This window comes from Candoia aspera, chromosome 5 (genome assembly GCF_035149785.1).
Source record: "Candoia aspera isolate rCanAsp1 chromosome 5, rCanAsp1.hap2, whole genome shotgun sequence".
Classification (NCBI taxonomy): domain Eukaryota; kingdom Metazoa; phylum Chordata; class Lepidosauria; order Squamata; family Boidae; genus Candoia; species Candoia aspera.
The window spans coordinates 90,883,580-91,171,937 of record NC_086157.1 but is presented as its reverse complement, the minus strand read 5'-3'; the positions used below and the strand labels follow the sequence as shown (position 1 = coordinate 91,171,937).

The 288,358-nt window shown below is 38.2% G+C and overlaps 1 protein-coding gene across 3 annotated transcripts; it reads right to left on the bottom strand.

Moving 5' to 3' along the window:
• Positions 1-63,672: 63,672 nt before the first annotated feature.
• On the bottom strand, positions 63,673-270,419 carry DCLK1 (doublecortin like kinase 1). 3 transcript variants are annotated; one of them, XM_063305693.1, is made up of 17 exons: positions 270,044-270,419; positions 258,929-259,275; positions 194,847-194,946; positions 142,425-142,541; positions 132,948-133,042; positions 115,601-115,685; positions 110,652-110,760; positions 108,302-108,359; positions 101,361-101,480; positions 95,139-95,285; positions 89,705-89,838; positions 89,313-89,390; positions 88,660-88,756; positions 87,484-87,564; positions 85,444-85,557; positions 76,248-76,321; positions 63,673-65,269 (listed from the first exon to the last, which is right to left on the bottom strand). In XM_063305693.1, exons 1-17 carry the CDS (start codon positions 270,417-270,419, stop codon positions 65,212-65,214), a joined length of 2,190 nt encoding a protein of 729 aa, XP_063161763.1. In that variant the 3' UTR covers positions 63,673-65,211. The 3 variants fall into 3 exon arrangements, with proteins under 3 accessions (XP_063161763.1, XP_063161762.1, XP_063161764.1); XM_063305692.1 differs by lacking the exon at positions 76,248-76,321; XM_063305694.1 differs by lacking the exons at positions 76,248-76,321; positions 142,425-142,541; positions 194,847-194,946; positions 258,929-259,275; positions 270,044-270,419 and adding an exon at positions 133,939-134,141.
• Positions 270,420-288,358: the final 17,939 nt, after the last annotated feature.

Sequence of the window (288,358 nt, the reverse complement as noted above, 5' to 3'; positions counted from 1 at the left end):
TAGAAAATACATTGCAGTAGTCCAGGGTTCCTCAACCAGGGTTCCATGGAACCCTAGAGTTCCACAAGAGGTCACTAGGGGTTCCCTAGGAGATCATGATCTATTTAAATAAATATTTCAAATTCGGACAACTTCACATTAAAGAGGTAAGTTTCATTCTTTATTTTTAGTTTAAGAACACTGTTAATGCATATATACAGGCCTACACATGAAACGAATATAACGATTTTGTAACTTCTGGCCTATATTTGAGCCTGAATGAGCAGGGCTTCCCCAAGGCCTGGAAAATATTTCAAGGGTTCCTCCAGGGTCAAAAGGTTGAGAAAGGCTGTCCAACTGGTTGGTGATGAAAGCCTGATTTTTAAACTCATTCAAAGCCAACCTACCTTATAGCCTACTTAAATAAGCAAAGATGGAACCAAAGCTCATTAGAAGTTCTATAATTGTTGCATCAGAAAACATGCACCATGTTAACCCAATCTCTTTACAATACGGAATGAATAATAGAATCTGTAAAAAGCTTGGATGCACTGATTCAGACAGAGGAAATAGTCACTCAGAGACTCAGGCCCAAACTATTTAAGGCTTTCTAGAAAAGAACCAGCAGAAAGCTTATACACAGTGTTAATCCAGGGTTTATTTTGACAATGGTTTGTGGAACATATCTTAATTACCTGGTTCACATATAACACTAAATCATAAATCAGGAGTCAAATCCAAAATAACAAACAGAGTCCAAAGGCAAGGAGAAACACAGACAAGCTGAAGCCCAATGATCTAGGAATGAAATGTAATACATTGTAAGATCCCAAAGAATTGACTATAACAGGACATTGTTCCAGTACTTAATAGCACTTAGTTAAAGCTTTAAAACACATGCTTTTACTTTTCACTCAAGCTCAGACAGATCTATCAGACCTAATTATAAGTTCTGCACTTCAGTGCCACATTCTTTTTATGAATAACACGACTGATGCTATGTGCTTCTTCCCTCAAATATGTCTTCCTTCTCCTCTTCTTTTTTACCTTTGGGCTCTCTACCTGAAGCTACAGTAATGATATTCCAATGGGCTAGGCAGTCTGCACCTAATTCAAGATAATCATTTGTGGGATCTGGGGGCTAAAGCCTTTATCCAAAATAGCTTTTTCAAGTCACATTGGGCCTAAGCCCTCTGTATCAGCACTACTCATATGCCTAGAATTAATTGTATCGATCTAGCTAGAAACCCTCTCCTGTTCATCCTTTTCATCCAGGGAAGAATTATGGCTAGCATATGACAGATATTACCTGATGATATTATATAGACTAGTCAAGTAGATACCAGAAAGAAATTTGGCAACTGCTGCAGTTTCTAAATATTTCTCAAGAACAGCCTCACAGAGAGCATGTTGCAATCATCTAAACGTGAGGCAATTCAGGCATGAACCACTGCATTCATGTGACCCACCTTCTGCAGGTGCAGCCAGTCTTCTATCAACTCTCTGTCATTGCCTCCAAACAGTGTCCTTTGTGTTTTCATATAGTAGTGGGTTTGGGGAAGCATGTGTCACTTTTTAAAAATTTCTGTCTCCCAAATAATATAGAGATTGCTCAGCAACTTCCTAGCCATTACCTCCCACTGAAACATCTGTCAGCCATTAACAGACAAACCATTTTTTGGAAATGTATATACCCTTTTTTGGAAAGGTATAACAGAAATGGCTGGCAAGCTTTTAGAGTAGAATATTTAGAATTTGATTGTGATTATAAGCCCACCTGCTTCCCAAAATTAAAATAATTGAAATTACTAATATATATTATCAGTACAGTCAATGCCAAGGAATAATAATAATAATAATAATAATAATAATAATAATAATAATAATAATACACAGCAAATGTTGGTGGTTTAGGATCAGTTCAAACTTTATCTGAAAGCTCAAGAATTATCCAAACATATAAGGTACAGAGTTTGCATCACAATGGCACAATGTACATGTTGTCACTTACCTCTCACTTCCTACCCCACCCCATGGATGTCTATGCTGTCATGAACAATGACCAGGAAAGTGTCATTAGTAAACACTTGTGGGTACTATCCAAATAAAAAATCATTGGGAAGTCTAGAGATGCAGAGAGACCGGTAGATTAGCAATAAGTTCATGTTAACAAGATGTCAGAATCTCAACACTGCATGCTAGTGCAAAGTAAGGAAGGGCACTTCAAATTCCCACAATTATCCAAGCCTTTCCCAAACAATCTTTGTATTACTCTTTTAGTTCCCTTTGTCTCCAAAGGCATCTAAACAGGTCTTTAGCTTTTATCCAAAGAACATAAAGCCTTTTAAGAAAGTCCATCCATCTCTTATTTCTTGTGACACCAGCACATTAGGGCTGCCTATGTCCAAGAGAACTATATTAAAATGGTTGTCTTCCTGCATTTTTCATGCTGTTCCCTGTAGAATTGTCACTTGAGGGTCAAATTGGAACTCATTCAACCAGAGCTGCAATAGTGACAGCATCCAGAATCAGGTCAGTTTTACTCCAGAGGTTTTCAAGGCAGACATTTAGAGTTTAAGATACAGTCTTACTAATCTGCATTCTCTACACTGTGCATTACTACAATATTCTTAATTTAGCTGTGTTCTGACAGAGCTCTAGCCTATTGTATTTAATGTTATCTATACAACAGTTAAATTTTGATTAGACATGTCCAATGCTTACAGCTACAATCTTATATTCATCCAATCTGAAGAAATACCATTTAATTCAATGGGACATATTGTGTTGTATAGAATTGATGCTTTAATTTACTCATTGCTATTAGAGAACCTAAGATTTAAGACTGAACTGAATAGTTGGGGAAAACTGCAGAGTTTACTAACTACATAATTTACATAATAGTGCTGTGGTAAACGTTCTGATGTCATTTCCTCATTTCTTGCTATAACATTTTAAAAATGCATTGTTTATTTTAAGTTCCTATTTAAAAGAGAATTAGAAGACATAGAATAATGCCTTCCAACTTTCTGATACTTTGTCCCCAAGAATTAAATTGAAATTACAGTTTTACAGCTGAAAAGGTTTGATTCAGATTAAGAGTAAGAACTGTCCATGTTCAGAGAAACATGCCTGCTGACTTTCATTGTGAGTAGTTATTTGCATGGAAAGAGACAAATCTGAAAGCATTGGTTTGTTCAGAGATTCAGTAGTTAGCGGTGTGGCTATGAGGGCAGTCATTGATGCAGAAAAGAGGCCTCAAAAGATGCAAGGGAAGAGACTAATTTGAAGAATGTGAATGATTTATTTAATTGATATAGTAACAAATTACCAACAATGCTTATACATCAGCAGCAGGAGAGTATATCTATCCAATGCTAGGCAGTTCCAACTTTAATTTCACATAACACCCCCAATACTATATTGGTCTGTGGTATTGTTGGAAATTGGTAGAAAATACTTAAATGGAATAAGAAAAACTATTACTGTGGACTCCATTGCCCCAAATGCCACTTAGTAACCTTAGGTGAAGATTCTGCTTCAAGAATGATGACTAATCTTTATCAGCTTTTATAAAAAGTATGGAAAAAGTGTTTACACAGAAAGAATAACCAAAAAGATATGAAGCTGGAACAGAGGTACAGTAGACTTTCCTCTATGGATGGATGCTTTGAACTCCCATGAACCTTTACATCCTTTGCAGCCAAAGGTGGCGGACATCTGTACAGTCGGTAAAAACAAGGCCTGGAGCTGACTGTAGTTCAGATCACGAACTTCTTCTTGCACAATTTAGGATCAGACTAAAGAGATTAGGGAAGACCCACAGATCAGCTAGATATGAGCTCACTAATATTCCTAAGGAATATGCAGTGGAGGTGAAGAATAGATTTAAGGGACTGGACTTAGTAGATAGGGTCCCGGAAGAACTCTGGACAGAAGTTGGCAGCATTGTTCAGGAGGCAGCAACAAAATACATCCCAAAGAAAGAGAAAACCAAGAAGGCAAAATGGCTGTCTGCTGAGACACTAGAAGTAGCCCAAGAAAGAAGGAAAGCAAAAGGCAACAGTGATAGGGGGAGATATGCCCAATTAAATGCAAAATTCCAGAGGTTAGCCAGAAGAGATAAGGAATTATTTTTAAACAAGCAATGTGCGGAAGTGGAAGAAGACAATAGAATAGGAAGGACAAGAGACCTTTTCCAGAAAATTAGAAACATCGGAGGTAAATTCCAGGCCAAAATGGGTATGATCAAAAACAAAGATGGCAAGGACCTAACAGAAGAAGAAGAGATCAAGAAAAGGTGGCAAGAATATACAGAAGACCTGTATAGGAAGGATAACAATATCAGGGATAGCTTTGATGGTGTGGTCAGTGAGCTAGAGCCAGACATCCTGAAGAGTGAGGTTGAATGGGCCTTAAGAAGCATTGCTAATAACAAGGCAACAGGAGACGACGGCATCCCAGCTGAACTGTTCAAAATCTTGCAAGATGATGCTGTCAAGGTAATGCATGCTATATGCCAGCAAATTTGGAAAACACAAGAATGGCCATCAGACTGGAAAAAATCAACTTATATCCCCATACCAAAAAAGGGAAACACTAAAGAATGTTCAAACTATCGAACAGTGGCACTCATTTCACATGCCAGTAAGGTAATGCTCAAGATCCTGCAAGGTAGACTTCAGCACTTCATGGAGCGAGAATTGCCAGATGTACAAGCTGGGTTTAGAAAAGGCAGAGGAACTAGAGACCAAATTGCCAATATCCGCTGGATAATGGAAAAAGCCAGGGAGTTTCAGAAAAACATCTATTTCTGTTTTATTGACTATTCTAAAGCCTTTGACTGTGTGGACCATAACAAATTGTGGCAAGTTCTTAGTGGTATGGGGATACCAAGTCATCTTGTATGCCTCCTGAAGAATCTGTATAACGACCAAGTAGCAACAGTAAGAACAGACCACGGAACAACAGACTGGTTTAAGATTGGGAAAGGAGTACGGCAGGGCTGTATCCTCTCACCCTACCTATTCAACTTGTACGCAGAACACATCATGCGACAAGCTGGCCTTGAGGAATCCAAGGCTGGAGTTAAAATCTCTGGAAGAAACATTAACAATCTCAGATATGCAGATGATACCACTTTGATGGCTGAAAGTGAAGAGGAACTGAGGAGCCTTATGATGAAGGTGAAAGAAGAAAGTGCAAAAGCTGGTTTGCAGCTAAACCTCAAAAAAACCAAGATTATGGCAACCAGCTTGATTGATAACTGGCAAATAGAGGGAGAAAATGTAGAAGCAGTGAAAGACTTTGTATTCCTAGGTGCGAAGATTACTGCAGATGCTGACTGCAGTCAGGAAATCAGAAGACGCTTAATCCTTGGAAGAAGAGCAATGAAAAATCTCGATAAAATAGTTAAGAGCAGAGACATCACACTGACAACAAAGGTCCGCATAGTTAAAGCAATGGTGTTCCCCGTAGTAACATATGGCTGCGAGAGCTGGACCATAAGGAAGGCTGAGCGAAGGAAGATAGATGCTTTTGAACTGTGGTGTTGGAGGAAAATTCTGAGAGTGCCTTGGACTGCAAGAAGATCAAACCAGTCCATCCTCCAGGAAATAAAGCCAGACTGCTCACTTGAGGGAATGATATTAAAGGCCAAACTGAAATACTTTGGCCACATAATGAGAAGACAGGACACCCTGGAGAAGATGCTGATGCTAGGGAGAGTGGAAGGCAAAAGGAAGAGGGGCCGACCAAGGGCAAGGTGGATGGATGATATTCTAGAGGTGACGGAATCGTCCCTGAGGGAGCTGGGGGTGTTGACGACCGACAGGAAGCTCTGGCGTGGGCTGGTCCATGAAGTCACGAAGAGTCGGAAGCGACTAAACGAATAAACAACAACAAAAGTAATGCTCAATGAAATAATAATAATAATAATAATAATAATAATAATAATAATAATTTAAACTCTTATGTTGGGAAAGGCGGAAGGAAAGAGAGGAAGAGGATGACAAGCAGCAAGGCAGATCAATTCAGTTACATTGGCAATGGGTACATCATTGGGAGACCTGAAAGAACAAGTTAGGGACAGATCATCATGGAAAAAATCTATCTATGTGGTCGCCAGGAGTTGAAAGCAACTTGAGGGCACATAATCAATCAATCAATCAATCAATCTCACCTGACTCTCAATGACTCTGAGCTGCTCACAACAATCCAACAAAGAAATTACAATAAAAATCAATAAGACAGAAAAGATAAAGATAAAAGATGGCAAGCACAATGAAGGGAGGGGTCTCACTCTCCCTCACCAAAGGCCTGGGTGAAGAGCCAGGTCTTCACAGTTCTTCTAAACAACAGCACAGTGGGGCCATCTGGATCAATCACCACTGTTTTCTGCCAGTGCTCAAAGTTGGCTAAGCTACTTTTTTGCAAACTACCCTATCTCACTAGACTGAGTCTTAATTGGACTGATCTCCAAGTTGAGGCTGCTGTGCTTCGAAGCCCTCTCTTTTTTCCTGTTTCACTTTGCATTTAAAATTGTGTGTGTACCTAAACCTCAACACACATAAAAACGCTGTCCTTTTTATTTCTCATATTGGTTTTTCTCTTGTATCTGTATGTAAGTGGCCACCTAGTCTATAAGCAGCCGGTACACTTCTCAAGACCAGGCGGTAACTTTAGGTTATTATTGAAAACATTGTTTTCAATGGGTTCTTAAGGAATAAACCCATTAGAACTTAAATATCAGTCAATGTGCACAAAATTGTGATTGTACTGTTACCGAATTATTAATAAAATTCCAAAGTGGCTGAACCTTCACAAAACTGTCCAAGTAAAGGGGTCTGATAAAGAAGATTTATTACTAAGGGACTTCAGCAAAGGATCGTTACCTTGTCATGGTGCTGGAGCTTGAGCACCTCAATGATGCCATGAGCTAAACCGTGAAGGGCCACCCAAGAGGGAAGGTCATGACAGAGAGGTCAGACTAAATGCGATCCCTGGGGAAGGTAATGGCAACCCACCCCAGTATTCTTGCCATGAAAACTAAATGGATCAGTACAACAAGAGATATGTTGGTATACCATCGGAAGATGAGACCCCCAGGTCAGAAGATGGTCAAAATGCTACTGGGGAGGGACAGAGGATGAGTTCAACTAGCCCCAGACATGATGACGCAGCTAGCTCAAAGCCGAAAGGATGGCTAACGCCTGACGGTGCTGGTGGTGAACGGCGAATCCGATGTTCTAAGGAACAACACACCATTGGAACCTGGAATGTAAGATCTATGAGCCAGGGCAAATTGGATGTGGTTATTGCTGAGATGTCAAGATTAAAGATAGACATTTTGGGCATCAGTGAACTGAAATGGACTGGAATGGGCCACTTCACATCAAATGACCACCAGATCTACTACTGTGGACAAGAGGACCACAGAAAAAATGGAGTAGCCTTCATAATTAATAGTAAAGTGGCTAAAGCAGTGCTTGGATACAATCCAAAAAATGATAGAATGATCTCAATTCGAATTCAGGGCAAGCTATCTAACATCACAGTGATCCAAATATACGCCCCAACCACAAATGCTGAAGAAGCTGAAGTAGAGCAGTTCTATGAGGATCTGCAGCACCTACTGGACAACAAACCTAAAAGAGATGTTATTTTCATCACAGGAGACTGGAATGCTAAGGTGGGCAGTCAAATGACACCTGGAATTACAGGTACGTATGGCCTGAGAGAACAAAACAAAGCAGGACATAGGCTGATAGAATTTTGCCAAGACAACTCACTCTGCATAACAAACACTCTCTTCCAACAACCTAAGTGATGGCTTCATACATGGACTTCACCAGATGGACAACACCAAAATCAGATTGATTACATCCTTTGCAGCCAAAGGTGGCGGACATCTATACAGTGAGTAAAAACAGGACCTGGAGGTGACTGTAGTTCAGATCACGAACTTCTTATTGCACAATTTAAGATCAGACTAAAGAGATTAGGGAAGACCCACAGATCAGCTAGATATGAGCTCACTAATATTCCTAAGGAATATGCAGTGGAGGTGAAGAATAGATTTAAGGGACTGGACTTAGTGGATAGGGTCCCGGAAGAACTCTGTACAGAAGTTCGCAACATTGTTCAGGAGGCGGCAACAAAATACATCCCAAAGAAAGAGAAAACCAAGAAGGCAAAATGGCTGTCTGCTGAGACAGTAGAAGTAGCCCAAGAAAGAAGAAAAGCAAAAGGCAACAGCGATAGCAGGAGATGTGCCCAATTAAATGCAAAATTCCAGAGGCTAGCCAGAAGAGATAAGGAATTATTTTTAAACAAGCAATGCACGGAAGTGGAAGAAGACAATAGAATAGGAAGGACAAGAGACCTCTTCCATAAAATTAGAAACATTGGAGGTAAATTCCAGGCCAAAATGGGTATGATCAAAAACAAAGATGGCAAGGACCTAACAGAAGAAGAAGAGATCAAGAAAAGGTGGCAAGAATATACAGAAGACCTGTCAGTGAGCTAGAGCCAGAAATCCTGAAGAGTGAAGTTGAATGGGCCTTAAGAAGCATTGCTAATAACAAGGCAGCAGGAGATGACGGCATCCCAGCTGAACTGTTCAAAATCTTGCGAGATGATGCTGTCAAGGTAATGCATGCCATATGCCAGCAAATTTGGAAAACACGAGAATGGCCATCAGACTGGAAAACATCAACTTATATCCCCATACCAAAAAAGGGAAACACTAAAGAATGTTCAAACTATCAAACAGTGGCACTCATTTCACATGCCAGTAAGGTAATGCTCAAGATCCTGCAAGGTAGACTTCAGCAATTCATGGAACGAGAATTGCCAGATGTACAACCTGGGTTTAGAAAAAGCAGAAGAACTAGGGACCAAATTGCCAATATCCGATGGATAATGGAAAAAGCCAGGGAGTTTCAGAAAAACATCTATTTCTGTTTTATTGACTATTCTAAAGCCTTTGACTGTGTGGGCCATAACAAATTGTGGCAAGTTCTTAGCGGTATGGGGATACCAAGTCATCTTGTATGCCTCCTGAAGAGTCTTTATAACAACCAAGTAGCAACAGTAAGAACAGACCACGGAACAACGGACTGGTTTAAGATTGGGAAAGGAGTACGGCAGGGCTGTGTACTCTCACCCTACCTATTCAACTTGTATGCAGAACACATCATACGACAAGCTGGGCTTGAGGAATCCAAGGCTGGAGTTAAAATCTCTGGAAGAAATATTAACAATCTCAGATATGCAGATGAAGGTGAAAGAAGAAAGTGCAAAAGCTGGCTTGCAGCTAAACCTCAAAAAAACCAAGATCATGGCAACCAGCTTGATTGATAACTGGCAAATAGAGGGAGAAAAGGTAGAAGCAGTGAAAGACTTTGTATTTCTAGGTGCGAAGATTACTGCAGGTGCTGACTGCAGTCAGGAAATCAGAAGACGCTTAATCCTTGGGAGAAGAGCAATGACAAATCTCGATAAAATAGTTAAGAGCAGAGACGTCACACTGACAACAAAGGTCCGCATAGGTAAAGCAATGGTGTTCCCCATGGTAACATATGGCTGCGAGAGCTGGACCATAAGGAAGGCTGAGAGAAGGAAGATAGATCCTTTGGAACTGTGGTGTTGTAGGAAAATTCTGAGAGTGCCTTGGACTGCAAGAAGATCAAACCAATCCATCCTCCAGGAAATAAAGCCAGACTGTTCATTTGAGAGAATGATATTAAAGGCAAAATTGAAATACTTTGGCCACACAATGAGAAGACAGGACACCCTGGAGAAGATACTGATGCTAGGGAGAGTGGGGGGCAAAAGGAAGAGGGGCCAACCAAGGGCAAGATGGATGGATGATATTCTAGAGGTGACGGACTCATCCCTGGGGAAGCTGGGGGTGTTGACGACCGACAGGAAGCTCTGGTGTGGGCTGGTCCATGAAGTCACGAAGAGTCGGAAGCGACTGAACGAATAAACAACAACAACATTACTAAGGGAAGAATCCCTTTTCTCCTCATGCTACTTTCTTCTCCATTCCTGGCTAATCTCTCATTTTCTCCAATTCCATTCCTCACACTCTACATAGATACTATATTTAAAACATAATTCATGTGTAGTTATAATAGCTATATATGTGTCTCAGTGTGTACAGAAACAACTGCCACTAATTTTCCTGAAGCACTCTCATTTTCTTCCCCAAATGGCTTAGTATAACTTTATGTAAGTTCCCCTGCTTGAATCCCATTAATCCTATTAATCCTGTGATTTCTGTTTTCTGACAGTCTTATATCAAACAAGGCAAATTCTTATTATAAATGCAAGCGAATACCTATGGAACAAAATTGGGTGGAAATGTATATTTTTTAACGCTGGAATCTTGTTCCAGAACATAATAATATAATGTTGAAAACTTAAGTCCCCAATGATCTGTGCACTGCCTAAGCAGGTAGTGGCTGAAGTACCAATTGGCTTATTAAGTGACCTCTTTGCCTTTGGTCAGTTTAGGCCTTTGCATACTGCTTTCTAGCAAGATAAAGAGTAGGCTAGATTACAGTCTTAGTTGTACTCATGCCACCTGCAGCATTCCCAGATAACAATACAGATGACAAAGACAACATTTCTTTCAGTGTGTTGACCAGTATGTCCCAAGTCAAAGAAAGCCAGGTTTTACTGCAGGTATTCTCACAGCCCTCTATGCTAGTTAGAATCTAAAAACCACCTTGTGAACCAATATCTTGTTGTCCACATCCCACTGATGAAGGGAATGATAATGAAAAAAAGAGGGATAATCTATAATCAAAAAACTCATGTGAAATGACTATATTCTAACAATAATATATTTTAATTTTTATGTTACATGATTTGAATGGATGGGTGGGCTTTAGACAAGAGGGCACAGGAAAAGTAATTAGGCCATTCAGAGACCCCAGAAGGAATGATAATGGTGATTCGTTTTCTCAGAAAAATGTATGGTTTTAGCAGGAATCTATTCATGTGTACACATGGCAGACTAATGAATCTAAAAGCACAGTTGATGTGTTTATGATGAAAGACTGAGAGAATTACTGAAAACACAAGAGTAATGAGAGATTGTGAAAATAATGGGAAGTGACTGGATCTTGGGAAACAATGGATATGGAATAAAAGGAAAGGTACGAATGAAACAAGAATGAAAGTAGAAGATGGTGTAATTGAAGACATGATAAAATATAGATGTGGTTTGCATATGGATGACTTGTTTAATGTGTGTGAAGTAACTATAAATGCTTAACAATTGGAAAAATGGCATTATTGTTCCTTACAGAAAGACAGCAAGAATGAATGCAAAAACTACCAGGGATTAATTTGTTAAATGTGAATGAAGGTTTTGAATTATGGAATGTCTTGCTCAAATAAGGAATTGAAAGTTGGTTATGGAATGTGATTATAGTATATAATGAAAATAAAACATGTAGGAGAATGGATGGAATGCTTAGGGAATGGTTCAGTACTGAGCAGAGAGGAAGACAAGAATGTGTGATGTGTAATCTCTCTTTTTATCGTTCCTACTTTTTTAAAGTGTAAGCCACACAGAGTCATTTGAAGTTAGGTGGCCTTAAATTGTTTTAAATAAATAAATAAATATTCCCTTGATTGTTTAATATACTTTTGTGTAATTGTATAAGGAATGCTTGTGGTGACAGAGTTGCATTTATTGGAGATGTGAACACATGTACCCTATTGTTTGCAGATGGTGCCATATTTTTGGCTGAGAAATCAAAAGATTTGCAGTATATGTTAGACTATATCATGTAACAAAGAATTAATTCATCAAAGACCAAGACATTTGTGTCTGACAGATAAAAATGGAGTGAATTATTGCAAATCCTCCATAAATAGTGAAACATTAGACCAAGTACATACTGTAGATCTGTATACTTTTATAGAATTTTTAATAAAGATGGGGTAAAGGCAAGGAGACATGTTAAAATGTGTACATTCTGAAGAAAGAAAGTAGGTGGTGTGTGGTCTGTTGACAGAAAGAATTCTTGTGGAAATAAGTGGAAATTTACTTATTTGTTTTACAGGACTTACAGGATACTTCAATCAGCTGAGTCTGAGCGCATCCAACGTTCCAATATGCAATTGTGTTTAAAACAGAATCAAATCAAATTAAAAGCACACCATACATTGCAAGCACATAAAACTAAGAGCCATGATCAAAACAGTTACAGTCAATCCATCATCACAACAACCCAGCCCACTGGCTTGGTGAAACAAACAGGTTTTCACCAATTCTCTGAAGTCCAGGATGCAGGGGACCAGTCACAGATCAGGAGAATACTATTCCAGAGAAGCGGGGCTGATGCTTCCATGGCCCCTGAAGATGGTAACCTCTAATCAAGGGGGCTCACAGAGAGCCTATCTTATCAGATCTTATTGGGCAGGCAGCTATTACTGGGAGAAGACAGTCCCATATATACCCAAACCCTAAACAAGGGAGAGCTTTAAAGGTGACAACCAACACCTGGAATTGCACCTGGAAGCCAACTGGCAACCAGTGCAGCTTTCAACATAAAGGTGTTACATGTGTGCCTTGAGGTACATACATCATTACTCAAGCCATTGCATTCTGGATTAGCTGTAGCTTCTGAATGCTTTTCCAGGGCAGCATATTGTAATAGTCCAATTGAGAGGTGACAGTGAGAAATGCTTCCCACTGTAGGAAAGGATACAACTTGTACACAAGAAGAAGCTATGCAAAACCCCTCTTAGCCATGTGACTTGAAGGTATATATATATGCAGTATAAACTGTATGCACCATAGAAAGCAATGTTTTTCTGCATCTTGCAGATACCATAGTGTGAATACCATCATCTCTGTCAGGACCAAGCCTGCCTCTGATTCGGATTTAGTTTCACTTTCCAAGTCAGAGGAGGAATTGGAAACTTATCACGCTCGATTTGGAGAAACGAAACTCCAGCATGACTCAGCAGAGTGGGAAGAATCTACGACGCTAATTGGGCAAGATCTGGAGGAGGATTTGAATACACCAATCAGCACGTGCCAGAGATGTGCTGAAAAACGCACGAAGGAAAAGGCAGCCCAATTGGCTGCAGGGAACTCCAAGCACTCCAAGGAATGGTATAAAAGGCAGCAGCGCAGACAGCGTGCTGCCAGAGACAACTGATCCTTTAGACCTGCAGCTTCAGAAGAAGAATCCCTACCGACATCAGAAGTGGTGTCTGTGATCGAAGGAGAAGCAGCGCCAGGCTTGCATTCTGAAGTAGGGATTTCTGCGCCTACTGCAATGAGGAACCAGCATCACCTGAGCCTGGCAACCTGTGCCTTGCCTCCAGCTTTGAGAGCTTGCATTTATCTCAGCAGCACAGCCAAGCTGAGAGTTTTCACGCTGCCATTCGTCAGCAGTTTACTGCAACTGCGCTTTGCAAACCCCAGTGATTTTCGGAGGTCATTGCTTACCTTGTTTAGGATCTGAGTTCATGGCACACACAGTGCTTCCAGCTGAGTCAAGCTGAGTTCTAAGTTCTAAGCCTTGCTCCAAGTCCCCTGCCCAGAGAATTCAACCCAGTCCAGAGCTTTCAGCTAAGTCAAGCTGAGTTCTGAGTTCCAAGCCTTGTTCCCAGTCACCTGCCCAGAGAATCCAGTCCAGTCCGGGGCCTTCAGCCAAGTCAAGCTGAATCCCGAGTTCCAAGCCTTGTTTTAGATCTCCTGTCCAGCGAATCCAGTCCAGTCCAGGGCTTCCGGCCAAGTCAAACCAAGTTTTGAATTCCAAGCCTTGTTCCGAGCCTCCTGGCCAGCAAATCCAGCCCAGTCCAGGACCTTCAGCTGACTCAAGCCAAATCCCAAGTTCCAAGCCTTGTTCCAGACCTTCTGTACAGCAAATCCAGTCCAGTCCAGGGCTTCCAGCTTTGAGTTCCCAGCCTTGTTTCAAGTCTCTTGCTCCCTGCCCAGAGAATTCAACCCAGTCCAGAGCTTTCAGCTAAGTCAAGCTGAGTTCTGAGTTCCCAGCCTTGTTTCAAGTCTCTTGCTCAGAGGATCCAGCCCAGTCCAGGGCTTCCAGCTGAGTCTAGTCCAGTTCCAAGCTCCAAGCCATGCTTCCAGTCATCCTTCTTAGAGATCCAGTCTAGCCAGGGGTTTCCTGCCACATCCAGCCCTGTTCAAGTACCAAGCCTTGTTTCCAAGTCTCTATTCCAGAGTGATTCCAGTGCTCCAGCAACCACAACCACGTCCAGTCTTGCTCCAAGTTCGAGCCCTGTTCCTGAGATCCAGTGCATTCCTATTTGTGGCTCATAGCCTTGCATCCAGATCCATTGGCTCAGTCATTCGGTTTCAGTATGATTCCTGTTTGAGAGCTGCTGTCTCCAGTCCTTGTGTTTCTGTTGAATCCAGTCTCACCTCCAGAGACAGATTTTCTTGGAAGCCTTGCTGTGTCATTTAGCCTTCATTTTTCTAGTCTTCGTACTTCAAGGACTTATTGATTCTAAATAGTTCTTTAATAAAGAGTTTTATTGAGTCTGGTGCATGGTCTGAACAGGACAATCTCCTCCGAGGTGAGACTGGCCCCATCCCTGATATCCTTCAGGAAGTCCCTTAAAACATGGTTGCACCAACAGACTTGGGGGTCTCAAGGCTGTGCTGAATCAGTGAGATGGCTTTATTGCCCATAACAATAACTCTCTCTTTTATGCCTTTATTACTTACTTTGATTATGTTTTAATTGTTGAATTTTTGTTAGTTTTTATTATTGTCTTTTTTATTGTATGCTGCCCAGAGTCACAAATCTAATGGGTGGCTATATAAATATGATGTATAAAATAATAATAATAATAATAATAATAATAATAATAATAATAATAATAATATGCACCTTTACAATGCAGGGGTCAACCATTTCTCTGCACACGCATTAGTATTCAGCATTTTCTCTTCACTCAAAACATGCTCATTAATATTTCCATTTCCCCCCTTAAAAGGGATTTAAATATAGATCATCATAAAGTACTTTTAAAACACTTCAGATGATTTTTCAAAAAAGTGAGAATTAGGAGAAAATAGCTCAGCCAGTTGCAGTTGTGACCATACATTATCAGGGAAACCAGCAAAAGAGCATCCCTGCTCTTTGCGGTCAATAGTAGGCAAATCTGTCACTTGATCACATGATAGTTTGGGCTCCCATTAGAAATAATTATTTCTGTCTCAGTGGAGTTCACAATATGCACACCATTTATTCAGTTGGGCAATGAAATTATTTCTATAGGAAACAGGTTTTTTTTCACTATAAGACAGAGATTTGCTCTTTCCCAAGCCCTTTTGTTAATCAAAATTAAGGTCATCTGAATCATTCCCATAGTCTTACATTATAATGTACGTAACAGATTTTAACATCCATAAGAAAAGCCTCAAATGGGGATTTAATTCAAACATCAAACATGTCCCAAAACCCAGTATCACAAATTTCATTCTTAAAATACATCCATTATTGTAAGTTCTAAGTTACACCCCATCTGTAGTTCTTGGGATTTCAAATAAAGCTTGATCACAAGTTTTCTTTTTTGAAAGTATTAAGATAGATTTACAGGCTGCTAGCAGACAATGTCAAAGCCTTTGTTTCACAAATCAAAAGGCAGCTGCGGCTCTTATATCTGAGTTTCTAATTTTTGACCAGTTGGCACATTTGAAGTGTGAGATCATGACTGCCTGGGTTGTTCTGCATTCAGAAAGTGGTGGTATGGCCAGACACAGAACAGAGACCCAAAGGGGCCTAGGATGTCTGCAGGGTGCCTACAGACCCAGTGATGCTCATGTGCATCACACTGGGAATCCCAGATTATATAGTAAATTCTGCCCAATTGATACCCATGAAGGTGGCTTTTTTTATGAGACCCTGGCTTTCCTGCCTTAAAGAGTAACGTTAATGTTTCTAAACACTCATTGTAAGCTGCCTTAGCAGGAATTGTAACCTGAGATGCAGGAACTACATAAATAAAAATAGGTGATAGAAGAGAAACTTTTGTTTTATTTATTTATTTATCCAATTTATATGACCATCCATCTCAACAAGTGACTCTAGGCAGCAAACAAAATTAAAATAAAATAAAGACAATTACAAAAGTTAAAATACAAAGCAGCCAAGAAACATCAAACCCAAATCACAACCAAGAAGCAGGTCCCCGCACACACTTGGGACCTCAGACCCAAGCACAGACCCAGGTCTTTAGGGCCTTACGAAAGGCCAGCAGGGCCGGGGCCATCCACAAGGTGGGTGCTATGGCAGAAAAGGCATGTGTTCTAGGCCCTGCCAAATGGCATTCTTTGACCAACGGGACCCAAAGCATGCCCATCCTGCCTAACTGGATCAGATGGGTAGAAACAACTGGGGAGAGACGGTCCCTCAACTAACCCAGTTAGTTTAAAGGGCTTTAAAGGTGACAACCAGCACCTTGAATTGCACCCGGAAGCACACTGGCAACCAATGCAGCTCACAGGGTAGTGGTGTTCCATGTGCCAAATAACTGGTGCCATTTACTACCCATGCTGCCTCATTCTGCACCACTTGAAGCTTAGACAAAGTCATGCTTTTTATCCATGCTCCCTCAACCAGGCATTGTGACACTTTTGGCTTAGCATAAACAAGCGTGCACTGGTGGACAGGTGCTCAGTTGCTCAGTTGCTCCCCTTGGTTTCTCCTCCCCACTGAAGAGGCTAAATTAACAGTAGATGCTCCTTCCATTATTTAGTGTGACAGACCAGTCAGAACGTCTGGTTTGCTTCTGTTCTGACTAATCAATGGAAAGCCTTTTCGTTCATCAATGAAACACAAAGCAGCCAAGAAATATCAAACCCAAATCAGTAACACAGCCAAGAAGCAGGTCCCCACACACACAGAATCAGTCATAACCTCAAGAGAAGATAACGGTTGCCAATGATGTCAAACACTGTGGGGAGAGAGGTGTAAGCAGGTATACATTCTTCTGGCTTCCCACAGACCTTAAATGCTGACTGTAATATTTCCTTGCTGGTATTGTTTCACTTCAGCGATATAATCCTCGACATATTTACCTGGGAATAAACCCCACTAAAAATGGATGGTAAATGTCCTCTCCCTAAGGCTGTTTCATCTGATTTCATCTGATTCAAAACTATGGCAAATCCTCTCCAAGTGTTTCTTTTGATGCTTGAAAAATAAGATATTGTTCTAGTGATGGGAAATACAATACAGACTCACTAATACCCAGGTTGCTTTAGCACTTTACTTCTTCCAGTCTTTAAATGAATACCATACAATCCTGGCAATTTACTGCTTTTTACTTTCTCACATTAATTCCTCCACAGAGATTTTGGTTTCTCATTCAAGGCTATGCACTGATTTCTCACAAGAATGTGCCCTTGAAACATGATTTTCTACAAAGCTCTGCAAGGAGTACAGATACAGGGAGTTACTTTTATTTATTTCCTACTAGAGCAAAAACCAGGTTGAAAATGAAATGGCAGCAGAGAGCTACAGAAATATTGTACTGATTTTCTGATTTCTAGTTGCCTGCTGAGCTATCTGGATATCATCATTTTTCTTACATAAAAGTTATTTCACTTGATCTTGGTGTTCTTTAAAGCTTTGAGAATTAGCTTTGTTGTTGTTTTGTTTTTGTCTTATCCAATGGAATTTTTTTCCCCATTAGCAATGCAATTTTATACACATCACTTTTTCCCAGTTGAATGTATGTAGGATAGAGCCTGAATTTCACACAAGAAGTGAACATATTTATTCAGTGGTTATTGTAACACTGTAATTTTGAAAAAGTGTTAATTCTATTGAATAAATATACAAATGTAAACCACATTCTCATATTTCCACCTGCTGTCGTATTTGTCACTGGTCTCTAAAGGGGTGTGTGGAGTCTAATTCTTTTGAAGCCCATTGATATATACACTTACTCAGAAACCCAGATCTCTGGATATTAACATATTATTGAGAAAATATTTTCTTATGGAAGAGGTTGCCTTTTTTTCAAATTTAGATTGCAAATTAATGTTAAGAATAAATCAAAGCTGTGTTGTGTTTATCTAGACATTTCTCCTTTAATTTACTTACCCATTTCACTAATCACACATACTTTTCTTAAGCTGAATCTCAAACTTGCAATAGATCCAATTTCCAATCAGAGGGAGTGTCTAAGAGTAACATTTTATTCACCTTCTGACCCAGCTCTTTTTGCAAATGTCAACAGTTGAATTTGAAACTTTTCATTTCCCTAAGATAATAAACACTGGAATGTGTTTTGCAGAGGAAGACTACATAAAATAAAAGGAATCCAAAATAAAGAGTCAAAAGCAGATGAACTTCAAATGGAGAGAAGGGTAAGGATGGGGAGGAGGTACAAAACATGGCTTTTACATATTTTCATTGTGACAATTAAATAGTTAATTAAACAATTTACAGACAATTCTAAAAAGAAATTGGAGAAGTCTATCACTCCAGTTAAGAACAGATCTGGCTGGTATGTCTGAGCAATTTACTAAACAATTTAAGGCAATGCCAGAGTGAATGACTGATGTAGCTTGAAAAACCAGCCAAGCACATGATCCTAGTATTCAGGATGCATATAATAATTTTTTAAAAATGCAGAAGACTTTGCAGACTTTAGTAGATTTAGAGGACTGCAGCAAAGAGAGCGATCTTTGGAGAAAAAGCAGAGGATGCTGAGGAGATTACTTTTGTTGGGGCAAGGCTTAATGAATTATTTCCTGAGCTTGGCAGGAATGTCACACAAACACATAGGCTCATAATCCTAGGCTCACAAGAATGCAGAAGCTTGGGGATATTTTCAATGCTGCTATGAGAGACAAACTTATTTGGAAAATGTATGAGTTGGGAAAGCTAAACTGGGAAGGAGACAAAGTATTGTTATTTTCAAGATATTATTAGCCAGCCACTTTACATTAAAAAAACCACAACAAACATTTAAACACCTCTTGGACCAATTAATTAAATCAGGAACAAAGTATAAGGGTGGGGGTCCATTCACACCAAACACAAGCTAATCAATTGTAAATCACAAGATATAGAAACAATTTTGTGATGTCAGAGGCTTTATCACATCAATAAAAACTAGAAGATAAGAAAAAGACAAATACAGAGAGAATGAATATGAATAACTGAACTTTCTTTTGTTATTGTTGTTTCTTTGCCCATTTTGTTAACAGTTAATGCTAAGATTGTGAGCTTTATATTTGCATTATGCTGATACAGTGAAACCTAAGACAGTTAAAGGAAAGTTAGATAAGCCTGAATTTTAACAAACAAATTAGATTAGCTGGGTTGAAAGAAGGGTGGAAACAGTACTGCATACCCTCATTAGATCAGGTATGGAATTCTATTTGGGAATTTTATAATGTTATGATTTCCTGAAATTTAACTATGGCCTAACTTAGCGTAAAGGGATCTACTATGAGAAGACAAAAGGGCACACCTGGTTTAGAGAAATGGGGAGGGGTAAGGGATGTGAAGGGAAGAGTGGAGTGTAGAAGGTTGATTGGGCACCTCAATGTGCATGATGTATTTTTTATTTCTGTTAGAAAGATAAGTTTATTACTAGTACACTCAGCACAGAGCCTGGGGATGAAAAGTTTTAGCATCATATTATATGGGGAGCAAGGTAATAGCATTTGTAGGAAATTATTGATAAATGATTGTTGTAAACTAGTTTCCTTGCATGTGAAGTGTTTAAATGATGCAGTTAAGTGATTTAGAACTTTTAGGTATATAAGATTGTTCCATCAGTTGAAATGGCATAGAAAAAGTACAGAACACTGTCTCTAAAATGATCATCTGCTTCTAACATCTTCCTATTTCTACTGCCTGACATAGATGCCTCTTGCCTCAGCTGGGCACTGGGATGACCCTACTCTTACATACTCTTGGCATTGACTCCCTTCCCTCATCCTTCCCAGGAACATCCCCATACCAGGATGAGGCAGCAGAGAAGGACTTGTGGCCTGCTCCAACATTAGTGTAGGTTAATAATTACTTAGCTTATTGCAATTGCCAGAACTGTCAACACAGGAAAATTTTTATTCTGCAGCTTTCAGCAAATCAGAAATTATTGAAAGTTTGAAAATGGAAAATCACACAGTCCAGATGACCTCTGAAGATAATTTTATAAATGATTTAGAAACATTTTAATTCCAAAGTTCTTATTGATATTTAGTCCATTGCAGCAGGGTAAGTTCTTCCAACCTTGAAAGTTACGTTTATGAGGCAAGACTCAAAAGATGCTGCTTCTTACAGACCAATTTTATTACTTAATGTAGACTATAAATTGTATGCTAAAACAGCCTTTCTCAACAGCTTCTGCAGAACCCTAGGTTTCTGTGAGAGGTCGCTAGGGGTTCTGCAAGAGATCATGACCCAAAAAAAACCCATTGTTTTTTTAACTTTGCATGCCGTATATTGCTAGCATTTGCAGTGGTCGGAATTTTTATGCACCATGACTCAAAGTCTGGCCTGCTGGTTTTGTTGTAAACATTGTAAAACATGGATTGTGTAGGTTAGACATGAATTGTATTGTGAAGGGTTTTTTTGTGTGTGTGATTTTTATGCAGGGGTTCCTAAGACCTGAAAATTATTTCAAGGGTTTCTACAGTGTAAAAAGTTGTACTAAACTATTGACTAACCATTTTATATTAATTAGAGGTAGAATTATACATCTAGATCAATCCAAAAGAAAGAATAGTTAGTATAGATATCATTAAAAACAATTTATTTTTGTAAAAGTAATTTCGTTTTCTTATCTATATGCTCTCTGGATGTACTGAGAGCCTTTGATTGTGTGGATAGATTATTTCAGATGTATAAACCTACAAAAGGACAAGTAAGAATTAATAATTACGATTTTTTGGAATTTATTCTTTTAAAAACACTAAACAGGGATATCAATTATCCACCCTTCTGTTCAATTTACTTATAAAAATATTAGCAATGGCATTACAGAAAAAGTCACATGAAGAGTAAATTACTCTCTTGTTAATAAACAAAAACTGTTTATTATATTTATTTGCAGAAGATTTGGAATATCTTCTAGACCTATCAATTATTAAAAATTTCAATTAATTTGCATCCATATTCCCTATTTTTTTTAAATCTGTTCAATCATGTCCAATTCTCGGAGACTGCATGGACAAGTCCTTGTGGTTTTCTTGGCAAGTGGTTTGCCATTGCCTTCTTCCTAGGGCTGAGAGAGTGACTGGCCCAAGGTCACCCAGCTGGCTTTATGCCTAAGGCAGGATTAGAACTCCCAGACTCCCGATTTCTAGTCCAGTGCCTTAACCACTACACCAACCTGGCTGTTGAGATACCCCTTATACAAAATACATAAATAAATAAATAAATAAAAAATCCAACACTTTAGAAATCCCTTTAATATAGAAATCTTTTAAATGTCCAGGTGTAAATATATCAAGTATAGCCTCATGTGGCACAGAGTGGTAGGTGGCAGTACTGCAACTGAAACTCTCCCCACAACCCAAGTTCGATCCCAGCAGAAGCTGGATTCTCGGGTTGCCGGCTCAGGTCGACTCAGCCTTCCATCCTTCCGAGGTTGGTAAAATGAGCACCCAGCTTGCTGGGGAAGGTGACAGCTGGGGAAGGCAATGGCAAATCACCCCGCTATAGTGCCAAGAAAATGTCACAAAAGCGGCGTCCCCCCAAAGGGTCAGTCATGACTCGGTGCTTGCACAGGGTACCTTGCACCTTTCACACAAATATATCAAGCAAACTTAGGAATATATTTAACATTAACTATACTGTAGTCCAGTATGGAAAAAAATGAGCAAGGATATGATAGGCTAGCATAATAGTTCCTTTAATATCTTAGGCTGAATGGCATAATAAAAGTGACGGCTCTTCCCAAATCAACCTTTTAATTTCATACCCTCCTAATGGACATCTCAAGTAAATCATACAATTTTGACAAAGAAAAATTAAAACACTTTGTTTTAAATTATAAAAAATTGAGAAATAATAGATTTTTAAAATATTCACTATAGAATAAGAAGGATGGGAGAATAGCATACTTGAATCTATATATCCAAGCAGCAGTGCTATCTTCAGCAAAGGATCGTTACCTTGTCGTGGTGCTGGAGCTTGAGCACCTCAATGATGCCATGAGCTAAACCGTGAAGGGCCACCCAAGACGGGAAGGTCATGACAGAGAGGTCAGACTAAATGCGATCCCTGAGGAAGGTAATGGCAACCCACCTCAGTATTCTTGCCGTGAAAACTAAATGGATCAGTACAACCAGAGATATGTCGGTATACCATCGGAAGATGAGACCCCCAGGTCGGAAGATGGTCAAAATGCTACTGGGGAGGAACAGAGGATGAGCTCAACTAGCCCCAGACGTGATGACGCAGCTAGCTCAAAGCCGAAAGGACGGCTAGCGGCCGACGGTGCTGGTGGTGAACGGCGAATCCGATGTTCTAAGGATCAACACACCATCGGAACCTGGAATGTAAGATCTATGAGCCAGGGCAAATTGGATGTGGTTATTGGTGAGATGTCAAGATTAAAGATAGACATTCTGGGCGTCAGTGAACTGAAATGGGCCACTTCACATCAAATGACCACCAGATCTACTACTGCGGACAAGAGGACCACAGAAGAAATGGAGTAGCCTTCATAATTAATAGTAAAGTGGCTAAAGCAGTGCTTGGATACAACCCAAAAAATGATAGAATGATCTCAATTCGAATTCAGGGCAAGCCATCTAACATCACAGTGATCCAAATATACGCCCCAACCACAAATGCTGAAGAAGCTGAAGTAGAGCAGTTCTATGAGGATCTGCAGCACCTACTGGACAACACGCCTAAAAGAGATGTTATTTTCATCACAGGAGACTGGAATGCTAAGGTGGGCAGTCAAATGACACCTCGAGTTACAGATAAGTATGGCCTGGGAGAACAAAACGAAGCAGGACACAGGCTGATAGAATTTTGCCAAGACAATTCACTCTGCATAACAAACACTCTCTTCCAACAACCTAAGAGACGGCTTTATACATGGACTTCACCAGATGGACAACACCGAAATCAGATTGATTACATCCTTTGCAGCCAAAGGTGGCGGACATCTGTACAGTCGGTAAAAACAAGGCCTGGAGCTGACTGTAGTTCAGATCACGAACTTCTTCTTGCACAATTTAGGATCAGACTCAAGAGATTAGGGAAGACCCACAGATCAGCTAGATATGAGCTCACTAATATTCCTAAGGAATATGCAGTGGAGGTGAAGAATAGATTTAAGGGACTGGACTTAGTAGATAGGGTCCCGGAAGAACTCTGGACAGAAGTTGGCAGCATTGTTCAGGAGGCAGCAACAAAATACATCCCAAAGAAAGAGAAAACCAAGAAGGCAAAATGGCTGTCTGCTGAGACACTAGAAGTAGCCCAAGAAAGAAGGAAAGCAAAAGGCAACAGTGATAGGGGGAGATATGCCCAATTAAATGCAAAATTCCAGAGGTTAGCCAGAAGAGATAAGGAATTATTTTTAAACAAGCAATGCGCGGAAGTGGAAGAAGACAATAGAATAGGAAGGACAAGAGACCTCTTCCAGAAAATTAGAAACATTGGAGGTAAATTCCAGGCAAAAATGGGTATGATCAAAAACAAAGATGGCAAGGACCTAACAGAAGAAGAAGAGATCAAGAAAAGGTGGCAAGAATATACAGAATACCTGTATAGGAAGGATAACAATATCGGGGATAGCTTTGACAGTGTGGTCGGTGAGCTAGAGCCAGACATCCTGAAGAGTGAGGTTGAGTGGGCCTTAAGAAGCATTGCTAATAACAAGGCAACAGGAGACGACGGCATCCCAGCTGAACTGTTCAAAATCTTGCGAGATGATGCTGTCAAGGTAATGCATGCTATATGCCAGCAAATTTGGAAAACACAAGAATGGCCATCAGACTGGAAAAAATCAACTTATATCCCCATACCAAAAAAGGGAAACACTAAAGAATGTTCAAACTATCGAACAGTGGCACTCATTTCACATGCCAGTAAGGTAATGCTCAAGATCCTGCAAGGTAGACTTCAGCAGTTCATGGAGCGAGAATTGCCAGACGTACAAGCTGGGTTTAGAAAAGGCAGAGGAACTAGAGACCAAATTGCCAATATCCGCTGGATAATGGAAAAAGCCAGGGAGTTTCAGAAAAACATCTATTTCTGTTTTATTGACTATTCTAAAGCCTTTGACTGTGTGGACCATAACAAATTGTGGCAAGTTCTTAGTGGTATGGGGATACCAAGTCATCTTGTCTGCCTCCTGAAGAATCTGTATAACGACCAAGTAGCAACAGTAAGAACAGACCACGGAACAACAGACTGGTTTAAGATTGGGAAAGGAGTACGGCAGGGCTGTATACTCTCACCCTACCTATTCAACGTGTATGCAGAACACATCATGCGACAAGCTGGCCTTGAGGAATCCAAGGCTGGAGTTAAAATCTCTGGAAGAAACATTAACAATCTCAGATATGCAGATGATACCACTTTGATGGCTGAAAGTGAAGAGGAACTGAGGAGCCTTATGATGAAGGTGAAAGAAGAAAGTGCAAAAGCTGGTTTGCAGCTAAACCTCAAAAAAACCAAGATTATGGCAACCAGCTTGATTGATAACTGGCAAATAGAGGGAGAAAATGTAGAAGCAGTGAAAGACTTTGTATTCCTAGGTGCAAAGATTACTGCAGATGCTGACTGCAGTCAGGAAATCAGAAGACGCTTAATCCTTGGAAGAAGAGCAATGACAAATCTCGATAAAATAGTTAAGAGCAGAGACATCACACTGACAACAAAGGCCCGCATAGTTAAAGCAATGGTGTTCCCTGTAGTAACATATGGCTGCGAGAGCTGGACCATAAGGAAGGCTGAGCGAAGGAAGATCGATGCTTTTGAACTGTGGTGTTGGAGGAAAATTCTGAGAGTGCCTTGGACTGCAAGAAGATCCAACCAGTCCATCCTCCAGGAAATAAAGCCAGACTGCTCACTTGAGGGAATGATATTAAAGGCAAAACTGAAATACTTTGGCCACATAATGAGAAGACAGGACACCCTGGAGAAGATGCTGATGCTAGGGAGAGTGGAAGGCAAAAGGAAGAGGGGCCGACCAAGGGCAAGATGGATGGATGATATTCTAGAGGTGACGGACTCGTCCCTGGGGGAGCTGGGGGTGTTGACGACCGACAGGAAGCTCTGGCGTGGGCTGGTCCATGAAGTCACGAAGAGTCGGAAGCGACTAAACGAATAAACAACAACAAGCAGTGCTATATTATTCCATTGTGGAAGATTTAACCAAACAGTAAATATAAGTATTAACTATCTGGATAAACATTTAAGGTCTATCTTCTTCTCTCTGCAAGATCTCTGTAAAATGAAGAAATTAAAATATGAATTTACTTAAGTTATAATCCAATTGTGGGGGAAGAGATTTTCAGCAGATATATTGGGCATTTCTCCATTAACACCTTTGATGATATAACCAGTATTATATAATAATCAAGATAGAATAGCCTACTTGAAATTGCGTAGTTGAAGGGTTTATAGGACTCTTATAAAGATTTGGAAACTTACAGCAAAGAGTAGGTGGAATGATTAGGCTATAAAGAGCTGCAACTATTTGGTTTCAACTAAGAGAATGGGGAAGAGAACACAATACAACATTTTTCATTTTTCATCCAGTTATTTCCAATAGTGGACAATGATGGACTTTGCTGCTAGAACTTGATAAATTACGTTTCTTGCTTTGTAATTTTTTATTCCTTCAAGTAAATATATGTAATAACCTAAATGTGGTAAGAATTCAGTATTTCTTTGGTTATTTTCCTTCCCTTCCTTTCCCTGAATCTATTCATCTACTCTATTCCTTTAGGTTTTTTGTTGTTTATTCATTCAGTCGCTTCCGACTCTTCGTGACTTCATGGACCAGCCCACGCCAGAGCTTCCTGTCGGTCGTCAACACCCCCAGCTCCCCCTGGGACGAATCCATCACCTCTAGAATATCATCCATCCACCTTGCCCTTGGTCGGCCCCTCTTCCTTTTGCCTTCCACTCTCCCTAGCATCAGCATCTTCTCCAGGGTGTCCTGTCTTCTCATTATGTGGCCAAAGTATTTCAGTTTTGCCTTTAATACCATTCCCTCAAGTGAGCAGTCTGGCTTTATTTCCTGGAGGATGGACTGGTTAGATCTTCTTGAAGACCAAGGCAATCTCAGAATCTTCCTACAACACCACAGTTCCAAAGCATCGATCTTCCTTCTCTCAGCCTTCCTTATGGTCCAGCTCTCGCAGCCATATGTTACTACGGGGAACACCATTGCTTTAACTATGCAGACCTTTTTTGTCAGTGTGATGTCTCTGCTCTTAACTATTTTATCGAGATTTGTCATTGCTCTTCTCCCAAGGATTAAGCGTCTTCTGATTTCCTGACTGCAGTCAGCACCTGCAGTAATCTTCGCACCTAGAAATACAAAGTCTTTCACTGCCTCTACATTTTCTCCCTCTATTTGCCAGTTATCAATCAAGCTGGTTGCCATAATCTTGGTTTTTTTTGAGGTTTAGCTGCAAGCCAGCTTTTTCACTTTCTTCTTTCACCTTCTTCATAAGGCTCCTCAGTTCCTCTTCACTTTCAGCCATCAAAGTGGTATCATCTGCATATCTGAGATTGTTAATGTTTCTTCCAGCGATTTTAACTCCAGCCTTGGATTCCTCAAGCCCAGCATGTCGCATGATGTGTTTTGCGTACAAGTTGAATAGGTAGGGTGAGAGTATACAGCCCTGCCATACTCCTTTCCCAATCTTAAACCAGTCCGTTGTTCTGTGGTCTGTTCTTACTGTTGCTACTTGGTCATTATACAGATTCCTCAGGAGGCAGACAAGATGACTTGGTACCCCATATTGCTAAGCACTTGCCACAATTTGTTATGGTCCACACAGTCAAAGGCTTTAGAATAGTCAATCAAACAGAAATAGATGTTTTTCTGAAACTCCCTGGCTTTTTCCATTATCCATCGGATATTGGCAATTTGGTCCCTAGTTCCTCTGCCTTTTCTAAACCCAGCTTGTGCATCTGGCAATTCTCGCTCCATGAATTGCTGAAGTCTACCTTGCAGGATCTTGAGCATTACCTTACTGGCATGTGAAATGAGTGCCACTGTTCGATAGTTTGAACATTCTTTAGTGTTTCCCATTTTTGGTATGGGGATATAAGTTGTTTTTTTACAATCTGATGGCCATTCTTGTGTTTTCCAAATTTGCTGGCATATGGCATGCATTACCTTGACAGCATCATCTTGCAAGATTTTGAACAGTTCAGCTGGGATGCCATCATCTCCTGCTGCCTTGTTATTAGCAATGCTTCTTAAGGCCCACTCAACCTCACTCTTCAGGATGTCTGGCTCTAGCTCACTGACCACACCGTCAAAGCTATCCCCAATATTGTTATCCTTCCTATACAGGTCTTCTGTATATTCTTGCCACCTTTTCTTGATCTCTTCTTCTTCTGTTAGGTCCTTGCCATCTTTGTTTTTGATCATACCCATTTTTGCCTGGAATTTACCTCTGATGTTTCTAATTTTCTGGAAGAGGTCTCTTGTCCTTCCTATTCTATTGTCTTCTTCCACTTCCATGCATTGCTTGTTTAAAAATAATTCCTTTAGGTTAGAATATCTTTATTCATATTAATTGCATTCTTTCCCAGTCTCTTAGTTTTACAGTCATGGCTATCATCCATATAACCTGATAGTCACCAGATTGGTTTAGAAATATTGACCCCACCCCCATCAGTTCAAGGAAAGGACTAGTTTACCAGCTTCTGTAACACATAAGATATTCCTTGCTAAATTGACAGGTACTGTCCTTGCTAAAAATAAGGAGAATATCAGTCAATGTGGCCTCATTTGGCCCGTATGTGTGCAGCCAAAGCACAGTTTTATCCCAAATGGACTCACAATATTTTATGTAAACTAGGATTTCTACTCTCCAATAAAATACTTTTGCACTCTGCATGTGCCCTTTTCAAAGATATGCAGCTGGACATTTCTGGAAACAATGCTGAATTAACAGAATGTTAATCAGTGCTTTTATGCTGTTATGTTCTTATGTCAAGCATCCTATTCCATATGATCCAGAAAATCTAAGTGTTAATATAACCAGGTTATTATTTCAACCTTTTGGCAGATATGTAGAAGGAACATTCTGAATAAAAGATTGTGTCTCATGATCAACTGTTATCAGCAGCTACTGATGATCCTGTTCTTTACATAACAAAATGTTTTTTTCTGAAACTGATGGGCTAAAACATTATAAATAGAAAAGCAGCATTCACTGTCAACTGTTTCTTCAGAAATAGCCTAGATAAATATGGAAAATAGATGAACTTTATGATAGATCTGAAGTCTATTAATTAACTCTGTGGCAGGGCAGAACACATCTCTGGGATGAATATGACAAAGCTTTTCCTAGACTGATTTTGTTATCACATCCTGATATCCAATACCTTTTAAACTTTTAGAAAAAAATATGAAATATTTTAGTCTGTGTCAGAAGACAAACATCACAATGTTCCAAGCTGTATATTGTATAAAAGGCATTTTACAAGGTGTGATGAGTAACTATTTTTCATTTTAATAATACTCACTGTATACTATATTAGATGACACTTTTTCATGTCAGGATAATACTTCCTTATTTGAAAAGCATTCTGTTGGTAAAGAGAGGTGAAATAGAACAATTCAGTAAAATATCATCTCTCATTTGATTTTTAAACCCCTCCCCCATTGCATTTTTAAAATGTAATATTTAAAGATTGTATTAGGATTAAAAAAGAATTTTCACAAAGTAGAAAAGTGGTGCTATAAATAAAAATGGTTACAATTCAGAGCAAGTTAGGAGATGTATGTAACTGGTAAATGAAAGGTAGATGTATTTATGTTGATTTATTTAATCAGTTTACCAACCACTTCAATCTCTGAAGCAATTCTAAATAAATAACATATTTACTGCCCATCTTTTTCCCATGCCATAGTTTAAAGTGGCATAGATTGCCCTCCCTTGACCTGTCAGGACTGTGCAGCATATAGAGTTGATAAATAAGTAAATAATTAGTACCTAATGTGATTGTTTAAAGAAGTGGGGACCTATGTTCCATACAACCATGCCAGGTGCTATATTTTATACCAGCTAAAGTTTCTAAGGTGACTTTAAAATCGGGAATTCATTTTATGTAGAGCTGAGAGTTTAATGCTCTCCTATTTTTGCTGCCCCTTCCAAAATGCAAAAGGGGCAGCAAAACATTTTTAGTGTTTTAGTTCTTTTCTCTGAGGTAGGAGAAAATTCAGCAAAATTTCACAGAAAAATCTTTCTATGATGACTTTATTCTTAATTTACAAATTTATTACATTCAACTCTCTTGTAAAATAATAATCATAAAAGATACCATAGGGGGGAAATGATCATATTTCTAGGTTATTTTTCTTTAAAAAATGTTGACAGTATTGCTTCTGAATGCATACTTGATTTGAAAAAGCTAGGGATTACCTCAGGATCATCCAGATCTTAAATGCAGGAATGGATCAGGCTGATTTGAAAAGATGTAGGAGTTGTCTGATTCAATTCAAAGCTCCATGAAAGCAGATGAAATCAATGCCTATTTGCAATTTTGAGATTTGCAGGGACAAAGGAATGCAGCAGCTGGGTACATGCAACCTGGCTGACCCAATCTGTCTGTTTTTGCAGACAAAAAGCTAAACATCCTAGTTAGACCAGGGCTGCTATCTTGGCTCATATCCCAGCCTCTTTGCAATGGATAGGCAGATGCTTTTTTGTTTATTTGTTTTTTTTTATTTTGCAGTTTGGGGAAAACAGATGCCTGTAACTGCCTGATTGCAGTTGGAGTCACCACAGACAGGTTGGGGAGGATATTCTTCCTGCTCCCACCCCACTTTATGCCCTATTTCATTCCTTCCAGAGACTCATGAAAAAACAAACCATGAGCTGGCTACAGCAGGGTTGAGAAGTAAAGTTAGGGCAAGCCAGAAAAAGCTTAAAGTGTTCGGCTAAAACCACTGGATGCAGGAAATAAGGAAATAGATTGCCTTGCCACTAGACCTTCTGGAATCCAGGATTACAGTTTAGCTAGCTCCCAAATAAGGCAGTGGAGAGGGAATACAATGGAGGAAAACAGGTAATTTGGAAGGAGGTGGAGACATAGTTCAGAACATATCAAAGACCCCAGGGCTGGCTGTGGCAGGACAGGAGGGTTAGAAAGAGAACAGAAAGAAAGGAGATTTGGAAGCCACAGAATAGTGAGCCTCCTCTTTGCTGGCAGAAAGACAGTTGCGAGTAAGAGGTTAAAAGAGAGAAAGGGCAAACTGTTCTCCCTCATAGCACTTTACCCAGCTGAGATCCCACTCCATGCTGCTAAGAAGTCAAGAGGGACTGTGCAAAAGCCTCAGGAGGTTTGGTTGGCAGATGGAGCCAGGCTGCAGTTTCACTGATGAGGAAATAGCCCAGTGGTACAACTGTGGTAGAATCAAGGTGTGGAGAACTGAAAGGAAGAAAAGAAAATTGGAGAAGGCAGGTTCAAGCAGCCAGAAGACTAGCTACCCAAGGGATTTACAATGAGCAGTGGTTGCAGAATGAAAAATTATTAAAAAGTTCACAAGTGATGAGATATGCTTTCTTATTGGGTATCCCAGAAAGGAAAGGAAATTACCCCTTAGACTCCACATTGTTGGGTAAAACTTGACAGCATTGTTTAAAACAAATCCTAAAAGAGATGACTGGGATCCTCTTAGTAGATCTCATTTAGAATCAGCTCCTTAAACTCAGGACCAGCTTCTGTGTTACACCAGATGCTGCAGAAGTATGGGAATAGAAAACAACAAAAGCAAAGCAAGAATGTGTAGCGTAGTGTTTCTCAACCTTGGCAACTTTAAGATGTGTGGACTTCAGCTCCCAGAATTCCCCAGTGAGCACGGCTGGCTGGGGAATTCTGGGAGTTGAAGTCCACACATCTTAAAGTTGCCAAGGTTGAGAAACACTGGTCTAGCACAACCCAGGTTTGCAGGACTACTGTAGGCTCCTGACTTTGTGCCAGGCAGCCAGATTAATGGCACATCTCTCTTCTGTGTTTAGATAATGCCACTGACTAGGATGGCTATTTTAATCCCCAAATAAACTTGGAGCTGCTTGGGTTAAAACTAATCTTCCCCAATTCCAGTGCTGACTGGTTTTTGAATTCACAGCATGCCAACCCTGCCCTTCATACATTTAAGCATATTGTGCCAACAGTGTATGTGCAACCCCAAATGATTTACACCAAAGAATTTCATATAAAGAAAAATCCCAAAGTAAGTTGAGTAAGAAGAGGTGTACTAGATGAAGCTTCAGATTACAACTGAAATAACATTTTGCATTACTATTCAGGTATTCAGTGTCCTTTAGTACTTTTTTCCAGAATTAGGAATTTTAAAGGATTTTGGTGGAATATGTGGGACCTAGGAAGATTCAGCAAAGGATCGTTGCCTTGTCGGGGTGCTGGAGCTTGAGCACCTCAATGATGCCATGAGCTAAACTGTGAAGGGCCACCCAAGACGGGAAGGTCGTGACAGAGAGGTCAGACTAATGTGATCCCTGGGGAAGGTAATGGCAACCCACCCCAGTATTCTTGCCATGAAAACTAAATGGATCAGTACAAGCAGAGATATGTCGGTATACCATTGGAAGATGAGACCCCCAGGTCGGAAGATGGTCAAAATGCTACTGGGGAGGAACAGAGGATGAGTTCAACTAGCCCCAGACGTGATGACGCAGCTAGCTCAAAGCCGAAAGGACGGCTAATGGCCGACGGTGCTGGTGGTGATCAGGGAATCCGATGTTCTAAGGATCAACACACCATTGGAACCTGGAATGTAAGATCTATGAGCCAGGGCAAATTGGATGTGGTTATTGGTGAGATGTCAAGTGTAAGATAGACATTTTGGGCATTGGTGAACTGAAATGGACTGGAATGGGCCACTTCACATCAAATGACCACCAGATCTACTACTGTGGACAAGAGGACCACAGAAGAAATGGAGCAGCCTTCATAATTAATAGTCAAGTGGCTAAAACAGTGCTTGGATACAATCCAAAAAACGATAGAATGATCTCAATTCTAATTCAGGGCAAGCCATCTCACATCACAGTGATCCAAATATACGCCCCAACCACAGATGCTGAAGAAGCTGAAGTAGAGCAGTTCTATGAGGATCTGCAGCACCTACTGGACAACAGGCCTAAAAGAGATGTTATTTTCATCACGGGAGACTGGACTGCTAAGGTGGGCAGTCAAATGACACCTGGAATTACAGGTAAGCATGGCCTGGGACAACAAAACGAAGCAGGACATAGGCTGACAGAATTTTGCCAAGACAACTCACTCTGCATAACAAACACTCTCTTCCAACAACCTAAGAGACGGCTTTATACATGGACTTCCCCAGATGGACAACACTGAAACCAGATTGACTACATCCTTTGCAGCCAAAGGTGGCGGACATCTATACAGTCGGTAAAAACAAGACCTGGAGCTGACTGTAGTTCAGATCACAAACTTCTTCTTGCACAATTTAGGATCAGACTAAAGAGATTAGGGAAGACCCACAGATCAGCTAGATATGAGCTCACTAATATTCCTAAGGAATATGCAGTGGAGGTGAAGAATAGATTTAAGGGACTGGACTTAGTAGATAGGGTCCCGGAAGAACTATGGACAGAAGTCCACAACATTGTTCAAGAGGCGGCAACAAAATACATCCCAAAGAAAGAGAAAACCAAGAAGGCAAAATGGCTGTCTGCCGAGACACTAGAAGTAGCCCAAGAAAGAAGGAAAGCAAAAGGCAACAGTGATAGGGGGAGATATGCCTAATTAAATGCAAAATTCCAGAGGTTAGCCAGAAGAGATAAGGAATTATTTTTAAACAAGCAATGTGTGGAAGTGGAAGAAGACAATAGAATAGGAAGGACAAGAGACCTCTTCCATAAAATTAGAAACATTGGAGGTAAATTCCAGGCCAAAATGGGTATGATCAAAAACAAAGATGGCAAGGACCTAACAGAAGAAGAAGAGATCAAGAAAAGGTGGCAAGAATATACAGAAGACCTGTATAGGAAGGATAACAATATCGGGGATAGCTTTGATGGTGTGGTCAGTGAGCTAGAGCCAGACATCCTGAAGAGTGAGGTTGAATGGGCCTTAAGAAGCATTGCTAATAACAAGGCATATACCAGCAAATTTGGAAAACACAAGAATGGCCATCAGATTGGAAAAAATCAACTTATATCCCCATACCAAAAATGGGAGACACTAAAGAATGTTCAAACTATCGAACAGTGGCACTCATTTCACATGCCAGTAAGGTAATGCTCAAGATCCTGCAAGGTAGACTTCAGCAATTCATGGAGGAAGAATTGCCAGATGTACAAGCTGGGTTTAGAAAAGGCAGAGGAACTAGGGACCAAATTGCCAATATCCGATGGATAATGGAAAAAGCCAGGGAGTTTCAGAAAAACATCTATTTCTGTTTTATCAACTATTCTAAAGCCTTTGACTGTGTGGACCATAACAAATTGTGGCAAGTTCTTAGTGGTATGGGGATATCAAGTGATCTTGTCTGTCTCCTGAAGAATCTGTATAACGACCAAGTAGCAACAGTAAGAACAGACCACGGAACAACGGACTGGTTTAAGATTGGGAAAGGAGTACGGCAGGGCTGTATACTCTTACCCTACCTATTCAACTTGTATGCAGAACACATCATGTGACAAGCTGGGCTTGAGGAATCCAAGGCTGGAGTTAAAATCACTGGAAGAAACATTAACAATCTCAGATATGCAGATGATACCATTTTGATAGCTGAAAGTGAAGAGGAACTGAGGAGCCTTATGATGAAGGTGAAAGAAGAAAGTGCAAAAGCTGGCTTGCAGCTAAACCTCAAAAAAACCAAGATGATGGCAACCAGCTTGATTGATAACTGGCAAATAGAGGGAGAAAATGTAGAAGCAGTGAAAGACTTTGTATTTCTAGGTGCAAGATTACTGCAGATGCTGACTGCAGTCAGGAAATCAGAAGACTCTTAATCATTGGGAGAAGAGCAATGACAAATCTCGATAAAATAGTTAAGAGCAGAGACATCACACTGACAACAAAGGCCCGCATAGTTAAAGCAATGGTGTTCCCAGTAGTAACATATGGCTGTGAGAGCTGGACCATAAGGAAGGCTGAGAGAAGGAAGATCGATGCTTTGGAACTGTGGTGTTGTAGGACAATTCTGAGAGTGCCTTGGACTGCAAGAAGATCTAACCAGTCCATCCTCCAGGAAATAAAGCCAGACTGCTCACTTGAGGGAATGATATTAAAGGCAAAACTGAAATACTTTGGCCACATAATGAGAAGATAGGACACCCTGGAGAAGATGCTGATGTTAGGGAGAGTGGAAGGCAAAAGGAAGAGGGGCCGACCAAGGGCAGGGTGGATGGATGATATTCTAGAGGTGACGGACTTGTCCCTGGGGGAGCTGGGGGTGTTGACGACCGACAGGAAGCTCTGGCGTGGGCTGGTCCATGAAGTCATGAAGAGTCGGAAGCGACTAAACAAATAAACAACAACAGGAAGATGTAGCACTGAGAACTTGCATATAAAAGCTGAAAATGCCTTGTTGCGTTTAGTGAAAATTACAGAACAAAAAATTATATAAATTACCAAAAGCTAACAAATGCATACAGGTGAGAAATTCCCCCCTTGAACTGAAGACTCCTCTAACCTAAAAGAAGTTGTATCTGATCTTCTGAAAATTTGGAGGTTTCTTAGAGCTACCTTTCTTCAGATCACCTTCCTACAACTCCCACTCCCTTAAAAAGAAAAAAAGGGGGAAAAAAAGGAAAATGGAAAGGCTATAAGCGATATGTGCTTCCCTTTGTGGGTCTCTGTGTGGGGATCTTTGAAATCTAAAAGTGCCCAGCCAAATTGGTTTGGGCTCTGAAATGAACTCTTCATAGCAATGCAAAGTCTGGGGCAGAGGGGAGGGCATGAATGTTGTTTGATAAACTTTACACAATGATTTTTAACTTAATATTTGAATTCAGAACATTTTTATTCCTAAAAACATCAACTTTTTTTTTAAAGTCATTTTAGTGTTTAACCCAGTTTGGAATACTAAGCTGATTATATCAAGTCAATTCCATTTATTACAGTGTATTCTACACTGACTGATCCTTCAGTGTTGACAGAACTTCCCCTCTGAGGGCAGAGGAAGAAATCCTGGTGGATTTATCTTTGTAGGCTTCCTCTCAGCCACTAAAACGGCTTTCTGATTCTGTACATCACGTTTTCAGGCAGTGAAAAGGAATTGTACCAGAGGTTCTGCTTGAAGTGCTACTAGCCTGCAGAATCCTCAGCTATTCAGTTCTGCAAACATATTCTAAACCAAGTGAAATATGTTTTTAAAGACACTGCCCCAGCAGGTAATACTGTTTTGCTGTTATAGATTCAAATCAAGAGAATTCAGAAGTTGAAAAGTCCATTGCTACTCTTAACTCATTCCAGATTATACCATTCACTTCCCCTGTTATTGTATAGGAGCCAAGTTCTACTGGCAAACATTCTTTTTGAGGATTGTGCTGTCAAACTCCTCTTGTCTTGATACACTAAAAAAGAAAAAGAAAAAAAAAGAATGGTGAAGAGAATAGGTGGATTGAATTAACTTGCTCTTCTGAGTAAACCTTTCTTCCATTAGTGAGATGTTTCTAATATAGGCAGAAAAGAACCTTAAGGTTTTAATTTATGAAGCTGTAGGATGCATAAAATTATTAGGACCAAGCAAAATGCTTTGTAGTAACATTGGGTGAAAAATTTGCTGTGTTTTAGAAATGGGTAAGGAAGATGGTCAATATTTTATTTAATTTTTTAAACTTATATCAATTTTAAACTTATATCAATGTGATTGTCTGCATAAGTTTTTTTTAAATGTGATTGTTACAAGGGACAGATTATTTTCTCAAAGCTACATTGGAAAAGGAGTGTCTTGTGAAACTGACAGAAAGATGCATTTCTTCAGGTGTCAATTTGCCCTGCAAATAATGCTGTTTGGAACTCATGGGAAATCTAAGACTTCAACTGTTTAGATCTAGAATTCCTTTATTTCAGGCACATCAACCTAAATGAGAAGAAGATCAGCTTCTACCAGGTTAAGAATCCAGAGTCCAGTCAAATATAAGGCAAAAGGGTGGATTAAAACATGGACTTCTTTCTCCCACATTTATATCACAAAGGATTAGTAGCTGCTCTTTTCTCAGGCTTGTCTATTTATGACCACCTATTTTGTAGGCGTTTTTGTAGTGGACTTCCCTTTTTCTTATCCCTTTCTGCCTTCCCCCTTTCTGCCTTGCTAACTTCAACCCTGATCCTAGATGGCTAATTTATTTAACTTATTAGCACTAGATGTATCTACTTGACTAAGAATAAGGGTTAAATGTTGCCTCAGAATGGCAAGGAGGTGGCTGTTGAGAAAAGAAACTGACCAAGGTTTGGAAGAAAGCTTATAAAAAGAACCAGAGAATCAAGCTGGAGCTCATATTCAATTGGCTGCCAAAGGAAGTTCAGCCAAATAAATTATCCAAATAATGTAATATTCTCATACAACCCTTCGAGGATGCCTAATACATTTGCTCATTCAGAAAATGTTCCACAGGGTGTGAGGCTGACAAGTCAGTGACATGGCACCTTTCTCTTTCCTTATTCCTCCGCCTCCCCATGTCAAAAATTCCTTACTTTCACTAATTTCCCACAAATAAGAACATTTTTCTATGTAAGTGCTACAAGATGCATGTATTCATATAACAAGCAAAGTTTATGGAGGCAGGTATGTCACTGTTATTTATCGTGCATCATTAAAAGTCGTACAGGCAAAATTGTCCCAGCCAAGTTTAAGGAGCAAGTTTGAATTGCTTTCCTGATCTGGAAGCAAAAATTAGATCTCACTTTCTCCTGCCATATGGCTTAGGGGGACAAGCAGCTTGGCTGTGGAGTGTCATTTATAAGACGGAGTACTTTTTTTTCCAAATGACTCTTCATGAAGATTTGGAAACTGGTTTGTTTTTCTTCCTAAGTATCTGTGGATTATTTTTAAATCTGCCTGAAGTATTCTCTTTAAGAAACAATTATTATTAGAAGGATTTTTCCTGGCAAGTTTTAAGCATGGCTTGGCAAGGTTTCATTTCACATTGTAAGGTTCAGACAATGCAGATTGTCACAGCTCTAAGTTCTCAGAATTAACCACTGCTTTATCATTATCTTTTTTTAAAAGGGGAAGGGGTTATACAAAGAATATAATACAAAGAGTCCCCCTTTTGGGGGAGATGGGCGGTAGCAAAATTTGAATAATAAATATAAATAAATAAATAAATAAATAAATAAATAAATATGTAATACATGCAGACTGTTACAAATGTGGTTTTTGAAATAACTTGGAGTGCTTATTTTCAAAAATAAAAATGGTAAAACCAGTGAAGCCCACCAAAATATATCTTCTGTCTCTTATCCCTGCTCCCCATTTTTGAGAGCCATAATGGCTGTGTTGAACATTATGCTAAATTATGAAACATAGTTCCAAATCGCACTGGTTCTGTCTAACCCAGAACCAACCAAACACATGGCTTATTGTGATGTGCAAACCCATTAATGCCTGCCTTCACTGTTCTTCAAGGTGCTTTGTGAAGTGAATAGATCTTCCCCTCTTCTCTTTGGAAAACAAATTGGGGGAAAAAATGTGGTTTGGTTCAATATAAACAAATATTTTAAAGAAGTCTAATATATATGATAATTATCCTTGCAGTTCTTAAATTATGCTAATTATCTAGTTATATTACAAGTAATTTCAGGACTGGATTTCACACTATAAGCAATTTGATTTCTCTGATACAGGGTTTCTCAACCTTGGCAACTTTAAGATGTGTGGACTTCAACTCCCAGGCTGGCTGGGGAATTCTGGGAGTTGAAGTCCACACATCTTAAAGTTGCCAATGTTGAGAAACCCTGCTCTTGTGTATAATTTATGCAGGAAATCAGGGGAGGGTGATTATGCTCTATTCTTTTGGAATTCTTTATAGGTTCTTGTCATCCACAACATCGAGCTAAAAAAAGCACAGTTTGATGTTCTTATCTTGCATGGCAGGTTATTCCAAAGTTCTACTGATTAACTATTCCTGAGATCCAGTGTGATGCAATGGTTAAGATGCTGAACTAGGAGTAGGAGATGCAACTTTTAGACTTCCCTTAGGCGTGGAAGCCAGCTGGATGACCCTGGACCAGTACCTCCATCTCAGCCATAGTGAGCATCAGGGTAAAAAAACAAAAGCCCTCACTATGTTAACTGAAGAGAGTGCAGTGCAAAACAAGTCACCCTTGCAACTAAGTGGGAGAAGTGCTAGGAACACCAACAGCTAAGGAACTATTTAAACCTTTAACTAATGTTCCGTAGAACATTTGAAAAAAACACCTAAGATATTTTTAATGGCAAGTTAGGTATGTATGAGCTGGATGACATGTCTGTTAGATGGATGCACAGTTGGCTTGAAAATGCTATGCACCACCAGTTCCTCAGAAAAGTGGAGTGAGATATGAAATAGGGTTTCAAAGAGTTTAACCCTAGGCCCTGTGCATTTATTAAGATAATGAAGAGATGTAGGACATGCTTATCAGATTTATTGCTAACATCAAACTGGAATAGCTCATGGAAGCAAAATTAACTTGATAATTTTGTTAATTAGGCATAAAATTACAGAATGAAATTTAATAGACAAATGAAAAGATGTTCACTTGGAGCAGGAATACCAGAAGTACTTCTTCAAGTCCACATGCTGCCCTATGGAGAGTTGAATATGGCCCTCCAGAGCCCCCCAAACCCACCTAAAGTGTAAGAGGTGAAACATTTAGGGCATTTTGGGGATTGGGGAGGATTAAGGGGCAAAATGGGTGCTTTAACCATTGCAGAGGCTTAGGACACCCATTTTATCTGTTTTAAATCTCTCCAAGATAAAGATAAAAGATAAGACCAATTTTTCCCATTTTTCCTTTAACCATCTCCCCAAGCTCCAGAAAATGCAAAAAAAAAAGACCTTTTCTCCTATCTACCAGTTTCCTTTTCTACTTGCTCTCCTGCCTGTTAAAAAAAAAGAATGAAAAAGAAAGGCTGCAGTGTTGTCTCTTTATCAGTAGAGAGAGCTGTAATGCTGAAAAATAATGACTCTGCTGATGAAGGAAATGTAGCTTATTTGGGGGGCATATTAGTAGTATTGACCCCCCAAATAATAAAACAGTAACTTTTTGCTATGTTTTGTATCATAATTTGGGGTTACATTACATTACATTATCTTACATTATCTTACATTATGTCAGTGGCTGTCTTAATTTATTATACTTTCATCCTATAGCTTTTATTATTGTCTTATTTTATTTTATATTTATTGTTTTTATTTTTGTAAGTTGCTGGAGTTTTATGACTGGGGCAGCACAGAAATGTTGGTAAGTAAATAAATGAAATGAACTGAAGGGGAAATAATTAAAGAAAATAATTAAATGGGAGAAACATAAAAGTAGTCCTGCTTACTTTTGTGTGACCTGTGACATGTCATGCAAAGCCTGGTGTGGCCCTAATAGAAATTGTACTTAAAGAAAAACATATCTAATATACAGGTACAAGATGGGGAATACCTGGATTCAAATAATACATGTGAACAGATCTTTGAACTGTGATTAATCCCAAGCTGGATATGACTTAGCAATATGTCTTAGTTGCTAAAAAGACAAATTGCATTCTATCAAGAGAATAATAGTTTCTGAATCATTGGAAATAATAATTTCACTATATTCTGTGTTGTTCAGATGTGACCTCAAGTTCTGCATATCACATTTTGAGAAATATTTCAGAGAATTTGAAACAGGTGCAGAGAAATATAGCTAGGAAATTATTAGGAGACAATGAGGAAACTGGGTATGTTTAGTACTGAGAGAAGGTAACTGAGGGTCGATAAATCCCTGAAGAGAAAAAGGCACAGAGAAAAAGACCAAGATCTATTCTCTGTTGTGCAAGACACCAAGAGACATAAACATGGATGTTACAAGAAAGCAGGTTTCAGTTTAATATTTGGAAAAACCTTAAATCTCTAACTGCAGCTTTCCAATAGAATATTGAATGAATTGGCAAATTATTTGTCACTTCACTTGATGTGTTCAGGTGGAACTAGACAGACATCAGTTGTGGATAGTTTAAATTGGATTTCTGCAGTGGCAAGAGACTTGTCTAAATAGCCCCTTCAAAATCTGTGAGAGCAGTCAAGATATCTAAGAGTTAAAACACCCCCAAAGATTGAAATTATTAAAAAAGCATGGCTGAAGAGCAAGATCATTATTCTTTTCCTAAAAATGGAAAGAATGGGGGTTAAATGCAGTGGTTGAGGGGGTATGTTCTATAGCTTAAAGCAAAATAAAAAAGGACCTCTTTTTGTGTGCTCAACAAATGGGCCTCAAAAAATTAGGGCTTGTTTAAGACTTCAGAAAGTGAGTTCATATTTAAGAAGGCTGGTCTGAACAGATTTATATCATATCAAAATAAATGCCCCTTTCAATTATCATGTATTTTGCTATTTAGTACTTTAAAGATTAAAACCACACCTTACATAGCACCTAAATGATGTCTTTTAACTCTGTAATACTGAGAGTCCATGTCAGATGGTCTTTTATATCTGTCCTAACAGTCAGGAACCACGCTGAGACAAGGAATAAGTCTCTAGTGTTTTATTACTGCTACGTTAGACAGAAAATCCTAACAAACTGAAGAAGCGTGAGAAAACCCATACAGATAAACCCCAAAAGTCAAGGGGGGTCTGTTCTGTGTCTCTTTGAATGACTGCTCAACTCCTCACTACTACGCATGCGTTTTCCCCCCTGGATAGGGGCCCCCTCCTGCTCACCATCAGTGCTCATGACAATATCTGCATGAAGCCCTTGAGAGAGGTCATGTGAAGATTTAGAATGAAATAAGGTGAAACAGAAAAACTATGAAACCTCCTACCCACAAAAAAAGGAGATAGACATCTCTGTCAATTGCAAAAGCTAATTGAAGAGGCTGAAGTGGTTCCTGTAATTTAAATAAAAATATAATACATCTCAATTAGTGAAGAAGGTTGTGACTGTGTGATTCCATGCCTGCTAAGTCTGGTATCTGAGTGCCAGCTATTGTTAAGCAACCTTAAGAGGTGTGGGATGTTTGAGGAAGTGATTTGAGTGTGTTCCTGGAGAGTACAAATATAACCTGAGAAAGAATTAGCGAAGCAGCTCTTTCCAAAAAAAGATTTATTACAAAAATTACATGGACAGAATAGGAAAAGCCCAGGTCCTAGGCTCCTACATCCTATCAGGCAGAGTCAGAGAGCAATTAAACTGGTAAGAGAGGGAAAAGTAAAAAGGAAGTACTTTGAACTTAGGAATCTCGAAGATAAAGAGCAGGCAGAAAGAGAGATAAATGGGGAACACAGACAATATCTGTCCACCCCCTACTGCTCCTTATGGTCAAGGTGATGAGATGCTGAAGAGTCAATGCAGCTGAAGTCCTACTTCCAACATGTGTCAGGGGCAAGAGACGGAGGAAGGGTGGGAGAGAGAGAGATGCATGTATTTTCTGAACTGAACCTGAACATTTTCTGAAACTGAAAGAATACAAGTTATGCTTTAGTTTCTGAAAATAAAAGATGATTTGGGCCCTAGGTTGGTCTCATAGATTCTTCTTCACTTAACTAGTATTTTCTTCACTAATAAATGTCAACATAATTTTCCAGAGGTAGTGCAAAACATGTGCTACCTTAACACTTAATTTTCACAAAAGATGGGAAAGGACACTGTCTGAAGTGCCACTAGATCTTACATTGCTCCACAATCAAAGAGCGATTGCCATTTTTAAAAAATGTATGCATCCCCAGTAATTGTTTTCCTGCTCCAAAACAGTTTGTCTACTTCAACCCTTTGATTCCACAAGGAATCAAATGAAAAATGTGAGATCCTATTGAGTAAGGCAAATGCAGAAGAATATAAATATCATCCAGTGGTGAAACTGGAACTAATGGCTCCCAGGCCTCTGAGTCCAATCTGAAGAAAGATATCAGCATAGTGTGCTATGGAATATGGTTTTGTTTAAACCTGTAACATACCATGAAATGCAAGTCACATGAGTGCCCTATATGAATCCTCTTGAGAATCCTTTAACCACTTATTTAGATGTCTTAGGTATAATTAAATATGATGTTAGTAAATCTTATAGGGTCAAGTTCATCGTAAATGTGGTCTTTTTTTTTTTTTTGCACTATTTCACTAGCTCCCAAATGCAAACCACTCAACTAACTAAGCAAGAAAAAAAATAAGAAAACCAAAGCAACACTCTTGACGAATAGGAAAAAAGAATAGTGATGAAGAAGCAAAAGTGAGGTAGCTGCAATATTAAGAGAATGGATAGGAGGGATAATTGTTAAATATCTACTCTTCTAAAATGGTATCTTTGCAAATGCAATCCTTATATTCAAAAGGCAGTGGGTAACTCAATATCTCGTGGTGGCATGCAGTTTCCACCTATCATCTTTTGAACATACTTCAGCCACCGTCGCCAAAATCAGTGGCACCCTTTTCTGTCATTCTAAGGTGGGATGTATATGGAAAGTGTAATAAAAGCTCTGAAATGCACCGAGTGTAATTAATATAGAAATACTCCTCTTCCCATACTCCCAAATGTATTCCCCAAAATACAATAAAAAAAATAAAATCTTGCCTCTGCCCATGTGTGTTAAATGCAATTAACCATTTTTATTTCAGGTATGTTTAACAATCTCCCCACTGGATCACATTAAAATTACACCTATTTTTAGAGGAACTTCAGAAGAAATGTTGAAAGTTGTCTGTGATATGGCTGTTAAATGGCCAATACACATGAAATCGTATTTCAATCTACAGGTTTTGTCGGAAGCTATTTTATTATTAGCGAATAACTTAAATTGTATTGTTTTCAATGAGAATTAATGATCAACAGCTTTTATCAGCTGCCTTGAGAGGGCAAACACTGTAAAAAGTGGGACAAACCTATTAAATAACAACAATATATATTGTAAGGAGTGCTGGATGAGAGTTGTTGGACTGATCTGTGTGACAACAGCCTTGTGATTTTGAAAGTTAACACAGTATATAATCTGATAAATAAAACATTTAAAAAAGAAACCCAATGTATTAATTATATTTTTATATAATGTCAAAAAAACCACAAAATGTAAGTAGGTTAGTATATTGTACCAACTGATATAGTAGATCAGATTTGAAATCATTAAAATATGTGAGTCAGAGAACGTTTCTGTGAGTAATAGAACTGCCCTGCAAAACAAGGGAGAATATGGAAGCCTGGAATTTCATCTTCAGTTCGCAGTTTGTTTTGTCGTGCTTTCCCTCCTCTGGTTTCTGAGTTTGCTGAGTACGTTCCTTGATCCATTCCTGTGATCAAAATGAATCTGTATTATCTGGTTCTTGGTGGCTTGGCTTCCCTTCATTGCAGTTTCATATATTGATGTTCTTCTCCTCTCATAGTTTAATTAATCAAAGGTTTTGTTCACTTGATTCCTTCTGGTGACTCTTAAGAAACCAAAACGCTATTTGCCTGATAGTGTCCGTCAGAGAAAATGCAGGCATGTCCTTCTACGATACACAAACAGAAGTGCAAAAGTATAAAAGTAGCTTTGGATTCTCAAAGGGTCCAGAAGTCCCAGATGCTGTTTTACCACTAAAAACAGCACAGTTTTGATGGCAGGAGCAACACAATTTCAGGGAGGGAATTCTATTGTAGTTTTTGTGTTTCTTTCTTCAAAATGACAAGAAACCATGCCTCTGAAATTTGGCACTGCAGTCAGAGAGGACTTCAAGGCTGGTGTGGAAATGTGTTTTGGAAACTGCAGGTTGCACATCTCTGTATTTAAAAAATGAGAAGAATGGTTCTTGTATTATATAATTTGAATGTCTGTTTATACCACGGTGTGCCTGCAGTTCTATATTCAGGCCCCCTAAAAGGACTGAGTTTTCAATTTCTAAGGGGACAGGCATCAGCTGTGTTGGCTCTATCTAATCCTTCAAATGAACACATAGGAGCTGGGCATGAGGACAGCATGTGTGATCTTATAGCTGCCTCTCCCAAATTTCAGTAGACTGAAGGTCTGAAAGGACTGAAAATTCATTTTCTTTAACAATCTGAGTGAGAGCCCAGCAAGTACAAGCAAAGCTTATGATTTCTCTGGCTCATAATGAAAACAGGATGATACTGTCTAATCTGCAGAGACACAATCTTGGATGCCTTTATTATAATGGAGCACCCCACAGATGTTTTGCAGTGTTTTCAATTAAAAAACACATTGTAAAAAGAAAGAACCACACTGCAGTCATCTAAAGATAAAAGTGGAAACAGCAGAATATCTTCCCGACACATTTTTGAAGGAGAGGAACATCTCTGACAACACAGGAAGCTAGGAAGCGTATTATTAACACTGAGAACCCTGTACTGAAGGATTTCTGTATGGTAAATAATAACAGTTTAGAATTTGGGAAAAGGGAAAATCTGGAAAGCAGTTGTTAAGGCTGTACATGGTAGATTGGGAATTCTTTCATCCTAAGGCCAGCAGTCACCCTGGCACAAGATTCAGGACACCACTTGCCAGAGTCAGTTTGATCGAAGCTAAAATAAATGTGGCCAAGTTATACTCTCAGATTTTTTCCATTCTTTCTCTGTTTTTGTGAATTTCTGTTGCTTTTCCCATATCCTTTCTCCTAGAGATCCTATAGTCCCTTGAAATTGTTTAAGCTGGCTTGGCTGATGAGAGATAAAGTCAAAACATCTGAACACACCAGGTTCTACCAAAGCTCAATTTTTTAAAAAAATTATACATTTATTTATTTACTTATTACTTATTATTTTTCCAATGGAGAGCCAATTTGGTGTAGTGGTTAAGGCACCAGGCTAGAAACTGGGAGACCGTAAGCTCTAGTCCTGCCTTGGGCACAAAGCCAGCTGGGTGACCTTGGGCCAGTCATTCTCTCTTAGCCCTAGAAAGGAAGCCATGGCAAACCATTTCTGAAACCTTACCAAGAAAACTGCGGGGATTAATTCAGGCAGTAACTGAGAATTGGACACATTTGAACAGCAAAAAACAAAAAAACAACACTTTTCCAAAGAAGTTTGATTATAAGGAAACAATTTACTATACATTTCTATGCATTGTTACTCAGAAGGAAGCTATATTACATCCAGTTCCAAAGGAAATGTGGATACATTTGCACTTAGAAGGCTACCATATGCAAAAGTATCTTCTTTAGACCTTAACCTAATAACATAGGTGCAAGATATTTAACGTTCTTAACACGAAACCAATAATGTCAAATATATTACTTAATCAGGACAATTTAATAAATTAGTAAGTGATTTAAAGAGAATAACAAAACCCCTCAGGTGGCACATTAATTATGGACTTACATTTCACTGATCAAGAATAATTGGATTATGAATATGGCCAGAAATAATAGATCTATTTTCAGGGTCAGTGGATTTATCTTTCTACAAATGAGAATAATGTCTTTTAGTTTGCATATCCAAAGTAGCTTCCACTTCAGAAGTCTGAAACTGTTCAGTTGGCTATTTTGGAAAAAGAGCCAAGCTGGGCTTTCCATGCTAACATTCATGTAGGCAGAGAGTAAAAGTAGTCCTATTTGGTAAAAAGTATTTTTTGCATCGTAAAAATCCATAGAAAAAGGCAAGGTGTATCCAGTTATGGATCTGAATCAACTACTTAATGATTTATCCTTCAAAAGCTGTTCAAGAAATCACCTTTTCTTTCATTTCAAAGTTGTCAAGGGAATAAAGGGACTTACAACATATAGAGCATCCACGGCTGCATTTTTCCACCAATTGTTGGCTGGACATAATAGTGGAACATAGGTTGATATGCCAGGGACCTCTTGGCAATGTGTGAGTTGTCTCCTTGGTGAACCTCCCATTATCACTGTATCCACAGGTCTTTTGGCACTCCTTCCATGCTTTAAAATTGTTCTCCTTTGTGCAGTGTCTATTTTTCCAACAGGAAAAGGTGAGTTATGATTCTTTTGCATATAATAGCTGTAAACTATGGAAATTTAAAATTACCTATTAACCAACATTGGAGCATTTATTAAGGAAAAGGGCTAATTGACACCCTCAACCCATCACTCAGCTGATGAATGTGCAAAAATGCATCATTTTTCCAAATCTATGCATGCGTGTGGGTGCGCACACACACACACGCACATTTCCATCCCTCCCCTATACACATAGCTCCCTGAGCTGAAAAACACAGGACATCGGAATTAACCTGGCAGGCTGATTGTGAACAGTGGGAAGATGTAGATGGTGTAATGGTCTGATGCTGGTTCAGTGCAAGGAGACAGGTAGAGAAAGCCTTTCCATAGCATATTTCTGTTGGAGCATTTAAGAGGAAACTGCCATGCATCACGCTGTGCTTAAATTCAATTCATTCATTTATTTATTTATCAAATTTGTCACCGCCCATCTCCTCCAAATGGAGGGACTCTGGGCAGTTTACAGCATAAAACAATAACTATACAATAAAATTCCAATATAAAATATAGACTAAAAATAATTTTTAAAACTACCAAGTATAATAAAATTCCGATGGCTATGGTCTCATTCAGTCCTTGCATAGGAGGGGCACTTCAAGGCACTAGCCAACCCCAAGTATGATTATTCTCCTCCCTGCCCCAAGCCCAATGGCAGAGCCAGGTCTTCAATTTCCTCTGGAAGGCAGGGAGCGATGGGGCTAATCTCACGTGGGCAAGATGTTCCAAAGGGCGGGTGCCACTGCAGAGAAGGCCCGCCTCCTGGACCCCGCCAGATGGAATTATCTTACAGACAGATTATAATCCCACATCACTCATCTTTTACACAAGGCTCTTCAGATCACAGGTAAAGGATACCCCAATGATAAAAAGGGTTTCAAATTGTCTTACTGATGTCACAGTTGCTGAAGAAAACTGAATGAAGACATTGGACCAACACAAAGAAATTTACCACATTAAATTTACCACCTGATTCATATAGTGATGTAAAACAAGGCCAACTGTCCTGAAAAATTAGAATTACATGCCGGGGTTAGAGCTGGACTCAACTGTAAATTGCATAAAGCCAAGAAAGGGTATGAAACTACTACATTCATCACTGAATTTCAAAGTTTGGGGGACTCTGCTGATTGTTAATGAGAATGCAGCTGATACAAAAGTGGTCAGGAATGCTGAGATTTAGCAAAGAATTATAGCTCTGAAGGAGAATATATGCTTTGCTTGGGAGCAGCTCAGGGCCACAGAATTATAGAGTTGAAGAAGGCCATTTAATCCATCAAGTCCAACCATCTGTTCAATTTAGGAATCCAGATTAAAGTACCCTCAACAAATAGGCATTTAACTGCCATTTAAACTCACCTAGTTATAACTGACTCCACTGTCAAACTGCTCAGTTAGATTATTTTCTTAACCTCAGTAGTGAACCTACTAGCATTCATTATTCCATGTCCTGTATTTTATGATGATAGAGAACAGTTTATCATACCACCTCAGTCTTCTTTTTTCAAATTCTTCAATCTTTCTTTATAGAAAGATATAGCTTAGTTTCTAGTCCCCTGATCATCTTGTTGCAATGCATCGACTCTCTTCCAGTTTCTCTGAACCTTTTTCTTTAAGTGTGGTTTTATTTCTGGGCCTGTTCCCATGTCACTAGGAAAGGCCCAGTCTAAATTCTTGGAGACATCCTGCCAATCAGTGCAGGTAAAACTAGGTTAAATTATCAATGTTCTGTGGTGGCGATGGGGGAGGTTGTGAATAGCTGGCCTATGTAGGAGACAAATTCTTATATTTCTGCAGGCATTCTAAAGGATTATACATTGACAGTAATGAGGCATAGTAGCATTTAAGATGCAATGTTGTAGAAGTTTCATGGAGGAAATCTATCTATGTAGTTGCTAAGCTAGACAGCGACTTGATGGCCATAATCAATCAATCAATCAATCAATCAATCAATCAATTATAGAAGTTATTGATACACTAAGAAGAGCAGTAAGAGATCACAGGAAACACACCAGATACCATGAGGATGTTCACCCCTTCCAGATGCAGATTTTACAGTTGTTCCAGGTGCTGTTCCAGGTGCAGCATGATGGTGAAAAGCTTGAGCTATATGCCAGCAGATGTAAAAGTTGTAGCTTTGGATCTGGTTCTAGATAAGTTTTCCTGAGCTTCAGCAACTTTAAGATGTGTGGACTTCAACTCCCAGAATTTTCCCTAGCTGGCTGGGGAATTTTGGGAGTTGAAGTCCACACATCTTAAAGTTGTCAAGGTTGAGAAACACTGCTCTAGAGGATTCATTAGCTGTATCTTCAATATAGTTTGGTCTACAATAAAGCATGCTATTTATCTTACTGCTTCAAAAAAGCTTTCTCAACTGAGGTTTGCTACTCAAAGCCATAACATCGGGTTAAACCTGATTTGCCTGAAGCAAGCTCTATCTCCTTTCCAGTCTTGTTGTTCTTCTGTAAATAGAACAACAGTTTTTTATTCTATTTATAGAATAATAATAAGGACCACAGAAAATGTTGCTTTTTTGTTTTTAGTAGAGTTTGTTTAAGTATTATGGTAACATTTTGCTTCCCCCATTTAGTAATAACTCCAGAATTCTTGATAGACTTAATGGATCTATTGGCTTATGGATATTTCAACTCGCTTTGTATTATAAAAGAAAACTTCACATGTTTATGGGAGAATGCATGGAGATCACAGAAAGTGTCAAATGTCATGGCTTTATTCAACTTTATGCCCACTGCTCTCCTTTCATGTTTACAAATTAATACAGAGAGTTTCTAGAGCATTCTCTGTATGAAAAAAATGTATATGATGAGCAAACAGTGTAATTACATGACATCTATCTCCCTTTTTCTGTTCAAAAGCTACATAAACAAACAAAAGTCTTCTTTCTGATCAGTTGGTTACAAATCCTTACTGGCTGTTCAGCAGCATCCTTTGGAATACAAATTGTAAGTCTTTTTTGTTTCAGAATACAATGATGTCCTAAACTGGGCAATTCCTGGATCCAAGAATGATCTCTCATAGTGATTTCAACTTGACACAAAATCTATTTCTGTTAACTAGCCTGCATCCAATCCATTATCCTTGGATATCTGAGGTTTCATATCCCGTCACCCCAGCCAGAACAGGCAAAATGTCTAGAGGATGTTAGGTCTCCTATCCCTGTTCTGCTGCAGCCAGATATTGGTTTAAAAAGAATGGTATGTGAAAGCACACTAAAAAAAAAAGGCTGTGTGTCACAAGAAATAAGTAAGTAGAAGAGTCTACGTTTATTTTAGTATGGGCCATAATCAGAACTTGGAAAATATAAAAGAAAACTGTCACAGGTTTAAATTTACAAGATTCTCCAAAATGGATTCCACACCCATATCACTGTAGCATAGATGGTGATAGTAATGAAATTTGATAGTCATTTTTCTCTTGTCAAAATTCTCATATAAAAAAAATTTGATTTTGAGAGATATGACTGGGGGAAATCATGTATTTGACTGTTTTGTATAAAAAGAGATAAGGGTGCTAGAGTGAACGTGCTTAAGAGCTTACACTGGGAAAACTTCCATAACAAAAATGATATAGAGTAATTCTGAGCTTTAAAATAATGTTTCTTGGGGAATTTACCTTATTAATTACATTATTAGAAGATGTAAATAAAAACTCTGTAGGGTTGGGACAGCTGTACACAAGTATGTATGACCATTTTCAATGGTGTTTTAAAAGGCCAGCCTGTAAAACATGATAAAGCACAAAATTGTCCTACTAAAACAGGCAATAAAACTGACCATACTGATGCTGATGTGCACAAAATGTTTTTAGGTAAAAATCCCTTAAAAATTATTCTGAATCCTTAGCATTTTCCCCTCCAATGAGGAAGCACAGACTCCTTATCTGCACTTGCAAAGAGAAGAGGCACCATAGTCACCTTGCTCATAAACCAGGATTAAGTCTTCCATACCAGATGGTCGAGTTGAAATTTTGAGCATGCTTGCAAATCTAATTTCCTGTGAGATATATGAGAACTGTAATATGAGGAGATCCTTTGCCACAAATGCTATCCTGAACTTAGTCAAAAACACAGTTGCATCCTCAGCAAACTAGGTGTAGAAGATGGAGGCCAATTTTGTTTCTGCTGTTTCCTCCTGGGCAAGCTAATATAAAAGCTTTCAGATTTCCTACACTTACAGTGAGGCAGGTGATGTGTTGATAAAAGGAAGACTACAGTGCTAGAAAAGCAAAAAGCACACCATCATGGATAGAACACAAGACAAGTTGAAAAGTGTGGTTTCTAAGCTTGGTTGCGTCTTGCAGACGTTTCATTACCAAAGAATGTTCTCCACTATTGTGAGTCAAAATGTGCAGGCAAAGGTGCTCCTAATCTTTTTTCTCAGATAGCCATTTCCTCACCCAGGGCATGCAATAATTACATTTCATGTTTCACATTCTAAAAACATCCTTTCCCAAAGGGGAGAGCATTTTCAATTTTTGTTCAGCAAATATCTATGTTTTGGTAATTGATGGCTTGACTGAAGGTGGTTTTTTTTTTAATTTAAAAGCAAAATAACTACTTTAAACACCCACACACAAATACTTAATTAATAAATTGCTGTGACCTGGTAGGTTTTTTAAAATTTTGGCGGAAGTTTAGTTTACTATACCTTTACACATACCATTTTGAAAATTACTTTAACCCTCTATTATTTAAGCTCCATGGGCAATGCAAGGAAAGCTCAAGGAAGGCTGATTTTGTGTGTGTGTGTTGTTGTTTCTTTTTTAAAAAATTGCATTCATTTTCTTGTACAAAATCAAAACCATTCAGAAGCTTGTTTCAATTCAGGCACTCCCTCTGCAGATTCTTTAACATGCAGCAGAAAAATGCTATTTAATTTCACACTCAGCTAATCCTTTAATTATTTTCTTTCACACAGAATAGAAAAGTCTATCAGTTCCATAATAAAATAAAATTAAAAAGTTAGATTGTTATTTTGAACTTTGGACTGTCTTCTTTTTTCTCTCCCCATAGCCCCAGCCCCCCAGCCCCAACTGGGAACATAATCAGATATCAGATGTTGATGGTAGTGATAAATTGTGATAAATTATCCTTTGAGGTTATTCTTCTATTCGTGTATCACTTGTAGTGAAAATGAATCAGCAGGACTGGGTGTAATTTTCATTCCAACAGATTTTTTTCAGCTTCTAATAAATGGGCTTTTTTTATTAAGCAGTTTTCACTTAAGAGTTACAATAAAAAAGCAACATTTATTTCATAGTGAAAAAAAGGCCTAACTCAGGATAAGTGATATTGTGTGGGTGCTGAGGCCATAGAAATTAACCACACTTTATTGGAAAGGTCATAGAGTGGAAATTTAACTTTGTGCTTCCTGGGTTCATTTATTAAAAGGTAATATTGGTAAAACCTTCTTGAGTACAAAAATGTTGGTTTAGGATAAGTATCTTTTGTCCTTATAGGTCAGAGGGGGCAATGAATAGTCCAGACATTATGGTCAGTCATCAGAGATGATAGAAGCTGTAATCCAACATCATCTGGAGGACCATTTTTCCCAACAGAAACTATAAGGAGTTGAGGGGAGGGTGCGCCTTATTTTTATATGAGCAGAAGTAGGCGAGGCTCAGAAGAAGCTGTTTGAATAATATGTTCAGGTAATCTAATCTATGATGAAGGTGAAAGAAGAAAGTGAAAAAGCTGGCTTGCAGCTAAACCTCAAAAAAACCAAGATCATGGCAACCAGCTTGATTAATAACTGGTAAATAGAGGGAGAAAATGTAGAAGCAGTGAAAGACTTTGTATTTCTCGGTGCAAAGATTACTGCAGATGCTGACTGCAGTCAGGAAATCAGAAGACGCTTAATCCTTGGGAGAAGAGCAATGACCAATCTCGATAAAATAGTTAAGAGCAGAGACATCACACTGACAACAAAGGTCTGCATAGTTAAAGCAATGGTGTTCCCCGTAGTAACATATGGCTGCAAGAGCTGGACCATAAGGAAGGCTGAGAGAAGGAAGATCGATGCTTTTGAACTGTGGTGTTGGAGGAAAATTCTGAGAGTGCCTTGGACTTCAAGAAGATCTAACCAGTCCATCCTCCAGGAAATAAAGCCAGACTGCTCACTTGAGGGAATGATATTAAAGGCAAAACTGAAATACTTTGGCCACATAATGAGAAGACAGGACACCCTGGAGAAGATGCTGATGCTGGGGAGAGTGGAAGGCAAAAGGAAGAGGGGCCAACCAAGGGCAAGGTGGATGGATGATATTCTAGAGGTGACAGACTCGTCCCTGGGGGAGCTGGGGGTGTTGACGACCGACAGGAAGCTCTGGAGTGGGCTGGTTCGTGAAGTCACAAAGAGTCGGAAGCGACTAAACAAATAAACAACAACAATCTAATCTTACATATTCCTCTTTTCTGGTTTAGTGTTTTCCCCATATAAGAGCTTCTCTGGCTGGGAATGAAAATGTAAGTCCAACACATTTGGAAAGTGCACAGGTGAAGAAAATGTGATTGGTGGAGACACCTCAGAGTCTCAAGAATCTTTCACAAGATCTAGGCATTTTTTAAATATAATTATTATGTGGGAAGAACATCTGTGAAGGCTCCAATATCTAGTCCCCAAGATATCCAATGTCTGAGTTGAGTTGTGGCTTAGAAGAGAGATGTGATTTTCCCTCCACTTCCCTCTTGGGAATGTTTTCTATTTGTTGTTCTGGAACTCACTTGGTGTGCTTTCTGCCCAATAGTTGTTCTACCTATTTTCCCTATTCTTGATATTGGATTTTTTAACAAAATAAGCCAGGCTCAAAAGCCATGGGGATGGCTGCTGGACCTTGTGAAAAGCAGATTTCCCATTCTGAGGATGAAGATAGGTACTTGGACAGTTTCAGTCACCATGGAATTTAAATATGGAGAGTTCTCTGCTTTTATTTTCTGGCTATTTTGTAAGCTTTTATTGTTTGCTGTAACAGAACACAAGGACCTCATGTACATGTCTTTCAGTATGAAAAGTCATTTCATATGAATTTCTCCTATCTGAGATGGCAGAATAATCACAAGAACCCCCACTAATATTGCCCATATTATTGAATGGAACATAGGAATGTTTGTGTCCACCAAAAAGGATTTGGTAATGTTTGAATTGATATTAATTTGTGTAAGTTAAACAAAATCTTTCAAGGTATTCAGATAAACAGTCTCAGGACATTTTACAGCATTATAGAGTATATTTGTGCCAAAATTTAGAAGAAGGCATAGGTAGAATTGTTTGTTCTTGCTTTGAAATGATTTGTACATCAGCAATCTAACAACAATGGGTTTCTGGCAAGAAATGAACATGCAAACATACTTTCAACACATGTACAACATAGCAATTGGCTTGTAAATGGATGCATGTATAGCAAACAAGCAGAGTCAACATTACTTTGTGCAGTAAGCATGTGAACAAGTCTGTTCAACTACTGTGTTAATATTATTTCTCAACTTCAGTTAACACTTTAAAATAAAAACAAAAATAACCAAACATGCTTACTTGATTGGCTTGTACTGGGATTGTGCGTGTTGTCAATTTTTTTTTCAGAAGTTCAGAAGGGGTCTTTCACAGACACAGGCATGCAAGGGCCACAACTCTTTAAAGCAGTATCTCCTTTTAAAAAGTGCTGCATTTTGCTTCCACATGTATCAAATCATCTCTTCCAAATAACTTTTTCAGTGTCCATAGCCCTGGTTTATTTATATGGACTGTGGGTTGAACTATAATCCAGAACATCAATGCAGTATTGATTTTGGAGAAGATGTGCTGTAAGGTGTAGAAATGTCTCAGAAGCATTAGCAATTCATCAATAAATTGTTTTATAATGTTTTCTGTGGTCAATTTATCTAATCCTGTAAGATTCATAAATTACTTATTTTGGAGAGCTGTTGTACATTGGCCTTACAGTGTTCTGTTTGTGTGTGTGTGTGTGAGTGTGTGTGTGTACATGTATCCAATTTGCCCTGAATTTCATGAAAAGTATCACTTGGGACTGAGAGATTACATGCCAGACATTTGCCTGTGACACAGTTTTACAATATTTAAGCCTGGGAAGAGGGGGTGACAACAGTTTGAGAACCAGAATTTGTAAGTGAAATACCAAGACAAAAGCCATCGTGGCATCAGGTGATAATGAAGAAAGCTCCATAAGGTTATCCAAATGAAATAAAAGAGACAAGCACATGACGGGCCCCACAGACAACAGTACTTTCAATGAACTTGACCTGTGGTCATCAGGAAGCACTATTACCCTTCAGAGCCAATTTTTCTTTAACATAAAAGCATTTTGCTTTTTTTGTAATGGCTTTCCCATCTATTTTTTATTTGTTGGAATGTCTTCTTCCTATTCCAATGTTTCAGCGAATATGGAACCATCAGTTTTTTCCCTCCTGTTTGTTTATTGATGGGTTTAGTTTTTTCTGTATGCTCCACAGTGAAATTAGATGAGGGCTTCTTAGTAATGAAGTTAACAATGATTTGAATCTTTTTTTTTCTTTATCAGCTTGCATATTAGTTTCTGCTTCAGTGTCAGGGAAAGAGAAAATGTTAATTAAATATGAAGTTTAATTGATTCTCCTTTGTAAGGATGATTTACAGAATGCATGTTATGATACAGCTGTTGCTAATGATTAGTACTTTACCTAATGAAAAAAAAAATTAGGATTTTTATCTAAAAAATCCAGACTGTTGTTCATTTATCAGTATGGAAATACAGTCTCAGTCTGCAATCTTATTTACTTATGAGGAGTTCCACAAAATGCACTGAAACTCACCTCTAACTAAACATGCAGAGGATAAGTAATCCACACCATCACAGTAATCTTTGTTTTTAAATACTTTGTTTTTAAATACTTTGAAAAAAGGTATCTATTCACTTCCAATATCAATCCAATTTATAACTACACTGACATTGCATTAAAGCTGCATATTATTTTTGAGAAATAAAAAGTAAAATATAATTTATTAGGCTGTAGAAATCTTCAAACATCATACTTAATATATCTTCAATTTAAAGATTTTCAGGAAGAAAACTAAAGGGAACAAAAGGAACATGTAGCATTGTTTATAATACCAAAGCAGTTTAAATACACCATACATAATTGGCATGCTTGTGCTTTTGTGTTAACTGAGTATGATCAAAATGGGTTTTATAGACAAGCACCAACCAACTCATAATTAGTAAATTGATTCACTACTTTATACTGATGAGCTTTCTTACTATTAAGATTAATTTGGAATGTACAGCCCTCAATGTTGATTTACTTTGGAAGTTATGATATTGTGAAATGGAACACTGGGGCAAAGTTGATGTGTTATATATTTTAACTTCAGACCTTTTAAAAATAGTGTTCACTTAGCACCAATATAACATGCTACTTAGTGTTGCTTTAGTTGTTCTTACATATCAATTGGCCACTCAAGATTTGACTTACATTGGACTAAACTGCGCTGAAAAGTATTCAGTTGGGTAAACTCAAAGTATAACTTGGATCTAGTGCCTTGAGTTTCATGCTATATGAATGTACATATCTGGGTTTGTTTTATTATGGGTCCTCTAGATGTAGAATCATAGAATCATAGAGTTGGAAGGAGCCTTGGTGGTCTTCTAGTCCAAACCTCTACCCAGAGCAGGAATCTTCAGACCATCTCAGACATATAGCTATATAATCTTTGCTTGAAAACCTCCAGTGATGTAGCACCCATGGCTCTAGGAGGCAAGCTGTTCCACTGCTTAATAGCTTTCATGGGCAGGAAGTCCTCCTTCTTTCAAGTTTGACTCTCCCTCTGTAAGGCTTTCACCCATTAGTTCTTGTCCTACCCTTGGAGAATAAATCCACACCCTCTTCCCTGTGACAGCTCTTCAATTATTGGAAGACTGCTATCATCTTGCCCCCTTGAGCTTTCTGTTGTTAGGCTAAACCTACCCAGTCCCTTTAGCTGTTCTTCATAGGACAAGTTCATTTCATTTCAGTCATCAAATAGCAAATATAAAAATATGATTTTTGTAACATATAACTTACGTAGTGACTTGTTTAGGTCATCTGCCCAGTACATTAGCAACAATAATTAGCAATAATTCTGATCTACCAGTGACTGAATTCTGTTTAACTTTAGTTAAGAATGTTAACTAAAATATTCTAATTAAATTTTCATTTTGCACATCTGTGTTACAAAAGTTGGGTATAAGAAGATATTATGAATTTCATAGTGAAGGAAATAAGCTGCATTTTAAAACAGTTTTTCTACAGTCATTTTAGCTATTTGCTTTGAGAACATTGGAACCTCTCAGTTTAAGGATTTTAAAATACAAAGCACATCCTATCACAGTCCAAGAATGACTTCTAAAAGGTTATACAAAGTTAATGCCAGTAAAACATAAGCCAATAATCAAGCACTTTGTTGGCAGTGAACAGGAGGGGGACAGCTGTAATTGGTATAATATGGCATAAGGATGAAAGAGATTTAGACATCTTTTTTAATGCTATTCCTGGATTGTAAGAGAAAAATAGAGGTAATGTAAAGCTGCATAGCTGATGCAGCATATCCATAATACAAAGCATTTTAGGCCTGGTTCCTCTACTTTACTTCTTATAATCAAGACGAAGGAATCACTTTGCTTTTAAGTGCTAGTTTTCTACCAGGAATCAAGAAATCTGTATTATTAATGGGCATTTTACAACACAGGATTGCATTTATTATTATGAAGAGATATTATGTGACTTGTTATAAGAATACTTATTCACCCTGGTGTGCTACATTGATTTATGACCAAGGGGTATACCTTTCAATCATCAGTATATCTGAAGTCCATATTGTTTCATAGGCTCAGATATATTCTAGTTATTTTCTCAATCCTATTAACCATCCAGTAGGAAAAAGGCACAGTGATAAAAATGCTGCCTTTTGGCTAAAATCAAGCAACAAAACCTTAAAATGAGTAGCTATAGGAAAAGTCAACTAATTATAAATATGAATAATTTGTAACTTCTCTTCTAAGTTAAAAAACATTTTCATATCCCAGAACATAGTGCTATATTCCTGAGATTCCAAAGGAAGTGTAAGATTACTTACAACTAAATGAAAGTGACGATGCACCCTTTATTTTTTCCTTCGTTATACCACCACCACGAAGCAATGAGTAGCCCAAAATAAACCAATCTCCATTTCTTTTTTGACCACTGACTAGAATTTGTATTTACCACTAAAGGATTAGTTGATTTCTGTCATTGGAAAATATTACAAATTAGGCACCATATAGGAAAAACAATATATATTTCAGCATAGTTTTAAGAAAATAATAAAGAATATGAAATATATATTTCATACATAAATATGTATATGTTTATACATATTGTACTAAAGCCAGTATAAAAAAGTGGAGATTATAGATTTGTGGGTATAATGCATTTTAAGTAATTTTATTGCATTTTAAAAAGTTTTATTAATAATTACAGGTCTATGTATTTTATTGTTGACCTAAAGGCCATAATAAAGGTTTGATTTAATTGATTGATTTGTGGGTTCATCTGTACTTGTTCTGCCACTGAGTGTTTGTTAACTAATCACATTCCCCAGTTTTTCCCCCTTTAATATCATCTAACACATGGAAACCACAGTAAATACAAACAGTTCAGAGCTTCAGGTTTGAAAATAATTGTGAAATATTTCCCTTTCATACCAACTTTGTAATAATCCAGCTGATTATGGATTTTTATTACCCAAGCATGGGTTTTTTAGCCTCCTTTACTTTATTTTCAAGGATAAGCCTTATCTTAATTACTGATATTTTATTTATTTATATTCAATTTATATTGCCGCCCATCTCAAACTAGTGACTCTGGGCAGCTAACAACAATAAAAACAGTCATGTTATAAAACAATAAAAACAATAACAAAAATTAAAAATAAACATAAATACAGCCGAGCGATCTAAAAGCCATGGTGTTAACATAACCATGAAATGGGGCCCTTCCCACACTTGGGGCCCACACTTGGGGCCTGGGCACAAAGCCAGGTTTTCAAGGACTTCCAGAAAGCCAAGAGGGTCAGGGCCATCCTAATATCAGGAGGGAGGATGTTCCAGAGGGCATGTGCCACAGCAGGAAAGGCACACTTCCTGGTCCCTGCCAGCCGATATTGTAATCTACTCAGGATTCTGTTCCTTTTTTACCAGTCCAGAGTTGGAATAAATGTACACTATATGCCGAAGTCTCAATGTGAAGCATAAAAAAAGAAAAATATAGATTCTTGTTTCTTAAAATCATTCATGTTTTAAACCAGCATTCTTTCAGTAGGGAATGCACAGGAAAAGCCAAATAAATTGATATTTGTTCTAGAATTATTAATTAGTTTATTGGATCAGTTCTTTGCCAGTGCCAGAAACAAAGTTTCAACCTTTACATAGCTCGTTTCTCACATGTTGTTGCATAAAAATAATATTGCACAGGAAATCCTTTGCAGTATATTGGACATTTTTGCCACTGAAACATAGTGGTTGTCAATTGTTTTGTGGCAACAATTGAAGGTACTGCTTAAAAGCTTGAGGCCCAGCAGGAGTCAGCAGGAGAAGTCTGCTTAATGAAGCCATCACTATTTGAGACCTGCCTTAAAGATGCACTCGCTTTCTGAGATCCATTTCATAGAATTCCTGAGCTGTGGAGAAGGAGGGGACTATACAGACAACTAGTCCAATCTTCTGCAATATGCAGGAAATCCATTTAAACCATCCTTGAGAGGTGGTTGTCCAGCCTTTTTTTAAAGAATCTTTCAGAGATGGAGAACTCACAACCTCCATAGGCAGACTTTTCCACTATTAAACAGATCTGTCAGGAATTTTTTCATAATGTATAAAGAAAATCTAGGTAGCAGCAACAAATAATTCCTGTCCATCTTCCCTATGGCAACTTGTCTATATACTGTGCACTACCTACCTGAACACTGATATGATGTCTCCCTTCAGACTTCTTTTCAAACATTTCAAGTTTCTCTAGCTGCTCACATAGTTCCTGCATCATTTTTGTTGACCCCTTCTAAACCTGTTCTAATTTGTCAATATCCTTCTGAAATGTGTGATGCTCAGAATTATATACAGTACTCCAGGTGAAGTGTCATTAGTGCATAGTCTTCTCCTATGTTGTTTCCAACTACAGAATATACTCCCTCAGCATTTGCATTCTTTTTATATTCAGCATAGTAACGATGGTTATGCCTTTTCAATTTCTATTGGTTTCAATAATGATTTTTACCTGCTTTTAATACTATTTTAAAAATCATTCTTAGTCACCTTGAATGCCTTCAGTTGGGTGTATTAGACCATCAAGTCATATCCCTGCTTAGTGCAATAAACCAAAATGGAGAGCCAGTTTGGTCTAGTGGTTAGGGAAACAGGCTAGAAACCCAGGAGACTGAGAGTTCTAGTCCCGCCTTAGGCATGAAAGCTGGCTGGGTGACCTTGGGCCAGTCACTCTCTCTCAGCACAGCTCACCTCACAGGGTTGTTGTGGGGAAAGAGGAGGAGGAAGGAGTACTAGGTATGTTCCCTGCCTTATTTATCAAAATAATAAAGGCAGGATAGAAAATAAACAAACAAACAAATAAATAAATACTCCTTGGCAGATGGATGATATACCAGCAAAAAGTAGTTCACTACCTCATTTGATGGTTCAATTGCTGTTACTGTTAGGATGTTTTTCCTAACTTTGAATTAAAATCTGACTTGCTGTTACTTAAGATTATTATTCTGTGTCCTGTATTTTGGGATAACAGGAAACAACTTTTGTTTTTCTTATATTTGATACCAGTTCGGTGCTTGAAATGTACTATATTTATTGCGTTGATAGTATTCTCAAGTCTAAATATTACCCGATTGAAAATCTTACTTCTTTACTTTCTTTGCTCCAGTTCCAGTTTCTCTGATACTTTCTTAAAATGTGGTGCCCAGAGATATAATTGAGTCTTACCAATGTAAGACTATTTCTTCCTGTCTCTGTAAAAATTTTATTTTGTTATTTTTAAACTACTTCTCTAACCTCTCAAAATCATTTTGAACTGTGTTTCTGTCTTCTGAAACTTTAGCTATTCTACAAAATTTTGAGTAATCTGAAAATCTGATAAGCATTTTCCCCACCTCTATTTTTCTCGTTAATGAAAAAGTGGCACAGGAGCAAAGCCTGAGGCACTCCACTCTGCTCTGAAGTGTTTTCAAACCAGCTGTGGATCTATTTAATGGACATCTCATCCAGCTCAGTAGCTTTCAAAATCAGAATGTCATTTGGCTACTCCCAAAATGTTTTCTGAAGTGAACATATATTGTGTCCACTGTATTCCCATTAGTAAAAGAAAATTTCCTAATTAAAAAAAATCAACTCAGATTGTGGCAAGACTTTTTCTTGACAAATCCGCATTGCCTTCTGGTAGTCACCACCTTGTTTTCAAGGTACTTAGACATTTAATACTTTATGCTTTGCTCTGGAATCTTCTACAATCTATCCAAGTATTGATGATAAGCTATAGTCCCAGATTCTCCTTCTCCCCACCTTGTTAAAAATAGGGACAACCTTTGCTATTCTCCAGTTGACAAGCACTTCCTCTGTTTTCTAGGATTTCTCAAAGATAATGCATAGACGTTTTGCCAAACCATCAGTTTGTTTCTTCAAAACTGTAGGATGCTATTTATTTTGTCCTGGAGATTTAAATTAATTGCAGTTAAATAGTTCTGCATCTGTTTTGTCCTGTATCTTGCTCACTACAGTTACTGTAACTGACAGAAAATAAATCCTCTTGCTATAGAAGATAAAGCCAGAATAGGAAATGACCAATCTGGCCTTTTGATTGTTGTCATCTGTTCATCAGTTCATCTTCCCTTAACTACTGATTTTTTTTTGGCTTTGTTAGGTTTTGAGCATACTTGAAAAAAGAAACACTTGTTGTTGTTCTTAGTACATTCAGGTACCATCTCTTCAGTTCTGTTCGGTTCTTTTTTCATTTTCCTTGATGATCTGAGTTTCACCTACTATGTCTTTCTTTTAAGCATTTTGTGCAATCATATTGCTTTCTTTTGCCATTTTTTCTTCTTTTTTTCTTCACTGGAACTGTTTACAATTGTTCTTTAATTTTTTCCTTTTTTTTAGAAACTCCTACACATTTTGGATGCTTTTTTGTATTTAGCTTCTGCTGTGGAATCCAAACAATTTATTGCTCTTAGTTTAATAAAATCTTGACATCCAAGTCTGAGATATGTTTAACTATATGTAACTTTAGTTTCTTAATATCAAAAATTACTGAGCATTTTTCCCAAAGACCTCCACTATTTCCACGTGTGTAGTAACTCACACTGTTTAGGATCAAGTTAGAGACAGCTAATCAACTTGTGCTTTCTTATAGACACTAAAGAATGTTATCAACAAGACAGATAAAATATTTTGTAAAAGGGCTATGCTTTACAGAGTCTGTCTTTCAACAAACATTGTGAAAATTGAAGTCCCCCATCATTACTTCATGGATCTTTGAAAGACCTGCAATTTGCTTTTGGAAAGTGTCAGCCACATATTCACCTTGAAGGGTGGCTCAGACGGATAGAAATAAATTGATCAAACAAACAAATAATTTGGGGAAGACTTTTTTTTAAAGAAGGCCCTGGTTCTTTATGAAAAAAAGACTGGATTATAAATGTTTTAGATTACTGGAAGAAATCAGTAAGTTTGCTAATGCTAGTTGTCCTCAAACAGTATTCAAAAGTTCCTGATTTCTGATCATGGAGAGGGTTTTTTTTTAAAAAAAATCTGCTACGTCTTCTCATTTTGTACAATATTACAATGCAACAACTTTTATTCTATGAATCTTTTTTTTAAAAAAAATACCATTTAATTTCAACTGCCTTTAACAGCCAGATCCTATGAGTTACTGTATAGATCAGAAGATTATAGGATTTACTGCAAAAGAAAGATCCAGCATTACAGTAGTACAAGAATCCATAAAGATGTATAATTACAGAGTGCAAGAGTATCTCAAGGAATAGATCCTTTTAGATGTTCCCACCAAAAGATAGGTCAACAGCTGAAAGGGAGATGGCTTTCTTGGTTGTTGGGCCCTGCTTATGAAATGCTGTTCCCAGAGGGCCCATGTAGTCCTGTTGTTGCCTTTCCAGCCCAAGTCATTTTGCATTTTTCAGTATATTAAAAATAATCCTTTAATAATTTCTGAACTTAAGTTTTTTATTTTGACTGACAAAACTATACTGTAATAGTGACTTTGTTTTATATTACCTTTTCCATAGTGTAATTCACTTTATTGTATTTGGTTTTTTCTGTTTTTATAGTTTTAGTAGCTTTGGAATTGTCCCATGGATGCTGATTAGGGATTACAACCAAGTATGGTGCTGCTAAATTTTGGATTGGTTTGATGGTTTTCCTTGATGTAGCCAAAGACTGCAAATGGATCAGATTGTCCATCTATCAAAAATTGACACTGGGAATCAAGAAACATCGAAATTAAACATTCACTGGTCAGAAAGATGAGAGAGTTCCAGATATTTTGAACTGATAATTATCCAATGAGCAATTATTTCTCATTACATTGCTGTAATTCATTGATTTTTTGATACAGTAAGTAACTGTGATAAACAAACAAGATCCAAAGAATGTTAGCAGCAAGAGTGATATTTCCCATACTATTAATACATGACTTGATTCCATTGTTTGCCCTCCAGGGAAAATGTATAATATAAGCTGTCGAAACAATAGTAGGTTCATCCATAATCTAAGTACAGAGATTATCCATGAGTCAGCTGCAAATTTGTATGACTTCTGCTGCTACAAATAGAAAAAGTAATAAAATCTTGGCTTGCACATGCCTATATCAGCAATTTATTTTGGTGCAACTTATCCATTTATGGCTTGCAGTGGATGTCTCCTACTGTCATCAGTTTGCAAAAGCCATTTTTTTCTGTAAAGTTAAGCAATGGAGAATGAGGAATTGTCCTAAATCTCATGTGCTTCACCAAACATAAACAGCCATTGGGTAAAAGGCATTTATCCATTAATTCCAGAATGAGTGCCTATGATGACTCTGACAAGTTTTTGGGTTGAGATGATACTCAGTAGTTTTTATATTAACTGTGCTGTAATGAACTAAAGTCATACAGTTTGCATTCTTTTGGTTAAAATCTTTTCCATAATAAAGAAACACACATATTAACAGAATCTAAAGAGTTAGTAAAAAAATACAGCAGCCATTACTTTCCCAGTTATTTTTGTATCTGAAATGGCAAAGAAAACATTCTAGAAACTCTACATGTGAAATTTCAATACTCCACATTTCTGTTTACAATTGTTAAGAACACTTTGAAAAACGTAACTTAAAAATGAAACTTTTTTATTATTCAACTCAAGTTATGGGTGAATGGACCATTTTACAATAATATTACATTTTAAAACCAAAACTATAAAAAGATGCTTAATGTAATTTAAATGTGTTTTTAAAACACTGATGGAACATTTCTTTGCGGATTTTTTTATCCCAGTCTCATACATACACTGTCTCACTAAATTCTGGTAAATATATTTTTACAAACACATTAGGTGAGTAATTGCTAATCATTTAATAAATAACAACAGTTATTTATGTTTGGAATTTCAAGATCTTTCCTTGATTTACAATTCCAGTAGAATGAATTGTTCTCTTTTTAAAGCATTGTGAAGAGAGTATATCACTATAAACTTAACATTTCAATAATATTCAAAGAAGAAGCCATGGTATGTAAAAATTGATTGTGTTTATTGCTGCCTCCCAAGCATATCTTTTGTCTGTACCTGTACATGTGAGCATAGGACATTCTATCAAGACGACTTCCAGAAATTGCATTTCAATGAACAAATGGGGAACTGAAGGCAGTAATTTTGAGATTATTGCCACATCACCCAAAGTAATTTGTTTTCAGGCAGTTCTACTGCCTATGAAATAATTTAAAGAAGTAGTAACACACATTAAGAATGGTAGATTTTTGCAATACAATACAGTAAGTATGGGATGCATATTTCTTAGCAAAATTTAGGAACCATTGATATTTTCTGGAATCCAGATAGGATACATCCTCTTCTTGACCTTTGTAACAATCCACAAGCCTCTAACCAATGTCAGTGTCTATCAAGTGACTCTTTGTACTTCTGCATAAGAACATAAAAACAAGTTCTATAAAGATCATAATGCGTATTTTATGATTATGGAGCACTCAAGTCAGATTACTAAGTAAGTACCTGTAGGAAAAATAAGTGTCGATAAAGCCCTCATTTTGGCTAGACAAAATTATTTAAAATTAAGCACTCAGGGGGTTAACATATGCTTAAATTACACATAATAGCTCCTATTTCAATTGATGAAAACATTCATTGCTGTTATCCCCATCTGAAAATTATATATATATTTATATTTATATGTATATCTCAAAATAGCTTTAACCCTTTGAGGATCGTATTAGCAGCAAATCACAATCTAGACTAGGCTTCCCCAATCTGTTACTCTCCAAATGTGAGGCAATAATGCTTGGAAATTCTAGAAGGACAGCCCCACCACATCTGTGGGTGTCAGGCTGCAGGAGGCTAGTCTAGACAGAAGACAAAGACCATCTCAATCATATAGGAAATGATTGTTACAAAGATACTCCTCTCTGGCATCTTTGTCAAGCAACTGATACAGACAAAATCAAATGAAAAAATTGCACACGGTTTCAATAATTGTTGTCAAAATCTCAAAGGGTTAAGCCAAGACCTTCAACAGAAGTGATGTATTAAAAGGGTGAATTGGGTGAGCGAACAGTCTCAGATGAACTTGGTGAATAGTCTTCTGATTCAGAGTTGAGTTCAGGAGGTGGTGGCTGTGGCTTATAACGTCCCCTCACATCCTGGTTGCGTCTTCGTCGGAAAACCTGCCTCTCCTTATCAAGAGCGGTGGTCTGGCAGGGGCATAAAATGAGAATAGATGAGATTAGGCTGTGCATGAAACAGCAAATCTGACTCCCATTTTTCTCCCTTTTTCCTTTTCCAGGCAAAAACCTCAGCCCAGGTCAAATTAACTCCCCCTCCCTAGTTTTGCAAGCTTTAATCCATTACATGACTCAATTCATATCAAAGTGCATAATCCAACCTATAAAGAGGCAGTGTGATCTCATCAAGCATGTACAGTATGAGTGCATGTCTCTGTATGGATGCCATATGTTAGACTTCTGGAAGCTATTAATTTTTTCAAATAATGGGTTCAGGTTTCAGACAAAATGCAGACTAACCTGCTGTTTCAAATGAGATCTTGGTTCTGAATAGAAATTCAGTGCAATTTAATCAAATGAGAGGGGTAAATATTTGCCAATGTTCAAAACAGTGAAAGTATCCGTAAAAATAAACTACTACAAATATTGGGTTATTTTAGAACTATCAGACAAGAGAAAGGTAGTCTCAAAACGCTTCCTGCCTCTCTTACTTCATGCCATCAGTACTCACTACTCCTCTTTCCCCTTTAACTCAGGCACTCACTCACACATGTTGCAAAACACACAGACCATTTCTCCATCCCATAAGTTTGCACTAAGCTTTCCTGTTGCTCTTTTTATACCTTTTCCAGCCAACCAAACTCTACTCTCCCCATTCTCTTCATCCCATATTGGCCATGTTTCAGTGTGAATTAAACTGCCACCATATTCCACTAACGTGTGAGCTGTTGGCCAATAATCTTAGTAGCCATTTTCTAGATCATTCCATCTAGATTCCCCACCCCCCTTCCTATTTAAACATACACAGAGAGAGACTTTTGGGGAGACTTAAGTTCAAGCATTAAAAATTTCCTACCTCATATCCATAAGTGCATATTTATTTATTTTATTTATTTATTTATCAAATTTGTCACTGCCCATCTCCTCCAACCAGAGGGACTCTGGGTGGTTTACAATATAAAACAATACATATATAATAACATTCCAATATAAAATACACTATAAAACAATTTCACACATTCTTTTATAGTGTATTTTAAATTGCTTTTTAAATTACAGCTACAGAATTTCAAAGTCATTATTTAACAACCCAATGTAATGTTGGCCTTAATAAGCGTGTGTTTGATTTTCATAGTCAGTCCAAGTTTTGTTAGTTTGGGATGTCTTTATGCGTAATGTGAATTTCCTTCATTTTCTGGAAATGGGACTGAGAGTTAGCCTATGAACTACAAATACTATAGTAAACAAGGCTCAAAACTATTGGATAGTTTAGAAGCCGAATAGAGCTAAGTGTTGTCAGAAATGTTGAAAAGACCTTTATGATGGGCTGATTTTAAAAAAGAATATAATCAAGAGGTTATAATACTTCAAAAGATACTTCGTTTTCTTTCTTGAGACATTCACAATTATTTTTTTGTTGGAAATCTACCTGTTATATAGTGACCCTGGTTACAGGATGGAAATACAGTTATAGACAGAGCATTTTTGAGAACAAGATGAAAACTAAATCTATCAGGTTACTGCAGAATAGTATTATAGTAATCTATGTTTTAAAATAATGCAATCAGGGTCCCAAAATAATATAATAAAGGCAGATGATGGACAGAGCATATAAAGGAAATGGATTCAGTTAAGCTAAATTGTTCTGCTAATAGTTTTATAGTTAGAATATTTAAAGGACTAATACAAAGTGGCAATAAAAGTTCATCTTTGGATCTTTGGAAAAAATACAATCATTTGAAATAAGAATACTAAATTCCAACGACTATGGTTTGCCAAAGGTTCTTTGTTTACTGCTGGTCCTCGGAAAAGGCCTAAACGGTTTTCAAAGTCATGTCTTAAAACCAACTTTATGATTATATTTTAATAGAAAGCAGAAGACATTTGGAATCATATTCACATTACATATATGGCATTTAGAGTATATAATTCTCTGTAGCAAATGGAGAGAATGGCATACATTACTATTCTATGACATACAGATTTGCATTTAAAATATTTCTGTGCACAAAAGGAATTCATTTAAAGATTGACTCACATCACATCATTTTTATATTAATCCCAGATTCATGAAAAATTCTTTCTTCAGCAGGGAAGTCTAAATTAAAATCTCCACTGCAATCTAGAGGAACATTCTGCTAGTGCAAGGATAATCAACTTTTTGTTTTGATTTTAAGGGTGAATTAATCCTCATATTTCTATGCAATCGAGGTTGATCTTGTTTAAATGAAAATCTTCTTCCCTTATGTCTAATTCAATCCTTTGCTTTTCTAGCTACCCAAGTCAATAAGGAACCTACACATGAGGATTATAGCAAAATCATGGTCTGTGACATATCCATCATGTAGGAGTAGTACATTGGTACAAATGTGTTTGCAAAAGTCCTTCTTGCTGCCCGCCCAGCTTTCTATTCTATTTAATGTTTAAAAATATGCGAACATTAAAATAAAAGGGATGCTAGTACCTCTTTAGCCTTCTTCTTCTTTATTTATTTATTAATAAAATTTATGACCGCCCATCTCCCAAAAGAGACTCTGGGCAGTTTACAATAAAACACAAATAAAAATATAAAACTGTAAAACACTATAATACACAATAAAATAAATACGATAAAAACCCTGATGGCTGGAAGTTCTCTGTGATTTGCAAGCAGAGCAGGGTCCTTCTAAGGAACTAACCATCCCCAGGAATGGCTATTCTCTCTCTCCCGCCCCAGGCATAATTATAGAACCAGGTCTTTAGTTGTTTCCTAAAGTCCAGGAGGGAGGGAACCAATCTCACTTCCAGGGAAAGGATATTCCAAAGGGCAGGGGCTGTTGCAGAGAAGGCCCGTCTCCTGGACCCCACCAGATGGAATTCTCTTGCATATGGGGTCCGTAGCATGCCCTCTCTGCATGACCGGGTGGGACGGGTTGATGTGATGGGGAGGAGATGGTCCCTTAGGTAACCTGGACCCATGCCATGTAGGGCTTTAAAGGTAATAACTAACACCTTGAAGTGGACCCAGAAGCATACTGGCAACAATGCAGGTCATGGAACAAAGGGGTAACATGTGCTGATCTTGGGAAACCCAAGATCACCCACACAGCTGCATTTTGCACCAGCTGTAGCTTCCGGATATTCTTCAAGGGTAACCCCATGTAGACCGCGTTGCAGTAGCCTATATGGGAGATAACCAGGACTTGAGTGACTGTTTGAAGGGCCTCTCGCTCCAGGAAGGGGCGTAACTGGCACACAACATGAAGTTGCACAAAGGCCCTCCTAGCAACAGCTGCCACCTTCTCTTTGAGCAAGAGCCATGAGTCCAGGAAGATCCCCAAGTTACACACTGGGTCTGTCTAGGGCAGTGCAACCCCATCCAGAACTAAAGATGACAATTTCCCAAGAATCAAGGAGCCATTGATCCACAGCCACTCTGTCTTCCCCGGGTTCAGCCGCAACCTGTTGTCCCCCATCCAGGCCCCCACAGCCTCCAGGCACTCGGAAAGGGTGGCCACAGCATCACTTACTTCACCCAGGATGGAGATGTATAATTGGGTATCATCTGCATATTGATGATACCTCACCCCGTAGTGACGGATGATCTCACCCAGTGGTTTCATGTAGATGTTAAAAAAGGAGCAGAGAGAACACCCAACCCTGCAGCACCCCACAAAGTAGGGGCTGCGGGCCGGATCTCTCGCTCCCTATCAACACGGACTGGGACCGACCCTGGAGGAAGGAGGTGAACCAGCGCAGAACCACACTGCCCACCCCCAACTCCCTAAGTCAGTCCAGAAGAATACGATGGTCAATGGTATCGAAAGCCGCTGGGAGGTCAAGAAGAGCAAGGATGGATGCACTGCCTCCATCCAGCTCCCGCCAGAGGTCATTCTGTCAACTTATAAAAATGCCTCAAGGAAGGGGAAGGAGAAGGAGAAGGAGAAATAGTGTGTTTCTCTACCTTCCAAGACAAAGGCTGGGATGGTAGAGAATATAAGTTGTATATGATGGGTCAGGGGGTGTTAGAAGAAAAGGTGTGGAGCAATTACAAATTTCCAGTGTCACTACTAACCTAAAAGATTGCTTATTCCTCTATAAGTCTTAATAACTCAGTTGCAAGTTGACCCTGCATATGTAATGGCAGGCTTCCATGTAAGTGACTTAGATACAGAAGTAGGTGTTAAAACTTCAGTTCCTCTCTGTATCTTTCTACCTTTGCAAACCATACTTTTCTTTCCAAGATGTCTACACACCATTTCATATATTGCCATTTATCTTGAAACTTCTCATCTCCCTTTTCAGGATGTCATCAAACTCATACAACCACAATTTTCTCACTCTTTCTTTACTCTTCCTTCATATATTGTTTTGCAATTTTATCCTTATTCATTCTGTCATACATAACAAAAATACCTTAACATCCCTCCTTCATACTAGTCACTCACATTTGTTTTCAATCTGCATTCATTTAGCAGCCATTTATTATTAACCTTATTTCTATATGTTTCAACACATAGACTTAAGTACCCCATTCCTACAGCATCCAGTGTTTAACCTGACATACCCAACTCTTATTTCTGCACAATAAAATGAACACCAACATGCTTATTTACAGCAATTTCTGCTTCTATCAACAAGCATTCATTCCTTGCAACAATTCATATCACTGAAATATGCTTTTCTGCAAGCATCTGAATGTTTCATCATTTCTCTATCTTTTTCTCTATCTTCAGTAAACATTCTACCAAGGTACACAAATTTAGTTATCATTCTACAATACAAATGCATCTACTTTTTAGTTTTTCCACAATTTATGAATAATTGCTCCATTTTCCTGTTAAGTACAACCTTATTAGTCTTTGATTCATTAATGATCACACTCCATTCTGTTCATTGCACCATAAAAGCTAATATTTTCTGCAAAACATTCAGGTTCTCAGCCAACAACACAATGTCATATGAATATAAAATACACCCCTATTTGTATTCCCCAATGAATGTACTGAACCTTCAATATCATCATAAGCAATCCTTATACTATTATCCATAAATACATTTAACAACTCAAATGGCCTCATACATCCCTGTCAAGATGATAGAAAAACTGATTACTAACTTGGATGAAAAGTAAGGGAAGGAGGACTAGATTTAATCACCTACCCAGTCAGGTGACCTACTGGGTTCACATGCCATTTGTGACACTAGTCCAGATTAAAACCTAAATGAATCCAGGCAGATTTTCCTATGAGTCAGTCATATACTGAACAAGTACTGAAAGACCTGATATGCTAAACAGATCACCTGACTAATTGGTCAGTTTGAATTTTCCTCTAAATGTGAATGTACTGAGTTGCAGCTTGGAGTTTATTTAGCCATTTTGCCTAGTTTGGGAAGTGATCTTACCCATGTGCCAAAATGCTTGGAGATACACACTTTCCTGGTTTGCAAGAGATGGAAGATTTTTTGGACAAAAACTTGTCCTTCTCTACAGGTATAACCTTTAGGTTTGGATTCTCTTGTATTCAAGCTGCAATTTATTTAGTAAATCACATGAGCTATGGAAGTGCATTTACCTTAAAATATATAACAAAGGAGATCTGGGTGAACTGTGGATTCACTAGACGTTGTTACGTTCATATCATTTTGTTCTACTTTCATTACACAAATATATTATATATGGATATATGGGGAAAAAAACCTTAAAAGTTGCCTGCTTATATAAAAGAAATAATTTCAAATCCAAATGTGCAAAATATGATTCTGATTATTAATTAAGAAAAGGCAATCTACAACTTATCAAATGCATTATTGTATTATTGGTATGTGTATTGTATTTCAGAGATTACACATAATGCCAAACAGGGCTAAAGTTAAGGTCCCCTAGTGAAGACATTATGGAACATAACTAATTATTAGTAATAACTAACAAAGTAACTCTTAGTAATAATTTACTTGTATTAATAGATTGAAGAAATAATCTCCATTCAGTAGCAGAAGGGATGACCATTTGTAATCATGATAGTTCCATCAAATGTATACCACATGTATACCAAATTCTCTGCATTAATTCTCCAACAATTCAGCTGTGCACATAGAATAGTAGATTATGTATTTGCTATAAAAAAAGACAAAAGGAGGGTTTGTAGATTTCTTCAGAAGTGTTCCAAAAGTGCTTCTATTGTTAACAGAAACAAAAATTGAGAAGGCTTGTAATAGCAGCATCATAGTTTTGTGCACTAATTTAAACCCAAGCCTAAATGGGCACAAGTACAGTATCTATATGGAATGTAGGGGCCCCATATATGGCCATAAAGAACTTAATATATCTTTTGACAAGAAAGCTTTATCTAGCAGGCCTAACACTTTATGGACTTCACCTTAAAAACTGAAAACTTTTGGATTTCAGCATCATGCATAGGCAGGATTCCTCCCTCCCTCCTTTCCTTTTATATAGCTGCCTATCTCGGTCTCTGGGTAGCCTACAATGATTTAAACAAAATAAAACAAAACAACCCAACCCAACCCAATAAAATAGTTCATAAAATCAAGCCAGAAGCTGTTTTTGGAAAACTGAAAATCATGTTCTGTTAAGACATTTTGATTGATCCTGCTAAAGGAGCCACTAAATATTGCTTCATCTAGTGTCTGACAGAGCTGACAAAACCATTCAGATTAATTCCAATTTCATTATCAATTGTCATCTATGTAATATAATGTCTCTATGAAATCAGTAGTTATCAAAAAATTTGTAGCTGGATGACATCAATATGCCAACAGCAGCCTTCTGCAACAAGTTGGCACATTCTAGCAGCCAATCCACTAAAAGCTTAACATTTCCTAATTAGAGATCATATACAGTTGGAGGCTGAGGCTAGATCCAGGTGAAATACATTTTAGCATGAACAATTTTATTTATGTTTCACAGGGTTGCTCTGTGGTTTCAGTAAAAAAAAGGTTGATTATTATTTCATTATAAATTAATCAGTCCAAATGCTGTTGTCATTACTTGATGGAGAAAGCATTGTGGTTCACCATAGATTCCCTTACTATATTACTTTTATTAGACATCAGATAATATCAATGAATAGAATACACTTGCAAGGACGGTTTTGAAAAAAAAAGTATATGGAAGTTTGTACTTGTTTCTAATATTCTTTCCCACAAAAATGAAAACACTATCAAAGTTAATTAATTTTAAATATGTAAAGAAGGATGATGAAATATTAATCTATATCAGTGTTTCTCAACCTCAGCAACTTTAAGATGTGTGGACTTCAACCCCCAGAATTCCCCAGCCAGCATGCTGGATAGGGAATTCTGGGAGTTGAAGTCCACTCATCCTAAAGTTCCTGAGATTGAAAAATACTGATCTGTATCAGGGAGGAGCCAGACAGCTTCTAATACTATAGCTATTGATAAGAAGTTTGCAACCTTCTTAAAAGTTTCGGAGAAGGGTGCCAATAGATTCCTGGTCACAATGGCAATTAGAGTTGTTAACAACTGGAAGTATTCAACTTGATCACAATGTACAATGGACATTTTAATCACACACGTGAGACAGATTTTACCTCTGAGTCTGAACAGAAACAAGTTTGGCTTTCATGTGGGAGGCTACCAGTTGTTGTCCTAATAGTGCCCCTTTTGTTTGTAATTCTGGTCAGTGACCATAATAAAAATATTCATTCATAGCACCCCAATTTGGGTCAAAATAAATTGTCACCCATCTGGTGCATATAAGATGTTAAAGAAATATCTAGGGATAGTCCAGGAAGGAGGAACGATTATGCTTAATAATTTCATTATTAAATACAGAATAAGAATCTGTTGAGAACCAGTTTGGTGTAGTGGTTAAGGAATCAGGCTAAAAACTGGGAAACCAGGAGTTCTAGTCCCGCTTTAGGCATGAAAGTCAGCTGGGTGACTTTGGGCCAGTCACTCTCTCTCAGTCCTAGGAAGGAGGCAATGGCAAATCACTTCTGAAATCTTGCCAAGAAAACTGCAGGGACTAGTCCAGGCAGATGCTGAGGATCGGACATGACTGAAAGGCAGGGGGAAAAAAAGAATCTGTTGAAATAAAGTGTAAGCTCTTTTAGGCAGGAAATCTTGTCAACCTAAAGAGGTCATTGGACAACATAGCATGAGTAAAAGTTTCAGCAAAGCTATATATTTCAATGGCAATCACAATGACAAACTTTACAACAGAAGCATCATTAATCAGTTTTCTCGAGTAAAAAACCCTCAATTATAGTATCGTATCATTTGCAGAGAAACTGTTTAATATACTGTAATTTTAAGTTTATATTCAATTATCTTAGTGTCTTATATTCTGGGGAGAGCTAACTACTTGGTGGTAAACATTTAACCATACTATATAGATACACGTGTCTTTATTTAACACACAAAGGTCAAGATAGATCCCAGGCAGCAGGAATGGGGAAGATTCTGCATGAGATCTCATAAAGCTAGTCTCAGTTAAAATGAAGTACAGTGTCAGATTAGATGGTTTGAAGATTTGACTATGAATCACCACTTATGAGCAGTATGTGAGGTCAGGAATAAAGGACGCTGTAGATTTAAACTCAGAATGAACCAAGGTTGGAAATTTTTATACATTTACTAATTACAGGCAGGAGTTCCAGCTGGCTCTGATTCCATACGATCCCTATATAGCAAACAATCTTGTATTAATATGAAGTATGCATGAGAGTAACATTTCTCTTAGAATAGTATCAATGATTGTGATCTATATGTACGCTATAACCCATTAATGGCCAGTTTTTCACTCTGTTTACATACAGTGTCTATATACTGGAAAGCCAGTCCTCTACATGGAATGAAGTAGAGACATATAATCTCTACATGGAATGAAAAGCCAGCATGTACAGTCACCATGAGAACACCTTGCTATTGTAGTCTTCATACTAATTCCTTTAATAATTCTTTCCATTTATAATTTTATAGTATTTTGAGCTATGTATATTGCCCAGATATATGTTAATCCTTGAATATTATCCTTCTCATGTTTTAATTGATCTGATGATTACCTGGTTTTCATAATTCCTCTAAAGCAATAGATAGCATATATTTTTATGAAACCAGAACTTCATATTAGCACATTTATTCATATCTCATGTACGAACTTAATCCTATGTTTTGAATGCATTGGATATTAAAACATACCTGTGGAACAGAGATTCAGCTACATAGCGAAAGTTGCAAAATATAAGGAGAAGGCATTTGAAAACTTTTATAACTTGGTAATTCTTGTATCTGCTCCCCAAAGCTAGGAACTCAGGAGACATTACCATCAGGAAACCTCACCCAATAACAGATTCTAATATTATGATTATTTATCTTTTTGCATTTTAAATACACAGTGTTCTAAGTAGAGAATTTCAGTTAGTAGGAGGGATAAAAGTATTTCCAATAAATATATTGTCTCAGAATTAATGAGTCTGGAATGTTTACTTCACCTGTGTAAATTCACACCTATATATTCCTTTTGATATAAAACTGATATCCCAATTTATTATTTACATAAAAACATGTTATACTTAGTAGTATTCAACACATGATCAACTTAAATGTGTATAGGAAAGTAGTAAAGCAAAAGTTTAAATCATAGTTACCACAAATAGAATAATTTCTATTAATTTCATCTGCCAATTACCACCATGTAAACATTTTCCAGTCTTGAATTTTTCAAGCAAGTGTACTTAATCAATTTCTAATACATGCAGTTGGATAAATGCTGATTAAAGACTTAAAATACCTAACATACAGATGTGACTTTGAACACTGGTGGAATAGAAATTGAATATACAGTTGAAGGCATTCAATATTTTTCTTCCTTTGAGGATCAACTTCTGGACATGAGAAAGGCAATTTTTCCAGCTTAATCCATTGCAACCTAATCCACATATTTTAATTAAAATATGTAAAGAGAAATATTTATTTTACTGTAAATGCTTGTATTGACTACTGCCGCAAGTATGTTAATAAAGGTGAGATCTGCACAACCTGGGCAGGCCTTCTTCAGCACTGAAAGCAATTTCTTGAACATAAATACATTTGACAATATTTAGTCCAACCTATTGAGTGTTTTTAAAAAGTTACAAAAACCCATCTTTACAAGGTTACCAAAATGTATAAATACTGAACATCAGTAAATATCTTATACATTTAAATTATACAATTGGGAATGATAGATATTCATCTTTGTAGCAAAATTATACATTATTCCAGATAACACCTATTTTCAACTGAATAAGAATTCCAGTCACAATCCTACCACATAATATAATGTGACTTACTAAAGAGCTAGATTCATGCAATATCGTTTTTTTATCCACTTCTTTTAAAACGGAGTAGCAAATATGTGCATACTTTGAAAACACAAGCTAACCAGCGCATATACAATGCATTATATTTCATTGAACAGGGGAAAGCTTCTCAATACTATGTTATGTCAATGCATTGTTCATTCTAAGAGATAAGGGTTGTGGTTGGGAAGGGGGAATTTAAAATGACAGTATATAATTTTGTATCTCAGAGAGAAAAACCAAATATAAATGTATATCTATATGTATTGCTATCCTGTTGCCATTTCATCTGTCTAAAAAGAAGGAGCACAGGATATTAGACACCTTAAAAACTATAAACATAAAATAAAATATTGCTTGAACATTTCATTTTTCTGTATACACTGTCCTTTTAACTATGGGGAGAACTTGATACTGAGCATGTGCAATGAAGAAAAAGCTTGCAATGTCAGTGTGAATAATGGGTGAAGAAAGAGAATGAGGGTGTGGCATCTTAATCAAGATTAAAATGAAACTGATAAAGCAGCATATGGACTGGGTAACAAATAAAAAAAACATGTTTATTCACTGAAGGAACTGGTTAATGGAGACTGCCAGCACGTTGCCATGGAAACACTGACTGTTGGAGCTGTACCATCTCATACCTTATCCAATACATTCCTGGTTGTTGGTAGTAGTCCAAAGACCCTGATCGCTTGATGGTAAACCCGTGGTCCAGCTGAGCAGAGAGAAATGGGCAACTCAGTGGATCGATATTGTGCTAGAGAATTAAGACCTCCAGACCAAAACTGTTCCTTATTTAGTGCATTTTTATTTTTCAGTTTCACAAGGTAGTACTCTAACATTCTAAAAAACAAAATAAAAATAAAACCTATGTATTGGAAATGGAAAAAAGAAAAGAAAAGAAACAAATAATAAAGAAGACCCTATACCAAATAATTTAGCTGGCTAAATCAGAATCTTGTTTATTGATTACTACATAGTGCACTTATTTCAACTTGTGATAATAACTGGTTTGAAGATAAACAAATATTAGGTATCTGGTATGACATAAGGTTTTTCCCATTTTATAATAAATGTGTTGTGAATGGCTTTTGTTTTCAGTATTTCTTGTTTTCTAAATCATGATAGCAATCTCTATAACCAAATAAATTAGATTTTCACAGATTAAAACCATGACACTTCATATTGATGGAAATGTGTAAATATGAAAAAAAAATAACATTTTGACATTCCCACCAATCTCTGTTACTGGTTTTAAAAAACTTTGATGTTGGATATAAAGAAAAATCCTAGATAACTGTGTATTACTACAGTCTACATATTAATCTTAAAATTTTATGAGTATAAGTTGGCATTGCTAAACCTTTCTATCAGAATTCAAAGCATAGTCTTAATTTAGTAATTTGGGGTGAGCAGATTTCTTGAAACTAAAGGAAGGAGAAACTATTCCATTTAATTTCACTCCTGGAATAGTAACAAAAGGGTGTTGTTTTTAAAAAAAAAAATACTTTCGTGTGTAGCAGGGTACCACTTAATAAGTAATTAAATGCTATTTAGTGCAGGAGGTTCTTCAGAGAGAGTAGGGGGAAAAGGCACATTGTGCAGTTTAATACTGGAGAATGCCTTAACATTTACATACACATACAGAAAAGGGATGTGTATCTGTGTTTGTCTGTGCTTTGTTAGAAGTATAATGCAGTGACATAATGCCAGAAGTTTACAATTTAAATTACAAGAGGCAGCTTGAAACAGTTCCAAAAAATGAGTTATTTACTTGTTGTAGTATGCATCCTGACTTTGTATCCAGAGCATACAGAAAATAATGTTTATTTTCTTTCATCAACTTTTTTTTTCTTACGCAGAATACTTTAAAACATCCCAAATTATTGAAGACTTCCAGCTGAAATGACGAAGGCCTTAGATTGTCTACAGTACTATATCCAAGCAGATTGGTCTACTGCTGCCATCTACTGATGCAGGAGGGTAATGCACTTATAATATCAAACAGCCAATGCCCAGGATTTTGAAACAAAATATTTTATTATAATGTCATTACCTGAGTGGAGAGAAAATATTTCACATCCCTTTTCTACAGTGAAAGCTCAGCATTTTAAGTACTTGAAATGTTAGCACTAATTAAACAAATTAGAAATAATACCTGGTGGAAAGTAGAAAATCAAATAATAAATGGCTTTTTACTAATATAAATGAGAACAGGTGTTCTTTGCTCAGACCAGACTCAGGTCCCAATGTAAAGTGCAATTCACAAGCCACTTAAGGCTACAGAATTGGGGCAGTTAACACATATAATTCTCTGCACCTGATCTCTTTCAGTTACATCCATTCAGGTATCTAGCAAAAAAAGAAAGAAAGAAAGAAAGTAGGATACATATGTTCCATCATTACTATAGAGACTTTTTGGACAATGGATAATCTGAGCTCATAGTAACCACAGCAGAATGCATGTATCTGTGTGTGTGTTTGTGTGTGTGTGTGTGAGAGAGAGAGAGAGACAGACCGACAGAGACAGATAACCAGACACCAGGTCTTCTGCCTTCATTCAGCTTACATCTTAGATTCCATATATTACCTACATTTTTATTGCCTCCAAGAAAAAAAAAACCTGGGAATGTCCTTCCCCAACTATTCTAGCAGTATCTTTTGTTGCTGGTAATTGCATCAGTCTGATAGGACCAAGTGCTGACAGCATAACATAAGTATTTTTTGCCTACTTAAGGTAAAGACATTTCCCTTCATGATAGAAGGAGCAGGTGAGCAGATGGACTGTTCCTAGGAACTCAAAAGGTTTGTCTGAAGGGACTTGTGGTAGGAAGGATGCTCAATGAGCGTCAAGCTGCACCTAAACTTTGAGTCTCCCATCAGGGGAGATGGGCAGTGATACAAATTTAAATAAATAAATAAAATAAATAAACTTGTGCAAATTCTCTTCCTTGGATTCTGTTGGGAGGAACTATGTGAACCTTCAAAGGTGCACTTGTTCAAGAACAAAAAGTTTGATAAACATTTATTCTGAAAATGTATAGTTCTTAAGCTCTCTTATTTTACTGATAAAAAGGACCACATGGCTGTATGTAGAATTTATTAGTGTCATTAGGGCCAATTCAATTCACTAAATTGGTGTTCACAATTAACATACCTTTTGTTTTTAATATTACTTGTTGGTTTGTGCAGACCCTAATGTATGTTATCATATATAAGAATAGTTTGGAAAGGCAAAAGAGGAGCCCTGCTGAATCAGGAAAAGGTCCATCTAAATCCCAAATTCCGTGTACTACAGTGTCCAGTTCAGGAAGCTCACAAACATGGACAAGACAATCACAGTACAATAGTCTGGGCTTAGAAAAACCACCAGAGAATACAAGACCACTAGAGAATTCCAGGGCTGTAGAGAAAATGTGTATGTAAATGTATGTATGTATGTGTGTACATGTCTGTATACACACACACCTTGTTTTTTAAGAATGTTCATGGATGTGTTCATGAACTGAATTGAGCTCAACTCAAAAGAGTCTTGACTTTACAATTCTATCATTCTGGACAGAGTATTCAGTCATCAAAACTAGTAGCTATTGATAGCTATATCTTTCATGCATTTGTTCATTCCCATTGGTGGTGATTACATCTGACTGCAGCAACTTCCATAACTGAACTATGCACGTTTATTGAATTTTTAAAATAACATATAAAGGTATCTAAATTTAATCTACCAAGCAAAAGTGGATGTTTAAGTGACTGACCATTCTTTAAGTGGACCTAGTAAATATAGAGGATGGCCTTGAAGGGCAGAGGGAAGTTTCATTACCAAGGCAACAATCAGATAAACAAGGCTTGAGACCAAGCCAAGAAATTGGTTTACAAAAATGCCTCAGACAGCCCTGTCTCCTTAATTCACACGAAGATAAAAGAGAGGGGAAGGGAAGTACATTCAGACTTGCAAGATTCTGTTACTATAGCTGTTCTAATAAAAGTAGCTTTAGGTCTGCACAGTGTCTGCTTCTTATTCTAGTCTATTTTATAGGGCTGACAGGTCCAGTAAAAAAAAAAAAAAGTAAAATTGCAATCAAGGCTTTCTTTTATTAAATGTGATAAACACAGGTAAAGGCTGTCCTAACAGTAAAAATTGTTCAACAGTGGAACAGACTACCTTTGGAAGTGGTGGAATCTCCTTTCTGGGACTTGTTTAAACACATATAAATGGCCATCTGTTGGGAATGCTTTAATAGTGTATTCCTGCACTGGGGAGGGATTTGGAACAGATGATCTCCAAGACCCTTCCAGTTTTTGGAATTTATGATGCTGTGAATGTTTTTAGACTTATGCCCGTGTAGGTGACTTCTTGGGGCATTGCCTTTTGGTTCTAGGAAGATCCTACTCATCCAGTTGGTCCAAAGGTTGTTTTAATTGTACCTGGGAATTTATGGGCCAAGATGCAAGACAAATTTCTGGCTTCCACCTTCTGCTTCCTCATTTTATTCATAAGGGTCGAAATGTAAAAATCTGCAGGGAATACTGCAGCAGAGATGTTATTGTGGAAGCCAGTGTGTCTTACAACATGATCCAGTATCTTTTCACTCTGAAGTAAATCCCACTTAGTTCATAAGTGTGCACAGGAGTTCACTCTTAATCAAATAAGCTTTAGTTAGATAGAAGCATGATATAATCTAACCAAAGCAGGTATAGTTAATACTAGTTCTACTTTATGTTCTGGAGTTCTGGAGAGTTTAGCTTCTCTTTATAACCACAGCCAAAATGTTGCTTACCAGTTTAAATTGATATTTGTGTTAATATATAATTTATTAGTCTTTTAATGTTATTCAATCGATCAAGCTAACAGAATGATTTTCAGGACACAATTGCAGGTCCTGTTCTTGGCCACCAGGAGGCAAGCATCAAGTGACCAGTTTCATTCTCTTTGGAATTTTTGAGATGTGGGTAGTCAGATGTTATTCTATGGCATTCAAATTCTCTACTGGGAATTGAACTCATGGACCTTTACACTTTAGATGACTATATACAGTGCAGTAGCTTTAGGAGCTATCTAGGTCCTGAAGTTTGGTGGCTGCAAAAAGGGATATAGAGAAGCTCTCAGAATGGTATATGCAACCCAGCTTCCCTGAAGCTCTGTGAGCAGAAAGACATCAGGGTTATATTATGGCATGCCTCCATGTGTCTACCCATGTCTGATGACCCCAGTCAAATCCGACTTGCCTCTTGGTATGCAGTGTAACTGAAAAATGCCACAGGATATACACTGTGTAAAAATAGAGGAGAGGTGGAAGTCATGTAAAATCCCATATATTGGACTGTATTTACCATTCTGAGAGTTGCAGGTCATATATTTTCATCATATTTTGTCTTTTTCTTCTTATCACTACGCAGTTCTTACAAGCCTCAAACAATAATTTACTTCCTTAAGTAAAACAGGAACCTCAAAAAATCTAAACAAAATTAGTTTTCCTTGTGCCTGCTTGAAAACAACATGCACAATGGCATCATAGTACACACAATATAATGCTGTGAACAGCCACAACAGGAAAATAAATGGGACTGCAACTCATTGGTATATAATATTATTTGCCTGTTAATTTTTTAAAAAGAAGAGCTCATTTGTTTTTATTAATTTCAAAACAGCAAAGTGTTATTAATCAACTCTGTAGGGCAATACCACTTCACTATCAGTCTTCCAAGACATCTGTGTTCAGTTAAATCCTAATTACCAGCTCTCCTCTTTAGTGACTAGAGACACCACAAGGCAGCAGTTAACTCACTAGTTTGAAACACTCTGAGACAACAGTGACAAATTGCTAGAAAGTCCATGCATATTTGAAGCAATTACTTCTTATTTTTAAAGCATTTTTTCAGTCTATGGTGTAATCAAAGAGTGTAAAGAAAATAGTTTACTGCTGCTGCTGCTGCCCTTACCTATTTATTGCAAATAAAACCTCAGAGAGATTTCATTAGCCTCAGTGACAAGGCATGGTCACAGAGAGAGAAATTTCACTGAAATATCTGAAAAACGGGTGTTTAGAAATGTATTTTTTTCAATAAACTTTCAAAATAGCTACTAATACTCAATATGTATTGGCACAAATGGCAGATGAAGTGGTAAGTGCCTAAGTATCAACATCAACAGTTCTCAACAAAGTTTGTCATCGTATTTTACCTTTAAATGTCTCCAACTGACAGATGGAATAGAAGAGATATGCGAATATGCCATCAAACCCACAGAAATGTCAACTGCCTTTCATTTTTAAGAGATACGTTTCTTTGAGCAAAATGTCTCATTCTTCCAGTGTCAGGAGGAATAGGGCAAAGTGGACTCTAAACAGCTGCTATACAATTTCATAGTTCATGTTAAAAATGTCAGAAGTATGCTCTTTTTTACTTTGGGGTTTGGGGGGTCGATTCAAAGAATACCAGAGTTAAATGCTGGGTTGACTGAAAAAGGTGGCCAGATCTCTTTTTTGGCATCAGACTAATGGTGGGAATGGTGCTGCGTATTAATATATAATGTATGTGTTTTAGGACTCCATAAGCAGCTTTGGCTTCCTTAATGTGTACACATGCAGTGATGCAAACACATTGTGATCTTTAAACATAACAATCTAAGCATAAGGCTACCTATAATTCTGTGTAAGAATTTTTCATGTCTAAAAGAGCTCCTTTTATTAAGCCAATACTTTGAAGAAGATGGAAGCTTTGCAATAGGAACTGAGCTTCCCTTCCACTCCAGAACACCACTTTCAGTGAACTTCAGAAGAGAAAGCACAAAGACACAAAGATCAGTAAACAAAATTAAGTCCTTTTAGGGTAACCTTTTGAATTGTTTTAATGATGTTTATATGACTATAGAGTTCCAAACTTCATGTTGTAATGGATGATGTTATGTTGTATGCTAAATAATGTCTTTTATTTTCTTATTATTTTTATTATTAGACATACTGAATGCCATTCTTTTGTGGAAAAAAATAAAATGGAAAACCTTGTATTTGTAAGAATAATGAATACCCCATCATTTATTTAAAGGGAATGGGGAAGCCTTGTGAATAGAGAAGCCAATATTTAGATTTTATATACATGGTTATTTGGTATGCCCTTGCTAAGCCTAGTTTCAGGCTGCAATCCTACATCTAGTTTCCTTCTCATATTCAGTGGGACTTAATTACTGCATTTATATCTCTCATTTCCTTTGACGGTTCAAGGCAGTGCACATAATTTTACCTCCACAACAAGAAACCTTTGAAGTAAACTAGGCTAAGAGCAAAGGGTAGATTAGCCAAAGCCACACAGTGAACTCCAGTCCAAGTCCAACATTTTAAATATTACACTATGCTGACAAATACAGCATAGTACATCTGAACTGGATTTGAAACACTAACAAACATTCTTTTATTGCTACTGAGATTGTCTATTGTAAAGTTGATGAAAGTTAGAGTAGTTGATTAGTGTTATCTAGCAGAAATAAATAACCAACTTTTTAGAAAAGTTAAATAGAGCTGCAGGGTTTCTGTTCAAGGTTATAATGAACCAAAGTGATGGAGAACGATAGGATCATGCAAGTCCAGTAGCAAACTGATAAGGTGCCAAAATAACACAGTGCTAAACACAATGCAAAGATCTGTGTATTGCTTTATTCCCATATCATTTTTGATTCTCAGCAAGAAGCTGCAGTGCAATGCCTTTTCTTAGTTAGAATATTTGAACTACTAAAAACAATAAACTTTTACTGCAAATCTTGCAAATTAAATTTAAAAATAAAAGAAAATTAAACTCAATAAAGAAGGCAAAAATGGGTGCAAAGGGACTAGCAAAGCATTCTGAAGAGTTTTAAGAACTATGAAAAACTGTAAAGAGTGGAGGACCTGAGTGGTACATCTCACAGGCAAGCGTGCTGGCAGTCCAATTGAAAAGGGTTTCAGCTGGACAGTTGAGAATATACCTGGCAATTCATATGAAGAATGCATACAATGGGATGTTTTAGTTGTGGGAAAGCTATGGTGGTTTTCCTACTTAAAAAAAAATATTGACAGTATGTTAGATGATGAATTTAAAATAATAGGAACAATAAAGTCCAAATCTAAGGAAAACATGACAAATTGTCTACCATGGTAAGGAGGGCAAATTTGCCAACTCAGCTGTTTTTACTTCTGCTGACTTAAAATCAGCCTCTGCCTAGTACAACAGCTACCCAAAGTGCGCATTCTGGTTGTACCACCTATAATTTAGTGAAGGTAGGGAAGAAACACTGATCAGTCTGATGTGGTAAATGATCATGTTCAATGAATCATGATGTTTCAGTCTGGAGCATGGTTCAGGGAGGCATAATTATGGAAGGAAGCTTAAAATGCAGGCAGACTTAAAGAAAAAAAGATGGGAACATTAAAAAGATGACTACGCCAGTATATTAATTAGTAGAAAACCAAGGTCTTCATACATATGTTTGGGTGATCAATAAATACTAAACCTTTCACTACTGTTACAGATATGTTTTAAATATAAGTTCTTGGCAAAGGGTCAAAGTAAACCTGGTTCATTTCCATCTGCACTATGATGTACAGCTGACATGTTAAACAGGACTCCCCATAATCTCCCAAACTATGTCCTGCTGTACAGCGGCAGCATGTTGGAAGGTTTATGTTGAACTCTATTTAAATCTCAGGCCAGTTTAATTCCTTCCTGGAGGGAATATTCAGTCACATTGTGTGCAGAAGAAAACAGTTTAAAGTGGAATATAATCCATGAGCATACATCCAGTTGTATCCTAGAATAGAAATGGGAATACACACACACACACACACACATGTCTCCATCCATTTCCACTCTAGGATACAGATTTATGATGACTTGGTATCGATCTATCTGTCATCTCTATCCGTCCGTTCGTCCGTCTGTCTGTCTGTCTGTCTGTCTGTCTATCTATCTACAGTAGACTCTCAGTTAACTAGCACCCATGGGGATTGGTAGATGGCAGATAAATGTGGTTTCTGGTTGCTTGAGAGTTACTATTAGATTTTATTTAAAGTATTATTTATTCGATAATACTTGAGAGTGCCAGTTGCTTGAGAGTGCCGGTTGCTTGAGAGTTCCAGTTAACTGAGAGTCTACTGTATCCATCTATCTGCTATATATTTATCTATGTCATACCAAGTCATCATAAATCTCTTTGGTGTCCTTAAAAATGAAATGCATTATGGCTATTACAGTTTCACTACAGTTAGGGAAAATCCTATAATTGCCCAGGCAAGGGAATTGTTATGTAAACTAGTACCACTATCTACATCTGGGCTGGCAGTGCATCTGCCAATTTTTCAAACACAGAACACTGCATGGATTAGCCTTGTGTGGCATAGAGAGGCTGGAAGCCTTTGTAGTGACCTGCATTGAGCCAATTCAGGTAATATGGCCAAACCAGTTGAAGTAGGCAGCCATATCTATGTCCAAAATGGCTGTATTTCTTTGCCCTTCATATGCTTATTTTAATCATTATAAGCTACAGTATCTCTTCCTTATAATTGGGATGTGATTTTTTTCTTCCAAGGAAATGCTATTTAAATGGTCATCTCAGTGAAAGATGAAAGTGTGTTGCATTTTTCTCCTCATAGGGACTGATTTTCAGTAAGAAATATGCATGCTGCCTAGCAGCTTAGGATGACAAAGCACTTAAAACGTGTGATCTCCCAATGATGGGATAACGGAATATCTGTTTTTCACTGCAATTAAAACTGAATATATTGATTGAGCATGGGGGGAGGGGCTCCTCTAAAAGCATAATCATTTTATAAATATTGGAGGAAAAAATGCATTGCAGATGCTTACTGCTATAACGGAAACTCCAGCAGCTGTGCTGTTGGGCTTAGGGCCTGTGTTGAAATGTTTTTTTATCTTCCCAGCTACTGACAACTGATGCTCATTTTCTGGAAGGCCATCATCCTACAAAGCAAAAACAAGCAATTCATTTCAGGACTTGAACAATTTTGGGGTTATTTTTCCAAAATTTCTGTCCCAAGGTATTCTTAATTTACAGCAATTTAATTGATTTTGTGAATCTGCACTTTATAAACAGTTTGCTACCCTTTTATCATCAACTAAGAGCTCCTGAATAGAATCCTATCTGAAGACACCAAAGTATTGTAACTGCTAGATATGAATCATGTTTCCTATTATGATTTACTGCTTAACTTTAATAATATGCCTGAAGGTAGCCCAAAGCCAAGGCACTGTAATTTCAACTGTTTTGGGTACTTTCATACACCATAAAATAACCTGAGGAATCTCAATACAATCATTACTTCATGGACCATATAGATTTTTAGAATGACTCCACATTTTCTGTGAAAAATACCCTGCCTTTTTAAAAATTATTTTGGCAAAAAGGCATTATAATTCCATTTATTTATTTATTTATTTATTTATACAACTTTTAATCCACATAGTCATTGTGACAAACCATCTTGATTGAATACATTCATATTCTCATAACTACAGCGAAAGTTTGTTCAAAAGCAATAGTAGGCTAGTGTCTCTGCAATATTGGGGTTATTGATTTTCTGAGCTATTTTGGACATACATGTATTTTATAATATTTATTTCAGTGATTTAAACCCTTCTGAAATGCTGAATTCAGAATTAAAAATAATTGTTATCTTTCACAAAAAAATACTGTACTGAAAACATTCTGGTATATCTTTAAATGCAATTTATGCAGTGAATTACTATAATGAAATTATTAAGAGAATCCCTGAAGTTTGTTTGTATCCATTCATCCAAAATCAGAAGTATTTCACCCAGAAACTGATTCAGAAATGTCAGAAGGTTTAAACCACATGGAGTCTGGAATCTTTTTGAGTAAATATAATCTATTGGCCAAGTAGAATTGGACATGCCTAGCTTCCAGTAACTAGCACTGCAGTCAGGTTTCTCTCACTGAAACTAAAATGGAACCATTTGCCCCCAAATTGGTAGCTATACAGTTGCCTTGTGCATCAATATAACCACAGTAATTTTATCAGATCTTAGTTGATCTTCTGCAGCATATATAATGCTGTACATACAAAGTCCAGCTATAATTTGTTGCATTATGAAAGATGCATATCTTCTATTTGACTATATAATCAGCACTTAGAATCTATCAAGACATTGGGTATGATGGATCTTTCATGTATGGGGGAAAGCCATAAGAATTATTATACTATAAGGACAAATCTATGCCTGAATTGTAGCAATGGCTGTGTGTGATTTATTACAATTTGAATTAGGCTTTTTAAAAAAAAATAGGCAAGGGAAATAATTTTTGAGCAATTTAATCAAATTATATGGAGTTAAATTGGATAACTCATTCCTTTTTTCCCTTTCTTTGTGCAAGTTCCTCCCCCCTTTTCTGGTTAGTTTGATGCAATTAAAAAAAAAAGACAAACTTAAGGACCCTGTCCAGTTTTAAAGTTTCTGGCATTTTCACCAAGCTCTTTCTTTATCACATAATACTTTTATTAATGATGTAGGTGAAATCTGTATCTGAAACAAGAATATCCAATCCCATGTCATAAGTTAACATTTAATGGAAAAAAATGTATCCTGATAAGGCAACTCCTTTATGGCAAGTTTGTGATCTGGAACTGGCAAAACTCCAGGAAGTTAGTCACACTTTCTGAAGACACAACACCACACTAGGTCTGGCATTTTCCTAAATGCATTTTCAGAATATATGCAGAGAAAGTTATTATTGGAAATAGAGCTACATTTTGCTATGGTATGTTTAAAAATTTCATATTTCCAAAACAGCATTCCAGCTGATTTGACACATAAATGAATAAAACACACGGTGTGGCTAAAAGAAAACCAGTAGCAACATTTACTTACATTAACCCATGGATGCTCAAGGACTTGCAAAGCTGAAAATCGCTGATCTATATCTACCTGAAGCATCATAGTAATTAGTTCCTGTAAAATGAAAATATTATACCCAGTAAATTCATTTTAATAGGATACATTTGATAAAGCATTTTTCAAACATGAGAATAGCAAATACATTATTAAATATATTGAAAAAAGTAAGATATAAGAGTGGAATTATATTCTAACCTTACATTTTAATTTATAAGCTGATGACTGAAAAGTCTATGAATAATAGAAGACTTAACTAAAATGTTGGAAACTCCCTGAAAAATTCAAAACTGTATTTGAATCTATTAAGCATGGTCCAATATATTTGTAAGAATATTTGATTATTAATATCTTCTAAATTATATGGAAGATATTTTTCCTAAATAACCCAGAGAACCAGTTCATTAATTTTCCAAGTTCCAACTCAGATCCAGAAAGCCCGCTGTAGCAGAAGTACTAATTCCAGTATAATACTGTATTTTTTTATTATTTTTCATCTAATTTGTATGATCAGTTTTCTAAAATCCAAGTTCTATTCTTGGAAGCACAACAAAACAAACTTGGATAGAATCTCTGTTACCTGCCCTTTGTATGATTCCTTTGAAGTTAAAATGCTTTCCTTCCAGACAATGTTCATTATTCTGTTTGGCCTTAGAAGAGATCAAGGGCTTATACATCCCTTGCATGCACTGGGGAACTATAAATTGTCTACAGCTTTCCAGAAAACTAAAGTAAGCAATTATAGTAGAACTATTTCCCCAAATTATAATAAATGAGAATATCATTTAAAGCATTGCTTACGTCAATCTCCTATGTACTAGAAACATGCTTCATACCATTAATGCTTCATAGCATTAATGAAAGCATTTCTTTAGTAATTCTGGGGATACATAATCTAGTAAAATGAACAATTGCAGAGTACTCAGTTTGGATGAAGAAATACAGGATGTGGATTTAGGGGTAAAGTATCAAAAGCATAATACAGAAAATCTGAGGAGTGTTAGTGATTTGGAATCTATTTTAAGTATGCCTAGTATGGATTTTATTTAATGTATCTGTATTAGTTAAAACTTTACAATATGTTATAATAGAATAAAGTCATGGGTGTACAAAGAATGGTTCTAAAGGAAAGAAAAAATATTTTGAATATACCTTTGCAGAGTCAGATACGTTATCCCAATATGGAGATGGGAAATCTACTTGTCCCATCAGAATCTGATCAAAAAGAACTTCCTGGTCCTCTCCACTTCTGCATAACAAAGAAATCAAACTGTCATTCTCTCACTGCTCCTAATGAACTAAAGCCAAACAAAAAGACAAGATGCTTTTTAAAATGCGGCAAAACTATTTTAGCTATGCAGTGCCGTAAGTGTGGTAACTTGAGCAGCGTGAATATCAAGTCAAATCTTTATTACGGACATAGACCAGCATAAACATGAACACCCAATTTGAAAGGGGGAAAAAAAGAAAGAAAAGAAAGAGAATAAGAAAAGCCTCATAAAACAGTCAGTTCTATATGGGGATAGTTCTGACATTTATAAGGCCCTGCATATTTCTTCTGTTTCCATTAAATACATATCTAGTTTACATTGTAGGCAATTCTGTTAACATAGTATTCAGTTTCTAGGAAAAAAGAGATTTTTCCGTAGTATGTAAGTATTAATAACAATATGTCCCCCTACTGCTAGTTCATGTTTTACAAATGGGAGAAGGCTAGCAACCAATACTCAACAGAAAAAACATGTGAGCTACTGATAGAACAAAGATGCATTGTTAAGAGATGAATAGAAAATCATAGTCCATACCCACGGAATGGAGGAAAACCACACAGCAGGATGTAAGTGATCACACCAGCTGCCCAGATGTCCACCTTCAGGCCATATCTAAAATTGATAAGGGATTATGGTTAGGAAACCAAGATTGTATGATCTAAGGAAATAAAGGCAACAGAAAATTATATGTTGGCAAGGATCTTCATTAAATTAAATGATCTCATCTGAATAAAAGCTGTATTTTATATCACATTTGTATGATATAAGGACAAACTTGCAAATATAAGTGTATGTACCAAACTTAAGATATCAAAATTCAAACGCAGTATGGTTTCTATCTAAAAGGACATTGCTTAATTATAAGAGAAGAAAAATTAGTTGTCCACTGAATCTCTTCTACCACATGACATTACAAGTTAGTTTACCCAGTTTCTGCAATGATTTCTGGAGCAACATAGGTAGGGGTTCCACAGACTGTGTAAAGAGGTCCATCTACTATAGTGGCGAGGCCAAAATCTCCCAGCTTCAGAGACTTGCTTCCATCTTGGTGCTCATAGACCTAAAAAGAAAAATGCATTTAGGTTATGACAGAAATGTGATCTTCTCTTAATAGCCAAGCTTATATTCTTTAAGGCAGTAAACCTGCCACTCTCCGGCTGATTCATGCATGGATCTGGAGTGAGGAGGAAAGAAGAAGCCAAAGTTGAGTGGAGAGAGTGAACCAGTCCTCAGTTTAATGAATATCATCCATGAGACAAAATATTTTAACTAAAATATAGGAGTCCCAGTACAGTACATCTTCAATGGATATAGTCCCATCTATGTATGATCACAATTCTTGCACAGGGTACAGTCCCGTAGAGACTGCTTCACTTCAGGATACTGTTGGGACCTGAAGAGCTGAATTTTTCTATCTTATACTCTGCCTGTGAAAGAAACAGCTAGAAGCAAGGACCTTACTGATTTGCTAGTTTTCCTTATTCTTAACAAGGAATGATAGAATTAGCTAAAAAGCACATAGAGTAATTATAATAAAAATGGTGTATATGGACATTCAGCATTTTACTGGTAATACTGTATTAATATTTCATTTAAAAAGTATTATCCCAGCACTCCTTTCCAGAATGTGCCATGTAATATTGGAAGGTCCTATCCTTTTTTGTTCTTGGTAACATAAAGCAAACCCTTTAAAAAACCATTTTTTGACTAGGGAAAGGTGTTCAGTTCAAATGACCTGTGTATTTGAAATGAGACAGTAACAGTAGGAATGGATGGGACATTTGGTGTTCAGAAAGTCTGTTTTGTCTCATTTATAGTGACTTTTTAACAGTAATACTCTTTTGAAATCTACAATTTTTTTCCAAATTTAAAAATATTAAGTCTAATGTTTAAAAAAAACCCCAAATTATTTATGCACTGGCAGAGGGTTTGTTTTTTCTTTACTGCTACTCTCTTTTCCCTCACAGGCCATGGAAGCTTTGATAGAATACTTGACAATTCCCCAGAAATGGTAGGGTGTCACATAAATCACACAGAAAAAATGTAACTACCATGCACCAAGAGGGGAAGACATTTCTGTCCATTGCTATGAAATGTTTCTATGAAACATTCCATGAAAGTAAGGATAAACTGTGGGGAAAAATATAGGCAGCCAGACAATTACCTAGGGTTAGGGTTAACACATATCTTCATTTCCGTTCTTATACAAAGGACATAGGAGGCTATAAATTTTCTTTTCTAAAAATGTAACCTCAGGCACTGAACCATCTCATGCAATATGAGATGAATATAGATTATGGAATGCAGCACATTTCAATCTACAAGCTTGAGGAGCTACACATAAACTTGATTTTCAAGTATCCCATCTGAAATACTGGGATTACCATTTCTCAGACATGCCCAGGAAGGATATATGCTTCATGCTTTTGCTTTGAAAATACCAGAGGAGCTTACGGAAGATTCATACCAAAAAACCCTTTAATTCAGTATAATTCTCAATCAAGTATTTTATTTAGGTATATAAGCAGAAGGTTCTTTTAAGGTTGTTATTAGCTTGGTTATAATTTCTCCATCAAATATTGTTAGCTGTTGAGAATGAGGGACAGAGCTTCTCTTTTTCACATTTATATATGCTTTAAGAATGGAATCCTATTGCTGACTTGATGCACCTCCGATTCAATTATTCTACATTTCTAGGACCAATGCCAGCACAGGAAGCTGTGAGAAAAACATTTAAGACTGATATTTCTAACAACTCCCCTAGTGCTTTTTTATTTTTCTAGTACACTTTTGGTCTTTAGCAAGGCAACAACCAAATCCATTCTAAGACCTGAGGCAAAGAGAAATAATATTTTGTAATTTTCTTATAATAAAAATAATGTAAGGGCTCCTATTCCAGGCCACTGTTATCATCAAATATATATTCTAAAGTGGTGGGGTTTTTAAATACAGAGACTTATTATTCCCTCCTTCAGTTAGCTTACAGCAAATTCATGCAACTGGAATTTGTCTTCAGAAGGCACGCAATCAAGTTCTCAACACAAACCAATGGCAACACCAAAGTGTATAAGGAAAGAGATATATAATTGCAGCTGTAGTAAAAACATTGATTGTTATGTAGCTCTGGTTTGTTAACTATTAAGAAAATGTTTATTGAAGTAGCAGATATACTACCATTCTATAAATTATATCTCAACATTTTTAATAACACTTCAGATATTTAACAATGACCTTCATGGGACATCTGATGAATCTTAGAGACTGATCCACCTGGCCAGTACGTCTTAATATATAGTTTTAGATATTTTTGTTAAAGTTTTTGTGTTGCTGGGATTAATGGAAACTAGAGGAAAATCTTTGGAAATCTTAATCATAATTTGCATACGTTTAAGAAATACCAACTAAAAGAATTAAGTCATACTTTCTACAGCTGAATTTTTCCTAGAGATTTTTAAAAAAGGAACCTTTGAATGAGAGACTATTTTCTTAAAGTAGACATGAATCTTTCTTCCTATAAACATATAGCAAATATAATGAGGGAAACAATACTGCATGTCCTTAACCTTTGACACTGTTCCACAAGCCAGTGTTTGCCAGATACACTGGAACTACAACTCCCAAAATTTCCTGCCAGTATTGCAGTCACTGACTGGAGATTGTAGGGAGTTGCTATCCCAACACACCTGATGGGTATCAGGTTGAGTAATGTGGCCTCAGCAAGAAAGATTAAAACACATAATTAAGGCTGAAATATGAAACAGTAATAGATTCACTATCTGCCCTGTCAAGAACAAAGAATGTAGATGATCATTTAAAGGTCATCTTAGTCAGAAAGTAAGTTCTACTTTCCTTTGAGCCCTGAAGGGCAATTAAAGAGATGTGGATTAGTGTAAATTACCCACTATGTAGTGCTTTCACTGTTTTAGCTAAGCAATAAAACAGTGTAATTGTACAACACTAATTGAATCCAGCAACATATAATTGTGTGCTACCATATGTATCCTATTATTCTAAAGAGTGTCCATATTTTCTAAGCTGCTCTGTGATCACTGCAGATGGTAACAGTCAGAGAAGTTGTTCTCCTGGGCTTATTATACGGCTATAAAGCTATCCCATGATTTGACAAAATAATCACACTTAATAGTAGCAATTATGGAAAAATGTTCCAATTAAAATGGAAAACTGATCTTTCCAAATGAAATGAACATAGACTATTACAGCTTTTCCATAAACAGTAAACATTTCAATTCACTACAGCAGCTAAAAGGCTAAGAGAGCTTATCGATAAATATGTATCTATAAATACAATTTAGTAACCTCTTTATACCCTGAGCGTTCTTTTTTCAAGGACTGGACACACCACAGTGCAAAAGATAACCATACAAAATACTTTATTGTGTGTGCTATTGTAGCAGATACCTTTCCTGTTGCCCTGGGTTAACTCCACCCTCATAGCCTTTGTAAGTTGATGTAGCCACATAAATAAGTCTTTAATACTCAGTCCTTATAAAAAAATAAAAGTCTTAAAGTTTGTTAAGTGGCATACAACTTCTGCCTCCCTCCAAAATTCTTGCACTTGTTGGGATTAGGTGCTGCCTCAGCCTGATTGCTCCTCTTCTGGTTGCTACCAAGCTCCAGGCCAAGCTCTAAGCCAAACTCCAGGCAGGAATCACACCACAATGGGTTGTTTACTGTAGCTTGTGTTCCTGGTAATTGACTGGTAGCTCTCTTGCTTGCCTGTAACAGTTGTACATTCTCAGACATCGCTTCCCACTACCTCATCCTCCTGTTGTCGTCTTCTCCTTCTCTCCTACACACACACACTTTTGTAGACTGAGGGCCTGGGTGGGGTGAGGTAGATGGATGTCGGCACATTCCTAAAAACGCCAGGGTATGGCTCAATTAGACAAACACCTGGAACACCAGCATAGATGGCTGTGAGTAAACTGTGAGTGATGGAATGAATGAATGAATGAATCCATCTCCTCTCAAGTGTCTGGGGCTGTAAACTTTTACGGCCCCTTGAAGGAAAGGATAAGCTGAGCCGGTCCTTGGGGAAGTTGGGGTGGGAAGAGTTTCTGCTGGCTGCAGCTGCTTCTCCCAAATGCAGACAGCAGCTGCTTCTCCCAAATGCAGCTGCTTCTCCAAATGCAGCTGCTTCTCCCAAATGCAGACAGCAACCCCAGCTTCATTTCCCTACATAGACCAAAATGTAATAATCACTGTCTACATTTAGATCAAAATCATCCAGAGTTTAAGAATGAAAGGTGATTGGAGAGATTTTAGGATCTCTATCAGTGGCACCCTGAGGTATCCCAACCTGACCTTCTAGAAAAAAGGATTCTGTCTTATGTACTAAGCATCATAGTTTCTCTGGTGATGGAGAACATAGAAAAGGAAGTGGTACTACTTACATTTTAGCTGCATTTTACACAGCACTTCTAGTTAAAACCAGCATTTTGAAGCAGACTTGAAAATGATTTCAAAGTTATATGATCATTAAAATATGTAACAGCCAGGAGCCCAGTTGCTTCACTTTTCACCATTTCTGATTGCTAAACCCTTCCCAAAGGAAGCCCCAGTGGAGTACATTGCAGTATCATATTTATAAGAGGTGGCAACCCCCACCATGGAAATCATGAAGACTTATAAAGGAAATGGAAGGGAAGAAAACCATCACTAACTTTCTTTTCTTCTTTAAGTCTGGATTCCAATGTGCTTGTGGATACTTCCTTGGTGCCCACCAAACCCCCAGCCCTACAATTAATATCTGTAAACCAACTAGAGTCACTTGTGGTGCGGGCATATAAATGTTGATACTGATAAATACTATTTTAATTTTAAGCAATAGGCTGGTGTAATGGTATGTGGGAATGACCTTGGGGAACAGGACGAAGAGCACAGACTAGGCAATGGTCAGATAAGAAGCAGCTGAGCCTGCAGAAGGAATAGGAATGTAGCAAACGAGAGACCCTCTCTAGTTGCTTGGACTGTAAAGGCAATGGGGGAGAGATGTACTTTCAGACTTGCAAGATTCTGTTAATGTAACTTTACAATAAAGATAGAGCTAGTACTCCTGGGTGTGCTTCTTGTCTGGACTACCTCACAAGGCTGATATCATCTCCTACTTATGAGCATGCCAGAAGCACCTGGTGTTCTTTGTGAGAAACAAAACTGTGAATAAGATGGGCCTTGGCTCAATCCTATAGGGCCATTTTTCTGTTCGTATGTTCTAAACCCGAAAACTATTTTAGGCTGAAAGTCACCCCTAAACATTTGTCTGAAATATGGGATAAGTGACTGACAGGTGACTGATATATATGTATCAAAATCTCTACCCACATTGAATGTTCTACTTACCAGTAGATTCTCAGGTTTGATATCCCTGTGAACAATGTTCAAGCTATGAAGGTATTTGATGGCACTGGCTAGATTGTACAGCATCCCACTGGCATCCCTCTCTGTATACTTATTTGTGGAGGTAATTGCATCAAAAAGATCTCCTCCCTGAAATAAGATAAATGTAACATATTACCATCATTCCACTATGATTCTGGAGAAGGTTCATAATGGTCAACAGCATCATTTTCTTTCAGGACATCTTAGAGGCCCCATTCTTAGAGAAAAGAATGAAATCTGTGGTGGACATTCTATTTACCTATTAATGATGATATAAACTCAAAGAACTCAGTCTACCCTAGAAAGAAATGTACTTCAGCTGTTCTTGGATTCTATCATTTCAGATTTCCATTGGTGGTAGCAGTGGTAAAATTCTTATATTACAAGTTAACATTACTTCAAAAACTCCTTCCAATAATATAGATATTGTGAAGGTTTTGCCAGCAGTTAGAAAGTGGGAAGGAAATTGGATGTAAGAGAGTAAAAGTAAAATATTTAAAGTAAGCAGGGAAATGTTGATGTCCTCTTAAGACCCTAACGTAGGGGTCCCCAAACTCTTCAGCTTATCGACTCCTCGTGAAATTTCAGGTTATTCATTGACCCCCAAACATTTATTATATGGAAATAATGAAATAAATACTATCTTAACTAATAATGCTACAAATAACAACAACAACATCAACTTCCTGGATAGTCCCATTGACACTTGGGGGTCAATACCAATCACTTTGGGGAACCCTGACCTAATGTGTTAATTCTACAAGTAACCTAACTGGATATAATTCAACATTTTACTTTTAATTAGCAACTCTCCAATTTCCCAGTTTCAGTCATACTATATACATGTAACAGATCATTAGCTAGGGTGGTCAAAGATACTATTTGATTTCATCACTAACATTGCACCTGCACTTTTCTGGAAACAAGACAAACTGGAAATAGCACTTAATGATACCTCTTTTTTTTAATAAAAAAGGGATAAACGAGGATGGAAGAACAAACCTTATCACCTACACCATAAGGCACTGACATCCAGAAGTACAATAACCAATTACTTATTTACTAGCTTCCAATAGAAATGCTGCAACAATCCCTTTCTAATGGGAAATTGAAGTTAGATCCTTTGTACAGCAGGAAGAAACCCTGTCATAAATCATGCTTGTTAAAATAACTAAGGCAATGCAAGGCTTGCATAATAATTTAGTCCCAGTATGTACAATGGCAGTGTGCCAGCAACCAAGTCCTTTCACCTTTTCGTAAGTCCTACTTGCAATTTGTTTTTATTTATATTTATGAAATGCCTTCTTTACATTTAAGGAGAGAAAGATGTGCCTGAGATGAAAACAGAATGTATCTGCAGCAACAAGATCCACTTATATTAAGCTTGTTGTGACCAATGAAAGCAAAGTGATCTTAACAGAAGTCTGGCATGCCAGCAGCCTTTTCCTCTTGAGAACCTTTGTCATCGGTGAATTTAATTTAACCTTTAGACCTTCAAAAAGTGGTCCATAGCAGATGGTTATTCAGCTGTAAATGGGAAGTGTGAATGGATGGTTCAACAACCTTCCAAGAATATTTGTTTTACTATTTGAAAAAGGAACAAGATTTATTCAATTTTAAACAGACAAGCCCATCATAGCATTCCCTTTTGGGGCAGGCAACAGTACCCAAAGCATAGAAAGGGAATACAAAATAGTAAGCTATAGAAATTAAATGCATAAGTTAAGAAAATAAAATACAGCTAAATCTAGTTTATACCAACATCGTTCACTATACCTCTCCATATCTTTCTATTCTTGCATAGAGGAAACCGAGGAAGATATTCACTTGGAAAGGAAAACTTTTACTTCCAATAAAACCCACCAAAACAGGGCTATCTTTCTTTAAGAATCCAATTTGTTCTGTTAAATAGTATGTTGTTACTGTTAGTCGCCATCAAGTTGATTACGACTCATGGCAACCCTATGTATAACAGAACGAAATACTGTTTGGTCTTGTGTCATATGCCTGACTGTTCCAGTGTTTGCATCCATTGTTGCGGTAATTGTATCAATCCATCGCATTGAAGGTCTTCCTCTTTTCCGCTGGCCCTCAACTTTACCAAACATGATGTCCTTTTCAAGCAATCAGTCTTTCCTGATGATGTGCCCAAAGTAGGAGAGTCTAAGCCTAGTTAACTTCACCTCTAGGGAGCATTCTGGTTGTATTTCTTCTAAAACTGATTTGTTTGTTCTTCTGGCAGTCCATGGTATTTTCAATAATCTTCACCAACACCACAATTCAAATGCATCAATTGTCCTTCTACCTTCCTTTTTTAATGTCCATCTTTCACAGGCATATGTGGCAATTGAGAAGACCATGGCATGAGTCAGATGCACCTTTGTTTTTAAACTGACAACTTTGTTTCTGAAAACTTTAGGGAAATGTATATGCCTTATATTCCACAGCAGCCTTCACTTCCTAGAATTTTAGAGCTGGAAGAGACCACAAGAACAATCTAATCCAGTTTCAGGCAGTTAGCAATTTTTTGTCTCCTAGCTACTTCCCCCCATTTCTTTGTCCCCCCCCCCTTTTTTTTTTACCGGTCGCCCCAAACAATAATCCCATCCAGTCACAAAAATCCAGTCACCTGCTGCCTTCCAGCAACTCTCCCAGCTAAAGACTTCCCTGCAGAACCACCCATCAAACACGTAAAGGAAACTGCATACCTTTCCATTTCCCCTTTGTTTTTCACTGCTTTATGTATCCATCAAAACTTTTGCTAGTACCTAACACCAAATCTTTAACAAATACAGCTCTTCAAATCTCCTGATTTTGTTTGGTTTGTCTTTTCTTTTACCACTTATCAATCTGGACCAAATCATAATCAGTTACAAAATCTCCTAAGCTTCCAGGTGGAACTTCCCAAGTATTCCTTGATGGCTTTGAAAGAAGGGGATCTACATTCCTAACTGATAGTAATTGGTCACATATGTAATGTCAGACTCCAGCAGTGGTTCAGCAGGGATATGGACTAGAAAGTCAACTTGGTTAATGCTGTTGTGTAAGTCAGTTCTCAGTCTCCATGACAGGGAATGCTCTTAGGTTTAAGGAAACATGCGACAATCAAGAAAGAGAGGACTAATGCCATCTCCATGGAGCTTTTATATCACTAGCAGATTTGCTACTACAGCTGGAGAGTGACTCTCCTCATCATGGCATGGAGGAAAGAGTGGGTTTAAAGTAGGCCAGGTAGAATCCCAGTTCCCTCTTTGAAAGTTCACATTTGTACCATTGTAATGGAAATAATTTTCCTGGTTAATGTAATCTCCAGTGTACATGGAAATCTCTTCACAAGCAGAGTCTCTGTTTTCAGACATACCTGTACTGGTATCCTCAAAAACTGGTTCCTTGTCTTTATCAGGAATCATGATATAGATATTAGTATGCCACTGAATTCTTTTTATTACTGCACATTTTGGACCAACCACAGCCTGAAAACGTGGTAAGGCATTCCAGTTGGACTATAGTTTGAGCTAGTAGAATATGGCTGTGAGATAACTCTTTTAAAGCAGGACCATTAATGTTATAAGAATCCTTGATCATATAGAGACGTTTAGCAGCAGAAGGAATTTCCCTTTTGGCCCTGGCTACATTGTTTTTTTGCATCCAGTGGCAATAAAATAGGTCTTTTTCCCTGGACAGGGATCTTGCTGTACATATTGACTTTGGTTCTCATTGCTGAGCTCCCTGAATTTGGCTCAAAGGAATGATGAATTTTTGTCCCTTATCACATTCATGCCCAATATTACAAGTATTCTTAGCAATTTTAATTAGAATATGGATCCATGGCTATCTTGATGATGAAGAAACATCATCAATTCCCACTTTTGTGGGAATTTCTATCTGTGAATATCTATTTCCATTTCTATACACTGCAGTATAGGGATTTCTAACCCAGTGGTGGCTGTGCCTTGTCCTGCCAGTTGCTTTGGGCTCTAAAATGATTTAGGAAAAACTATACACTAACTGTGGTACTTCTGAATAGTGTCCACAAGGCATTCTACAGGCACTCCATTCATGGGGAAGCAAATGAGTGGGCACCTACGAAAGACTTTTGTCATTGAAATATTCCATTTTGGCCAAGGCTATGAGGACCAACTGGCTACCTGTATTTGGCTGCAATATGCCTTCAGTTTTGTCCTGTTATCCTCACATTTATAGCGTACAATCTGCATTGGTCATCCATCTTGGGAGTCCTTTGGTGGCCCTGTTTGAAATGGGCACTAAAAAACCTTGTTCTTCCTCTAAAGATTAATTTCTTCTTGCTTGGCACCCATTCTGTGTTGGAATCCTTAAAGACTGAAACATTAGCTCTGTAAGCTCTGGTAGGGAGTGACAATATATGCCTCTACTCCAATCTTCTTTCTGTCACACCCTCAGGCTACAGGAGTAGATGCTTCTTCCTCTTCTGCCCAATCATCTTCAAACTTAAGCCAAATCGTGAACACTCATTTGAGGATGTTCCTTAATTTGCCTACTGTATGCCCCATCAATGGCATCTTTGTAAGTGCTCAAATGCTAATTATAAATGGTTCTTTCACTTTTTAACATCATAGGTGTAAACCTATAACTTCAACATGGATGCTTCAGTTTCTTGACTTTTTTTTGCAACCAGGTCCCTGTTGTTACATTGTTGCTATAGGTTTTTAATAAAATGTCACAGATAGCCTGAGGTGTTTTTATCTCTCCAGATAAATGAAATTTGATTGTGTCTTTGGATTGTCAAATAATATTTTATTTTAATATGTCCATCTCTTCTTCAGAGATTTATAACATTTGCAGCATTGTCTTGCCTGACAGTATTCTAGTTCCTTCTCCTTAACAGGGTGGCCCCAAAACTTGCACAGCCTTCTGTAGTTATTTATCTTGGTGTAACTCATCTGGACTTTTGGGTACCAATGGAAGCTCCATCCAGATGCCCTCTTTCTATATACCTGTTCCTAGAATGTTTATGAAGAGCATTATCTCTTTCTCTTCTTATTCTAACAATTTTGTTCAATCTCCTTTTGTAGTGCTTCCACTTTATCCTGTTCATGGTCACCAGTTGAAAATGAAAGACAAGGAGGGCTTTTGTTTGTTTGTTTGCTTTTAAAAGAAGAAATTCCTTTACTTGAAATAAAAGTCATTAAACACAGTGTTATCTTTCTTTAAGAACTTGGGTTTTTTTCTGAGAAACTGGGAACTTACATGCATTACAGATCCCACATTGGCAGCCTTCATTTAAAGCATACCATTCTTTTTTTGCTTCACCTAGCCATCCAGCTTCTTGGCACTCAAACCAACAGTCTCATTAAATCACAAAGATTCAAACACTTTCCCCCTCTCATCAGCTTCTCCTATCCAGGGATCTACCTGCAGGATGGCCCACAAAACAGAATTAAAGGGAACAGAGCCCTTTATATTTGCAAACCATTCATGCTTCCACCACATCCATACATGGCTTCATACATTGTCCTGTGTCTTTAAACTTGTCACTTCTTTCTTTTTAAGAATCTCAACAACTCCATCCAATCTTGACTTTCCCTATTTTCCCCTTGTTCTTGACTTATTCATATATTTGTTTTGTGATTTAAATCTCATTTGTTCTCTGCATATGGCAAAACCTCTTCAATGCGCTTCTTTCATACTGGTCACTCATTTTTGAAATCAATACAATTCAGCATGCGTTCACTCTTGGTCGCATCTCTTCATATTTTACCACATACACTTTTTAAGTTCTACTTTCCCATTCAAGTACTTTTGTACTTCTCCTGTTGTACCCAGCTCTCATTTCCATATAACAAAGTAAGCAGAAGGATGCTCTTACACATATACATTTTAGCTTCTTTCAATAAACACTCATTCCTCACAATTAAGCACAAAGTACCCCCTACATCCGACAGGAAGCTCTGGCGTGGGCTGGTCCATGAAGTCACGAAGAGTCGGAAGCGACTAAACGAATAAACAACAACCCCCTACATTTCCAGCAGCATTTACCAGTTACTTCATCCATTTTCCCATCTTCAGTCAACTTTCTATTAAGGAAAAATAGATATGCTATGCTCCATGTCCATATAAGCATTATTTCCGTATACTGCAGATAAGACTAGAAATCTGGCTGACAAGCTAAGCAGAAGTAGGCAAACTTTCATGTATACTTACTTTTACAAGCTCCATGACAAGATACAACTCAGTGGGCATATCCATTTCCTCAATCAGAAGAACAATATTGGGATGTTTGACCCGTCTTAAAATAGAAACTTCATTCTGAATCATGTGCTCCTGCATGAAAGAAAAAAAATATGAAAAGAGAATGGAAGAAATCCATACAGCCTCTCCAGGTCCTTTCTCTTGTTTAATGGGGTATGTTGTTATAATCCATCACATCAGTCCCATCTTCTGGTTTTCTTGGCAGAGGTAGCTTTCCAGTACCTTGGTTCTAGGGCTGAAAAAGAGATAGACTGACCAAAATCACCTTACTAGCTTCTTTGCATAAGGCAGGACTAGAACTCATGGCTCCTGCCTTCTAATCCATTGCCTTAATCACCACTCCAAACTGATTTCCTTTAATGGGACATCCAGGTGTGTACTGTATATATGAAACTCGGTATCCATCCATCCATCCATCCATCCATCCATCCATCCATCCATATAAATTAATGCCTAAATCAATACTACAAACTAGCAGTGATATTGCTAAAGTGTTAACTGTGCTGAGGCTGAGGAAAATAAATATCAAATAAATATCAAAAGTAAAACAAGGTAGCAATTGTAGGTAGAAGATTTCAACTTGCAAGTGCTTTACCTAGGTTTAAGCCTGCCTATATTCAATGTCTTTTGAATACTGGTCTTTTAGTAGGCCTGTAAAGAATTACACTTCCAATCTTTTAACTTAAAAATTACACAAACATAAATCATATTTTCCCAAGCAAAAAGGAAATATCAACTGCATTTTACTTTAGACATTTTAGCTATTAATCTTTTTCTTCCCAGGACTTCTCCAAACCAACAGATTATGCCTTGGCCTTTTATCCTTCCTAAACTGAACATCTTGTTTTCATGTCAGGTCTGTGAATGAGAAGATATCTGAGATGATAGGCATGCCAATCTGATTTGCATCAAGTAGACCTACAGTATCTGGGTGAAAAGGGGAATGAGTATATATTCTCGACTAGAATTTCTGACTGAGTTTCCTGTATCTGGTTAAGCTTCTTCATGAAAAGGTGCAACTGCAGTAGTCAGAAGTTGCATGGTTTTGTAGAACAATTCAAAAAGTTGTTTTTAATCCATAGTTAAAACTCTAAATGGTTTGGGACCACATTACCCAAATGACTATTTTTCTGCATATAATTCTGCTTGAGAATCAAGATCTACCTCAGAGCCTCTCCACTTACTCACAGAATAGCAACATGTGAAAGGGCCTTTTCTGTGGCAGCTCCCCAAGCCCCTGTACCCGCCCCAAGATCCATATTGCTTCTTCATTGCTTGTTTTATGATATGGTAGTCCATTTTTAAAAATCAAAGCTTCTGTGTCCTCCAGAATATTTTGGATACCATGAGTTCAGTTTTTTGTTGATACTTATAGGGTACCCAGTTCAAACATCTGTGGGTGGTTTAGAAGAATAACAACAACACATAAATCAATCACATCTAATCAGGACTCAACAATAAATATAACATGGCAGCCCACCCATCATAAGCCAATATTAGCCTTTCGTAAAACTCTGAAGACCTGGCTGTTTCCCCATGCATTTGGGGCAGGAGGTTAGGCGATGCAACTTCATCATTGGAAGGTATCATTTATCTTGGGCATTATGGGTCATTGTGTTTTTATTGTTGGATTTTAATCTTTGTATGCCACCCAGGGTCACTGTTGTGAGATGGGAAGCTATATAAATTATTTAAATAAATACATAAATAACAGAAACCATAAATAATATACACTAAATGCCCAGTTAAATAATAGAGTCTTCATTGTCTTCTGAAATATGAGCAGGATGGGGGCATCATGTAGTTACAATGGAGTGTGTGTTCCAAACAGGAAAGACACTACCAAAGACTGTCTTTTGGGTCCACATCTCCCTGATTTGATACCAGGGCAGGATTGTAAAGCTTTCCATTTATATACACACAGGCCATGTTGGTATATTGTTTTCTGCTACAGAAATTAATGTTACCATGGTAATTGAGTACTTCCTTACGTAACGGCAGGGTGAAGAGGTCAAACTTAATTGTCCTCAGTTTGGGTGTTAAAAGGTGCATTGCCTGGGGAGGAACCTTGCCTGGATTTGTTTTAGTTTCAGTTTCCTTCTTTCTACACAGCCTCTCTTTCCCAGTGCTCTCTGAGTGCGTGTGAATGCACAGCTTGTAAAATATGTTTTTGTGCTTTCTGTAAATACATTTATTTTTATAGAAATGCCTGGTGTGTGTGATTTTTCTGATCTCTCGGGCCAAATGCTTTCTAGCACTCTGACAGGTTATGGGCCCAGTAAGCAGCCCAGGGAAACCCCAGAGAGAGCAGAGAGAGCAGCTCGTACCTCATGCACATTTTAAAGGCAGGTAGCAAAGACCTGTGAAGATTTTCTTTGGAGCCACCTGGCGATTTTCCAGCCACTGCTGGTCTGCAGGACAAAGAAGACAGCTGAGGTGACTTGCAAAAGAAGGAAGAAGCCATGGCTACCTCCCAGCCCTCAGCAATGCCTCTGGAGCGCCTATCAGAGACCAACTACTTGAATTGGGCCCTGAAGATGGAGATGTATCTTCACAGAGAGAATCTTTGGCTGCCAATTGGTGAGCAAACCCCCCAAAATCCCAGTACTGAATGGCTTAGACAGGATGAGAGGGCTAGAGCCACCATTATCCTGGGAGTTGAGGACACTCAGCTAGTGCACGTGCGAGGTATGCAGTCTGCAAAGCAACTTTGGGATGCTTTGAGAGACCTGTATGTAAAGGCAGCAGCAGGGAGTAAAGTTACCCTGACAAAAAAGCTATACAAAGCCTACTTTGCAGAAGGAGATAGCCTTCCTGAGCACCTGCATTATATTCAGCAGCTGTTTGTTGAGTTGCAGGAGAGAGGAATGGAATTTACACCTCTCACAAAATCCTATATCCTGCTGTCCTCATTAAATGAAATGTGGGACACGCTGATTTGTACCCTGGAGGCTATGTCTGAAGCAGACCTCACCCCATTGTATGTAACACAGCACTTACTCGCTGAAGGGGAGAAGAGAAAGATCCCCCCCCCCATCTCTTCTGGAAAGCTGCAGCACCAGAAAGCAAAGGAAAAAGAAGCTGAGGCAACAGCACTAGCCTGCCCATGCTGCTTCAGTTGTGGTTCAGCTGGACATTTGCAGAAAGACTGTACCTTGAGACCCAAGAGTAGAAAGACAGAGAAGAAGAACAAAAGGGCAACACAGAAGAAGGCTCTTCAGACAACCCAAATCGCACAGGTTGCTGAGAAGGGTAATTCTGATGTATGGGTGTTAGATTCTGGGGCCAATTGTCATTTATGTGATTGTAAAAGCTCTTTTGTGTCACTGTCTAAAGCTGACAGACAAAGTGTGTCTTTGGCTGATGGGTCTGTGACCAAAATTATGGGACAAGGTGACTTGTATTTATCCTGCTTGGGAGAAACTGTGAAAGGTGTGTTGTATGTTCCAAATCTACAGTCAAACCTTTTATCTGTAGCACAATTAGCTGCAACAGGGTATGTCATAACATTTAAGAAAAATGGTTGTGAGATACGTAAAAATGGAAAATTGTGTGCTACTGGTATATTAAAAGACTCCTTGTACATTGTGCAAAATGCAAGGAAGCCAAGCTGCAAGGCTGCAGTTGGCAACACTCCATATCATGACCAATGTGTACACCTGATGCACAGGAGATTTGGTCATGCTAATTTCAGGTATATAGCACAAATGCCACAGCTGTGTGCTGACCTAAAGATAAAACCCTGTGATAATACTTAGATTGTGTAGTTTGCAAAGAGTGCAAAACACTAAAAGCTCCTGTGAGTAAGCACAGTGACAGAGTTACAACTAGACCTTTGGAAATTGTACACTCTGACATTATTGGTCCTTTTGCTCCAAGTCTTAGACAAGCAAGGTATGCAATGACCATAATTGATGATTTCTCAAGATACACATTTATCTACATCTTAAAACATAAAGATGAGGCATTTGAGAAGTTTAAAAGTTTTGTGACATGGGCAAATGGAAAATTCCCAAGGCCTGTATCTGCACTCCAATGTGATAGAGGAGGAGAGTACCTTTCTCACAAATTCAAAAGGTTCCTAGCAGAAAAGGGGATAGAACAAATTCTTTATAACCCCTACACCCCTCAGCAAAATGGTGTTGCTGAACGAAAGGGCAGAACTTTGCAAAATGGAATGTTATGCATAATGAAAGATTCCAATTTATTGTTTAAATCTTGGGCAGAGGCAATGTCCACTGCCTGTTATGTGCAAAACAGACTACATAACTGTGATTCAGGACACTCCATTCCATTTGTTTTATGGTGTGAAACCAAAGGTAAGCCATCTTAGAGTGTTTGGTAGTACTGCATGGGTTCACATTCCAAAACAGCAGAGAAGGAAAGGAGGCCCCACAACAAAGAAAGCCATCTTTGTTGGCTATGAACAAAGCTAGAGGAGCTACAGGTTCATAGTGGGAGAGAAATTGATAATTAGCAAAAGCGCTTCTTTTGCTGAGCAAAACTGGGGGAGATTAAATTCTAGCTCTATCTACAACAGAACAGCAAGGACTTGCTGATAGCAATCTTTTGCCTAGTGAGGACATTAAGCCAGAAAAGCAAACTGAAGATCTGTCTGATGAGACAGATGCTTCTCAAGAAAGTGATAGGAGTCAAAACTTAAGCCCTGTATTACCTTACAGGTCTTAGAGAAGTAATAAAGGTGTTCCTCCATCATGTTTTCAGGCTGAAACAGTAAAGGCTGTTCACATATTCACAGAACCTGAGTCCCTAGAACAAGTGAATGCTTTACCACCTGACATTGCACAGAATTGGCATTCTACCATGCAACAGGAATTAGCATCCTTGAAAGAAAATAAAACATGGAAACTGGTAAATCTACCTCCCAATGAACGCTGTCTAGGTTGCAGGTGGGTTTTCAAACTGAAAAGGGATGCTGATGGCAAAATCCAAAAATATAAAGCAAGGTTGGTTGAAAAAGGGTTCACTCAAAGGAAAGATTTAGACTTTGATAAGACTTTTGCACCAGTTACTAAAGGTGAATCAATTAGATTACTGTTAAAAATTGCTGCACTCAAAGGAATGTCAGTTCATCACTATGACATTCAAACTGCATTTCTCTATGGTGATTTAGACCACAGATTATACATGCAGCAACCCCCTGGCTATGAAAAAGGGGAGAATCTGGTCTGTGAACTGCAAAAGTCAATCTATGGGTTAAAACAGGCTGCTAGGTCCTGGAACCAAAAAAAAAAGTAGATGAAAAACTGCAGAGTTTTGGTTTTGTAAAAAGAGAATGCAGATCTCAGTGACAGGAAATCCACTTCTGGATTTTAATTCAATTTGCTGAGTCAAGCTTAGGCTGGCATTCTAGATAGCAAACACTTGTTGCTCTTTCCACTGCAAAAGCAGAGTTTTATTCTCTAGCACAAACCTGTAATGAGGTTGTATGGTTTAAACAGTTGTTAAAAGACATAGGCATGGAAGTGAAGGCTATAACTATTTATGAGGATAATCAAGCTTGCATTGCAATGGCAAAATATGAAGCCTGCAAGAATAGGACAAAACATATTGATATTAGATATCAATATATCAAAGACATGACAGCTAAAGGGGAAATAATGTTAAAACATTGTGAATCAAAAGACATGATTGCTGATATTTTAACCAAACCTCTTGCTCTACCAAGACACAAAGAGTTAACAAAGCAAATTGGTCTGCATCTCATTCCGTAGCATAAAAAGGGGAGTTTTGGTATATTGTTTTCTGCTACAGAAATTAATGTTACCATGGTAATTGAGTACTTCCTTAAGTATCGGCAGGGTGAAGAGGTCAAACTTAATTGTCCTCAGTTTGGGTGTTAAAAGCTGCATTGCCTGGGGGAGGAACCTTGCTTGGACTTGTTTTAGTTTCATTTTCCTTCTTTCTACACAGCCTCTCTTCCCAGTGCTCTCTGAGTGCATGTGAATGCACAGCTTGTAAAATACGTTTTTGTGCTTTCTGTAAATACATTTATTTTTACAGAAATGCCTGGTGTGTGTGATTTTTCTGATCTCTTGGGCCAAACACTTTCCAGCACTCTGCCACAGGCCAGGCAGATTCCACTTGTAGGAAATAGTCCCTGATATATCCTGAAGACAAGATATGCAGGGCTTTATAGGTTAAAACAAACACTAATCTAATTTAACTACTGTTATTACACAGGGAAACCTATCAAGAACCAGTGAGGTAACCAGAGTTTGGATATTATATTGCAACAGCAGTTCATATTTGCTAACAACTTGGCTGATGAATTTTGTAACAATTACAGATTCTGGGTCATTTTCAAAGGCCTACGTAGACCATGTTATAGTAATCTAATTTCATGGGTTGATGGGTTGCTAGAGTTTCACAGTGCAGGTAGGGCTGCCCTTGGTGCACCTGTTCTTCAGGAGTGAGTACACTAGCATTTTCTTCAAGGCTGGTAGCAACTTATACTCCCGCAAAAAGGATTCCCACCTCCCAAATCAGCTACTCATCCTCCCAAGCTGTTCAAAGGAGTTCACAGCTGGCCAAGCTGACATTACAGGGAATCCTATCCATTTCATCAATTTCCACATGGCCAAATGACTCTAAGATAACATCACAAGACATTACCCACGTCATCACATTTGAGTCTGTCCAATTGATCCATAACTCTGATCCAATGAAAGCTATTTTTCCATAAAGTACTTTGCAAACATGTCACAGTGGCCTGCCAGATCATTGTTCCATCTGTTGTTTGCTAAATGTTAGACATTTTTTAAAAAAAATAACCACTGAACTGGAGTGCCTGCAGATTTGAGCTAATCCAATAACTGAACATAAGCTTCCTCTGAAAGATATTATGCTCTACTGTGGAGCCTGGTACTTACCTTTCCTCTACATTTACTTTTTTTAATGATTTTCAGGGCATATTCTCTACCAGTTGACCTAATGAGAGTCAGAAGAAGGAAGAAACAGATTAAATCATTATAAAATAACACAAAGATCAGAATTTCATTTACCCAATAAAGTGACAACAGTATTTTACAGTTTAACAGAATAACCTAAGATTATTCTGCAGAGCAGCCTATTCTAGCCTTCATAGAAACAGCTAGAAAATCTCCAGCAGAAAATAAGGAAAATTTTAGAACATTCCTATTTTGTCACTGTGGCAAGCTGCTATGAAATGTGAAGAGGTATAGTATATTGATTTAAATAATATAATTTCTAACAGAAATTAAATGAAAATATCAAAGATTAAAACCTTGAAGTTTGAATACAATATTTAAAACAAAGGCTTAGCAAAAATAAAAACTCCACGCACATTTTACCATATTGCAGCAACATTGCTCTAAAACAAAAAGCAGCAAGTCCCTTTAAGTAGGGCATCATTAAGTTTCCCCACTAGAGGGCTTAATGGCATACAGTAGTTACTCAGAAATAAGACACTTCTTCATTGAAAAGTTATCTTTATATAGACTACCATTTGGAATCCTCCCCCTCCTCCCTCTCTTCCTCCCAGTACTAATGTTTGTCACATATTTTACGTCCTAGCCATGAATGTTCGACTTCTATTTTTAAAAAATTCAAATTTGGTAGCCCTTCAGTTCTAAAATACATATATTATGTGCTATTTTATTCTTTTGCTCATTAAGCAATAATAAATCTAGCATGGTTTTTGAATTGCTCCACTTGACCCCCTTTCTTTACCTTCCCTCACCATAAAATGTTACTCTTCTTTGTTGTTTATTCGTTCAGTTGCTTCCGACTCTTTGTGACTTCACGGATCAGCCCACGCCAGAGCTTCCTGTCGGTCATCCACACCCCCAGCTCTCCCAGGGACGAGTCCGTCACCTCTAGAATATCATCCATACACCTTGCCCTTGGTCGGCCCCTCTTCCTTTTGCCCTCCACTCTCCCTAGCATCAGCATCTTCTCCAGGCTGTCCTGTCTTCTCATTATGTGGCCAAAGTACTTCAGTTTTGCCTTTAATATCGTTCCCTCAAGTGAGCAGTCTGGCTTTATTTCCTGGAGGATGGACTGGTTTGATCTTCTTGCAGTCCAAGGCACTCTCAGAATTTTCCTCCAACACCACAGTTCCAAAGCATCGATCTTCTTGCACTCAGCCTTCAAAGTTTTGTCATACATGTTACCCTTCAGGTGTCCTCAAATGTATGACAAAACTTTGGTAGGGTAGACTGAACTTACACAATTCCAGGGAATGCCCAGGAGAGACATATACAGTATTTCCTTATTTTTTGCTTTGTTAAACCATTTATTAAACTGCTGCATGAACTAAGAATACTAGGCTTAAATCTGTGCAGACACAAATTTGGCCCTTACTCAGCCTGGGTTATCCTGGGGGACAGATCCCTCCCCACAGATCTGATAGACTTCAGTAGAAGCGAAGAAGATATAAGCTGCCTTGAGCTTCTTCAAGGAAAGGCAAGAATGAAATGTAATAAATAAATTCCACCCACTCCCTGAACTGCAACTGAATAACTTCTTTATTTAATTATACACTAACTTAGACTGTTTAGATAAGAGTACATGTTTCATTCACTTTGATTGCACTGGTTGCTTGTGATAAACATAGTTACCCTCATCAGGCCAGGATTCTTTTGCATATAGCAGCTAGCTTCTACACATAAATGCCTACCTACAGAAGGATCTGTGTATGCCAATGGCTGCTGTTCAGGTGGTTCTTCTCATGCCAAAATGCTCCACAAGGATTTCTCCCCAAAATTCCCTTGTTTACCAAACAGGGAAAAGCCAATTCTTTTCTGCCGGGTTGACCCTCAGCATGTCAGATAAATGTTACTTATAATATTTTATATGCTATAACCAGTGCATCATTCACAGACTACAACAGATAGCAGCTACAGCAGAGATTTGGAAATCAAACCTGAAAAAAATTATGTAAGGAAGGACTTTTTATTTTCAAGGTACTTATTGTGCCTGCATATATAAGATGCTTTTTAAACAGCATTAAGTTTTTCAAAAAGCATATATGTCCAGCAAGACCCAACTACTGAAAGAATAATCAAGGACGGTAGAAAATCAAAGCTTTGCATTTATAGATTGTTCCTAAAAAACATTTTAGGCCTTTATAGGTCTAGCTGGAGTCTTTTTTTCCTCTTTATTTTGTTTATATGTAGCTGAGGCACTTCTTTGTTACAAATAGTTTGTACATAGAGATAGGAACTGCTTTAACAGTAATAAGCAAAAAAGCTCACTTACCTTTCTATACACTCTTTCACAATGGCAAAATTCCCATCTCCTATAGTCCGGCCAACTTTATACCTCTCTGCTATTGAGGCTGGAACCTGGAAGCCTTCATCCAACACTTCTGAAAAGAATTGTTAATAAGTTTTCTGGGTGGAAAAAGCAACACAGATATGACATATAATACATATTTTACCTATACCTATACAGCTTCAGACAACTGAAACCATCCAGAAACAGCATTTTGCAAAACAGAGAATCCATGTTCCTGACACCCTCAGAAAGTTTCACCATATTAACTGTCAAGCTTATGGATGCTGGATCCAATTTTACACATTGCTTGTATGATTTCTCACACATATTGGTGATCAGTTCACAGACGTACTATTTCATCTCAATGCTCGATTAGTTCAACACGCCATAATTAAGTCTATCTACAAAAGAAGTCTAACACTCAAGCACTTCTTTTATTACTTCCTGCAAGCTGAGAGCAACACAGACATGCTCATGTGATAACTTCTATCTTTCCTCCGATGATATTAAATATTCAGTTTTTAAACAAGTGTTCTCAATAATGTCACCAACAAATGCAACCTGGACACCAGATGCTTAAAGAAACTTTCACAGTTAAATCAAAAGAGAAAAAGAGGTTCTGTTTATTGCATTTTAGTAGCCATTAGAGAACCATTATTCTTCAAATGTTTTTTAAAAAGCTGGAGCCATAACCCTTCACTTAAATGAACCATGTTTAGCCTTTTCAAATTGTAACAACTCTCTCTGTTGTTGTTTTTTAAAATCCTCTTAAAATTATGTTCTAAAATCAATTGAACAATTGAATTGTCCTGGTCAGACAAATTTTCCTGTTTTGTTTTTGTTAAGCAGTTCTTACTCAATTTTATTAAAGAGAACTTTATTTAGCAAATTAAGGTCTAAGGGCCACAACTCAGCTTCATGGGAAAACCTGAGGGCTGAAAAACAGATGGGGCTACTGCACAGTTGTTAGCAAGGCAAGGTTGCATTTGGGGTTTCTCTATTTTTAACTACTCAGCAAACTTATTATAGGCCTTACACAATAGCTTTCATGTGTTTTCTACCTCAGAAAGGCTAGAAATTGTGCTATCCATTTTCAGCAATCATAGTTAGAATTATTTTGTTTATTAACTCTAATGTGACTCTGGGCAGAATACAATATCTCATCCCCATCACATTGGCCCGTCCCACCCGATCATCCAGAGAGGGCGTGCTACGGACCCCGTCCATAAGAGAATTTCATCTGGCGGGGTCCAGGAAACAGGCCTTCTCTTTGGTGGCCCCCAGAGGTGAGGCAGGCCCCTTCATTCCTGACCTTCCAGAAGGCCCTGAAGACCTGGTTCTGCTGTCTTGCATGGGGCGGGAAAGTGAATAACCATTCTTGGGGGTGGCTCGCACCCTAGAGTCCCTCCCACCAGCCTGGATTTTATATCTTTCTTGGATTTTATTTATTTATTGTATTTTATGATGACTGTTTTATGTGATTTTAATGTTTATGTTTTGTGCTGGATTTTATTGTAAACTGCCCAGAGTTCCTCTTTTGGGGGAGATGGGCAGTGGCTAAATTTGAGTAATAAATAAATAAAATAAATAAATAAAAATATACAAAATTTAAAATAACATAATCCACGCAATACACACACAAAAAAAGTCTGGGGAAAAAAAGCCACCATCTCACAAAACAGTCAACCCACAAAGAGCCCGACATTTATTGTAGCCTAAGGTTGGGAAAAGAACCAGATTTTAAGGTGCACATGTGTAAATAAGGTTAGGCTGGGGACTGTACAAACTTTTGGAGGAATATCATTCCAGAGGCCAGTGCTACATCAGAGAACACCTGTTTCATGGTTCCCATTGGGTGGTATTGCTTAATCGATGGGACCCAGAGCATGCTGATTCTGCTGAATCATGCAAGATGGGCAGCAACTATGGAAGACAGGTGATCCCTCAAATAACTAGGCTCCGTGTCATGAAGAGCGTTATAAGTGATAGCCAACACATTGAATTGTACTGAGTACAGCTTCCAGAGCAAAGGTAGACATAGGAAGGCATGCCCAAAGTTGCCTGTCTTGCTGTCTTCTGGACCAGCTGAAGCTTCTGAGTGGTCTTCAAGTACAGTTCCATATACAACCCATTGCAATAATCCAAACACAAGGTGGCCAAAGTTTCTTAGGGGCCTGTCTATACAGATATGAGTGCAACTGGCTCACTAGATGAATCTGTGCAAACAACTTCCTAGCAAGTTGCCACTTGTTTTTTCAGCAGAAGCTGTGAGGCCAAGAAGATCCCAAAAACTGTCCCAGTCCTGAAGGGGCAGTGCAACCCCATTCAGGATTAAGGATGGAGCATACCAAAATCTGGGTGGTCCAAATACCCATAGCCACTTGGCCTTGTCAGAGCTGAGACTGTTCCTCTGCCATGGCGTCCAGACACTGGAACAAGGACTTGACAGAATCACCTGGTTGGCCTGAGATTGAGATATTCACTGGATATCATCAGCATACTGATGATACCTGACATTAAACTCTCCACTGTTTTCCCTACTCCTACTGTGAAATTATTTCTAAAGAAAAAACAAATTCAGAAAAAAATCTTGAGGAAAATGTGACATTCCTGCACTTTTTAAAAATTGCAAGATGGCCAAGGTATATGCATAAATGTCCTGAGTCTGTTTATTTAAATTTGTTATAGCCACCCACTCCATTGGACTCCGATCACCTTACAAAATCTTACAATGAGTTTCATTGTATATTATTCCTCTAGCAGTTTACAGCTTCCAACAGCAAGTTGGATGGGCTCGATTACAGAGTCTATTGGGGTACAGCTGGAAGACCTGAAGGGGCAGATTGGGGACAGATCTTTCTGGAAAAGGCTTATCTGTGTGGTCACGAGGAGTCAACACCAACTTGATGGCACATCAAGTCAGTTAATGGCTTCTCATATCATAATTTCATTTCCAAGGGAAAACGTAGTAAGGCAAACCTTCCCACTGGATCACTGAGGAAGAGGCCTGTCTTTGAGAAATTGGTGGATAATTTAAAAAATAAATTCTGAAAAATTTAGTGAAATCACCCAATTTCTCTGCCAACAAACATGATGCATTTCAAGTGACCATTTTTGCCTAGTTTGTGATGAGATGCCTAATAAACTTTGAGAATGCAGTTAAGGGAAGAGCAAGGGATCTTTCAGAAGAGACTCCTATTTCCAGGGAAAGTGAGAAGCATGAGAAACAGATTAAAGAGTAAGTTACCCTTAATTACACTAGATATTAGTTGTGGAGAAAATAACTTGGTAGGATTTCAAGATTAATGTCATGCCCTGTGAGTTTGACAAGCTGAGGAAAAAAGAACCTCCTGGATTTCTGTAGAGACCTTTATTGCTTGTAAAAAATAATAATAATTTTAAAACCCTACAACTTCCTGACTATATAGCTTAGAGGCACAAAGGATTTCAGCCCTTCTTTGGGAGATAGACCAATCTCCCCAAAAATGAACAAAACTAATGTAATTACAAAAAAGACAAAAAAAGACACATTACATCAAAAGGCCTTGTAGGTAGGAATATCATGATGTGCTTCCTCCTGTAACTTGGAAATGAATGTAGAATTTTATTTTTTCCTCTGCCACTATGCTTTCTATGGCATTGTTATTTATAGTTTAGGTTTTGTACCTTTAATTTTATTTATGGAAACAGGATATGTAAACTGCTCAGAGTCAGTTTCAATTGAAATGGCATATAAGCCCAATTAATAAATAAAATAGAAATCCTTTTTTAAATCTTAAATCTTAAATGCATACTGTACATTCAGTGTTGTAGAAAAGGAATTATGGAGTTGCTTGAATTAGGATCAGCACCTAAACAGAACATCCACAAGAGCTGAAAAAGAAATGCTCCTAGCAGACCACATGTTAATGGTCTGCTACAAATAGGAATTTCTCTGGCAGAATCTCAAAATAGATGCTGCATGGGGTTCAATTATACCTCATAAGAAGATTATAAATAGCAATAATATACTCATGCTCACCTTAAACACTGGGAGAAGCCTGAAATTACATAGAATCCACTAGTTTATACAAATAAAAATGACTTAGCAGCACAGAAAAAAGAAAGGTGAAATGCAAGTCCTGAGTAGAACATATTTACTTATTTCTACAGAAATAGCCATTTTTCTTAAAGTGAAGCCCTCATTCTTCCATTTAGTTGGAATTCCCTTTTTTCTGAAATTCTAATTTTAATCTGAGGCTTTGCAAAATAGCACTGACTCTCAGTCTTTTCCCAGTCTCAGTCCATAGCTTCTCCTTTGATTCCCTCTTCCTGTTCTGTCTTTGCCTTTTCAAAGGACTCAATTTTTTTCTCCCTAGAAAATTTCTCTCCTTCCCTGTGTTGTCTCTTCATGTGTACATGAACAAGAATCATGCCTCACCTACGGATGAGGATTGTGGATGTCTGCAGTCAGTGAATGATCCAGACTGGGGTGCAGACTGACATTCACAATAGTTCATTTCATTCTGCACAAAATTATTATATCATCTCTTGTATTTGTGGCATGTATTCAAAAGGAATACATTAGGTTTAGGAAGTTTAGGAAGTAACTAATTAGCTTTCAAACCATGGCAATTAAAATCTCCATAAACAATCTGAACTAGAAAGTTAACCAAACAACAAAAACTTTCTCAAGATGTACTGGACATGTACTCTCATTCTTAATATATGATATAGAAATATTTTGACTGTTGGAAAAAATTGGAAAATGGCTATGGAAGTTACCAGATTACTCTACTCAGGAATACACAAATGCTAAGGACAGTTGAATACAAAACATCAATTGCTCCCTAAGAGCAACAATCTTTCTTCAACTTTTAAAGGCAACATATTATAGACAACTTTGTATTATGAACTTTCAGACAGAGATGCATTTTATCTACTTATATTACCTTCACCAGGCCCATCATTTTCATCCATTGAACTGCAGACTTTGGTAGAAGCTAGTGAGGTAGAGGAACCACTGTGCTGAGAGCTCTGGAAATGTAGAATTGGATTGGACAAAGATAATTAAATATGGTTTCAACAAAGCTAAATTACCAAATAAAAAAAAAGCCAGAGAATCTTCCTGAGGATCAGAAATATTTTTTAAAAAATGCTCCTGAAATATTCTATCCTTGAATACCTTCAGAAGCCATCTTCAATTTACTGCTCATTATGTAAAAACCTTCTACGCCACATTCTGTTTCCTTGTTAGCCTCCTTACCATCTCTGAACAATTCAGAACATCTCTGTCAAATGCTCTTTCACTGAAAATGTATTGCTGTGTTTCTCTGAGAAATCCGCCATTTAGGATTTGAGACTGTTAGTTACCAGAACATGATCTTATGCTTACTTAGCTGTAAAGTCTTGCCACAGCAGAAAGGATGTATATTCAAAAGGCCTTATTAATGTTCCCCATGCTTTCTTCCTAAGCAAGAGATGTGCAGAGAGCAGCTAACAATTTCAAAGCTATAAAAGAGACTTGTGTTCTCACCTTATTTCTACAGCCTGCTATACCTGTTATGGTATTTTTCCAGTCCTTGGGGAACGCAATGAGTTTCTGCATAGTAACTGGATATGCACCGAGGAAGCTGGTGGTCAGGAAACCAAAACCAGGTCATGCAAGCCATTATTTATTTTTGCATTTCTGTTAGCTAGATCTTGAAAGGTAACTATGGATTAATGTCCTATCTGTACTTAGCTATTATGTATCTAGTTGGCTTCCAATGTGCATATATATTTTAATACAAATGCCAGGGATTGACCATTATCTATTTTCTCTCCTTGTATCAAGTGTTCAAGCAATGAATCATATGTAAATGAATGGTTTAGTTGATGCATTTGCTCCCCATATAGATATAAGGTTTGATATATATATATGAGGTTTGCTTCATTAGAAGGAAAGCAGACCTTACCCTTTGTGTCCTGATATAATCACTATACCTTTCAAGCTTTAAAAATCCTTGCATCCTGTAGATTTTTCATGTGGCGACTGAAGGAGGTAAAACACATAATAGCATTATGAAATGGCCGTGGAGGTCCAGCTGAATCCCCAAATTTCCTAAGGAGTCTGTTATTTTCACTTTCATATTTATTTTGAAACCATATTTCATAATTATGGGGCTGTTTTGTATGGAAGAATATACTTTCCAGTCTGTCAGACTTAATGATTGTACTGATAGCCAGATTCTCAACCATTTGTACCAGCTTATCTACTTGTGACATTGCCAAATGTCACTATGTATCATCATCATAACAGTATATTGTTTGACCTTGCAGTGGTATTAATATTTGTATTAACTCATCCTAAACTTGGGAAAGTCTTGGGATAGAATGACAGATAAATAGGACCTCTTGCAGACTTCGTTCTTCAAATTCTTTTGTTTACCAGTCACTTAATTTGGCAGCTTCAAGTCCCTTCTTCTTTCAAAGCTTTTTTATTTTTATAATTGATTATCATATTTTTCCTTATTCCCATCTAGAGGAAGACAAGTGTATTACATTTGTAGCTAGCTCTCATAGCTGCATTCTCTTTTGAAGAGAGCGCATTGTATTTGAGATACAATACCTGGACTGCAAAATTCCCCCAAACTTCAGAGATTTAAAATTTTAGAGTTTTCTGTATCTACTTGCTACCATTTGGTAGTATTTCTGAAGTCTACAAATTGTAGCCCTAATAATAATGCCTCTCATGTCAAATTCCCTTTTTTACTAAGTAAGGATGTTATCAATAGCTCCTTAGCTAAGAGATCAAGTTAAGAGATTTTTTTTTGCAACTACTTAGTGATCACAGGTAATTATAGTACAAAAGAAGCTAAAATCTATTCAAAGTACACTTACTGTAACCTTTTAACTTCATTTCCTAGAGTCACATTCATACTGCTTTAATCTCTATAACTGATATAACTAATTCCTTCTTCTGAAAGGAAGAGTTTACTTATCACTGCCTTCTCTTTTCTACTTTTCAATGACAACTCTGTACTAACTTCATTTATTAACATACTATATTAACAGATGGCTGCCAACACAAGCCAGAAATGGCACATTTCTTGGAACAGTCTCTGAACTGCAGAATGCTCCCCACTGGCAGAATGAGTGGAGACAAAGAGTTATTCTGAAGATTGGCTCTAGCTATTAGAAGAAGATCCATAAATGACTTGTGATGTAGAGGTCTGCAATCTTGCTCAAAGGCTACATATTCTCAAATTCATTCTTTCCAAACCTAGTGCCCGAAAGACCATTACTAGCTGAGGGATCGTGGAAGTTGAAGTCCAACACATCCAAAGAACATCACATTGAAGAATTCTCTCCTGCTCTCATACTTCTTTTATAATATTGGGAAGAGATGAGACAAAACAGTGGGAAGACCTTCCCAAAATATTAAAGCTATCTGGGCATCAAACTCCCATGACAGCAATGATAATATTGCATGAACAAAGGAGACAGACATTTGCTGTCTGATGGGAAGGGAGTGGGAACTTACCACATGAACCAAACATTTGTATGGAAAACCTATAGTAAAATCCCACACAGAGAAGATATCCAATATTACTATACAGTTTCACAGTAGAGCATAAATTACAAGCTTGCCCATATTTATTTCTGTGTTTGCTTATTTCATTTTAAAATAATACACATCATGATGTAGTTGAACAATCTGTAGCCATTTATAACACTGATACAGCTCTACTTTATTTAGATCACTTCAAAAACATAAAGTCTGAATAAAAATCAGACCATCCTATGATCTTTGATTTCTGTATATGGTCACTTTTGAACAGCATTAATAATAGAACTGAATTACAAACTTTCATATAAATCTATTTTGATTTTTAAAAGTATGGAGTTCTTATTTAAAAATTGACACTGATCATTGATTGATATTAACTTAGGCACATGCATGCCTAACATCCAAAGAAGTTTGTCTATAAAAATATGTTTGTCTTTATTAAACCGTTGAAATTCCTATTAAAAGTGATGCCCCTGCATTAGTTTCACTGAGGAAAAATTACGCCTCACTTAGTTGCTCAGTTGATTGGAAGAGGTGCTAAGAGCAGGGGACATACGCTGTATGTAAACCATCACCTGCCTATGAGTAAAGCTAAATTTAAAAGAAATGCAAAACCCTGTATCCAATATTCTTATATGCTTTGCTCTGCAAGTTTATTATTTAACCCAAAGATCTGCAGAGACAATACCAACATTCAGCTAAACATATTTTTAGTCCTATTTAAACGTACAAGCAGCCTATTATAACAGGGCACTGGAGATGTAGTCTCTGTAGTCTCTCCCTATCTGCTTAGTGCCACTCTCATGAAGGCAAATGTTTACACAGAATCATAGAATTGGAAGGGACCTAAGAGGTCATCGAATCCAACCCAGTGCACACTGCAGGATTCACTGCACCATCCCTGATAGATGACAATCCGGACTGTTTGAAAATCTCCAGTGGGGAGCAAACCACACCATGTGGGAAGCTGTTCCACTGACTGACAGCTCTTATTGTCAAGACGTTGTTCCTAATGTCTAATCTGTATCTTAAACCTTGAAGTATCAGTCCATTAGCTCTAGTCTAACCCTCTGGAGCAAGTGAAAATAAGTCCAAACCCTCTACAATAGGATTTAGTGTAGCTCACAATGATCTTTTAATTGTCTCCAGCAAGACATAAAGAATATCTTTTGTCAATAAGGCTACATTGTTACAAGGCAAGTACGTAGAAAAATGCCTCATTTGCATTACGTTTCCACCAGATGGTCTGGTATGACTGCAGCAGAATTTATAAAACTCTCTTAACAAATTATTCGCTGTTACCGAATTAAAATTTGGTTCAGTGAGTTATCTGATTTGTATTGAAATTTATCTTAAATAGAGAGTGGCTTTTGGTTTTGATTCATTCTTTTCAGATTAGTTACAAAAGATAATTCCTGAGTTTCTATTTCATACAAAAAATGTATCTATCAGTTAAAACCATATGACAAAAGGGAGTTCAGTTACCCCAAAGAGAAACTGGAAAGCAATTCTTACTCAAGGATTCAGGAAAAATGCTTGTGTCCCTCACCAACAAAATCTGTATTCATTTATAATATTAAACAGAGGGAAAAATGGCATAAAATAAGATTAATGACAATAGATTAGGAGATAGTTTTCTCACTAGTTTAAAGCAGATAATGGAATTTCAGAGTGTTCCTGCTCAATAATAGTGTGATGAAAGATAAACCAAAGATAAATGTCTGTAGGTTATTAATATATTCAATAATATTTACACTGTAAATTCCATTGAGTTTAGTTGGATACACAACTACATTTATGTATGATGGCAGCCTTAATGTGACAAGGCCAACTTTAATATAACGTTCTATAATTCTTCCACATAAATTCCATAAATTTGTATCACCCAAATGCATCTGTAGGGCTGGGAACTTTTCTGGAGCATATTTGGGTCATACCAGAGATGGGAGCAAGTAGTGATCTAGTCACATAACTCCCTGTTTAAATTCTAATGGGCTCCCCCTCACCAGCAATAAATTTCTAAGATTTGGGCTGAATATATTTCAAAAGTATTAAAGAAATGAAAGGAACAATTAAAGAAGTTAGGGATAAAAATTATTTTAACAAGCCGTGGTTTAGCTTGAGCATATTTCCAAATCTTTGGATTACTACTTTGAGTCAGTTTTTGACTCCTGGCAACTGCCTGGACAAGTCCCTGAAGTTTTCTTGGCAAGGTTTTTCAGAAGTGGTTTGTCACTGCCTGCTTCCTAGGGCTGAAAGAGAGTGACTGGCCCAAGGTTACCCAGCTGGCTCTGTGCCTAAGGTGGGAGTAGAGCTCATGGTCTCTAACTTGATGCCTTAACCACTATATCAAACCAGCTCGCTACTTTGAATAAATTCATGAAATTATAAGCAAACATTTATTTTGCTTAAAATACATACTGCAATTGTGGTGTTTTCATTTTTTTTCCACCTAATAGTTTGAAGACCTTAATACACTTGTTATTTTAGATTTCAATACAATTCATTTTTATCTCAGTAATCCTTAAGCTCTGCTCAGAGTCCTGGATCACAAGCTGAACTCAAATTCATACTTCTTTGAGTTCTGCTTCCCTTCAGATCTTCAACTGAAAGCATGGAAGCTGAAGAAACAGGACTACACAGATGGTCCTGTTCTCCCCTAGTGTCATGAGTAAGGATGGCGAGCAGGGGGCTCCCATCCAGACTGTTAAGTGCATGCGTAGCACTGAGGAATTAGGTAGCCATTCAAAGAGACACAGATCGGGACCGCCTTAACCTTTGGGGTTTATATGGCTGGGTTTTTCCCACGCTTCTTCAGTTTGTTAGGATTCCTGTTATGTACAAGCAATAAAACATTAGAGACCAGTTCCTTGTCTCAGCGTGTTTCCTGGCAGTTAGGACACCTAGTTTCAGTACTTAGCACATTCAGGGGAATGCCTAGACAGAGCTACACAGGCTCCATGTTAGTATAATTTGATGTTACTTTTCTGTAGAACTCAAATATATTTTATAGATATCACCTGGTAATAAAAAGTTAAGTTGAATTTACACTGGTTATACTTAGGAGTATAACCACCAAAACCAATTGATCCATTCAAGTTGATTACATTTGTCTCTAGCCCCTGTTGCTGCTTGATTCAAGAGGATGAAACAAATATTTCTTAAATATAAAATAATAACAAGTTCTTGCATGGGAAAAAGATCTGTGAAGTTTTATGAGTTTTCCTGGGCATGAACTTCCATTCAATGTGTTCTTGTAAGGGGTTCAAAAAAACACACACAAAAACATGCCCCAGGTCTTAGGGAAAGTGTATTGGATTTCCTTCCTCCGCTGCACTGAACTTAGGAAGATATTGTTATTTCATTCACTTTTTCCATTTTATTTTTGCTTTTTGCACTTTATGAAACCTAGCCCTATACAAATTGTAATTCCTATTTCTGTTATTTTTGTTCTTGTTCCTCTAATTACTGTTTAATGGATGAGGGTGAGGATTGGTCGTTACAAATCTCAAAGTCTGAAGGATATTTAAATTTTTCCATTAATGACTATTCCATATTTATAGAAGTGCTGTTCCTATTGCATAACTACCAAAAACTGGGCAAACATCCTGGGCAATTATAGTGAAGTAATACTCATTGTACTTCAACACAGATGTAGATCACATTAGGATCACAAAAAAAAAAAAAACCCAGATAATTCCAGACCAAAAAGCCTTCATGGAACCTGAAGTGCTCAGTATAAATGGCAAGCCTTAATTTGATTTCGGTCTGCACCATTTGAGATGTCATCACCATTAAATAAATTTTAAGAGGGAGCTCTTGCTTCAGTTTCTGGCCACCTGGCTGCTTTTATGACACACCTACATTAAAAGAAAGCTGCTGCATAAAAGCAGGATTTGGCCTGTGGTGTAAGTATTTCACATCCAGATCAGCCTAATTTAACAGATGGCCAACATACCACCATTGCTCTATGATGGAAAAAGGAAGATCAGCACTATAGGGTTTCAGCCACATTTTACTGAAAGATGTGTCCTGCAGTTCATTGGTAAATATTTTAAATGGGAAAACCCAGTAATAGTCCTTAGGCTGAAAGTATGTCAGTGCATACAAGTGCTTTAAGTGTACAAATTAATTTACGCTGAAAATCTTTCTTATTTTCTATTCATAGCTTGCAGGGAGCTGTTTATGTCTGATGTATCAGGGAAAGAAAGGTTGTAAATCAAAACATCTAGGAATCTGTTCAATGTCAGATTTCTCCGTAATATTTGTACTGGGAAGTAAACATGATTGTCAGATTAACTTTACCAAGGCTCTGGGGCTTCTAAAGCCTGCAAACTTATAAAAACTACATTGCCTCATTGTGAAGAAAAATGGGAGCCAGTGACATAAGATTAAGGCTATTTCAAATTCAGACTGAATATTCAGGCAATTCAAGTGTGTTTTGGGGAAAGAAAACCAGCAAACTACAATAATCATAAAGTACTGAATTTCTCATCTTTTAAAAATGCCAACTCCTAACATACACATAGCTGAAGCCAGGGGATTCAATAAACATGTAATATGAAAATACCCTTTAAAATGCTATTTTAAAGGGCAGTGAAACAATTTTGTCTGTGGTGAGCAAGATGATATTTTGGTTAGTTTTCAGGTAACAAGCAAAGGGCATCTTAACTCTTTCAATGCTCTATTTTGTAAAAAGCAGATATCATGTTCAATTAAAGTGACAATAAGGACAGCAGATTAACATAGACATGAAAATGAAGGAACATGATTTTTGGGGGGGGGCAACATATTTTTATTCAGAAAGCTTCAGTATCTCTCAGGGTTATCATACGCTACAGCAAGGCAGTTACTCAGGCAGAAGATGTTGGTATCATGACCAGAATACAAATAACTAATCATTTAATATGCTATTATTTTATATTTATTACCAGGAAAGGGGAGATATATTTTTGCAATTGATTGATGGATCAAAATAATCCAGGTAACTTTGAATCTTTGCTTATTAAGGGCTTTTCCTGTTCTACTCAAGCACCTAAATGTCTTCAGGTTACAGTCCAATGCACAGTAAAGTGAGCTAAGTTTTATCTCACGATTCTCTGATATTTATAGGCTCAACAATATTTTGTATGTATTATAATAACTTACTATGGCTAATTATTATGCAGGATAATAAAGATACGAATTCAAGCATCAGCCAGGGGTATGTGAAGGAAATATTTTTAAGAACAGAACAGAATTCATAATAGTAGGATTTACATGACATAGACATTAAAAAAAAAAGACTACACCTCCAATCTAGGGTACACCTATACATTGCTCCTCCCCTCTAGAAAGGGGAAAGTTGGGATTTATTTATTTGCTAAATATCATTGCTATTAAAAAAGGAAGGAAAAATAAATCTGCATTGGGGTCAGTCAATAAATAAATAATCCATGCCAGCACTTTTATTTTTCCATGCTTCATATAAACATGCACATGTGGGAAAAACACTCAAAAGGAAAAAAAAATAATTTCTTTAATGAATTGTTGTTCTGCTTCTCTTTATCTAAGCTTCCAGGTTCTTTGTTAATTCCTAGAACTCTGAGATCCTTTGCCCTCAAAGTAAACACTGCGCTGTTCCTGTCAGCCACACTATATTCAGGTAGCTACTAATCAATATCTGTAGAAACAGGAAGTGTCAGGTATAATAATCTTTTTAAAAGCTATAATAATTTCTATAACCAAAAATCTTTAAATCTAGAGGAATAAAAAAAGAACTGTAGAGCCTAATAACTTAACCAGATTTTTTTTAAATGATTCCGGTAGCACAAAGAAACCACAAAAAGTATTTTATGCAAACATCTAAACAGATGTTTAACAGTGCAAGAGCTATGTACTAATTATACCAAAATATCATATTATACTATATATTATGCTGTCCATAGATCTTATGCTATCTATTGCATCATGCCTTTATTTAGGTCTTTAATAGAATCATGCATATTTTTTACTTTAAACTGAGTTAAGGATATTTCATACTAAAGTTATAAAGAAAAGACAAATGCTAATAAGTTAAAATCCATCAGTATATGAGAATTAAATATTTCAGTTGCTATGGAAAATTCTGTTTTTAATAACATATGTGGGGAGAAATCTAGGGTTGAAAATGTGTTCTCTTGTTTATATGGTTCTTTTTTAAAAAAATAAAAAAGGAAAAATATTTTCTTAAAATAATTACATTGCAAGTGGTTCCTTTTAAATGTTGCTATAAACTTCTAACCATGAAGTGTCATACCAGCCCCACCAACCCCAACCCTGGTTCAGTATATGCTGGCCCTTGTAAATGATTGTAAATTCATTTCTTTTAGTGAGAAGGAACTTTGCTGAAGCCTTACCAAAGATCAGCAGAAGGAGTAGAATGGGAAACTCTATCCAAAACAGATCTTCTTTCCTAGATTCTTCTTTCTATCTTTCCATTATGAGCTCTCTCAGAAAATATGCCAATGGACTTTTTCCATATTCTTTTTTTAGATATGGGCTTGAATCCAATGCTAGTGTGAGCAGAAAAGATGTTGCCTCTGCTTATTTGGGACTCTTCCCCTCTCCCCTAGGATTTTTGTGCCACAATTCAGGTTTGCTTCCCTGACCCTGTAGGGAAGTCTTCTGAAGAACACAGGACATGCAGGGAAGTGAAGAGATCAGAAAGTCCCTTGAATAAATACCGTTTCCATTCTACTCTTGGGAAATGGTCAAAGTATTTAGTAAAACTAACAGCAGAGTTTCTCTCCATCCAATGTTAATCTCAAAATGCTACATGAACTCCAATTACTTAAGCATCCCTAAAGATTTTGCATAGAAATCATACTCTGTGTTTGTGTTAGTGGGTGTATAGTATGAACAAAAACTATTGTTTTAACAGTCTTTAACACTTGCACAACCTTTGTGCACAATACTCTAATGTCAATCAATAACTACTGGCATTCTAAAGAAGTATTAAGTCTTCATTCAGGCATAAACCATTAAGCATTTGCTGTTTTTACACTGAGCGTCATACTGAATCCAAATCATCTGATAGGAGCAGACCATACAAGCCCTGTAAAATGAAGTGCATTTATTTATCGTTTTCTGTACTGCCATTTAACTCCTAAATTTTGTACTACAGTCCTCCAGGAACACCAACATAAATATGTGTAAATAAATAATCAGAGTATCTATTCGTCTTTAAATTAAACCACCATCTTTTCCAATAAAAAGTGAATCAATTATAAGTAATAACACTTTCTCCCCAATATTTCACCCTTCATGATTTCAACATCTAGTCTGACATATCTACTTTAAACACTGATGTATTTGGGAATGCTTGCCTGTCCATTTCAACTGTTTATGTTTTTACTTCCTGGGGGTATTGAAGTACTTTGATAAAATGGCACTATACACGCATGCACACAATTCTGTGCTCTTATTGAGGGTAGCCAAGCAACAGTTCTTATCAGCGGAGAAACACAGAGGATCTGCCAAAGTGAACCTTTGTATGTTTATTACAACTATGCATCTTGTTTTCTACTCCTACTGCTAGCATCCTCTGACTGATCAAATAATTTACAATGCCAGAGGTGTGGGAGTTTAATGGGTGTCCTTATTCAAACTACACATGTCTCAGAAATGTACACCATATAAAAGAGAAAAAAAGATGTTCAATAACATATAGCATTGTCTCCTAAGTGAATCACAAGGAGATATTCAGAAAGGATGGAAATAATGCAGTAGTAATGTAACTTGGACGCGGTGGCGCTGCGGGTTAAACCGCTGAGCTGTCGATCGGAAGGTTGGCGGTTCGAAACCGCGCGGCGGGGTGAGCTCCCATTGCTAGTCCCAGCTCCTGCTCACCTAGCAGTTCGAAAACATGCCAATGTGAGTAGATCAATAGGTACCGCTTCGGCGGGAAGGTAACGGCGTTCCGAGTCGTCATGCTGGCCACATGACCCGGAAGTGTCTATGACAACGCCGGCTCCAAGGCTTAGAAACGGAGATGAGCACCGCCCCCTAGAGTCGGACACGACTGGACTTTACGTCAAGGGAAACCTTTACCTTTACCTAATGTAACTTGCCATGTGTCTCATATATTGTAAAAGTATTATAATATAATAGCGCAACATAATATGTTGATAGATGCAAAAAAAAAAAAAAATTACTGCTTTCTCAGCTTGGATCCATACATTTTTCTTTACATGCCCAACATAAGTATTTCAGTTAAATATTATATATAAGTAAACACCATTAAATAACCTTATACAAGCTCCAAGATCTCTCAGACCTTATGCTATGTATTTGTTTTGCTTAACTCAGTCATGATTTCAAATTAATATGTTGGGCTCAGTTTCTGAACTTTGATAAAATGAATAGAGAGAATGTTTATTAGCCGTGGAAATTCCATCTGGTTTTTTTTTTTTTTGAGTTAGAATCCCACCCTGAATTATTGATTTAGTTTACAAACACTGACCAGCTGTTCTGCATGGAAATGGTTCTTACAGAAGCCATTACCACATACAAGTTTTATTCAAGAGACTGTTAAAATCTATCAGAAGAATTCTCATTCTGTTGCCACACATAATCTGTATTTCCATTTAACTGGGGTTAGAAATTTTCTCCAGTCACAATTAATAAATATGGAAGCAGATGATGGTGATGATGATGATAATTAAAATAATAATCAGGAGGAAGAGGTCATTAATTAATCTAAGTACTGATCCCTGCTTATTTTAAATGACTGAAAATTTAACATAGGGGTAGGGTAAAAGAAAGAATTAAAAATATATATGACTATTAGAATAGGATTTAAATGTGGAAATGGCCGTTTAGTCATTGAGTCCAATGACTAATGGCCGTTTAGTCAATTGAGTCCATTGAGTCCAATCATGTGGGAATTTACATTCCCACATGATTAATGTGGGAATGTAAATTAAGCATCCCTGATAAGTGACTGTCCAGTCTCAATTAAATACATGCCATGAAGAAGAGTCTATGAACTAGGCAGCTGGTGCCACCATTGAATTACTCTTATTAGGGCACTTTTCTAATATTCAGCAGAATCTATTTTCCTATAACTTAAATCCATTATGCTGTATCCTGTATTTTATCACGATAGTGAATATATGTTAGCTTTGACAGTTGTGACATCCCTTCAAGAAACTGAAGTCTGTTTTCATAGTCTTTTTCTTCTCAAAGCTAAACTTACCCAGTAGCCTCAATCTCTCCATGTAACATTTGTTTCTAGTCTTCTAATTATTTTCACTGCACTTCTGAACCTGTTCCAGTCTGTTTAACTCTATTCATGAGACACTTAGCTGGGTCAATGAAGTAAGGCTCACTGTCATGAAAACAAAAAAAAGTGGCCTGTTTACCCAGCCAACTAGCCCTAAGAAAATTAGATTTAAACTAAAACAAACTCAGTTTTTCAAAGCTTACTTTATCCTATTGACTAAGATGACTAATTGCCCCTCTCAGCATCCTGGACATGCCCTATTTCTTTAAGCATTCCATCTCTATGAATAACTGATGTTCCTTCTATTGCCATACCAGGGTGAATAAAAGGCAAAAATGTGTGGAGATGTCTATGGCCCCACCAAAAACTCTGCAGTGATACTGACCCCAATCAAATATCTGCAGGTCATTATTTTTTTCTTCCTCTGAAGGAGGAAAAATAAAATGGCATGAAATGGGAACAAACAAGTCTTCCAGACTCATTGGAAGCAGCTTTATAAACTTTATAAAATACATGCTGGAGGGCCAATCAGGCCTTGTATCTGATATTGTATACTGCAGCTCATAAGGAAGACTGAGATGATGGAAAAGGGGATGGCTGTGTCTTTGTACCATAGGAGAAGAGCCACTGAGTGGGGCCAGAACTGAATGTAATACAGTGCAGAGTAAAGTGGAAGTACTTCTTCCTGCAGTTTGGGATTACATAAACTTAGGTTTAGCTTCATAAAACGTTAAGAGGATTATGTCAAAGGCTTCATAAAAAAAATATGAACTCTGAACCCTAAGAAAAGTGAGGCAGCACTTACATTAATGTAAGCACCCTACAACTATTACTTGAAATCAAAAGAACTGGTTCCCACTCAAAAGAAAGGATTTAAAAACAGTTGAAAATGAGAGGAAAAAAAGGTGGCATTATGTATGAACTAGTCAAAACAATTTGTTCCATGCACATACTACATATATTCAGATACCTTCTGGATTTCATAAAGCCACTCTTACCTTCATCAACTGCAAAACTTCAGAATCTGCTTTAGGTATGACTATGGAGGCATCTCAAAGGCAATGGCTAGGAATATGCAGAGCCCTTTAGAACTTCAAGTTATTTCACCTGTCTGGCTTTGTAGGGTTTGGATAATTTGGGTGGCTGGGAGATCTTTCAGACTGAATCTGGACCATGGGCCAAAGAGTTTCCACCGAAGTGTTAAACTGCTTTCTGTGTTATGACTAGGGTTGTGTTCCATATATCACTACCTCACTAGTTGGTGCTGTCTAATCTAGGTAGCAAGAGTTGTATTCACAGTAAAAAGCATGAGAATGCACCTAACATGATTCTCTGCTTTTCAGATAGCCAACACAATTTTCATCTCCCAAAAACTCCTTGGTTTATTCCCAATCTGTTCTCTAAACAATTTAAATTGTCTGAACTGCCCTCTTACATATTTGTCTCTCTCGTGTCATACCCCTGTTTGACTTTGAAATGAAGCAAAAATCATGATTTGTTGCTGCAAATAAATATATATGAGTCTCATACACATCAGTTCCCTCGTCACCGTGTAAGAAGAGAAGGCAACTCTTTAACAAAGCATAAGCAAAACTTTTTCTATTCAAAGAAGTAAGACAAGACGATGTACTTTTCTTGAACTTTGCACTCTAAATCCAGAAAGTTGAAGCTTCCTTCTTGGAATGCTCATAGCAGCACTGGATTATATTTATCTCTTTCCTACTACTCACAGGAAATAAGCCAACAATTAGGTGCTACTATACAAAGAGATCAAGAGATCTGACACACAAGATTCTTAAATGGTCTCCCATCCATTGAACACCTTTACATATAAATTGTTAATTAATTTAGTCAAAGCACGTAAGAAAAATAAACCTAATAATATTAGTAAACTGAAATGGGAGGTATGAGTGTTCTGTATCAAGGAGAATTTACTGGAATATGTAGGATTCAGAGAAGTGGTACAGATATCTCTTTCAATTAATAAGTGTCATGAACACTGAGGGTGAGCAGGAGGGGGCCCCTATCCAGGGGGGAAAACGCATGCGTAGTAGAGAGAGTTTGAGCAGCCGTTCAAAGAGACACAGAACAGACCCGCCTTGACCTTTGGGGCTTATCTGTCTGGGTTTTCCCACGCTTCTTCAGTTGGGTAGGATTTTCTGTCTATTGTAGCAGTAATAAACACTAGAGACTCATTCCTCATCTCGGCGTGGTTCCTGCTTGTCAGGACAATATGCTTGTTTAAAGAAGGTAATTATTGAGATATATCTATCATTGGTGTCCTTGTATCAATAGGCATAAAAATAATGCTTTATGCCAATGTATATTATAACCACAAAAATAAATATTTGCTATTTATTCAAGGTTGATTATTGATTTATGTGCACTGTATTACTGCTTTCTCAAAGAAAATTAATAGAAAACTGTATGGACCCTTCTAACATCCGATGTAATATGCCAGTTTCTTTGTATTGAATTATTTTCATGCACTGATGAACAATTCATTTTACTGTTTATTTTAGCTCTTAAATTAATCATTTTGGATTTAGAAATGATATCTAGTACCTTAGTGAATTATATGAAATAAAGGGTAAAAAAAAACCCATCAAGATTTCAGACTGGTTTCAGCAGTAAAATACTTCACAAAAAAACATTTTAAAATATGGTGTGATTAGAAAAAATTAATCTAAAGTGTGAAATAGATATTTCTGAAATACTAAATATGTTGGAAACTTTTGACTGTAGTGTAATTCTGTTCATAGAACATTTTCTGACACAAAATATGGACAAGCTCCTTTGATTGAGCATGCTATGCCTTTAAGAATAGTGGTATTTGGACAATATTGTGGAGAAGAGTCCTCTGGACAGTTCTCAAGAGTTCCTCAATGAATACAATGAATGCCAGCATTCCTGGAAGCTAGTTTGTACCTCAAAACTGTTAAATCCACCCACAGGAAACTACTGCAGCTCAGGAATTACTGTACGAATATACTTTTATGTGTCATGATTTTGTGAGGGACCCACAGCTTCCTGAGATGTAAAATTCCTGGGACACTTACAAACGTTCATTTTTCCAAATAAGTTCCTGGGAATCCATATCGCAAGAGTGTGGTAGCACTGTGCTACTACCATATTAATTATCTGTCCTTACTTTAAAGTTAGTTTCTGTACATTGAGAAGTCTACATGTGCAGAATACTTTCCATATCAGTTTCATCTTCATTCATTAATCTGCAGCAGTATTTCCCAGTCTTGGCAACTTCCAAATGTGTGGACCTCAACTCGCAAAATTCTTAGCAACGGTTGTGCTAGCTGGAAAATTCAGGGAGTCGAAGTCCACATATGTAAAAGATGTCGAAGTTGGGAAATACTGGTTTAGAGAATTCTTCTCTAACAGCAATATACTTGACCAACTCTATATATTGTAATGTTGCACAGTGTATTTTAGAAAATACATTCATATACTTGATAATGTGTTCAGAACTATTTTATTGTATCATATTGCTTGTGCCTATTAGAGGAAACAACATGAACTAACATGAACAAAACTTTAGAAAATGTGCTAGTTTATGCATGGTCTACTTCTGAAGATTTTTAGGGGGGGAAGAAGAAATTAGGTATAGCAGGAGACTAGGAAAAACTAATAATAAGATAATTTCAAAACATAAAAGGGAAACTCTCCATTTTGAATGTACAGGGTTTGAGCACCATTACTAGAGTTGCTCAAACTGGAGGGGGTCACCAGTAACCTTGGGGGTTACATTTTGCGGGGAGATGAGAGAAAATAAAACTGGAGAGAACTGTCTAGCATTGCCAGGACAAACTGGCTTGTGCAGGAGACTTAAGCAGAAAAGCCCAGGATTAGTTGTTACAATACTCTGGGCCCAGAAAGAGATCAGCATGTTACCTCTGCAAACAAGCCCTCAATAGGTGCCAATGAAACACCAACTTGAAGCAGGAAGGGAAGGCATGGGTGGAAGCAGGTGGGGAGATACTGCTGCAATTAGGAGCCTCAGGAACACTTCCACCACTGCATCATTGAAGCAAGGTTTGGACATATGAAGGGTTGTTCTCAAATCTGCCATGAAGTGACATCTTTGTTAAATAGCCAACACAGCGGTACATAGAGGTTCCAAACTCATAATATGGCATGTCCCAGGAGGGCTGAAATTACTGGCAGCCCAAGCTGATTCCCATCATTTCTGAACTGAAGCACAGGAGCAGCTTATGTCATGCAAGGAGGTCTATGGCCTTGGCAGAGAGGCTGCCTGGCTGCAGTGTTGGGAAAGAAGACTTACCATCCAGCTGAACCTGCTTTCAGTACAAAGCCCAGGAATAGAGGGCAACTTCAGCCAAGGCCACAGATTGGCCTTCTGCATTTAGTAATCTCTGAGAAGCAGGCCAGATGAAAAATGGATAATAGGATTCCATGCTTAGAGTCTTTTCACCTAGATCAAGGACACTGGTATCCAGGTTGAGCCTGGTACAAGACTTGTGAGCAAGTGGAAGCTGAGTGGCTCAACGTTGTCCTGGCCTTGTTCTAGTCCAGCTGGCTAACAGAGAGACATAGAGACTCTTGGAAGAGCCAGAGGTGAAGAGGCCTGATCCTGGAATATGTTGTGAGCAGACTGCAAACAGAAAATCATCACTGCCTTCACTCTCCAGGCATCAGGTATTTGCTTCCCCTGGAAATGCTGTCTTTTTCTACTGGAGCAAAGAGCTACCAGATCTATGCATCATACTTGTTTTTCATTTATACTTCTATAGTATGCTGGGGAGAGTCACAGGCAGCAAATGGACAGGGACTACATTCAGCAACTTAAAAAAACCAGCAGATTTCTCATGTGGGTCACTGAAATTGTTACTGACAGCTAGAAGTAGCAAACACATGGTACTGAAAGGAAATGGGTCCAAGGAAGAAGGCAGACGCTTCCTCCGGGGCCAGAAAGGCCTTGGTACAGCCTACAGAGGCCACCAGATTTGGTACTACTTTCAGTGGCAAATTGTTTGGCAACAGTCACAGGTCAGAAAAAAGAGGCTGAACTCAATACCACCCTTTAAAAAGTAACAAGGTTGTACAGGCAAAAACGCAGAGCCGTTAGAACCCAAGCAAAGTGGAGGGAGCAAAGACCTAGCACCGTTGCATGGCCAAATCCATGGCTAAGCAAACAGCAAAGCCTGCAGGGATTTTTGACAGTGCAAAACAGGGAGAAAAACTCAGAGTTCATTTTGACAATGTTCCCATTTTTCATGTGGAGGTGGATGCAAAATGGAAGCATTTTTCAAAACTTCCTATAGCTTTGCCTGGACAACCCTAGGTCTAGCCATTGTCAAAACATTCCACCAACCAACCAATTTATTTATTTATATTCATTAGCAAGATCATAGAAATTCCTTTATCATTTTATGGGGATTGTGATATCAGAACATTTGAGAATCTTTAGATTAAGCAACTTGATATCAAGTGTGCCTCTTGGCCACCTTCAAACCTTGCATTTTCTTACCCTCTGTTTCCGCAAGCTTCCTGGGCTAGTAGGAGAAGGGCTTGGAGACTTCCCAGAACGGGGAGTAGAAAGCTGACTACCAGGAGTTCCATTAACTAGAAAAACAAAGGAACAGACAAGAACACATGATTTTGGATCTGGTACCACTATAATTAAACACCACATAAACAACATATTGCTCACATTAACCAATGCTTTCTGCTTTGCCCTTTTACAGTCTTTAGACTCATAATAAGAATCAAATAAAGATGCTCTCATCTCTTTAATGTGGGTCCCTCAGTTTTCAATAGGTATACATTTTACTTAATAAATGATCAACTGATTTGTATTCAATATGTAGCCACAATGAAATTAAAATTATTGTCTTCAACTCTGGAGTCCTTGTCCATGCCAAAAAAAAATGCTGAAGATTATATTTGCTGTTTTTTTTAAAAAAAAAAACCTTAACAGTTGGTCTCTTCCCTTCCTTTTTAGAGATGGAGGGTTGTTTAATGTTATCTATCAGAAATATCAGATTATTGCTATACATAAAAAGGACATTTACTACTGCTGAGACTAACTTGGAACTGTTGGAAAGATTTCCATGTGATACTTCTGACCTAGACATTAACTCATCTGGAACTCTTTCATTTCCAAGATCACTACCCATCCTTTCACAGTTGCTTTCATAAATATCAAAGGCTTCTAAACTGTTGCTGTACTCATTACTATTCCTTCCTATTTACATAACATTTGCCTTAGCATTTAAAATGAAAACTTCACAGCTGTGAAAGCTGTAGAATAGACAACCTAGGTAAATAATGCTAACATTGCACTGAAAAACAGGAGAGAAAGAGAGATGCTATATAATAAAATGTCTTCTCAGACATGCCATTGCTAGGTCACAATCTATATCCATTAGCCACAAAAAATCAGTAGCTAGCAGACATCCAAACTCTCTATTTTGCATTAATATTTTCATGCCATGATAGTAATAAGGCATTTAACTTACCTTCTCTGAGTTCTAACATGGAAACAGACTTATTTTTAACCTGATACAGCCAAGCAGGAAAATATTTGCCTTTGTACTACACTCAGGCACTGGCAGAAACAGGAAGCGTTAGGATTAGTTAAGGGTTGCCAAAGCTGCTCACAGAGAGACCTGAATAAGATGCCGGATTCATAAACCAAAGCATTTTCTGCGTAAGGCTGACGTCTTCCGAGGAGCAGTAGGAGGTGTAGGTGCTGTCTGAGGGCTACATCAAAGGTGTCAATACACAATGCTTCAGGATGCTGAGCAACTGCAGCTCTCACTGATCTGCCAAGCCCCCAAAGCCTTAGCAATCTTATATGCTGCTGCACACTGAATCATAATGAAGTGCCTTTGGGAACAATATACCAAATTACTCATCTGAAAATCACAATAATAATAATAATAATTCTTATAAAAGCTTAGCTGACTGGTAGCATCCGAACTGCTATGCCCAGTGGAGAGAACTAGATTTTAAAGCATTGTTCAGTAGGAAGGATATTTTTCTTTTCCATCTGCCAACTATGCACAGTGATAAATATTCTGCATAGTTACCTATGTGATGTGTTCCTTATTCAGCTCAGACACAAAAAGCACTTTGTGGAATGTTAATTAACTATTACAATACTGTTATGTTAAATTTATCTTCAGAAGCTTGTTTTTCGCACATTGGATTAGAATAGGAAAGTTGCAGAATTAGCACAAAGGTGGAAAACCTGTAGCCTTCCAGATGTTGCTAAAAACCATCCCTAGCAGCCCCAGCCGAGAGATCAGGAATATCTGGAGGTCCAAATGATCCTAAACTTTGAGTTAGCCCTTGAACTCAACTACCACTATGCAGAAAGGTTTACCATGAAATTCAGGAATCTGTTGTTTAAATCATGTGAACTACTTACATGGAATTTTTGATGAATTAATGCCAAAGACATTTGCTTGTGAATCACCACTCATTCATCAACAATATTAACGGTGGGGCGTGCTTGGACATGGATAATTTATAAGAGATAACAGGGTATTCTAATGGAGGAAGACTGACACAAAGGTTGCCAACAACACATTACTACTAGCATGATTAATTGCTTGGCTTCTAAATCATTTTTGCTTAGAATTAAGATTATAGCACGATTTGCATTTAGTTTAAAGGCTTCTAGTCGATTGCTGCTTACCTAAACACTTCTCTCACTTCCGAGCAAAAACAATAGTTTAATGGTAGAGAATACATTTTAAATGCTAAACCCTTTTCAAAAAGTTGAAACATTCACAAGTTGTAGCAGAAGAAGGAAAGTTCTACATGTGTAATCAATAATAAACTAATTGAAACAAAAGTCTGATTCACTTTCCATTTTCCATTGCCTACTCCATCCATCTGACCCTAACATTTCTCAGAACCACAATGAAGGTTTTGAAAATTAAATATTTTATGCATTGTTACATTAGGAAGACAAGCAAATAGACAAGGTCTCACTCTTGCAATTCTGGGACTTACAATATTTTTAAAAAGAATATACCTTGCTTGCATTCTATTTGTGAAGCCAATAATGGGCTAATGGTAAAGAATTCCTCCCCCCCACAATAATATAACCCAGTAAGATACAGAAGATGCCATGTCACTAATACTGATATTAAGTATAACCCTGGCACAAGACACTGATAAATCTACAGTAGAGAAATTACTGATGAGATTACAAGAAAACTGGGTGGGGCGGAGGAATGCTGGGTATCTGCTTGCTATGTCTTTCTATATTCCGCAAAAGCAAATTTTCCTGCACTGAGGGACCAGGACTTAATTGACTATCCAGACAATGTAGCAGAACTGGAACTTTTATCTTTCATTCTATTTTTAAAAGCCTCTTGGACAATTATTTTCTCTTGCATAAACCACTGGTATAATAGTAAATGACAAAAACCAGTTGGAGAAAGAATTATAAAAAAGAATAATTCAGGTTGTGTTAATGGATTCATTTATAAGAATTAATTACTCTGAAAAACTTATATTGGTTTGCTGGATCATACACACTTAGAATTAGGGCTGGAATTTCCATCTCCATCTCCACTCCCACCACACTCCATGTAGAAATCCAGATTAAAGTATTCATAACATATGCCTCTCCACCTTCTCTGTGAACTCAATCAGTAAATGAAAGCCAATCACCTCTCTGGACAGCTTCACTCTCAAACTTACTTTGTTCAGGGTCCTGCCCTCTAGATGATACAGAACAGGTCCTGGTATCTTTTTAAGGGATGTCTTCTCAGGTAGGTGAACAGAATAATCATTAACACACACACACCTAACAAATCTTCTTATAGTTATCCCTTAGATCATAGTTGTTAACTTTTCTTTGAACCTTTTTTAGTTTCTCTGAATCCTTCTGAACTGTGGTGCTCAAAGCACAGTACTTGTTATATGTTTGACTAACATAGAATAAAATTGAGCAATTTCTTTCTGTGGTCTGGAAATTTTACATTTCCTGCTCAAATTTAAAATTGCATTTGCCCTTTCACATCACACTGCTGACTTGTTCAGTTCATAGTTAGCTACTATCTTCCAAGATCTTTTTCATAATACTGTTGCTAAGCCAGGTGATTCTTCATATACAAGTGTTCAAGTCAGTATTGACTCCTGGCGACTGCCTGGACTATTCCATGCAGTTTTCTTGGCAACGTTTTCAGAAGTGGTTTGCCATTGTTTCTTCCTAGGGCTGAGAGAGAGTGACTGGCCCAAAGTCACCCAGCTGGCTTTGTGCCTAAGGCAGGACTAGAACTCATGGTCTCCTGGTTTCTAGCCTGGTGCTTTAACCACTACACAAAACTGGCTCTTATTCTTCTTATATATCTGCTCATTAAATTTCTTTGAAGTGCATAACATTGTATTTGTGTGATTCCATTATTTTCAGCCCATTTTTCTAACCTTTTTTCAGATCATTTTGAATTTTATTTCTGCTTTCTAAGAGATTAGCAATCCCAATTTTGTATGATTGCAATAAGCATCCTTCCACTTCTTCGTTCAAGTCATTTATAAAAGTATTGAAGTGTACAGTGTCCAGGACTAAATCTTATAGTTCATACCTTTGATATCTCACTTCAACTGATGAGCACTCTCAGAGTACAATTTTTGACTCAGCTATGCACCCACTTGCCATGCCATCACAGGCACACACACACACACACACTTTGCTAGCTTGCTAATCAGAATGTGATGGGGACTTTGTGAAATGCTTTCCTGAAGCATATATTATTTATTTATTTATTTATCATATTTTTATCATTGCCCATCTCCCCCACATGGGGGACCCTGGGCAGTTCACAGTAAAAACAATTTAAATTTCAATAAAATTATAAATAATACCAATACTCAATAAATATAAAATACAATAAAATCCAAGTAAGGGCAGATCAAATTCAGCCCATAAAGGGATAAGGCTGGTCCCTGCAGGGCTAGGGAACTAACCAGCCCCAAGAATGGCTCTTCTTCTCCCCAATCCCAGCATGGTGACAAAACCAGGTTTTCAACTGTTTTCTGAAGTCCAGAAGAGAGGGGGCTAACCTCACTTCCGAGGGAAGGATGTTCCAAAGGGCGGGAGCTGCTGCAGAGAAGGCCCGCCTCCTGGACCCCACCAGATGGAATTCTCTTGCAGACGGGGTCCGTAGCATGCCCTCTCTGCATGGCTGATTATGCATCCAGCGTTCCCACAATCTACTGCAGAAGTTGACCCAATCAAACAATTATTTAATTTTCATCAGAAAATACTTGCTGTTGACAAATCAATGCTTCTCATGATCTCTGCATTATTTTTAAGATGCTTAGAAAACAATAACTGTATCAGGAACTCTAGAATCTTGTCAGACATCAATGTCAGACTGACTGCTCTACAATTCTTGGTCTTCTTCTCTTACTAGAGATACCATTTTCCTTCCTTCAGTTGTATGACATTTCACTCTTTTTCCAGGATATTACCCTTTTCTTTGCTACCTATTACACTTTTGTCATCTTCATTGAGTAGCTAGTATACAGAACTTTTTCTTTTTCATTTCTTTTGAATATGCATCAAAAAATCTTTATGTTGCTGTTGTTGTTATTTCCAACGTCAGCTCCTTCTGAGATTTTACTTTCTTGACATCATTTCTACAATTTTGGACTATTTGTATGTATTCTTCTCTCATAACCTGTTCCTCTTTCACTTCCTATATATGTTTCACCACCCCACCAGGGTTTTAATAACAATTTAATTCTTCTTTTTTGTTTTCTTGGATAGAATTACACTTTAAGATTTTACATTTTTAGGAACTCCTATCCACCCTGATTTCCTTTTCCCATTAGCACCTCCTGCTACAGGGTGCTCCATATCATTGCTCTAAGTTGATTAAAATATACTTGTTTGAAGAGATTGAGTACCCTTAGCTTTGATTTTCTTTTAAAATCAAGAATTCCAAAATTCCTCCAATGTTCCTAATGCGTCTACCTCCTCAACTCACTCTTCTGCTACTGATATCAATTCAGTGATATCAAATCAACTGGTGATTTCCTGAACAATTTAAAGGAGAAAACTATTTGCAAAACAAATCAGGAATTTCCTAAAAGGACAATGTTTAGCAGAGTTTCTCTCTCAAAAGATTACAGGGTAATTACAGTATCCCATTACTAATAAGTCCTGGCTCTTTGAAAGATCTACAACTGACTTTTTGAAAATGTTGTCTACATCTTCAGCTTGATTGGGCAGGCAATAATATGAAGACCATGAATATTCTGAGCCAACTTTTTTTTTCTGATTTTTCTTTTGGGATAAATTTTATTAGATTTAAAGAGAAAAATAAAAAACTACAAAAAACAAAAAAACCACAATGAAGAGAAAGAAACTAAGGAAGTGCAAAAAGACACAAGAGATTTTTTTTTCAATTTTACAAAACGATGTGGCTTCCAACTTTAAACAGCAAGGATATACAAAAATTTCAATTATCAATATCTTACTCTATATTAAACCCAAAACACCACATTATTTCTATAAATCATTCTACTTCAATACTTAATAAAAATCACTAAGTACAGTTACTCCTCCCTCTTATATTAAAATAAAGACAAGAAAAATTCATATAAACTTTAACCCTCTTTCTCCCCTCCAAAAAATAAAACATATTTAATTAATCCAAACCTACCACTATTATATACATTTCTCTCTACTATAATAAGAATCAAATTAAAAAGCTTAAGTTATCTACTATTATACTTAATACTACAGCAATTTTAATAGTAGCAACCAGATAAACATTCTTTATCCCTAATACAACAGTTTTAGTAATTATAATATTGATAAGCCCATAAAAAACCAATTCAAGACAGTAAATCCAAATCTTTTAAGGCAAATAGCATCAATGAAATCCTTAAAACAAACCAAATAATTTTTTTTCAACCCTTATCCCACTTCATAATGAACCAATGCAGTTACATATTCTCACAGTATGCACAAAGCTTTCCCTTAACAGCCAGCCCAACTGCCCCGCTCAAAGATGCCAGGTTCTTTTCATAGGATTCCACCAGGCGATCAATTTTACATATGGCTTGCAGATCACTCTCTCCCTTGGTTTCTCCAAGTCCTTTATTGAAACTTCATCCAGCATCACAATAATAGTTTCAATCTCAGTCTTAAAAAATTCTTCAATTTCATCCACATCCCCAACCTGAAGGCATATTTTAGATTTCATATTTTCCACAATGTCCTGGATGTCTTGCATAAAAGCACAATAAAAGTCAGAAGAAATCTGCTTAAAATCCTGGTGAAAATCAGAAAAGATCTGTTTAAAATCCTCCATGTCTTACGCAGTAGGTTATGGTGCCCCTTAGGAGTTTAACCAGCAAAAATCGAAAGTCAACAGCTTGTTTACAAAAAGTGAGAGTGAACGGAACATTCTCAAGAGAAAGTGAACAGAAAATTGAAGGTTCAGATCAGCCGATTCAACGTATAGGAAAATGCTAATATCTTCAAATTTAACACAAAAATAGTAACAGGAAGACATTATTTAGTCTTAGTCTTTGTTTCCTTTGGAAGGAAAATGAAATCCAAAGCTTAAAAGAATTTTTTTTTTTATTAAGAAGTAAACCCAGAAATAATTCTAGGCACCAAGAGAGCTAGCTTCTCCTCACTGTAGAAAATCTCTCTTAGGGTACATATACTTAAAAAAAAATACAAATTGGTGATTGAGAAAAGGGGTGGCTGGACTTAGTGTCTCTTTAAGGCTACAACACGGCTTGGAAATGATGAAATCCTGTGCCTCCCAGCTGATCTTACCAGGCAAATGCAAAGCTCAACTCGTAATCTTCTCGCTACAATCAGTCATTCGGAGGACAGATCCAGAGATTAAGGGGAATTCTGGGGCTTCAGGAAGACCTGCCTGAGCCCAAAAAAGGTGACCACACTGTCAGTTCCACCCGCAGAGCCAGTGGGCACAGCCGTTCACTCCGCCATTCCCACCGTAAGCCTGATTTTTCACTGAATTGTTCATTAGGCCTCATTATACACTCCCATATACTTTTACATTATACAGTCTTTACTTCAGGAATTTTGTTCCATGGGGCAAAATTTAAAGCCTTCCTGATCAAGCTTGTGATATTTTAGGTAGACACATTTCTTATGAAGTACAACCTTTCTTGTATCAGTAATCCATCATCAGACAACTCAGACCATGGTCCCAAAAACCAATTCTCTTTTGCTGACACCATTTGCAAGGCCTGTCAGTCATATGCGATATTCTTCTTTCTCTTTCTGATTATCTTTCATAAACAAGAAAATTAGTTGAACGTATCATATGAGCTCTTAGGGTCTTAAGTTTCCTTCTTAGAACTCCAGTCTAAGGTAAAACAGTTCTAGGTATTACTGATATTTGACCCAGCATTGATTATCAAGAAAATGTGAGGGGTCTTTTGTCTTGTTCTACAGCTATACTTCATTCTAGTATAGTGGCACAGCAGATCTAATATTAAGAGAAAACCAAGGAAAACAGGGGAGAGTCTGAGATTAATGTCATTTACTTATAGTATACTCTATAATTTATAGATGAGTTGTTCTCAGGGTTCAATGGCAGTGGTCTAGTTCGAAAAGGTGGTCACAACTTAGACTGAGGATCCTGGTACATGGTTTGGAATATGCAACAGAAATTCTTAACATGCTCAGGTGAGAATTTCAGGTTATGCAATCTCAGGACAATCTATAAAGCAAACTGTCTCTCTTGGGGCTGTTTACCTATCTTGATGGCACTCATAGAAAGCTGAAGAATACAGACAGAAATGATTACATTTGGCTAGCCAGCATGAGAAGATGCCAGCCTGAGGGAGAAAAATCTAGCCAGTGTAAATAACCCCTTACATTAACTTGAAAATTGGAAAAGGATATATAAGTAGTAATCTTCAGGTTTAGTCTACACATTAGACTCCATATACAATGAGGCAGACTTTACCAGCAGTGGAAAGCTTTACTTTGCTAGTAGAAATGCTTAGCAACTATGTATTAATCAAGTCTCTGTTGCTTTTATTTTGCTCTTTGCTTTTATTGCTATTTCAGTATTGAAAATGGGAAAGCAGGGAGAAAGGAATGCGCTTGCCTGGCTAAGCTTCTATAATGAAATCCTGCCAGAAAAATGAGACTTCCTTTGCTATGCTGTGTTAATAAAAAAAGAATAAAATAAAATCACAAGTGATGTCTTGGGTTCTGTATCATGGATCAAATCCCATGAACTGAAATCTTCATGACAGTTTATTGTAAGAAAGTTTTTCACATTCACATCACCATCACTCTACCCAACACAGATAATCAGATGCAAAGGATTGCCTAATGATAAACAGGCCCTAAGTATAATCTGTGATGAGCTTCCCTGAACAGTCTCAGTATCAAACTTGAAATTACCCTGTTCTGAGACCCTCCCAACTAATTCAGAAATAAACAATGCACAATATAGCATCAAATTCCTTTTCTTTCCCAAACACCTACTTTAAGATACTCAAAGGGATAACTGCGCAGAGGAACAGTCTCAAGCATTTCCCCCTCTAAAATGTTATACAACCACAAAACATTATTCTATTGATACTTCCAGCCCATCAGAATGAGGAGAAAGTGGGTATACTATTCTATCTCCTTACCTCAAGTTTACCTTCAAAGAAACATATTATGCAGTCAAAGAGTTTGCTGAATAAAGATTTTAAAAATCTGGGACACAGCACTTTTTCTTCTCTAAAGTTTATTTCAGTTACAATATTTGTATAGTACATACAGTTCAATTCATTGATGAGATAATGTCAGATCTGACTATTTGACAATCCACAGTAAGCAAGAAATACTTACTATTTTTCATTTTGAAAACAAACTATATTTGAGCCCCATTACTAGGTACATATACTTAACCACCTTGAAATAATCATTATGATAGCCAAAGAGTTACCTGCTACTCAGTTAAGTTTACTGTATGTATATGCAGGGTGTTACCTGAGCTGGTGGATGCTGGAGATTTGCTGCGTCTAGATGGACCTGGGCTCTTGGTGGTGCTCCGACGTGGTGTTGAAGCTATTTTGGTATAGGAAGTGGATTTCACTACACGACATTCTGCAAGTCAAACAAATAGCATTCAGTTAATAAGCTGAACAGCTTCCACATTTCTGCCTTAATATGATTTATAGAAAAAAGGTACTGAAATTATTCCCTTCTTGTCCTTTATAAAAGAGTCAAAGAATCAAAGCCCATGACTGGATCTTTCCCAGCTCCTGTTGTGCATGCCAGATGACATTGTTGGGGTGACTGCCAAAATTCAAACTTTCTTTAAAAGGTCTTAGAAGGAACCACTTCAAAATGAAAGCATTTGAAGCAGCTCAGCTACAGATAAATGCACACACGCATATAAATCTATCTGAATAACCATGTCTTCCAGTCTTCTACTTCATCATTTTTGCAATCATGTGTGAAGTACAGCTAAGTATATCTCAAAGGATGTATCTGAAATTTATTTCCATATATCAAAAAAGAGTATATAAGTAATGCAGGCCCCTGTCGTGTCTGTCATACAATATTTTAAGAAAAATGCAATATGTTTATTTTCCCTACATAATCCTCTGGTGAATGGCAGTTCACAACAAAGCACACAAAATGTATCATGGGCAGGACTAGACTGCTTTCGATTTTCATAACAGATGATGAAAATCAATGAGGAAATAAAATTGCTCTCCCACTTGGGAGCAACTCAGTACGTGTTTATAAATGTGCATAGGGCTGAAAGCCACACCTGGAAAATGGATCTTTGACTAATACATGAAGAAATCAAGTTTGCATGAAAGCTGATAGAATGTAGTCATAATGAATATGAAAATAATCAAAATACTTGTCAAATAGAGGAAAAAATTATGTAATTGAGGTAATGGATCCAGATGACTCACTTGAAGAGAAGAAATGAAAAAATATAAAGTTTACATGAATCTTCTTGTCTGGTTCTTATAGGGGTGTCTGATTCAAGTGACTCAGGTTCCATTTTGACCCTTTGACTTCTATGCCACCTACAGTGACTCATCCTTAATGCCTTCCCCTGGGCGATTGGCATTTGGGCCAGGTGGTTAGGTAAGCTCTGCTGGTGTCATGAGTGAGGATGGCGAGCAGGGGGCTCCCATCCAGGCTGTAAAGCGCATGCGTAGTACTGAGGAATTAGGTGGCCATTCAAAGAGACACAGATCGGGCCTGCCTTAGTCTTTGGGGTTTATATGTCTGGGTTTTTCCCACGCTTCTTCAGTTTGTTAGGATTCTCTGTTATGTAGCAGTAATAAAACACTAGAGACCTATTCCTTGTCTCAGCGTGGTTCCTGGCTGTTAGGACATCAATTCTAACAAACTCCTACTCCCATCGAAAGAGGGAGGAACAAAGAATTTAAAGGGGAGACATTTGGAAATGTCTTCAGAAAACCAAGAAATTCGGCTCGCCATCCAACAATTGGCAGCAGCCCTGCAACAACACCAACAACAGGTAGATCTACAGGTCAACACATTACAAGCTGCCATGCTACAGCAGTTACAACAACCAGCTCCGATTAACCCACAACCAGCGCCAGCAGCAGCAGCAGCAGCAGCTCCGCCAGTAGTCTTGAGATCCCAGGGCAGTCTACCAGAGAAGTTTGGAGGAGAAGCAGGACAGTTGAGAACCTTTCTCACACAGTGCACTATGTTCTTCGACAGCAGACCGGCAGAGTTTCTCACAGACAGAACCAGAGTCACCTTCATCCTAAGTCTGCTAAAGGGACCAGCAGCCAAATGGGCTATTCCCATGGTGGAGAACAACGACCCGATTCTCAATGACTACCAGAACTTTTTGGCAAGTTTCTGAGCACACTTTGACAACCCGATCAGAGAGGTCACTGCCAGCCAGGAAATTCGGAAGCTCAAGCAAGGTAACAAGAGGGTGGGAATCTACATTGCTGATTTCAAGTTGTTAGCAGGAGATCTGGACTGGAATGAGAGTGCATTAAAAGACCAATTCAAACAGGGGCTGGATGAAGAAATTAAGAATGAATTAGTGCACCAGGGAACACCAGCTAACCTAGAAGCCTTATATCAGTTGTCTGTGGTCATAGATGCCAGGCTAGAAGAGCTCAGACAGATGCAGCCAGGGAGAAACAGGGCCCTCAGAGCACTTCCAGGATTTCCAGCTCTCTCTGTGGCATCCACTCACTCAGGACCAGAGGAGCCGATGCAGATTGGGGCGAGCAGGAGGCTTATTTCCGAGGCCGAGAGGCAGAGAAGGAGAGAGAGAGCCCTCTGTTTTTACTGCAGAGCCCAAGGGCACATGGTGAGAGCTTGCCCAGCGAGAAGCCAAGCAACTTCAGTAAGACCCCCAGGGCAAGCAGCTGAAACAAGAGCCATCTCCGCCTCTGCTTCCAACCAGAGAAACTCCGTCAGTCTCCCTCCACAGAGCTCAGCAGGGAGACCATCAATCAATTAAGGAGGGCTCATTCCAAGGATTCCAGGCAATCCTTTTACTTTTTGTTGTTGTTTATTCGTTTAGTCGCTTCCAACTCTTCGTGACTTCATGGACCAGCCCACACCAGAGCTTCCTGTCGGTCGTCAACACCCCCAGCTCCCCCAGGGACAAGTCCGTCACCTCTAGAATATCATCCATCCATCTTGCCCTTGGTCGGCCCCTCTTCCTTTTGCCTTCCACTCTCCCTAGCATCAGCATCTTCTCCAGGGTGTCCTGTCTTCTCATTATGTGGCCAAAGTATTTCAGTTTTGCCTTTAATATCATTCCCTCAAGTGAGCAGTCTGGCTTTATTTCCTGGAGGATGGACTGGTTGGATCTTCTTGCAGTCCAAGGCACTCTCAGAATTTTCCTCCAACACCACAGTTCAAAAGCATCTATCTTCCTTCTCTCAGCCTTCCTTATGGTCCAGCTCTCGCAGCCATATGTTACTACAGGGAACACCATTGCTTTAACTATGCAGGCCTTTGTTGTCAGTGTGATGTCTCTGCTCTTAACTATTTTATCGAGATTTGTCATTGCTCTTCTCCCAAGGATGAAGCGTCTTCTGATTTCCTGACTGCAGTCAGCATCTGCAGTAATCTTTGCACCTAGAAATACAAAGTCTTTCACTGCCTCTACATTTTCTCCCTCTATTTGCCAGTTATCAATCAAGCTGGTTGCCATCATCTTGGTTTTTTTAAGGTTTAGCTGCAAGCCAGCTTTTGCACTTTCTTCTTTCACCTTCATCATAAGGCTCCTCAGTTCCTCTTCACTTTCAGCCATCAAAGTGGTATCATCTACATATCTGAGATTGTTAATGTTTCTTCCAGAGATTTTAACTCCAGCCTTGGATTCCTCAAGCCCAGCTTGTCGCATGATGTGTTCTGCATACAAGTTGAATAGGTAGGGTGAGAGTATACAGCCCTGCCGTACTCCTTTCCCAATCTTAAACCAGTCTGTTGTTCCGTGGTCTGTTCTTACTGTTGCTACTTGGTCATTATACAGATTCTTCAGGAGGCAGACAAGATGACTTGGTATCCCCATACCACTAAGAACTTGCCACAATTTGTTATGATCCACACAGTCAAAGGCTTTAGAATAGTCAATAAAACAGAAATAGATGTTTTTCTGAAACTCCCTGGCTTTTTCCATTATCCAGCGGATATTGGCAATTTGGTCTCTAGTTCCTCTGCCTTTTCTAAAGCCAGCTTGTACATCTGGCAATTCTCACTCCATGAACTGCTGAAGTCTACCTTGCAGGATCTTGAGCATTACCTTACTGGCATGTGAAATGAGTGCCACTGTTCGATAGTTTGAACATTCTTTAGTGTTTCCCTTTTTTGGTATGGGGATATAAGTTGATTTTTTCCAATCTGATGGCCATTCTTGTGTTTTCCAAATTTGCTGGCATATAGCATGCATTACCTTGACAGCATCATCTTGCAAGATTTTGAACAGTTCAGCTGGGATGCCGTCGTCTCCTGCTGCCTTGTTATTAGCAATGCTTCTTAAGGCCCACTCAACCTCACTCTTCAGGATGTCTGGCTCTAGCTCACTGACCACACCGTCAAAGCTATCCCCGATATTGTTATCCTTCCTATACAGGTCTTCTGTATATTCTTGCCACCTTTTCTTGATCTCTTCTTCTTCTGTTAGGTCCTTGCCATCTTTGTTTTTGATCATACGCATTTTTGCCTGGAATTTACCTCCAATGTTTCTAATTTTCTGGAAGAGGTCTCTTGTCCTTCCTATTCTATTGTCTTCTTCCACTTCCACGCATTGCTTGTTTAAAAATAATTCCTTATCTCTTCTGGCTAACCTCTGGAATTTTGCATTTAATTGGGCATATCTCCCCCTATCATTGTTGCCTTTTGCTTTCCTTCTTTCTTGGGCTACTTCTAGTGTCTCAGCAGACAGCCATTTTGCCTTCTTGGTTTTCTCTTTCTTTGGGATGTATTTTGTTGCCGCCTCCTGAACAATGCTGCCAACTTCTGTCCAGAGTTCTTCCGGGACCCTATCTACTAAGTCCAGTCCCTTAAATCTATTCTTCACCTCCACTGCATATTCCTTAGGAATATTAGTGAGCTCATATCTAGCTGATCTGTGGGTCTTTCCTAATCTCTTTAGTCTGATCCTAAATTGTTCAAGAAGAAGTTCGTGATCTGAACTACAGTCAGCTCCAGGCCTTGTTTTTACTGACTGTACAGATGTCCACCACCTTTGGCTGCAAAGGATGTAATCAATCTGATTTCGGTGTTGTCCATCTGGTGAAGTCCATGTATAAAACCGTCTCTTAGGTTGTTGGAAGAGAGTGTTTGTTATGCAGAGTGAATTGTCTTGGCAAAATTCTATCAGCCTATGTCCTGCTTCATTTTGTTCTCCCAGGCCATACTTACTTGTAATTCGAGGTGTCATTTGACTGCCCACCTTAGCATTCCAGTCTCCTGTGATGAAAATAACATCTCTTTTAGGCGTGTTGTCCAGTAGGTGCTGCAGATCCTCATAGAACTGCTCTACTTCAGCTTCTTCAGCATTTGTGGTTGGGGCGTATATTTGGATCACTGTGATGTTAGATGGCTTGCCCTGAATTCGAATTGAGATCATTCTGTCATTTTTTGGGTTGTATCCAAGCACTGCTTTAGCCACTTGACTATTAATTATGAAGGCTACTCCATTTCTTCTGTGGTCCTCTTGTCCACAGTAGTAGATCTGGTGGTCATTTGATGTGAAGTGGCCCATTCCAGTCCATTTCAGTTCACTGATGCCCAGAATGTCTATCTTTAATCTTGACAGCTCAGCAATAACCACATCCAATTTGCCCTGGCTCATAGATCTTACATTCCAGGTTCCAATGGTGTGTTGATCCTTAGAACATTGGATTCGCCGTTCACCACCAGCACCGTCGGCCGCTAGCCGTCCTTTCGGCTTTGATCTAGCTGCGTCATCACGTCTGGGGCTAGTTGAACTCATCCTCTGTTCCTCCCCAGTAGCATTTTGACCATCTTCCGACCTGGGGGTCTCATCTTCCAATGGTATACCGACATATCTCTGGTTGTACTGATCCATTTAGTTTTCACAGCAAGAATACTGGGGTGGGTTGCCATTACCTTCCCCAGGGATCGCATTTAGTCTGACCTCTCTGTCATGACCTTCCCGTCTTGGGTGTCCCTTCACGGTTTAGCTCATGGCATCATTGAGGTACTCAAGCTCCAGCACCACAACAAGGTAACGATCCTTTGCTGAAGATCCTTTTACTACTTACCAGTAATAATGCACGTCAACCCAGAGCACCAGGTCAAGCTAGAGGCCCTCATGGATTCCGGAGCTTCAACCAATTTTATTGATGCGCAGACCATACAAGACTTCAACATCCCGACCATAGAATTGCCATGTCCCATAGAAGTGGAGACCATTGACGGCCAGCCCCTCAAGGCAGGGCTGATTAGAAGGTTCACAGAACCAGTGCAACTGACAACGGGAGACCACACTGAGTGGACCCAGCTTTATGTTACTGCATCGCTTAATGTGCCTGTAATCCTAGGCACGCCTTGGCTGAGGATCCACAACCCATTGCTAAACTGGGCTATGGGAGCAATCTCCTTCCCAGCTAAGGAATGCCAGCACCAAAAGATTCAAGCCGCTTTCCGCTCTCCAGCAACCAACGCAGTCACGGAAGCAGGGGGGGTCCAGTTGCCAGCCAAGTATGCAGATTTCGCAGACGTTTTCAGCGAACAAGAGGCCACAGCACTAACCCCCCATAGGGACTGTGATTGCACCATTGAGTTGATACCAGGAGCCAGGATTCCAGCAAGGAAACAATATCCCATGTCTCCCAAAGAACTAGCCACCTTAAAGGATTACTTGGATTCTAATCTCCAAAGGGGGTTCATCCGACCATCTACTTCCCCAGCATCTGCTCCTACCTTCTTTGTACCAAAGAAGCCTGACCCGTTGGCACCTGCAAACCAGGAGACACCCATGAGAGTGGTCCACGATTTCAGTTTTTTAAATAAACAAACAAAAAAAGAAACTTATCCATTGCCTTTAATCTCTGATCTGCTGGATCGCTTACAGAAGGCACACATTTTTACCAGGTTGGATCTCAGGAGTGCGTACAATCTGATCCGGATGAAAGAGGGGCACGAATATCTTCGACACCAGGTTTGGTAAATTTGAGTACCTTGTTTTGCCCTTTGGCTTGTCTAATGCAGGAGCCATATTTTCCAGATTTATGAATCAATTTTTCTCTGATTTACTAGATAAGTATCTGGTCATTTATCTAGATGACATATTAATTTTCTCTGAGGATGCTACAACTCATGTAACCCATGTACGTAATGTCTTACAAAGACTGAGAGAGAACAAGCTATTCGCCAAGCTAGAAAAGTGTGCCTTTGATTTAATTGAATTACATTTCCTGGGCTATAAAGTATCAACAGAAGGCATATCCATGGATCCTTCTAAGGTCCAGGCAATTCTCTCTTGGCCACCTCCCCGAAATGTTAAAGAAGTACAAAGATATCTAGGATTTTGCGATTTCTACAGGTGGTTCATAAAAAACTTTAGTGACAGGGCTAGACCCCTCACACAGCTTTTGAAGAAAGGATCAAAATTCATTTGGGGGGAGAGAGAGCAAGCAGCCTTCCAAGAATTTAAGCAACGCTTTGCATCCCAGCCGCTGTTAAGACACCCTGATCCCACAAAGCAATTCATAATGCATTCAGATGCTTCAGATATTGCCATTGGGGCAGTGTTATTGCAATATACAAACAAAACCGAGAATACATTGCTTCCGTGTGCCTGTTTTTCATGCATGCTCTCACCAGCAGAGAGAAACTATGATGTTTTTAACAAGGAGTTGCTGGCAATTAAAGCAGCATTCCAAGAGTGGAGGCACTGGCTAGAAGGTGCAGCCTTTCCTGTGAAAGTTTGCACCGATCACAAGAATTTACAGCTTCTACAAAACACCAGATCCCTCACCCCACGCCAAATCAGATGGAGCCAGTTTTTCTCCCGTTTCAATTTTGTGATTTCTTATGTGCCCAGGGCGCAAAACTGCTTGGCAGACGCCCTGTCTCGATCCTTTCAGGCAACCCCCACCACTCACCAGGAGGTACAGGCTACTATATTACAACCTCACAACTTTGATCAGTCTATGAGGGGGAACCAAACAGAGATTTTAGCAGCAGGCAGACAAGCAGAGGACCTATTTACAAGAGTCAGAGCTCAGCAGCAACAGGACCTGTATGCCAGGGCCAGGATGGATGACCTCCAGAGGGGCCCGCAAGACACTCCCCCCCCCCCATTCAATGTGGAGGCAGGAATCCTCTGGCATAGTGGGCGATTATATATTCCCCCTTCATTGAGGGAAGAAGTACTGAGACTTTGCCATGACCATCAAATGGCAGGCCACGGAGGTGTTTTCAAAACTCTCCATAGAGCTCTGAGAGACTACTGGTGGCCTAAGATGACTGCAGCCATAAAGGGTTACGTTGCTTCTTGTCACACCTGCAGACGAGCCAAGCCTCTCCCAGGGAAGCCCACAGGACTCTTGCAACCCCTACCCACCCCCAGTAGGCCTTGGGATACTATCTCCATGGATTTCATCACTGATTTACCCCCGGTCCAGGGGCTGACTTCCATACTAGTGGTGGTGGACCTTTTCACAAAAATGGCGCATTTTATTCCTTGCAAGGGCCTCCCATCTGCACCAGCCACAGCGCAGTTGTTCATGGACCATGTTTTTAGGTATAGAGGCATGGTGAATCACTTGGTGAGTGACAGAGGCCCACAGTTCACTTCCAGGTTCTGGAGGGCCCTTTTCCAGTCATTAGGGGTCCAGATCCACCTGTCATCAGCGCATCATCCTGTTAGTAACGGGCAAGCCGAGAAAATTAACCAATGGTTACAGCAGTATCTCAGGTGTTACACCACTTATCAGCAAGACAATTGGCCAGCCCTGCTCCCCATGGCAGAATTTACTTATAACAACTCTGTACAATCCTCGACCAAGATGTCCCCTTTCCAGGCACTCTACGGGGTTAACCCTCGGGTGTTGCCCACCTCCTCCCAGCAGGGAACTGTTCCAGCCATGGCTGATTTTCTTAAAGAGCAACAAGCCGCACAGGAGTTGTTAAAGGAGCAGCTGAACAGGGCAGAGTGCTTACAAGAGAGCTGCAGATACTCACAGACAAGAGGGGCCAGCGATTGCAGTAGGAGACAGAGTGTGGCTCTCTACCAAGTTTTTGAACTCTACCAGACCCTCCAAGAAATTGGACTCTAAGTTTGTGGGCCCTTTCACTGTGGTACAGCAGATAAATCCAGTGGCTTATCGTTTACAGCTACCAGCATCCATGAAAGTCCATCCAGTGTTTCACAGATCATTGCTAGCCAAAGACCCTCCCCCAAGTGCCTTACGATCGCAACTGCCCCCCCCCACCTCCAGTAATTGTGGAGGGGGAGGAGGAATACGAAGTTGAGGAAATTCTGGACTCTAGGAGGAGGGGAAGGGGCATCCAATATTTCATACACTGGAAAGGGTACCCTGAGGAAGAGTGCACGTGGGAGAATGCCAGAGATGTACATGCTCCAGCACTGGTTCATCGATTCCATCAGCTTTTCCCTCACAAACCCAAGCCTCGCACTCTACCAGAGATTCCTCACTTGGATGAGCAGACAGAGGAATTCGTAAGTTTGCACCTTCCACCCCCGCCTGAAGCCTTGACTCGTTACAGAGGAGGGGGGGGCGCAGTCCTCCACCTCAGGTGTGCATTTCCCAGGGGGGAGGAGGGACGACTCTTCTAATTATCTAGCTATTTTCCAGCAGCGACCACGTGGGCCAGAAGCGTTATCAGACCTGGAGAGCAGCACTGATTCGTCCTTGGAGGAGTTTTCCTTTGAAGACTTTCCATCGTTGCCCAGTTCCCATGGAACCTTAGAAGGAGTCGTTGACTCTTATTCAGCCTCTGGAAGGGAGGGGGCTGAAATGGAATGTGAATCTGGAGGGGAGGGTGATGTCATGAGTAAGGATGGTGAGCAGGGGGCTCCCATCCAGGCTATAAAGCGCATGCGTAGTACTGAGGAATTAGGTGGCCATTCAAAGAGACACAGATCAGGCCTGCCTTAGTCTTTGGGGTTTATATGTCTGGGTTTTTCCCACGCTTCTTCAGTTTGTTAGGATTCTCTGTTATGTAGCAGTAATAAAACACTAGAGACCTATTCCTTGTCTCAGCGTGGTTCCTGGCTGTTAGGACAGCTGGTAACACTGAGTTGCATTTATTGTTTTGATTTCAGGCATCAAGGCATCAAGATTGTTAAGTATCATTTCATCTTGCATCCCATCCAGAGACACTGTTGTGAGATGAGTGGCCATATAAATCATTTAAATAAATAAAATGAGCAAATAAAACAAATAGTTAAATAATTTAAGTGACCTTAATTATTAACTAAGGGACGCGGTGGCGCTGCGGGTTAAACCGCTGAGCTGTCGATCGGAAGGTCGGCGGTTTGAAACCGCGCGGCGGGGTGAGCTCCCGTTGCTCGTCCCAGCTCCTGCTTACCTAGCAGTTCGAAAACATGCAAATGTGAGTAGATCAATAGGTACCGCTTCAGCAGGAAGGTAACGGCGTTCCGAGTCGTCATGCTGGCCACATGACCCGGAAGTGTCCTATGGACAACGCCGGCTCCAAGGCTTAGAAACGGAGATGAGCACCGCCCCCTAGAGTCGGACTCGACTGGACTTTACGTCAAGGGAAACCTTTACCTTTTAATTATTAACTGTGGAGGGTATTATCATTTTCCCTTTATTAGGGTCAGATCACTTCCTGGTCCAAATGCAATTGACTGCCACACATCCCCTCCATAGGGCCAAACTCATTCAGATGGTCTGCCCTAGGCACCTTATGGATCCTGCTAGTTTCTAGCAGGTGCTTGGAGATTTCCCCAACAATCTAGTGGGGTAAGGCCTGGTTCACCACTGACAAGAAGTGGCATTTAGGGCCCTTGATGAAATTGCTCCTAAGCAGTGTCTCTTTCTCAGCTGATCATGAGTATCTCCTTTATATCTGGATAATTCTTCTGGAGGGCATTTGGGGTGTGACACCACCAAATTTTTGTCAGTGGATTCTTTAGGTATTTTGCTTTTGTATTCTTAAATATTTTGCATTTTGCTATTTGTTGTAAGCCACTCTGAAGGAAAGTAGACCTGGTCTTGGAAATGGGGAAGGAATGAGCAAACCACTAAGGGGGGACTTTCAGAAGAAAATACTCAGTCCTGCGAAAGAGGAAGGTGTGAGAAAGAAACTCAAAATAACCCTTTCATTATTTTGTTTGGTATAAGATGGAACAGAGAGAAACTCTAACAAGTTTTCAAGATTTTGTTATTCTTGGAATTTCTGCTGTGCCTGTTTCATGATCTTGTGTACCTCAAAGGGCTAACATCAAAATCAACAGTCTCACCAGTCTCTCATCTATGGTTACCAGATAGCTGAACAGGCAAAGAAGAACATAGACAATTGGAAAGGAGGACACACTGTTTAACTTTTCTGGCATCTGTGACACTGTTTAACTTTCTGGGCATCTGTGACAATAATTGCAGTGAAAAACTGCAAAAAAAGAAGTATTTATGCCTACATGTATCTTAAATTATTTTTCCAGCATCAGAAAGACTGGTTTTTCAATTGCAGGAAAGTGCTAGAGCTCCTTAGGAGGCAAAAGCCTCCAGTATGTAACTGATTAAGGTCTTGTCAATTTCAGGCAGCAGCACAAGCAGGGCAGAGGGTCCTAATCAAGGTCACAGAGCTGAGCTTGTTAACTTGTGGTTAGCACTTATTAGGGATGTGCTGTGCTACAGAGAAAACATGCTCAGAAAGAGATACCCTTGTAGATCAGTGTTTCTCAATCTCCTCAACTTTAAGATGTGTGGACTTCAGCTCCCAGAATTCCCCAGCCAGTACCTGTTGTAGCTACTCGAAAAGCTGGACAATATTTGATTTTAAGGCTATGCCTGCTGGACCAAGGACATGAGAACAAAAAGGACATATCCTCTATTTTACCAGACGTCTGGTAACCCTAATCAGACCTAGAACATGATGACTCACCTTCAAGGTGCCCTGCTGTCTGCATAACAAGTTGCTAAGGCATTATTATAGCATCAACAGCAGTTGAATACACAGATAACAAACCTACAGTACAATTGTGAGAAATAAACACAAAATAACCCCATCTTGATTTTTTTGTCTGGTATAAGATGAAGTGGAGAGAAACTCTGACAAGCTTTCAAGATTTCTGTTATTCTACACTACAACAATAAAAAACATTCCTTGAATCCCTGCTGAGCTTGATTCCTAACCTGGTCTACCTAGAAGCTCAGACAGCTGCTAAGAGTCTGTTTAGATCAGTGTTTCTCAACCTTAACCATTTTAAGATGTATTGACTTTATGCTGGCTGGAGTATTCAGGGAGCTGAAGTCCACACATCTTAAAATGTGTAATAAGTAAAATAAAATGAGAATTGTGTATTTCCTTTTGCAGAAAAGTAGAATGTAACAAATGAAACACACACACACACACACAACTCATTATCCGTTAACCCTCTGAAAGCCATTTAAAAGACCAAATTAAAAGGTATGCTTTAAAGTCTTTCCTAAAAACAGAGACAGGGGCCAATCTTGACTTGGAGAGAATGCATTCCAGAAGTCAAGATTTATGCAGGAAATGGCTCAACCAGCCAACAAGAAGGCATGATGCTTGAAGGAGACACCTCTGAGGGAAAAAAGCATCAAGAAAGCATCACAGAATTTTATGTCAAGAATTATTGGGTCACAAAGGTTAAACAAAAACAGGTTTGCTTTTGTAATTTTCTAGACATTAAAACAATAATTGCCCAGGCTGGATATGTATAACACATTTTATATGTTACAAGGAATGTTCTTAATTCATTTTTAATTATGCATTTAGTGGCATACAGTAAAATGAACCAGTCTGCTCCATGCAATATGAGAAGGGAACAACAATTGAAACTTGGATCTGAAGAAGGACCTAAGGTCTGACTCTTGGGATCTTTAAAATGGTCAGAATGCCCTCTCTCCTCGAGAGCTTCTTTTTTTTTTCATTTGAGGCCCTTTCCAGACACTTCCTTCTCAACACGTTTTGTGCCAACATAATTTTTTCTTGATTGGACTAAAAATGCAAATGAAGTATATAATCTTCTTTGATATTACAAAGTACAGAACAGTATATTAAAACTGAGTATGTTAAAATTACAAGACAAAAACATACTGTTTCACATGCAAAGTGTAGGACACCTGCAAGTAGCCATCCTTTTCATGTTTGCTAAACTAATATAAACAAAGTTTATATTCACATGCCCAATGTGGACTTTTTTTTTGGACACTGAGCCTACATTCAGTTGTCTTTTCCTATCTCTCTGTTTAACGTATTGCCTAAGGTAGAATACTGAGGAACTCTAAAACTGGAGAGTTTGCATATTATTTTGTCATTTTTAGTAGGTCCTGGTAAATACATTGCCCTAAATTTGCTTTATTCAAGCTATTTAAAAAATTTAATGTTCCTTTTCCTATTTTTCTTGGCAGCAAATTCAGATATGAGATCATCAGTGACATTCCCCTTACAAGACTCCATTCTACAAAGTGACCAGATAATGACAGTCTTGATTGCAGCACTGCAAAAAAGCAATTTATTTTTAATCAATTACAGTTTGGAGAAAGTTCTTTGTCCTTCACAATTTTGAAATGGAAACAAAGGTGAAAAGCTACAATAATATTTAGAAAAGATAAAATAAGAAATTGGTTGAAACTTATCATCTCAATATTATGTGTGCTTTAGAAGCATCTTTCCATTTGCATTATATAGGAAGAATATAAAATATTTTAGTCTTAAGGGAAGAGAAGTTTGGGAGTTTTACAAAAGCATCAGCATCTCTCTCCAAAGAATCCTGATTCTGGGTGGTCTGTTCCAATCTGATCATAAAACCACATGGAAGCAAAAGAGTGTTTCTTCAGCTCAATTTTAAGTCCTTAATATAAGATTATATGTTTCTACCTTGAATGTATCACTCCCATCTAAACATTTTTGAACTTCAAGTTCATGAGATTTAAGAATGACAAAAAGAAATTATTGTGTATCAAGAACTTTAGCTGAGCCAGTAAGTATTCCTTGCTAGTAGAAGGTAGAAATTTAATTCACCTCCCAGACCCTCTAATTAGGCCAAGCTTGGAGTATGACTTAATGGGCCATATATCAACTAAATTCTCAGGTCAAACAAGAGGACCAAGGCTCAATAAATGGAGTGGGTGGGTGTCTGGGGGAACCCAAAATACTGAAATAATTTTGGATTCTTTTATTCTGACTTGTTAGTTGACAACCTTCATTCAAAAGAATTAATCTGATCATTTCAAATGTTGAATCGTACTTGGATGGGGGCTTCTGCTGGTGATTGCTTCTTTGCCTATCTCCCCAAAATATGTTCTCTGAGGAAGTTCTAACTACATGGGGTAGGCTAAGAGAAACGAGACCTCATACATCAGAATATTTCAAAATCAGAGCAAGCCAGTAAGCCATCATATGATAGGCTCAGGTATCTTACTTTTCCTTTGTCCCATTCTGTGGGGGATTTTTAATGAACTGTCTGTAATTTTAGAAGTGCTATAGGAATATTTTCTCCAACCATTATTATTGTCACAGAAGACTGCTTAAAGTGAAAGTGAGAATTTTACATACTCTGTTTTCTTATTTTAATACAGTTCCTAATTTATAATTAATGTATGTTTTAGTGTCCTGACTCCCAGGGTAGGGGTAGTTTTTTCCCCACCATGCACCTCAAGCTCATGCTATAGTTACGGGAGGTAGCACTACCCAAATTCTACAAATTTATTTGATTTGTCAGGTTTGGCTGTGGGATTTCTATCCATCTCACAAGGTGAGGGTAAGGGGCAGAGTATCCCTGTAAGAGGTAGATGGTAGCAGGAAAAATACTGTAAAGCATGGCAGGGAGGTAGTGGACAGGATATGTAAAACCCAGAGGATTTCTGGGAGAGGAGAGTGGAGACCCCTAATCTTTCACCATACTTGCTGTAGAAAGTATAGAGGATGGCCTTGATGGAGAGAGGGAAGATCTGTTACCAAGGCAGCAAACAGATAAACATGGCTTAAGAGATTTAAGGAAACATCTCAGACAGGCACCACCCTAATTCTCAAGAAGATAAGAGAGGGAGGAGGGGAAGTACATTCAGAACTGCAATATACTATTAATATAGCCATTCTAATAAAAGTAGTGTTAGGCCTATGTTGCATCTGTTTCTTAGTCTGGTCTACCTTGTAGGTCTGACACTGGCTTATCCCTTGCCATTACTTCCAACATTTTGATGATCTTATGTAAAATACCATAAAGCAGCTGATAGAGAAAACCTCTTTCTCTCTCCTCCATGTTGACACTGCTGTATGTACAATATTTTTAAAAATCAACTAATAAATAGGTATTATTGCTCAGGGGAGTAACTCTACCAATATAGAGAAATAAGTAGTAAAATGTTCACTGCATTTTAATACTACCATCTTTGATTACATACATTTTCTTGGGTCCTGACAGATGGAAAACTTTGTACCCTGCTCTTAATTATACTGTACCATTTATGGATTCTTTTATAGTCAACCACTTTTGAGAAGCTGGCGTCTTTGGCTTTTCCTGCTATATATACCAATGAACCCTAGTGTGAACTTCAGCTTAGATTAATTTGATAGCCTGCAGAAAAGGCTTCAGTGAGTTCTTTGTCACTGAGAACATTTATCAAATTATCAAGCCATGGAATTTGTTTCCTCGGGAATTGTATTTGGCTCCTTCTCTCTTGTTAGTGGGAAAGGATTCAGAACTCCTTCCTTCACCAACCCTTTAGGATTGTTCTTATCTTTATGTGCATATTTTAGTTATGTTGTAACTATTTCTTTTATTTTACTTTTGTTACCTGCCTTGTTGGGAAGCCAGAGAATGAAGAGAATATCATGATACCTGGTTTAATTTGACTCTGTTGGGTCAGCATGGGGATTTTCCATCATCACTTTGTATGAATGGCCTTTCCTAGTCAGAAATTGCCAGGTGTTTTTGTCCCCATGCAAAAGCATCTGAAAAATGGCCTGAACGGGTTTCATTGAAAGATGCTTTTGATGAAAACACATCAAAAGTTTTGGCTTTGTCAGTTGAATAGACAGTAGCAGCAGAAAGGGGCTCTACCTGAGACCTTAGGTTCTGTTGCCAGTCAAAATAGATAGTAGATAGACCCGGTTTGATCATCATGCTAAGTCATGTTTAACAATGCTTTGCAAACCACTGTGATTATGTTTGCCCAAGATATTCAGAAAAATCAAATTACGTCTTCATTTAATTTCTGAAACCAGTAATAGACTGATTTGCTATACAGGTAGTCCTCATTTAGCAACTGCCTCATTTAGCAATCATTTGCAGTTGTGACAAAAATAACTTTGTGACCAATCCTTGCATTTATGACCTTTGTAGGTCTGTCAAGCAAAGGAAAGCTGAAGTAAGATCGTAAGCACAGTTGCAGTTTCACTTAGCAACTGCTTTGCTTAATGACCGAGTTGCTGGTCCCAATTGTGGTCGCTCAGCAAGGACCACCTGCAAATCAGTTTCATACACTGCTTTGGCTATCAATGAATAATGAACAGGTCACTTACCTGATACTACTGATATTCTACATATCTAAGCAACTTATCTCTTTACTGGCCTGTAAAAATCTTCCCTTGCTTTGTTCTTCCAAACTTCCACTTCCACTCTCTTGATTTCTTCTTGATTATTCTATTTTCAAGCCGTCCTTGGCTTAACAAAAACTCAATTCTTCCTTAAATTGGATTTATTTCCTAATTTGGCTATGACTGTAACTTTAATGTGGGAACTCCTTTAGCTCCACATTAATCAATCTTGTTTATCCTGAAACCAGCTGTCAGTTGCTACTTGGCTCCTGCCTCGTTTTTACTTCTGAGGAGCTTGTCCAAATCTTTCTTGCCAGAGGGGGACAAAAAGTGATTTTAGATATGTAGTCAGATTCACAGAAACAATTGCAAATAATAAGTATTCATTGCACAAACGTTTAGGATTTTGTATGAAATAGGCTGCACTGCAAAATGTGCAACATGTTAAATTATTCTCATACTGCTGACTTTATAAGGAATGTAAGTTGGTGTGAAATCACTGGAGAATATTGCCTACTATTGTAATTAAAAGATGAAATACGTAGCATAGACAACAGACAATACACAAAGATTAAAATAGGGTTCACCACTCACATAAAAACAGTGAGAACAGCAGCATTAAAGAGGCTTTAAATGTATAATTCCTTAGAATGTGCAAATATTTATATGTACAGTACTATGTTTTCCTTTGAATTGTCCTCCTCAGAATTAATATCATAATGCTTTTTAAACAGACAATCCAATGTAAATAAATTGAATGAAACCCTTGTATGGACACTGTATGCCTTAGCAGATTTGATTCCCTCCATCACCACCTGTCTTATATGATTTTCCAGTAGAACAAAAAAAAAACTTATTTGTAAACATGGATCAGAACCTGTCACCAAGCATTTGCTAAGTTAAAACCTAAACCTAATCCTCAACCATCTTCTGCTTTTTTCTGTGACAGGGATTAATTTTTGGAATTGCCTCAGGGATATTGAAAACTGATTTCTCAGAGATGAAGACAGTTTCTGGGCTTTGAAAACATATGAACTATAAAGATAAACCACTGAGAAGATCAAAAATGCTTCTGGTTATTGAAAAGTCATTTAATTGTAAGTGTTAGGATGCCATTTCTGCTACTGTTGGGATATCATCTATAATAGAGCAATAATTTTTCAGTGTCTAAAAACCCTGAAGGGCAATAAGAAATAGATAACTTAGGCAATGCACTACTTGGTTTTCAGTTGCTAAGAAATATGGAATTTTTTTTCCATATTTAAGCATTTGAAAAGAATGATTTCTTTTAAAATTTATTTCCCTTGCATTTTTATGTTTCTGGTTCTGGACACACTATCACAGTTAGTGACAACAGAAAAACTCTTAAAACTAAATGCTACTTTTGTGTATGTAAGGCTATGGATAGGACTAACAAATCTGGGTTGCAAAAATTCAGACAACTGCTAATGCAGCATAAAAGAGCCAGTTTGGTCGAGTGGTTAAGGCAACGGGCTAGAAGCAGGAGACTGTGAGTTCTAGTCCCGCCTTAGGCATGAAAGCTGGCTGGGTGACATCTCTCAGCCCAATCCATCTCACAGGGTTGCTGTTGTGGGAAAAATAGGAGGAGGAAGGAGTAATAAGTATGTTCATTGCCTTGAGTTATTTATAAAAATAATAAAGGCAGGATAGAAATTTTTTCAAAATAAGGCATTTCTGTTTTTCTTCGCTACCACCCGGTGGTCATCTGGATTTGGTAGCACTTGTTATAGGAATTGTTCCAGACTTAACTATATTTGAATTTTTTTTTAATCCATTCAGTTGTGTCCGATTCTTGGTGACTGCCTGGACAAGTCCCTGCAGTTTTATTGGCAAGGCTTTCAGAAGTGGTTTGCCATTGCCTCCTTCCTAGGGCTGAGAGAGAGTGACTGGCCCAAGGTCACCCAGCTGGCTTTGTGCCTAAGGTGGAACTACAGTTCACAGTCTCCCAGTTTCTAGCCTGATGCCTTCACCAGTACAGCAAACTGGCTCTCTATATTTGAATTAGATGACTTTAAATCAACAGGATTTGATTTAAGTCTCCCTGATTACAATGGAAAACGAATCAGGATCCAGCAAGGTTCATAAGTTAATAACACTGTTTATATAACTGTTTTGCATACTGAAGCATTTTAGGCTAGTAAATTATAATTCTTTTTGGCTTTAAGCAAAAACTAACAGCAATATGTACAATATATAAACATGCACGTACATAAAATTATTTCACCATAAAATTATTGGTTTTGAAAGCATGTTCAAGCAAATAACTACATTTGTTATAACATGAATATTTTTCTATGTAGAAGGTATCAGAAGAGCCAGGAATTCATCCAAATTTCAATGAATGAATTCTGACCTAAAGTTTTGACCTAGAAAATGTTTGAGTTACAAAATCAGTGAGAACTGCTTTGGGTGATCCTCTTATCTCCAGGACTTTGAATATGACTAATTCTGAGTCTTGGAAAATATGGAGATTTCTGACTTAAAAGTTGGAGTTCAGAGCAAGTTGAAGCTGATGTCCATTATTAAGGTTCTGGGATCACCTATATTATCCACCTTTAAAAGTATAAAGTGCACATACAACCAAGAAAGAGAAACTACTTTAACTCATTGGGGCTCTGCAAGTGACTCGAAGAAAAACCAAGCAAACAGAGTAAAACGACTGGTCAATCACAATCAGCCAGGATATGTGAGAAGGTATAAATTATGTTTGTGGACAGTTGACAACCTTATATAGTAAGTATGGATCTTATTAATTTTCAGAGATACCTTAGGTTTTGAAAGAGCACATATGTTTTTAAGGTTGGTAATATTAAGTATATATTGCACAATAAATTACCCCATCCCCAAATCTTTAAAATGACACAGTTCCTCAAAAAACTGGTTATGTATTCATTTTACTTATTTTTTGTCAGACATTTAATTTAGGTATCTTATTAGCCAATGACCACATTTCTCAAATGTTGAGATCTGTACCAGAAAATGAAGCAAATTTTATTAGAGCATATATAAAATGTATAATAAAGAAAAGACTATTTTAAATCTGAAAGGGAGATGTAGAGAGATGTGAATTAAATTAAAAATTAATAAATTAATAAAATCCACGTTTTCCTTAGTCTATATAAGGTAGTGTTTCTCAACCTTGGCAACTTTAAGATGTGTGGACTTCAATTCCCAGAATTCCGCAGCCAGAAACACTGGTATAAACCCTCACATATCTTTTTCTGTAACATCAGTGTTGATACAAAATATTTTTATGTTGTACATGATTAGACTTCAAAGGAAGCTAGTAATAACTAAAGTAATAAATTAGCTCAATTTGTGGGCCCTATATTATAGAACTACGTGCCATGCCTAATTTATTTAGCACTAACTGAATACATTGATTAGTCTTTTGCCAATTTTTAGGTGGAGTTAAATCAAAACTGCTATCCGAATATAAGTTTCATCTTCAGGGAAATGACCTAATTTGAATATGTAACTGAGTTGGCCTTACTATAAAAGATGATCCTCTAATTAGGGATAGAATACTGTACCTAATGGGACGCGGTGGCGCTGCGGGTTAAACCGCTGAGCTGTCGATCGGAAGGTCGGCGGTTCGAAACCGCGCGGCGGGGTGAGCTCCCGTTGCTCGTCCCAGCTTCTGCACACCAAGCAGTTTGAAAACATGCAAATGTGAGTAGATCAATAGGTACCGCTTCAGCAGGAAGGTAACGGCGTTCCGTGAGTCATGCTGGCCACATGACCCGGAAGTGTCCTATGGACAACGCCGGCTCCAAGGCTTTGAAACGGAGATGAGCACCGCCCCCTAGAGTCAGACACGACTGGACTTTACGTCAAGGGAAACCTTTACCTTTACTTTACTGTACCTAATAAGATTGTTTCCAGAGGGTAAGAAAAAGGGTGTACAAACCATGGACTTCTGGTCAATAGGGCGATGTCCAGATTTATAAGCTAGATCAGTTCCAAATCAAGTGTTCATCTGCTTATCTTTTAGTCGCTTCATAGCATATTTTGTAAACAGGAAATCCTTTTCGGTTTATATTACTGGCTTGCAATGCTTTTCACTTGATTTATTACAGGTCCCAAACTGAGAAGAGAGAAAAAAAATAAATTATCTCTTCTTCTTTGAGGGGAAGCAGCTTGTAGAACTGCTGACTGTTTTAGCTGAATCTAGTCTGGATCCAAGAGAATGCCACTTTAAAAGCTCTTTCCCATAATATACAAAATTTGAAACAAGCACGTTAAACCAGATAAAAACTAGTGCATAACTTGAATAAAAAATTTCAAGGGTTAAATCAGAAATCCGATAATATATATATATATAAAAAAGCAGAGCCTAAAAAATTAGTGGTTGATTTACATGAAACCAGAGTAACTCAGCTTGAAAATGCTGATGAATAATGTGCTATAGATATAGAAACAGCTTTGAACGTTAACAAAAATCTACAATTGAAGTTACCTGTCTCCATCCCAGAGATTATTACAATTGCTACAAATTCCTTAAATTGTTGAGCAAGATGAGCATGTATATGTGAGATTTTTTTCATGGCAGTTAGACTATAGGCTTAAAATTGAAGTTGCTTGCTGTGTGATCAACCATTTCCATTCAGTTAAAAAATCTGTCCCGTTGTTCTGAGATTCATAAAATTTAAAGTGCAATGTCGTATTCTGCGTTTATCATGGCATGATCTTTTGAATGGAAAGCATAGAGATAATCTATGCTTTTCCAAAGCACCTCTACTGATGGTTCAGAAGTGGACTTTTTTTTAGTAAACTTTGATCACAGTGCCTGTACAGTGGGCACTTTAAAAAGATGTGTGAAACAGACTCAGCCTCTATATTCAAGCAAATACATTTTTGGCCTGTTTCTAGATATTGGTGTGATTTTTTAAAAAATCCAGATGCTGCTGAGAAATTTTAGAATTAAATCAATAGCAGTCTTTTTTAAGAAAAATACATCTCCTTTTTAGAGACAGATAAGCTGTAGGGGAATTATTGGAATGCATTTTCAGTTCACCCCATTTAGAACAGGAACTGGTTTTCTATCATTTTAGTGTTCTTTTGTGTTTCTTTCTTTCTTTCTGTATTTCTTTTTTAACTCCCCTTTTTAGTAGCTTTTTTTCATGATTAACTTTTCAAAATGTATGTCAGCCAGTTTCCTTCCTTGCTTCCTTCCTTCCTTCCTTCCTTCCCTTCCTTCCTTCCCATGGAATTATTGGTCTCTGCAAGTATAAGTTTTTTCCCCTCTTAGAGTTTTAATTCTATTCAATGTCCTCATTAGTTTTATAGCATATAAAGGCCTTATTTACCCTAATTAAATTGGCCAATTAAAAACCTCAAAGCTCATAAATCCTCCATAAGAGACAGAATGGTTTAATGATGTGTTGGCCAAATATAAATTGATGGAAATTATATTTGCTAGAGGTAAGTAGTTTTTATCGACAAATAGTTATAGTTTGTGATGGGACGTAAAATTACTGACCCACTAATTTTTCTTAATATTATCCACTAAGGTAATAATAATAAAGTACAAGATCCATAATTAGATACTACTCCACCTAAATCTAATTGTTGTACATGGAATATATCACAAACCTACTGTATATGGAAGAGTTTAACCTGATAGATATATGACAACTAAATCCTTCACAGTAAGAATATATTTTTTCCCCACCTCCACAGCAGATTAATTCCCAGTTTGGTTTTTTTTATATCTACACCCTTAGCTGAAGTGATAGATAGGTTTTATAGCAATATCTGATCATGCCCCAATAATGCTACCAATTGTTACAAGAAAGAGTTGTACTGACTTTGCTCATGGGAAGCTGGCAGGGAAAGTCGCAAATGTCGATTATTTGACCATGGGATTCTGCAATGGCGACAACTTCACAGACAAGTCCCCCTCATTCAGCACTGAAACAGTGGTTGTAACTCAAGAACTACCTGTAGTTTTATTGCATTCCATATATTAAAGGCCCCAAGGCATATTTGAAAGATGTTGGGACAAAAGGTATGATCCATGGATGACACCTGCAAGTAAATTTGCAATTTTTTTGGGTAAGACAAATAGGGGTATTAATACTTTGAATCAGCTTATTGCTAAGCAAGTATTTAAACCACCTGAGTTACTGAAAGAGGAATTTGGATTGCTCCAAACTGTGAAATACTAATGCATTTATTAAACAGTTTTTGATTTTACAGTTTGGTCCATAGGTACTGTATTAGCAACACCTAAAACTCCTGAAGAGTTAATATTGGTTTGTGCTTTGGATGAATTTAACACTACAGCTTTTTTTAAAAAAAAAATAAAGTGTTGTTAAGGTAGCTTTTTTTGCAAGAACTCTGGAATAAAGAGCTGGAATACCCCATATTAACAAATCAGTAACTGTGTCAAAAATATAAACTATGTTTCCTATGATTTTAAGATTAATTAGTCACATTTTCATGTTTATTACATACTTGTTCATATCATATGTCTTGTCATATCATATATCTATTACTGTGTTAGGTTTAATATCCATAAATTTGTTAATATGGTATAACAAAGTTCAATGTGGCTTAACAATGCAAGTATACTCTTGAATTACAGTATTTATGGGGATTATTACTAAATCAAGTATTATGAATTTACTGGGGTATAATTCCTTCCTTCCTTCCTTCCTTCCGTCCTTCCTGTCAGTTTTTGACTCCTAGTGACTGCCTGGACAAATCCCTGCAGTTTTCTTGGCAAGAGTTCAGAAGTGCTTCTGTCCTAACAGTCAGAAATCATGCTGAGACGAGGAGTAGGTCTCTAGTGTTTATTACTGCTACATTAACAGAATCCTAACTGAAGAAGCGTGGGAAAAACCCAGACATATAAACCCCAAAGGCTAAGGCGGGTCTGATCTGTGTCTCTTTGAATGGCTGCTTAATTCCTCAGTACTACGCATGAGTTTTCCACCCTGGATCGAGGCCCCCTCCTGCTCGCCATCATTATTCATGACAGCTTCCTAGAGCTGAGAGAGAGTGACCAGCCCAAGGTCACCCAATTGGCTTGGTGCCTAAGGCAGAACTATAACTCATAGTCTCCTAAGTTTCTAGCCTGATGCTTTAACCACTACACCAAAGTGGCTCTTTGGGTATGCATGGGGTATAGTAAATATAACTGAATGTAACTAACTGCAAAGTGATGCACATTGAAGCAAATAATCTGAATCTCATATGTACTTTAATGTGGTCTGAGCTGGCAGTGACTAAACTGGAAAGGGATCTTGAAGTTATGATGAAAAGTCAATGAAAATGTTGACTCAGTGTTCAGTTGGTTTTTAAAAGATGAATTTTATTATAGGAATCATTAGGATATTGAGTGAAAAATATGTCTGTCAACACAGTAAGGTCCTTCTACAAATCTATAGTACTAGTGCACTTTATATATTTTGCCTAGTTCAAGTCACCGTTCCACAATAAACACACTGTAAAGAGATGCAGAAAGGGCAACCGAAATGCTTAGTGATTTAGAGTTCTCCTACTAGGAAAAAAATATACGTTTGAAGCTTTTTAGCTTAAAAAGGAGGAAGGACATATACTGTAGAGGAGTACACAAGATATATAGTATAAGAAATCATGTTCATCAGTTGATGGTAGATTGGGGAGACATAGGACCAATAAAAGAACTTAATTATACAACACATAAACTATGGATTTTGCTATCATGTGAGCAAACGGACATAAATTAAGACAGTTTTAAGGGACTAGACAAATTAAGAGAGAACAGGGCTACCAACAGCTTTCATAGCATTATACCACCACCAGAGTCAAACAGCAGTTGCTAAGGAGGAATAGTGGAAAAAGCTGTTGCCATCATGTTCTGATTACAAGCTTACTGCATATATCGTTGATCACCCACCATTCTTTTAGTCATCAGTAGCCTTGTCAGCCTTGTAGACATTCCTCCAAGTTGAATGGGGTACTCCCTCCCACGTGCGAGAGGTGGGAGAGGGAGTACGGCTTATTGATTGGGAAGGATTGTATGGAAATACTCGCCTCCTGAGTGAGAGACAGGGGGCGAGGTGTAGTGGTTGGTGTGCCCCCTCCTAACCAGTGAGAGAAGCCGGGGGGGGCACAGTGAATGAGTGGGTAGGTGATGGTGAGGCCCTGACAACGCCGAGAGCGTGAGCTGGTGCGCTCGAAGAGCCCGCCATTGCATTGTGATTGACTGAGTGTATGAGGGTGTGAGAGATTGTGTGCTTGGATGGAGGAATCTCTATTTTTAACCAGGGGTCTTTGGAGTCCAGGATTGGGGGCTAATGGATTGCAAGACTCGGGGGATTGCAGGGCGGGACAGAGGATCGAGGTGGTGATGGGTCAGGGATGTTATGACGGGAGCCGAAGGGCGGGCCATCTATGGGGAAGGTGCCCCCGGTGTTTATTACCAGTGGCATGTTCCGGCCCTCCGTGCTCAAACCCAGACCCTGGTCAGCAGACCCATGGAGGCCCTGATCTGCGGCTGCTGCTTTGTAACACCAGGTCTGTTAACAACAAGTCCCCTCTTGTTTGTGATTTGATTGCAGACGAGGGGGCTGACCTGGTGTGCATTACTGAAACCTGGCTGGGCCCGGAAGGAGGTGTTCCTCTTTCAGAGATGTGCCTGGCTGGGTTTCGAGTATGGCACCAGCCAAGATCTCAGGGCAGGGGAGGAGGGGTGGCTGTTGTCATCCGGGAATCTCTTGTGGCATTCAGGGGCCATGCTCCACAAGTGACCGGGTGTGAGAGCCTGTTTTTCAAGCTGGGCTCTTGGGAACAGTTGTGGGTGTTACTAGTGTACCAGCCTCCCTGCTGCATAGCTGCTGGAGGCCGTCTCAGGGTTGGTGGTGGGGTTTCCCAGACTTATGGTTCTGGGGGATTTCAACCTGCCTTCCCTGGGACATGCCTCGGAGACAGCTCAGGAGTTCATGACCACCATGGTGGCCATGGACCTGATTCGGATTATTTGAGACCCAACTTGGGACAGTGGCCTCACCCGGGACAAGAAAACTTTCTTGTCGGAGCAATGGCAATGTGATCTGAGGGGAGAAGTACATCTCTCCCCTTTGTCATGGTCAGATCACACACTGGTGAGCCTGAGATTCTCCTATGCCACCCCCCTCCGCAGGGAGGCAGGACCTATTTGATTGGTCCGCCCCCAGCGACTAATGGACCCAGTAGGGTTTCAGAGGGAGCTGGTGGTTATACCCAAGGAACTGCTGCACGGTCCAGCAGAGGCCCTGGCTGCTGCCTGGAATAGGGAAGTGGCCGGGGCCTTGGACAGGATCGCGCCAGTGCGGCCTCTCTTATCCCATTGAACCCGACACTCCCCATGGTTTTTGGAGGAGCTGAGGGTTCTGAAGATGATTAAGGGACGCCTAGAGTGCTGCTGGAGGAAGACAAAGACTGAATCTGACCAAACACAAGCTAGAGCCGCTATTAAGGCCTACTTTGTGGCAGCAAGAGCGGCGAAACGTCAGTATTTTTCTGCTCTTATTGCATCTGCAGAATGCCACCCAGCGGCCCTGTTTAAGATTATCCAATCCCTCTTGGGGAAAGGGGACTTAGAGATGCATCTACAGGGCCAAACTGAGAAGTTTGCTGGGCATCTGCAGGATAGAATCGCTTAGATTCACTCCAAGTTGGACTCTGAGAATGAGGCAGTATCTGTGGAGATTCCCAGGGAACATTCTTACTGTTATCTGGCAATGGTTTGATCCTGTTGAGCCTGAGGAAGTGGACAGGATCCTCTGGACTGTAAACACCACCACTTGCCAATTAGATCCATGCCTCTCCTGGCTGCTGAAGGCAGCTCAGGAGGGGACATGTGGTTGGGTCCAGGCGATGGTAAATGCATCCTTGAGAGAGGGTGTATTTCCAGCAGCCTTTAAAGATGCGCTGGTGTGCCCTCTCCTCAAGAAACCATTGCTGGATCCCAGCGTACTGGACAACTTTCACCCAGTTTCCCACCTCCCCTTTTTGGGAAAAGTGGTTGAGAAAGTGGTGGCTTTGCAGCTCCAGAGGATCCTGGATGAAACGGATTATCTAGACCCCTTCCAGTAAAGTTTCAGGCCCGGTTATGGGACAAAAACGGCATTGGTTGCACTTATGGATGATCTCTGGCAGGAGCAGGATGGAGAAAGTGCATCCATCCTGGCTCTTCTTGAGCTCTCAGTGGCTTTCAATACCATCGACCAAGGTATCCTTTTGGGTTGGCTCAGGGAGATAGGGGTGGGTGGCGTAGTCTTGCGCTGGTTCACCTCCTTCCTCCAGGGCCGGTCCCAATTGGTGTTGATAGGGGAGGAGAGATTGGCCCCATGGCCCCTTCTTTGTGAGGTGCCACAGGGATCAGTACTTTCCCCTCTCCTTTTTAACATCCACATGAAACCGCTGGGCGAGATCATCTGTCACCATGGGATATACAATCAATTGTATATCTCCATCCCGGGTGAAGTAAGTGATGCCGTGACCACTCTTTCCAAGTGTCTGGGGGCTGTGGGGGCCTGGATTGGGAACAACAGGCTTTGACTGAACCCTAGTAAGACTGAGTGGCTGTGGATTAATGGCACCTCGCGTGCCAGGAACCTGTCATCTTTAGTGCTGGATGGGATTGCACTGCCCCAGACAGACCCAGTGTGTAACTTGGGGGTCCTCTTGGACTCATGACTCCTGCTCAAAGAGCAGGTGGCAGTTGTGGCCAGGAGGGCCTTTGCACAACTTCGTGTTGTGCACCAGTTACACCCTTCCTTGGACCTAGAGGCCCTCCGAACAGTCACTCATGCCCTGGTCATTCCCATATAGACTACTGTAATGCGCTCTACATGGGGCTACCCTTGAAGAATATCTGTAAGCTACAGCTGGTCCAGAATGTGGCTCCGTGGACGATCTTGGGTGTCCCAAGATTTGCACACATAACACCTTTGTTGCGTGAGCTGCACTGGGTCCCAGTTTGCTTCTGGGTCCAATTCAAGGTGTTGGTCATCACTTTTAAAGCCCTACATGGCATGGGACCAGGATATCTGAGGGACCGTCTCATCCCTATTACAGTGACCTGCCCCATCCGGTCATGCAGGGAGGGCATGTTACAGACCCCATCTATAAAAGAATTTCACCTAGCAGAGTCTCGGAAGCGTGTCTTCTCTGCTGTAGCTCCCGCACCTTGGAAAATCCTTCCCACAGAGGTGAGACAAGCACCCTCACTCCTGGACTTTCGCAAAAGATTAAGGATCTGGTTTTGTCTGCAGGCTTGGAATGGGAGGGGGAATAATTACACCTGGGGATGGCTAGCGCCGTAAAGTGATTCTGAGGGGCCTATTATACTCAAGAACTGATTAAGATCTTTTCGCCATGTAGATTTTATTATATTTGTATTTTTACTGTATTTTGTATTGTAATGGTTTTGAATTTTAATCCTGTTTTATTGTAAGCCACCCAGAGTCCCCCCGTAGGGGAGAGATGGGCGGTGAATAAATTTATTAAATAAATAAATAAATAAAGACAGTTTTAAGGGACTAGACAAATTAAGAGAGAACATGGCTACCAACAGCTTTCATAGCAATATACCACCACCAGAATCAAACAGCAGTTGCTAAGGAGGAATAGTGGAAAAAGCTATTGCCATCATGTTCTGATTACAAGCTTACTGCATATATCTGGTATGACACAGTTGCCCTGATTTAGCAGCATTTTTGTTATGTTCTTATAAGAAAACTGGAAATGGGCTGTAGAAGAAAGATTGGTAAAAATGTTCTCTTTGATTCTGGCAACATTCCACAAAGTGAGCATGAGCCATGATGATCAGCAAAGCATGCTAAACCTAGGAAGATGGTTCACAATTCTATCAGTTGCATTTTGTTGTTTATTCATTTAGTCGCTTCTGACTCTTTGTGACTTCATGGACCAGCCCACGCCAGAGCTTCCTGTCGGTCGTCGACACCCACAGCTCCCCCAGGGACAAGTCCGTCACCTCTAGAATATCATCCATCCATCTTGCCTTTCGTCGGCCCCTCTTCCTTTTGCCTTCCACTCTCCCTAGCATCAGCATCTTCTCCAGGGTGTCCTGTCTTCTCATTGTGTGGCCAAAGTATTTCAGTTTTGCCTTTAATATCATTCCCTCAAGTGAGCAGTCTGGCTTTATTTCCCGGAGGATGGACTGGTTGGATCTTCTTGCAGTCCAAGGCACTCTCAGAATTTTCCTCCAACACCACAGTTCAAAAGCATCGATCTTCCTTCTCTCAGCCTTCCTTATGGTCCAGCTCTCGCAGCCATATGTTACTACGGGGAACACCATTGCTTTAACTATGCGGGCCTTTGTTGTCAGTGTGATGTCTCTGCTCTTAACTATTTTATTGAGATTTATCATTGCTCTTCTCCCAAGGATGAAGCGTCTTCTGATTTCCTGACTGCAGTCAGCATCTGCAGTAATCTTTGCACCTAGGAATACAAAGTCTTTCACTGCTTCTACATTTTCTCCCTCTATTTGCCAGTTATCAATCAAGCTGGTTGCCATAATCTTGGTTTTTTTGAGGTTTAGCTGCAAGCCAGCTTTTGCACTTTCTTCTTTCACCTTCATCATAAGGCTCCTCAGTTAGGCTCCTCTTTCAGCCATCAAAGTGGTATCATCTACATATCTGAGATTGTTAATGTTTCTTCCAGAGATTTTAACTCCAGCCTTGGATTCCTCAAGCCCAGCTTGTCGCATGATGTGTTCTGCATACAAGTTGAATAGGTAGGGTGAGAGTATACAGCCCTGCCGTACTCCTTTCCCAATCTTAAACCAGTCCGTTGTTCCATGGTCTGTTCTTACTGTTGCTACTTGGTTGTTATACAGATTCTTCAGGAGGCATACAAGATGACTTGGTGTCCCCATACCACTAAGAACTTGCCACAATTTGTTATGGTCCACACAGTCAAAGGCTTTAGAATAGTCAATAAAACAGAAATAGATGTTTTTCTGAAACTCCCTGGCTTTTTCCATTATCCAGCGGATATTGGCAATTTGGTCTCTAGTTCCTCTGCCTTTTCTAAAGCCAGCTTGTACATCTGGCAATTCTCACTCCATGAACTGCTGAAGTCTACCTTGAAGGATCTTGAGCATTACCTTACTGGCATGTGAAATGAGTGCCACTGTTCGATAGTTTGAACATTCTTTAGTGTTTCCCTTTTTTGGTATGGGGATATAAGTTGATTTTTTCCAATCTGATGGCCATTCTTGTGTTTTCCACATTTGCTGGCATATAGCATGCATTACCTTGACAGCATCATATTGTAAGATTTTGAACAGTTCAGCTGGGATGCCATCATCTCCTGCTGCCTTGTTATTAGCAATGCTTCTTAAGGCCCACTCAACCTCACTCTTCAGGATGTCTGGCTCTAGCTCACTGACCACACCGTCAAAGCTATCCCCGATATTGTTATCCTTCCTATACAGGTCTTCTGTATATTCTTGCCACCTTTTCTTGATCTCTTCTTCTTCTGTTAGGTCCTTGCCATCTTTGTTTTTGATCATGCCCATTTTTGCCTGGAATTTACCTCCGATGTTTCTAATTTTCTCGAAGAGGTCTCTTGTCCTTCCTATTCTATTGTCTTCTTCCACTTCCGCGCATTGCTTGTTTAAAAATAATTCCTTATCTCTTCTGGCTAACCTCTGAAATTTTGCATTTAATTGGGCATATCTCCCCCTATCACTGTTGCCTTTTGCTTTCCTTCTTTCTTGGGCTACTTCTAGTGTCTCAGCAGACAGCCATTTTGCCTTCTTGGTTTTCTCTTTCTTTGGGATGTATTTTGTTGCCGCCTCCTGAACAATGCTGCCAACTTCTGTCCAGAGTTCTTCCGGGACCCTATCTACTAAGTCCAGTCCCTTAAATCTATTCTTCACCTCCACTGCATATTCCTTAGGAATATTAGTGAGCTCATATCTAGCTGATCTGTGGGTCTTCCCTAATCTCTTTAGTCTGATCCTAAATTGTGCAAGAAGAAGTTCGTGATCTGAACTACAGTCAGCTCCAGGCCTTGTTTTTACTGACTGTACAGATGTCCACCACCTTTGGCTGCAAAGGATGTAATCAATCTGATTTCGGTGTTGTCCATCTGGTGAAGTCCATGTATAAAGCTATCTCTTAGGTTGTTGGAAGAGAGTGTTTGTTATGCAGAGTGAATTGTCTTGGCAAAATTCTATCAGCCTATGTCCTGCTTCATTTTGTTCTCTCAGGCCATACTTACCTGTAATTCGAGGTGTCATTTGACTGCCCACCTTAGCATTCCAGTCTCCTGTGATGAAAATAACATCTCTTTTAGGCATGTTGTCCAGTAGGTGCTGCAGATCCTCATAGAACTGCTCTACTTCAGCTTCTTCAGCATTTGTGGTTGGGGCATATATTTGGATCACTGTGATGTTAGATGGCTTGCCCTGATTTCGAATTCAGATCATTCTGTCGTTTTTTGGATTGCATCCAAGCACTGCTTTAGCCACTTGACTATTAATTATGAAGGCTACTCCATTTCTTCTGTGGTCCTCTTGTCCACAGTAGTAGATCTGGTGGTCATTTGATGTGAAGTGGCTCATTCCAGTCCATTTCAGTTCACTGATGCCCAAAATGTCTGTCTTTAATCTTGACATCTCACCAATAACCACATCCAATTTGCCCTGGCTCATAGATCTTACATTCCAGGTTCCAATGGTGTGCTGATCCTTAGAACGTTGGATTCGCCGTTCACCACCAGCACCGTCGGCTGCTAGCCGTCCTTTTGGCTTTGAGCTAGCTGCGTCATCACGTCTGGGGCTAGTTGAACTCATCCTCTGTTCCTCCCCAGTAGCATTTTGACCATCTTCCGACCTGGGGGTCTCATCTTCCAATGGTATACCGACATATCTCTGGTTGTACTGATCCATTTAGTTTTCATGGCAAGAATACTGGGGTGGGTTGCCATTACCTTCCCCAGGGATCGCATTTAGTCTGACCTCTCTGTCATGACCTTCCCGTCTTGGGTGGCCCTTCACAGTTTAGCTCATGGCATCATTGAGGTGCTCAAGCTCCAGCACCACGACAAGGTAACGATCCTTTGCTGAAGTTGCATAGGATGTCTGGATATGAATTAAACATCTGCTTTTGCAGCAAAAAAGAGTATTTGAGCCAGAAAACCTTTCTCTTTTTCTTTAGGTTTAAAATGAAAAATTCATTTGGGTTATTTAAATCAGAAAGATTAATTATGAAAAATGCTTATTGACTTATACTTTGGAAAACAAATTTATGAAATGTTAGATTATTTTTGCTATTATAATATCACTATCTCAAATGCTATTTATTTAATTGAAATTAATTTTGAGGGATGTCTTTGAATCCTGATACCCCGATCCAACTTTCACAATTATATATGCAACCAAATATATAATATTGCCTTGAATATCATAGAAATACACATGCCAAGGATGTCCCCAAATTTTGTCATGCTTCAAGCCTAGAACAAATACCATTTGAAGGCAGAAGAATCAGTGAAGAGTGCTTATTTTTCTGCCTTATTGTATCTGTACAGACAAGCCAGCATTATTCTTCTGTATACTAAGGCATCTTCTCCATGAAGATGTGGAAGAGAATTGTTAATATATTGTTTTCTATTACAGATTAAGGTTACTATGGTAACTAATCATTTTGGCCAGGTGAAGAGGTTGAATTTAATTGTCCCCTTTTCAGATGTTAATTTTTGCACCTGGGGGGAAGAACTTGCCTGGACTTGTTTTAGTTTCAGTTTCCCTTCTCTGTAGGCATGTAGAGAGTTAAGCAGCTCTCACTGAGAGCCTGTAAGAATGCAGAAGATTTTAAATATGTTTTGCTTTCTGTAAATAAAATTATTTTTATAGAAATGCCTGGTGTGTGACTTTTCTGATCTCTCCTGGGCCAAAGGCTTTCCTAGCAATCTGCCAACAGGTTATGGGCCCAGTAAACAACCCAGTAAGCCCAGTCAAGCCCAGAGAGAAAAGAGAGATCAGTTCCACACCTCATGCACAATTTAAAGGCAGGTAGCAAAGACCTGTGAAGATTTTCTTTGGAGCCACCTGAAGATTTTCCAGCAACTGCCGGTCTACAGGACAAAGAAGCCAGCTGAGGTGACTTGCAAAAGAAGGAAGAAGCCATGGCTACCTCCCAGCCCTCAGTGATGCCTCTGGAGCACCTATCAGAGACCAACTATTTGAATTGGGCCCTGAAGATGGAGATGTATCTTCGCAGAGAGAATCTTTGGCTGCGAATTGGTGAGCAAACCCCCCAAAATCCCAGTGCTGAATGGCTGAGACAGGATGAGTGGGCTAGAGCCACCATTATCCTGGGAGTTGAGGACAATCAGCTAGTCCACATGCGAGGTATGCAGTCTGCAAAGCAACTTTGGGATGCTTTAAGAGACTTGTATATAAAGGCAACAGCAGGGAGTAAAATTACCCTAATAAAAAAGCTGTACAAAGCCTACCTTGCAGAAGGAGATAGGCTTCCTGAACACCTGCATTATATTCAGCAGCTGTTTGTTGAGTTAGAGGAGAGAGGAATGGAATTTACACCTCTCACAAAATCCTATATCCTCCTGTCCTCACTGAATGAAACATGGGACACGCTGATTTGTACCCTGGAGGCTATGCCTGAAGCGGACCTCACCCCATCGTATGTTACACAGCACTTACTCGCTGAATGGGAAAAGAGAGAGGAAAGATCCCCCCCCCATCTCTTCTGGAAAGTTGCAATACCAGAAAACAAGGGAAAAGAAGGGAAAGGAAGCTGAGGCCACAGCACTAGCCAGCCAGCAATGCTTCACCTGTGGTTCAGCTGGACATTTGCAGAAAGACTGTGCCTTGAGACCCAAGAGTAGAAAGACAGAGAAGAAGAACACAAGGGCAGCACAGAAGAAGGCTCTTCAGACAACCCAAATTGCACAGGTTGCTGAGAAGGGTAATTCTGATGTATGGGTGTTAGATTCTGGGGCCAATTGTCATTTATGTAATTGTAAAAGCTCTTTTGTGTCACTGTCTAAAACTGAAAGACAAAGTGTATCTTTGGCTGATGGGTCTATGACCAAAATTATGGGACAAGGTGACTTGTATTTATCCTGCATGGGAGAAACTGTGAAAGGTGTGTTGTATGTGCCTAATTTACAATCAAATCTTTTATCTGTGGCACAATTGGCTGCATCAGGGTATGTCATAACATTTAAGAAAAATGGTTGTGAGATACGTAAAAATGGAAAATTGTGTGCTACTGGTATATTAAAAGACTCCTTGTACATTGTGCAAAATGCAAGGAAGCCAAGCTGCAAGGCTGCAGTTGGCAACACTCCATATCATGACCAATGTGTACACCTGATGCACAGGAGATTTGGTCATGCTAATTTCAAGTATATAGCACAAATGCCACAGCTGTGTGCTGACCTAAAGATAAAACCCTGTGACAAATACTTAGATTGTGTAGTTTGCAAAGAATGCAAAACACTAAAAGCTCCTGTGAGTAAGCACAGTGACAGAGTTACAACTAGACCTTTGGAAATTGTACACTCTGACATTATTGGTCCTTTTGCTCCAAGTCTTAGACAAGCAAGGTATGCAATGACCATCATTGATGATTTCTCAAGATACACATTTATCTACATCTTAAAACACAAAGATAAGGCATTTGAGAAATTTAAAGGTTTTGTGACATGGGCAAATGGAAAATCCCCTAGGCCTGTATCTGCACTCCAATGTGATAGAGGAGGAGAGTACCTTTCTCACAAATTCAGAAGGTTCCTAGTGGAAAAGGGGATAGAACAAATTCTTTCTAACCCTTACACCCCTCAGCAAAATGGTGTTGCTGAAAGAAAGGGCAGAACCTTGCAAAATGCGATGGAATGCATGCTTAAAGATTCACATTTATCTTTTAAGTATTGGGGAGAGGCAATATCTACTGCCTGTTATGTACAAGAGAGATTGTATAACTCTGTGATTCAGGACACTCCATTCCATTTGTTTTATGGTGTGAAACCAAAGGTAAACCATCTGAGAGTGTTTGGTAGCACTGCTTGGGTTCATATTCCAAAACAACAGAGAAGGAAAGGAGGCCCCACAACAAAGAAAGCCATCTTTGTTGGCTATGAACAAAGCCAAAGGAGCTACAGGTTCATAATGGGAGAGAAATTAATAATTAGCAAAAGCACTTCTTTTGCTGAACAAAACTAGGGGAGATTAAACTCTAGCTCTCTAGTTGATCTGACCACCACAAGAGAACAGCAAGGACTTGCTGATGGTGATCTTTTGCCTGATGAGGACATTAAACCAGAAAAGCAAACTGAAGATCTGTCTGATGAGACAGATGCTTCTCAGGAAAGTGATAGGAGTCAAAATTTAAGCCCTGTATTACCTCGCAGATCTCAGAGAAGTAATAAAGGCATTCCTCCATCATGTTTTCAGGCTGAAACAGTAAAGGCTTTTCACATATTTACAGAACTTGAGTCTTTAGAACAAATGAATGCTTCACCACCTGAGATTGCACAAAATTGGCATTCTGCCATGCAACAGGAATTAGCATCCTTGAAAGAAAATAAAACATGGAAACTGGTAGATCTACCTCCCAATGACCGCTGTCTAGGTTGTAGGTGGGTTTTCAAACTGAAAAGGGATGCTGATGGCAAAATCCAAAAATATAAAGCAAGGTTAGTTGCAAAAGGGTTCACTCAAAGGAAAGATTTAGACTTTGACAAGACTTTTGCACCAGTTACTAAAGGTGAATCAATTAGATTACTGTTAAAAATTGCTGCACTCAGGGGGGATGTCAGTTAACCACTATGACATTCAAACTGCATTTCTCTATGGTGATTTAGACCACAGATTATACATGCAGCAACCCCCTGGCTATGTAAAAGGGGAGAATCTAGTCTGTGAACTGCAGAAGTCAATCTATGGGCTAAAACAAGCTGCTAGATCCTGGAACCAAAAATTAGATGAAAAACTGCAGAGTTTTGGTTTTGAAAAAGGAAAAGCAGATCCCTGTGTATATATGAAGGACAAACAAGGCTGTATGTATCTGTGCATTTATGTTGATGATTTGCTGCTGTTCACACCAACAGAAAAACAAAGGCTTGATTCTGAAGCCTGCATGAAAAGCCATTTCATATTAAAAAGCCTTGGAATTGTAACAAATAACCTAGGTTTGGAAAAACACAGGGAGAAGGATGGTAGCTTTCTGTTAAACCAAAGGGGAGATAAAGTTAAAATAATGTGAATGGAAAGACATACAAAGTTGTCAAAGAAAATTGGTTGGCATCTTATTCTGTAGTATAATAAGGGGAGTGTTAATATATTGTTTTCTACTACAGATTAAGGTTACTATGGTAACTAATCATTTTGGCCGGGTGAAGAGGTTGAATTTAATTGTCCCCTTTTCAGATGTTAATTTTTGCACCTGGGGGGAAGAACGTGCCTGGACTTGCTTTAGTTTCAGTTTCCCTTCTCTGTAGGCATGTAGAGAGTTAAGCAGCTCTCACTGAGAGCCTGTAAGAATGCAGAAGATTTTAAATATGTTTTGCTTTCTGTAAATAAAATTATTTTTTATAGAAATGCCTGGTGTGTGACTTTTCTGATCTCTCCTGGGCCAAAGGCTTTCCTAGCAATCTGCCAACAAGAATCACATAAAGGCTCATTGCGACCAATTTGCACTGTTCTTTGAAATTAAAGTTGAATGCAAGTGTTGAGGTGGGTCTTAGTGATGTAATATTTGCAGTCACTTGTCCTGCTATTTTAGATTCTTTCTATGGGAATTATCCAGATGACAGTTCAGCTTTATTGCTCCACCTTACTCACGGAAGTAATCAATCTCATTAATACTCCCTAAATTCAATATCTGAGAGAAAAGATTAAATCTAGTTAAGATGGAAGTGCTATAAGAGCCAGTTTGGTTTTGGGCATGAAAGCCGGCTGGGTGACCTTGGGCCAGTCACTCTTTCTCAGCCCAACTCACCTCACAGGGTTGTTGTGGGGAAAACAGGAGGAGGAGGAAGGAGTATTAGGTATTTCACCACCATGAGTTATTTATAAAAAGTAATAAATGTGGGATAAAAAGGAAAAAGAAAGGAAAGAAAAAGAAAGAAAGAAAGAAAAAGAAACTTATTTGGAGACTAAATTGTTTTAATCTGAACTAAAAGAGCTGTAATCCTTCCTGAACTAGTTGGATTTGGGAATGATTATACACACCTTGATTATATCCTGCCTTGGCCACAGCATGCATTCTGTGTGAAGCTACTTTTGAAATATGGCCAGAAGAAGTAACTGAGGTAAACTATGACAACATGACTGCTAGCTAGTATAAGGTTCATGATGCTGGTATTGATTTTCAGCTCCTTAAGGTAATATCTCCTTTGAGTTCAATTTGACCTCTAGTGATGTCATGGATTGCATGTCCATGTAACTGTCTTAAAATAATAAGGAACTGGTTTGCATTCTTCCAGGATGCATTCTTCAATTTCCCAGTCTAGCCTACAATTCTGGTATTCCTGATGGTTTCTGTTTAAGTACTAGCCAGGTAGCTTAGCTTCTCAAGATCAGCTGAAACCATTTAGATGCTGCCAATTCCTTACTAGGTATGATTTAAGGCATTGCCCTTTAAAGTCCTAAATGGCTTGTGGCCACTGGGTTTCAGAGATTTTCTCCTCAGTTATGAATCTGTCTGGCTCTTAAGATTTCCAAGCCAGGCTCTTTTGAAGATGTCCCCTCTGTCAAACCCTCATTTACCAGGGAGAAAAGAGAAGGGAAGGTCTTCTCCTGCACTGCTCCCAGCCTTTGGAATACTTTCATCCTATGATTGTGGCCTTCACAAGCTTAGCATTTAGGAACTCTGTAGAGGCATAGTTCTTAACTGAGGTGAGTATTATTAAGTTTTTAATCTTTTGCATTTTGTATTTCTTAATTATGTTAGCTAACTTAAATGTTTATCTGAGAAGAAAGGCAAGATATACATTATATAAATAAATAGAATCTTATTCCCTTTTTCTCTTTATTTGTATTTAAGTCATGACGACTTCCTCTGTGTGTGTGTATATTTGTAGTTCCTATTCCTGAGACAGATTTTATTAGGGTTTTTTTTACTGTCAGATACAATAAATCTATACATTAATGTATTTTGATTTTTGATTAATAATCATATTAGGAAATAATATTCCTGCAAATGCTTTGGAAGACGTGAACGAAGTCAGTGTATAATGATAATTACCCTACAATACTAATTTAGAACCCTCATAATGCATGGTTTCTTAAAGTGAATATTTTAAAATTATAACTAATGGATAAGCACTCGTTTTTACAAATGCTTTTAAAAAAATAGTTACAGAGAAATGTCTGTTATCTAAAATGGGACAGACAAGATGTATATTTTCTCTTCAAGCATAGATGTTTGGTTAAGGAAAGGAAAGGAAACAAGAACAGCCCCTACCACATAAAATGATTTAAAAAGTGAAAAGCAAAGATTATTTGTTTTAAACTTTAGCACAAACCAAGGAAATTTTCTAATAATAATTTCAGAAGATGTAATTCTTTTAAACCATTTCTAAATGTTCTTTGCCTGGATGCTTATACTTCGTGAAAAAGAAATTCTAGCCAAAAAATTTCCAAAACCAGTAAGAGATATTACTGTGCTCTAGAGTTCCTTCTAATCAATGATTAACCAGACGGAAGAGTGCTATGTCAGATGCTATTTCAGATACTCATTTTAGTTACTTCATACCATAACTATCTCAAAATTTGCTGCAATGCAGGAGAAAATTGAGGAAAGGAACAAAGCAATAAAACAGACTGTGCTAATACATCTGTTTCCAGATGGGACTCATTCAGTTCAGCACATAATAAAAGTAGAGAAAGGCTCCTCCTGCAAACGAGTTACAAAAATCCCTGTGATAAAGGCTAGCTGAAATAAACATCAATCCTACAAGAAAACAAAATCTTTATTGTGAATGCAAATAATTTGATTTATCTTCATCACACGGAGAGTTTTTAAATCCAAAATCCGTATAGTAAATGAACTGCATGTACAGTGGTGCAGGGGGAAGCGGGGAATCTGCCAAAGAAACAGAATCCAAGCCTCCCACCTCAACCCCCAGCCTTCTCTGCTGGGTGAGGATCTGCAGGCCAAAGGGTGAATTAATCTTCTAATTCCACAAGGTTGCAATCTGACAACATTACTGCCAGCTTAGAATCAATCACAAGAAGCCACAGCAGCGAAGGGAAGAGAGCAGGTGGCTAAGCTTCTGATTTCCTTTTGTTTTGAAGGACTGTGTTTTTATTTCAAAGAAAGGATTTCCCTTTGCTATCAGCTTTGCAGTAAGACAAAAATAATTCCATTCTTAATACAGGATCTTGGACATGTATCCCAGTTTCATCATGTCACACTTAATTGTCATTCATTCCCTGCTTTGCAGATTTTTCTAAAAATTCAAAAGTCATATATTATGCTCAGGGAGTTGTTTTATATTTTAAACATTCAACAGTAACCCTTTAAATTCACAAATTTCAAAAGCTTCCTTCCTTCCTTCCTTTTTATTTTCAAAAATATTTTATAGTCAGGGGCTGGCTGGCTGGCTGGAACATATGTGCTAAAGAATATTTATTTTTTGTCATTTTATCCTTTTTGCAAAATACTGCTTATTTTACAAAGAATGTCTTTGCAATGCTCAAAGTATTCCTTTTTTTAAAATTGATTTTGGAAAACTTTTTTTTCTTTAAAATATGAAGAAGTTGCAAGGTGTGGAATTTGGAAGGAGTGGAAGAGGCATGTCAATTATGTGCATCATAACTGAAAAAGCATCCATGGTCATCTAAAGGTGGGGGTGTTTGGAACCATTAAACCAGCAGTGACACTTCCTAGTATTGGTAGTCCTAGCTTAACAACAACACAGTTGGGACCAGCAACTCCATATCTAAGCGACACAGTTGTTAAGCGAGACAACACATGACCTCGACTTGTGATTTCACTGCCAGTTTCTCCATTGACTGTGACGGTTGGAAATTGGTTGTAAAGCACACAAATGGAGATCACATGACTGCAGGGATGCTGTGATGGTTGTAAGTGTGAGGACCGGTCATAAAGTTACTTCTTCAGTGCTGTCATAACTTCAAACTGTTGCTAAACAGGGCAGTTGTTAAGGTAGTCCTTGTTTAGCAACCAGAATTGGGACAAGCAACTTGGTTATTAAGCAAAGTGGTAACTAAGTGAAACTGCAACTGGGCTTACAATCTTACTTCAGCTTTCCTTTGCTTTACAGATCTATGAAGGTCATAAATGCGAGGATTGGTCGCAAAGTTACTTTTTCATCACTGTTGTAACTGCGAACAGTTGCTGAATGAGGCATTCACTAAATGAGGACTAACTGTATCTCTGTAGCTCAAGTACCATATCAGGTAAGGTTGCAAGCCAAAGTCTTAGCCATACAATTTTTCTTTTTAATAAAGTTTCCTTCATGAAGAGATAGAACCAGACAATGGCAACAAATGTCTGTGAGTTCTAGTCCCACCTGAGGCATGAAAGCTGGTTGGGTGACCTTGGGCCAGTCACTTTCTCTCAGCCCAACTCACCTCACAGGGTTGTTGTTGTGGGGAAAAGAGAAGGAGGAAGGAGTATTAGGTATGTTCGCCACCTTGAGTTATTTATAAAAATAATAAAGGGATAAAAACTAAATAAATCAATAATAAATTCTGATTAAAGAGTTTTTTTTCCCTCGCAGAATAGCCTCCTCCTCTTGCTTAGGTGGCTCCATAGTTGAGCGGGCCATTTTTATCCTCCCTCATTTAGGGTTTGCATCTTTGGTTTTTTATGATATTTATTATACATCTTTATATTTTTATCTGCTGCTATATTTATTGTTTTTATCTGATAGTTGTACGGTGCCCAGAGTCGCCTCTGGTGAGATGGGCAGCTATATAAATTGGATAGATAGATAAATAAATAAATTCTTAAACACAAGTCTGCATCCTTTTCTCACTTGCAAAATCGCCATTCTACTTGGAGAATCCCACCCCCCAAATCTCCCCCCTTCAATAATTTTAAAGAAAGGAAAATGCTACATCTGCATAACTTTTCCAGTAATATTAGCTTCAATGTGCTTTAATCTGAAATTTATTCATATTTTTTTTAAAAAAGGCTTCCCCAAGTCTGGTGCATGTGTTATGGCTGAACATTCTGGGAACTGTAGTTCTAACATATCTGGAGGGCACCACATAGGAGAATGTGGCTTTAAAAACACCAAACCTATCACATTCTTACAGCAATGGCTGTTTTCTTTACAGTGAATGTTGACCATTCACATTACTTCTTAGATTAAAAATTGGGTATAAACATTCACTGCATGCACAAAATATCTGATTCAGCTGCCAGTTTTGATTACATGCATGTTGCCAAACGAGTAGTCAGCTCTGAGTAACATTTTTATCTTTGCAAAATATCTTTCTGAATATATATGAACATCATTCACTGCCAACCACCTTGGATATAAAGCGATACCAATATCCTAATGTCCATCTCAGATTGGGGACCAGAACATTAGTATTTTGCAACTGAGGATGTGGTCTGGCTTTTTTTTATTGTTGTGAATCCCCCTATGGCCAGAGAAATTGGTGAATATTTCACAGTATTCTTTAAAAGGCACCAGAACTGGCATAAAGCCAGGACCAGGGATTTGCAATTTAAAATGTCCTGCTCAAAATTCCAGAATGTGATTCCAGGGGAGGGGGGACTGAACATCAAACCGGGTGAATTTAGGGGATCTGGAGCATTAGAAATCTTCCTTAGATTTTGTTTTATGTCGTATTCTTCCTATCTGCCTAGCCTTTCTGTTATCTATTGGGACCATGATATCATGAATACTGCAGGTAGGGTGAGACCCTTCCTATTATGGCATCAAGAAAGAAAATGGGAGCAAATACTTTGACAAAGAGATTATGGCTCCATTATTGTTTGTGTTTTAATGAACAATATAGTACATAAAATATTTTGAACAGGCTTTTTCAGGAAAATTGCTACTTTTAAAATAGTTCTTTGCTGCTGTTTTTATTCTGAACAAAGGAAGCCAAAGGAGGCCAAACGTGCAGCACTGCCCATTGAAATCAGCCTGCATGTTGTGCAATTTTGCATGTATATACGATTTCTCTTTAATTTAATTAGCATTTGCATCTATTTCGGTAATATTTGTCCAGAAAGCCTCACAATACCTTGATGAAAAGATAGAATGCATGAGAAGGGTGCTTAATTTGAGTAAAAGAAACAGTTACACAGAACTGTCCTAGCTGTTGGATTCAAAATGGCTGCGCAAGTTGACGTAACACAAAGATTCTGGATTCTGACCATCTTACAGCCAAACCCAGAATTAATTTTTAATCATTTATGTCATATATTAAGTTCTAAAATACATGCTACTAAATCAGTTTGGCTTTTTAGCATAATGGCATGGCCAAAAGCATGGCTTTTGCATGGCATGGCCAAAAGCACTTTTAAAAATAATCCATTCTGTCCTTGTGTTGCCTTCCAATTGGCCTTTATCTAATTATTCACAGATTTCAACCCCCACCCCCAAGCACTGGTTTGTTATGGCTGAGATAATAATTAGAACTGAGATGATAATTAGAACTGTGGCATTCTTAACTGTTAACCCATGTGCCTGCAAGGGACTGTTCATTTTTCTCTTAATTAATGTGCTGGCATGTCAAAAATAATGTAAAGTAAACAGAGGCCTGTTTTACATGCAAAGTCACTTGGAACACATTGTCTACACTGAATTCCAAGTTTTCTTGAATTATACAATCAAAAAAGTAACTTATACTCACTCTTGAACTACTGACCTACTGGAAGTTTCCACAACCCTAGATAATTTTCCTATTAAAAACCAATGTAAAATGTTTCTAAGGAGATATATGTTGTTTTGGCATTTTAAAAATCCAAATTGCATCAAATGGGGTATAAATGATATAAGAACATAGTCCTGAGGAAAAGCGCTCTTCTAAAGCCAATATTTGGGAAATTCAGTTTTATTTATGGGACACTTCCTTCCAATCCAAATATGATTTTAAGAAAACTGAATTTCTTTACAGTTACATCAGAAATGGGAAGGAAAGGAAAGGGTTGGATTCTTCTCTTTCTGCTTGTTCTGATTATCACACTTATCCCACCTTCAGTCATTGTTGATTTGAGTGTTGCACCTATTTTGACCATGCTACTGAACAGGTACAGTATATACCACAGTTTAGGATTTAAGAATCACAGATGTATAAAAGGTAATTTAAATTGTTGAATCTAATCCCCTGCATATTGCAGGAATTAAATGGAAACTTCATGACCAATAGCTGCCAGCCTTTGCTTGAATGCATGGAGCAAAGAGGAACACATTATCTCTTTAGATAATAGGTTCTACAGTCAAACTATTTCTGCTGCTAGAAACACCTTCCTAGTATTTAATTCTATAACCTGTAATATAAAATACTTACTGGGTATCCTGCACTCCAAGGTGTTAGAAAACAAATCTTGGGTTCTTCTGTATGATACTTCAGATACTTGAGGAGTGCTCTACCTTCAGTCTTCTCAGAGTACAGGTAGTCTTCATTTAGCAACCACAACTGGGACCGGCAACTCAGTCATTAAGCGAAGCAGTCGCTAAGTGAAACAGTGTGTGCTTATGATCTTACTTAAGCTTTCCTTTGCTTTACAGACCTGTGAAGGTCGTAACTGAGGATTGGTCGCAAAGTTACTTTTTCAATACCATCGTAACAGCATATATTCCCTTACTCTCTTATTTTAGGATGTTAGGATTTAATATGATCATCCTTGTTGCCCTTTTCTAGGTCTGTTCAAGCATCTCTTGGTTGATTAGTTAGATATATACACTTTGCCCATACTGTACTGAAGCTAGTAAGAATTGCTTATCTGTCTATTTTTTTAAAATTCAATTTAGAGAGCTGCCCAACTAGATAAGACTATGGGCACTGTACAACATTAATTGTTCAACTTGATCTAGCTTCAACTTGCAGAACTTTTCCCAAGAGGAAAAGGATATTGGAAAAACACAACTTTTTCATTTAATGTGATTGTTTATCTTCTGCTAGGAACTTTCTCCTGGACAAATCCTATAAATAAATGTTTATGAATAACCCTCCATCCTTCTATCCTTGCATCATTCACTGATTTTTCAGAGACAAATATTACTTCCACAACTTGCATCACATAGCAACAGATTTCTGAAAACACTTTCAAAGAAATATGATCTTGCCATAAAGGAGCCAAAGAAGCAAAAGTAGCACATAGCATTTTAAAAATGTATATATATAGTGAGGAACTCATGCAGTATAGCAAACATATATGTTCTCAGAAAGAGGCCCAGCAATAACTGTCTTTGAAAGTGCAGAACCAGGCAAAAGCATCTTAATCCTGGCTGGGTTGGTATGGGCTCAGGAGCAGGTTGGGACTGTTACAGGAACTGCTGCTGCAAGGGCAAATGCTATGGAAAGACAGCCTTGGCCCTGATAAGTTCTGATGGGAATCCAGTTTTGGGTGCGTAAATCTGCCTTGCATACACGTGCCCCTGGTCTATCAGGACAAGCCAACAGGGTAGGTCACACAAAGCCATTAATTATTTTAGGGTGTCATGGTACCATACATTCTGAGAACTCCTGCTATAGTAACACTATGGAATATCAGTTGTGTGATTTATTCAATAAAGCATGATTAAACAATTTAGCACAATACAGGAAGCTGCTGTCATGCCAATACCGCAACAACACTTTGCCATAAAATTATGGCACAATGTGATAAACACTGATGGAAAAGATGCTCTGGGATATTCAAGAAGGCTGTACTGCTTGACACATTCTATTTAAAAGTGGGTTGTGGTTTTTATTGTTGACTTTGACATTTTTTTCTTATTGTGGTCCTCTCAAAAATTCAGGCTGCTTTCTAAACTTGTATATCATGTTTTCCTGATATGCTTCCCAGCTCATGAAATTAAGCACTTTCCTTATTAAATAATAACAGAGTAGTCAGAGATGACTCATCTTGGCAAAAGGTCAACAGAGAAACAAATCTGGGATCTCAAATGCCATTTCAAATCTAAATTGAATGCCACAAATCAAAACAAAGAACCAACTTCATTGTAATGTGGAATGTATGTGTTAGGTTTATAATATGTTTTACTGCAGCCATGCCTTGAAAGTTACCCCAGAATTATATTGCTTCAGTCAGCTCTTGAGCACCGTAAAGATTTTTATTCTTTTATAGACAGATGTATTGCACATATAGACATATAGTAGACACAGTTCTGTCAGGAAGATGAGATCATATAAGGTTAACCGTCCAAGTACCAAAAATTGAAAAGGAAGTGTCAATTTTCCAAGAGCCATAGAAACAACAACTTATGTGGCAACCTTTCCAATTCACCTTACTTTAAGGAAAGCATCAGTCACACACTTTCTACCTGCTTCTCACAAAATGTCATCACTGTGAACTGCATAACTATGCAATCCTTAACAAAAGTTTAGAGGGATTAGGAAAAAACTTCAAGATGACCATTTCCATAGAATTTCAGTGAAAAGGATATTAATGAAAGAAAGTAAGCACTATATGCTCTATGCACGAACCCATCAAGCACAATATGCTTATTCAATTTTAGTAAAAGGTATTATTTTTCAATCAAAAGCTGTGTTCACACAATGAGCAATGCTTTATTTTGATCTCTTTTGTTGACCAAAAGATTGCAGCCTGGTTTGTACTACATGGTTTGCACAATCACAGTTTAAAAACCAGAAAGACAGTGTTGACACAGTATATTAAGCCAAACAAGCAAACCAACCACATTACGGAATAGTATGAGGCATGACTTCAACCAAAGGGTTAAATTCTTAAATTAGCCAATATACAATATATCTCATGAACTTAATGTATCTAGGCTTTTACTTGCATTGACACATGAGCCCAGAGTTCTAACACATGACAGCAAAGAGTATGTTTACAGTGTACCTCTGCTTTATGAATATTGCCAGAAGAAAGGCAGAGCTGATGGGCAACACATATTGGAATGCTGCTCTAGTGGATCAGCTGATGTGAAATACTGAAGCACAGAATAGTAGACTTGGCCTATTCCTTTCACAAAGCCAACAGGGTATAGTGGTTGAGATATGGAACAAGAGCTGAGGAGACACAGGTTCAAGTCCATCCTCAGGAACGGACTCTCGGTGGATGACTTTAGGGCCTTTATCACCATAATGTATGTCACGAGGCTACTGTTATGTGGAAAGACTGAAGGAAGGAATACGCATATGTGTCTTGACTCCTAGAGCAGTTGTTTCTGTAGATGGAGGGCCTATTTAGAATTCTTAGGACATCTTCTAGGAACCCTTACCAAATGGCTGCTTGAGTGAACTTACCCATTCATAAAATATTAGCCATGGGTATATTTCACTTACAAAGCACCAATTTAACAAAATGTTAATTGTCATTCTCTGTCTTGATCAACATTCCTGAAAATGCCCCCTATTAGGAACAAAGCATGGTGTCTCAATTTCAGAATCAAGCCTGTTTTGTCTCAAAAGATGCCATGATCTTCCTAATGGGCTGATCTGAGCATTTCAGGATGGTATTGCAATTCAGTATAATCTAATCCTGTTTATGGTGGGAGTAACAATAAAACACAACTTAAAGAAAATCAAGGGCTGGTCGAATGAAAGCAGGTCATAGCTGGGGGAAGCAAGACCAATTTGTCAAGGACTGTGCACAGAAGTTCAAGAAACAAACCAAGTGTCAGATTCCATGCAGCTGGGCAAGATCAAGGAAGCAAGGATTACACAGATTTCAGTAAAGCATATTTAATGCTAGTTTGGTACATACAGAACCTTGCTTAGCTTGTCCTTTGGGCAGTCAGGCACAGTTCTGAAGAAAGTACAAGTTTATAGCCACTCATCATTGTTCCTAAGAAATTTTGTGGAGCCCATTTGAAGCCCTGAGGCTGCTTATAAATAAACAAAGCTGGAGGCTAGTGTTTGGAATAGCATAAACACACACACACACGCACAACCTCTTGGGGCAGAGAACTTAGAAGGCATCAGCAAACATATCCATGGGCACGTTGATGTCCTGAACTGCCATTTATTTGTTTGTTAATTTTCTATCCCGCCTTTATTATTTTTATAAATAACTCAAAGTGGCAAACATACCAAATACTCCTGCCTCCTCCTATTTTCCCCACAACAACAACCCTGTGAGGTGAGTTGGGCTGAGAGAGGTTTCATATTGGGAACCTAGTCCTAAACCAAAGGATATACAGTATATCTAATGAACAAACAAATCAATGTCTGTTTGTATATATTCATGTAAAGGCAGATTTCAGGAAGCAAACAAAAATAAACATTGTTAAATAGTAGCAACTTATCCTTCAACAGAAATTTCAGGCTCAGTATAATGTCAGTTAGTTAGTTGCCATGGGAAGTAGTGCTTTCAGAACAGTAATCTGGAACAGAATTCAAGAGCAGCAATCAACAAAATAAGATAAGCCAGAAGTGGAGAGATGCACATTCAGCAGGACTTTCTAGCAAGCTAGTACAAAAACTCAGCACTACTAAATATTTGTTAAAAATCAGAGCCTACCAGATTTGTCCACTGTCACATTCCTCGTATCTGAAACAAGTAGGTACCAGCCCAGCAAAAGAACTAGTTTTGTACTGGCAAGCACTCCTGGTGCATCTGCTATTCTGTTTCCCAAGGTAATCACAGGGCTCCCAATCAAGCACTGTCAAAGAGCATGATGCTCTGTCAGGGCTCCGAATACATTTTGGGAAATTCAAATGGTGGGCATAGTAGGACTGCTTCCTAGCAGGGGTTATGCAAAAACTGATGGTTTGGCAACCAAACTTTTTTCTCTCCTGGACCATTCTGTTTATTCCTGCAACAAACTGGCTGGCCCAACCACATTCTATATTTTTCTGCTTCCTACCTCAAGTCCAGGGTATCCGGGGGGGAGGGGGTGTTGTTTGGGGTTTTTGTTATCCCTATCATCTATCTGTTATATCTTAAGTTGTTTGAGTATTTCCAGCTGCTACGGTCCTTGCCCCATTGCCTAAGGATGAGAGTTTCACTGTCTTCTCACAGAGATAGTAAAACCAACATGATAGTAGATTGGACAGTTTGACAGACAAAAGACAGGTGCAGAGTCCAGTCTGCTTAAAAGAGGGGGCCAGTGGTCTGTTACATAGGATGAGAAGGAAAATGAAACACAAAGAGACATTGTTTCTATACATAGGACTTCTTCTGGATCACAGCAGTTGCTGAAATTCTTTGGTTAGTGCTTCCTACTTCCTTCAATATCTTGTATTTATCTGTGATTCTTTGTGTTTTGTAAGCATGACTAAGTAGTGTATTCCTACCTGTGAGATGAAGTCTGACTGTGACACTAAGAAGTAGTTTGGGATTTACCTTCTACTTGCTCTATGTCTTTACCCATGTCCACAGCAGCAGCAGCAGCATCTGCCAGCAACACCAGCTTTGCTGAGAAAAGCATCTGCAGTCTCTTAAGAAAGGGGTCTACAGAAGTTTCCACTGTATGGCTGGTGTTACATCTGACACAGAAGAGGAAAGATTATATTTAGGACCAGATTGATTTCTGGCCTGCTAGTTGCCTACATTTTCATTTATTTCATCTTGAGTGTAATGGTAAAAGTATATTTTGAAAATTTGCTGTTATATTTTGAATTTTGCTGTTAGTACCACATAGTACAATTATTCTTCTGAAATGGAATGCAGAAACAAGTTGGCTAGGAATTCCATGAGTTGCATGAATTCAACACATCTGGAGGGCAACACATCAGTTTGGGAAGAGTTACCCAATAGTACTTTGCAATTTATTATTCAAATACCCTTCAGAATATTCAGAAAGCAGAGCCAAGTTTCACAGGGCAGTACTTTAGGTATATAACAGAATCTCTTAGAAATCTAAACCTTGAATTGTCCTGATTTTTTTTCTCTACCCTCTCCAAGTAGTTCCTAGCTGTGTAAAATTTTATTCACTTTATTTCAGGTTATTAATCAATTTCAGTATTAATCGGTTTTGAAACAATTTTCCAGTGAGACTTTTGTAAGTCCTCTCAGCTGCTGTATTTTAGTTTGTTTTCAAAAGATCCCCCACCTTTTAAAAAGGAGTTAATGAATATTAAGAAGGAATATATTATCCTCAAATGCCTCCAGGAAAGTTTTGCACTTTCTGAAAGCTAATGAATTATGGATTTTGAATAATTAAAGTTTTCTGTCAAAAATATACTCTCATTATAGGAAAAAAATGGATTTTGAATAATTAAAGTTACTGTCAAAAAGATACTGCCATTATAGAAAAATGTGTGGACACTTTTTGAAGAAAAAAATGTCCTTATCCAGAGCTTCGGTACATGTATTGTGAGCCTACCCAAGAAAGATAGGGTACCAATTGTGGTTTAACTTAACACAAAAACTCATTCAAGCTTAATTTTAATTCATTTAATGATAAGACTTGCATTGTCTACCTTTTCAGACTAAAGAACAGAGACAGATCTGAGACATCATTCAGATTCAGTAAAGGATAAAGTGGAAGTTCAATAAATGTAATTGTAGAAAGATGTCCCCATGTGTAATTTGTTTGGGCTCTGGTTCCTCAAATGAAATTGGAAAGCTTTTAGTCATAGGAAATAAGATAATGACAAATATGAATGATTAAGCCTAGAGTCATGGGACAATCTTCACTCTGTGCTGGAGCGCCTACTTTCCATGCAAAAGGAGTGCACTCCAATCGCCAACATCTCTAGGAAGGACCGGAAAAGGCCCTCATCTGAGACTGAAAAACCACCCCACTGCCAGACAATAGGACAGCTCTGAGCTACAAAGTTGATTTTTTTCACCTAGCTTCACTGTGCCCTGAAATTAAAGTGTTGGAGACAAATTCTCAGAAATTTGAACAATAAATGATGTGTTGTTACAAAAATATATAGAACTCTTCCATGTACAAAGACTGAAATTCTAGTACCTGAACTGAACTAATAAGGAAGAAGACCCCAGCCTCTTTCTCCTGATGCCAGGCTTGTTTACCTCACTTGTCAAGAAAACTTTCTAAATTCCAAAGTTGCAGTATTATAAGAGGATTGAGTAGATGAAATGACACATCACATGAAACTGGGTTTACAATTGGGGTGTTTCACCAAGAGGCAAAGCTTTCTTTTTCTTGTTGGTTCTCAATCTGTATTTATTAAGCCCCATCAAACCACTTATAAAAGAGTTTCGGTCCTATCAACACAGCAGCAACAGGCCGAAGCCATGAGGAGCAAAACATAGCTTCAGCCATACAAGATATACAAGAACGTATGTCTAAACATCTCAAACAGGCATCCCCTAATTCACATGAGTATAAGAAAGGGAGGTGGTAAAGTATAATCAGATTTGCAAGATTCTGTTACTATAGTCCATACTAATAAATGTAATTTTAGACTTCCGTGGAGTTGTTTCTTGTTCTGGTCTATATCATGGGGCTGACACAGGCCCATCATGCTGAACTGTGCTTTTTGCAGAAGGATGATGCTTGTGATGAGAGGACAGCCCACTCAGGATGCCTTGAGTGGGCATGCATGCTCAGTGCCAGGATCCAGGATCCAGCATGACACTTCCCAAGAGCAAATCCAGGAGGAGCACCTCCTGGAAAAATGAAGAGGAGACAAGAGCAACTTGACCCTGGCTGAACTGCTTTGGGTGGTGAACTGGAACAGGGCTGGGGTTGTAGCAGGAGCTTTTGGTGTGAATGCAAAGGCCATCAAAGAAAAACTCTGGTGCTTAGATTAATCCAGTGCCAGCAGTCTGATGAAGGTTGCCCACATCCAGGCAGGGTACAACTGAGTACAACCCCCTCATATTTGCTTGCAATTGTCCGGGGGAATCACATTCCCAGTTTGAGAAATGCTGGACTAGTGAAAATAGCATGTGATGATAACTCAAGCTAATTGGCATAAAGCCTGCAATTCTCTTAGTTAAAAAATAATAAAATTCTTCTTACACTGGAGTAACTCCTTACATTGCAGTTCAGTCTTAGAGCTGAGTTATATACTGGGTGCCATCCTTGGCAAAAATAAAACTAGAGCTAGGCAAGCTTCTGGCTTCACTGCTTTTTTCTGAACAGAATGCATTCTTGGGTCAAAGGGTTAAGAGTTACATTAAGGCATGACCCTCACCGATGCTGTGGGGAAATCCTTTTGTTGCTATATAATTATTAAAAGCATTAAATAGCTATCCCCCTTAGATCCCAATCTCCTTATTCTCTACAAGCCACTGTCTTTGGTATGCTTTTACACTGAAAGGGGGGGAAAAAACCCTTTACAGTCCTGTACTGTGACTCATGTAATGGCTCATTTGCCAGACCTTGTTACAGCAAGATAATGCACTAATTAATCATGTTCTATTTGATACAGTTTGCAGGTTTCTGACATCTAAGAATTGACTCCCTTGTTAAAATCAGCAATAGTGCAGGATTTTTCAGATGCCTAAGGATGGTTTTGCACCAGGAAGGTGCTTTCCCCTGATGCAGGGTGGTGAGCAAACCAGCTTCCAGAGCACAGTCAAAAAACTATTTAACCAGTGTTTCATAGATCACAAAAGATGGATCTTATTTCTCCTTCCTCTCTGCCTCAGTAATCAAGGTTAGAAAAACCTGGTGGTTAAACATGACACTTCTGATGAACTACATTTCAAAAAAGAGATCAGATTTTCCTGGCACTGTGTCAGCTGCCAATCAGAGAGTATACCAAGAAAGGTTGGCCCAGGGAAACTAGACTCAAGACAGCAAATTAAAATGACCTGAGATATTCCAATATTTCTGTCTCAGAATAATCAGGTACTATTCATCTCCTTTAATAACAGTGGGGTTTTTTTCTGTTTCTATTTAATAACTTGGCGTAAAAGTTATGTGTATGCTATATGGATGTGATGGTTATGGATCTGCTGCCTAAAGCACCTTTCATAATATAAACAAATGCATGTTTAAGGACGTAATAGTGGCACAGCTTGATCAGACAATATTGCCCAACATCCTGCTTCCACAATGGCTACCTAGATGTTTATGATATCCCTGTTATGGATTCTCCCTACCAGCCAACATCTAGTAATGTTATAGTGACTCTGGGAACATGGAGGCTCCAATAGAGTGATTATGCTAATTGGCATCATTTAACAGTTTTATTAAATAGTTTTGTCTTCATTTTTTAGCTATCAAAGTCAACCTGGTACCTTTTTGATGTGATGAGATTTCAACTCCCTGGACTGGACTCTTCCCCCAACAAAGTCATTTCAGCAGCCACCCTAATAGGTAGAAGTTAAAATCTACATATATGGAGGATGTCCAGGCTGGAAAAGATCAGTGTGTACTTTTGAACCAAAAATATTGGGACCAGTCTGATGACTTCTTAAGGATTGCACATGTGAGCTTTGACACAATCTTTCTGACTTCTCTTAATTAATGCCTATCTGTAAGGATTTTGAAGGTAACATGCAGGACTGTGGTACTCTCAATACAGTTTAGTTTAATTCTCTTGTCCCAAACCACCATCATTCCAATAGAAGAGAACATCTGTAGCTCAGGGTTGAACTGTGGAGTTCTTGGTGCTCTCTGAGCTTGGTTGGTTGCTTGAAGAGTCACAGAAGTGAGGTGGGTGGCTACATAAATTTAACAAATAAATAAATAAATTTAATAATAAATATGTAAATTACCCAACTAGGTAATATCATCAGTGCAAGTGAGTGTGGGGTTTGCTGCCTGTTTACATATAGTAGCTTGCTAGACTAAAACACATCCCCTCCAGCAACCAACACTCAGATAAACAGGGATTAACACCAGATAAACAATCCAGCAGAAAACAATTCTCTAATCAAGGAACTACCAAGGAAGAAACCACACCCACACCACAACTGGCAGGGCAAGCTATTATATAAAAAGAGACAGCAAACCTCACACTCACGTGCACTGATGATGTTACCTAGTTGGGTAATGAAACGTCTCCAAGCAAACAACCAAGTACAAAGAGCACCAAGAACTCCACATCATCATTCACATGGACATAACTGGGAAATTCAAAAAATATCTTTAAATTACCATCTTATACAGGCAGCAATGCATATATGAACAATGATATCTCCTTACCGCTTTCATCTAGCAAGAAGTCATCCTGGTAACGAAACTTTTCAGGGCCACATGCAATAAATATGTCATCATCACCAAAAAAATCCTGAAGGCACATCACCTGCAATATGAAAATCATGTAATTAATCTCAGACATGCCATACACAAAATATTACCTTAAAATATTTTAGTATAGAACATCATATAAGCTCTCCAAACTCCTCTCACCTTTCCCCTCATTTACATTGGAAAAATGTCTGAAGCCCAAAGTTTCCTCTCTTCATGGAGAAAGCGTCAGGGTTCCAAGCAATAAGAAAGTGCAGATGCTTTAAAACAGGCCCATTTTGCACTTCCAGGTGTTCCAAAGAACCTTTTTGGAACCAAAGGCAAAGGTGCAGCAAAGTACTAATAGTTACCATTTTGTTTCAGAAGGAATATATTTTTAAAGTAAAATTAATAAAATGAGGGTTGCTAAGTACCTGCCAAGTCAGTCATCTACTAACAGTAGGTTGTTTTTTTTAAAAAAAAAACCAAAGTCTACTGGATGGTTATTACCTACCCTTATTAACTACAAGGCCTGTAGGCTCTATCCTCAGTTGTATTATGGGTTCCAAGTGATAAAAGGAAGAAACTCCTTGTACCAGATGTTTCCACTTATACTTGGGAATAGGATATTTGAGTAGAAGGAAACATATAAGAGAGAGTGGGGGACTGTAACAGTTTTGGACTCTTTCACATACCTTCATATGTTTTGAAATATATAAAGGTGAGAAAGTGTGAAGTGGATTTCTTACTGCACTAATACACTACAGCATGCTTGTATACAATCTTAAAAATGGATTTCAATGGAAAATACTACAAAATAGTGTATGCTATGGTTTATCAGCAATGCAGTTGTTTATCAAGCTGAAGAATTGGCAAAATTCTTCGGAGGACAGCTAAGATTGTTGTTTTCTAGGATATCCCGTGCAGTACGAATGAGCCTTCCAAGTTTGTAAAAAGCATTCAGTTACTGTATCAAATACTGTGCAAGAACTGCCTGCAGAAGAAACTAAAAAAAATATTTTCATGGCAAACCGTAAAAACGGTTTGATTACCTTAACTACAGCTACACAAACACACACAACGTAAAGGAACACTCTTTTTCACTGTTGTTATAGATAAATATATACATGTCCCTTCTTATCTGTACTATTTTTTGCATTTGTTTCTGCTTTTGAGTCAGTCTTAACTCCTGGCAGCTACATGGACAAGCCCTTGCAGCTTTCTTGACAACGTGGATTGCCCTTGCCTGCTTCCCAGACTGGCCCAAAGTCATTTCTTGCATTCATTTCTTTCATTCTCAAGCAAGTATGCTCTTCACAATTCATAGTGGAAGATACACTATTTTGTTGAAGACGACCAAATTAAAATATAAAATGAGTGTCTGCCCTTTCTTTGTTGCCTGTTAACATTTTGCCATCTTTACTGAGCAATTACTTTTTTCCCTTTTATTTTGAACATGCCTAAAGAATGTTTTTATTCTTTTTAGCATCATTCACAAGCCTCAACTCATGCCAATGAGGAGGAAAATGGAGAACAGCAAATGAAATCAATGCATCTCTACAAAAAGTGAAAACAAAAAAAACAAAAACAAAACAAAATGAACATACAGGAAACATACAGGAAATGAAAAGTTGAGTAGGTCACAGTGAGACAAGGAAATGGAACTGTAGAGTTGCTGTGAAAGAAGAAAAGATTAGAGAAATGAGGCGAAAATATCAGAATGAAATTGAACAATAAGAAGCACAAACTTCTTCAGTTGGGAAATAAAGATCAAATGCACTGGTAAAGGTTGGTTGATACCTGACTTGGTAATGGTATTTGTGAAAAATACATTGGAATAATAAATGAACTGCAAAAAGATATGAGCCAGCAGTGTAAGGATGTTGCAAAAGAGTCAAATGCAATTTTAGGCTGCATCAGCATGAATATAATTTCTAAATCACGGGAAGCAGTCATCATACTTTATTCTGCTTTGGCTGAGATCCCACTTCAAAGTCCTATGTTTTCTTCTGGGCACCAGAGATTAAGAAGAATTCAGAGAACTTGGAAAAGGTTCAAAGAAGTGCAATAGTAGTAATCAGGATTTTAGAACTAAGTCTTATCAGGAGAAATTAAAGGAGCTGGCTACATTTATTTTCAGGAAAAGATAACTTAGGATAGATACCATAGCACTCTTCCAATATCTGTCATGTAGAAGAAGGTCAAGGATCTAGAATTACGGATTTGAGTTGTTGGAATGCAGATTCCGACAATGGTAGAAAAAAAAACTTGTTGCTAATAATAATCACCAAGGGAGGTGGTAGGCTCCTTTAATCAGATATGTTCAACCAGATAGGTTGGGATGTTTTAATTCATGCACTGAGCAGGGATGGATGTGGTGCATGGAATTGCCTAACCCAAAAGAAACTTTTTAAATGGAATTACTTAAACTATTCATTTTAACATTTTTACCCTTGAGAAAGAGTTTTGGTTTGACCATTTCAGGGTGGAATTGTAATTGACACTTTTTAACAAGTTTAGTTATTGATCTTTGGATACATTACACAAACATACAGACAAAACATAGCTGGATATTGAATTTTGGAAGATACTATTTCTCCATAGATATTTTGTGGGGAGCCAACTTGACGCAGCATTTGTGCTACATCAGTTTCACATTATCATATCCTAAGCTTGCTTTTCTGGCTGGTATTCACTGAAAAGTCATTTTGTCAAGGAACATGACATCACGATGACTAATAGAACAACAAATAAATGCTAATGGTAAGTGTCAACTATATTATAGCTTTTGGCATAGGAGATGTTTGAAACCACACAAGCTTTACTGAAAATATTAATTTCAGAACTTGCCCTCAAATTCCATACAACGTAATAGAAAGATTGTTGGGAGAGGTATAGTCTAAGCCTGTGCATATTTTATTCAGAAGTATGTTCCACTGGCTCTTCATATTTACTCAAATGGCTTAAGACTCTCTGCGAGAAGCCTCCCAGCAATCAAGAACCATCCCAGAAGCCTGCTCAGGTGGATATATGGGATTATCATAAAATCATAAAAATCACAAAATAAAATAAAATAGCCTGTCTAGTGTAGGGAGTAAGGTGCTGGACTAGAAACAAGGAAACCTTGAGTTCTGGTCCTCCCTTAGTCATTAAACCAGGCTGGGTGACTTTGGGCCAATAACTTTCAGCCCAGCCCACCCCATAGGGTTTTATTTTGAGGAAAATAGGAGACTGGAGCATTATGTATGCCATGTTGAGTTATACAAAATAAAGGTAGGATCTAAATCTAGTCATTGTCATCATCATCATCATCATCATCATAACCATCAATAGTATAAAGGAAGTATCTCTTAAGAGAGAGGAAAGTGATAAATATCTTAGGAGCCATCTCAGTTGGACTCTTCCTTCCTCATTGGGCTATTACCAGCAACCAAACTGAGGGAAAGATCCTTCAAGAGAGAGGGAAGAAAAATATCTGGGAATGGCATTCCAGATGAACTTTTCTCTCCTATCCACAGGATCATTACTACCAAAATGGGGGAAGCATTCCAAAATGTTATTTTTAAAAATATTATTTATGTTACAATATTTTATTTTTTGTTATGCTATTTTTAAAAATACTATTTATTCTGTTTTTATTATTGTTGAGATTGTTAGCCATCTTAACTGTATTCTAAAAGCTGGCATGCACACATGCACACTCTGCAGAGTAACAGTTATATTTTAAACTCTTTGAACATGAAAAGTATACAGACAGGAATCGTTGGTCCTACTAATACACCTTTGCTCTTTACTGGCTAACCTTGTGTTTGATTCAGCCATGAATCATAATTTTCTTCTGGAAATCATCCTGCAGAAAGACCATGGCATCCACTGGATGTTTTCCATATTCAGAATTCTTTCTCTGCACTGTTTGATGTATTTTAACAAAGAGAGTCAGATATATAGATCAGTGTTTGATGTATTTCACCAGAGAGCCAGATATAATTTGTTTTCAAAAAAGAATTCATGTTTTTTAAACAATTTCAATTTAAACAATTTTAAAACAATTTTAAAAAAACCCTAAAGCACTTGTTATCATAACAATTCTTCTAAAGTTGCACCATATGTCTAAAAAGGGATCAGTCACATATTATCTCTCAAAATTACTGAGGCAGTTGACTGAATCATCCTCTCAGATTAACTAGATCACACTTTCCCTCCCTATTGTGTTTGACTCAAAGTCTTTTATTCACACACCCCACTTCATTAATTTGTCATTACACAAGTGTGTGGCTACAAAAAAAATATAAAATACATTTGCCATAGATAAATATGTACTTCCCCTGCTTAATTTCTGGTTGAAATTGCAAGGGAAGGATTTAGGCAAAGGTCATGGAATGTATCTGCATTTTACATGTTAAAGAAACAACTGCAGAGAATTCATTCTTTTTGTTGGAAGGAAATCTCCATGGTGATATTTGCATCATCAGGCTGCAAGAGATTTTTCAGGAAAGCAAAAGTCTTCCTTTTTTTAAAGGTTGGGACAATTGAGATTGTTCTTACCAGGGTGCTCTCTGTAAATGAATAGGACGGTCCATCTCAGCTGAGAAACCATACAGCAACTAGGTCTCAATCAGATCCATGCATCCTAGAAATCACACCGGCATTGTTGCTTAGTTTGTACCAGTGTTTCTCAACCTTGGCAACTTTAAGATACTGGACTTCAACTCCCAGAATTCATGCTAGCTGGGGAATTCTGGGAGTTGAAGTCCACACATCTTAAAGTTCCCAAGGCTGGGAATCACTGGCTTATACAGTAACTTTAACCTAAACTAGATTTCTACCTAGAACAAGCACAAGCAAAGTATGAAGCTGTACAAGAGGCTCCACTGTCAGGAAAAAACACAGGCTGTAATACAGCATTAGGAGAAGGTTCAAGAAATTAAGCTTTCCACTTGTGTTCAATGCTGTACTGGTTGCTTGCTGTACCTGGTTTCTTGATTTAATACTAAAAAAATTGCTAAATCATATTTCATGTGGCTGATTTTTATTCATTTCAATTATCATTTAACATAGTAAATAACTACTTTGTTATTTTGGGAAGGTAAAAAAATGTATTTTCATTTTTTATATTTAAAAAATTTTAAGGTTGCTCATCACCCTGGAGAAGAGTAGGTCATGATCTAGAAGAATATGGCAATTCCTGTTCTATTTCACTTCCATTCCTAAAAACTCCATCTCCATTTACCGAACATCATAATTCACTTAAAACCATGAATTATTGTCCCATAAATATCATTTGCTTATCATCCAAGAAAAAGCTGTCTCGAGAAAAGGACAATTTCAGATCTAACAAGGAATCAGAATTCCTTTAATATAATGACACAGTAATGGTAATGTTCTTTCTTCTACAGTACTATAATTTCTCTACCCTATCTTTGCACTCTGTTATTGACACGTATTATCGTAAAATCTTGTATATGCATTAAATTAACATTGAACTCTAGGCGTAATCCACCTGAAAGAGACTCTTCTTATCTCTGGTTTTCACTGAGTTGTCCTACATGGACAATGTAGCAGTCTCCAACTGCCTTTAAATATTTTACTGTAAAATGTCAACTAGGACACCACAAATATGAGTAGCAGCAACACCTATCTTGTTGACCTTGGGAAAAAACATAGCTACTCATCCCAAATTTGCATGAGTGTTTGTGCTTGTTTGCCTACTTACACATATATTAGAGATGGTAAGGGCTACAAATAGTAAAAAAAAAAAAATTGAAAACAGTATCTAAAGCACATATGCTCAGACTGAATCACTAGGGCCACTTAGCTTCTAGGCTTAAGTGAGCACTTTTCCTCCCCTTTAAAGATGCTACTGAATTGAAATTTTTAGTATGAACCACAAGGAGAATAACAGCACCTGGTCAACCTTATGTGGGCTCAGAAACTAAATTGTATCAGGCCTGGTTAGCACTTGGGAGATTTCCAAGGAATTCCTGGGTTATTGGCAAGTCTAGACTAGGAAAAAACATTCAAGAAGAAGACACTGGCAAACCAGTTCTAGACTGCTCCAAGAAAACAAATTGACAAGCCCATGAAACCACCAGGACCCAAGCTCAAACTGAAGGAAACTTTGTTTTAATAATGTTAATTTGTAATGAATTATTCTACCCTGACCCCAGCTACTTGTTGGAGTATGCTTCTTGGCATGACAAGTCTGGCCCTTGTCATGTTTCCCATTTCAATGTTCTGTTAACATTGTAACGTTTCACATGTCAAGTCATTTTCTGTGTACATTCGCTTCGCTCGTTCGGGGGTTTTCCATTCCTGCGCTCTCCTTTGTTTTGGATCTTTGGAATGTATGTTTGGGTTTGCAATCCTGTTCAAGGTTACTTTCCCAGGCGTGTGTAACGGTTCCTAGCACCTGGGAGGGGGCGCGTACTGACGGGTGCTTGGGGTGGGACTGGATTGAAGGCAAGGCTTTTTAAGTTTGTATTTGGCGCGCTATTGCTCATTCTCAGCTTTCTCTGTATTTGCATACTATTCCTTTAATAAATCAGTTATCTTTAAGCCTGAGCTTGTGAGACTGAGTATTTGGGATTAGGCAACCATTACATAAAGCTGAGAATCATTTACGTACTTTCCGCTAGCCCCACCCAAAGTTGGGTAGAGAGGAGCGCTAGCGATGATCGAACCTCCGCTTTGCGAGAGTGAGGGGAACGAAGAAGAGCCGGACTCGACGAAGACTCTGGTAGCTCCAACTTCGAGAGCGCAAAGAGCCGCACGTCGGGAGAGGCGAGATGCTCAACTGGATGAGCTATTGTTAGCGGTGCAGGGTGCCACAGGGGGTGTACTCCAACCCCAGCCCGAGGTGGGAGCAGCACAGGGGAGGGGATCTCCACAGCCTTCCTGGGAACCCGAAATCCCCTTATCACCGAGGGTGGTGGTAACCAACAGACCCTTAGAAGAGCCAGTCACCCCTGCCCGCATGAAAGCCATAGAGGACAAGATGGAAATGATAGTGACCCTCATCAAAGATGCCACTAAAAGCTCGGGGTCCCTACAGGAAGACTGGGAAGAGGAACCCTCTCAGCTGTTTCCCCCCCAACGGAGTTCCCTGCCATTCAGGGGAAGAAGCAAGACTCGAGCTCCCCGGCCCGTGGGGGGAAGGGAGTCAAGGGTGTCCCGAGATCGGCCACCACTGGCGGCTCGACGCACGCTGTTGTTTGCGGAGCCACCACAGCCGGTGGAGCTGGTAAGAACCTTGCCACCTTTTGGGGTAAAGTTTGATGGGGACCCTACCACACTTTCCTTCTTCATTACCAATGCTAGACATTATATGGAAGATTGGGGCCGGAATTTCCACTCTGAACAAGGCAAGATTAATTTCATTGCCAATAAGCTGAAGGGGAGGGCAGCTGACTGGTACGTAACGCTGTGCCAAGCTGAAGCCACCGAGTTAGAGGACTTTGATGAGTTTCTGTGGGTGCTGAAACAGCACTTTGAAGACCCATTAGCCCAGGAGAGAGCGAAGAACGCCCTGAGAAAACTTTACCAAGGGACCCTCTCTGTCGCAGACTACGCTTTAGAATTTAAAGCCCTGGCGGGGAAGGTGGAAGACTGGTCCCAGTCGACTTTGGTGGAGATGTTCAAGCAAGGACTGGAGACGGAAATCTTCCGTTGGGCTTTGGGCAGGGACGATCCCAAAACGTTATACGGCTGGATACAGTTGGCAGGCAGTGCGGAAAGCGCCCTACAAATGTATGCCCAGAGTAAGGAGATGAGACAGACCCGAGCCGCGAAGGGGGCTCGTGCCGCTGGATTTTCGAGTCGCCCTAAGCCGAAAACCTGGGAAGAAGAAAGGGAACGGCGATTGGCGAGAGGGCAGTGTTTAAGATGCGGAAAAGAGGGGCATCGGGCTACTTCGTGCCCGAGGCGCCGACCAGAAGAGCGGCCCGGGAAAGCACCGGGAAAATCGCCCTCCCTGCCGCGCAAGATGAAAGCTGCCTGTGCTGAGCTCGACCCTCCGGACCTCCCATTCGGGGATGAGGATGAGGAATTACAATTTGACAAACCGGCGGGAAACGCCTTCCACCTGTCCTGAAGGGCGCCCTTGGACAGGTGGAGGAAACCGGGCGCGACCATGATTCGGTGAGTGGGAACTTCCCTACAATGACTGTCAAAGTAAAATTGGGCTCTAGAACTAAGACTGTCGAAGTCTGGGCCATGCTGGACTCGGGTTGTTCTCGTTCGCTGATGCATCCTGATGTCGTAGCTGCCCTAGAACTGCCCACGTTCCCTCTGCCACGGCCCATGATCTTCACGCAATTGGATGGGACCATGGCGGGGGGGAAGGCAGTCACACACTCTACAGGACTGGTGGCTTTACAGATGGGCACCCATTGGGAGAAATTGCCGTTTGTCGTAGCTCTGGTGGGGGGCCCTTTGGTGATTCTGGGGATGCCTTGGTTTGTGCAACAAAACCCTTTTATCAACTGGTTACATAGAACAGTAACGTTTGCTGATGGATTTTATAAAGTACCTGAAAAGGACTTGTTAGAGGACATGGAGAGAGGTCCGGTGGCTAGCACTACAGTACAAACTCTTTCACCACTAGAAGGCTTGCCCAGCCAATACCAAGATCTGGCTGATGTGTTTGGGGAAAAGGAAGCAGATCGCTTGCCACCTCACCGAAAAACAGACTGTGCCATTGAGTTCTTACCTAATGTAAAGTTACCTCACCCAAATATTTACCCCATGTCTCCCAAAGAGCTGGCTACACTAAGGGAGTTCATTGACAAAAACCTGGCTAGGGGTTTCATTGAGCCTGCTAACTCCCCGGTGGGGGCTCCTGTCCTCTTTAGACCAAAAAAGGATGGCTCATTGAGACTCTGTACAGATTTTCGCGGGCTCAATGCAGTCTCAATATTAAATAAATATCCTTTGCCCCTGATCAAAGATATGTTATCACATCTGGCCAGGGGCAAAATCTTCTCAAAATTGGATTTGAGAGAAGCCTATTTTCGCATTCGCATAAGGGAAGGGGACGAGTGGAAAACAGCGTTTAACTGTCCTCTCGGGGCTTTTCAATACAAAGTCTTACCCTTTGGTTTGTCGGGGGCACCTGGGGTTTTTATGCAACTTATCAATGAGGTCTTGCATGACCACCTGTTTAAGGGAGTACTGGTGTATTTGGATGATGTATTGATTTATACTGAAACCATGTCAGAACATATTCACTTGGTGCGTCAGGTGCTTGCTAAATTGAGAAAAGCAGAGTTGTATGCTAAACTGTCCAAATGTGCCTTCCATCAATCACAAATTGATTATCTGGGATATAGAATTTCCGCTAAGGGCATTGAAATGGACCCTGCCAAAGTGGAAGCTATTGTAGCATGGGAGCCTCCACGTACCAGGAGACAATTACAAAGTTTCCTTGGATTTGCCAATTTCTATCGGGCATTTGCCCAAAATTTTGCTGAAATCGCCCTCCCCCTTACTGAACTGTTGAAAACTAAAGCGCAGGGGGATACGCGGCGTTCAAAAAACCCAGGAGCGCTCCTTAAATGGACTCCAACCTGTCAACAGGCGTTCGAAGCGCTCAAACAAATCTTCACTACCGAACCAATTTTGCAGCATCCAGACCCAACCAAACCTTTCGTAGTACAAGTGGATGCTTCCGATTTCTCCGTTGGAGCACTACTACTTCAGTCAGACCAGTCTGGCACCTTAAAACCCTGTGCTTACCTCTCTCGCAAATTCACCGAAACAGAGAGACGGTGGCATGTTTGGGAAAAAGAGGCTTTTGCTGTAAAAACTGCTTTAGAGACTTGGCGCCACTTATTAGAGGGGGCTTGAAACCCTTTTGAAGTCTGGACTGACCATAAGAACCTGGAGGCACTAAGCACCAGTCGTAAACTCAGCCCCAAACAACTTCGCTGGGCTGAGTTTTTCAGCCGTTTTGACTTCACCCTTAAATTCATACCAGGCAAGAAAAACTTTTTAGCCGATGCGCTCTCCCGCAGACCCCAAGATGCTGGCCTAGGGCCAACAGTCCAAGGTACGGTCTGGATGGAAAAACAGTTGAGTTTGGCAGCGGTGACGCGCAGTCAAGCGCGAGCGCATCAAACGCAGCCTCCAGCCGCCCCGCCTCCCAGCCGCTCACTGCGCTTGCCAATTCCATCGGATTTGCAACAACAGTTGCTGCTCCACCTTAAAAATGATACTTGGTTACAAACAAATCAAAACACTGTAACTTTCACTGACGGTTTTGCCTGGCGCAACGATCGTCTCTCTGTGCCTGACGCTTTGCGAAAAACAATCCTTCAGCGCTGCCACGATGACAAGTTGGCTGGGCATTTCGGATATCTAAAAACACTCCACCTAGTTCGGCGGCAATTCTGGTGGCCAACGTTGCTAAAAGACCTTAAAGCCTATGTCACGGCCTGCTCTGTTTGTGCAGCTACAAAGCACAAGACAGGCAAGCCTCAAGGTCTCCTTCAACCAGTTGCCACCTCATCCGTCCCGTGGCAGGACATCTCCATGGACTTTATCGTTGACCTACCCCCCAGTCAACGAAAACCGTCATTTGGGTGGTCAAAGATTTTTTTTCAAAACAAGCCCATTTCATCCCATGCGCCTCTATCCCCACCGCGCAACAGCTGGCACACCTCTTCCTCATTCACGTGTACCACCTTCACGGTATCCCCGTCCGTTTGGTGAGTGACAGAGGCACACAATTTACGTCACAATTTTGGCGGGCGTTTTTAAAACTGCTGGGCACCAAGCAAGCCCTGTCCACCGCGTGGCATCCAGAGACGGACGGATCTACGGAGGCAGTTAATTCTACTCTTGAGCAATATCTGCGAGCTTTTGTCAATTACCAACAGGACAACTGGGTCGACTTACTCCCTTTTGCTGAAGTCGCTTATAACAATGCCGTACATCAGAGCACTGGCCAAGTTCCCTTTAAGGCTGTCTTCAGGCGGGAGTTCGTTCCAATCCCTGAACTCCCACACCCGCAGCCCCTACCAGCCTCTCTCACTGACTGGGCTGACTCTCTCAAGGATTCGTGGCTAAACATTCAGCAAGCTCTGCTCCATGCCCAAGCCACTTACAAACGGCATGCTGATGCTAAACGCTCCCCTGAACCTGCTGCTTTCACTGTAGAGGATAAAGTCTATTTGTCAACCAAATTCATCAAGTCACCACAACCTTCAAAGAAACTTGGCCCTAAATTTGTGGGTCCTTTTTCTATTGTGGCACAAATTAACCCTGTTACTTTTAAACTCGATTTGCCCCATAACCTCAAATGTTTACATCCTGTTTTCCATTGCAGTTTGCTCAAGCCCTACCTGCCGTCGGACCGCTGGCATTCCCAACTGGTTCCACCACCTCCTCTCATGATTGATAACCAGCAACACTTCGAGGTTTCGGAGATCCTGGACTCCCGTCGCCAGCGTTCCACTTTGCAGTACCTCGTTCGCTGGAAACATTTCCCTCATCCTGAATGGGTTGCTGCTCCCGATGTGCACTCGCCTCGTCTGGTTGCACGTTTTCACTCTGCCTACCCTGACAAGCCCGCTCCTTAGCATTGTTTTTTGGGGGGGCGATATGTCATGTTTCCCATTTCAATGTTCTGTTAACATTGTAACGTTTCACATGTCAAGTCATTTTCCGTGTACATTCGCTTCGCTCGTTCAGGGTTTTTCCATTCCTGCGCTCTCCTTTGTTTTGGATCTTTGGAATGTATGTTTCAAGAAGAGGACAGTGGCAAACCAGTTCTAGACTGCTCCAAGAAAACAAATTAACAAGCCCATGAAACCACCAGGACCCAAGCTCAAACTGAAGGAAACTTTGTTTTAATAATGTTAATTTGTAATGAATTATTCTACCCTGACCCCAGCTACTTGTTGGAGTATGCTTCTTGGCATGACAAGTCTGGCCCTCAACCCAAAATTGTGAACTTAAGAATCTTGCCTCTCTCTCCAGAATAGATAACGTGTGAAAGAAAGAAATCCTGACTTAATTACAGAAAATGTATAATAGAACAGTGGATGGACTCAGAGTGTCAATAAGACAATTCATTCAGTAACTTTTTGTGCAATGTGAAACAACCTGATCGATACGATCCAAAAGTGGAAAAACTTTATATACAATGGGTAGCAGTAGGTCTAGATAGCTAAAGTGTTTATCTATTTACTATTTTTAAGCAGCATAGCTTATCTCAACTCCCTTAATTCTTTTAGATTTTGTTGTTCATTCATTCAGTCGCTTCCAACTCTTCATGACTTCATGGACCAGCCCATGCCAGAGCTTCCTGTCGGTCGTCAACACCTCCAGCTCCCCCAGGGATGAGTCCATCACCTCTAGAATATCATCCATCCATCTTGCCCTTGGTCGGCCCCTCTTCCTTTTGCCTTCCACTTTCCCTAGCATCAGCATCTTCTCCAGGGTGTCCTGTCTTCTCATTATGTGGCCAAAGTATTTCAGTTTTGCCTTTAATATCATTCCCTCAAGTGAGCAGTCTGGCTTTATTTCCTGGAGGATGGACTGGTTGGATCTTCTTGCAGTCCAAGGCACTCTCAGAATTTTCCTCCAACACCACAGTTCAAAAGCATCGATCTTCCTTCTCTCAGCCTTCCTTATGGTCCAGCTCTCACAGCCATATGTTACTACGGGGAACACCCTTGCTTTAACTATGCCGACCTTTGTTGTCAGTGTGATGTCTCTGCTCTTAACTATTTTATCGAGATTTGTCATTGCTCTTCTCCCAAGGATTAAGCGTCTTTTGATTTCCTGACTGCAGCGAGCATCTGCAGTAATCTTTGCACCTAGAAATACAAAGTCTTTCACTGCCTCTACATTTTCTCCCTCTATTTGCCAGTTATCAATCAAGCTGGTTGCCATCATCTTGGTTTTTTGAGATTTAGCTGCAAGCCAGCTTTTGCACTTTCTTCTTTCACCTTCATCATAAGGCTCCTCAGTTCCTCTTCACTTTCAGCTATCAAAGTGGTATCATCTGCATATCTGAGATTGTTAATGTTTCTTCCAGAGATTTTAATTCCAGCCTTGGATTCCTCAAGCCCAGCACGTCGCATGATGTGTTCTGTGTACAAGTTGAATTGGTAGGGTGAGAGTATATAACCTTTCCCAATCTTAAACCAGTCTGTTGTTCCATGGTCTGTTCTTACCATTGCTACTTGGTCGTTAATCAGATTCTTCAGGAGGCAGACATGATAACTTCGTATCCCCATAACACTAAGAACTTGCCACAATTTGTTATGGTTCACACAGTCAAAGGCTTTAGAATAGTCAATCAAACAGAAATAGATGTTTTTCTGAAACTCCCTGGCTTTTTCCATTATCCAGCGGATATTGGCAATTTGGTCCCTAGTTCCTCTGCCTTTTCTAAACCCAGCTTGTACATCTGGCAATTCTCGCTCCATGAATTGCTGAAGTCTACCTTGCATGATCTTGAGCATTACCTTACTGGCATGTGAAATGAGTGCCAATGTTCAATAGTTTGAACATACTTTAGTGTTTCCTTTTTTGGTATGGGGATATAAGTTGATTTTTTCCAGTCTGATGGCCATTCTTGTGTTTTCCAAATTTGCTGGCATATGGCATGCATTACCTTGACAGCATCATCTTGCAAGATTTTGAACAATCCAGCTGGGATACCATTGTCTCCTGCTGCCTTGTTATTAGCAATGCTTCTCAAGGCCCATTCAACCTCACTCTTCAGGATGTCTAGCTCTAACTCACTGACCACATCATCAAAGCTATCCCCGATATTGTTATCCTTCCTATACAGGTCTTCTGTATATTCTTGCCACCTTTTCTTGATCTCCTCCTCTTCTGTTAGGTCCTTGCTATCATGCCCATTTTTGCCTGGAATTTACCTCTGATGTTTCTAATTTTCTGGAAGAGGTCTCTTGTCCTTCCTATTCTATTGTCTTCTTCCACTTCCACACATTGCTTGTTTAAAAGTATTCCTTATCTTTTCTGGCTAACCTCTGGAATTTTGCATTTAATTGGGCATATCTGCCCCTATCACTGTTGCCTTTTGCTTTCCTTCTTTCTTGGGCTACTTCTAGTGTCTCAGCAGACAGCCATGTTGCCTTCTTGGTTTTCTCTTTCTTTGGGATGTATTTTGTTGCCGCCTCCTGGACAATGTTGCAAACTTCTGTCCATAGTTCTTCCAGGACCCTATCTACTAAGTCCAGTCCCTTAAATCTATTCTTCACCTCCACTGCATGTTCCTTAGGAATATTAGTGAGCTCATATCCAGCTGATTTGTGGGTCTTCCCTAATCTCTTTAGTCTGATCCTAAATCGTGCAATAAGAAGTTCGTGATCTGAACTACAGTCAGCTCCAGGTCTTGTTTTTACCGACTGTATAGATGTTCACCACCTTTGGCTGCAAAGGATGTAGTCAATCTGATTCCGGTGTTGTCCATCTGGTGAAGTCCATGTATAAAGCTGTCTCTTAGGTTGTTGGAAGAGAGTGTTTGTTATGCAGAGTGAGTTGTCTTGGCAAAATTCTATCAGCCTATGTCCTGCTTCATTTTGTTCTCCCAGACCATGCTTACCTGTAATTCCAGGTGTCATTTGACTGCCCACCTTAGCATTCCAGTCTCCTGGATGAAAACAACATCTCTTTTAGGCGTATTGTCCAGTAGGTGCTGCAGATCCTCAAAGAACTGATCTACTTCAGCTTCTTCAGCATCTGTGGTTGGGGCGTGTATTTGGATCACTGTGATGCTAGATGGCTTGCCTGTCAGGGTAGCCTTACTTCGAATAAGACACGGACTCACTTAGAGGGTCTAAGCATTTCCGGGTTTATTGAAGCAGAATGCATACGGAGAAAAAGACGGGAATGCGGGCGTGGTAGCAAAGTACCCCATTTATACCCTGGTGGCGGACCTTGTCCTCCTCCACCCCCCATTGTTCCCCAAGCCGGGTCCGGGTGGGTGATTTGAATTGGTATGGGTCTGACGATGGGCGATTCGGGTGATCTCCGATGGTTTCCTTTGTCTCTTTGCCTTCGTCCGGTGCAGGTGCGTCCCCCGGGGTAATGTGTGGGAGTTCCCCTGATCTGTTAATGGTTTCCATGTCCTGTCTGAGGTGCGCTTCTATTGTCCTGGTGATTGTTTTAGGAGTTTGGGTGCTTAAGGGATGATGTGTGTGTTTAAAGGATAATGGTTATCCCTTCCTCTTTCCTGATGGGCATGTTCCCCATTGTGATGCACTTATGCCTTGCAACGGGGAACATGACATTGCCCTGAATTCAAATTGAGATCATTCTATCATTTTTTGGATTGTATCCAAGCACTGCTTTAGCCACTTACTATCAATTATGAAGGCTACTCCATTTCTTCTGTGGTCCTCTTGTCCACAGTAGTAAATCTGGTGGTCATCTGATGTGAAGTGGCCCATTCCAGTCCATTTCAGTTCACTGATGCCCAAAATGTCTATCTTTAATCTTGACAGCTCACCAATAACCACATCCAATTTGCCCTGCTCATAGATCTTACATTCCAGGTTCCAATGGTGTGCTGATCCTTAGAACATCGGATTCGCCGTTCACCACCAGCACCGTCGGCCGCTAGCCGTCCTTTCGGCTTTGAGCTAGCTGAGCCATCACATCTGGGGCTAGTTAAACTCATCCTCTGTTCCTCCCCAGTAGCATTTTTTCCATCTTCCGACCTGGGAGTCTCATCTTCCGATGGTATACCAACATATCTCTGGTTCTACTGATCCATTTAGTTTTCACGGCAAGAATACTGGGGTGGGTTTCCATTACCTTCCCCAGGGATCGCATTTAGTCTGACCTCTCTGTCATGACCTTCCCTCTTGGGTGGCCCTTCACGGTTTAGCTCATGGAGTCACTGAGGTGCTCGAGCTCCAGCACCACAACAAGATAACAATCCTTTGCTGAAGTCTTTTAGATTAGCTTTAGTTTTTATAGATTTTAGACTAATGTTATAACTTTATATGTTATATGTTCACTGTTGGTTCTAATGTTTTACGTTTTATGATATTTATGGATTGTACTGGTCAGTGACCGAAATAAATATTAAACATAAACTTTGTATTGCTTCTGGTTTCGTTTTTATCTCTTATTTCATCCGTTTCTTGGTTTACAAGTGTTCTGAAGCAAATGTATAATGTTAATTTTTAATTCCCAGAGGTAGGCTTCTGTGACTGATTTTTTCCCATCAGGGAAAAGCAGGCTCTTACACTTCTAGATTTCTCTTTGATAATGGTGGCTCAATATCATAAATTGAGATTTATGTCCGATGGGGGAGAACAACATCAGTAGATTGCCTAAGAACATCCACTGAGTATAGGATTCAAGATTTCAACTGTTAATTTCTTATAAGACAGTTCTCATTCTTAGTGACATCTTAGAGATCTACTGTATATATTGCCAAATTTAACTGCTAAATTTTAACTTTACTTATTAAAGCATTTTTGATGCCATTTATTTAGGAATAATTGCAATGTCTGCTAGCACCCAGTTCCTTTAAAACCTGTCCAGTCTTTAGAGGTACATTATTTCAATCAAATATTTAATAATGATTCTCTAGTGAATATCAAGGTGCCAGACACAGATATTTCTTAGTTTGTTGAATACACATAAGTGTATATATGAGTTTGTTGAATACACGTATTCTTAATTACAATTGCCGTCTCTATGTATGAGTAAGATTTGGGGAGGCAGCCACAAATCTGAGCTGCCCTTTCCATCTTCCTGGCTTTAACATTTAAAGGAACTGGGTATCTTTAACCTAAATAAGAGAAGGCCAAGGGGAGGCATGATAGCAGACTTGCAATACTAGAAGGGCTGTCACAGGAAAGAGGTGTGGATTTTTATTCATCATTGCTTCCGAGGATAGGAGAACATGAATCAATGGATGGAAGCTTTACAGAGGAAGATCCAAACTTGAAATAAGGAGGAATTTCATGGTTGTGAAAGCTATTAAGCAGTGGAATAGACTGCCTCCTGAAGTTGCAAGTGCTCCATTACTGGAGGTTTTCAAGCAACGATTAGACAGCCATTTGTCTGGGATGGTCTGAGGATGGTCTAGTGGTTAAGGCAATGGGCTAGAAACCAGGAGGCTGTGAGTTCTAGTCCTGCCTTAGGCATGAAAGCCCAACCCACCTCACAGGGTTGCTGTTGTGAGGAAAATAGGAGGAAGAGGGAGTATTAGGTATGTTTGCCACCTTGAGTTATTTATAAAAATAATAAAGGCGTGATAGTAAATAAATAAATAAAATTCTTGTCTTGGGTAGGGGTTGGATTAGAAGAACTCCGAAGGGTCTCCCAATCCTATCATTCTATCATTATAAGTTGACTAAAATGTTTATTTTAAGAAAACCTCAGTCTTCAATAGTTTCTCTATTGGAGCCCTACTTCCACTTAATATTTTTATAATTCTAGTAGATGTTTAAAAGTTTTGGCTACACATCTGCCAGTTGCTTCAATGAGGTTCCACAAACTGCTATGCAGTCGCAATGAAATCAATAAAAGGGCTATTACAAAAGCGATATGTTATGGGTTGTGCCCCAGAAATGTATCTTAGTATCATCAATACAGAAACAGCAAATCCTTGTTGTAAAAGTCTAACAAACAGACCACCAAATGCTTCTTCCCAATAGTGAGTCATTTGGTCATGTCCATCATGAAGTTCCTCTGCATTATGGGAAAACTGAAACCAGGTTTGGTGCTCTAAAGTATGCTCATTTTATTGCAATTCAATAGCCAAGCAACCTGGCAATTCATCAACATATGGCTGTGTGACTGAGATTTCACACACCTAAACAATAAAAGTGGAAGAGCAAAATACCACATTGCTAGGAGATGATATTTCAACACAATCTGTTCTAGAATACATTTGTTATAACAGCACGGAGCATTATAGGCTGCACACTGCTAATGTTTCTGAATTGGAGGTATTAACATTTTCTTCCATTTCCATGTTTTATCCTCTGCCAGATTCACACTCGGCTTTCCTTTTAAGAGCAGAACAAGACTGCCATTTGGTGGCCAGACCCCTAAACTGATTAAACCCATGCTATTCAAATCAATATTTCTCCACAGTAAATGTTAATAAAATGACTTCAGTTCATATAACAGCACAGAATAAAATGTGAACACTAATATTCAGTTTTAAATGGCAGTATACCTGTTGCGTCACCTAAATTGGGCTAGTTTTAAATATGCATTAATGTTACATTTCAAAGAGAGAGATTTACTAATACTTAAAAGAGAATAGATCTACTTGAAATATGACTACATCTGTATCTAATCCACAGTCTTTTAGTCTGTGCTTGCAACAGTATTCTTAGCTACTTCAATTTAAAAAAAGAAGCTTAATTTTTCTTGCTATATTACCCTTTTAAGTTTATAATTGTTTTTTTTCCAGGTTCAGTTTGTTCCAAACTCAGAACTGTGAATAATACACTTAAATATTACATGTTTGAGCAATATTTTTAAAGTAACTTTGCAAATTGTTTGCATTTCTCTATATACTTTGAGAATGTAGCCTTGTATCAGGAATTCTCCCAAGAATCATTTTCCTTTGAAGCCATTAATAGCTGCATATCACTGATAGGTGGCTTCAACTTTATTGCCTAAATTGGACAAGGCTGTAACTGCAGGGACTAGTCAACAATGACTCAAAGGCACCAAACCCTATTCTTTTAAAATGTTATTTTGTGCATAGGTCTCATCTGAGGTACCAAGGGATATCCAGATGTTTGTTAACATGAGAGCTAGGAAGATGAATGGCAGAAACATTAAAGAGAGTCAGAAGAAAGAAGAACACAGCTAAAAAGGAATCCAGCATATTGGAGATGAACTGAAATGCCTATGAATCAAAGGTAACACCATGAATTCGTGTTTGTTGATTTTGCCTAACTTCCATTGCAGCCCAAAACAGAATAAAAGGTTTTCAAATTTTAGCTCCCCCTCCTAAACCACATAGTTCCGCATAGGTCCGCATAGTTAAAGCAAGGGTGTTCCCCGTAGTAACATATGGCTGCGAGAGCTGGACCATAAGGAAGGCTGAGAGAAGGAAGATAGATGTTTTTGAACTGTGGTGTTGGAGGAAAATTCTGAGAGTGCCTTGGACTGCAAGAAGATCAAACCAGTCCATCCTCCAGGAAATAAAGCCAGACTGCTCACTTGAGGGAATGATATTAAAGGCAAAACTGAAATACTTTGGCCACATAATGAGAAGACAGGACACCCTGGAGAAGATGCTGATGCTAGGGAGAGTGGAGGGAAAAAGGAAGAGGGGCCGACCAAGGGCAAGGTGGATGGATGATATTCTAGAGGTGATGGACTCATCCCTGGGGGAGCTGGGGGTGTTGACGACCGACAGGAAGCTCTGGCGTGGGCTGGTCCATGAAGACACGAAGAGTCGGAAGCGACTGAACGAATAAACAACAACCTAAACCAAGGCATTAAACAAGAGTGATAGGCAGCCCTGGGGGTGGTTGGTGGCTTAAGATGCTCTCTCTGCCTTTTAGTTTCCCTCTTTTATCTTCTATTTTTTGTACATTCTATTTTTATAATGGTTTTATAATTTTTATTTGTAAGCTGCCCAGAGTTGCTTTTATAGTGAGATAGGCGGTGTATAAATTTAATAATAAATAAATAAAGTGAATAATCTCATCCCTCAATCTGCCAAGGTAACTTTTTTTCCTACAAAAAAAGAACCAGCAAACCAGGTCTTCCACACATCCCTTAACCCTTTCAACCCCTGCATAAAATGAACATATAGAAGCTCTGTTCAATAAGTACAGATGTTGTCTGAAAAACCATATTCCAATGAAAAATTCAGAAATTAATGTTTTGATATGATTCTGTACTCATAAAGAATAGCTCTGTGGCCTATACCAAATACAGATAGCCATACAGATCCATGAGGAAAAGAAATAATCCTGCATAATAAGTGAAAGCCTTTATTAATACCAGGCAAATTAAAAAGTTTTCCAGAAATGTTCCACCATCAAGAGAACATAAAAAGTGGCAAGAAAGGAGGAATTGAGAGAATTTTAAATTTAAGTCAGGTTTCACTATCAATCCTGCTATTTAAAATCTCTCTCAAGATTGACACTGTAGACCAAATGCATTTGGACACATAACATAATTAATAAAGTTAACTAAACAGATAAAATAAAAACTCAGAAATTCAAGAAACTGGGAGCTGAAAAGCTATCAAGATTTGCTTGAAGCTGAAAAGATATCAATATGGCATCAATCTGGTTTCCTTTAACTCAGTGTTTTTCAACCTTCACAACTTTAAGATGTGTGGACTTCAATTCCCAGAATTCTCCAGCCAGCTGGAGTTGAAGTCCACACAACTTAAAGTTGCTGAGGTTAAGAAACATTCCCTTAACTGAATAGTATATAATTGTGGCAAAATCAGTGAAGGCAAAGATCATAGTAACCAAATCATAATGCCTGGTCCCAGCCCAGTAAAACCTTCAGTAAATATATTTTGCATGAGCTACAGTTACTGGACTGTCTTCACACCCAACACATTACAGTCTATTTCCCATTATGGTACCCAGACGCCACAACTGTGCCTAGCAACCCATCCTCCCCCAAGTGTAATTTTATTTCAATTCTTTTTATTTAAACAATGGAATGGGAAGTTAGCAAAGCACAAGCCTCAAACATCAAATTTATTCCAAAGAATACTTCTTGGTCCACATAGATCCCAGAAGCTTTCTTTAAAATGCAGGGCTGTACCCCAGTGCATTCTTTGGAGGAGTACTCACCTGCCCAGATAAAAAGAGAAAGGTAAATTAAAGTAATAAAGAATATCTTGGGGACTGATATAATAGCATGGACCAACTTCCCCAGCTTGCCTTCTGGTAAAGTAATATTTTATTAACTATTTTGTGACCCACCATGGCAGCCATTTTGTTATAATGCTGCTGAGATGTTCCCCAAAATTTCCAAAAATAGGAGTCTTGTAGCACCTTTTCAGACTAACAAATCTTATTAAAAGGCATAAGCTTTCATGATAGTCTAGCCAGTCCACTGCTGTGGATCACAAAGGCTAATTTGTATGCCTAATGTACCAGATGGGCAGCTATAGAAATTAAGTGTGTGTGTGCGTAAAATATATATTTAGTTGTATAATTATTTAGCAATTTCTTATTTACAAATGGTATGATTATACCTTAAGTCCTAATTCTACTTCAGTTCTGGAAACCCTTGAGTAGTTACTAGAAAAAAATTAATTCTGTCTCGTATCTAATATGATATGGAAGAATATATATACTTTTTCACATTTCAGTTTTTAAACAGGCCAGAAGTTATAATCCTTCTAAAATGTTTAAGGCCTTCTAGGGAAAGGATTGCATTTAATTGTCATTCTGCCAACAGGGTGGTTTACCTAATTTCTTTTCTTTCACATTGATTTTGTCATCCAAGATTTCTATATTATTTTATATTATTTGATCATCAGTCAAGTGCTGATTCATTTTTATATAATCTATATTTCCTTCACAATATGTTGAATTTTAAAAAAATTGTCTAGACTGCTGTTTTATTCCTTCCTTGGTCTCTTCCAGATATACAGTATATTTCACTCTTCAAGCTTTGTCAGTATATTTTCTTATACTCTGCCTCATCTTAGCCATAACTGTATTTTCAAATCTATTAAACTATGCTTCTAATATTTAAGTTCTTCCATTACTATACTATTTGACTCCTATATTTTTCTTCATCTTAGCTATTTTTATTACAGAAAACAGTTATTGATGTTCCTAGTAAAGGGTATTTTGTCCTTTGTAGTATTCTACTTGCACACAAGGTGGCACTGCAAGCTAAAAAAACCTTACCAATTTTTAGTAGAGTACCTGCAAGCAGAGGTATCTATTATCTCACAAGTGAATGCCTGATAAATGGACACCCACTTCTGTCAAAATCTTCTCACATACTACTGCTATATGTCTTAGAAAATAAAACATAAATTCCAAGAATTTTAATAATTCTATATACCATATTGATTAGAGAAAGGGTGGGGGGGGGAATCTTTCAATAGCATGTCTTTGAATCATCAGAATCAAAAGTAATTGATTCTGGAATATCTGCAAATATTCTCTACTGCAAACTGTTTAAGCTACTTTGATTTTTCTACCAATACATAGCATTGAGATGGGCGGGGGGGAGGTTGCTTTAATGATTTCAAGAGAGGGATGTTATTTATACAGTGTGTTGTTCAGGCACACTCACAGATGCACACTTCATTTTTCAGGAGACAATCAGTTAAAATACAAGCAGAAACCATAGGCCAATGTAGAAAACGGAGGTTACGTTTGTGCTTTTAATCATATTAATTCAAACTCTTTTCCAATACCATTTAATACTGTGAGACTCCTATTTTATTTTATCCAAGGTGAATAGCTTGTATTTCAGCGATACTACAAAGTACATGGTACATTTTTAACATATGGGGAACAGGTGAGCACAATATTATGAAAAGTATAGTATTGCAGGTTAATACACTATACAACAATTTTTCCTATTTAATTCAATCTTCCGTAGCATTCTTCTCTCTGCAAATCCGACACTAGCCAGACATCCCAAAATGATACCATGTTCAATGGTCCTGAAAATCAGAGACAATTTCAAGAGAAACAACGATCTATTCTCCCTTGCCTTGCTACTAGTGTAGACTGCCCAATAAAGCAACCAAAGACAGCTCCAGATTTGAAACCAAACTGCAATGCATCAAATAATTTATCTCTTCCAGAAACATAGGGAGCTGAAATGCTAGCATCTATTGATAAAATTTATTGAAAACAAACCATAGTGAGGATTAGGGAATGTTTTCTTTAAAAGGTCTCATTATCATTTTTAAATGTTTTGGAGTCATATTTTTATTTAAAAAAACATATTTTTATATGTTTTGGAGTCAAATTTCAGTACTATCCTTATTGCTACATATATAAATAAGGAAGAGCAAATATCAAAGACACATGTGGGACAACAATATTTTCTCCAAGGATCCAATCCACATCCATTGGCTGTGTAAACTGAAGGAAAATAAACACTATTGCAAGCTAAACAGAAGCCAGATTACTGGATTTGTACCAACTATGGCATCCAAAGTGGTTCAGATATGAATTATGGTGTAATTTGCAAATTTGTGATTAGTAGTCTTTCTACTGGTTTGTCTGAGTCATTTATGAAGTTGCTAAACACAGACAGCCAAATTCTGCAAAATTAACCTCACTTACTGCTTTTCTGAAGTTGATTAGAAACTCCTGATGGGTTGGGGTGCAGGTCCATGAACCAGCAACCAAACCATCTGCCATTAGCAATGTGTAAATCTCATTTTATCATCATCAAAATTTAAAAAAAAAATGCCATAGAAAACATTGATTTCAACGTGGCTGAAACCAAAATATATTTTATCTACAGCATTCCCTGGATCTATTTTATGAATTATTTTTTTAAAAAAAAATAGAAATAAAGTAAATTTATTTCTCAAGCAAAATTGGGCTTGAGAAATTGGGCTTGCTCTTTGTAATCACAATTCAGATTTTTTATTCTTTTAGTAAATTCTCAGACTGAAAGGTTTTTTTCCTATATCACATTGACAGGGCAATACTTGTCATCCATCTTGCAGATTAATCTATAACTTGTGTTGCCTAAATCTCTTCTTTTTATAGGAGATGCAAGACTCAACAACTGGTTATTTTCTTGCTATAACATTAAGCCACAGTATCCTGACAAGTAGCTGTTTCCATGGAGATGGCAAATGAATATTACCCATGTTACAATAAGCTTCTGATTTCATCTTGAACCATTAACCATCAAGCCATAACTCATTTATTATTCATTTGCAGGAAGGAAATGGATAAAACCCTGAACACTACAGCAGATTAAGATCTCTTAACATGTGGGAAAAATTGGATTCATTAGATTCAAGTAACCACTCTTTAAAAAAAATCCTAAATTTCTCATGCAAGACTAGTCCTGCACATAATGCATGCTGAACCAATCTAACAGAAGCACACATGCCAAGAAAGCATTTTAAAGATCACTTTTAACATCAGATCCATTTTAAAAGCTTAAGGAGCTAACATAATACAGAAATATAATTCTGACTGGTATTTTAGTTTGAGTGCCTAGCTTTCATTTCTGATCCAGAACAGATTGGATCCCCACATGCAGTTTCATTATGTTGCTGTTTTGAGATTCAGTATTCAGATTTAATATATATTAGTATTACTGAAAGTCTGTGTCTTTGTGTGTGTATCAGTGGATTCAGGTTGTTCTTGACTTTTCAAAAAAGTGCATGACTCCAGTTTGATTCTCCTGTGCCAAGGGAATAACTTCACTTCAGTCTTACTGCCATCAGTTTCCAGTCTTCTAGAATAACTAATAATTGTTTGAATAAAACATCTCAATCCATGATTATGATATGTGTATGTCACAAGGAATATTGCAGTTTTGACTGACAGATTCTCATTTATGCTCATCTCTAAGGAGGATACTATTTTTTTCATATTTCTGCATATTTACAAGACTATAATAGTTTCTCTAACCTGCTACCTATCCAGATGTTTTTTACTGTAACTTCAGCCATGCTGGCTGGCAGTTCTGGTAACTGTAGTGCAACTGAATGGGAGTATATTTGGGCAAAGATAAACTACAGTTGCTTCTAAGAGCTACTACTGCCCTAAAAGCCTTGATATTACCAAGAAAAACAGCAGGAACTCAAAACATTCTCCAAAATTTCTTTGATAAGAATAAAATATGGATTATTTGGGATAAAAAATCTGCAATCATTCTTTGGTTCTTGATAGGCCACTCAAATTTCATCACCAACACTCAGTTTAAACTAGATTACACGGTACATCTTTTAAAAATTGCTCATTAAAAACTAATCTATCTCATGCATAGTTGGTTTAATGAAATGCAAAGTGTATAGATACACATAGGCACCTTTATTGACATTTGTTTTTCCTACTGTGGAGATAAGCAGAGATTCTTTTGAATACTACACTGATTTCCTTTTTCAGTATCTAAGGACATAGTGACCACTTTTTATTTCTTGAAGATAAGTTTGACCTAACATTTTTGTCACTTTTTAATACTCTAATTAGTTTAGTAGTAAAATGGCTTAATGGTAAGCTTAGTGTATGTTGCCAATGATACCATGAGGCTAGAAATGTAAGAAATTAAGCAACTGTTTTATTTAGCTTTATAAACCACAAACTTCAAGCAAATTTTAAAAACAAGAAAATATTCTTTAACCGCTAACAATCAGTTACTGAAGGTAACTCGAAAACAATGTTAAAATTACTCCTTTAAAAACTGAGGGAATATATTTCACAGCTCAGGAGGGCAGAGAAAGAATGTTCATTAAGCTAATGTTTTTCATTTTCCTGATTACTTTCTGTGATCACATTCTAAAATATCCTCTTTACTAAGAAAAGGATAGAAAATGTGGAAAACTTCATGAATGGTTAACAATTTTCAGTTATACTTAATTCCTTGTGGAGTCCTTGGTGGACACTGTAGGACAGACAGGCAGAAGACTAGCAGTGTATCCATGAACACCAACTAGCAGCCAGAAAACACAATGAAAACTTCTTAATCTCACAACACATGGGCAGACTCAACCATAGTTTCAACTGGGAAACTGTGAGCATCCTAAGGTAAAGGTAAAGGTTTCCCTTGACATTAAGTCCAGTCGTGTCCGACTCTAGGAGGCGGTGCTCATCTCCGTTTCAAAGTCGAAGAGCCGGCGTTTGTCCGTAGACACTTCCGTGGTCATGTGGCTGGCATGACTACATGGAACGCCGTTACCTGCTCGCTGAAGCGGTACCTATTAATCTACTCACATTGGCATGTTTTCGAACTGCTAGGTTGGCAGGACCTGGGACTAGCAACAGGAGCTCACCCCATCACATGGATTCAAACTGCCGACCTTCTGATCGGCAAGCTCAGCAGCTCAGCGGTTTAACCCACAGAGCCACCACGTCCTAGACCAAGCTAAATCCAAAAATGCTAGGAAATTCCTGGAAGCTTGGCATTCAGACAAATCAGCCATCAATACACACATAGAAATAAACCATATTAACACTCCTTTCAAAAGAGACAACAGAAAAAGCCAAGAAGGAAACAAAAAGACCAGAACACATCCTCTCCAGCAGACAAGACCCAGATAAACAGGGATTAACACCAGGGAAACAATCAAGCAGAAAACCATACCTTAATCAAGGAACTACTGAGGAGAAAACCACACCCCCACCAACACTGGCAGGGCAAGCTGCTGTATATATAGGCAGCAAACCCCATACTCACCAGCACTGATGATGTTACCTAGTTGAGTAACAAAACATCTGCAAGCAAACAACCAAGCTCAGAGAGCACCAAGGATTCCACAATTCAACCCTGAGCTACAGATATTCTCTTCTATGGGAACTTAATTCCTTCGTTGGCATGTTTTTTTGTTCCAACCCAACCAAGCATTAGAAAGTAATGTAGGGACTCTCTGTCAGCACAGTAACATTTAGAAAAGAGAACAGAGAACCAAACTGAGTGTGAGGGAAGAAGTGGCAAAAGAAAGTTCAAGTCTGAAAATGGACAAGATCACACCCATGGTTTCAGAGAAGAGGTCCAGACAAAATGCCAATTTAATTATATCCACATGGTGGCACTTAGATGACTTGGCTGAACTCAAAAAACAAAAACAAAAAAACAACAATATCAGGCGCGCCCCAGTTAGTATTCAGATGGGAGACCGCCATCTGAAACCCTGTGATTGTAGGATAAAGTTGGGGAAAAAAATCCTCCAAAAGAGGCAAATTACTGCTGTAGTTTTACCAAGAAAAGTAATCTTTAGCTTTTTATCAGAAAGTCACAATTCTTAAATCTATTCCATTGACTTTACACTTAAAAATCAAGTTAAGTATATAAAAACTTCCCTGAAAGAAGAATGTTCTGGAGAGAAAGCATATGAAAGGTATCCTGTTTTGCCAGAGTGAATGCTTTGGGATGATTCAAAGAAGAAAAGGAAGATACTGTATGTATATTACCAATTAATTTTCACTATGGGGCTAAGGAAACATTGCTATTGATGTTTATGTTCCATCTGACAGGAAGTGCAATAGAATACTGATATTGCAAACAGTGTCAGCAGCTCGGATTTTCATAGATTGCCATTTTCCCCCTCCATCATCAAGTGGAAGATCCAACTGCAGTTAAGTGCTCAGAGTGGCGGAAAAGTCAGCCAAGCATGGCTGATAGCACTCAGCAAAATCCGTGCAGAATACTGTTCACCAAGGGACTCATAACAGCAGAGTGCCTCCTATCACAAATTCTGTCAGCTCTTTCACTAAAGCAAAGTTAGACGGCCAGAATATCACTTTGACAAGTCTTTGGAATTTGTGGGTTTTGTTATTAGAGCTAGTTCAAAGGCACGGAGCAACATTTAAAATTAAGACCCTGTTCATGAATATATTTTGCAGTGTGGTCAAAAATAATCAGCCATATTCCGGCAAATGCTGAATACTGATGCTCTCTTGATTGCAAGAAGAAAGGCAAATTTACAGGCTTAACATGCTGAAACTGATGCTGGATAACAATTGATTCAACAGTAGAATGCCAAGCAGACTGATCAGCATAAGGTTCAATCCATGGAAGGAGAGAGCTAAAAGGACAAAATTTGCCTGCTGGTGTGACAGATGAATGGATTGTGTAAGGGCTTAGGAGAAGAAGTTACATCTAGGGATGATGAATCCACAAGGAAATCTGTTCACTGAGGTTTCCAATACTGAAAGAGTAAGTCCTTACTTTACAAGGACACACAATTGGAACATGAAATGTGAATAGCATGAATCAAGGAAAACTTGAAATTTTTGAAGCAGAAATGAAATCTTCTAGATTTGATGTTTTCAAAATAAATGAATTACAGCAGATTGGAATGACCTATTTTAACTTGGATTATATGACATACCATTCAGGGAATGAATTTATACGAAAAAAGAAAGCAGGAATGATACTGAAATAGGATATTGCTAAGTATACATATGCAGATAACCCACAAAAGGACAGGACTGTATCTATTACTGTTAGTAATAGCTAAACAAGGAAGCTACAGCAGATGGCAAGATGCACTAAATGCAACATCAAGAATGATGTGCAATTGGAAGGAAAATGTTGGAGAAGTGGAGAAATCTGGAATCACAGGAAGAATCACTGGGTATACAGAATATTGCTACAGATAGCATTGCAAAGAAAACTGTTTATTGCCGACATCTTCTTCAAGAAATATAAATGCAGACTGTACAAATGGGCATCATCAGATGGACAACATATAACTAAATAGACTGTATAATAGGAGAATCCCAGAACATCTCATTGTCTTCATGAGGAGCCTATATACAGGTCAAGAAGCCACAGTGCAGAGAATTCTTTGACAATAATCTTAATAAAGGTACAAATATAAGAATGGTTTGGGATGCAAGTAAAGCTTTTATGATGGGATATTTCACAGAGCATAACAGCAAATTTTAAAAAAAGAGACAAGATAAAACACAGGTGATTTTAGATCAGATAAAAATGAAAGAAGAATTAAAGAAATTCCCAGAAAATAAAATTATTTCACAAAAAAATTAAACTTTTTCAGTGGCAGTTGTCTTTGTTAACAGTAAAAGAAATGGAGCTAAAAATGAATTATGCAAAACAAAAGAATTTTGAATTTGCAAATAAGCCAGGAAATGGTTGGCATATAAATTGAGGAAAGAAAAAAATTAAAAATGATATTAAAACTACAAAATGGAAATACCATAACAAATGGTTAAAGATGCAAAAAATATTTCATCAATATTATTTTATATTATATAAAGGAGAAGAAATTTCCCTGGCAAAAGTTGATGAATACTTAAGGAAGCAAAATTTACCAAAGATCACAGAAAAAAAGATACAATTAATGAATGGACCTATAACAATAAGGGAAGTTTGTGGAGTTATAAAAAAAGGTCAAAATAGGGAAAGCACCTGAACAAGATGATTTACCAGCCTTATCATATTTCTTCCCTGCCCATCTCATATTACAATGACTCTGGGCGGTTTACAGTTAAAAATCAAGGATTAAAATATCATTAAAATAAATACAATATAAATATAAATACATAAGTACATAAATATAAAAATGCAAGATATAAAATATACAGTCCAAGATGGTGAATAACAGTGTCATCATTGGCCCCATCAAGGTGCCAACCACTCCCATGATTGACTATCACCCTCTCACTCCAAGCAAGGTGGCACAATCAAGTCTTAACCCCCTTTTGGAAGGCTGGAGAGTGGGGGCCTGTCTCACCTCTGGGGGTAACTTATTCCAAAGGGTGGGGGCCATAGCAGAGAAGTCCCTCCTCCTGGACCCTGCCAATTGACAGTCTCTCATGGACAGGGTCCATAGCACGCCCTCTCTGCCTGACCAGGTGGGACGGGTTGATGTAATGGGGGTGAGGCGGTCCCTCAGATAACTTGGACCCATGCCATGTAGGGCTTTAAAGGGCTTTTTAGCATTAATACCTAAAGAAGGTCAAAATATGACCTCACCAAAAAAATTACCACCCAATGTCATTACTGAATAATGATTATAAGTGATTTACAGCGATTTTAGCTGAGAGAATTTAGATGATTTTATAGGACTTTATTCATGAAGATTAGTGTGGATTTTTACCTAAAAAACAGCTGAGCAACAATATTAGAAACGTATTGGATATTTTGGAATACTTGGAACATAATGAAAAACAAGCAGCATTGATTTTTCTTGATGTGGAAAAGGCCTTTGACAATTTGAACTGGAATTTGTTCAAAATTTTGGAGGATATGGACTGTGCTGAGAATTTTATCAAATGGATAAAATTGATTTACACTTCACAAAAGGAATCATTGTGAATGGGGAAAACTTTGAGAAATACAGAAAGGGACTAGATAAGGATGTCACTTGTCACCATTGCTGTTTATTTTAGCTTTGGAAGTATTGAATAGATATATAAGGCAAGATGAGAGAACTGCTAAAGTGATGATTAAAAGAGAAGCTTATAAATTTCAGGCATTTGCTGATGACCTGTTGATAATTTTGGAAGATCCTCTGGAATATTAATGGTGAAACTGACTTTGGGGTATTAGCTGGCTTTAAAAACAATAAACAAAAGGCGAAGATGTTAACAAACAATATGAACATTGAAAAGCAAATGGAATTGATGGGAAAAATGGTTTTAAATTGAAAAGTTAATAGGTGAAATACTTGGGCATTGCCTGTAACATTCTACGGAAGTTGGACTTTAAAGAAGCAGGATAGGAAGAGTATTGATGCTTTTGAACTTTGGTGTTGGAGGACTCCTGAGAATACTGTGGGCATCCAAGAAAACAAACCAATGGATCATCAGACAAATTAACCCAGATTTCTCACTAGATGCATTTCTCCACACAATCACCAGGAGTGAAGCCCAACTTGGTGATACCTTACTAACTAACTGATAGAAAACAAGGTTGTTAATGCTGTAAACTCTTAGGTTATGCTAAGCCTGGTCAATGTGAACATTTCACAGAAAAGTCTCTAAATGATGATAATTTATGCAAGCCCTGATTAATGCTGAAATCCCTGCAACATCACTCAGAACTAGAGTACACAACTGTAGCTATAAATTACATTATACATCATTTCTTTGACATTAGGAATTCCTTGACACTAGCAGTAGATAAATCAATTGTATAAGTATATGAAACTATGAAGAAGCTCACAGTGCAAATATATTATTTTATTTAGAGCTTTCTCTCCCCTGAGACATGGAATGAACAATCACACTTGATGGTTACTTCATCTGTTTCTACTACTTGCCATCAGTTCATCAGAAGTGCAGAAAAAGAGAAGACCTGCTGTTCACTGGCTTACAGCAGTGAATTTTCTTGGACTGTCAAGACCAACTTTTATCACTAGTTTATATATAGCAACTATATATAGCAACTTCCCCCCAACTTCCCGCATTGCCTCCTTGTCAGTTGGAACCAATTGCTTTCAACAATGGCAGGTGTTCTTCCCACTCATTCCTTCCAGAAAAGATTTCCCCCCTAGTTTAGGACAAGAGAAGGCTTCATAGTGGTTTATCAGCAGTAGCTGATAAAGTAGCTGATAAAGACAACTATCCTTCTCTGAGATTAATTGTTGTCTGATAAAAACAGGCATAATATAATTAAAATACAGTGCAGGATAAAAGTCACTTTCATTTTACAAATAAAAGAAGGTCTTTGAACATGAAACCAAGAAATATTTTAGATGTTAAGAGAAATAACCAAGAACCATGCTACTTACAACTTTTTATTTATGTATTTTAATATATCTTTATTTTTTATTTATGACTGCAGTTGCTGACTGCTCTATTCCACTGTGATCACATAATACAGGGCAGGGCTGATAATAAGGGGTAAAAAAAGATGTTTTGATTTGATTTGAGCCTGCCACAATCAGACAGACTCTTGGCAGTTTACAATAAAACATCCAGAAGTAATAAAAACAATAACCAAAACTCCTCTAAAAACTCCTTCAAAAACTGATGGCATCATTTCATCTTCCAAAAGGTCTCCAAAATAGTTGACTTTCTAAAAATTTACAGAAAGAAGACAACACTGCAGCTAACCATATTTCCAGAGAGAGGCTATTCCATGTTGCAGAACACAGAGTACTGGTGCTTGTGAGCCTCAGTACCCCTTACCTTGCAAATATGGGGAACTTACAGCAATTTTTCCAGGAATGTTAGAAGTTGTGCTCCACATGCTTTCCATATGTAGCCCACTATGTGCTTTTCAATGCACACATTTATATTTACCCACACAGGTACAACATGAGGGGAGAGCAGAAATACACACATAGAGGAAACACATACACAGACCCAAAGAGACCCACATACAGAAGAAGTAGGTATATCTACACCCTGATCAGATCCTGAAGAAAAAGAACACACCTGTTGTCAAACACATGCAGACACAACTTGTGAGGAGAGTAAAAATGTGCATAAACAGAAAACCTATATGCACATACCCAAAACAGAAGCTAGTGTGAAAGAATGTGCACACATACAGATAAATATATGCAGGTGCAACACATGGAGAGAACAGGAACACACACACACACACACACACAATATTACAAATACAAATAAACACCTCTGCCGCCTAGGGCTACTGCAGTAAAAGGAAAATTACAGAAATTGTGGTCTCCATGCTTTCATGTTACTGCGTATATTGAAAAGTAAGTGCAGGTGACCCAATTTGGATCAGCATCTTAGGGTAGGAAGTTAAGGGATATTTAATTGTTTACTCCTGTTGGTTCCAATCCAGGCTAAGGTTATATACAGTATATCTTACAAGTTCACAGGTATAAAAGCTCCAACCAAACCAAAATTCCAATCTTTATCATACTGCTACTTTTTTTGTTGTTGTTCTGCAAACTAGAAGGTACTAATGATTCTTGGATCACAACTGATGTATGAATTCATGAATTATATTCACTATAACTAGTTACACTAAGCAGCCAAAGTGGAAATAAGTACCTTTTACCAGCCGTCTCCCTCCCATACTATAAATGAAACAAATTAACCAATGCAATCAGCAAGTTCTCCACTTTGCAGTTGTACTAGAAATTGTTGAGACTCAAACAACAGCTGGTACAAAAACTATTTAGCAGATAGGACAGGTGTAAAAAGGAATGTAGACAGCAAAAGGAAATAATTCTGGAAACTCTGCATAACTGACATGTCAGTGGCAAATCTCAGCAGCTCGCTTCACATGTCACATTCAGCCATAATATGGTTAATTTGGTTTTGACGCAGCACAATGATGACCCTACCACTGTGATCTGTTTTATGGTTTGCTGTTATGAGAGAAACAAGCCAGTGTAGATTTCTCAACATTGTTGTTTGCTTACACAATGTGGGAACCTAGCCACTGCAGTGAGTCAGAGCAACTTCCAGGACACTCTAATTAAAAATTAATTCTTATTATGAAAATAAATTCAGTTGGCACTGTATTTGTATGCAGCTGTCTTGGGGACATCTATCTGCAGGCTCACTGTAAAAAAAAAAGGATAACCAAATACATGCACATGTGTACATACATGTACACATACACACACAGATACATTTAAAAATCTTACAATCAAGACAGCACACAGAGTGGAGAAGGGGAGGTACAAGGAAAGATTGGATTATATTTCAAAAATTTGCAAGCAGATATTGGAAAAGCTACAATATATTTTAATTTTCAAGTTCATTTGTAACATCCTCTTGAAGCACTTTGGTTTTAAACCCTTTATAAAATAGAAACCCTTGCTATTGATAAGAACTTAGACCATGACTAGAAACATAGGATTTCAATTACAACCAAGTCAAACTATATCAGAAAATTTATCAAACAGCTTCTGAGTTTCACACACCCTGTTGCCATCAATTACATTACAGAACCAAGTATAAACTTGCACTCTCCATCTAAGAAATTAATTTAAAAATTATTATTAAAATAATTAAGACTTTTGTTGACATGATTTTTTAAAATCAGAACTCTGGGCTCCCACAGTGTTTATTATTATATAGGAGTAAAATAATATATTCAAGAGAAATTATTTAAGAGTCACATGAAATTATTTTGTATTGACAGTAAGTAATATGCTCCTTTGAACAACGAAGTACCATGGCAACTAATTTATGTTAAAAATCAACAGTACAGTTTGGCTGGATTTTGGGGCTGATATTCAGCACTCTTCAGCCAAGGAGGGGGACCGATAGGGAAGGACATAATGGGATCCATTGGGACAGATGCTGTTTGCCACAACATCTTTTCTTTGCACATACAAAAATGATTTTATAGTCACTGGCTGGCTGGGCACATACACACCTATACTCATTTTTATACATATTTCATGATGCTACTTTCCAATAATATGGCTTTCAAAAGCCTATGCCAGCATTTCTGATATAGAAAAGGCCTCTCTTCTGGTCCGTACCTCTCTTACTTTATGTGGGGGTGGAACCAACCCCTGTGTTCGTGACCAGACCAGATATCAATGGGATTCCCATAGGAATGAATGGGCATGGTGATATACCTTTTGGCATCTGGTGGTCTTTTCTTTTTCAAAGCCTTATTTTTTTTCCAGATTTTTTTTACTTAAAATAAATAAATCAAAACCTAGCAGGCTACAAAGCAAATGCCAGCACCAAGCCATCATGTTTCTTTCCAAGAAACCCCAAAGATGTCCTTAAAAAATAAAGTTCATTGGTGACTGCTGCTTAGTAACGTATTTGAAATTATATCCACTGTACAAACAAAGGCAAAGGTAAACTACAATAAGAAAGAATGTATCTGGAGAAGTGTGGGAGAAGTGTTCAACTTTACTAATTGATCTTCTGGCAAAAGGGTGCCCTGTTACTGGCCATGCCTTCCACAGAACCCATTCAATGAGAGTACCATGACGTGTCCTCAAAATTCCAAGTTTGTCCCTTGGTCCAAATGCATTTGGACTTGTTACTCCTCTTCAGCAAGATGTTTCTTGTGAACCCTGTGAGACTTCTGACATGATCAAACTGATACAATCAAATGCTGGATCCATGCAATATAGACATCTTAGAACTGCCAAGCCTAGTTTTGTGTTAGAAAGCAAGAAAGAGTCAGATCATAATTATTGGATGAAAATATGTGGAATATATAGACATATTGCAGATAGATAAAGCAGCAGACTGAGCAGATTGAACACCTTGTGGCCCATGTGTGAGCAAAAGAGCAGTAGCATATTTCCTAATTTATTTACTCATCCCCATCAACTGCACAGGGTGATGACTAGGCTTCATCAGCTTTTTTTGACACAAACGCACAGACTCATTTTGGCATAGCTTTGAACTATATTCACTTAGAAAATTTGCTTCAACTATTTGAACTCCTGAACTGAGATTAATGCCCTTTTAATTATTTAAAGTTTTGGATCTATGTATTATCAGCCAGCTGAAAATCTTCTTGTATCACCCCAGCTGTAAATACCTTTGATCAATTCAAAAGGGGAAATAATGACCACAAAAATTAGTTCGGAAGAGCTGCAGCCAGGGCAATGGTTGGATAAGAGGCAGCTTAGCCTGCAGCAGGAATGTGGGCATGGCAAAAGTCTCAGAAAGGATACTCCCTAGTTTCTTGGGCTGTAAAGGTGACAGGGGAGAAATGGACTTTCAGATTTGCAAGGTGCTGTTAATGTAACCTTACAATAAAGTAGAAATAGTTCAGTTGGGCATGCTTCTCATCTGGACTACCTCGCAAGGGGAGAAATTTGTCTCCCTCTCTCAAGGCACTGGGATCAGAGGTTACATAGGATGTAAGTGATTACATAAATTCATAGCTTACAGTTCTAGCAAGGACTATTAGTTCTGAAGACTATCTGGACTGGAGAATCATACCTTCAAATACCAGTTACAGAAGAACAAAAGTAGACATCCCAGAGGTGCCTGGTTGGATATCATAAGAAAAAGAGTTGGACTAAGTTGGGACTTAGCCTAATCCAGAACGTTTATTCTACTTGTGATGACTGGAATACTCAACTTCCCATTAAATCCAACTCATAAGTAATTACTTAGAATTCTCTTTAATGGTGCATAGCATTCAGTACAGAAGAAAAAGTTGTGAATGGAAAAGCCCACACTTTTTCCCCATTAAACATCCTCAGTGACCTCAAATTTCCCCGCCCCACTCCCGATCTCAGGTATGACCCCTCCCTCTCGTGCCAGTTAGTGTAAGCATGTGCAGCTGTCTCCATCGCTCCTTGCAAATGACCTTGGCAGTCCAAGATAGTCCAAACACAATGATTTCACACTCCAATGATGTTCCCCTTCCCCTCCTTCAACTCGCAAGAAGAAGACACGTGTTGACTGAAACATGCGAGTCCAATCAAGTGTTCTTAGAATGTTTGATCTGGGAGCATGACACTACTGTTCATATATTCAGTTTTCTGAAACTTCATCCTCCTGGAGAAATCATGGGATGGCAAAAGCCAAGAATTCCTTTAAACACAGCTGTTTCCCTGGGAGTGGATGGAGACTGGGTTTAGCACTGCCTGCAATGACACCATTTGACCAATGGGAGGAAATGCCTGAAAGCCTTAGGGAAAGTAAGTACTGTAAGTAAGTAAGTAAGTAAGTAAGTAAGTAAATAAATAAATAAATAAATAAAGTATTGTTTAAGGGATGATTTCCCCTCTCCCCCACTTCTAATCATTGTTGACTCCTGGCGACTGCCTGGACTACTCCCTGCAGTTTTCTTCGCAAGATTTCAGAAGTGGTTTTCCATTGCCTCCTTCCTGGGGCTGAGAAAAAGTGACTGGCCCAAGGTCACCCAGCTGGCATTGGCCCTAAGGCAGGACTAGAACTCACAGTCTCCCGGTTTCTAGCTTGATGCCTTAACTACTACACCAAGCTGGCTCTCAGGGGATAAATCAGACACAATTTTCCCAAGTACATGAATGAAGACAGGTTGTATCGTTATGTTATAATTAGCTGCTGGAAGCAGACACATCAAAAGCTGGTTATGTAAAATACAAGAAGTGTAGGATAAATTTATCAGATACTATGAACATTCATCCAGAATTTGCCATAAAAAAGACATTACTTCCTACTCTTCTCCAATCTTCTTCCACCATTTCTTTTAGACTACTGAAAATGTAGTGCAGTTATATTTATGCCAGCTATTTATGATTTATAGTTGCAGAAATAAGACATCCACTCTCTCTGACAGCCAAAGTAAAAATGGCCATAAGGCATAAAGCTCCATGACAAGATCAAAGGGGGCAGTTCTACTGCAGGCCAATTGTTGCTCAGCAGGTCACCAACCTATTAGGTCTCCTCTTCCTTGTATACTGGAATGTTCTCATAGGAGGTTTTCCTATGGAAAACACTAATTTTCTGCTTGATTATCTTGATCACCTTCAGCCTGCCTTAGCAGATGGCTGGCAACAAGATGGAGCTACATCTCTGCTATGGAGATACATCTGCTGTAAGTGAGCCATCTTAGAGCCAGGGCAAAAATGCTGTGTAGATATGGTCTGTATCTTACTATTATAGCTATCAACAATTAATTACTGGCTGTTAATCATTATCTCATAGCATTTACAGAAGTATATCTATTCATAGGCTTTTGAGAGGAAAATCATAATGTTATGTTGGTGTATAAATATCACAGAACAAAGATTCAAGAATGAGTAAGTATGGCATGAAATCACATCCTGTCATTTACCTGCCATTGAGCAGCTAAGGAATCACTCTGTTAACTCTCAGGACTCACACATGGCATATACATATGAATGGTACTTGCACTGTTATGCCATTTCCACTATCTTGTCCTTTTTTTACACACACACACACACACCAGCAGACACTACTGCCTAGTCTCCTTGTTTCTAACCTTGGCAGTTCCAGCTTCCATATGTATTGATCCAACTTTGAATACTATGTCTAGTTCTTGCCATCACATACTAAAAAAGATTCAGACAAACTGGAACAGTTCAGAAAAGGGCAACCAGGATGATCAGAGGACCAGAACCTAAGCCAAAACTTAGGGGAACTGAAGAATTTGGGAATGTTCTGCTTTGAGAAGAAATGGCTAAGGGAGAACATGATAGCACTCTTCAATTACTTAACAGGATGTCACATAGAAGATCAAGATCTGTAATGTTTAACAGTGGAAGATATGGAATAACGGATTTAAGTTTCAGGAAGGCAAATTCTGATTGAACGTTCTGTGAAACTCTCTAACATTAGTTCAACAAAGGAACCAACTAACCAGAGAGATAGTGAGGTCCTCTTCACTGGATGTGTTCAAGCAAAGACTAGACAGGGTATTTTTATTTGGATTCTTGCACTGAGCAGGATGTTGGACTTGATGGCCTAAGTGGACCCTTCAAACTCTACCAGTCTATGATTCTATGCTAGGAAATCTTTCTACACAAATCCCATTGAAACTAAAGAGCTGCTCTGCTCATTGCAATTTGGCCAGAAGAATATGTCACTGGAATCATCTTCAAAATATACAGTATTTAATTAATCTACTACTTGCTGGAATTTGCAGCTCTGAAATAAATAGAAAAAGAATCTAAATATTTTATACATCTATATGGGACACTAGGAAGAACAGCAGCAAAGAGAGTAATGAAATATCTATGAATATCTAGTAATGTTAGCAGTATCTAACATTCAAGCAACCAGTTTTCTATTCCAGGATTGTACAGCTGTCCTTGGGGGAACCCAAACTTCTCTGCTATGGCCAGAAAACTTATACTCATCCATGGGCATGAGCAAAGTTAATTGCACCCAACAAATATTTTAGTTCTGACTTGGCACTCAAAACTAGCAAATGAGGAAGAATTTGTCTGCAAAGTAGCTAGCAATTACAGATGCAGAAATATGCAGCAGTAGAGACTCACTGGGCTACTTTTTCCAAATTATGGTTGTGGTAATCAAAAAAAAAAGTGAATAAAGAAGATACACAAGTTCAATTATTCAATTTAGTGTATAAATTGAGTGTCCAAAAGTAACATCAGAATAAAAGCAGCACATATTTTGTTGGTTTCTCTTCTCATTATCTATTGTTAGCACTCCCCTTGTTCCTAAGGCAAATAACTATGCTAATATTCTGAATGTCATTTTGCCATAAACACTGTAAGTTAATTTTGTTGAAATACTATATACGTTCAAACCTAAAGGGATGTCACAGAGACTGTGATTTATTCTATGCTGCCCTAGTTGACAGAACTAGATCTAATGGGATTATGTTATTGGATATAGATTTTTGAGTGTTTTAAGCTAAAGAAAAGCATTTTGGCCAAAAATTATACAATAAATCAGTGCATTGAATGATTAAGGCATTCACTATCTCTCAGCCCAACATATTTTACAGGATTGTTCTAAATAAGAGGATGTCACTCTGAGTTTGCAAAGAAAATGAAGTCGTTGTTGTTACATTTGAATGGCAACAAAGTCCATTTCCATTCTAAAAACCAGCCCTGAGAAGGTATAGCTCCAGAGCAAAGAAAAATCAGAATGTCTCTGGTTCATATTTCAACTTCTTCAGAAACTCATTAGCTGGTCTTAGATAAATAATTCAGTCTCAACTCCAGTTGTCTCATAAGTAGCAGTTGTATGATTAGGTTAACAAAACCAAACTGGCTTTGATGATAGTAAATGGGATAAGAGAAGTACTAAAGACATCCATTTACCTCCCTCTTTTGGGGGAAATGGGCGGTAACAAAATGGAATAAAATTTGAATTTAACAGATGAAATTTCCTTTCTCCTCTGATAGAAGGGGAACACATAGATATTCCAACAGCCATCATTTACTTTAATGAAAACAGTAACCCATCTGATGTTTGCAAAAACCCTGGTTGCAATGCAGTTAACGGTTGCAAAAACCCTGAAAACGTGGTTTGTCCAGCAACCTTGAGGATCCCATGGGGAGCCCCCATGATGGTTACATTGTATTTAAATAGATGTTGTTTTCCTACATCTTGCTTTTATTTCTTTTTTAAATTTTTAACAGCTATGACATTGTTTTAACTGTTGGCTATACACAGCCCAGAGTCACATTCAGTGAGATGGGCAGCCATAGAAATATGTTAAAATAAATAAATAAATGCCTTATCATAACCAATTCACACTTTAGACCCCCATCTGATATACAGACATAGTAATACTGATTGACTTTTTCAAGGTTGTTATTGTGAGAGTTGCCAACTTAATGTGTGTGAAACACTGCACACATAACAGTGAACACCGTACACGCTTGTATCATTGCCAATTTGATTATATTTTGTTGAGATTAATTTTGACTCTGTGAATTCTTAAAACTGGTGATACTATGGGAAGAATTTTGGCAGGATTTTCGCTCTCCAGTCTTTCTGGTATAATGACACCAAATTATGGCTCACTTTTAAAAACAATCCTATATGCAGATGCACATGCCACGAGGAACAGGAAAAAGAAAAGAAACCCAACACAGATCTACATTATGCTTCCAAAACAATCACTTTGTTTTTGCAATACAGTATATATTGAAAGATGGCATTTCCTCCTCTAGCATTAGCATGCATTTGGTACTAGATACTTTTGTTTTACTCTTCTAAAAAAAAAGTAACTATTTAAATAGTGGTTGGCATTTTAACAATTTTTATATATTGGAAGCTTTGTAAACAAAGTTTATATAGAACACATTCCTTATTTATCTTAACTAGAAAATTAGGGATTCAATATGTGAACTCAACCATTGGATTCTTCTACCTCTGTACAAACATTTAATTATTTAAGCATTTGGAATCTCAGCTATGCAGTTACATAGCTATGTGGTTAGATAGAGGTAACGTAGAAGACATATGCTTTAGGAACAGCATAAATATATAGCATTGCTGAATTTGTTGAAATAACAATGATGTGGGGGGAGGGAAGAGATGTTATGCCATAAGACCTTTTGTAAGTTTATTAGTCCTGGCTTCAAAATACTTCATATTCCTTTAAGGAAACATCTCTATCAAGCTTTCCTGGGACTTTTTTAAAAATAAAAATAGCTTAAAAAATAAAAAGCTAGTTTATATCCGTAAACTGAAACCCATGGAATGGTACATTTATAGAAACTGGACCAAATCCATCCATGTCTCTTTCTGCTTATCCATGATTAACAGATGTTCATGTAATATGTTAAGATGTATCTACCTCCCTCATGTAAAGAAACACAGCTAAATATATGGAAAGAGAACTTTATAGAGACATATCCTTCAGAAGCATGAGTTTCATGTAATCTTAATTCATGGATTAAGGTTATGTGTGGAGTTTTAGCATATCAGAAATAGCACTTGTATTCTAAATAAATATTTGATAGATAAAAACAAATAATGAATCTTAAGCAATACGACACAACATTAGATTCATGGCAAGTGCTAGTATAATCTTATTTCTCATTGCACCTGTTCTGAGTATTTAATATATGTAACTTGGGTACTAAAGTATTTTAAAATGGTGTTTGCGTATGTGAAGAACATCTGGGCTTGCCCACCAGGGCCCTGAAATAGAAATTACGATTCTAGTCTCTTCTCTATATAATATCATGTACATAAATTCATACGGACAAAACAAAACAAATTGCTCAGTTTCTACATTATTGTAATGGTGATTTTGGAAAGTGCCCACAAATATGCAATTCTTCACTCTCAGAATGCTTTCCACCTTCAGTATCAGACCAAACTATTAAAAGTTAGAAACGGTACTGAAAAGTAGGAAAGACCGAGCAGAAATTAAACTGCAGTTGCAATCATGGAGGTGATGCACCTAATCAAGGAATAAAGTAAAATTTTGCATCCATATCATATAATGCCCTTCCCAGCAGGCAGTTTCCTGTAGACCTGATCAGCAATCCCTTATTTCAAAACCACTCCACAAGAGAGCAATTCTGACTTCTAGAGCTATCTGTCCTTCAATGCAGTTTGATGCTTGAAGGAAAGAGAAGGCCGTAAAATATACACATTTTGCCCTGCTGGGTTGTAGTTCTCTGAAGGTTTCTTTCATTTGCAAATGTGTTACCATCCACCTAGGTAATGTCTTAATTGCTATGATCTCAGAGAAATTACTTTTGTTGGCTAGTTGTAGAATATATTTGCCTATCCTGCCAGCCTTGTGTATGTACCATTGTTTTCTACAGGACTGAGGCACCATTATCTGGTTTTTGTTACCATCTCTTGCTTTTTTCTTTCATCAGTGTATCCAGCTGCCCATCTCACACTTGCAACTCTGTACCATGGGGAGCAAAAGAGAAATGCAGGTCCAAGTAGATAAAGTACTGAGAGCTCCTTGTTTAACAACTACCTCGGTTAGTGACCATTCTCAAATACGACAGTAATAAATGGCAATAAAAAATTCATTTTCTGATCAATGAGCACATTTACAACCAAATTTCATGTGCCTAACAATAATGCATAGTGGATTGAGAGTAATGCTGGCATAGCTGTACGAGAGAATTTTATCTGAATGAGATGACAGCAACCAGTGATCTTTGCAGCGTCTGTCTCTCTCTTTCTTTCAGTCATGTGTTCACTTAGCTACTATTTTGCTTAACGACCAAATCATTGGAACAGAATACAGTTGCTAAGCGAGGAGTGGATGTATTAATATAGTTTATTTATGCCCAAAGAATTTCGTACAGATAGATTTTAAAACTTTAATGATTTGTATAAGTTATTAATCTGGATTGTAATATTTCACTTACCATTTGAAATAATTACAGTTACAAGAGAAAATGTCAAGTAACCTTATGGTATAATGATATACAAGCAAATTAAAGTTCATATCCCCAGCCTCCCACAATTTTCAAGGATAGAAAACTTGATGACCTGGTATTAATTTAGTCTTCTCATTTACCAAAGGCTATTTTAATATGGAGAGATGCTAAATCATTTGCACCTGCATTCTAAAGAGACACATTGCAGGTCCACCATCTCTTCTTTGCCTTTGCCTGAATAATAGTAAAACCAAGACTTGCAGGTTCAGCTTTCTGCTTTCCCAACCTCAACCTTTCCACCTGTAAGATCCACATACCCACAGCTGGCCTAGTCCCAGTCATCAAAACTTCTTTAACTTTTTCGTATCTGCTCAACTTCATACACTGAAACATTTGGGAAGCAGACATTTTCCCTCCTTTTATTCTCAAAAAATCCATCCCCTCAGCACAATTAAATAAATAAGGAGGACTAAATGGGACTGCCTGGGAGGAGAGTTACTTTTGTAGGGCTGTAGGATCCTCTTTCATTCTGTTTCTCCTAAATTCAAGTGTAGGACTCCTCCTCTTCCAACAGATGTAAGAACAGGGCTTCTCAAGGTTGCTCTACAGGATCACACTAACACATTTGAAGCAAGACAATTTGAGGTAGATGGACTGAGTGGGATTTGAGGTTCAACTAATTATAAATTAAGAGTTCTAACAAGATTTGTTAGTTAATAGCTGTTTTTAAAATGACACCATGCTAAGTGTGAATGTGTGTATCTTTTCATTGCCTCATTTGTTGATTATATTGAATGCAGCAGGAGTTAATAGGTTTGACTTGGTGGCATGTCTGAATTTTGAGAATCCTAGGACATTTACTCATTCATAAATTATCAATGATTTGCCAAAATATTACCTTTTACATCATCTTTATTTTGACGATATTGTCAGGCTAACATGACATTCCAGGAGAATCACATGCAGGTCTCTCATTTTTTAAACAATTATTTCTTTAGCAAATTTATAGAGTTGCCCATCTACCAAAGTGATAGCATCACTTGGGCAGTCCAGGGCAGAAGTGTATACACAAGTATCACAAGCATATTGGTAATACTTCACCCTGAGCCCACAGATGGCCTCACCCAGCAGTTTCATGTAGGTGTTAAAGAGGAGAGGGGAGAGAGTTGAGCCTTATAGCACCTCAGAAACCAGAGCATAGGGTTAGACCTCTCCCGCAACACTTACTAGAACTAGCCCCAGAGGAAGGAGGTGAACTACCAAAGAACCATGTCCTCCCCCTCCACTAGCCGAGAGGTGTAGGTCTTCAATGTCCATTTTTCTTCCAAGATCTGCTATTAATACTACCAAATAACGTCTTGTCACCTTGTATGCTTCAATAATTTTCCTACTCTTTCAACATACACAGTCAGATCAGTTATATTCTTGATTCATTCCTTTTCCATTCCCATCTACAGTATCTATTCATGCCACCTGCCACCTACCACAACAGTTTTTCCCCATTTCATTTGGAATGGTACACAATATTTTCCAGAACTCATATCCAGTTCTGCCATTCCACTGGAGTGTAACATGCAACTACTACTATATATATCTTTCATACCAACCCATAGCAAACTAGATGACACCATTTTATACTTTCTGACACACATTTCAGCCTTTTCATTCATCATTAAGCTTACATCTTCACTTCCTTGCATATATTCATAAACCCTACCTGATAAGATCAAGTTCATTCTGATCTATTAATTCTTTCTCTTAGTTTCAAAAACACAGATCTTCTTTCTTTCCATTTGTTAATTCATGCTCTGTAACATTTATTCTTCTTGTATTCCAGGTCTCAATCTTTCATATGCCAAGATTATCATCAGATGGGCCCATAAGTGTTAATCACTTCACATCATGGCTTTTGTTAACCAAGACTTTTATATAATGTTTTTCAGTATGATAGAGAAAGTGTAAAATTAGGTTACCAGCCTTATTCAAATCCATACTACATGCAGCATGCCTAGAAACTAAAGAATACCAGCTAAGAAGGTATGTGTATTTTACTGACATACATTCAGGGTATTTTTATTTATTAACTTTCTAACCAATGCCTCTGAAATAATATATCAGCTTTAATAATAAATTGAAATTACATCTTAACTATTAAGATGGAGAGAATGAAATGCAACTTTTATTTATTTGCGAAATAATAGTAAAAAATAATACAAGAAGAGATGAGGGAAACCTGTGGCTCTAGCAAATGTACCCTCTTTAATGTACTGTCTAAAAGTAGATTCTGAAAAGCATTAAAGCCAGTCATGACATGGTAAAAATGTGTATATGGAAAAAAATGCAAACATATTAAACAAAAGGCTAGTAGATCAGTACAAACCACTTTGATAGCTCACATAAAGGGAGCAGGCATACTGTACTTGGGCAGTAGCCAGAAGGCATCTGAGATTAAGGATACAAGAGAGTTAAAGGCCCAATAGCTATGATGATAAAGTGAAAACCATCAGTGTGGGTGACCAGCTGATATTCAACAAAAAATCCAAAAAAGGCTGCAAACAGCTACCTTGGGTAGAGGCAGCACCAACTTCAATTGCCACTGAAGCCCTGAGAAGAGGTAGAAAGACTTTGAGGGGAGGTATTGGTATGGTGAACTGAAGACAGCTCTGTGCCTGTAGCCAGGGACCATGGCAAAGACCAAGGAACCAGTGAGTAGACTGGTTCCTTGGAACCTCTCTGGATAAGGAGAGAACAGGAGATCACCCACATGTGCTTTGGATGGCTGCTCCTTGCGAGGAGACCACAGGACAGCAGTTTTCCTTGGGTTTGAGAGCCAGGAGATGATGGGATCAGCCATCTTGCTTGCAACTGTGACGGATCCTTTTCAAGGACACTAGGTTTGGAAACCTAATCACTTTCAGAAATTGCCTATTAACCATATTAAAGCTATTAGAGACCTTAGGAATGACTAGTTTGAAAAGTCTTTATTGGGTGAGCTTATCTTCAACTCTATTTCAAATTCTTTAAGTTCTTAAGCTTATAATTAATTTTTCTTTTGTTCAGAGTTGAAGATAAACTCACCAAGACAGCAAAAAGCTAAATAGGATTCTGATCTAAGAAAGTTAAAAATGGATCAAGATAAATTTGGAATATTGACTTTTACTATAAGGTTTTGGGATTAACTATAAAAAATGAACAAACATGGGAAACAGACTTATTTTGGCTTATTCCAAGTTATAACAAAAGATTTTTGTTATAACTTATTCCAAGTTATAACAAAAGATAAGTGATGATTTTAGAAACTGGACACTAGAGGACACTAGATTTTAAGAAGAAGAAGAAAAAATACAAGTCTGTTCTAGATGTCAGTTAATACTGGGACTTACAAAATGACACAAAACAATATAACATCAGAAATATTAAAGAAGATCTTTGAAGAATGGAACCAGAAATTAGTAACTACAATATCAACACTGTCAGTAATGATGTCTGCTTCTATGGATAGACTATGTCTAAAAGATGTTAATGAAGGAATGACAGATGTGGAGCACATTTTATCCAACAAGACAGAGAAGGTACAGAATGTGGAACTACAAATGACAGGCCAAGAGAATGATCTGGAATAAGTTAAAAAAAGAGCTAGTTAAAAATTAAAAAGTGGCTTTAGAGGGAGCTTTTAACAACAGATGCTACCTCAACACCACCTTTCTGGGCTCCTCAGGAGAATGATTTGGAAAAGGATACTTTACTATATGTACAAAAAAACCTGAAGTTTTAAAAATTAAAAGGGAAATACATATGATAAACCAAGAGAATGACCTGAAAAATGGTTTCTTATTGGATCTACAAAAGAGGCTTGTTAAAGCCTTGAAGAAATCTATGTGATGGTATAAATAAAATTGAATAGAAATCAAACCCTACAACAAAATTTGATTGAATTAAAGATTAAGACTGTTAGAAGTAAAAGGAAGGGATATAAAGTTGATTTATTTGATCGAGATTAAAATAAGACTTTTTTTTTTTTGCAATGTTTTGACAACCCTTTATGGACTTTTTGCTGACACCAGGATTGAAAAGTTGATGTTTTATGGATTTGCTTATAGATAAGGGGTGGGATATAGGAAGAAGAGATATCTGTTAAACCTTATAGGGGGTGAAGAGTTTGTTTATACTTGTTGTGATGAAGGATGGAAGTCACAACCTTCTTTATATATTTTCTTTTTCTGTATTATATTCTTTCTTTTCTTTTTCTTTTTTCTTGCACTTTTTATTCTTTCTTTCCATTCTCTAAATTCAGTTTGCATTAGTTTTTACTATTGTAATTAAAATTTTTGATAAAAGTATATACACACACATAGAGTATGTGTGTGTCTGTGTGTGTGTATATATATACTGTATATACACATATACATACATACATACATACATATATATAAAAAGAGAAATTGTGATAGACCTATTGCCAGTCTTCTTTAGAATGGAGTAAATCAAATAAAAATTATGTTAAAATTATTGACTATTTGTAAGATATAATGAAAGTGATGTCTCTTAAATCCTTTTTGAAAAGTTGAATATATAGGAACCAATTTTAGCTCTCAAAGGAGATCATTCCACAATTTTAAAAATGCAGAAGACACAAATTAATGAGTTTCCATCACTCGTATATTTGCAACTGATGAGGCACTCAAAAAGGCCTCTCCTGCAAATGTTAATAACTGGGCAAGCTTATAATGGGACAAGTAACACCACAGGACTTAGCCAAACTCTAAACCATTTATAGTTTTAAAAGTTAAAACAGAACACTTAACTTTGAACTTAGAAAACAATAGTTAATTCTCAACCAACCACTACAGATCTTTATATCAGATACTTACTACCAGGTAATATAGCAGCTTAGTTAACACATGATATTCCTTCTTTTATTTTCTGTCATATGTTCTCCAGAACAACTGAGTCAACTGTACCTACATTCAGGATCTGAGTAAGAGAGTTAGATAAACTCAATAACTTATGCTGTTTGGCAGTCTGCTTTTCAGCCAGTGTCAAAAAGCTTATATGGGCTCAAGCTTACTCTGACCCAAGAAGGGGAAACTGTCAATATGCTTGGGGAAATATACTTCATGAGATTTGCAGCAAGCAAATTGGCATTGACAGCAATGAATTATTAAAATACTGTTAAATGCAAGAGCAGCAAGAGTTGTTCACTTGTGATCTCACTTGGGTTGGGCTGCTTTTCAAACTTCTGTCTGAGGATCTGAAAACGAAGATAATTCACTCTGACAAAGCAGGAGATTATTTTTAAAATCTTTAAATGCTTCCAGCTAAGCCATTTCAATTGTGAAAAACACTGTTAACATGGAAGCTATACAGAATTGTTAAAATCAAGGCACTTCCAGATGACCACAAAAAATCTGTTAGAATTGCCTGAAAACTGGTCAGATCAGCAAAACAAAAACCACCAATTCCTGTAAACAACCTCCTAAAAAGCATAGAGTAACTGTCCACAATATCACATTGCTTATTTGATTATGGTCAGCATAGAAGAGCTGTCAAAAGAAAACCTTTTCTGCAACCTCACCACAGAAGTAATTACCTAAGTATGGAAAAGAAAACCCTTAATGTTTTAGAATGAAGTGCTTAGGACTGATGAAACAACTATAGAAATGTTCAATTACAGCTACAGAAGATACATTTGGAGAAAGAAGTGTGAGGCATTTGAAGACCTGCCAACTGTTCAGTGCGGAGGTGGCTCTATTATGTCTTGGGGTTGTGTAGCAGCCAGTGGCACAGGAAAAGCATGGGTAAAGGATGAATGAATTCAACTACGTATCAATGGTACCCCATGTCTCTCTGGATATGTCCATGTGGTGATGGCTCAGTAACTTTAAGCCATACGCTTCTTTGCTTGTCCCTCTTCAAGGACTCTAGATAGACCTTCATTTATCCTACCTTGAAGACATTTCCAGACAGGGAATTTTCATTTACTGCTACTTCTTTCAGATAAGGATTCAAAAATAACTTCCCAGGTTGCCCAGTTTTGTACCACCATTTGTACAATACAACATGCTATTAACTAAGTTTGGATACTTATCTATGCACCACTCATTACATTACTATATTTTATTTTATTATGCATATCCTTATTTATCTTTCGGTCCTGTTATATTCATTTGTTTTTCTGTTATACATATAAATGTATGTAACAGTTCTATTATTGGATATTTTATTGTACCTGGCTATATGGCTGTAATATCCAATCTGATTTAACTAGATACCAGCTTATCCTCACAACAGACCTCATACTGCATATTACCTTCCTACTGGCATTTACATACCTTAAAATTGATACATTTTCCCACCTTCAGTAGATAAGCTGCTAAGAATACAAATTAATTTAGTTGCTCTGAGTTTTAATCCTAGCATTTTCATTAGTGGACACAAAATTTGCAAGGCATTTGAAGAGGCATTGACATAGTCAACCATTTTAGACTAGACCACAACTGATCAATGTAAGCAAAAAGCTGTTCCTTGAACACTGCTGTTTACAAGCTATCTTTCATCTGAGATCCCTCAAACTTACCAAATGCATCTGTATTTAGACTTCCCTGTGATTCATCAGTATATTCAAGCCTACCAGTAAATTTTTAGAACTAAAAATGCAAACCCTGTTTTAATTCAAATCTCTCTGAATCTGCATAATTAAAACCTTTAATTAGGGAACTGTTTTTACAGAAGGGAGATGTAGCTTTTTACAGAACTAAAGAACTTTCCAATGCAGATGTGCTCATCATAAAGGTCAGCTATAAATTTTGTGAGAACTGCTACTCATTTCATCATCTGAAAGAATATATTTGTGGATCAAAAATTTAATTATAGCAACAGTTAAACTTACCTCATTTTTCATGAAAATAGACTTAAGGGAACACCTACATTTTTTCTGTCAGTGTTTGACATTATCTATTGGGTAATCCAGTGCAACACTTCATCAATACATCTGTTTTCTTTTTTCATAACACACAACACCTCCATTGTTTTCAGATTAGACACTCTTAATGGGAATTTTGAGGTATATTGATTTCCTTCTGTCCATTCATAAAGAGCAAAAACCAAACTAAAGATAATGGCTCTGTTGACAACTGTATTAAATAATGTGAATAGAAAGATTCAGGAATAGGAAAGATTCAAGGAAAATTATCCTCTTCTTATGAGTAGCATTTCTTAGATCATTTCCAGAAGACATCATTTAGTCAGTAGGGATATATCAAGTTATACTGATATACTCAAAGAAAAATTCTATCTATGAAGACAAATTCACTTATGAACAATAAACTGGAGTATTAGTTTAGGTTTAGAATTCTAACCTGCCGTACATCAGAAATTAAACATAACCAAGTCTTGTCTATTTGGGCTGCCAGTAACTCTAGTGCCTCAGGCAAATGTCTAATCCTTTTTGTTTTAAACTGAAAATGCCAATACTCAATATGGAGATGTGATGCATAGCATGACTTTTAGCACTGGGTTATTTTTCTTCATTTGGAAATGTAAAGTACATATCAATATCCCCCTGGGGTTCATGTTTTATTTATTTATTTATTTTCTATCCCCACCTTTATTAATTTTATAAATAACTCAAGGCAGCAAACATACCTAATACTGCTTCCTTCTCCTATTTTCCCCACAACAACAACCCTGTGAGGTGAGCTGGGCTGAGAGAGAGTGACTGGCCCAGCTTTCATGCCTAAGGCCGGACTAGAACTCTCAGTCTCCTGGTTTGTAGCCCATTGCCTTAACCACTAGTACCAAACCATAATAGGCCCAAACGACCCTACTAATGATTGTTGGTTTTTCTGTAGCTAAAACAGGGCCATCTGTATGAAAGAGGGAGGTTTCAGTAGGGTTGGAAGAAACAATGTCTATAAACCACTAAAGAAGGTAGGGAGTGGAACAATTCAAGGAAGGCTTAACGTAACTACTGGCCTCAGAACACTCAGGATTTAGATGGATGGAAAACTTGGAGAATAGTGAAATGGTAGCGATGGTAGGCCTGGAATGGACATTGTATGAAAAATAGGCCAGGACATCTAAATGCCTATTTGGGGGACAGTTTATCCTGAAAAAGGATACAGCAATCTAGGTAAAATCCTGAACAGAGGATAACATTTCCTCACAAAACTCATATGGTTATCATTATAGTAACTGAACAACTATCTAAAGTATCTTGATAATCTGGAAGTAACTTGCTGAATTAGCAATTTACCCTGCAGATGAAGTGCCACACAGCACGGGGAAAGAAGAAATCCATTCAAGAATCTGGAGATGATAGGGCAAGAGAAATAGTCAACTTGAAATAACAGTGGCGGTTTCCTGGAACCCAGGCTTTTGGATTCAAAACCCTAAGACCATATTAGCAGTTTTGCTGCCCCTCACAGGATCCCACTTATGTCAACTATGTCCTGCTTGTATGTTTGTGCATTAAATAAGTATTAAAAAGATATACAGAGAGATGTGCAAAAACAGCCTCCCTTGAGACTCATGAGGCATTATGTTTTTCTTTGGTAAATGGACTTGGTGAATGGATTATTTATCATGCCACAACTAAATTGCACTAATAATTTACATCCATTAATTCTTGGAAGTTATCAAGAACTATTTAGATAAATGAGAGAGATCTCTCTTATTAATATGAAAGAGTACTTTGCTTGAATTATCATTTTTATTTAAAAGTTACATTCTTGCATTTGCCTCCAGAATTGATTAGTCAGAAGAAGTTATGTATATTTTATTACTGGCCAATTACATTGAGTTTTTAGATCCTCTGCTTCTGTTATTCAATAAAGGTAATAGTCAGAAATGAAGTTTCTATCTAATAAGTTACAGAGCAGTATTTGCAGCAAAATGTTATAACAGTGGAGAGCCCAAACTGTCAACAAAATGATTTTTTTTTTTTAAATGTGGCTACAATGTACAAGTTTACCACACAAACTTAAAAAGTTAGAGATCTAATTTTAAATTATCTTTAAATTTTAAAACAGTATATCAATATTTAGAAATCTTTAGTGATAAACAACCATACTCTAACTTTAAACAGAAATGTATAGGAAAGTTTGTACTGCTAAAAACTGTACTACAATTATCAGTTATATTATGGGGATAAAGAAAGTGAAAAAATCGAAGTATTTTGTTTCCTTCCTTATTTTATAGGTCAAAACAAGGCTTGCTGCTGGGAAAGGGGTCTTAATATTATAATAAATGACTTTTTAATATGTCATAAAGCGTTATATTGTTCAAGAATATAATTTTACAGTATATAACATCATTTGAAGTCATTTTTTAAAACAAGGCTCCTTTCAATTTATTAATTGTGGATATAAATTTCTAAAACAAAATAGAAGTCATATTATTAACCAATTATGTTAATTCGGCAGACTAAGCATATACTCAAGCACTTTCCCTATGAAGATTTCATTCCTCAGGTTTCCTGTGCAGAAACTTTACACTTGGTCTCTAATTAAAGAACCAGACATAACTCTACCTTATCAACTAGAAATCTAGAGTCATAAATATTGCAGATACAAACCTTTATTAATTGAGGAAAGGTAAGTCTCTGTGGTCAAAATATTACTTTCCATTTGCCTTAGACTAAAATCAATTAAGAGCAGCAAACTATTTCCTCTCTGTTCAAATAAAATTTCTAGTTAGAATTGAAGAGTTCCATATTACCTACAGTATTGCCTATTTGACACTTAGATGGCTAGATCCCTATGCATCAAATGAACTTCTCTTTATGGTCCACTATTGCAGTAGTCTGTAAAAAAGACTCAGCAAATCTGGGAGAAAAAAAAGATGGGGAATCCTTCTGGAAATTTACATTCAGGGATCAAATGGTCTACAGTATCATCATTAGTTTTGCAAATATAGTATACTGGGATAATATATTTACAAATGCTATTTTGGGGTCAGGCTTTTGAAGTTCTGAAATTGAACAAGGATTATTTCTCTTCTGCTTTCTGTACAAAATTTTCAAATGCAGTTTAGTATTTAATGCAGCTTCTGTTTTTTATTTATTCACCATTAAGTAATTATCTAAAACATTAAGACTTTCAGGTGAGATGCAAGCATTCATAGCCTCCTTTTATTCCATTTTCAGCAGATTTTCCCACAGCTGGTATTGTATAAATTTTCTTAGAAGGACATGGTAACTAAGCAAGCGCTGGATTAGTGGAATGGCATAATACAATAGACCCTTGTATTCTTTGTAATGAAAAATAAACAACCAGTGCCACCACAGTGTAACTCACTTAACATCTCAACTATTTTCTTCAAAGATTCACAGTGATTAAGCAACTCCCTTAGCAGTCCTTAAAGCCAAGAATTACACTGTTAGTATAATTTTTTTGGAAATTAACACAGATCAAACTAGCAGTTACGAAGAGATTCAAAATTAAGATCTAGATTTATATTTTAAATGTTGACTGCAACTGGGGTGAGGTGAAGGAGCAGATCAAAAAGGATTTAATTTTCTCAGTGCTTGCATGAAATTTGATTCTGAACTAAACTGAAGTGAAACACAAGTGAGATAATTTTTTCTCCATACCCTCACCTCAAGATCAATTAACACATCCTTTCTGGATCTACCACAATAAAACAACAATGTTAGCTGGTAATTTAGAAGAGTTTCCAGCAATGCCTCCTAGAAAGCAAACCTATGAGACTAGGACAATAGGGCAACAAAATATTGTAGTAATCCTGAGTCAAAATGTGCACTACATTAATGATGAAGCATACAATTTACTCTGCTAAACCTCTTTTAATTAAAGGAAGCATGTGTGGGCTTCCAGTTCTGATTAGGACTTTCACAGCTTTGGGGATTAAGTCTCCTACCAGCTGATTTTAGAAGAGGTTCCCCACCCCCAGCCCCACATTTAAACAAAGAAAATTAGCCTCCATTGGCATGGCTTGGGGGATGGGGTACTTTAAGCCATTCAAAACTCAGAAACTAGGATTTGGATCTGATACATACCAAATACGTGATGCTCATTTTATTTGAATGTACTTGATAGGTATGAGATCCAAATCTCACAGCATGTAGTTAATACGTGTTTTGTCCCCTAGCTTTCCATAGGGCCAATTTTAAGAAAATGGTTGGGGTTTGGATAGCCAAAGCCCCCAAAATTCCTAGGTGACAGAAGCTTTATAAAGAACGTTTCCTTGTCTTCCACAAAAGTCATTCTTTTCTTTCCTGCTATTTATCTGAGTAGAAGAAGCAGCCAGGCAGCTTTAAACGATCATTCCTCTTTACAGTTGGCTTTTCTACATCTAGTTGAGATATTTGAGGAAAAGATAATCAGCTGAATCAAGGATGGCAGAATGACCACGAAGGATAACAACAGAGGTTTTACTAGCATTTAAAATTATTTCTAATTTCTTTGCTTTTGCTACAAAGCAGCTGCCATATTCTTTTCCCAAAAGTCTCCATTTCAGTGCCGACTGGACTATTGTCAAGCAAACAGAGTATGAAGCATGACCATCAAAACTTATTTGTGTTGTAAGGACATGGCTGCAAAACATCAATACAGATAGTAGAAAATTAAGGCAAATGTATTTGCATACGGAAAGATTTATTCTTCCCCAGAGGCTAGCTTGATTTCAGTGTTTCATACAGATGGGGTCACATTCAAAATAGGTTCTTCAACTTTGATGGAACAGCATAATGATACTGCATATCAAACAGCTGAACATTAAGTGTGCATGTGCAGACAGAGAGAAGGCTATAAAATTGACTGATCATGCTACTTATTCCTTATTGATGCGGTCAACTAACTGCATTCTTGACTCTTTATTAAAAGAGTCAAGGCACAGAAAATGCAAACTCAGATGTTTATGTCAATGTAAAGACTCCTTCAAGTCAAGCTCAGCATGTGGTGACCACATTGATGTGTCCATTTTGTTTCATTGGCTACAGTAGACAAGTGGGTTGCCATCACCTCCTTCTGGGACTTTTTTAAGACTTTCCTTCAGATTTCCTGATGGTTGCTTATTCAAGTACTAACCAGAGACTGATAAGTTGGTTATTTTTAAAAGGGAATAGTTAACATACTGTATACAATGTGGATTCCAGTCTCTTTAACAATTTTACATTTTTCCTTCACTTGGTAAATCGTATGTGCTGGCATGTCATAATAAGTCTTTAGTTTTGTTCCCATGCAAAATTATAGAAAGCAATATTGATTTAATCATAGAGCATAATTTCAATGAACCAAAGCAATATGAGGATCAATTCAGTAATCATTATTTTATTTCAAAACAGCATTATATCTGATCTCAGTATAAGCTAGGTCTTACTTCAATATGTTAAGCACGGAATTTAAATCCAGGATTCACATATTTGAGAACTGTGAATCTCATCTCAGGCTGCATGCAACACAGCCCCAGCATGTTACTGTCTTACACAAATCCAGCCAATGGCTTCTTGCAATATATCAAATCAGTCAAAGTTCTTCACTGCTTATTTCCAAAGCAAATAAATTGCTTTGAAGAGAGGCTTATACCCTGTCATTAAAACATGTTATGAACTTTTTTTCAACTTTAAGTCAGATTTGACTCCTGGCAACTACTTGCACAAGTCAATACTGTTTTCTAGGCAACATTTTCAGAAGTAGTTTGCCATTGCTTCTTCTTAGAACTAAGACAGGGTAACTGGGCCAGCTGGCTTCCATGCCTAGGGCAGGACTAGAATTCAGCCTTTCTTGTTCCTAGTCCAGTGACTTTACCACTAGACCAAACCGGCTCTCACTTTCCATGTTAGAAGCTTTATATCAGGATTTTTTAAAAATTGCTATGGCATATAATCCTCCTCTGAGAAATTAGATTATCTCATACATCATCCCCTTCCTCCCCCGCTTGCCCACTGAACGCTGAACACCGAATTTCAGTCCACTGTGGAAGCATTATTTTCTATGAAACCTAACAATTTGGGACACAGTTAAATTTTGACAATTTTTACACCTGATATTTCTAGGGGAAGAATTGGCATTTGAACATGGGCTATCAGATATATTTGTTTAAATGGGGCAGTTGAATAGTATTAAAATTTTCCATTGTTTAATAGCACCAAGAACCAAATCATTGGGTAGCAGTAGCAACCTTGCAATCCTTTGTGCTAGAAAAGCTAGTTCCTTAGCAACCACTGAAGACAACTGTGTTGCCAGGGAAATGTGTAAGACATTTATCAAATGTAGAGAAAAAAAAGCAACAGCAGAGAAAACCGCACATGCACACCTTCTAACCTCTTTTGTATTTCATGCAATAAAATTATTCTCATCCATCAATAAAAATCATGCTGGTCTCTAGGAGGTATTTTTGACTTACTAAAAGTTTTGTTTTATAATAAACATTCCCTGATATTAAATTGCACATACACAGAGACAGAAAATATTTTGCCTCTTCCAATATCTGAAGTATTGCCTGGGAATTCAGTGCAGCTTTAGATGTGCCTTAAAGCAGTGTTTTGCAACTTCAGCAGTTTTAAATGCATGGACTTCAACTGCCAGAATTCCCCAGCCAGCAGCTGAAGTCCACACATCTTAAAGTTGCTGACATTGAGAAACACTGCTTTAAAGGACTTTACCATATCTAATGGAATTTCTGGTTGTTCATCCTCTGAATAGAAGACCTCTCTGCATTTGGAAGCCTCCTTCTGGGGTTTCTAGATATGAGTTATAAAACTCCAGATTACCAGTATATTGTAAGCAAAGCAACATAGAAAATGTTAACTCTTTTCTACCATACAGGGTCACCTGGACTTTTGCAGTCCAGGTTGGGTATCCCTATATAGTACCTCCTCATCCTGAGTGATGTCGTTAAAAAAAAAAAGCAAACCTCTCACTACTGCTGCCTTTAACAAAAGAATTAATCTTATGGTAATTTGGCCTGCAGCCATTGTTTTCCTTTTAGAATATCTATCTATCTATCTACCTATCTACCTATCTCCCCAATGCGCCAAAAGCTGAATACCATATGGAAAAATTATGTCAAGCTTCGCTGAGCTCTGTTGCTGCAAGTGTACAAATAGGGGACTTCAACAGGTATAACACATATTATGCTTTATGTATTTGAAGTCAGTCAACTGTGGTATGTTCAATAAATGATAAATAATAGCATTTTGTGAAGCAGCCAGTACTTAAATACTATTGCTCAAACCACTAACAAACATATATATATGGGCATAGCATGTACTTTGCTACATGTCTTCTCATTTATCTCTGTCACTACAAATGAACACGGCAGGACATTCCTACAGCTCCAATTTTGTACTTAAGAACTTCTTAAGCCTTGAAGAACTTTCAATAATCCCCTCATCTGAAGAAATATAATTGAAAATATGTTGGTGCTGCTGAAACAGTGGGTGGGGGTTATCTTAACCTTTATATGGATATTCTAAGTTGAAAGCATAATCCCTCTGAATATTTGGAGTTGTTGATTTTTTAAGGTTAGAAGTATTCATTCTGTATTGGGTAGCTCATGTATACTGCTCAGAATCATGTGGACTGGAGTGATCTATAAGTACTGTTAGTACTAGTAGCTGCAATAGCAGCAACAACTTTCACTACCAAAGGATAGCCTTTATTACAGCTCAGTCTGCATTATAAGATAGGTATTAACATCAAAAATAAACACTGTTCACAGAACCTTTCATCAATGAAATTGGGAATATTTTTGCCTACTTTCCCAGTACCTGAAAATCTGTTAGAGATTTAAAGAACCTTCCAGAATGTTCAGGAGGAAGAGCGAATCAAAGATAAATTTGCAGAAAACCAATCATGGATTCAAGCCATTGGATTACCATAAAAAGTCAACCTCCTCCTTAAAATTCAGCACCCTGGACTGGACACGCTATCCAGAAAAAGCATGACTAATGCTAAATGAAGCATAACTATTGCCCCTTGTGTCTTAAAAACCATGGGCCCATTAATGTGAACCAAGCTACATTCACCTTTTAAAATTTGCATATTTTACTGTAGCCATTTGGTCTACAATCATCTCAATAAATGCTTTGGCAGGATAAACAAAGTAATTGTACTGCTTTTTCATGGAAACATCAGAGATGAAGCCAAACCACCACAAAACTGGTAAGGCATTCCTAGAGCACATTAAAGTTCAAACTTTTCATCAAGTTAGTAAAAGCAGCAGTATCAAGCTGACAAAGTAAAACTGCCTTTTAATTGACTCCATCTCTTAGTAATTACCATGTCAGATTGCTTTCAACAACCATGTCCAAGCCATGCTGACTCTGAGAATATAAATCTCCAAGGAAGCACAAATCACATACATTTGAATTTTCAAGCTTCAGAGCTGACTGCGCATTTCAAGCAATATTTTTAAATGTATTCCTTCCTGTAGATAGTTTTCTGGATCCCACTAGAAGTTTTCCAGCATTTTAACAGAAGAAAAAGGATGCTAAGAAATATATCTGAAAAACATGGAAATAACAGCTGAAGTGAATGATAACCCATTTTGTACAACAAGCTGGATGAAATCATCTCTCTTCTGTACAGGATTTATTCTCCTTCACTATCTGAAGTTATTGCTAAATTCTGAATTGCTCTTGAACATAAAGCTGCAGGTATAGCAGGCTGTCGCATCAGATTTACCCACATGTGCACTCAACTAGCAATCGTCATTTTTGTCTTAGTGATTTTCACAATGATCTCAGTATGCATCTCTTTCAAATAAAGTTTGGAAATTAAAATGGTGCAAAATGCTTCTTTTCACATTTTCAAGGACTCAGTGCCTATTCTGAAGGAGGCACACTGGCTGACATCTCATTTCTAAGTAAATTAAAGGGGATACTATTTATTTCAACCTATAACGGGCCTGGAAATTGACAAATGAGCCCCTAGTTCAAATTCTAACTTACAAAGATGCTGGTCTTTAGAAATAGGATCATTCCCATCACATTCTCAGTATTGCAAAATGCATGCATAACTTTTCTTGCTTAGCCACATTTCTACCAACTAAACAAGATCCTTGTATCAATGGCTACTTTAAAAAAAAAAAAAATCTGTTCATCTTCTGTTTTCCTACATTTTCTTTAAATGTCTTTTAACTAATTTTTTTTAGTAAGGGGACTTGTATAGCCAAAATGAAATACAACTTTTCCAAAGGTGATTAACAGTCTTGCACAAAATAACTTTACATACTAGGTTTTTTTGCGGGGAAATGATTGAGAAGTGATCTACTTTTTTCTTTAAATCAAACGGAAGTTAGACATTTCTCTAAAAACCTCTAAGAGACTGCAACAAAATTATAAAGACTCTGAGCACATCTTGCTTATTTTCAGCAACAGAGCAGGCCTGTAGTAGTGTTGGAAGTCTACAGTAATCCTTATATGCACACTGGAAGTAGAGGAATTTTAATCTTTTGAAGATCAGAAAAGAACAAGTAAACGTTAGCTGTGTTTCTTCTTGTTTTTGATATACTGCAGAAATGGAGAACCTCTGATTTATGGGCCTGATCTGTCCACTATGCTGCTGATCCAGCCTGTAATGCTTTCCATGTTGGATATACTGTATTCTTCATATTGCCGTCCTTCTCCATTTCATCTGTGAACTGCTAGAATGTCCTTTTGTACATATGCCATTTTTTGTTCTACATATGTAGGACACTTCAGTATTGTTCAGCTTTTTGCAGGCATTTCTGTTTATTGGGACACCAGGGACTATTCAGAATGAATCAGTGAATTTATTTTGATCTGCATTTTGAGATGCTATGTGACAGTGCAACTTGGATTTGATTATTTGGGGGAAATGAGGAATTTATCCTTATTCACAACTTAAGTATTCTTACATATGAGTACCACTGAATTCAATAGGACTTATTTCTTTCTGACTGCACTTACGTAAATCTGTGTTAAAAGAGAGAGTGACAAGGTTTCCTTGAGTTTTGATAGCATTAATGGAACTGTATTTTGGCTGTAACAACATTGTCTATGACCATTGCAGTGCAACCATTTACATACCTTTGTCAAAGCCAAATACAGCCTTAATCTGTCATTCTTTCTGCAGTTAGGTTCAGCTTTATTGAAGATTCTCACCCCCCATCTTATTAATTACAGGGCATGGTTCATCATGGTAGATATAATCATGGTCTGAAGTCTTGAGCCTAAACATTTCATTTGGCTTACCAAGTGGGCTTTTCTTCATTGTAAAGGCTCCATTCAAATGTTACCTCAGTGTTGACACATCTCTCCACCAATCCCACATATTCCCATGAATTTTTCATATGACCCATTATCTGTTGTACGTAGCACTGATTATGTGCCATCAAGTTGGTGTCAACTCTTAGCAACCACATAGATATTCTCCAGGAGGATCTGTCCCCAACCTGGTTCTTTAGTCTTCCAGCAGTGCAACCATCACCACTGTAATTGAATCCATCCAACTTGCTGCTTGTCATCCATTAGTGGTATGGAAAGAACCACCATGTGCAGGTCAAATGACATTTGTATGATACATATATACACACCAGCCCTAATAGAATGTAAGAAATAGAAAAAAAGATATTTTCCTATTACTATTTACAGCAGAGGTAAGGCAACCTGAAACCCATGGGCTATTTTCAGGTCACAGACTCTTTTTGTAGCCTTTGGATCCTTCCACCAAAATTGTGCCACCAAAGCTTAATAATGCAATTTTTCTTATTCTTAAGAAAATATAAAGTAAAATAAATGTATTAAACTTCTTCTACACTTAACATACTTTTTTTTAATCTCACCTACCTCTAAGACCAAGATGTTGAGTCTCTCCCCTCTCAGTAACATCACCACATTGACACCATGGTTGCTGCTGATGCCGTTGGAAGTTAAATTTTTTAAAAATATATAAAATGTGGCTTTAGCTTTAAAACATTGCCTCTCTTTATCTATTTATTTATTTATTCTTTTCCAACAAATGTGCTGTTTTATCAGAAGAAATTTGCATCAGATTTGGTTTCCAATAATGACATAGGAATCTTATTGCTGCTTTTCACTAAGTCAGAATGCTTGTCCATCTAGGCCAGTACAATCTCTCCTAACTGGCATTAGATCTCCAGGGTTCTACAGAATTATCCTTTCAACTTGTAATGCCAAAGGCTTGGGATCTTTTGCACTCAAGGGACCTGCTTTATGTTTGGTCCTTCCCCAAAACAGTTCAAAATACTGACCTGATAAAGAGCAGTCTTAGAAAAAAAACAAGAAGGAAGGAAGGCATCTTGCACTTACTCTGTCCCGTTCTGTGCTTAATATTTGGCCAATGTGTTAAACAGCAATGAGATATAATTCAGATGTAACTTATCTATTTAACAATGAAATTAATATTTCTAATGTTGAGGATTTATTTATTTATTTTTCAAATTTCTATCACCGCCCATCTCTCCCGAAAAGGAGACCAATAGGTTACACACACCTTACAATTTCCTTGAATGCTTACCAACTCCATATAACATCGCATAGGAACACTCAATATATGAGCTGTAAGCATAGAGAAAAGATATGCAATTCTGTACCTCAGCTTCATAAACTAGTGTCTTTTCAAACTGATTTGCACCTTTCATTATAAAATCTTTTCTTTATAACTGACACGGTTTACATCAAGACATTTGGACAAGTTGGGTCTAATCTCTAGACCAGTGTTTCTCAACATTGGCAACTTTAAGATGTGTAGATGTTAACTCCCAGAATTCCCTAGCCAGCAAAGCTGTCTATAGTGCTGTTTTGGAGATTTTAGTTCATAACTTAGCACCTATATATTGTGCCACCTGGAACCACCTAAATTAACTTTCTCAACCTGGTGAGTTCTGTATGTTTCTCACTAAAACATGATCCATGATTATGTTCACATGTACTATGTGAATTGGGGATGATGACAACAATACTCCACAATAGCTTGCCAGATTGTTTAAACACAATGCAAAACTCTTGTTACCTATAAAGCCATAAATTATCTAGGACCTAATTATTGGAAGAATCACATTTTATATAATAGGGAATTTATAACCCATCTTTCAATTTAGATAGATATAATTTTGAACCTTTATGAACATAGAAAAGCACTACAGGGAACAAGTGCCTTTCCTCCAGGTCATCTCACTTATCTGAAGTTCATAGGGAAGAAGCTTTTTAGTATACTATGTTGTATAACAGAACGCCCTGCTCAATAAAGGACACATTTTGCCAATAATGGTATTTTTATAAAATGCTTTATTCATGATTCATGCATGCTGCTGACCTTTTTTCACCCTACTGCAGAAAAGCAACTCAGCACACAGGGTAGCTTTGCATTTTCCCCATAACCACCGCATTTCTGAAACCTCTCTTTCTCTGTAACACACACCACTCCCACAATGCTTAGTAAAAGGAAAAGACTTCATCTGGAAGATGCACCTTTTAAAAGTGCGTTTTTAAAACCCTTATGTAGTTGGGGAGATTCAGGAAATGAAACAGCTGAGGAATTTCGACAGAAAAATTAATCCTTATTTATTTATTTTATTTTATTTTATTTTATTTCCCCCCTTTATTATTTTTATAAATAACTCAAGGCAGTGAACATACCAAATACTCCTTCCTCCTCCTATTTTCCCCACAACAACAACCTGTGAGGACTGAGAGACAGGGACTGGCCCAAGGCCACCCAGCCAGCTTTCATGCCTAAGACAGAACTAGAACTAGATTTCTGTGTGTGTATATGGGTGTGTGCCTTCAAATCAGTTTTGACCCCTGGCATCTGCCTGGACAATCCCTGCAGTTTTTCTTGGCCAGATTTTCACAAGTGGTTTGCCATTGCCTCCTTCCTAGGGCTGAGAGAAAGTGACTGGCCCAAAGTCACCCAGCTGGTTTTCATGCCTAAGGCGGAACTAGAACTCACAGTATCTGGGTTTCTAAAAATGTCAGGTATATGCAACTGAGTTAACATATAGTTCATCCCCCTAGAGCTTTGCTAGATTTTACTAGGCTATAGAGTTTGTTGTTTTCCCTTCATCTTGAACTATGTGCTACCTTGACAGTTTTGTCCTAAGGGGCAGTCCACTATCTTGAACTATTCACAGTTTAAAAAAACAAGCTCTTTGTGGGTACATTTGCAAAGCAGTTTACATATATAATCTGAATGAAGCCTGGTCTGTTATTTCTGGTTGAAACTTTAGCCAGATGTGTCTGTAAATTGATCAATTATGCCATCTCCTCTTTTAATCAAAAGCATGACTTACTACTCCATTATTGGCCTCTGGGTCCTTCCAGTCTGTCAGCTTTAAGAAAAATGACTGCTTAACCCAAGTTGAAAAGACAATTAAAACTGTTCAAACTGAGGTTTGATTTTCCATTTGCTTGATGGAATATCTTGATATCATTATGCCCTAAAGCCTCAAAGGCAATACTTCCAAGCTGTAGCACTTAATAGAAAAAACAAATTCTCTATAAACAAAGAATTATGGAGGCCAGGACACCAGCATGGTCTATGGGATTATGATGAATTCTGCTTCTTGTTCTTGTCTACCATTTTTGAACTTCATGACCCCATTCCCATTGAAAGTCCACATTAAATCTTAGAAGCCAGTATTTTAACAAAGAGGAATACTTATTTGAACATTTATTTCAAATTTGAAATTCAAATTTCAAAGTGTATGGTAAAATTTATCTACTGAGATGAAAGTATTTAGCCTACAGGTTTTGTTGTCATCTGTCTCTTAACCTGACTATAAGTAAGAGAGAAGTTACTGCTGCTAAGGAAAGAATCACTGTCTGAAGATTCTGCTTGATAAGTGCCTTTGTTTACCCACCAGACACAGCAGTGTCTGTTCAAGACAAAGAGATGGAACTTTCTCCCATTCCTTTGCCTGCCAAGATTAAGCAGCAGAGCCTATTACTTCAGCAGGACTTAATAAAGATGTAAGGCAAGCATGCCTCATGATAAATGTCAAGCAGGCACAAAGTTTTGAAAAGTTTTGAAAAATAAGCTGTGGTCTTGACTTTGATCTCAACACATTTCCTTAGAAGAAATTAAGTCTACTGTCCTGTAGCTACAAACCCTATTTTCCCTTAGTTAAGGACAAAAAATTAACTACTTTCAATTACTACTGTAAACTATTATTATTAATAACAACATTCTGTTAGATTTAGACCTCACTGTTGTTCCAAGAGTTCAGGTTGAATAAAACTTTGCATGAACTGCCTTTCGATACTTATAAACCTATGGACCAACAGGGGCAATAGATTCAGAGCTGGCAGAGAGAGACTGCACTTCAATCTCCTTTCCTTGACTAAGACTTACTTTGCATGCTTCTATACAGCATGTCTCCTACTGGACAAACTGGTACCCTTAGGGCTTTCATCGCTTCCTTCAACACTCACTTAAATTCTTCTGTCCCTGACATTTACAGTTCAGGTTCGCACTTATTTTCTCTCCACAAATGGAGAAGAGCACACGGTAGGCTCTTAGCTGTAGAACGATTTAAGTAATTCAGGCGTTACTTTCTTTCATGCAAGCATCAGCCTCAAGAACGCTTTCTTTAAATGTATACCTTTTCTATAAGCTTAAAATTTATGCTCTTAATTTTAGTGGTTCTCTCTACATGGCTCTGTTATGATGTTTTTTTACATTACCAGGCATTTGGCCCAAGAAGTATTCGCTTATATCCAAGTTATCCCAAAATCTACATTTTTATGTAATATTTTACTTGATAGCTTAAAGAATTCTCTTACCTGTTTCCCATCCAGTGTGTAAAGACGCTTAACTACTCCTGAATCAAGTTTGATGGCATCAGTAATATCAGTGAGAACCTGCTCAAACGAATGTGCTGTTTTCTTGTTAAGCAGAATCCGAACTGCTTTGCGTGGCTTCACACCACTCCTGATGATTGTGACCAGTTTAGGTCTAATGAAATCCTTGTTCTCCTTTGTATCTGAAGGGCTTCCTTTGGCCGTGGCTAGAGAGGGCACTGTGCGGGAAGTTGAGGTGGTCTTGACATTTACTGACCAATTAGGATTTACATTCTTTGTGTACTCCAGCTTCTTAAAAGGCTCTATTGAACCACACACATAGCTCTCTCCTAAAAAGAGAGAAAAAGGGGTGGATGGGTAGAAAGAATTACAAGTCATTAACTTGGCCATATACAGTTCTTTCCACAACCATCCAAGTCACTTCCTAAAGATTCTCTTCAATGACAGTGAAGACATGCTACCATTCCAAGGTCTTTAGTTACCAGATTTGGAAGGAAAAAAAAAACAGTCTGGCTTGCATACTACCCTGAGCTATACTTAATCACATTACCTAATCACATTTATTGAATAAATCATGGTTGTCATATTCATACAACAGTTAAGCCAAAATCCAATAGACCACCTAATGGTTAGTACTGTATATTGCATTAACCCAGTCATATTCTAGAAAACTTGGACATTTTTAAAAAGAAAATGCAGACATCACACATAATCAAAAGCCATGGAATCTCACTATTCGTGGGAGGAAGTTCCTGAAATGACTTTAGCGATAATAAAAAAAATATGCAGTTCTGGAAAATTATTTTCTAACATTTCTAACATTTGTGTGATTGGAGGCGAATAGGCAAAAGGAGTGGAGCCACTGTTATTTCTTCCAATTTCTGTTGTAGAGTTACCTACATCTGACAAAGAAAATTAATCTGTTTAGGAGACACATCCTTCAATGGAAAGAAAGTTTTAGCCCCAGCACATTTTCAAGGAAACAGACATTTAGCAGCTCTATTTATGCAATGGAATCTGAAGCAAAGGAAAAAGCATTTCTTTTTAAAGCAGTTTGTTCTGGAAGAAATATGCAGTAGTACATCTTAAGGGCCAGGTGACAAGGCACAGTAATAATTTGCAAATGATCAAACAAGACATATTCTCTTTAATCTACATTGCCATGTAATATTTTTAGTACCAACCACAAGGTTAGAAACCACGAAAGTGTTCTTTCTTTGTATACTCTTCCAAACTTCATTGATGTTTAAGTGCTATCATTTGTTTTTTTTGGCAGAAAATGTTTCCTAAATGATGTGGTATTGATATACTGTGGTGCTCTCCAAAGCAATTAAACTGCAAGATAGTGAACATCTTACTTTATCCCACTAAATGAAATTGTTTGCTATTACTAGACATACTGACAAATAGAATGGCCAAATTTAGGCTTCTTTTCAACACTACACAAGGTCTCTGAAAGAAAGGTTTACTTTTAATATTTGCTTTCATTCTTGGTGCTCAAGTGACCAAACAGCAGCCACTAGAAAAGGAATGTAAATGTATTCTGAAATAATAGATTCTTTCTGCTGGGTAGCCACTAATGGCTAAATTACTGTGGATTCCTAAAATCCAACAATTGCCCTAATTCAGGAGCTGGCAACATGGATTTCTTTGATGACTACATTCTCCTGGGGTTGAAGCTGCATGGTAGCTAGAGCTGAAACAACCTTGCCACGAGCCTCAGACAAAAGTGGGTGAAAGCATCCATTCTTCCTTATACCCTTTTTTCTGGCACTTTCTCTCTTGCCCAGACACTAAGCTGCAGGGAATGGCCAGATAATACTTTACAGAGGTAATAGCTATCTCTTGCCCTTGTGTGCGAAATTAGGCTGAAAGCCGCATTAGAATTTGACTTAGGATTCTCTGACAGTACATGATGGGTCAGCTGCAGAAGGAAGCAGTCATTGGTTTTAAAGCAAACGTAATTACCTCCTCCCAACTCTCATGTAAACCTTGGATAAAAGGCAGCTGGGGAGGGTCTTCCTTGGGTGATTGCACATTTTAGGAATAGGAAGGATAGTTTATTCCATTGCTTGTCAATTACATGTGTTCATAGTATTGCTATTCCCTTAATTTAATGGTATTCAAACATGGATCACCAGCAATTGGGGTGATGGTACAGAATCAGATTTTTTTTTTAAACCTGATCAGAGGTCACAACTTGATCTAGGTTTTCCTCTTCATTTGCCTGCACAAGCTCAGAGTGAGCAGTTTTGGTACTGCAAAGTTTGAGAAACCCTGGGAAATATAGATGAAAATGTAATACCAAACTAAGAGGCATACTGATTTTTTTCTCCAATCCTAACTATGCTAACTATGCTAACCTAGCAGTTCAAAGGCATGCAAATGGAAGTAGGTAAATAGGTACCACTTTCATGGGAAAATAACAGGGGCATGAAAGAAGCCCCCTTGGGCGTCCCAAATGCCAAGTCTTGTAGGCCTTTAGAGTCAACCTCTGAATAGCACCTAGGAGCAAAGTGCATGTATTAGAATTTGCAGCATGTGGATTTTCCACTTTCAGTCAAGATAAACTCAATGTTCACTTCCAGTTGAGAACCATGGTAAGCTGAATGTTCCTTTTCGCAGCAGGACAGCGTTACTACAAAGATCAGCGTGGGATGCAGGATCCCTGCTGAAATGCTCTCCAGATTGAGAAATCTTTGAGATAGCCCATGTGACTCTGCACAACCACTCCTCGTGAGTAAATTGTAGGAATCATTGTTTTGCTGTTTGCCTATAGGTCAAGTGGCTGGGAGTCAAGAAACCATATTTGCTCACAGTTGTTAATGTAGCCATTTAAAGGACAATAAACTCAACTGAGCCTCACTTCTTAATCACTTTGGATTTTTTTTCTTCTACTACCTTAAAAGGATTAAGACCCTTCAGAAAGGCAAGTTATACTTTATTTGGTAGGTGAGTCACCTTTTCCTTAGAGAAAGAACTTTTAAATGCAATTTTTAAAAGCTTTTGAAAAATATTACTTTTTTGATTAAACAGCAAAAGGGTGCTCAGAATATGGACTTTAAAAAGATTAACAATGGATTAAGGGCTCATATGGATTTGGATTTATAATTTTAAATGCCCACAAAGAGCTTTGAATTAATTAGAAGAAATTTTCCCTTGGGAAAAGGGAATTGCTTTGAGCTTTTTCATGATAAGGGGACTTCGAAGGTTGGACACTAGAGAGAGCTAGAGGATAAAGAAAATAATAATGTATATGTAATACAAACCTGGGAAAATTTATCTGCCAGATTCTTTGACAAAATAGATAAATTGCTTGACAAAATTGACAGAGCATGTTATAATGGAATTACAGAGCAAGAACAAGTTGCAATGGATGATTTTGAAACTACTTTGAAGGAGGACTTAAATCTAACAAGTAAGGAGAAAGATATGGAGAAAGATATAGGCACACAATTGGAATGGCCTATTCCCAAAAGGAGATGTACAAATACTGAATCAAGAAACTGACTTGGATAATTTTTAAAAATTAAATATACAAAAGAGCTCTATTAAGGTTTTGAAGGACATTATTAGAAGAAACAAAAGGATAAACTTTACTTATTGGATATACAAAAGAAATCTGCTGAAGTTCTGGAAGATTTTTGGCTTGAAACACAGATGAACAGAAGATTAGCTCTGGGACTCTTTCTGAAGGGGTTAAAAGATATTTTTTAAAACTCAGAGAAGGAATATAATAAAATTATTTGGAGGAAAAAAAGACAATTCAAGGGGAATATATGAAAATATATGAAACGCTGTCAAAAAGAAGAAGGCAGGCACACATTCTTTATCCTTTCAGATAAAGGATAAAGCTACAGGAATGAATATTCAGACTGAATATTAGAAAAAACTTTGTAACAGTAAAAAAAGTTAGCAGTAAAACTGATTACCAAAGAGGTGGCCAGTTGCCATTCTCTGGCTGTGTTTAGGTAGAGCCTAGATAAATTATGTACCAGGAATGCTTAAATGTGAAGACCTGTACTAAGCAGGCAAGCCAGTTTGGTGTGGTGATTAAGGCACAGGCTAGAAACTGGGAGACCATGAGTTCTAGTCCCACCTTCTGCACAAAGCAACTGGGTGACCTTGGGCCAGTCACTTTCTCTCAGCCCTAGGAAGGAGGCAATGGCAAACTACTTCCAAATCTTGCAAAGAAAACTGCAGGGACTTGTCAAGGCAGTCTCCAAGAATCAGACGTGATTGAACGGATTAAAAAAAAAAAAAAACTAAGCAAGCAGTTGGACTTAGTGATCTAAATATCTTATTTCAACTATATGATTCTGTAGTGTGTGCCTGGTATAATATGAGCAATTACATAGTTGATTTGTCTTTATAAAAGTTCAAAACAAAAAAAGATAAACTCAGTGTTCAATTAAAAAACCCACCATCATCTAAGTAAAAATCCCAAACAAATAAGTATTCAATTGAAGATAGACATTGACAAAAATAAAGATTTAGGAAACAGTTAATAATTATTAATTAGTTGCAAATAAATGTCTTATTTTATAAGAACATTATTTTCTATTTACTAATAACATAAACACAAAAGGCATATATATATATATATATTTATATATGTATATATGTATATATGTATATATGTATATATGTATATATATATATATATATATATTTGCATGTTCCCTTCATGCAAGCTACAAATATTATACAATGGGTATTATATTTTAACAGCCAAAAACTCACTGAAGGAGAGCTTGAATATATATAAAATAAATAACCTTTGAATAGATTTCCAGTTCAGCAGAAACTGTTCTTTAAATTGCAGTAGATTTAATTGATATGAAGCATTAACTCTTCATTCACTTCTTCTTTGCATATTTAAAAGATCAACACTGAGAAAGCTAAGAGAACTTTGGCAGAAACAAGGGACAAGCAAAAGAGAGAAGTGACTCAAAAGCCCGTGTTCTTAGTGACTGGGGACAAAAGGTCATCTCCTAAAAGTTACTGACAAAAAAGGGTGTGTCCTGAGTGACACTGATCTATGAGTAACCTGAATGATTGCTTCCTAAAAATAGGAGAAATATAAGGAAGCCAGTATCCAAGGAGCAAGCTCACAACATAAGCAAGCAGGGAAGAATAATTGCAGTCTACCAGTGCAGATAAGGGGGTGAGTGCTTAACCATTTTTTTCCTCAAAGTAAGCAACGTGTACTTAGCTAATCTGAGAATAAACAAGAAAAAATAAACTCTTGCCTGCTTAAACAGAGGATGACAGATCATGAACATACGGTATCTGTATCTGTATCTGAACAGGATACAAGAGGATACACCACCTGCTTTCAAGAAGGCAAAAGGAAATCACAGGAGGTGATGACTCTCTATTATAGTGAACAGAAACAAATGCATATTAGCCAGACCTACCAGCTCATTCAGACTACTGGCTGACCCAAACATGGATCAAGGATGTAACAAAACTATTTCCAAGACCTATTAATTCCATTGATAATTACCCCCTCCTGCTAATACCTATGGGAACTAATGATACTGCTGACAAAAGCTGTAACACATCTCATTTGAAAATCTAGGAAGTTCTAGAATCTTGATGTTTTTATTTATCCTTCCAATCCATAAAATAGTGCTGCAGAGTAAAGAAATAATACTACAGATGACTGATTGGCTTCAGAAATGATGTAGACAGGAGATACTTGGTTTCTGGAACCAAGGTCTGAATTTCAGGGATGGTAGACTTCTGGTAAAAGTGTGTTTGGCATTCACTAAGCATGGTGAGGTTGATCAGAAGGGCTTTAAACTGAATTTATGGGGTTGGTGACAAGAATCCTGAAGTATGGACCTCAGATAAAGGACGGCACACAGGATGAAAGTGAAAATATTGTTGTAATAAAGTGGTTCACCTGTTGAACCACTTGGTGAAAAATCAGAAAGTTCATTGGCTTCGGTTTCAAACCATCATAATGCTTGGAGTATGGGAAATAAAGATGAACTTGAATTGTTAGTACAAGGAGGCAAAAATGATTTAATGGCATATCAGAATTGTATTTAACTGTTGAATATAAGCAACAGCAAACACCCATAGAGAGAGAGTCGTTCAAATTTCTCTTGTAGTCTGTCTCTAGAAATCAAATCAAAGGTGGATTCAAAGCCTATAGACCAGGGTTTCTCAACCATGGTTCCCTGGAACCCTAGGTTTCTGTGAGAGGTCACTAGGGGTTCCCTGCAAGATCACAATTTATTTAAAAAAATATTTCTTGAAGAATTAATTATATTTGAAGAGTATTTGGAAGCTACAACTGGTTCAAAATGGGGCCGCACAAGCAATTTTGGGTGCCCGAAGAGTGGCACATGTAACACCTTTGCTGCGGGAGCTGCATTGGGTGCCAGTCTGCTTCCGGGTCCAATTCAAGGTGTTGGTTATTACCTTTAAAGCCCTACATGGCATGGGTCCAGGTTACCTGTGGGGACCAACTCATCCCCATTACATTGACCTGTTCCACCCAGTCAGGCAGAGAGGGCAGGTTGCAGGTCCTGTCGCCAAAAGTATGTCATCTGGCAGGTTCCAGGAAGAGGGCCTTCTCTGCTGTCCCTGCCCTATAGAATACTCTTCCCCCAGAGGTGAGACAGGCCCCCACTCTCCCGGCCTTCCAGAAAGGAGTAAAGACCTGGCTCTGCCATCTTGCATGGAGGGTGAAGAGGGGTAGCCAACCCTCGGGGGGTTGGCACCCAAAAGATGCTCCCCAGAAATTAAGAAGTTCTTACCAGTTATCTCTTGGAACATATTATTTATTTATTAAGATGACTGTTTTTATTGTACCATTTTCTTTTAATTAATGTTTTATTCCTATTTTATATAAACCACCCAGAATCACTCTCTGAGTGAGATGGGCAGGGAATAAATTTGATATATAAATAAATAAAAATGAATTTCAAATTTGGGCAACTTCACATTCAAGAGGTTTCATTCTTTATTTTCAGTTTAAGAACACTGTTAATGCATATCTACAGGCCTACACATGAAACAAATATAATTTTGTAACTTCTGGCCTATATTTGAGGCTGAATCTGCAGGGGTTCCCTGAGGCCTGAAAAGTATTTCAAGGGTTCTTCCAGGGTCAAAGGTTGAGAAAGGCTGCTATAGACAGACAAAGCTTCATGTTACGCACGATATCATTTTTATCAAGGTTCTGCACAATAAACCTGGTCCAGAATTGCCTGACCCTAATATCCTCTTGTTGCTCACTAGAAGGCTCTTTCTGTCAAACCAATCTAATAATTTCCAGGTCTTGCACAGGGCTTACTAATAATACTTAGTAACTTATTTGGTGTATAGCTAGTAGGTCAGCTTTGTTCCTTCTTCTAAAGAGTGGAATAATAATTACTTGTTCAACTCTTAAGATTAGTCATAAGATCTATATGTTCAAAAGGGACTAGAAAAGATGGAAGCCCACCATTTAATATTAGTTTTTTAGCAGCTCAAAAGGTATGAAATCTCCAATGGTGCTTTCCCTGCTCTTGACTGTATTATGAGGTTAGTAGTTTCTGAAGCTGGAACTGAGAGTTAATCTAGCAGGACATCTGGATGAGGCCTAGATTCTGATATATACTCCTAGTTAACTGCAAAAATGAAGTAGAAACATGATTCCTAAAAAGCAGCTGATACCTGACAATCTACCAAAGTCTATGTATCATTTAGATTGCTTTTAACAGGTGCTAGAAAACCAGAGAATTTCTCTACCTAACAGCTATGACTAACCCTTGCAAGTTTTCTATTAAATTTTTTATTCTTACCAGGATTTTAAACTGTTTTTCCCCCTGCAGATAAAGTGTTCATGGAAATGGTTGCCCATTACTTGGTTTTTATTTCTTGTTTTATTAAATTCCCTTTAGCCTACACACTTTCAGCACCAAACCTGTATTTTAATTTAATTATTGAAACCCAGGCTTTGCTATGAAATTGTTAGATAATAGATCCTGCAAAACTGGATTAATACATTACTGAAATACTGGAGACAGATTAATTGCCTCTTAGGATATGAAAAGAACTTAGCAAATAATTACAGAAATTGTTTTAAAAGTACTCATCATTAGTTCATCAAATTGAAGAATCCAAGCTTCAGTCTTGAAACTCTAGTCTTCCATATGTTTGTAATGAATTGGATGAAAAGGTAGAGAGAATCCTTAACAAATGTGTAGATGACACAAAAGTGTGAGGAGCAACTAACAGAAGACAAATAAAAATTAAAACATCCTTGATATGTAAGAGAAATGGGCTAAAAATAACTAAATGAAATTTAACAGAGGCAGATGTAAAGCTCTTCACTTAGGAAACAAATTAAATAGGTGCAGTATAGGGAGATGGTTATCTAGCTTGCTAATAGTTTTTGTGCAAAAGATCTTGGAACACTAATTGGTTACAAACTGAATGTGGTAGTGGTGTGAAAAGGGACAAATGCAATTTTAGGTTAAATAAAAAGAATATTGTTTCCAAATTCCAGAAAATAATAGTTCCACTTTATTTTGCTTTGGTCATTCCAAAACTGGAATAGTTTTGGGAATAACATGAGGATGATAGTGACTAGATAGTGACTCTTCCAAAGTCTTAGGAAGAGAGGTGGAAGGAATTTGAAATGTGAAACCTTGAAAAGAGAAGCTTTAAATCACTGGGAAGTTTATTTACTTGTTCAGGAATGATAACCGGCCAGGAAATACCCAAAGAATATGTTCATTCATTAAATATTTGAACAGAGTTTTGTTTACAAGGGTTCAGCCAAACCTGAGAACTATACCAAGAGGAAATAAAGGTATTTCATGTTTTTTTACTTTTCCATGAGATATTTAAAAAAACATTACATAAGTAGGCAGATAAACATAACAGCTTAATGAAACCAAGAACTGGAAAATTCTTTGCTATTAAAATCTATGAAGCAATAGTAATCCATATAGAAAGAACATTCAGAAAGAATACATATAACATATAAATTACTATTTGAATCACGTACAGTGCGTGCTACTATTGCTAAACTGAAATTTCAGATTTAAATACCCAATGAAGTTGTTCTAAAACATACATAGGGAACCCATGACCTTCCAGGTGTTGATGAATTACAGTCTCCATGATTACTCATCATCATGACCAATAACAAAGGCTGCTGGAAGCTGAGGTTTAGACACATCTAGAGCCACAGGTTCCCCCCGCTTTAAAATATACAACTAGACAAACTGTAATCTTATATCAACTTAGAAATAAGTCCTGCTAATGTTTAAAACTTTATTCCCAACTGCTTTATGGAAGTAGTTTAGAAATTGCACAGGCAATTTCCCATGGAAGAGGCCTGGGTAACTTGCAGGACCACCTGTCTCTGGTCATCCCAATTCCCATTCTGAAACAATGTCCATCTAATGGGACCTAGGACACAAGTCTTCTCTCTGGTTGCTCCTGCCATTCGGAACAAGCTCCTACCAGAGATTTGGATGGCCCTGGCCGTATCAGCCTTCCAAAGACCTGGCTTTTCTCCCATGCACTATGTCAGATTGGTAGATGAGCCTGTTCTGTGATGCACATGTAAGTTTCTGTCACTAGCTTCAATTATATCTTCAGTATGGTTTTGATTTTTTGCATTTTTTGGTTTTTATATTGTATTTGTTATTTTTGGTGTTTATATTGTATTTATTTTCTCTTTGTATATCACCCAGAGTGACAAATTGTGAGGGGGCAGCATTGTAAATCTTATAAATAAATGAAATTGATGTTATATATTAACCTCTGCATGATATGTTCTTGATTTCATGTATCTTGCTTCCTGTGTTATTGTTGGAAGAAAATTCCATTAATAGCATCTATAAAACCAAAATAGGGGAGGCTTCCTTGTTAAATGTAGTTATAGAAACTGCCATAAACCCAGGATCTGAATTCAAAGTTTTTTTGTATGATTTTTATTGAAACTTTTTTTAAAAAAAGAAGTTAAAAACTAATACAAATATGAAGAAAAAATAAAAATAAAGCAAAGAGGAAGAAAAAACTGCAAGAAAAGAAGAAAAAGTTGAAGAAAAAAAGAAAAAAGATACAAAGAAGTGGCTTCCGATATTCTTCACAGTAGTTGTAAGTACAATTATTTTAACCTGTCTCTAAAGTTACATCATAATACTCTTCCTTCTATAATCTATCCTGTCTAATCATCAAAGCCATAAATCTCATGTTCATTTTTATGCAAAAAAAAAAAAGTCCATAAGAGGTTTCCAGTCATCAGTGAGATTTGAATTCAAACATTAAATACCTTTATGTTTAAAAGAGAAGGAAGTAACACAGGGTGTTATCCCCAAATAGCTACCATGGGAGAATCAAAAATTCACAAAATGACTGCCATGGTGGTTGCAGTCATTCACCAGAAGGCAAACTGGTAAAGTTGTTTCCCAATCCCTCAAAAATTAATTTTTTTTGTCTAAGCAAGAGAGCATTTTTCCATATGAAGCATTCAACTGCAGCTACACAACCTTTTCATTTTCAAACAGTGTCCAGATGAATGTTGAAGGCCACAGCTTGCTTGTGCGGCTGCTACCTGTTTGTTTATTTCTTTGAAGAAAAAGAAAATCAGGTGGGACAGGAAGCTTAGCCAGTGTCAGACGTGTTCATAAATACCATATTATGATGAAAAACTCCATGCACTATGACTCATTTGCTGCTATTCTCTCCAATAAAGAATAAAATGAGGCCCCAAAGGGTAGAGGAGCTGTACATGTAAGACTCTTTACAATACCATAATTTCCCTTATATCTGATATAAACACATTAATGCTGTTACCAGTGTGGCTAAAACAATACCCTCCCCCCCCATATACAGGCAGGAAGGATCAGCAAACAGGAACCTTTAGGTCCGTTGAACCTTCCCTCAAGGGAGGGGTATCAAAAGCAACCCAAAAAGGAGTACGATGCTCAGCAACCACAAAATATTGATGGATCACTGTTCTGAGACAAAAGGAAGAATGAAATGGAGAATCAGAAAGGAGAGCATGAACAGAACAATGAACCATTTACATGGGAACATTTTGTTGCAAGTCTCCCTTGCATCCCTTGCTTAAAAACTGACCTTCCACAAGTTGGTCTAAGGTGGTGATCTTCTTTGTTCCATCAATAGTATAGATGGTTCTCACACCCTGGGGCAGATTGACATTATCAGACAAAGTTCGGGTCAGATCAGCCAGCAAGGCTTCATAAGATCTAAAGCGATCAGGAGAGATGGCATATACAATCCCTTTGAAATATCGGTCCCCATTGCGATAGAAACGGACTTTTTTGGCTTTCTTCTCAGAGCTGAGGGTTTGTAGAGTGCGGGTTCGGTAGAAACTACAATGGGCACTATGGGTCGGGCTAGGAAGACCATTCACCCGTGACCCCCGGCTGTACCGCTGTGCTTTATCACGCTCATCAAAGTGTTCCAGCTCCATATCTCTCCCAAAGGACATTTTCAGAGTTAATCTGGAAAAAGGGGGGAAAAGAACAAAGGAGAAGCTTATCAATACAACTGTAATGAAATAGCTGCTTCATTAAAACTGGATAGCAAGGGCTTTGCTATAACCAAACAATTCTTTCAAGAATGCTAGCTAAGAGAACCAGTGGCTAGCGTAAGGTATTTTAGATTATATATTTAAAAAATGTGGAGGGTCATTTTTTTTTCTCCAGATATCAGTTAAAGACATCAATTTTCCTTGGCTTTTTAAATAATCTACTCTCCTCCCTCCATACACCCAAATGTTTTCTCCATTACCTTCTATTGGCTAACCGTATTTTAGTACATGAGATTAGTATTAAACAGGATTTTCAAACGTGGACACAAATTCCTCATTCTTCTATCTCTGGTGAGCCAATGCCTTATCCAGCTAATTGATCTGTAACACAGTCAATGCAGAGATTTAATTCCAGTGATGCAGTGACTAGGTTTCTTCCTCAAGGTAATTATTATAGGAATATTTATAGGATGTCACTTTTTTGGACTTCAAAGCAGAGTTTCATAATTGAAAAAGTGCAAGTCACCCAGAAGGGGTACATTCAATGCTGTTGTCAGTTAAGTCTTGCATAGCAAAATGTTAAGGTTAGCAACTACACCGTATAACACCAGCAAGATAGCAAAAGTGTATGGTTATATTCCTTTTACTCTCTCCAGTTTGGGTGACCTCCAGATATGAGGACTTCAACTCTCAAAATTTCCCAGCCAGCATGGCTATTGCTGAGAACTCAGGGAGCTAAAGTCCACACATCTGGAGGAACAGAGCTTGGGGAATGCTGCCCTATATCATTATGCAGTTTTAAAAGGTTATTAACTCATGTATCACTAATATCCAGAAGTACAATGCAGCCCTAAAGAAATCAACAAGAACACACAATCAGGTCTCAAAATAATCCAGTTACAACAGTGTTCCATTCTTTTCTAAGACTTCACTTTAATCCTTCTTTTAAAATCTGTGTTCTCCTTCTCATCCCATTATACTCCATTTCCACTACAAAAATAATTTTCCTTCTCCACTGACAAGGCTACACCACACAATCTATTATGCATGGATAAGTTTAGGAGGTCAGGGTTCTGCCACTTGATCAGAAGATACTGAATTACTGATACTTTTATTTAAATCCTGATTTTCCTGTTAGTACAGTTATTGGTTAAAGTGAATGAGGTTTTTCCTCTACAAACCCAACCAAATAAAGCAAGATGACAGTGTCCATCATCAACTTAACAAAAGAAATCCCTTTACTGTCATTCTATTACATTAGGACTGCACTGAAGCCACGTCTACTCAAAAATAAAGTCCATATATGAGACTTACTGTATTCACAGAATAGTATGTACTGCCTCTATATTAGATGACTGAGGATTAATATATGGATCATTTCTAGGGATATCTTACAGCAGTACAGGGGCCAGGTACTCACATCAACTTGGAGTGGCTACTAATTCAGAAGCCTGATTCTAAGAATATAAAATACCTGTTTCTCAATGGGATTGGGCTTCCCCATGGCGAACTGGCCTACAACGTGGGGATTTACCTGGACTCACAGTTCCTGATTGAACAACAGGTGGAAGCTGTGACAGCACAACCTTTGCCCAGATTCAGTCGCTGTGCTAGTTGTGGCCTTACCTAGAACAAAATATTCTGAGGATAGTCAATCCTTGACCATCGTCATCATCCTACGCATGGATTACTATAATTCATTTTGCACGGTGCTAACTTTAAAGACCCATCTGCAGACCTCAGCTGATACAAAATTTGCTCCTTGGAGAGTTGTGGTATTGTCACATAACGTCACTTTTAGAGGAAATGGATTAAAGCTGGTTATTACCTATATGGCTTGGGACTGGAATATCTCTGAGACCACCTCCCAAACAGTTTCTGCTTAACCTGGGTGAACAGAAGGTACCTCTCCCCACTTATCAAGAGGTGAGATGGAAAGGGTGGTCTCTGGGGGGGCTCCCTTCTATGGAACAACTTGCCCAAGGTGAAGGCAGTCCCAACTTTCATGGAATTCTGGAGTCTTGTATAAAACAGTTCTTCTGGAGGAACTTTGGTGAATATGATGGAATTTTAGCCACCTGGTTTTGGCACAATATTTTTATTGTTTTGTGATATTAATATCTCTCTATATTAATGTATTATCACTTTTATTTGTGCACAGATTACAGCCTTCAGAGTTAAGTAGTATATCAAAATTATACATAAATAAAACTCCCTATATAGGGAACTCTCTTTGAGCTACTGGTCAATCTTATTTAGTAGCTAGGTTCAAACTGTAGATGAGCCATGATTTACTGAATAAAGCATAACTGGCTGATCCATACAAGTTGTCAAAGCTAAACAAACTATATAATTACTTAGCATGTTATGTGCATCAGGCCAGTATGATCTTATTCTAACTGAGTGTATCTCTCCCGATTCCAGACAAGAGTCATTCCTATTTCAAGATGCCAGGTTTCAGCCTGAGACCTTTTTCTGCAAAATGTGCACCATGACACCAAACAACAGTGAGAAAATATTGACGAACAAACACATCCTGCAGCATAATGCTTCAGCTGTCTATTCTTAGTGCACTACAGAATGATTAATAGAACAAGGCTGCAATCCTAAGCATATTTACTAGTAAAGCACAGTCTCATAAAGATATAGATATAATTTCAATATTACTTTGGAGGAAAAAAAATACCATATGGTGCTTATGTGAATTTTTCAATCTCATAGTTTACATCCAAACAAACTTTTTTTTCCTTATTGAATATAAAAGCATTCAAACATTTTCTCATATACAACATGGCAGTATCATGAAGAAAAAGCTTAGAACTCAATTCTATTCTATGCATAAATTGGCCTTGGATTCACTGCAGCCTACTTCTAAATCAACAGGTACAAAGTAAGGCTAGTAAATGCAAAAATAACACCAGAGATATATAATATACACATCTAATTTGAAAGTAGTTTCTCTATCATTCCAATTTTCAATCAAGAAAAAATAGCAGAACAAGGCTTCCTAGTAATAATTAGATGGATGATGGGAGAGGGAAGAAAAATATAACGTATTAGGAATTTCAAAATGTTTTTCAAAAAACCATCTCCTTTCAACAATAATTCAACATCTATTTTCAGCCACTTTATAACTGTGCTTGGAATTATAGCTTTTTCTATTTTCTCCATGTTACAATCCAGTTTTAATTTTAACATTAGATGAGAACCCAATTTAAACCCAATCACACATTTTTTCACCTAAAGTGGGCATCGTACATTAAAAATATAGCAGAAACATACCATTGGCTGAGTTCATCAACTGGAAAAAATCATAATGTAGTTTGCTTTAGCTTAGCATTATGTGAAGCCAGACACTGTAATTTATAAAGAATGGCTTATGGCTTAGCACTGTGTGAAATCAGCCAGTTGTGACTTATTCAGTGGACTGCAGCTACAAAAAACATAAGTAACTTAATATGATCTGCAAATCCTACCACTAACTTATCTCTTAATATATATAACCTGGCTATACAAAGGTCTGGACATGTACAGGTATTTGCAATTGCGTACATCCACAGTCCACTTCTGAATAGTGAACAGGGCTATCACTGAAATTTGACTGACCACTCAATAAGTGGGTTCATAGATTGTTCAAATCATGATTTGCTCAACTATAGTTTACTGAATTAACCACAGTAGCTTGGTCTATAAACTAAAGAAAACAAAAACCCCTCCCATGTTATGGTTTTTCATGATGTGTGAATAAGATATTCCTTGTTCTTATTAGATTTTTATTCCTTTTTTTTTTTGTATACTTGGTCAACTCAAGGTGATGAACATATGTAATACTCCTGCCTCCTATTTTCCCACAACAACAACCTTGTGAGATGTGTTGGGCTGAGAGAGAGTGACTGGCCCAAGGTCACCCAGCCAGCTTTCATGCCTAAGGGAGGCCTAGAATTCACCATCTCCTGGTTTTTAGGCAAGCACCTTAACTACTACACCAAACTGGCTATCTTGAAATGTTCTCCTTGAAAATGTATCAGTAGGAACTGAAGGAAAAAAATTCTTCCCTGTTGCTGATTTCCAGCAGCATGAACATAAAGATCACTTTTAGCTACCAGGATACTTACTCCAGATATTACACTAGGGAATTTCCATCTATTGTTCTCAATGGGATTGCACTGCCCTAGAAAAAGCTGGTGTGCAATCTGGAGCTCCTTCTAGACTCATGGCTCCTACTGGAACAGGGCAAGTAGAAGACATAGCCAACAGAGCCTTTGACCAGTTTTGGTTTGCCAGTTGTACCTATTCCTGGACCAGAAGGCATTGAGAAGACAGTGACTCATGCCTGCACTGTTTGCCATTGGGCTTTCAGGCCTAATTCATAGTGCTGGCTGTTACCTATAAGGCTGGGGCACTTGCTACCTTTGGGATCATCTTATCCAAGTAGAATCTGTCCACCTTACATGATCTAGCCAGGAGACAATGCTATGGATACCATCCCTCAAGACATCAGAAGGGTGGGAACTTGTCATTCTCTGGGCAACCCTTCCCTGTGAAACAGCTTACCCTCTGAGGTTAGGCTGATTTGCACATTTTTATAGGGGGCAGTTGAAGACCTCCTTTTTTTCCTGAACTTTGTTGGGGAGGGCGTAGTTTGGAAGACAGAACCAGATTTTTAAAGATTAAAAAAAATGAATGACTTTAATATATGATTGTACATCATCTAGAGTCATTTGAGGAGGCTGCATATAAATAATTGTAAATATGTATTATGGGACTAAAATTTCCAGAGTTCCCAAACAGCATGGCCAATGGCATCTAGCCTTGTTGGGACAACTATTCCATAACTGGCATTACTGACCAGGAGTTCTAGATACTACCTGGAGATCAGTTTAAGAAGGATTTTTTAGGAAAGATAGGGAACCCAGCTCTCAAAGTGTTGTTACACCACAACTCCCATGTTCTCTCACCATTGACCATGCCAATTAAACTGGTTCAACAACATCTTGACAGCCATATGTTCTTCATCTTTGTTTTATCACATTCTTAAATCTGCTTAAAGGAACTAATCAATACCACTGCTACCAATAAACCCAAGGTTAAAATGTCCTCAAATTTAGCTTGATTCCCAGAGATTCCATCCATGCAGTTTTCTTGGCAGCATTATGGGAGTGGTGTGCAATTGCCTTCTTCTGGGGTGTTTTTTAAACTTCCTAATCTAGCTTCAAAACTGAAGATGCTGAAACCTTTAGAAAGAAAAGCAAGGCTGGATTTACGTATCATACTAACCTGTAAACCATAGTTTACAAATCATAATGGCTGGGTTCAAGCAAGATGCTAAATCATGGTATGATTTAATGTACCATGTGAACTCAGCCAAAGACTATTTAGAGAATTCTTGTCTTCTTACAATTGGCAGTTCATGTTGACTTAATGTGAATGTACTATTATCTTGAATTAGGCAATGAGCTATACATACTAGTACACAAGGATTCTCTATTTTTGGTTTCAAAAGTAAAACTACAATTTGAAGTCCTATCTCATCAAAGATAATAATGAGATGTAACAATAACTATGACACAGCAATTATGTTGTGTCTGGAGGCTGAGGAACCAGGTAAAGCCCAAAGTTAAACCAACAGTATTTTCAAAGCATACTTCTAATTCCAAGAAGGAGATTATACACAATACATATAACATTAGATTAATATCTAAGACTAATTACAGATTCTAAAAGATCACACAAGTTCTACAGGGTGATATTCTCTTTAGTAATGAATCATCTGATTCAACTGGAGCTCCTAAAATGGAAACAAGATATCATTCTACCACAGCACAGCTATGTCATTCCTCAAACCCTGAGCATCACATGAGAAGACAAGCAACAATCCTTAAGGCACTTAAACCAGAGTAGATCCAAAGATTTTGACAATTTTAATCCCAAGAATAGGATTTAGTGGCAACAATGTTTTAAAAATTGAAATTTTCATGTGATTTATCAGTCTCGATACTGATCACAGGTTACCGAACACACCCTGGAGAGTGTCTGATACCCACAGTTCACACTACATACGTCTGTTACAAACAGATTTCACACCCTGCAAATGTGGGTGGTGATTTCATAAATCCATCAAATGCAAACCCAAATATATGCCACTGATCAGCAACAAATCATTCGGAGACACTGAACAATAGACAGAGACTCAAAAAACCGTATCTTCAGTTATATAACAGCATTTTTGTTTTATTTAAGGCATCCTTTAAAATGTGGTGCAAGGGCTTTAAATAGAGAATAGAAAGCCACGTGGACCACCTAGATTCATGGACAGATAATACATTTTCTGACCAATTAATTAGGGAGGAAAGGGATCGCTCTTGCTCTCTCCTTTTTGAAAAGTGTCGTTATTTGCCACCATGTTAGCAGATGGGACACATTTTCCTTGTCTCTGCCTGCCCATTTCTAAAACATGCTGCAGCTATCCATGCCTGGCATAAGTCTCCTCCTCTCAAGCTTAAGACACATTTCTACAGCTGGACCTCCTGTACAGTATCCATTACCAAACGAGGCAATTAAAAAACAAAACAAAACCCGAACGTTGATTCCAAGACTGCTTCCCACAGGAGCGCTCTACACAATGACAGAACTCTTCCCTTCTGGATGGAGAGGAAACCACCACCAGCATCTCCATCTCTCTGCTCTAAACCAGCCAGCCTAAAATGGTGCTAAAATTACACAGCAGTACCTCCACACTGCGGGAGGCAGGAGGGAAAGAGCCCCCCAGCAGCCACTTAGCAACCTCCTCCAAGCCTCGTCCTTCCAAGACGCGCATCCCTAAACAATGGGGACAGGTGGGTGAAACACTCGCGCACGTTTTCCACGCCGAGCATCTGCCTGCGTTACGAACATGCAGCCAAGGTGGAAGGGAACCCCACGATTCTCGCTTCCTTCCACTGTGAATGGGGCGGGGAATGGCTTTGAAACGATCGCAAACGCTTACCGGTGCCTTGAAAATCTCAAGTCGCGGCTTCCTCGCGGCTGCCAGCAATTGGACTTGTTTGCTGCAAAGAGGGTGGGTGGGTACCTCCGCCGCCGCCGGTTCGCCAAAGACAAAGCCCAGCTTCCACTGCCACCAGCAGTCTGTGCTGCCCGACTACTTAGCCTGGCAAGTGCGGCTGCCCAGGGAAGGCTTTAGTGGCTTTGGCTTTGTTGCGCGGCTCCGCCTGTCCCCTTTCTCCGCCGGCTGAATCCGCTGCTGAGCCTTCCCTACAGCTGCTGAGCCTTTCTTCTCTGCCGCTGATGGGGGCGATTTGCATTAGCCCGTCCCTCCCGAAATGCGGCTCTTCACACCAGGCTGGGCAAATCTAGCACGCTGCATCTGCCAGAGGGCGGTGCCTGCGCCTCCGCCCTTATTCTCCCCGCTTCTCCTCGGGAGGAATTGTTAGAGACCCCGCGGAAGCGGGAAGACGGGCAGGCGTTTTCCCCAGCCGCTTTCCACCCAGTTGGGCCCTCCGCACCATAACCTTGTTCTCGTTCGTTTGGAAGTAGATACCATTTAAATCAATAGGTCTCGCTCCTCAGTAAGTGGGTATTAAACTGCTGCCTGCTATACCCTTAAAGCCTTATTTAAGGACACATTTTCCATGGTTTAATTTAATCATAGTTTGTGGCCCAGCTTTCTGGGTTTGCATAAGGCATGGAACCAACAACCACAGGGCTGGGTTCACAAAACAGGCTAAGCTGTCACATACCTAGTTTGTGGTTCATTATGCTGTGCAAAGTCTCTGTTTTACTACTATAACTAGGCCATTATTTATGCGCCCTTCACTTGCTAGTTTCTATATTATAGAATACCAGGCAGCTACAAAATATAGAGGATAGATAGACTTAGGGCAGCCTATCATGTTGGCAAGCATTGGGGTCCTTTGCTGTATTTCATGGTTTAGGGGCATTTAGGGAACTACAAGGAGAGAGTGAGAACACAAAGTGGGCAAATTGTCCAAATTAAATAGTAATTACCAACTTCAATTAGCTGGTACTTTGTAGTCTTTGAATAGCTCCCAACTTGCTCCAGTAAGATTAAAGCGAATGGTAAAGACAAGACTCCATTGTCAAGCTTGACTGTTAGAGTCTGCGTGAACCTATCCATGAGGTTTTCTTGGCAAAAATACGAAGGTGCTTGCCATTGTCTTCAAGGATTTATTTTTTTTCATTTTTTCATTTTATAGACCAGTCTATGGTTTGGTGCCTAAGTGCTAAACAGCCCATGTCCAAGCACTAAACTGTTGTGGCCCTACTTAGCTTTTTTCAGGATCAGTCCAGATCAACTAGGTGTTGCCATCTGGGGTGATAAGCATATAGTAGCATGTCTTGACTGAACATCCTTTTTACACTCAAAAAGATAACTTGAATATAAGGAAGGGATGAGGTTTGAGCCTTAGGACTCCACCAAATCTGCAAATTTTGCTCCAATAAGAGTTCAGTTCACAAAAAGGAACTTATATAAACTTGCACAGGAACTTGAAAACAAGAGAGAGATGGGGTCTAAGCCCCTAAACTCATTCCCCTCCATCATTTCTCAAATCACTTTTCTCACCTCACAGTTCTGCTGCATAAGTTCCGCTTCCTTTAGAGATAAATTAGGCAATGTATATATTGCTTATTATCCCATCCTACTCCCAGTTTTAATTTAAATTATCACAAATATAACACCCTGATCCAAATTCTGGCTGTTGAATGTGGTTAGGGAGCCTCACCCCTAACTTCAGATGCACATTTTTTAAAAACTGCTGATTAAATATTTAATCCCTGAGTAGTTGCATACGTGTGCATTTTTCTTAAGACTGCTGGGGCAAGGATTCTACTCTATGTATAATGGTTCCAGTCTAGCTTGGACCTCTTTTGTAATGCAATTTTTTAAAAAGGAAAACCTGAGCTACCAGTTAGTTTCTCACTTAGCCCTTCATACATCCAGTCCACACAACACATTGAATCAAGTTGGTTAATGACCTAGCAGTATGTGTGTACCTTCTTTAGATCTTGTGTGTAGTTTATTGTATTGTGCCAACCAAGCCTACTTGGCTAGCTCATTGTTCAGTATATTATTCAAACCCAGAAAATAGGTTAATTCAGTATCCAGGTTTAAGTATGATCTCTGAATGCAGCCACTGTGGGTCTTTCTGTTTTCTCCTAGCCTATCAAGGTACTTCTCAGTCTTTTTAGCCCCTTCTGTGGCTTTCTGTAGCCCCCTGTGTCACCCTGTGTATAATGAGAGTAGGTTCAGGAATTAGGCTGACACAACAAAGAGAGGGGAGAACAAAACTGAAAGCCTGAATGGGTTCTGTTCCTCAAGGTCAGGATCTTATGGCCCTTTAAATGTTGCTCTGGAAGCCAACGATGAAAATTTCAGTCCAGGCATAATATTGTAACTCCTGTGCTCAGAGTTTGGCTGGAAAAATAAGTCCTTTCTATTGCTTTCTCATCCTACCCAGGAGTCATTGTGGCCAGTTTGAACTCTTGGGAAGCCTGGGAAGATCTAGAAGAGAGGTGTCCAAAAGGGGAGGATGACAAAAGCAGCACTGCATGGTTGTATGCAAGCTCCACCCCTTTTGTATGTGCTTCACTGCATGCACATACAAATGACGCAGAACTTATAGTGCAATGCTGCTTTCATCATTTCAGCAAAAGACTGTCTTGAAGGCCCTTCCCTAAGAAACAGCAATTTTACGGTGGACCACATGAGACCACAAACTTTAAAGGCAGAAACTTTACTGGAATTTTCCTTCATGGGATATGTTTTTACCTCCTCCACCCCCATGTTTTAAAGAAGTCTTCAAAAAGTATTTATTCCACTCCAGTTTATATTAATAATTTGGTCATTTGTTTTTTTTTAATTTCAAGTACTTACAATTTTATAGATTGCTTTTTATAGGTAGCTTAGATAAGTTTGTTATATTTTAAATTTTATTAAAAATTTTACAAAGAACATAAAAACTAACACAAACTAATAAAGAACAGAAGAAAGAAAAAAAGAAAAAGTGCAGAAAGAAAGAATAAAAAGAAATAGAAGAAGCTTCCAATTTCCTTTGCAGCAAATATAAATACAATGACAAAATTACCTCTTACTCTATGATTACAAAAAAAGCTCACTTTTTTCTATTATCCAATTTTTTTTTCTAATCAGCAAAATCACAAATCAGTGCATTTTTCTTAAATGAGTTTCTTTTACACTGCTGGTTTACATTTAATATTGTCACTGTGTATTTTTCGCTGAAGGGCAGCAACTGTGGGAGAGTTTTGAAAGAATATGCTGTGGATTATATAGAAGTATGTTGCTCTCCTAAATTAAGCAGGACATGTTGACTTCATACTTTGGTATTGGAACTCTAGCTAAAATGTGTATGTAGGGATGGCTTCCAGGGCCTGTACCACCTTTGGCTTGACTGTCTGCTCTTTTAACAGCTGCTGAATAAATGAACATTATTTTATAAAGCAGACAGCTACACTGTACCCAAAATGCAGATCTAAAACTTTGAGAGTGCTACTTTCTTTCCTAGTTCTGTTGACAGAATTTTGGCCTGTCTATTATCCTTATGGATTGTTGTTCTCTTCTTTTTATTGTAAAAGTTTGAAGAAGAATTGCCACATTACACAGGACAACCACATAAATCAGGGGAAAGATTGGCTTGCCTTTGGATGCTAAATTTTATAAAGCCAGGAATTACAGCAATAATGGCAGAAGAAAGAAAACAGGCGTATTCCTGACCAAACAACTGGATAACTTTCAGCAACTTCTAGGACCAAGCAAACGATTCTCACTGTTGAAGATATAAATTCAGCAGGAGCCTTTGTGAGAGTATATATTCCTGAATGTAAGTAACATGCTGAAAGATTAGGTAGTACAAGGTCCTATTACAAGCCCATCTTGGATGGGCTTAGCCCAGCTAAATGAATGGTAGTGGACATTACATCTGTTCCTTGAGTTGACCAAAAACATAGGCAGGAAAAAAATCTGATAATACATAAAAAACAAAAATAAAAAGGTTTATTAAGAAATAGGAAAGCCTCACTGCTTCCTAAACAACATCTTGAGGAGAAAAAGAACTGGAAGTTCCCTTGACTCTTAAAGAGACTCATTTTAAAACTCTAAGCATGTTTGGTGTGCTGCTAGTATACTGCCATCGGTAGCAGGATGTCTTTGTGAACTTCTGGACCTTACAACCAACCTGATTTTGGATGCCCCCCAACTATTAGTGTTGGAGATTTCAATCTCCATGCCTTTAGTACAAGTTCTGAAAGAGTTCAGGAGTTCATGGCCTCCAAGACAAAGATGTCCTGTCACAGTTGATATCTGACCCAACTCATAGGTGATCATGTGTTAGATCTAGTTGATTAGTTGGTTCATGATTTAAAAGCAGAGAACATTTATACTACTCTTTTTTTTCATGGTTGGATCACTTTCTGGTCACAGTGCTACCTAAAAGAGTTTGGATTAGTTAGGATGGTCAGCCCCAGGTACTTAATGGGTCCAGGTGGTTTCCTGCAGGCACTTGGATGGTTTTTCAAGCAATTTACAGGACAGTTCTCCCATGCATCTGGTCATTTCTGGAATCCAGAGACAATGGGGGCTTTTGTGTGGAGGAGGGTTCTTTAGTGTAGCTTGCTCCTTGTATTTGGCTTACAATTTTACAGAAACTTCTTTTATTCCTTGGACTTCACTTTTACTACTGCAGAGCTCTACCATATTGTATAGCATGTGTAGGCAGATCATTTTGTTCAGACAGTTTAGATGGCCTTTTTTCCTATTTATCAATTACTATATCCTAATATCAAAGCACTTTATAAGTTTGGAAGCCTCAGCTTTGTTATGCTCACAGCAGTGAACCTACAACTAACGGAAATAGAGTCAGGGCCACAACTAGGGGGGGCAAGCGGGCCATGTGCCCCAGGCGCCGTGCTGGGGGGGGGGCACCAAAATGGGTGTGGAATCCATGTTTGCCCCAGGTGACACAGACCCTAGTTGTGGCCTGGATAGAGTATTTTCAAACATGTTAGGTAATTAGTAATGGATGCCCACATGAATCTGTTTATTCCACATAATTGGAATTTATTTTGAAAATGTGGGTTCCATCTGCATTGTAACAAATTTCTTTTTTAATATTCTTCAGTTAAGTTGGGAAATTCAGCCACTATATCCACATAACAGAAGCAAAACGGATACATTCATCAATGCTAGTACAACAAAGTATGTCAAATCAAGTTGGTGATAAAAAAAGATCTGTCTGAAAAGTGATGACTGGTACTAAACACACATATTGCTTATGTTGAGTGAAAGAAGTTGGAGGAACATATTCTCATTTAGGATAAAGGTTAACAATGGACAATATAAATTAAAAAGTCTTATTTTGGTTCTTGCTGTTGAATATTTAGTGTTTCTTAACTATTTTGTGAGCCAACGTCTACTAAAACTAATTTAATTCAAATTTTCAAGGGCTAAACTGTATATAGTTTGATATGCCCTTTACAGTATATGGTTCCCTTGGATCTTTCAGGAACTGTGAACTGCAGAAGAGTGATTTTCTTGTGTCACTGAGCTTTTCTTACATGACTCCAGTATTATATCAGAGTAAGAGTTGATTTCTAAGAAATAATACACCAGAGCATTTGTTTTAGCTAAAAGGCAAGCTCTTTGTAAGCCATTTAAACTGGTTGAATTGTCTTATTTGCAAACTAAATTAAGTTGCAGGGCTCTGTATCATGTATTTTATTGTTTGAGTTTTAGAACAATAGCTATAAAATAGTGTGGATGTAATGTTTCCTTTTTAAATAACCTGTGAAGTTGTGTTATGAAACTAGAAATTGTTTATAAATTGACTTTTATAGATCACTTCTTTAAGCAAAAAGATACCTTCTCCGAATGATTTTTTTTCCAAAGAACGTATTTGCTCTGTTATAGTACATTCTCAATGCAAGAGTTATGGAGAACCCTTTATAAAAAGAACATTTAGAAATAGTATAACCCTCCAAACCAAAGGTTAAAGAGGTGAAGAAGGAATGTAATGAAGTAAAGACTGACTTCTGTATAAACCTGTTCTTCTTTTCTCTGACTTCAAATCTTGCGATCAAATGTGGTATTAGCAGTGCATTGCTCTTAAACTGTTATTTGCAGAAAAGCTACCAGTATAAAGTAAACCAAATTATTTTAGTATAAAAGCTGTTGCTCATTCAAAGTAGTCTCTTTTTAAATTATTTTATCATAATAAACTAACATATAAATACAGTATAGCTACATTACTAGTCTGATATAACAACTTTAAAGGGGGAAAAGGAAGAAAGGAAAACCAAATTTAACCAAACTATTTAAAATAACGTTTAGTATCAAGTGCATAAAAGTATTGCAAAATGATGTCACTTGCCCCTCATGTAAATGCCCATGAGTAGGTTGTTTTTAAATCTCCTGAATCTGGAGCTAAAGCAGGTTTTGCTGCACAGATGAGTCTTCTTGGACTGGTGAGCACATCTGACATTCTGAAAACATGCTGAGGATGCATTTGCAAAAATTATTTATTTCTTCAATTTAAAAATGGCTGTGGCTGTGTAGAGGGATAGGGAGACTTGCTAATATAGAACATGGCTGCCATCATGGCTTTTATCAAATGCTTATGAACCTATTCTGTGGATGGATAACTTTTGGCCCTCTAGGTGTTGTTGACATGCAGCTTATAGCAATTGACTGGTGACAGACTTATTTACAATTTCCTTAAATGGCCAGGCAGTAGTGAGCCCAGTGGGGCCAGCACCCTAAAAATCTAATAAATAAATAAATAAATATTGCCCTCTTTGGTGAATAACATGAAAGATAAAAATTAAATGCTTATTAAAATGATTTACAGTATACATGAATCAAATTGTATAATCAAATTTTATGATTCTAGGATGCATCAAAATAAATGTAATAATAAGCTAAGTTGCAGGAACGATTGAAGGGGATATTTTACCCACAGAAGGCAGAAGGTATAAAAAGAGAAGTAAAAAAGGAGGGGGAAACTGAGAGAATAGAGGATCAGGGAAGATTATCCAAGCCAAAGTCGTAGGAACACTCTTGAGAGATTGATCAAGGTCTACTGACCAGTGTCAACCCTTGCACTGAACTGTTTTAAAAAAAATTCAGATTGTTCACTTCCATCTAGAGGTCTAAAGATAATTTCTGGAGGCACATTTTAAAATGTAATGGCTTTTCTTTGGATTTACAGTTTGTAGGTATGAATTGCACTGTATATAGCATTGTGTGCTGATGCATTATAATCAATAAAATGAAATGGTGCCCCTTTCTGTTTCATAGTCAGACTAGCTGGTCCTAAATACATGGTCTATTGAACCATGGTAAACAATTGTCCTAACAAAGCATCAACTCCTACAAATTTATGCCAGTAACAGCTCACCACAGACACTCTATACATGAGGATGCAGAATAAGTGGATGTTTAGCCTCAGCAAATGGCAGAACCTCATTCACCTTCACTGATTTCTGAAACTAAGCAGCTAGGATCCCAATTAACGTTGGAAATTCCAGGTTTTTGAGAAAATATGCGAAATTTAAAAAAAAGACTATAGTAGAAAACAGTAAATGTTTTAGTTGTTTTTATTTTTTTTTCCCTGGTTTTGTACACAGCCCAAAATCCACTGGAGTTGGGTGGCCAAAAATTTTAAATAAATAAATAAACAATTGCCATAAATCTGCCCTGAAAACAGCATAAAAACATTTACAAGCTATCAAGTTCAAGCTGAGGGATCTTTCTATTTATCTTTAGGGTTTCACATCATGAAGTAAAAGACATTAATTTATGAGCTTGAATTAATATTGTGACTACTGTGACTTCTCAGTGAAACAGTATAAAGTAAACCAAATTATTTTAGTATAAAATATGATTTATAACTGGCAAATAGAGGGAGAAAATGTAGAAGCAGTGAAAGACTTTGTATTTCTAGGTGCGAAGATTACTGCAGATGCTGACTGCAGTCAGGAAATCAGAAGACGCTTAATCCTTGGGAGAAGAGCAATGACAAATTTCGATAAAATAGTTAAGAGCAGAGACATCACACTGACAACAAAGGCCCGCATAGTTAAAGCAATGGTGTTCCCCGTAGTAACATATGGCTGCGAGAGCTGGACCATAAGGAAGGCTGAGAGAAGGAAGATTGATGCTTTGGAACTGTGGTGTTGGAGGAAAATTCTGAGAGTGCCTTGGACTGCAAGAAGATCAAACCAGTCCATCCTCCAGGAAATAAAGCCAGACTGCTCACTTGAGGGAATGATATTAAAGGCAAAACTGAAATACTTTGGCCACATAATGAGAAGACAGGACACCCTGGAGAAGATGCTGATGCTAGGGAGAGTGGAGGGCAAAAGGAAGAGGGGCCGACCAAGGGCAAGGTGGATGGATGGATGATATTCTAGAGGTGACGGACTCGTCCCTGGGGGAGCTGGGGGTGTTGACGACCGACAGGAAGCTCTGGCGTGGGCTGGTCCATGAAGTCACGAAGAGTCGGAAGCGACTAAACGAATAAACAACAACAACCGTGGACTTAATGAAGGGATGAGCTTAGAACAAGAAGAGTCAGGTTCAAAGCCCTACTCAGGTATCCCATTAATTGGATGACCTGGGCCAGCCTTCAGTCTAACCTACTTCAAAGGACTGTTGGGAGGATAAGAGACAAACAGCAGAACAGCAAGGTCCCTCATGGAAGGAAAGATGAAAGCATAGCCAAGGTTAGGCTGCAAATATTAACAAGAGAAGAATAATCTCCTAAATAAAAGCCCAGCTGGTTGATTTTTTTAGCGGTGTGCATTGTGGTAAAGTATAAAAGTGAAAAAAGAATATTCAAGCTCACAAAAGACAGAGTATTAACCATTCTGAGAGAATCGAGGCTTGTTGTCCTTTTGCAAAAAGTTCTGCAAAACTTTAGATTATTGGAATCAATTTAATTAGGGATGTGGGAGATAATGAACTCTCCTAAAGTATCCATAATAGTTAGATGGCAGAGAGGAGACTGACTGCCCTACCCAGTAGTTTTGATCCAATAATTCCATTATTCAGTAAATGATTTCATGCTCCTTCACGCATCAGTTTGCCAGTTGGAAGAGATGCTAAACCCCATGTGAGCCTTCACAGCAATTTTTGAGGCTGATTCTAGTGTTCGCTGAAAAATTACTTCTCACTTTCCGATCTCCGAAAACACCGGACACTTCTAAAAGGCAGTGCTAGCAATGCACTATTAGTTTCTCTTTCCCCGCTGCTGCACACGTGTGTACATCCATTTATTTTGACCCTGTTCTCTCAGTGCATACAGAATGCAGTCTTGAACTTTAAACATCTTTTCTTCTAAAATCAACCAGGATAAAAGAGGTTTAACAGTGAGACATAACTGTACAGTCCAAGCTAATTCAGTACGAATGAAAAGAACATGGCACTAAATGCGGCTGGGTGTAAAAGCACCGCGTTTGATTCTAAAGCCTCAGAAGGCACCCACTCCCGAACTGCGCTCCCCACCCCCACCCTCAGTGCTGCTATTAACAGAACGGAGGGAGGAGCCGTACGGGTGGTTGGCTGGCATTGCAACCAAGATGCTGTGGCAGAAGGTTCTCTTTCTAAAAGCTGCTATCTGTGGGTGGATGGCTCCACCCACGTGAAGAAATTTGGATCAGGAGAGGAGCGGTGAATGCATAAAGCTAATTGAAATCACCTGTGCCGCTCAAGGGAAGAAACAAAAATGCTCTGCAAGTGGAATACTATTTAAATACAGTCCCATGAAAGCTTAAAGTGGCACTCTTAGTAACTAATATTCAGTGACTGGGTTCACATATTGTGCTGTTTTGACAATGGATTGTTAAATAATCCATGTTATGTAAACAAGCTTGTTTGGGTTTACTTTAGCATTGCAAATAAGCCCTGTTAGAGGTTGAAGTGTCTGTTTCTGCATATGAGCAGGAATTTGACCAGAGCACTTCTCAGTGAAACAGGTTTTAGAACTGTAACAGAAATTATTTAAGGAAATACACTGTGGTGTAGGCAAAGCCTAGGACCTGGCTATATGCTACCAGGAAAAAGAGTCCAAGAGCATGTTCTGCATGCATTTTTGCCTGGGCAGAAAGAAGTGACATCAGATTAGACAAAGAGGGGACACAGGGTGCATCCTTAACACACTATTACCCTCTGCATCCATGTAATGTTGAACAGCCAGTGCAATTAGACTTGGATCTTCAACCCCCCATTCATTGGCTTGTTAATCCTCAACTCCCATCACATCTCAAAAAGGTTCTGTGCTGATCAGTTCAACCAGTTACTCTTCTTGAGCATCTCTGAAATAGCAGTGTCTGTCTGCTTTGTTCTAGATGTAGTTTTCTCCATTTGAAGAGTACATCCTTGATTGACCCACAGGCCAGACTGTGGGCATCGCTCATCTATCCCAAAGTTCATTAAAAGTTTATGGAGCCACCTAGCCTTTTGGCATGCTTGTACTTTTTAAGCATTTGATGAGGCTCTTCTTCAAAGCTTGTGGTTGCTGCTTGCCTGGATATAGGAAACAAAATCTGATACCTTATGATGTCAGCCCTTCAAGGTAGTCCAGACAGGAAACCAAAACCATGAGTAGGAATACTACATTTGTTGTAAGGTTCCAGTACCAGAATTTTGCAAGTCTGAAAGCACTTTCCCCCTACCCTGCCACTACTTTCCAGAGAACTAAGGAGGGTCTCTTCTGAGATGCTTTCTCCACCCCCATTCCTCCTTTGGTCTCAGATTTATCAGTCCATTGTCTAGGCTATGACTCTTCCTCCTGTCTCCCAAGGTTATTCTCACAGCCCGTTACATTTGGTTATTCTTTCTCCATCTCATCAAAATATGCAATACTGTG

Excerpts from the sequence above, each read along its gene's own strand:
- DCLK1 (XM_063305692.1), bottom strand. The coding sequence starts at position 270,419 with ATGTCCTTTGGGAGAGATATGGAGCTGGAACACTTTGATGAGCGTGAT. Across the intron at positions 259,276-270,043 it reads CTTAGACCAACTTGTGGAAG|GAGAGAGCTATGTGTGTGGT; the intron begins GTCAGTTTTTAA and ends CTCTCTTTTTAG. Across the intron at positions 110,761-115,600 it reads AAATGATGGGCCTGGTGAAG|AAGTGTTGGATGAAGGCTTC; the intron begins GTAATATAAGTA and ends AATTCTTTTCAG.